The following is a 250,449-nucleotide window of genomic DNA, read 5'->3' as shown; positions in this document are numbered from 1 at the left end:
ACCAAATTTAAGGAAAAAAGCTGAAAAGCAAATTTTATTGTAATTTTATAAAGATACCAAACCTTGAAATTTTTAAACTCAATAAATCTTAATTTTTTGGACTTGTTTTTAGAAAATGTAATAACTTTTTTGATTCTTGTTGTACAAAAAAGTGTCTAAAGGAAAAGTTTTTTGATTTGGCACAAAATTTAAGGGAAAAAGCAGAAAAGCAAGTTTTATTGTAATTTTAAAAAGATTTCAAACTTTGAAGTTTTCAAAGTCAATAAATCTCAATTTTTTGGACTTTATTTTAGAAAATGTAATTACTTTTTTTATTTTTGTTGTATAGAGCAGTTTCTAAAGGCAAAGTTGTTTGTTTTTGCTCCAAATTTAAGAAAAAGGATGAAAAAGAAACGTTATTAAAAATTGACAAAAATACCAAAGTTTGAAAATTTCTTAGCCAATGAATCTCAATTTTTTGTGCTTTTTTTGAAATAGACTTATAACTTTTTTGAATTTAGTTATACAGAACAGTGTCTAAAGGCAGAGTTATTTGATTTTGCGACAAATTTAAGGAAATAGAAAGAAAAGAAAATTTTATTGTAATTTTAAAAAGATAACAAAAATTTTGAATTTTTTAAAGTCAATAAATCTCAATTTCTTTGTCTTTTTTTTTAGAAAATGTTATAACTTTTTTAATTTTTGTTGTACAGAAATGTGTCTAACGGAAAAGTTTTTTGATTTGGCACAAAATTTAAGGGAAAAAGCAGAAAAGCAAGTTTTATTGTAATTTTAAAAAGATTTCAAACTTTGAAGTTTTCAAAGTCAATAGATCACAATTTTTTGGACTTTATTTTAGAAAATGTAATTACTTTTTGGATTTTTGTTGTACAGAAAAGTGTCTAAGGGAAAAGTTGTTTGTTATTACACAAAATTTAAAGAAAAAAGCATAAAACAAGTTTTATTGTAATTTTAAAAAGATACCAAACCTTGAATTTTTCAAAATCAATAAATCTCTATTTTTTGGACTTTCTTTTAGATAATGTAATAACTTTTTTGATTTCTGTTGTACAGAAAAGTATCTAAAGGAATAGTTGTTTGTTTTTGCACAAAATTTAAGGAAAAAAGCAGAAAATCAATTTTTTTTTGAAAATTGAGAAAAATACCAAGGTTTTAATTTTTCACAGCAATGAAATCACAATTTTTTGTACTTTTCGGGAAAACTGTGATAACTTTTTTGATTTTTGTTGTACAGAAAAGTGTTTAAACGCAAACTTGTTTGTTTTTGCACTTATTTAAGGAAAAAGGCAGAAAATTAAATTTGATTGGAAATTAAGAAAAATACCATGTTTTGAAAATTTCTGAGCAAAAAAAAATGTTTTAAAATTGCTAAAAACAGAAGCTATGGTAACACTGAAATTACAATACACATAACCACAATTAACACTCACAAATAAAGGAACTTCAAGCTTAAAAAAACACACAATTAAAATACGATACTTTTGTATATTATTCTTTTCAAGAGAATATTGAAAACGCGTTCACACGACCGTTCACGAGCGCAGCTAAAACAAGACTGAACCTGCAATCTCTCTCTCCCTCCCTCTCTCTGCGCGCGAGTCTAATGCTGAGTGAAAGACCCAAGTAAAAGTGGGGAAAAATTCATGTTATGGCGCCGCTAAGGGAGAAAAACGTCTGGCTTTGTGGACCATACTTAAATTACGTTAAGCCTTAGGGGATAGGTGGGGGTCAAAATATTTGTATTTTCAGATCTAAAAAGATATATTTTCAGATCTGAAAATACAGTTTTCCAGATGTGCAACTTGTCTTTATCCGATTTGAAAATACTACTTTTCAGATGTGAAATTATAACTTTTCAGATCTGAAAAGTTATAATTTTACATCCAAAAAACTCTATTTTCAGATCTGAAAAGTTATAATTTCTCATTTGAAAAGTGGTATTTTCAGATCTGAAAAGTTATAATTTCTCATCTGAAAAACTATATTTTAACCCTATGTCACACACCTAGGAAGGGATTCCCTCAACGGTTTCAGTATTTTTTAAATAACTTTTGTTTTCCTCATTGCAAAATATAATCAGTTTCTATACCTTTCGACAATTTACCTTTCAACACATTTTTAAAAAAACATTTAATTTAAACATAATAAATATTTATTTATGAAGCTTCAAAGCTAGAAAAAACTCGAAAAAGTGAGGTTATGTTAAATAAAAAAATCAAGTTTTCAAAACATTTTTTGTTCTACTGTTGGTTAATGACAAAATTATATTATAAATATAATTAAAATGAATTGTTTAATGATTTTTTTGCTTATTTGTTAATGTTACATTATTTTTACTTGTCAAGTGGAATTCCTTCGAAGATGTGCATTCGTGTAATTAATTTTCATTTTTGAGACCGAAAATTAATTTTATTAATTTTATAATTTAGAATAATTTACTACATACTTGTCAGTTTGTGTTAAAACTAAATTTTTGTTGATTCCTTTGTTTATGTTGTAATGTTGCTTATTTTACAATGTGGTGACGGATTCCCTCTAAACTTGTGTAAAGTCGTAATTTTCTCTCATGTGTGTGACGGAGTGTTAACATCTGAAAATGTGTATTTTTTAGGAATTTTAAATTTTTATTTAATGTTATTTGTCTCATTTTGAATAATAGTTCACACCCTATCTACACTCTAATAATGGTCATTTTAGAATTGAAACCCTGTTGGAGGGGTAATAATGGTCATTTTAAAATTAAAACCCTGGTTAAAAATTAAAATTTATAAAAAATTCGAAAAACTTAAAAAAAAAGAATTTCTTAAAATACAACATTTTTTCTTCTCTTTTAGGGAACGTTCATAAACTACGTAGCACGTCTAGGAGGATGGGGATAAGGGTCAAGCAATTGTCTACCATAAGAGGAAAAAATGGCGCTAATACATGTAATTACGTCCACGTGGGGGGAGGGGGGGTTAAAATTTCCAAAAAATTGGTCTACGTAGTTTATGAACGTTCCCTTATGTTGTTTAGCTTCATTATTTTTAAACTCTTTAAAACCACTATACTTATTTAATAGTCTCCACCCTTTGGTAAAAAATCAAAAATTATCAAAAATATTCAAAAATTCGAAAAACTGAATTTCTTAAAATTCAACATTTTTTCTTCTTTTTTATGGCATTTAGCTTCAATATTTTTGTGCTCTTAGCAAATAGTTTACTTATTTAAAAGTCTCCACCCTTTGGTAAGAAATCTAAAAATATCAAAAATTCGAAATACTGAATTTCTTAAAATTCAACATTATTTATTTTTTTTGTGGCAAATAGCTTTATTATTTTTGGGCTCTTGAAAATAGTATATTAAGCAACAAGAGGATAAAGGGAGCCATTTCTTTACGGTGATCTTTGTGACGCGAGTGGAGTTCCGAGACCGGAACAAGTGTCACAAAAATCATCGTAAAGAAATTGGCTGCCTTTATTCTCGTGTTACTTACGATATTTTTTATTCCTAATGCAGAAAAGTGGCGATTTTAGATAGCAGACGACAGGGAGTAAAATTCATTCACTTGTTCGATTTGTATGAAATTGGCGGCCGTTTTCTCCCATGGGCAAGAAAAATGCATGTGAACAGCTAATTTTCTTGCCCTTGGGAAGACACGGCCACCATTTTCATACGGTCGAAGAAATGAATGACTTTCCTCCCTGTCATCTGCTATCAGAAAGCGCCATTTTTGTGCATGTGGGATAAAAACACTTTACTTATTTCATCATCTCTAACATTTGGTAAAAAATCTAATATTATCGAAAATTATCAAAAATTCAAAAATCCGAATTTCTTAAAATTCAACATTTTTTCCACTCTTTTATGGGATTTAGCTTCATTATTTTTGTGCTCTTGGAAAATACTTTTCTTATTAAATAGTCTCGACTCTTTGGTAAAAAATCTAAAATTATCGAAAATTATCAAAAATTCAAAAATCCGAATTTCTTAAAATTTAACATTTTTTCCTCTTTTTTATGGGATTTAGCTTCATTATTTTTGTGCTATTGTAAAATACTTTACTTATAAAATAGTCTCGACGCTTTGGTAAAAAATCTAAAATTATCGAAAATTATCAAAAATTCAATAATCCGAATTTCTTAAAATTCAACATTTTTTCCTCTCTTTTATGGGATTTAGCTTCATTATTTTTGTGCTTTTGGAAAATACTTTACTTAATTAATAGTCTCGACCTGTTGGTAAAAAATCTAAAATTATCGAAAATTATCAAAAATTCAAAAATCCGAATTTCTTAAAATTCAACATTTTTTCCTCTCTTTTATGGGATAAGCTTCATTATTTTTGAGCTCTTGGAAAATACTTTACTTATTAAATAGCCTCGACTCTTTGGTGAAAAATCTAAAATTATCGAAAATTATCAAACATTCAAAAATCCGAATTTCTTAAAATTCAACATTTTTTCCACTCTTTTATGAGATTTAGCTTCATTATTTTTGTGCTCTTGAAAAATACTTTACTTATTAAATAGTCTCGACTCTTTGGTAAAAAATCTAAAATTATCGAAAATTATCAAAAATTCAAAAATCCGAATTTCTTAAAATTTAACATTTTTTCCTCTTTTTTATGGGATTTAGCTTCATTATTTTTGTGCTATTGTAAAATACTTTACTTATAAAATAGTCTCGACGCTTTGGTAAAAAATCTAAAATTATCGAAAATTATCAAAAATTCAATAATCCGAATTTCTTAAAATTCAACTTTATTTTCTCTCTTTTATGGGATTTAGCTTCATTATTTTTGTGCTCTTGGAAAATACTTTACTTATAAAATAGTCTCGACGCTTTGGTAAAAAATCTAAAATTATCGAAAATTATCAAAAATTCAATAATCCGAATTTCTTAAAATTCAACATTTTTTCCTCTCTTTTATGGGATTTAGCTTCATTATTTTTGTGCTTTTGGAAAATACTTTACTTATTAAATAGTCTCGACGCTTTGGTAAAAAATCTAAAATTATCGAAAATTATCAAAAATTCATAAATCTGAATTTCTTAAAATTCACCATTTTTTCCTCTCTTTTATGGGATTTAGCATCATTATTTTTGTGCTCTTGGAAAATACTTTACTTATTAAATAGCCTCGACTCTTTGGTAAAAAATCTAAAATTATCGAAAATTATCAAAAATTCGAATTTCTTTAAATTTAACATTTTTTCCTCTCTTTTATGGGATTTAGCTTCATTATTTTTGTGCTCTTGGAAAATACTTTACTTATTAAATAGCCTCGACTCTTTGGTGAAAAATCTAAAATTATCGAAAATTATCAAAAATTCAAAAATCCGAATTTCTTAAAATTCAACATTTTTTCCTCTCTTTTATAGGATTTAGCTTTATTATTTTTGTGCTCTTGGAAAATACTTTACTTAATTAATAGTCTCGACCTGTTGGTAAAAAATTTAAAATTATCGAAAATTATCAAAAATTCAAAAATCCGAATTTCTGAAAATTCAACATTTTTTCCTCTCTTTTATGGGATAAGCTTCATTATTTTTGAGCTCTTGGAAAATACTTTACTTATTAAATAGCCTCGACTCTTTGGTGAAAAATCTAAAATTATCGAAAATTATCAAACATTCAAAAATCCGAATTTCTTAAAATTCAACTTTTTTTTCTCTCTTTTATGGGATTTAGCTTCATTATTTTTGTGCTCTTGGAAAATACTTTACTTAATTAATAGTTACCTTTTTTTGGCAATAAATCTAAAATTATCGAAAATTATCAAAAATTCAAAAATCCGAATTTCTTAAAATTCAACATTTTTTCCTCTCTTTTATAGGATTTAGCATCATTATTTTTGTGCTCTTGGAAAATACTTTACTTATTAAATAGCCTCGACTCTTTGGTAAAAAATCTAAAATTATCCAAAATTTTCAAAAATTCAAAAAACCGAATTTCTTAGAATTCAACATTTTTTCCTCTCTTTTATAGGATTTAGCTTAGTTATTTTTGTGCTTTTCAAGAACACTTTACTTATTTGATAGTCTCCAACCTTTGATAAAAAATCGAAAATTATCGAAAATTTTAAAAAATTCAAAAAACCGAATTTCTTAAAATTCAACATTTTTTCCTCTCTTTTATAGGATTTAGCTTAGTTATTTTTGTGCTTTTGGAAAATACTTTACTTATTTAACAGTCTCGAATCTTTGGTAAAAAATCTAAAATTATCGAAAATTTTCAAAAATTCAAAAAACCGAATTTCTTAAAATTCAACATTATTTTCTCTCTTTTCTGGGATTTAGCTTCATTATTTTTGTGCTTTTGGAAAATACTTTACTTATTAAATATTCTCGACGCTTTGGTAAAAAATCTAAAATTATCGAAAATTATCAAAAATTCATAAATCTGAATTTCTTAAAATTCAACATTTTTTCCTCTCTTTTATGGGATTTAGCATCATTATTTTTGTGCTCTTGGAAAATACTTTACTTATTAAATAGCCTCGACTCTTTGGTAAAAAATCTAAAATTATCGAAAATTATCAAAAATTCGAATTTCTTTAAATTTAACATTTTTTCCTCTCTTTTATGGGATTTAGCTTCATTATTTTTGTGCTCTTGGAAAATACTTTACTTATTAAATAGCCTCGACTCTTTGGTGAAAAATCTAAAATTATCGAAAATTGTCAAACATTCAAAAATCCGAATTTTTTAAAATTAAACATTTTTTCGTCTCATTTATGGGATTTAGCTTTATTATTTTTGTGCTCTTGGAAAATACTTTACTTATTTAATAGTCTCGACTCTTTGGTAAAAAATCTAAAATTATCGAAAATTATCAAAAATTCGAATTTCTTTAAATTTAACATTTATCATCTCTTTTATGGGATTTAGCTTCATTATTTTTGTGCTCTTGGAAAATACTTTACTTAATTAATAGTTACCATTATTTGGCAATAAATCTAAAATTATCGAAAATTATCAAAAATTCAAAAATCCGAATTTCTTAAAATTCAACATTTTTTCCACTCTTTTATGGGATTTAGCTTCATTATTTTTGTGCTTTTGGAAAATACTTTACTTATTAAATAGCCTCGACTCTTTGGTGAAAAATCTAAAATTATCGAAAATTATCAAACATTCAAAAATCCGAATTTCTTAAAATTAAACATTTTTTCGTCTCTTTTATGGGATTTAGCTTCATTATTTTTGTGCTCTTGGAAAATACTTTACTTAATTAATAGTTACCTTTTTTTGGCAATAAATCTAAAATTATCGAAAATTATCAAAAATTCAAAAATCCGAATTTCTTAAAATACAACATTTTTTCCTCTCTTTTATAGGATTTAGCATCATTATTTTTGTGCTCTTGAAAAATACTTTACTTATTAAATAGCCTCGACTCTTTGGTAAAAAATCTAAAATTATCCAAAATTTTCAAAAATTCAAAAAACCGAATTTCTTAGAATTCAACATTTTTTCCTCTCTTTTATAGGATTTAGCTTAGTTATTTTTGTGCTTTTCAAGAACACTTTACTTATTTGATAGTCTCCAACCTTTGATAAAAAATCGAAAATTATCGAAAATTTTAAAAAATTCAAAAAACCGAATTTCTTAAAATTCAACATTTTTTCCTCTCTTTTATAGGATTTAGCTTAGTTATTTTTGTGCTTTTGGAAAATACTTTACTTATTTAACAGTCTCGAATCTTTGGTAAAAAATCTAAAATTGTCGAAAATTTTCAAAAATTCAAAAAACCGAATTTCTTAAAATTCAACATTATTTTCTCTCTTTTATGGGATTTAGCTTCATTATTTTTGTGCTTTTGGAAAATACTTTACTTATTAAATATTCTCGACGCTTTGGTAAAAAATCTAAAATTATCGAAAATTATCAAAAATTCATAAATCTGAATTTCTTAAAATTCAACATTTTTTCCTCTCTTTTATGGGATTTAGCATTATTATTTTTGTGCTCTTGGAAAATACTTTACTTATTAAATAGCCTCGACTCTTTGGTAAAAAATCTAAAATTATCGAAAATTATCAAACATTCAAAAATCCGAATTTCTTAAAATTCAACATTTTTTCCTCTCTTTTATAGGATTTAGCTTCATTATTTTTGTGCTTTTGGAAAATACTTTACTTATTAAATAGTCTCGACGCTTTGGTAAAAATTCTAAAATTATCGAAAATTATCAAAAATTCATAAATCCGAATTTCTTAAAATTCAACATTTTTTCCTCTCTTTTATGGGATTTAGCTTCACTATTTTTGAGCTCTTTGATAATACTTTACTTAATTAATAGTTACCATTATTTGGCAATAAATCTAAAATTATCGAAAATTATCAAAAATTCAAAAATCCGAATTTCTTAAAATTCAACATTTTTTTCTCTCTTTTATGGGATTTAGCATCATTATTTTTGTGCTCTTGGAAAATATTTTACTTATTAAATAGCCTCGACTCTTTGGTGAAAAATCTAAAATTATCGAAAATTATCAAACATTCAAAAATCCTAATTTCTTAAAATTCAACTTTTTTTTTCTCTTTTATGGGATTTAGCAACATTATTTTTGTGCTCTTGGAAAATACTTTACTTAATTAATAGTTACCATTATTTGGCAATAAATCTAAAATTATCGAAAATTATCAAAAATTCAAAATCCGAATTTCTTAAAATTCAACATTTTTTCCTCTCTTTTATGGGATATAGCTTCATTATTATTGTGCTCTTGAAAAATACTTTACTTATTAAATAGCCTCGACTCTTTGGTGAAAAATCTAAAATTATCGAAAATTATCAAAAATTCAAAAATCCGAATTTCTTAAAATTCAACATTTTTTCCTCTCTTTTATAGGATTTAGCTTCATTATTTTTGTGCTCTTGGAAAATACTTTACTTTATTAATAGTCTCGACCTGTTGGTAAAAAATCTAAAATTATCGAAAATTATCAAAAATTCAAAAATCCGAATTTCTTAAAATTCAACATTTTTTCCTCTCTTTTATGGGATAAGCTTCATTATTTTTGAGCTCTTGGAAAATACTTTACTTATAAAATAGTCTCGACGCTTTGGTAAAAAATCTAAAATTATCGAAAATTATCAAAAATTCAATAATCCGAATTTCTTAAAATTCAACTTTTTTTTCTCTCTTTTATGGGATTTAGCTTCATTATTTTTGTTCTTTTGGAAAATACTTTACTTATTTAATAGTCTCGACCTGTTGGTAAAAAATCTCAAATTATCGAAAATTATCAAAAATTCAAAAATCCTAATTTCTTAAAATTCAACATTTTTTCCTCTCTTTTATGGGATTTAGCTTAATTATTTTTGTGCTTTTGGAAAATACTTTACTTATTAAATAGCCTCGACTCTTTGGTGAAAAATCTATAATTATCGAAAATTGTCAAACATTCAAAAATCCGAATTTCTTAAAATTCAACTTTTTTTTCTCTCTTTTATGGGATTTAGCTTCATTATTTTTGTGCTCTTGGAAAATACTTTACTTAATTAATAGTTACCATTATTTGGCAATAAATCTAAAATTATCGAAAATTATCAAAAATTCAAAAATCCGAATTTCTTAAAATTCAACATTTTTTCCTCTCTTTTATGGGATATAGCTTCATTATTTTTGTGCTCTTGGAAAATACTTTACTTATTAAATAGCCTCGACTCTTTGGTAAAAAATCTAAAATTATCGAAAATTATCAAAAATTCGAATTTCTTTAAATTTAACATTTTTTCCTCTCTTTTATGGGATTTAGCTTCAAAATTTTTGTGCTCTTGGAAAATACTGTACTTATTAAATAGCCTCGACTCTTTGGTGAAAAATCTAAAATTATCGAAAATTATCAAACATTCAAAAATCCGAATTTCTTAAAATTCAACATTTTTTCCTCTCTTTTATGGGATATAGCTTCATTATTTTTGTGCTCTTGGAAAATACTTTACTTATTAAATAGTCTCGACGCTTTGGTAAAAATTCTAAAATTATCGAAAATTATCAAAAATTCATAAATCCGAATTTCTTAAAATTCAACATTTTTTCCTCTCTTTTATGGGATTTAGCTTCACTATTTTTGAGCTCTTTGATAATACTTTACTTAATTAATAGTTACCATTATTTGGCAATAAATCTAAAATTATCGAAAATTATCAAAAATTCAAAAATCCGAATTTCTTAAAATTCAACATTTTTTTCTCTCTTTTATGGGATTTAGCATCATTATTTTTGTGCTCTTGGAAAATATTTTACTTATTAAATAGCCTCGACTCTTTGGTGAAAAATCTAAAATTATCGAAAATTATCAAACATTCAAAAATCCTAATTTCTTAAAATTCAACTTTTTTTTTCTCTTTTATGGGATTTAGCTTCATTATTTTTGTGCTCTTGGAAAATACTTTACTTAATTAATAGTTACCATTATTTGGCAATAAATCTAAAATTATCGAAAATTATCAAAAATTCAAAAATCCGAATTTCTTAAAATTCAACATTTTTTCCTCTCTTTTATGGGATATAGCTTCATTATTATTGTGCTCTTGGAAAATACTTTACTTATTAAATAGCCTCGACTCTTTGGTGAAAAATCTAAAATTATCGAAAATTATCAAAAATTCAAAAATCCGAATTTCTTAAAATTCAACATTTTTTCCTCTCTTTTATAGGATTTAGCTTCATTATTTTTGTGCTCTTGGAAAATACTTTACTTAATTAATAGTCTCGACCTGTTGGTAAAAAATCTCAAATTATCGAAAATTATCAAAAATTCAAAAATCCTAATTTCTTAAAATTCAACATTTTTTCCTCTCTTTTATGGGATTTAGCTTAATTATTTTTGTGCTTTTGGAAAATACTTTACTTATTAAATAGCCTCGACTCTTTGGTGAAAAATCTATAATTATCGAAAATTATCAAACATTCAAAAATCCGAGGCGCGACTTCTTATCCCATATAGATGATTTACTAGAATATTTGCGAGATATTATTTTATTTCTCAAAACATCACTTTAGTATAATTTTAGCTCTAAAAAATAATTGTAAGACAGAATGCTTATAGGTAAATAATGTCTTATTAAGTAATGAATCATTAATCAAATTTTAAGTAAAAATACTTTTTAAACAACATGAGTCTTAATTGAAAGAATTTTTTAGAATAAGAATAATAATTAAACAAAAATATCTTTAAAACTAAAATAGATTTGAACGATATTTTATAGAAAAAGATTACAATTTGTAAAAAAATTTGTTAAGCAAATATTTAAAGTCTCAAATTCTTTGTTTAATAGAATATTTATGTGCCAATCTTTCAATTTTCAAAAAATCTTATTTATTGGAATATATGTTTAAATAAACTTTTATTAATACAATGTATTATTTAGAAAAAATGATATATGAAAAAATGTATAATTTAATTAACTCTTGTATGACAAAAATTTTTCTTAGGCAAATGGTAATTTTATAGAATGTTAATTAAAAAGAATATTAATTTACAAGAAATGAAAGTGAAACGAATTCTAATTTAATAGAATACTTAAATGTCTGAATTATAATTTGGCAGCATGTCAATTCGATCGATTTTATATTTGTAAGAAATTCAATTTGACATAATATCAATTTATAAGAAACACTTTTTCGTAGAATTTTAATTTATCAGAATTGTAATTTTGTAGAATATTAATATTGCCAAATCTAATTTTAGTAGAAATCTGCTTTATCAGAATGATCAAATGTTCGAATCCCCAAAATTTCTAATTTCATTTCTACCCAAAATCAATGTGACATAAATATTTGGCGCAAATTTTAAAAATTTAATTTCTGATTGGTGAATTTTTAAATTTGCGCCAAATATTTATGTCACATTGATTGTAGGTAAAAATGAAATTAGAAATTTTGAAGATTCGAACATTTGATCATTCTGATAAAGCAGATTTCTACTAAAATTAGATTTGTCAATATTAATATTCTACAAAATTACAATTCTGATAAATTAAAATTCTACGAAAAAGTGTTTCTTATAAATTGATATTATGTCAAATTGAATTTCTTACAAATATAAAATCGATCGAATTGACATTCTGCCAAATTATAATTCAGACATTTAAGTATTCTATTAAATTAGAATTCGTTTCACTTTCATTTCTTGTAAATTAATATTCTTTTTAATTAACATTCTATAAAATTACCATTTGCCTAAGAAAAATTTTTGTCATACAAGAGTTAATTAAATTATACATTTTTTCATATATCATTTTTTCTAAATAATACATTGTATTAATAATAGTTTATTTAAACATATATTCCAATAAATAAGATTTTTTGAAAATTGAAAGATTGGCACATAAATATTCTATTAAACAAAGAATTTGAGACTTTAAATATTTGCTTAACAAATTTTTTTACAAATTGTAATCTTTTTCTATAAAATATCGTTCAAATCTATTTTAGTTTTAAAGATATTTTTGTTTAATTATTATTCTTATTCTAAAAAATTCTTTCAATTAAGACTTATGTTGTTTAAAAAGTATTTTTACTTAAAATTTGATTAATGATTCATTACTTAATAAGACATTATTTACCTATAAGCATTCTGTCTTACAATTATTTTTTAGAGCTAAAATTATACTAAAGTGATGTTTTGAGAAATAAAATAATATCTCGCAAATATTCTAGTAAATCATCTATATGGGATAAGAAATCGCGCCAAATCCGAATTTCTTAAAATTCAACATTTTTTCCTCTCTTTTATGGGATAAGCTTCATTATTTTTGAGCTCTTGGAAAATACTTTACTTATTAAATAGCCTCGACTCTTTGGTGAAAAATCTAAAATTATCGAAAATTATCAAAAATTCAAAAATCCGAATTTCTTAAAATTCAACATTTTTTCCTCTCTTTTATAGGATTTAGCTTAGTTATTTTTGTGCTCTTGGAAAATACTTTACTTATTAAATAGCCTCGACTCTTTGGTAAAAAATCTAAAATTATCGAAAATTATCAAAAATTCGAATTTCTTTAAATTTAACATTTTTTCCTCTCTTTTATGGGATTTAGCTTCATTATTTTTGTGCTCTTGGAAAATACTTTACTTATTAAATAGCCTCGACTCTTTGGTGAAAAATCTAAAATTATCGAAAATTGTCAAACATTCAAAAATCCGAATTTCTTAAAATTCAACTTTTTTTTCTCTCTTTTATGGGATTTAGCTTCATTATTTTTGTGCTCTTGGAAAATACTTTACTTAATTAATAGTTACCATTATTTGGCAATAAATCTAAAATTATCGAAAATTATCAAAAATTCAAAAATCCGAATTTCTTAAAATTCAACATTTTTTCCTCTCTTTTATGGGATATAGCTTCATTATTTTTGTGCTCTTGGAAAATACTTTACTTATTAAATAGCCTCGACTCTTTGGTAAAAAATCTAAAATTATCGAAAATTATCAAAAATTCGAATTTCTTTAAATTTAACATTTTTTCCTCTCTTTTATGGGATTTAGCTTCATTATTTTTGTGCTCTTGGAAAATACTTTACTTATTAAATAGCCTCGACTCTTTGGTAAAAAATCTAAAATTATCGAAAATTATCAAACATTCAAAAATCCGAATTTCTTAAAATTCAACTTTTTTTTCTCTCTTTTATGGGATTTAGCTTCATTATTTTTGTGCTCTTGGAAAATACTTTACTTAATTAATAGTTACCATTATTTGGCAATAAATCTAAAATTATCGAAAATTATCAAAAATTCAAAAATCCGAATATCTTAAAATTCAACATTTTTTCCTCTCTTTTATGGGATATAGCTTCATTATTTTTGTGCTCTTGGAAAATACTTTACTTATTAAATAACCTCGACTCTTTGGTGAAAAATCTAAAATTATCGAAAATTATCAAAAATTCAAAAAACCGAATTTCTTAAAATTCAACATTTTTTTCTCTCTTTTATGGGATTTAGCTTAGCTATTTTTGTGCTCTTGGAAAATACTTTACTTATAAAATAGTCTCGACGCTTTGGTAAAAAATCTAAAATTATCGAAAATTATCAAAAATTCGAATTTCTTTAAATTTAACATTTTTTCCTCTCTTTTATGGGATTTAGCTTCATTATTTTTGTGCTCTTGGAAAATACTTTACTTATTAAATAGCCTCGACTCTTTGGTGAAAAATCTAAAATTATCGAAAATTGTCAAACATTCAAAAATCCGAATTTCTTAAAATTCAACTTTTTTTTCTCTCTTTTATGGGATTTAGCTTCATTATTTTTGTGCTCTTGGAAAATACTTTACTTAATTAATAGTTACCATTATTTGGCAATAAATCTAAAATTATCGAAAATTATCAAAAATTCAAAAATCCGAATTTCTTAAAATTCACCATTTTTTCCTCTCTTTTATGGGATTTAGCATCATTATTTTTGTGCTCTTGGAAAATACTTTACTTATTAAATAGCCTCGACTCTTTGGTAAAAAATCTAAAATTATCGAAAATTATCAAAAATTCGAATTTCTTTAAATTTAACATTTTTTCCTCTCTTTTATGGGATTTAGCTTCATTATTTTTGTGCTCTTGGAAAATACTTTACTTATTAAATAGCCTCGACTCTTTGGTGAAAAATCTAAAATTATCGAAAATTATCAAAAATTCAAAAATCCGAATTTCTTAAAATTCAACATTTTTTCCTCTCTTTTATAGGATTTAGCTTTATTATTTTTGTGCTCTTGGAAAATACTTTACTTAATTAATAGTCTCGACCTGTTGGTAAAAAATTTAAAATTATCGAAAATTATCAAAAATTCAAAAATCCGAATTTCTGAAAATTCAACATTTTTTCCTCTCTTTTATGGGATAAGCTTCATTATTTTTGAGCTCTTGGAAAATACTTTACTTATTAAATAGCCTCGACTCTTTGGTGAAAAATCTAAAATTATCGAAAATTATCAAACATTCAAAAATCCGAATTTCTTAAAATTCAACTTTTTTTTCTCTCTTTTATGGGATTTAGCTTCATTATTTTTGTGCTCTTGGAAAATACTTTACTTAATTAATAGTTACCTTTTTTGGCAATAAATCTAAAATTATCGAAAATTATCAAAAATTCAAAAATCCGAATTTCTTAAAATTCAACATTTTTTCCTCTCTTTTATAGGATTTAGCATCATTATTTTTGTGCTCTTGGAAAATACTTTACTTATTAAATAGCCTCGACTCTTTGGTAAAAAATCTAAAATTATCCAAAATTTTCAAAAATTCAAAAAACCGAATTTCTTAGAATTCAACATTTTTTCCTCTCTTTTATAGGATTTAGCTTAGTTATTTTTGTGCTTTTCAAGAACACTTTACTTATTTGATAGTCTCCAACCTTTGATAAAAAATCGAAAATTATCGAAAATTTTAAAAAATTCAAAAAACCGAATTTCTTAAAATTCAACATTTTTTCCTCTCTTTTATAGGATTTAGCTTAGTTATTTTTGTGCTTTTGGAAAATACTTTACTTATTTAACAGTCTCGAATCTTTGGTAAAAAATCTAAAATTATCGAAAATTTTCAAAAATTCAAAAAACCGAATTTCTTAAAATTCAACATTATTTTCTCTCTTTTATGGGATTTAGCTTCATTATTTTTGTGCTTTTGGAAAATACTTTACTTATTAAATATTCTCGACGCTTTGGTAAAAAATCTAAAATTATCGAAAATTATCAAAAATTCATAAATCTGAATTTCTTAAAATTCAACATTTTTTCCTCTCTTTTATGGGATTTAGCATCATTATTTTTGTGCTCTTGGAAAATACTTTACTTATTAAATAGCCTCGACTCTTTGGTAAAAAATCTAAAATTATCGAAAATTATCAAAAATTCGAATTTCTTTAAATTTAACATTTTTTCCTCTCTTTTATGGGATTTAGCTTCATTATTTTTGTGCTCTTGGAAAATACTTTACTTATTAAATAGCCTCGACTCTTTGGTGAAAAATCTAAAATTATCGAAAATTGTCAAACATTCAAAAATCCGAATTTTTTAAAATTAAACATTTTTTCGTCTCATTTATGGGATTTAGCTTTATTATTTTTGTGCTCTTGGAAAATACTTTACTTATTTAATAGTCTCGACTCTTTGGTAAAAAATCTAAAATTATCGAAAATTATCAAAAATTCGAATTTCTTTAAATTTAACATTTATCATCTCTTTTATGGGATTTAGCTTCATTATTTTTGTGCTCTTGGAAAATACTTTACTTAATTAATAGTTACCATTATTTGGCAATAAATCTAAAATTATCGAAAATTATCAAAAATTCAAAAATCCGAATTTCTTAAAATTCAACATTTTTTCCACTCTTTTATGGGATTTAGCTTCATTATTTTTGTGCTTTTGGAAAATACTTTACTTATTAAATAGCCTCGACTCTTTGGTGAAAAATCTAAAATTATCGAAAATTATCAAACATTCAAAAATCCGAATTTCTTAAAATTAAACATTTTTTCGTCTCTTTTATGGGATTTAGCTTCATTATTTTTGTGCTCTTGGAAAATACTTTACTTAATTAATAGTTACCTTTTTTTGGCAATAAATCTAAAATTATCGAAAATTATCAAAAATTCAAAAATCCGAATTTCTTAAAATACAACATTTTTTCCTCTCTTTTATAGGATTTAGCATCATTATTTTTGTGCTCTTGAAAAATACTTTACTTATTAAATAGCCTCGACTCTTTGGTAAAAAATCTAAAATTATCCAAAATTTTCAAAAATTCAAAAAACCGAATTTCTTAGAATTCAACATTTTTTCCTCTCTTTTATAGGATTTAGCTTAGTTATTTTTGTGCTTTTCAAGAACACTTTACTTATTTGATAGTCTCCAACCTTTGATAAAAAATCGAAAATTATCGAAAATTTTAAAAAATTCAAAAAACCGAATTTCTTAAAATTCAACATTTTTTCCTCTCTTTTATAGGATTTAGCTTAGTTATTTTTGTGCTTTTGGAAAATACTTTACTTATTTAACAGTCTCGAATCTTTGGTAAAAAATCTAAAATTATCGAAAATTTTCAAAAATTCAAAAAACCGAATTTCTTAAAATTCAACATTATTTTCTCTCTTTTATGGGATTTAGCTTCATTATTTTTGTGCTTTTGGAAAATACTTTACTTATTAAATATTCTCGACGCTTTGGTAAAAAATCTAAAATTATCGAAAATTATCAAAAATTCATAAATCTGAATTTCTTAAAATTCAACATTTTTTCCTCTCTTTTATGGGATTTAGCATTATTATTTTTGTGCTCTTGGAAAATACTTTACTTATTAAATAGCCTCGACTCTTTGGTAAAAAATCTAAAATTATCGAAAATTATCAAACATTCAAAAATCCGAATTTCTTAAAATTCAACATTTTTTCCTCTCTTTTATAGGATTTAGCTTCATTATTTTTGTGCTTTTGGAAAATACTTTACTTATTAAATAGTCTCGACGCTTTGGTAAAAATTCTAAAATTATCGAAAATTATCAAAAATTCATAAATCCGAATTTCTTAAAATTCAACATTTTTTCCTCTCTTTTATGGGATTTAGCTTCACTATTTTTGAGCTCTTTGATAATACTTTACTTAATTAATAGTTACCATTATTTGGCAATAAATCTAAAATTATCGAAAATTATCAAAAATTCAAAAATCCGAATTTCTTAAAATTCAACATTTTTTTCTCTCTTTTATGGGATTTAGCATCATTATTTTTGAGCTCTTGGAAAATACTTTACTTATTAAATAGCCTCGACTCTTTGGTGAAAAATCTAAAATTATCGAAAATTATCAAACATTCAAAAATCCGAATTTCTTAAAATTCAACATTTTTTCCTCTCTTTTATGGGATTTAGCTTCACTATTTTTGAGCTCTTTGATAATACTTTACTTAATTAATAGTTACCATTATTTGGCAATAAATCTAAAATTATCGAAAATTATCAAAAATTCAAAAATCCGAATTTCTTAAAATTCAACATTTTTTTCTCTCTTTTATGGGATTTAGCATCATTATTTTTGTGCTCTTGGAAAATATTTTACTTATTAAATAGCCTCGACTCTTTGGTGAAAAATCTAAAATTATCGAAAATTATCAAACATTCAAAAATCCTAATTTCTTAAAATTCAACTTTTTTTTCTCTTTTATGGGATTTAGCAACATTATTTTTGTGCTCTTGGAAAATACTTTACTTAATTAATAGTTACCATTATTTGGCAATAAATCTAAAATTATCGAAAATTATCAAAAATTCAAAAATCCGAATTTCTTAAAATTCAACATTTTTTCCTCTCTTTTATGGGATATAGCTTCATTATTATTGTGCTCTTGAAAAATACTTTACTTATTAAATAGCCTCGACTCTTTGGTGAAAAATCTAAAATTATCGAAAATTATCAAAAATTCAAAAATCCGAATTTCTTAAAATTCAACATTTTTTCCTCTCTTTTATAGGATTTAGCTTCATTATTTTTGTGCTCTTGGAAAATACTTTACTTTATTAATAGTCTCGACCTGTTGGTAAAAAATCTAAAATTATCGAAAATTATCAAAAATTCAAAAATCCGAATTTCTTAAAATTCAACATTTTTTCCTCTCTTTTATGGGATAAGCTTCATTATTTTTGAGCTCTTGGAAAATACTTTACTTATAAAATAGTCTCGACGCTTTGGTAAAAAATCTAAAATTATCGAAAATTATCAAAAATTCAATAATCCGAATTTCTTAAAATTCAACTTTTTTTTCTCTCTTTTATGGGATAAGCTTCATTATTTTTGAGCTCTTGGAAAATACTTTACTTATTAAATAGCCTCGACTCTTTGGTAAAAAATCTAAAATTATCGAAAATTATCAAAAATTCGAATTTCTTTAAATTTAACATTTTTTCCTCTCTTTTATGGGATTTAGCTTCATTATTTTTGTGCTCTTGGAAAATACTTTACTTATTAAATAGCCTCGACTCTTTGGTGAAAAATCTAAAATTATCGAAAATTGTCAAACATTCAAAAATCCGAATTTCTTAAAATTCAACTTTTTTTTCTCTCTTTTATGGGATTTAGCTTCATTATTTTTGTGCTCTTGGAAAATACTTTACTTAATTAATAGTTACCATTATTTGGCAATAAATCTAAAATTATCGAAAATTATCAAAAATTCAAAAATCCGAATTTCTTAAAATTCAACATTTTTTCCTCTCTTTTATGGGATATAGCTTCATTATTTTTGTGCTCTTGGAAAATACTTTACTTATTAAATAGCCTCGACTCTTTGGTAAAAAATCTAAAATTATCGAAAATTATCAAAAATTCGAATTTCTTTAAATTTAACATTTTTTCCTCTCTTTTATGGGATTTAGCTTCATTATTTTTGTGCTCTTGGAAAATACTTTACTTATTAAATAGCCTCGACTCTTTGGTAAAAAATCTAAAATTATCGAAAATTATCAAACATTCAAAAATCCGAATTTCTTAAAATTCAACTTTTTTTTCTCTCTTTTATGGGATTTAGCTTCATTATTTTTGTGCTCTTGGAAAATACTTTACTTAATTAATAGTTACCATTATTTGGCAATAAATCTAAAATTATCGAAAATTATCAAAAATTCAAAAATCCGAATATCTTAAAATTCAACATTTTTTCCTCTCTTTTATGGGATATAGCTTCATTATTTTTGTGCTCTTGGAAAATACTTTACTTATTAAATAACCTCGACTCTTTGGTGAAAAATCTAAAATTATCGAAAATTATCAAAAATTCAAAAAACCGAATTTCTTAAAATTCAACATTTTTTTCTCTCTTTTATGGGATTTAGCTTAGCTATTTTTGTGCTCTTGGAAAATACTTTACTTATAAAATAGTCTCGACGCTTTGGTAAAAAATCTAAAATTATCGAAAATTATCAAAAATTCGAATTTCTTTAAATTTAACATTTTTTCCTCTCTTTTATGGGATTTAGCTTCATTATTTTTGTGCTCTTGGAAAATACTTTACTTATTAAATAGCCTCGACTCTTTGGTGAAAAATCTAAAATTATCGAAAATTGTCAAACATTCAAAAATCCGAATTTCTTAAAATTCAACTTTTTTTTCTCTCTTTTATGGGATTTAGCTTCATTATTTTTGTGCTCTTGGAAAATACTTTACTTAATTAATAGTTACCATTATTTGGCAATAAATCTAAAATTATCGAAAATTATCAAAAATTCAAAAATCCGAATTTCTTAAAATTCAACATTTTTTCCTCTCTTTTATGGGATTTAGCTTAATTATTTTTGTGCTCTTGGAAAATACTTTACTTATTAAATAGTCTCGACTCTTTGGTGAAAAATCTAAAATTATCGAAAATTATCAAAAATTCAAAAATCCGAATTTCTTAAAATTCAACTTTTTTTTCTCTCTTTTATGGGATTTAGCTTCATTATTTTTGTGCTCTTGGAAAATACTTTACTTAATTAATAGTTACCTTTTTTTGGCAATAAATCTAAAATTATCGAAAATTATCAAAAATTCAAAAATCCGAATTTCTTAAAATTCAACATTTTTTCCTCTCTTTTATAGGATTTAGCATCATTATTTTTGTGCTCTTGGAAAATACTTTACTTATTAAATAGCCTCGACTCTTTGGTAAAAAATCTAAAATTATCCAAAATTTTCAAAAATTCAAAAAACCGAATTTCTTAGAATTCAACATTTTTTCCTCTCTTTTATAGGATTTAGCTTAGTTATTTTTGTGCTTTTCAAGAACACTTTACTTATTTGATAGTCTCCAACCTTTGATAAAAAATCGAAAATTATCGAAAATTTTAAAAAATTCAAAAAACCGAATTTCTTAAAATTCAACATTTTTTCCTCTCTTTTATAGGATTTAGCTTAGTTATTTTTGTGCTTTTGGAAAATACTTTACTTATTTAACAGTCTCGAATCTTTGGTAAAAAATCTAAAATTATCGAAAATTTTCAAAAATTCAAAAAACCGAATTTCTTAAAATTCAACATTATTTTCTCTCTTTTATGGGATTTAGCTTCATTATTTTTGTGCTTTTGGAAAATACTTTACTTATTAAATATTCTCGACGCTTTGGTAAAAAATCTAAAATTATCGAAAATTATCAAACATTCAAAAATCCTAATTTCTTAAAATTCAACTTTTTTTTTCTCTTTTATGGGATTTAGCTTCATTATTTTTGTGCTCTTGGAAAATACTTTACTTATTAAATAGCCTCGACTCTTTGGTAAAAAATCTAAAATTATCGAAAATTATCAAAAATTCGAATTTCTTTAAATTTAACATTTTTTCCTCTCTTTTATGGGATTTAGCTTCATTATTTTTGTGCTCTTGGAAAATACTTTACTTATTAAATAGCCTCGACTCTTTGGTGAAAAATCTAAAATTATCGAAAATTGTCAAACATTCAAAAATCCGAATTTTTTAAAATTAAACATTTTTTCGTCTCATTTATGGGATTTAGCTTTATTATTTTTGTGCTCTTGGAAAATACTTTACTTATTTAATAGTCTCGACTCTTTGGTAAAAAATCTAAAATTATCGAAAATTATCAAACATTCGAATTTCTTTAAATTTAACATTTATCATCTCTTTTATGGGATTTAGCTTCATTATTTTTGTGCTCTTGGAAAATACTTTACTTAATTAATAGTTACCATTATTTGGCAATAAATCTAAAATTATCGAAAATTATCAAAAATTCAAAAATCCGAATTTCTTAAAATTCAACATTTTTTCCACTCTTTTATGGGATTTAGCTTCATTATTTTTGTGCTTTTGGAAAATACTTTACTTATTAAATAGCCTCGACTCTTTGGTGAAAAATCTAAAATTATCGAAAATTATCAAACATTCAAAAATCCGAATTTCTTAAAATTAAACATTTTTTCGTCTCTTTTATGGGATTTAGCTTCATTATTTTTGTGCTCTTGGAAAATACTTTACTTAATTAATAGTTACCTTTTTTTGGCAATAAATCTAAAATTATCGAAAATTATCAAAAATTCAAAAATCCGAATTTCTTAAAATACAACATTTTTTCCTCTCTTTTATAGGATTTAGCATCATTATTTTTGTGCTCTTGAAAAATACTTTACTTATTAAATAGCCTCGACTCTTTGGTAAAAAATCTAAAATTATCCAAAATTTTCAAAAATTCAAAAAACCGAATTTCTTAGAATTCAACATTTTTTCCTCTCTTTTATAGGATTTAGCTTAGTTATTTTTGTGCTTTTCAAGAACACTTTACTTATTTGATAGTCTCCAACCTTTGATAAAAAATCGAAAATTATCGAAAATTTTAAAAAATTCAAAAAACCGAATTTCTTAAAATTCAACATTTTTTCCTCTCTTTTATAGGATTTAGCTTAGTTATTTTTGTGCTTTTGGAAAATACTTTACTTATTTAACAGTCTCGAATCTTTGGTAAAAAATCTAAAATTATCGAAAATTTTCAAAATTCAAAAAACCGAATTTCTTAAAATTCAACATTATTTTCTCTCTTTTATGGGATTTAGCTTCATTATTTTTGTGCTTTTGGAAAATACTTTACTTATTAAATATTCTCGACGCTTTGGTAAAAAATCTAAAATTATCGAAAATTATCAAAAATTCATAAATCTGAATTTCTTAAAATTCAACATTTTTTCCTCTCTTTTATGGGATTTAGCATTATTATTTTTGTGCTCTTGGAAAATACTTTACTTATTAAATAGCCTCGACTCTTTGGTAAAAAATCTAAAATTATCGAAAATTATCAAACATTCAAAAATCCGAATTTCTTAAAATTAAACATTTTTTCGTCTCTTTTATGGGATTTAGCTTCATTATTTTTGTGCTCTTGGAAAATACTTTACTTAATTAATAGTTACCTTTTTTTGGCAATAAATCTAAAATTATCGAAAATTATCAAAAATTCAAAAATCCGAATTTCTTAAAATACAACATTTTTTCCTCTCTTTTATAGGATTTAGCATCATTATTTTTGTGCTCTTGAAAAATACTTTACTTATTAAATAGCCTCGACTCTTTGGTAAAAAATCTAAAATTATCCAAAATTTTCAAAAATTCAAAAAACCGAATTTCTTAGAATTCAACATTTTTTCCTCTCTTTTATAGGATTTAGCTTAGTTATTTTTGTGCTTTTCAAGAACACTTTACTTATTTGATAGTCTCCAACCTTTGATAAAAAATCGAAAATTATCGAAAATTTTAAAAAATTCAAAAAACCGAATTTCTTAAAATTCAACATTTTTTCCTCTCTTTTATAGGATTTAGCTTAGTTATTTTTGTGCTTTTGGAAAATACTTTACTTATTTAACAGTCTCGAATCTTTGGTAAAAAATCTAAAATTATCGAAAATTTTCAAAAATTCAAAAAACCGAATTTCTTAAAATTCAACATTATTTTCTCTCTTTTATGGGATTTAGCTTCATTATTTTTGTGCTTTTGGAAAATACTTTACTTATTAAATATTCTCGACGCTTTGGTAAAAAATCTAAAATTATCGAAAATTATCAAAAATTCATAAATCTGAATTTCTTAAAATTCAACATTTTTTCCTCTCTTTTATGGGATTTAGCATTATTATTTTTGTGCTCTTGGAAAATACTTTACTTATTAAATAGCCTCGACTCTTTGGTAAAAAATCTAAAATTATCGAAAATTATCAAACATTCAAAAATCCGAATTTCTTAAAATTCAACATTTTTTCCTCTCTTTTATAGGATTTAGCTTCATTATTTTTGTGCTTTTGGAAAATACTTTACTTATTAAATAGTCTCGACGCTTTGGTAAAAATTCTAAAATTATCGAAAATTATCAAAAATTCATAAATCCGAATTTCTTAAAATTCAACATTTTTTCCTCTCTTTTATGGGATTTAGCTTCACTATTTTTGAGCTCTTTGATAATACTTTACTTAATTAATAGTTACCATTATTTGGCAATAAATCTAAAATTATCGAAAATTATCAAAAATTCAAAAATCCGAATTTCTTAAAATTCAACATTTTTTTCTCTCTTTTATGGGATTTAGCATCATTATTTTTGTGCTCTTGGAAAATATTTTACTTATTAAATAGCCTCGACTCTTTGGTGAAAAATCTAAAATTATCGAAAATTATCAAACATTCAAAAATCCTAATTTCTTAAAATTCAACTTTTTTTTTCTCTTTTATGGGATTTAGCAACATTATTTTTGTGCTCTTGGAAAATACTTTACTTAATTAATAGTTACCATTATTTGGCAATAAATCTAAAATTATCGAAAATTATCAAAAATTCAAAAATCCGAATTTCTTAAAATTCAACATTTTTTCCTCTCTTTTATGGGATATAGCTTCATTATTATTGTGCTCTTGAAAAATACTTTACTTATTAAATAGCCTCGACTCTTTGGTGAAAAATCTAAAATTATCGAAAATTATCAAAAATTCAAAAATCCGAATTTCTTAAAATTCAACATTTTTTCCTCTCTTTTATAGGATTTAGCTTCATTATTTTTGTGCTCTTGGAAAATACTTTACTTTATTAATAGTCTCGACCTGTTGGTAAAAAATCTAAAATTATCGAAAATTATCAAAAATTCAAAAATCCGAATTTCTTAAAATTCAACATTTTTTCCTCTCTTTTATGGGATAAGCTTCATTATTTTTGAGCTCTTGGAAAATACTTTACTTATAAAATAGTCTCGACGCTTTGGTAAAAAATCTAAAATTATCGAAAATTATCAAAAATTCAATAATCCGAATTTCTTAAAATTCAACTTTTTTTTCTCTCTTTTATGGGATAAGCTTCATTATTTTTGAGCTCTTGGAAAATACTTTACTTATTAAATAGCCTCGACTCTTTGGTGAAAAATCTAAAATTATCGAAAATTATCAAAAATTCAAAAATCCTAATTTCTTAAAATTCAACATTTTTTCCTCTCTTTTATGGGATTTAGCTTAATTATTTTTGTGCTTTTGGAAAATACTTTACTTATTAAATAGCCTCGACTCTTTGGTGAAAAATCTATAATTATCGAAAATTGTCAAACATTCAAAAATCCGAATTTCTTAAAATTCAACTTTTTTTTCTCTCTTTTATGGGATTTAGCTTCATTATTTTTGTGCTCTTGGAAAATACTTTACTTAATTAATAGTTACCATTATTTGGCAATAAATCTAAAATTATCGAAAATTATCAAAAATTCAAAAATCCGAATTTCTTAAAATTCAACATTTTTTCCTCTCTTTTATGGGATATAGCTTCATTATTTTTGTGCTCTTGGAAAATACTTTACTTATTAAATAGCCTCGACTCTTTGGTAAAAAATCTAAAATTATCGAAAATTATCAAAAATTCGAATTTCTTTAAATTTAACATTTTTTCCTCTCTTTTATGGGATTTAGCTTCAAAATTTTTGTGCTCTTGGAAAATACTGTACTTATTAAATAGCCTCGACTCTTTGGTGAAAAATCTAAAATTATCGAAAATTATCAAACATTCAAAAATCCGAATTTCTTAAAATTCAACATTTTTTCCTCTCTTTTATGGGATATAGCTTCATTATTTTTGTGCTCTTGGAAAATACTTTACTTATTAAATAGTCTCGACGCTTTGGTAAAAATTCTAAAATTATCGAAAATTATCAAAAATTCATAAATCCGAATTTCTTAAAATTCAACATTTTTTCCTCTCTTTTATGGGATTTAGCTTCACTATTTTTGAGCTCTTTGATAATACTTTACTTAATTAATAGTTACCATTATTTGGCAATAAATCTAAAATTATCGAAAATTATCAAAAATTCAAAAATCCGAATTTCTTAAAATTCAACATTTTTTTCTCTCTTTTATGGGATTTAGCATCATTATTTTTGTGCTCTTGGAAAATATTTTACTTATTAAATAGCCTCGACTCTTTGGTGAAAAATCTAAAATTATCGAAAATTATCAAACATTCAAAAATCCTAATTTCTTAAAATTCAACTTTTTTTTTCTCTTTTATGGGATTTAGCTTCATTATTTTTGTGCTCTTGGAAAATACTTTACTTAATTAATAGTTACCATTATTTGGCAATAAATCTAAAATTATCGAAAATTATCAAAAATTCAAAAATCCGAATTTCTTAAAATTCAACATTTTTTCCTCTCTTTTATGGGATATAGCTTCATTATTATTGTGCTCTTGGAAAATACTTTACTTATTAAATAGCCTCGACTCTTTGGTGAAAAATCTAAAATTATCGAAAATTATCAAAAATTCAAAAATCCGAATTTCTTAAAATTCAACATTTTTTCCTCTCTTTTATAGGATTTAGCTTCATTATTTTTGTGCTCTTGGAAAATACTTTACTTAATTAATAGTCTCGACCTGTTGGTAAAAAATCTCAAATTATCGAAAATTATCAAAAATTCAAAAATCCTAATTTCTTAAAATTCAACATTTTTTCCTCTCTTTTATGGGATTTAGCTTAATTATTTTTGTGCTTTTGGAAAATACTTTACTTATTAAATAGCCTCGACTCTTTGGTGAAAAATCTATAATTATCGAAAATTATCAAACATTCAAAAATCCGAGGCGCGACTTCTTATCCCATATAGATGATTTACTAGAATATTTGCGAGATATTATTTTATTTCTCAAAACATCACTTTAGTATAATTTTAGCTCTAAAAAATAATTGTAAGACAGAATGCTTATAGGTAAATAATGTCTTATTAAGTAATGAATCATTAATCAAATTTTAAGTAAAAATACTTTTTAAACAACATGAGTCTTAATTGAAAGAATTTTTTAGAATAAGAATAATAATTAAACAAAAATATCTTTAAAACTAAAATAGATTTGAACGATATTTTATAGAAAAAGATTACAATTTGTAAAAAAATTTGTTAAGCAAATATTTAAAGTCTCAAATTCTTTGTTTAATAGAATATTTATGTGCCAATCTTTCAATTTTCAAAAAATCTTATTTATTGGAATATATGTTTAAATAAACTTTTATTAATACAATGTATTATTTAGAAAAAATGATATATGAAAAAATGTATAATTTAATTAACTCTTGTATGACAAAAATTTTTCTTAGGCAAATGGTAATTTTATAGAATGTTAATTAAAAAGAATATTAATTTACAAGAAATGAAAGTGAAACGAATTCTAATTTAATAGAATACTTAAATGTCTGAATTATAATTTGGCAGCATGTCAATTCGATCGATTTTATATTTGTAAGAAATTCAATTTGACATAATATCAATTTATAAGAAACACTTTTTCGTAGAATTTTAATTTATCAGAATTGTAATTTTGTAGAATATTAATATTGCCAAATCTAATTTTAGTAGAAATCTGCTTTATCAGAATGATCAAATGTTCGAATCCCCAAAATTTCTAATTTCATTTCTACCCAAAATCAATGTGACATAAATATTTGGCGCAAATTTTAAAAATTTAATTTCTGATTGGTGAATTTTTAAATTTGCGCCAAATATTTATGTCACATTGATTGTAGGTAAAAATGAAATTAGAAATTTTGAAGATTCGAACATTTGATCATTCTGATAAAGCAGATTTCTACTAAAATTAGATTTGTCAATATTAATATTCTACAAAATTACAATTCTGATAAATTAAAATTCTACGAAAAAGTGTTTCTTATAAATTGATATTATGTCAAATTGAATTTCTTACAAATATAAAATCGATCGAATTGACATTCTGCCAAATTATAATTCAGACATTTAAGTATTCTATTAAATTAGAATTCGTTTCACTTTCATTTCTTGTAAATTAATATTCTTTTTAATTAACATTCTATAAAATTACCATTTGCCTAAGAAAAATTTTTGTCATACAAGAGTTAATTAAATTATACATTTTTTCATATATCATTTTTTCTAAATAATACATTGTATTAATAATAGTTTATTTAAACATATATTCCAATAAATAAGATTTTTTGAAAATTGAAAGATTGGCACATAAATATTCTATTAAACAAAGAATTTGAGACTTTAAATATTTGCTTAACAAATTTTTTTACAAATTGTAATCTTTTTCTATAAAATATCGTTCAAATCTATTTTAGTTTTAAAGATATTTTTGTTTAATTATTATTCTTATTCTAAAAAATTCTTTCAATTAAGACTTATGTTGTTTAAAAAGTATTTTTACTTAAAATTTGATTAATGATTCATTACTTAATAAGACATTATTTACCTATAAGCATTCTGTCTTACAATTATTTTTTAGAGCTAAAATTATACTAAAGTGATGTTTTGAGAAATAAAATAATATCTCGCAAATATTCTAGTAAATCATCTATATGGGATAAGAAATCGCGCCAAATCCGAATTTCTTAAAATTCAACATTTTTTCCTCTCTTTTATGGGATAAGCTTCATTATTTTTGAGCTCTTGGAAAATACTTTACTTATTAAATAGCCTCGACTCTTTGGTGAAAAATCTAAAATTATCGAAAATTATCAAAAATTCAAAAATCCGAATTTCTTAAAATTCAACATTTTTTCCTCTCTTTTATAGGATTTAGCTTAGTTATTTTTGTGCTCTTGGAAAATACTTTACTTATTAAATAGCCTCGACTCTTTGGTAAAAAATCTAAAATTATCGAAAATTATCAAAAATTCGAATTTCTTTAAATTTAACATTTTTTCCTCTCTTTTATGGGATTTAGCTTCATTATTTTTGTGCTCTTGGAAAATACTTTACTTATTAAATAGCCTCGACTCTTTGGTGAAAAATCTAAAATTATCGAAAATTGTCAAACATTCAAAAATCCGAATTTCTTAAAATTCAACTTTTTTTTCTCTCTTTTATGGGATTTAGCTTCATTATTTTTGTGCTCTTGGAAAATACTTTACTTAATTAATAGTTACCATTATTTGGCAATAAATCTAAAATTATCGAAAATTATCAAAAATTCAAAAATCCGAATTTCTTAAAATTCAACATTTTTTCCTCTCTTTTATGGGATATAGCTTCATTATTTTTGTGCTCTTGGAAAATACTTTACTTATTAAATAGCCTCGACTCTTTGGTAAAAAATCTAAAATTATCGAAAATTATCAAAAATTCGAATTTCTTTAAATTTAACATTTTTTCCTCTCTTTTATGGGATTTAGCTTCATTATTTTTGTGCTCTTGGAAAATACTTTACTTATTAAATAGCCTCGACTCTTTGGTAAAAAATCTAAAATTATCGAAAATTATCAAACATTCAAAAATCCGAATTTCTTAAAATTCAACTTTTTTTTCTCTCTTTTATGGGATTTAGCTTCATTATTTTTGTGCTCTTGGAAAATACTTTACTTAATTAATAGTTACCATTATTTGGCAATAAATCTAAAATTATCGAAAATTATCAAAAATTCAAAAATCCGAATATCTTAAAATTCAACATTTTTTCCTCTCTTTTATGGGATATAGCTTCATTATTTTTGTGCTCTTGGAAAATACTTTACTTATTAAATAACCTCGACTCTTTGGTGAAAAATCTAAAATTATCGAAAATTATCAAAAATTCAAAAAACCGAATTTCTTAAAATTCAACATTTTTTTCTCTCTTTTATGGGATTTAGCTTAGCTATTTTTGTGCTCTTGGAAAATACTTTACTTATAAAATAGTCTCGACGCTTTGGTAAAAAATCTAAAATTATCGAAAATTATCAAAAATTCGAATTTCTTTAAATTTAACATTTTTTCCTCTCTTTTATGGGATTTAGCTTCATTATTTTTGTGCTCTTGGAAAATACTTTACTTATTAAATAGCCTCGACTCTTTGGTGAAAAATCTAAAATTATCGAAAATTGTCAAACATTCAAAAATCCGAATTTCTTAAAATTTAACTTTTTTTTCTCTCTTTTATGGGATTTAGCTTCATTATTTTTGTGCTCTTGGAAAATACTTTACTTAATTAATAGTTACCATTATTTGGCAATAAATCTAAAATTATCGAAAATTATCAAAAATTCAAAAATCCGAATTTCTTAAAATTCAACATTTTTTCCTCTCTTTTATGGGATATAGCTTCATTATTTTTGTGCTCTTGGAAAATACTTTACTTATTAAATAGCCTCGACTCTTTGGTAAAAAATCTAAAATTATCGAAAATTATCAAAAATTCGAATTTCTTTAAATTTAACATTTTTTCCTCTTTTTTATGGGATTTAGCTTCATTATTTTTGTGCTCTTGGAAAATACTTTACTTATTAAATAGCCTCGACTCTTTGGTGAAAAATCTAAAATTATCGAAAATTATCAAACATTCAAAAATCCGAATTTCTTAAAATTCAACTTTTTTTTCTCTCTTTTATGGGATTTAGCTTCATTATTTTTGTGCTCTTGGAAAATACTTTACTTAATTAATAGTTACCATTATTTGGCAATAAATCTAAAATTATCGAAAATTATCAAAAATTCAAAAATCCGAATTTCTTAAAATTCAACATTTTTTCCTCTCTTTTATGGGATATAGCTTCATTATTTTTGTGCTCTTGGAAAATACTTTACTTATTAAATAGCCTCGACTCTTTGGTGAAAAATCTAAAATTATCGAAAATTATCAAAAATTCAAAAAACCGAATTTCTTAAAATTCAACATTTTTTCTCTTTTTTATGGGATTTAGCTTAGTTATTTTTGTGCTCTTGGAAAATACTTTACTTATAAAATAGTCTCGACGCTTTGGTAAAAAATCTAAAATTATCGAAAATTATCAAAAATTCAAAAATCCGAATTTCTTAAAATTCAACATTTTTTCCTCTCTTTTATGGGATTTAGCTTCATTATTTTTGTGCTTTTGGAAAATACTTTACTTATTAAATAGCCTCGACTCTTTGGTGAAAAATCTATAATTATCGAAAATTATCAAACATTCAAAAATCCGAATTTCTTAAAATTCAACATTTTTTCCTCTCTTTTATGGGATTTAGCATCATTATTTTTGTGCTCTTGGAAAATACTTTACTTATTAAATAGCCTCGACTCTTTGGTAAAAAATCTAAAATTATCGAAAATTATCAAAAATTCGAATTTCTTTAAATTTAACATTTTTTCCTCTCTTTTATGGGATTTAGCTTCATTATTTTTGTGCTCTTGGAAAATACTTTACTTATTAAATAGCCTCGGCTCTTTGGTGAAAAATCTAAAATTATCGAAAATTGTCAAACATTCAAAAATCCGAATTTTTTAAAATTAAACATTTTTTCGTCTCATTTATGGGATTTAGCTTCATTATTTTTGTGCTCTTGGAAAATACTTTACTTATTAAATAGTCTCGACTCTTTGGTAAAAAATCTAAAATTATCGAAAATTATCAAAAATTCGAATTTCTTTAAATTTAACATTTTTCCTCTCTTTTATGGGATTTAGCTTCATTATTTTTGTGCTCTTGGAAAATACTTTACTTATTAAAGAGTCTCGACTCTTTGGTAAAAAATCTAAAATAAATTTATCGTAACTAGCACTAGTTACGAACGATATTTTTCATAACAAGGTGCAAAAAAGTGCCCTTTTTTGCACCGCGTTATGAAAAAATTGTTTGATTACTACTGAAAAAGAAAATCAAAATCCGGAAAGAACATTAATTTAAAAAAATTAAAATGTAGTTATATTTTAACAGTGAATTTTTAAAGTTGCTTGCAAAAAAGTTGAGAAAATATAGGTAAAAATTTGTAATTACTAAAACAGAATTATAAATTTCTCGGGAAAGAAGAATATACTTACAGGTGCTTATATAGTTTCACTCACACACACTAACCGCCATCTCAAATCCCAAATTCCGTTTAAAAAAGTGAAACACACACACATTTCCACAAAAACACCCGTAAAATAAATTAATTATTCACATATATAGATAGTAAAGAAAATAACTACTAACGGAAATTTGTTTCCCTAAAATGCGTTTCGAATTTTAAAAAACAGACACTTTCCGATCAAAAACACTCCCCTCCAATTTTGAAAACACTATTGTTCACTTGAAGCAAAAATGTTTAAAATTGCTAAAAAAATAAACTAAAATTATACTGCAACCACAATACACATAACCGCAATTAATACTCGTATAAAAAATCTTCAAGCTTAAAAAACACACTTTTAAAAAACGATACTTTTGTACATTATATTCTTTTCAAGAGAATATTTAAAACGCGTTTACGCGACCATTTACGAGCGCGGCTAAAACAAGACTGAACCTGCAAACTCTCTTTCTCTCTCACCGCGGGTCTATTGCCGAGTGAGTGGTATGGAAGGAGTGGGGATGAATTCATGTAATGGCGTTGTAAGGAGAGGCGGACCCAAGGCGGGCCAATAACATTCCCAAGCGTATCTCTCTCTCTCTCTCTTTTGAGCGATTCGAAAAATGGAAACACATAAGGGCATGTCACTGGAACATAAAACGATAAATCGCCTTTGAAATGTATATAGTAAATTATTAAATGTTGAGAATTATTTTTAACCTGTTTAAAAAATATTCAACAGGTGTTTGTTTTTAGAATGCATGGAAAACACATTTGAAAGCAATTAAATGAGGCGTTCTTATTAATAATAATAACAATATTATGGAGAAAAATGGTTAGCTATTTTAGCTAATTTTTAGCTACCTTAGCTAACCTTAAATGCTATTATACACGGAAAGAAAAAGTCCGTCAACCATTAATGGATTAGTATATTACTTTGAGACGGGACTCTTTTTCCGTTGATGGTTACTTAACTTTACTTAAGGGCATTTGAACCTTGATGACGTTACAGATTGTGCAAAGCATGTGTGACGTCATCAAGGTTCAAATGCCCTTAACGATTGAAAACGAGTCATGGATTGATTAGAATGCCAGTATGTGACCAATTGTTTTAGATTTAATGCTGAATTGTTATCAATGGCTGTTTGAATGTTTACGAATCATTAGTGAAAGTTTGTGAAACGTTAGTTGACTCGTATTCTAAATCGGCGCTCTTCACTAGCGCATTGTTGCGCAGTGTACCGATGCGCATTTCTTCCGGTTTCTCTATAGTCCATGTGTTTTTGCTGTCTGCTATACATATCCCTATATACTATTATGTGTAATGTGAATATTTAACTTAACTAATAATTTGCAGTTGAATTGCGTCTAGAAATTGACCTCGATAAAAATATATTTTCTTTTATATTTCTCGCTAATTAAAAAGTAGTTATTAGTGCAAAATCATTTCTCACAAGTTGTGAAAAATTTTGTTATTTGGTATATAAGAACAGTTCGCTTCTAAACTTAAAATGTTATAAGTGTGCGTTTCTACGTGTAGTTATTATAAGTGCGAAAATGTGTTGGTCTAAAGCGTCTAAGAGTGTAAATAAAATATCGGAACTGTGCAACGAAAAAAATGTGTTCATTCTGTACCAAATAGTGTCTAAAATTAGGGATAATTCTGAAAGAAGTTGAATTTTTTGAATGCTTTTGATAGTCATAGAAAATTTAATAGACAGTTTTCTAAATTTTAGTGAACGAGTTTTATATATTGATGACAGTTTTCTAAATTTTAGCAAGCAACTCGTCACTGATTGTGACTCAAAGTATGTTATGCATTCAATGATTTTGTGTCCCGTCTCAAAGTAATATACTAGTCTATTAATGATTGACGGACTTTTTCTTTCCGTGTATGGATAGCAATTATTGTTAGCTAACGCTGCTAATAATTAGCCAACTTTTTTTGCTAAAACAGCTAATTATAAGCTGTAATAGCTAAACATTCGCTATCCTTATAATAGCAAACTCATTTTTCTCAGTGTATTATTTTCAACCAAAGCATGAACTGCGGGAGATTATTAATATGTCTGAACAGCAATTATTTTAATTTCAATTTGAGTAAATTATTATTAAATTGAAATTAATCCCAAAGTCACAGTTATATTTTTAATTTATTACCGAATTGCAGAATGTGAGAATTTTCTCGTAAAAGAATATAGTAAAAACATAATGTTGAAAAAATTTAAAATGCGGTTGAATCTTTAGAAAATAAGTAATTTTGCTTAAAAGAATATGTAAATGAATTTTTGTTAAAAAGAAATATAGTCACTTGAAAGAATTTCTACTTGTTTAAACTTTTATCAAGTATAAAATATTTATTTAATTAAAATTTTTTAAACATACTTGATAAAAGTTTAAACATCAAGTATAGAAAATCTTGCAAGTGACTACTTTTTTAACAAAAATTATTCATTTACATCAAATTTCTTTGCGAAGCAAAATTACTCATTTTCTAAAGTTTTAGCCATTTTAAATTTTTTCATCTTATTCATGTTATATGTTTTTATTATTCTTGTACGAGAAATTTCTCACATTCTGCATTTCGTTTATAAATTAAAAATAACTGAATTATAAATACGCAGCTGCGTATTAGCACCGTAAATTAAAACTTGCTTGCAAAATTGCTTTTAAATCGGTTAAAATTTGTAATTAAGAAATGAAAAGTAGATTTTTCAAGCAATTATATAGAAAAATGTTGTTAATTTTTCGTCACAGTTTCAAATACTAAAATTCAACACGGAGAACAGTTTAAAAAAAAACACATTTGTTTAAATACTCGTATAGCCAAAATTTGCTTGCACAATTCCCAAAAAAAAAAAAAATTGGATAGAATTTGCAATTTTTAAAAAAAAGTCAAATTTTTAAGAAATTGGAAAAAAGGTGACAATTATTTTTCATTTCGGATTACCGAAAACATTAATGAATAAATTAAAAAGTAAAAACTGTTTCAAGAAAGTAAATATAAAGCTTAAAGTTTGTAATTTTTGTTTGACCGTATTAATTAATTTGTTGAGAAATGAGAAGGCCTAGATAATAAATAAATAATAATAAAATAAAGCTTAAAGCTTCTCCGTCCCATGTAATAAGCGTGTAAAAACGTCAAAGCGTTCAAGCGTTGTCGTTCAAGTATAATGTGAGTGAGCGAGACAGTGACCTTTTACGCCAACAAGGAGAATGAGTTGAACAAGGATAAAAAATATACCTATCCTTCTCCAACTCATTCTTCAGTATACGATTTTAACGCTTTTGGTTCACATTTGTGACTGCACCCTTACTCTACTTCGAACTGAGGGAACGTTCACACGACTTTTGGAAAAACCATTCTTGTCTTTCTCTCTCTCTCCTATATAACAGAGGCATAAAGTTTGTCTCACTCTACATTTTCTTACTTTTTCCAAAAACAGAAAATATGGAGTGAGGGAGCATTTACACCTTCGGTAAAAATTTCCAGAACGGAAAATTTTTACAAAAGGTGTAAACGCTCCATGAGACAAACTTATGCTTCTATCATAGAAGAGAGAAAGACAAGAGCTGTTTTTCCAAAAGTCGTGTGAACGTACCCTCAAGGTTTCGTCACGTGTTAAGACGTTTACACAGCTCTACTGCCTGCAGGTTGTCATGGTATGTAATAACAACCCATAAGAGTAAGAGAGTCGGAAAATTTTAATTAAATGTTTACACCTTCTGTAAAAATTGTCCAGAAAGGAAAATTTGCATTGGAGTAAGAGAGTCAGATACACAGTCTGTCTCTCTTACTCCAATTAAAAATTTCCAGAACGGGAAATGTTTACCAAAGGTGTAAATGCTCCCTAACCGGAACCTTACCAATCGTAAGGGTGCGATCCCATGAATGCAGAATAGGTCGACCGAAAGCAGAAAATCATGAGAGTGAAAAGAACAATATCTATCTATCTCTTTCGCACTCATGATTTTCTGTTTTCGGTCGACGTATTCTGCATTCATGGGATCGCACCCTAACCGTAAGCGTAAGAATGAGTTAGAAAAGGATAAACAATATACCTATCCTTCTTTAACTCATTCTTAGGGTGCGATTCTATGTGAGCAGAATTGGGAACCGCAGAGCTGCGTAGGCCCTCTGGTGTCGACCCCATAGAGATATAAGAATAGAGCGCGCTAGTCCATGTATTTCCCATGCGAAGTGGAGCCACCTCGATAGAAAGAGATAAGTAGTTGTCTCTCGTCCCTTTTCTTTCCTTGTCTCCATAAAGTTTGCACGTAGACAAGGATAGAACAGGGGACAAGAGAACAGTGATCTCTCCTTCTACCGAGATGTCACACTTTCAAACCTGTTGCGCACTCTATTCTTATACCTCTATGGTCGACCCACTTGCGGTAGTTGTCTTTTCATTTCGTCTCTCTCTAACATATGTAAAAAAAAGAGATAAAAAACCAAGATGTCGGACGCAAGTGGGTACAGGGGTGGGTCAGTTTCACATGATTTCGGATCCCAATACGTCGACCGAAAGCAGAAAATCACGAGTGCAAAAGAGATGGGTAGATATTGTTGTTCTTTTCACTCTCATCATTTTCTGCTTTCGGTCGACGTATTCTGCTCACGGGATCGCACCCTAAAGGTGCTTCTATTACGGAAGCGCCTACGCGCCACGAGGCAAAGAGAGGAGACCTGTATCTGCTAATGTCGTTTTAGCTTGTGAAACATAGGAACACGTTCGATGGTTCGCTGGTTCGGTGGTTCGATGATGTGATTGTTACTAAATAAAAAATTTAAAATGAAAAATAAAAATGAACCAAATTAATTGAAATTGACAATTTTGATGTAATAAAATATTTCTAAGGTATTATTTATAACAGATATTAATTACGAGGTAAATTAGGTGCTTTTAAAAATCATAAATTTTGAGGTTATAAAGTGTGTTATGAAAAAGTAATGGAAAAATGTCAACATTAGGCCTTAAATGTGATAACATTTTATAACCTCAAAATTTATGATTTTTAAAAGCACCTAATTTACCTCGTAACTAATATCTGTTATAAATAATACCTAAAAAATATTTTATTACATTAAAATTGTCAATTTCAATTAATTTGGTTCATTTTTATTTATTATTTTAAATTTTTTATTTAGTAACAATCACATCATCGAACCACCGAACCAGCGAACCATCGAACGTGTTCCTATGTTTCACAAGCTAAAACGACATTAGCAGAAACAGGTTTCCTCTCTTTGCCTCGTGGCGCATAGGCGCTTCCGTACAATCCACCGGAGGTATAGAAGCACCTTAAGAAATATTAACAATATTGTGGACTTAATCTTATAATTGATGTTCTAAAGATGTGTAAGCACCTTAATGTCATAACATTACAAAACATTTGTGAGAAGCATACTACAGCTGTTCTGGTAGTTTGTTTTTAATAAGAATTTAATCAGATGAAACAAAAAATTCAAACAATAATTTTATATTCCAACAGTCTATTCATTGTGTGTTAACCATTTGGAAGATACCTGTTTAATTATGAAAATTTAATATACCTCCAAGTTTTATAGGTTATTATTTTGTTTCATTATTTAATTTCTTTTATTATTTTTATTTATACTTGCATTTTTTCAAGTTTCAATGTTATATTTCCACTTGTCTTTTATCAGACAATCACAATACCTTCTATATAATAATGTTAATTATAAATGATTAATGAAATTTAATAAAAATAAATTAAATATTACTGACATGTTGAACATGTATTATTTTAAGAAATTTATATATAGCAATCTTGTAAAATGTTTAATTATACTTTTTTTTATTAAAAGAAAAAATTATTTTGCAGAATCGATACATGTTGTAAGATTTTATCCGATTGACATTTTGCACATTAAGATTTGAAAGATGAAACACCTGATCAAGTTTTTAATTTCCACAATTGATTAATGTAATCACATGTAAATTTTATCTGCCCAGCCTGAACAAAAATTATCGATATTTTAATGGTACTAAAAATATTTTGTGATTTCAATATGTTGAATACTTTGAGAATAATTTCTTCCGTCAATAACAACTTGATCAATAAAAGAAGAAATTCATTTCTTATTGTGTCGAAACAATATTTCACGAGACAATATTCAACAACAGTCCAATTGAAACGAATTCCTTTGAAGCATTATAGTCAAATTGAAATTTTTCAACGGCATGAATTCCATACATCTGAACCTCGTAGAATACCACCGATTGTGGCAATTATAATTCGGCCACTAGTTCAAATTGGAGCATTTGTATTTGGAAGAGCATTTAAAAAATGGTGGAAGAAGAAAACACCAGAAGAACAAAAAGTTTATATAAATTGGTTGAAAAGTCGGAAAAATGCCTTTTTTGGTACTAAAACATTATGTTTGGAATAAATAATTTTTTTTGTCTATTGCAATTAAATATTCTGTTTTTTCTTTTAATAATTATTAAAAAATTACAAATTTTTCATTACAGGTTTCCTTGGCTTTTTTTTATTTGCACTATTTCTTTATTATGTAACTCACTTACAAATTGATCCAATAACAAAGCGACCAAGATTTATCATATTCACCAAAGAACAACAAGAATTATTTGCAAAATTAACTCTACAAATAGTACGTACAGTTTATTATTTTATATATTATTAATATTTAAAATATTTAAAAAATTAATTTTAAGGTGATAAATGATTAATTTTTTTTTAAGCATTTAGAAGAGAATAAGGGACATATTGTACCAGAGAATCATCCAGTTTATATGAGGCTTACCAGGATCACTAAACGATTATTAAATGCAAATATGGATTTGCAATCTGTAAAAGATAAACAATGGAGTCTTACAGTAGTTGATGGTGCATTAAAAAATGCGTACGTTCTTCCGGTAAAGGACTATTTGCTGAGCATATTCTTTTTTAATAAATAAATTAAACTTGTACAGCAAGTTGAGTGTTGGTCGCATTGATTCCTGCAGGAATTAACGTGGAAAATAAAATTTTTACTTCATTTAAAAAAGGCAATTATAAATGCTCCCAAAGGATTGTTTTTTTCTATTTTCTGTTGGCTGAAAATAAATGATAATCAAATAGATTATTGAAATAAAATAAATTTTTATTTTGCTCTAATTTTATTTTTATCGTTTAATATTTGTTAATATATATGCTTTTTAGGGAGGACATATTTTTGTATTTTTGGGAGCTCTTCATTTGGTGGAAAATGACGATCAGCTTGCGATTATTCTAGCTCACGAAATGGCTCACGAATTATTAAACCACTCGGTAATATAAAAGTTTTCACTATACTTAAAATAATAATGATTTTTATTTTTCAGTTTCTAAATTTGTTTTTTTTTTTCTAGATGGAACAAGTATCAAGAGGAGTAATTTTAGATATGCTTTTGGCTTTACCCATTGTTCTTTTATGGGCAATTTTTCCAGATGCCGTAGCGGCAATTTTTCAAATTTTGGGTGCATCGGTGATTAATATTTTTCACCATTTGCCATATAGTAGAGCTTTAGAATCTGAAGCTGATGATGTTGGATTAATACTTGCAGCCAAAGTAAACAACTTTTTAATAAAAATTGTTTTCGTATAAATTAGATTTTTATTAAAATTTAACAAGAAAAGTTGTATTCTAAAACATAATTATATTAAAAGATGACAATAATAATAGTAATTTATTTTTAAACAGGCATGTTTTGATGTCCGGGAAGCAGTGGTATTTTGGGGTATAATGAGAATGTTAACTGAATTAAAAATTGAAAAAGACATACCTCCAATATTATCCACTCATCCTGATCATGGAGATCGAGAAAAACACTTGAATGAGCTAATGCCTAATGCTATTGCATTAAGAAATAATGTTGGGGCAAGTATTGTTATTTTCAAGTTTTTTTCTAATAATATTACTTTTATAATTTCTTTCAATTGATTTATTTGAAAAATTTATTAATATTTCTTTCTTTCTTTTAGTGTTCTTATCTATCTCCCAGAGATCCACGGAATACATTTTATATGCGTACAAAGAAGGACCACGAATTATATTTTAAATTGCGCGGAATCACAAGTACATAATTTTTAAATCAAGCTATAATAAAAATGTATAAAATTTATTGCAAAAATATTTTTTCAAAAAGTTGATTAATATTCACCATTTGTTTAATTATTTAAAATAAAAAACCTTGTCTTCTCTACCCAAGGGGCACACGATAACTAAAAGGCATTAAAATGTTAACATCTATACTCAAAACGCGATAACTTGAAGTTATCAAAAAGAGAAGTGTGCCCGCTGGGTATTTCTGAAAGTTTTAAAAAAATTAATATATTTCAATTATCGTAATTTAATAAAAAAAAATTTTGATCTGACAGTATTAATCAATTTTGTTTTAGAAAGAAATAAAACAAATTTTCATTTTATAAAAAAAATTTTTTCTTTAAAATAATGTAATGATTGTATTAATCCTACAGTGATTAATAACAAATGAGAAAATCATCGTTCATTTATTTTCCGATAAGAATTTTATGAACGGAAATTGTTCAATTTTTTTTTTAATAATAATAATAATAATAATGGTATAGTGTGATGCTTAAACTTTCCTTAAACCCTATTGTTTCAACATGCTTATATTTCCAAGCAGGGTTAGGAAGGTACAAGAATTTACCATTTGAAATGGGTTGCATACATTTGTATCAGAATGAAAAGAGCAGAATGACTATTATGTCGAATTCACAAACGTAGAATCTGTAACTTTACGAATTTGTTTTTATCGAATACAAAATTTAAGAAAATTATTTTCACGAATTAACATTGACATAATTTTTATTTTCACTAAACAATAATTGATAGAATTTTAAAATAGGTCGATTTCTTATTTAGTCGAAAGTTTAAAAATCCGAAATTTAATTAAACCTAATTTTATTTTGTCGAATGGTGGTTCAATATAATGTGAATATTAACGAAATTTATTATAGCCGAATTTATAACTAACCTAAATGTAACTGAACCGAAAAGTAATATTACATATTCTTTAAACTATAGAAATTAAAAGTGTTCGAATTATCATTTAATCGAATATTTATTATATAGAATTAATTTTAATCGATATTTCGAAATCTCGAAATGCAAATTAATCTAAACTAATTTTTAAGGAAAATACAACTAAGCGAATTTCTAATTATCCGAAAACTAATTTGGTAGAAAATTTTTGTGGGTGAATTTAATTTGAGCCAAAAAGTAAAGATTTCTTTGTTTTAAGTTAATGTTTACTTAGATCAAACAAATTTTGTCGAACTTTTGACGATTCGATGTTTTTTGCATTCGACGTTTTTATCATTCGACGTTTTAAACATTCGACGTATTGACAATTCAATGTTTTGAGAATTCGATGAATTGACAATTCGATGTTTTCAAAATTCGACGTTTTGTCCATTCGACGTTTTTTCCATTCGGCTAAATTACGAATCGTCTACTGGACAATTCGAATAGATGGCGTTTCGACTATTTAACCATGCTTACAAATAGCTTTTTCGCCATTTTAAGATTATAATAGATGACGTTTCGGCTACTTGCTTTTTGGCTCAAATTAAATTCACCCACAAAAATTTTCTACCAAATTAGTTTTCGGATAATTAGAAATTCGCTTAGTTGTATTTTCCTTAAAAATTAGTTTAGATTAATTTGCATTTCGAGATTTCGAAATATCGATTAAAATTAATTCTATATAATAAATATTCGATTAAATGATAATTCGAACACTTTTAATTTCTATAGAATAAAGAATATGTAATATTACTTTTCGGTTCAGTTACATTTAGGTTAGTTATAAATTCGGCTATAATAAATTTCGTTAATATTCACATTATATTGAACCACCATTCGACAAAATAAAATTAGGTTTAATTAAATTTCGGATTTTTAAACTTTCGACTAAATAAGAAATCGACCTATTTTAAAATTCTATCAATTATTGTTTAGTGAAAATAAAAATTATGTCAATGTTAATTCGTGAAAATAATTTTCTTAAATTTTGTATTCGATAAAAACAAATTCGTAAAGTTACAGATTCTACGTTTGTGAATTCGACATAATAGTCATTCTGCTCTTTTCATTCTGATACAAATGTATGCAACCCTTTGAAATTGAGATGAATCCATATACATATACCAAAATGAATTGCACATAATGACTATTACGTCGAATTCACAACCTCAGAATAATTTATTTTTATCGAATTTTAAATGTAAGGCTGCGGTTACACCTCTGCAGGCAGCCTGCCTGCCTGCAGGTTGTCATGGTAACGTACAAGAGTAAGAGAGTCACTGATTTCAAACTTCTCCCTTACTCTCGTTGCTCCTGCCTGCGCAGGCAGGCAGCCTGCAGAGGTGTAACCGCAGCCTAAGGAAATTTTATTTTCTGGAATTAACATTTTACCGAAAATGAATATGAGAGAATAATTTATGATCGAATCGACATGTGCTGTAATTATAAATTATCATAATTTCTGTTTGTCTGATTAAAGTTTGTAAAGGTGCTTCTATACCTCCGGTGGATTGGTCAAGCAATCGGCTTGATGAATTTTCACGGTCGGAAAATGTACTTTCATGGCGGGTATTTTTGAATAAGTAAATGTTGAAATGGTTTTTACTTGAAAATTTATTTTAAAAAATGATTTTATCATAGGTAGAAATTCTTTTGAAAGTAATGTTAAAAAAACATGTTTTATTTTAAAAGTTATCAAATTTTAATTCAAAATGTTTTAATTTTCCAAAGAAGTGTAAAAAGCCTAATGTTTTTGAAATGCTAGTACAGACGGTGCAGACTGTTTGTTATGAATGTACATAACCTAGCGTTGTGTTGTCTGTTCATTATTATTTAATATAATTAAATCATTAAATTTAGAATATAATAATATCACAAGCACGATAACACTACGCTAGGTTATGTACATTCATAACAAACAGTCTGTACCGTCTGTACTAGCATTTCAAAAGCATTAGGCTTTTTACACTTCTTTGGAAAATTAAAACATTTTGAATTAAAATTTGATAACTTTTAAAATAAAACATGTTTTTTAACATTACTTTCAAAAGAATTTCTATGATAAAATCATTTTTTTAAATAAATTTTCAAGTAAAAACCTTTTCAACATTTACTTATTCAAAAATACCCGCCATGAAAGTACATTTTCCGACCGTGAAAATTCATCGAGCCGATTGCTTGACCAATCCACCGGAGGTATAGAAGCACCTTAAGGAAGATGGAAGATGGAAGGACAGAGATATATTTGTGTCCTTTTCTAACTCATGCTTTACATTCGCGAACGACGTTCGCGAAGCAGTTGTGCGTTGGCCTTAAAGGCATTTTTATAGAATTAAGGCCTAAGCACAACTGGTTCGGTTTCGGGAGACGGTTTCGGGATATGGGCTTCCTAACCTCAAAATATATGTAAATCTAAAGGCGCTAGCACAGCTCCTACTGCCTGCCTGCAGGTTGACATGGTAACACATTAGAGTAAGAGAGTCAGAAAATTCAATTTAAATGTTTTTTCTCTCTCACTCTTACGGCGCCTGCCTGCGCAGGCAAGCAGGCAGTAGAGGTGAGAGTGTACCTTTACATATCCCGAAACCGAACCAGTTGTGCTTAGGCCTTAAAGGCCAACGCAGAATAGATCTGTAACCGGAACCGCAATCGAAAGCGTAACCGTAAGAATGAGTTAAAGAAGGATAGGTATATTGTTTATCCTTCTCTAACTCATTCTTATGCTTACGGTTACGATTGCGGTTCCGGTTACAGATCTATTCTGCGTTGGCCTTTAGTTTTGAGGATAAGGGTGGAATCCCATGACAGCGTTTTGCGTTGCGTTGTAATGGGAGAGAAAAAGACGCAAATATACGTTTGCTGCATTCTCTCTCATTAAAACGCAACGCAAAACGCTGCCATGGGACTGCGGCCTAATAATTATATACACGAATAATAAAGAAATCTATTTTCAAATGTAAATAATAACTGTTGAAACGAATTTGTTTTTCCAGATTTATAATCTGACATAATTTCTATTTGCACAAAAATATAATTAACAGAATTTTGATTGGTCAATTTTAAAATAAAATTCGGTTTAATTTAATTTCGACTATTTCAACTTTCGGCTCAATGAAAAATCGACCATTCTAAATTCTGTTAATTTTAATATATTTTTGTGCAAATAGAAATTATGTCAGATTATAAATCTGGAAAAAAAAATTCGTTTCAACAGTTATTATTTATATTTGAAAATAGATTTCTTTATTATTCGTGTATATAATTATTATCCTTAAAACTAATTCTATGAAAATGCCTTTACTCTATATTACATTTCGGTTCCATTAGGTTATGTTAAAATTCAGACAAACAGAAATTATGATAATTTATAATTACAGCACATGTCGATTCGATCATAAATTATTCTCTCATATTCATTTTCGGTAAAATGTTAATTCCAGAAAATAAAATTTCCTTACATTTAAAATTCGATAAAAATAAATTCGTATATAGATTCTGAGGTTGTGAATTCGACGTAATAGTCATTATGTGCAATTCGTTTTGGTATATGTGGATTCATCTCTTGAAATTAAATTGAATTTATTTTTATAGAAAAATTGTACCATGAATTTATTGTATTATGGAAAAATATAATTAATAATGTAAAACGAAACATTTACATCCAAACGTTTTATAATCAATTTGAAAATTGTGTTTTACCGGTCATGACCGGAACTAAGCAATAGTTTCCTTTATTGCATAATGTGCATGACGATGTTTTCAACTGGTTTCAACTTCAGTGCGCATACTCGATGCAGGCAAATGTTTTTTTTATACTTGTCAAAAAAATGCGGTGATGTGATGTGTCTGTATTTTCGCCAACAACAAGCCTGTTGTATTTTTGTGATCAATTTATTCATTATAAAGTTGGAGATAATTGCTGAGGGATACAGCTGTAACGATTTCACTTTCTCTGTTGCAGAGGAAGAAAAAATAGTAAAATATTAAATAATAAATTTATTATACAACGCCAAGACATTTCTCTGAAGCCAAACAATGGATCAATACCAATACCTTGCGGAGGAGGGTAACCACCACCACCACCACCACCAGGCACGGCAAATATTCAACCTTCTTTTTATTGTTCCGTAACACCTTTTCCACGATAAAAGATTAAATTTTCAAATGATAACTTTCCAAAGAATCTTTTATGTTTATTAAAATATTCTCTGTATATGAAATTGAAATTTCTAATTTTTTCCAAATAATTTAGCCGGCTTTTTATTCGTATATGTCATCTGTTTTCATATTTTTTCACCAATATCTCTCTCAAATGTTCAATGGTGTAATGTACCTAATAATTTACGAAATTAAAATATATTGATAAAATTTTTATTTTTGAGAAAATAACAAGTAATATAGAAATTTATTGATAATATTGGTCATCAATATTTAGACTGCATGAAAAAATCAATAATTGTTTATATTTAAAAAAAAGTAGAACCATAAATTCACGTGTCTTACTTTTTCATATAAAATACAAAGTGTCAATTCTAATGGAATCGTCCACCGATGACATTAGCAAAATTTAAATTGTTGGTTATTAATTGTTTTAAAAGCTAAATAACCTTGTAATATTAAAGTAGCAGGTAAATAAAACTTTTATTTTTTTTTTAGTATGAATTATATACCTACCATTTATAACGTGTACTGGAAAGAGTTATATTTATTCATAAATATATTGTTTTCTCTATTTAGGAAGAAAACGTGTCGTCATTATTGGTAACAATGGAAAAAAGCGATAAAAGCGATAATCAGCTGAAAATCTCAAAGAAAAGAACATCAAGATCTCTAATATCTTCCGATGGAGGCACCCAATGCGTTCAAGTTGTTGTTCGTTGTCGTCCAATGGACGAGAAGGAGAGTGCTCGTGGTTTTTCTCGTGTTGTCGATGTTGTACCGTCTCGTGGAGTTGTGGAAATACGTAATCCTCGAGAAGATCCTTCATCACGTGACAATATCAAGGTTTTCACATTCGACGCCGTGTACGATGGTCAGTCAAGTCAGCAGGACCTTTACGAGGAAACAGTGAGGCCATTGGTATCATCAGTTCTTGACGGTTTTAATGGGACAATTTTTGCCTATGGTCAGACTGGAACTGGCAAAACCTACACAATGGAGGGTTCAAAAATTGAGGCAAAGAAACGTGGTATAATTCCTCGTTCTTTCGAACATATTTTCAGTCATATTAGCAGATCGGAAAATATGCAATACCTCGTAAGAGCAAGTTATTTGGAGATTTATCAGGAAGAAATTCGTGATTTATTGCATGTTGATCAGAGTTTGCGATTCGAATTAAAGGAAAGACCCGACACTGGTATATTTGTTAAAGATCTCTCGTCAGCAGTTTGTAAGAGTGCTGCGGAAATTCAACATTTAATGAATACTGGCAATCAAAACAGAACAATCGGTGCAACAAATATGAATGAACATAGTTCTCGATCTCACGCAATTTTCATCATCACGATAGAAATGGGTTCTTTAGCTGACAATGGTGGGATTCGTGTGGGTCGTTTAAATCTTGTTGATTTGGCTGGAAGCGAAAGGCAAAGTAAAACTGGATCATCAGGTGAGAGACTGAAGGAAGCAAGCAAAATTAACTTGAGTTTATCTGCTTTGGGTAACGTGATTTCTGCTCTTGTCGATGGAAAAACAACGCACGTGCCCTACAGGGACTCAAAGTTAACTCGACTACTTCAAGATTCCCTAGGTGGTAACTCAAAAACAATTATGGTGGCCAACATTGGACCCGCGAGTTACAACTACGATGAAACATTGACAACTTTACGCTATGCAAATCGAGCAAAGAATATCAAGAATAAGCCGCGAATAAATGAGGATGCCAAGGACGCTCTATTAAGACAATATCAAGAAGAGATTAGTCGTCTGAAGGAAAAGCTTGCTCAAAAGGGAACCGCCGCCGCCGCCGCCGTCCAAAGTAAAAAGAAAAAGAAGAAGCTACCAAAAAAGAGGAAAGAGGATGATTTAGAGTCCGAGTCAGAAACAGAGGACAACAGTAGGGATGATAATAAAATTTCAGAAGCAGACAAAAAGCAAATTTCAGAACAATTAAAAGCAGAAAAGCAAGAGACGGAGAATTTGGTACAAAGAATTGGAGATCTCGAGAGTAAAATGCTCTGTGGTGGGAAGAATATTATTGATCATACAAATGAACAGCAAAGAGCTTTAGAGCAACGCGCTGTTGAAATTGCCGAGCGAAAGAAGCGAGAGGTGGAAATGCAACAAAAGCTCGACGACGAGGAAGTGACGACTATGGGTGTCAAGGAAACATATACGACTCTTCAACAGGAGGTCGATGTCAAGTCGAGAAAACTAAGGAAATGCTTCGCTAAATTACAAGGTCTTAAACAGGATCTTGACGATGTGACAAATGAATATAATAGAGATAGACGAGATCTTGAGCAAACACAACACGAATTAATGAAGGAATTGAAACTCAAGTATCTCATTATTGATAATTTCATTCCAGTGGAAGAGAAACACAAAATTTTGTCAAGAGTTCAATTTGACGAAGACGAGGATTGTTGGATTTTAAAGGAAACCATTGAGCCATCGAGTGTCGAATTGATTAAGCGACCGATTTCAATTCCTGGAGGTAGACGTCCTATTACTGAGCATGCGAAACTTGCTCTTGCAATGGGTAAAGGTCATCGTTATGCAGGAGAAAACATTTTGAATTTGGAACTTGACATGCCTGCAAGAACCACTCTAGAGTATCAGGGACCAGCTATTGCTCCAACTATTCAGGCTGTTTTGGAAGAAGCTTTGCGAGATGAAGGTGATATAGATGTTGATGCATCGAATGTTAAATTAAGATCAAAAACTCGATTACAATCGGCAACAAGGATTCGGCCTAAAAGTGTTGGAAAAATGCAACAAATTCCGACACCAGTTTATCAACAAATGTCAGCTCAAATTTATCCAAAGACTAGAGGATTAGTACCTAAATAGTTAGCACAGTACTTCGCCCATCTACTTTCACTAAAAAATGAAACTCTTTTGTAAATAAGAATAGACTTGAATTTTTTCAGTTAGACTAATTGTAGTTTGTTCCTTTCTTCTTCTTCTTCTTCTTCTTCTTCTTTTTCTTATTTGTGATATTTTGATAAAACTTTCAGACACGAATGCGGCGGCGAATGATGTATGATTATTTAGACTGAAATGTTAACTGCTTTCTAGTCAACAAGCTTATTTTAAAATATATTTGGTGTCAACCATTGAACGTAATTGTTGAAATAAACTTTAAATGACATTGTATTGAGTTATTTTTTCTTTTACTTTCCCGAGAAAAAATTTAATTCTTTAAATTTATTTATAACATTTATCCAAATTTTCAATTAATAATTAAATCACAAAAATGAACACCTGACAATTGCAAAAAAAAATTTATAATAAAGTAAGAAATTTTTATTTTCCATAAAGACTATTATTTTTAATAGTCCTTCAATATTTTCATTTCTTTCATTCAAAAATTAAGGATTCAAAAGATCAACTTAGCAAAAACAAATCAATAAATTAATAGTCTATTTTAAAAAATTTTGTGTATTTTTTAATAATCACATTTACAAAAAATGTTATGTATAATACATATTAAAGAAAATTAAAAATTTTTATCAATAAAATATTTCAATCAAGTTTTTAACTGCGATAATGAAAATTAACTAAATCCTTCTAATCATTAATTTATAATATTCATGAAAAAAAAACTTGAATTGAAAATAATAGACTTGAATAGAAATTGTATTCTTGAAAAATTAAAAAAGTACAATTTTTAATAGTGTTCTTTGATAATGTATAATAATCATTTATCACGAATACAATAAAAATAAGTCGAAATATTGTTGAAAATTCTTTAAAATTTACAATAATAATTATTATTTCATCTTATAATTATAATTTAATAAAAAAAAGTTCACAGTACTTGCACTTTCAACTTATACATATATATATATATAGATATAGGCTACTACATTTTTTATCGAAATTTTATTTTTAAAAGATTTTAAACAAATAAAATAGAAGAGTAATCCAACAAAGAAAATTAAGTTTTTTCTATAAGAATGTAAATTTTATTTGTTTAAAATTTGTTCCATTTTATCAAAGATAATGATGTGAAATAAAGCATTTTTAATTTTAGCCCAAAAAATATGTATAGAATTAATAACAAATAGTTTTAGTATACATTGCCAAAAGTCTCAATTCTCATTACTTATTTACTTATTGTTTTATTTATTTATACACACTAAACAAATCTAATTACATTCTGAATCTAAAACCGTAATAATTATGTAAAAATAGAATGTTTAGATACAAATTTTAAATAATTCTTATAATTTGAAAGATACAATATTTTGACTCACAAGAAGCGAATATTTATACAATTAAGGTAATTTTCGTAATATAAAAAAAAAGAAAAGAAAAAAATACTTACATACAATCAAAGTCGCTTGTAAAGTGACCAAATTTTTTCATACAAACTTTATCGTGAATGAAACTGTGAAAAATTCTTTCTTAAAATTAGTGTAAAAATTTGTCATCTTGTATTTTTTTTTTATTGGTTTAATTATTTTTATTTTCGTAATAATTCTTATACATTTCTGTAGATTTGAAGTATCAGCACAGTTGACAAAAAGTTAAAAAAAGAAAAAACCACCTCATTTGTAACTAATTTTATAAAACAAAATATTTTAATAATTTTCTTTTAATTCGAGAGAAAAAAAGTTGATTTTTTCACTTGGTAATAGAAAATTTCACAAATAATGCTGTTAGAAATAAATGAAAATGACAATAATTCAGATTATATGATTATCACAAAAAATAACGATGCACAATTTTCATGTAAACTTTTATCCAAATAAAATCAAAATTAACATGTTGGAAAATTTGAAATTTTAATGGAAACATTTTTCTTGGAATACATGCTGGGGTATTATTTTTAACAAATCCAAAATTAGTACTAAATTTATTGTAGCATTTCCTTCTGTTGTACTTATTGTTTCTCTTACGATCGGTTTTAATTTTAAATATAATAAAAACTGACAATTTAACTAATTGAAAAAATGCATATATTAACAATATAAAAAAATTATAGCGGATAATAGAAATAATTTGCGGTTACATAATTGAGCGTTTGTTGAATATGAATTGTTTCAATGTTATACATAAGAAAAGAAATTTCTTAAATTGCGAAATTAATATTTATAAACCAAAGAAAATTGATTATTCCAAACGAAATACTCATCACGTAAGTGAAACTATTTATGTTAATTGATTTGCGAAATTCTCCAGCCAAGTTTTCACAGCCCCTGCTTACTTTATTAAAATTACTGAAAAAATTAATAAAATCGCTGCTGTTGAGGATAATTATTGAATTGTTGAGGAGGATATCCAGGTGGACCAATTCCAGGTGGTCCAGAAAATTGATTTTGACCATAAGAAGACTGTTGTGAATACTGATTCGGGGGACCACCACCTCCACCAACACCAAATTGGTTTGGATTTGGAGGAAAGCCTTGATTATAATTACTGTATCCATTGTTCATGTAGCCTTGATTTGAATTAAACATTGTGGATTGTGCTGGATAATTTGAAAATTGATTCATTGGTGGATAATTACTTGGTGGATTTAAAGATGAACCGGTGCCGCCGCCGCCGCCGCAGCCGATAGAATTTACTTGAGTCAAATTACGTCCATAATTATGGCTATACGGACCTCCGTCATCAGAATTATTTTTCCCAGGGTTTGGTGATGATTGTCCTTCATTGTTTGACGTCATATGCGAAGAATATTTATTGGGCAAATCACCCATAATATTTGCAATTAATCGTTTTGTCTCATTCAAAATCGCATTTGGATCACTGGTCTTGGGGGGTTCTTTAATTTTAACTGGTGATCTAGATCTGGACCTTGATATCGATCTCTGATTTGACCAAGACCTCGGTGAATTTGATCGTGATCTTGAACATTTTGCCTTCTGATTTTCATTGACATTTTTATCAGCTGCTTTGTAGATATCTTCAAAGGTATAATCATCATCATCATCGTCTGAAAATTCGAGTTTCCTCTTATCGTCATGATTCTTTGTTGTTTCCTCGTCAGCAGCAAACATGTCCAATTTTGGCTTCCACTTGTTCTCATCGTCGGGTGGATTTTGATTGCCCTTTCGAGTCGAGAAAGGTGAAATGCTTCTGCGGCCTTTGACATTAGTCTCAATTTCAGGAGTGAGACTTTTCTCTTTGGATTTTGTCGACGAGGATGAAGGTGGTGCTCCCAGATTGACATAAGCACGAAGCTTCTCGACACGAGCAAGATCGGTGGCTTCCAACTTTTTTAGAAAACTTATAAGACCGTGTTGTTCCTCAGTTCCCAATTCCTTAAAGTTCTGTAATAGAGCTTTAAGATCTTCATCTGACAAACTCTCCATTTTTTTGGCTTGAGACTCGACAGATTTTTCAACGGCAATTTTTTTAACGGCAATCGGTGGTGCAGGACTAGGAGCTCGAGGCGGAGGTGGAGGGGAATCTTGTGCAGGAGAGGCTGAGTCGGTAGTTGTCAAGCCTTTCACAAAGTCAGCGGTAGTTACGGGCTTATTACTTTGTTTCGAAGCTTCCGCCATTCCAACAACAGCATTGATTAATGTCTCGAGTTCTTCTTGTGAGACGTTCGATCTACCTTGAGCAACTAATGCTGCGGCAATTTGTTGCGCGATGGCAATTTTATCAATAGCGCCGACGCCAGGAACGCTGACGGGTTCCGACTTGAGAGTTGTTGTTTTCATATCTGTGAGCCGGGGATAGGATCTGTTAAAGATATTCATGGATTTAGAGAGTTCCAAAAGCTCCTTTTGCTTTCTCTTTTCCTCCTCGAGTTTCTTTTTGTTTTCGGCTGCCTTATGTAAAAGTTGAGCGATATTTTGAATCGCCGTTTTAGTCGGAGCAATCGCCATTTTTTCAATCATTCCTGCAAAAAGTTGACCCTTCAATTTTTCTTTTACAGTTTCAAACATGACGCTGACTTCTTCATCGTAGAGCAATTCCTCTGCAGAATTTGGTTTCACTTTCTCTGCCGCTAATGCTTTCGATAAAAGAGAAACAATTTTGGGACCTAATGAGCCCAACTGTCCCTCAAGAGCAGTGAGCAGACGAAGTAATCCAACAATTTCGAGATCTTCACTGAGAATCTCTTCCTTAACGGGACTAGGTGATTTTTCAGCTGGTGGATAAGGGGATGAATGATATCTCGGTCTGGTTGTCGCGATTCTAGGAGGTCCATAATACGGTGGAATAGCAGGTGGTCTATACCCTCGGCCTCTGGAATAAGAAACATAGTAATCTCTTTCTCGGTCCCTCTCCAATTCTCTATCCCTCACGCGCTCTCTTTCTCTCTCGCGATCCTTCTCGCGATCCCTCTCACGTTCTCTCTCTCTTTCCCTCTCACGTTCACGTTCACGCTCTCGATCTCTTTCTCTCTCCCTGACAATATCATAACGATCATGAAAATCAGGCCTAATCTTCATTGTCCCTACGTATTCAACTTCGTCATCACTCTCTTGATGTCGACGCTTGGGACTCGGTGATCTTTCCTTATTTTTCCTCGATGTGCTTGTTGTTGCAGTATGTTGTTTTTCTGTCGTCGTAGTCGTCGTAGTCGTCGCCGTCGTCGGTTTCTCCTCAGGAAGTTCGAGTCTTTTACGTATTTCTTCCTTACGTTGATTCACTTGTTCGTTATGCAGCTCGCGCATTCGCTTATTCCAAAATTCAATCCATTCGGGCTTAAAGTCGTGTTTACTTGGATCTTTACCTTCCGATTGCAGTTCCTTGTATCGACGATTCCAAAATTTCTTCCACTCGTCTGGATAAGCGGGATGTTTCTCGGGATTTTTTTCATGAAACTTCAATGCTCTCTCCAGTGTTTCCTCGGCTCGCCTGATCTGCTCTTTGTATTTGTCCCATTTATCGCGCTCCCGAACTAATTCAACTGAACGTGAACGTGAACGACCACGTGATCGTGGACGATTAACGCGCCGTGATTTGCTGTAACCTTTATCAAAGGCATTTGACCTACCGCGACTACGCGAACGTTCACGAGATCTTGAGCGAACTGGTGATGGACTACTGGAAATACTCGACAACGATGATAGAGATCTTAAATCATCTGGCTTGCTCGACAACAATTTCTCTTTGAGCGGTGATTTCTCTACTTTTTTGTTGATCTTGTCCTTGGTCAATATTCGAATTTTGTAATTCCTACAAAACAATCATCATTTCCAAAAGTTTAGATTCATCAAATAATTATAAACTTGATTAAAATAATTAATTAAATGAGAAACATATTAAAAAAGATTATAAATTTGAATTAAAGGTAAAATTCATGGTGAAATTTTGTTTTTTTATGGAAATTTTTTTTTTTTCATTTCAATTTTAATCTTGAATTGTTAAATATAAATTGTTTTCGCTGAAAAATATCTTGTTGAAATTAATATAGATAAAAAAATTTCTTTTTTATGATCACTATATACTTACTTGCTCTCCTTATTGTAGTCAGACCTGGATTCTCTTTTTTTCAATTCTCTCTCTTTTCCATCTCTGTAGCCATCACTTCTTCTTTTTTCTTTTTCCTTCTCTCCTCCTCCTCCTCTTTCCTTAAGTTTTATTTTTTCCTTTTCCTTCTCTCCCCCTCCTCCTCTTATTTCCTTTTCTCTCTCCCTCTCCAATTCTTTCCCTTTTTCCTTCTCCAACTCTTCCAACTTTTCCACCTCTTCTAGAACCTTATTATTATCTTCAAGTTGTGGATCTTCTTCGGGAAGAAACAAAAAATATATATGTATATATTGCAGACACCATTATAAAAAGGAAAAAAATAATCAAAATAAATATTTCAGATTCTGTAATAATAATAATACTCACCTTTTTTTGTCTCTTTCAAAACTTCTGCCATCTTTTCTTCAAAATTCGTCACCCATCGCACATCGTAAATTTCCATTAACGTAAACTCGGGCGTTTCCCTGCACACACACGTAGGAAACACGACCAACGATAAATACAAAAGTGAAATATTACTGCTATATATATTCCAAAAAATGAATTATATAATTGAAATATAAAAAGTTGAAAAAAATATAATTTGCTTTGAATTACACTTTAAACTTACCTAAAGTGATAGTCCTGATAGACTTTTTTAATAAACTGCATCTTGTTCTTTTCAAATTGACCCTTGTCCACCAACTGAGGTTGCAGTCTACCCAATTGCTCTTCAATTTTCTTTGCAACCAACACCAAAATCTCATTTGCTCCGCGTTTGTAGTTCGGCGTGCGGGGCAACTCCATAATTGCCCGTGAAATCGTAGGGAAATGCCTGTTCAAATAAGCCATACGATGATTGTAACTGGTGATATGTGCCATTACTGTTCGTGGATCTCCTCGCTTATCACACAAAACACATGTGTAACTTGGCTCACAACTATCGTTATCTACCAATTCGAGTAGATATTCTAAACCAACAAGAGGTGAACTACGATGACGGTCCAGGCTGACTTGTATGCTCGTGTTCCTTACAATCTGATCTTCCATTCCTGGAGGAAGTGGCTCTCCTGGTGCTAAAGATCCTGGGTTAGGTTTAATTACACATTTATTCAATGTGTCCGATTTTTTTGACCACAACAATACGGGATATGGCCATTCGTCTAATTTAATTTTATGACGATTGCAGATATTGTGACTGAGTAACTTGTGAGCTCCAAAGAGAGCTACATTACAAATATGACACCAAATGTCACCATCATCAGTTTCGGAATATACTGGTCTTAAAGTTCCATCCTCGGCAGTCACGCTCGTTCTCATCAATCGCTTGCGATCATGTTCCTCCTTTAGAAAAAAATAAATAAATAACAATTTAACATTATTTCAAAACATTTTTCCTATATGTATAATATATTTTAAATTAATCAGCTCATTTTATTTCAAGTGTATATATGGTCTATGATGCTCTGCTGATACATATTATTATTAAGGATATAAGAAAAGAAAAGTGATAAATAAAAACATTCACTATAAATGAAATGTGGAGTCACTTTTAGTTTCTACATTCACTTTTACAAATCAACTATTCAATTTATAATTTTTTTCTTACATGGAAAATTAGAGAAAAGAATACGTGAATGAATATTCTCATTTGTCGTTTGAAGCACACACAACATTCAACAACTTAAACTCCAACACCCATGTTTCTCAAGTAGAAAATAATGCCAACTGTGGTAGTCATTATTTTCAAACAAACTTACTGCAAAGTGGTGAAATTATTTGTTGAATCATCCGTAAATTTTTATTTCACTTATTCACTAGATCAAAATAATATTCAATAAATCACTTCTTTAGAAAATTACACTGACCCGTTTTTTTTCTTCATATTATATATTATTAAAAATTGACAAAAAAGTTGTAAAATTGTTTCTTGAAATTAAGTCAAGAATAAATTTTGTTGAAATGTTTTTTATATAATTAATGATTATACAATAAATTACTGACAATTATTTGAAACGAAAAAAAATTGCTGAAAAGTAAGCAAAGATATTTCATTTAGACGTATCAATTTCACCTGTAAATAGTAAGTAAAAGTGATGCATATCAGAAAATTAATTACTCCATAGGAATTAGAAGCAATAGTTGAATTTATTACTTTATAAATGTAAAATTTTATACATGTCGATAAATTATAAATACTAAATGTTTATTATATTTATGTCAATAATTCGCTTAATGATTGTAATATTTCTATATATGTTTCAGTTAATAGTAATTATTATTATTAAAATTGTACATTTTAAGATGATATTTGATCAAACAATTTCACATAAAATTTTTTAATTAAAAATATAAGATGTAAAGGTTTTTTAAAAAAATTAAATTCATTTTTACATATGGAAAAAAATTTAATTTTTTAACATGGTTTTATAGTTGTACTTTTATGAATAAAAAGACACGATAAACTATTTTTTTAATTCTAGGAAAAGGTAAGAGAAATATTTTAAGAAAGCAAAAATTAAAGACTGTTCAATTAGACAAATTTTAGTTTCATTCTTGTCTTAGTTTTGGTTATCATTAGTCAAATTAGTAAACTATATTTCTCTTAGAGATACATTAAAAATATTTCTATGCTATTATTAAATAAACATCTTTTTTATTATCTTATTATTAATTCTAATCTCTGAAAAGATAAGAGATTTTAATTCTTATTTTCTTTTGCACTTTTGGTAAGGATCGTTTCAAAGAAAAAATTATTTCAACTTTAACTTTTAAATGAAGCTAATACTTGAAAAATATTATATTAGGTATTAAAAAAATAAGTAAACTTGTTTTATTATTGTTTTACCTTTTCTCTTTCCTCTTCAGACTGGTGGCTTGGATTTCTCCCCTCAATGTCAAGATCATCAAAGTTCTGCATTGTGAATCCTCAAATTTTTCAGTATCAATACAATCTTATCTGCAAAAAATATAATCCACGTAAATTTTTAGAAAAAGAAAATATAATTATTTGATTCGGGACTGTTTTACAAAAAAAATGTTAACGCTGATAACGGAGTTAACCACAATTTTTTCTACTTACTTACCATCATCATTTCAATAAACAAAAAATAGACAAAATTTGTATAATTTTTTTTTAAATTTACATCACTGTAAATTTTACTACCTATTTGAGAATATTTCTAACCACAGACATTGAACAAAATCACTAACCAGCATTTTAGAACAACGTACTAAAAACTTGATGTTTCATTACAATAGTAATAAACTTGCAACATCTCTATAATATACATAAAGCTCATAAAGAGAGCTTTATGAGAATGCTATATTATGTATTTGGCAACTCGAATTGCAACTGATATTTCGCAATTATCAATATTTCTATCTTTTTATTTTAAAGAGAGAATGAGTGTGTGTGAAGGAAATGAAACACGATACAAGTTGTCTCTTAAAAAGATCGCTGGAAATAAACCACATTTCTCCAGCTACTTACCAATTAATTGAATGTAGTTATTTTAATAATGTCAGTCTCTGGAAACACTAGTGTCACAAAAACAAAACTTACGTTCGCTTGAAGCAAAGTTAAGAATTTAACTTTACAACACATATATATACACCAGAGTAACAGAAAAAGTTATTTTCCGATAGGAAAATTTCATCGAAAAAACTAAAAATTCAATCTTACCGAATCTTACAACACTAAGAAATTACAATAATGATATAAATCAAGATATTTTCTTCTTTTTTTTTTTTTTACTATTAATCATTGATACTATATTATTTAAAATGTGATGAGGAATAATTTCTCTAGAAAATTCAGTAAATTTTTATATAAATATATTGGATAAACATTATATGTAAATTATTAAATTATAACATTAAAATTATAAAGATAATGTTAAAAAGAAGTTATTCGTTTTGCTTTGAGAGAGATGAATATTAACAAAAGTACAGGATTAACAAAGCACAAAAGGTTTGATATTGAGTTAAATCGATTTCGTTTCCAAATGGTATGCGTCATATAGAACAAAATGTGTTTTCAATATATCTTTCTGTTCAAATAAAAACGATATTACAAAAAGTTTAAAAACACAACATTATATACAATTAATCAAGAATACAAGACGATAACAAAAAGTTTAAATTCCTCAATAGAAGAAAAAATGAAACATAATGTCATATATAAAAGCCCGGCTTGTAAAATATATTTTTTCAAAACATCATGAGGACGAAACACCCAACTCATAATTTAAATTTCTACATACTTAATGGGATGCGTTATTGTAAAACTTACCGCGTTTCACCCATGAAAAATGTGAAAATATATTTAAACGTATTTTCAAAGTACACCAAGCACATTTAATCTATGTCGAATAAATTTCTGCAGCCATTTTGTAATATCATCACAATAGTATACAAATACACACAAAAAATTTCTTCTTCTTCTTCTTCTTCTTTACCTTTTTTAAGCTCATTCTACAATAGGTTCCATACATACTACAATGCTTAGCATAATGAACTCGGCTTAATGTTCGGTCAGCTCTATTATTATTATATCTTTGCCCTTTTCTAACTTTCCATTCTTAGGGTGGAGTCCCATGGCAGCGTATTGCGTTGCGTTTTGTAACTAGGCCATGAGTGTGAGAGAGATGAAAATATATGTTTGCTATATTTGCACTCATTGCCTAGTTACAAAACGCAACGCAAAACGCTGTCATGGGACTCCAGCCGTACGGTTCGAAAACTTTCATGTATAAATAAGTTATTCTTTTTAAAATTTTTTATTATAAACATAAAAGATACAATTAATGTTTGTAAACATGATTATTGTATTTGCTAATTATTTGAAATATGGTTTTCATGGTTGTGAACCAAATGTGAAAAATATATATATGAATTATATAATAGAGAAATAAAGAGATAAATTTAAAGTCTGCAAAATATTTTGATGATTAAGATTAAAATCTTCTAATTTAGTTTGTCCTTACTTTGAAGATTTCGGTACAATTTCACTTATCCAGTCCAAATACTGCTTGTTTCCATTCTGAATCTAAAAGAAAGAAGACCTATTATATAATATTATATATCATCCCTTATGGTGCATTCAGGTTGCCATGGTAGCGTTCAAGAGTGAGAGAGAAATGGGAAATTATTTTCATCTCTCTCACTCTTGAACGGTACCATGGCAACCTGTATACACAAGTTATGCATGCAGTATTTAAACAAAAAAATATCAAGTGTGTAAGCACTTATTTTTTTACAAGGAAGACTTTTAACTTAATCAGATTTAGAGAGTAAAGATTTAAATTAGTTTTTAAAAATTATTACTTACAGGTAATGATATAACTTCACACACTTCATACGGATGATTTTCTCTAAAGGAAATAACCAATCGACAAATGTTATTTGATATATAAATAACTTGTAAATACGCTTAAATTCTAATCATTCTATAATATTTTTACTCACTTTACGTACTTGGTAAGAGCATCGATAGTTTCCGTTCTTGTTTTTATCATCTGTAAAAAAAGAAACTTTGAACTTCCAGTCTTATTTTTGTTCAATTTAGATAATATATAGGTAGTACAATAATATGCGGTTTTTTTTCCTGCTTGGATGGAATATATTTCTTTGAAAAATTGAAAAAAATAATGTTACTTGCCAATAACAATTCATCATCTTCTTTGATTTCATTCTTCCACTCGTAACTGAAATTATATATGAAAAATTAACATTAATATTGTAATGCTTGTAAATAACAATTTATTAATAAAAAAGTTCACTATTCTGGGTGAAAATATCATTAAAATTTTAATAAAGATACTTACACAGACGTTATTTGAGGTATTATGTTTACACAGGCTGCCAATTTACCTTTAACTATTCCACTAAAAATCATAATATTAAAATTTTTATTATTTTCAATATATGGTATTAAAAATATGTTTTTCATTTTCATATATACTTACTGAGCCAATTTCTTGGCAATTTCTATTGTTGGTACTGTGACATAAGCAACAGAATGTATTCCTGTCATATTGTTTTTATAACTTTGCTCTAATTTTTGAGAATTGGAATTTTTTGACAATAATAATATACATAAAATACCTAAAATAATTAAATTTCTCAACATTTGATAAAATGATTCTGCCCTACTATGGCAACCTGCCTGCAAGCAAAAGTTTTGCATGCGGGGGTCTGAACCATGATCCAAGTAACAAGGTCTCGCCACGCGCAGGCAAAAAAAACGTGGAACCAAGCACCAATCAGAATGCGGACGAAGTGACGACCATATTGAAAGTCTAGCCGCGTATTTTTAAATGTGTTTCAAATCCAGAAAATAAGATTGTTATTGTTATTAATATATTTTTATTTTTAATAATAAATATTATTAATTGTTATTATTAATATTAATACGTATAAAATTATTGATAATAATAATAATAAATATTACAATAAATGGTAATTAATATTAATAAATTATTATGAATGTTATTTTATTTTTAATAATAATTATTATTTTTAATTAGTATTAATATTAATAAATATAAAGTTATTAATAATAATAATAAATATTGCAATAAATAGTAATTTGATTTTCAAGATTCCAAGCAACATTCACTGGCTCTTCCAGGTTTCTTTCAGATTTATAATATTCCCTAAATTTTTAAGGTTTTCCAGGTGAAAATAGAGTGAAAATACTCTGATTCACCTAGAAACGTGGCCAACTAATCACCTTTTAATGATTTAAATTCTGTACCGAAGTGAATCTGTGCCACGCAGCAGTTTAGTCCTTACTGGAGTTTCGTCTCAGTATATATATTGAAAGTTAAAAGTGATATGCATAATAATAATATGTGACTGTATATTTGTGACTGCATAATTCTTTTAGTTTAATTTTTTATTAAAGAGAGAAAATATAAACACATACAAAAAATAAAAAAAGGTTGTCTTAGTTAATCTGGCTCAAAATTTATCTCATCATTTATCCACTGAAAATTGAAAAGAAATTGTCCCTTCAGTTCTTGCAGCATTAGAGATAAATGTAATGTTTTTAAATATATAAATAAATATATGTGAATGTTATGTATCAAGTTAATAATAAGTATTTAATAAAAAATATTAATATTTAATAAAGAATTATTTTACTTTTAATTTATTATTCTTTATGTTCTTTAAATTTGTTTCTGTATTTGATTCAAAATTTAGCGCTTCAATATGGTCGTCGCTTCAGGTAATCGCTATGATTGGTCGGCTTTTTTATGGTGCGCGAACCGAGTTAAAATTGAGCCCGACTTTGGCGAGACCTTGTTACTTGGATCATGGTCTGAACGCTCCCTTAATGTCACAGTGTAAGGGTGCGATCCCATGTGAGCAGAATACGTCGACCGAAAGCAGAAAATTATGAGAGTGAAAAGAACAACAATATCTACCTATCTCTTTTGCACTCATGATTTTCTGCTTTCGGTCGACGTATTCTGCTCACATGGGATTGCACCCTGAGCGGCTGAGTTGGGCTGAGCGCAGACAGACGACTATTAAGAAATATTTGTCTATTGTGAACTCGACCTTAGTTTGATAATAATATAGGTAGGTATGTAAGCACCTTTAATCTGAAATTGTAACAACAAGAATGTCTTTCCTGAATTTCTTAAAGAAATTAATAATAAAGACTGTATAAGAAGAAAAAGAAGAAAAGGAAATATTTCAATAATGTTTCAAGTTTAACATTGTAACTGACGATAGCAATGGATAAATTAACTTTAATCTCTGGTACATTATTTTTGGCAGCTGATATGTTTGCAATAGTGAGTCTTGCCATGCCTGATTGGATTATAACCGATGTTGGGGGTAAATATAATGTTTTTTATTGTTATTCTCAAGTCGAGTAAAAAAAAAATGTTCGTTTTGTTCATTTTGAAATATAAAAAATGTTGTTGTTATTTTAGTAAAATTTTTATTTACTTAGGCGATACAAGACTGGGATTAATGTGGTCATGTATGACTCTTTACAATAGACCACAAGTGTGTTATACACCAGATTTACAGCCTGAATGGTTAATGGCTTTAGTTTGCATATTTGTTGGTTGTATTTTGATAACTACAACTGTAATACTTTTAGCAAGTTCCCATTGGGATAGAAATGTTATTCCATACGCACGCTGGGTTGGATTTACTGCAAGTAAGTTTTACACAATGCAACTTACACCTGTTACTTAAAAAAAATTACATAATCAACAATTTCTTTCAGTGGTTTTATTTTGTTTCGCTGCTGTAATATTTCCTATGGGCTTCCATATAGACCAAATTGGTGGTCAGCCATATCAATTGCCAAACTCTCATCAGGTTGGAATTTCATATATATTGTTTGTTTTAGCTTTATGGATTACAGTCATTTCAGAATTATTTGCTGGAAAAGTATGTTTACCACACTTTTAGCTTTATTTTTAACAATCTTCCCAATAAGTATTATGTATATAAATAAGTAATTTCAAAATACTTAAACATACCAAATTATTAGAAAATTTTAATATTAAATAATATAGGTATACATAGTACAATGGATTTAAAATTTACATTATATTGTTTCGATCACAGTAGATGATCGTTTTTAAAAATTTTAAACTGCATTAATTTTTTTTTACAAATTAAATGCCTTTTTATAATACCTACCTATGTAGTATAATTAATTTAACAATTGATAATTTATGTGTTTATTTATTTTTTAAATATTAAGCATTTCATTGTAAATATAGAATACTATTGTAAATATATAATTTTATGTATCTATATACTTAAATAAATATTTGATTATAAATAAAGAAAAAATATTGTATTTACCTACTGGAACTTTTAGTCGTATGGCATATAATCAGTATTTTGAATTATACTTTACTATAATTATCAAGTATTCAGTATTCCACATTATGTATAATCATTAATTCATTTCAAAAGAATGAAATCTAAATTTCAAAAATTTTCAAGTATAAAATTTCTCAGTATCGGTATGATGAATCTTCTTTTATTAAAATGTAGATCCTACCTAGTGCATTAAACAATATAAGATTGTGATTTGAAAATTATTTGTTTAATTGACATCTGCGTGACAAAATACAACAGTATTAGTTTCAAGTTTAATTTTATGTTATAAATAAAATGCATTATTCAGACTCATCTTTTCCCAATTGTATGCGTAGAATTTATTAAACCTCATCATGAGAAATATTTTCTTCAACTATATTAATTATTATATATTTCACTTTAAAATGACGAATAATATTTTTATATATCCTAACCTTAAGAAATTATTATTACATATCAACCATAATTGTCAATTCTACAAGAATGTTTAATGTGCAACTGTATAGGTATAACAAGAAGAACGTCTTTTATGAAACTTTTTATGACATTAGAAAATAAGTATATCAAGTATAATCCAAAAGAATGAAATATTATTTCAATATTTTACTTTTAAAACCACGACTATCAGTAACTTTTTATATTTTACATAAACAGCTAAATAATCATAAATACATAATATGATCAGTTTTATGGAGGAATGAAACATTGTAATTAACACTATCCGTAATGTAATGTGGAGAAAAATGAACGGTGTGTTATTATATGCGATCAATGTAGTTTAATTCTTAAAACACAAAATTCAAGATACAAAATAAATTCTACAAATACATACTATTAAAATTTCATTAAAAACCTGAAAATCAGATACTGAAATGTTATAATTAGAGAGATGAACTTTTCAAAATTATGTAGGACGTACATTTTTAATTATAATATTTCCAAATATATTTAATAGCAAACATTTGCAAACTATCTTTTTCAATGTAACTTTGCGAAATCACTCATCAGTACACACAATACATACACACACACACACACACACACACATTCACGCACATATCTGTTGTGTATAAACTACTTTAAACATTAGTTTTTTATGATGAAAAAGAATTTATCAATACGGCATATTACTTAATCTTCGAAAGCAATTAATTGTTACATTTACTCTTTTTTTATATGTATTCAAAGTATGTTAATTATAAATGAAAACAACTTTGAAATATGTAGTTTTTACGAATACTTTCGTGAGAAATTTTTCAAATTACTTTATAGCACAAACAAATCAACTCTTATCTAAATGTCATCTATATTCACACAATAATATCAGCTTTCGCGTGTAATGTCAAATTTCTCTGATTTTTAAACATGAAACATTCATGATAAGGTATATATTATTAATTATTATTATTCTTTTTGTTAGAACTTTGTTACAATGAAAAATATGACATACAAGATAACATTCTTTTTTTCTTTTAGGTACAATATAACATTATAATTTGCTGTTCAATTTTTAAATACAAAAACATTGGTGTAAATTTAAAAAATGTCAAATGCACATTTCTTTTTCGTCTTTTAAATGTTTTTTAAACAATAGAAAGATATTCAACTATATGCCTTGTATATATTATCTACTTATCGTGATTTAACAACATTTGACTGATTATTCCCAATAGTATCACATCTTCTGTAGTAAAGTAGATAGGGCACTCTAGGAAGCTGAGGATTTAGTACATTATTTTCAGATATACCTTTCAACGAACTATCATCATATCGTACCCAACCTCCATAGCCAACATGAAAAGCATCAGTTACATAATGTCCTTTCGTTGCTTCTTTCCCATCATGATAAGTAACGGCAAATAACTTGTACTGTTTTTGTTTTGCTAAAAATTTCTTTGATGCATTTGGTGATAAGAATTCTGAAAAGTGTGAAATATCATTTTTATTAGAATAGATTAAATCGCAATATTATTATCGTCAAATTAAATTACTTTTTAATGTGTATTCTTACTTGGATCTATTTTTAAATCCACAGGAAATTCGACATTTTTAAGTATTTTTGAACAACCGTCAAGCTTATAATCAAACCATTTTAGGTGAAGAATAAGAATTACAGGAAGCTCTTCTAATGTAACTTGCTTCCAAGCTTCAATCTGTTGTTTGGTTTTACTGCATGTCATACCCTCCAACTGATCTTTACCGACTAAAATTTCAAGTGCACTTCTTACTGACTCGGCTTTCTAAAACAAGAAAAAAAAATAGTCATTTACTATTATGAAGGAAGAAGACAATTACGAATTACTGAAAGAAAAAATATATTAGATTTACAGGGTTGCCACGCAACCTGAAAAACCTGGAAAAGTCAGGAATCCTGGAAAATTATTATTTTCTAAAGTTACTTATTGTGCTTATTCTTGAAATCTAGTTTTTCTTAAATATTTCAAAATTAATTCAATTTTTAAAGTTGCGTTTACAATTTTCATAAATAGGTAAACTTTAAAAGGTTTCAATTTGAAATTCTGTAAAATTTCAATTTTCAATAAATTAATTAAATAATAAAAATTTCACAGGAATTCTATTATTTAAAAATTCTTTATAAATTTCTTCGCAATAATTCAATTATTTTCATAAATAATCAATACTGAATAAGCTTTTACATCCGAGTTGATTTTAATTTTTTTTTTACCTACTATTCCAAATAAATAATCAAATTTTTTAAAGGGATTCAATTACTTTCATAAATAATAAAAAACTTTATAGTTTTTCAATTATTTTCTTAAATTCTTAAATAAATAATTTTATTTGACAAAAATTAAGGTCCTGAAAACACTCTACGTCTTAAATAATAATAAAACTCGTCGCAGAATTCCAATTATTTTTAATACAATTTTAATGGAATTTCTCGAAAAATGAAATTATTCTTAAAATTTTATTACAATTCGTGAAAAGAATTTTAATTACCTATTTAAAAATCTGTTGATAAAATTCTGTATGGGAATTGAATTTTAAGAAACATTCAATTCTTCAATAAATTATTTATTTTTGTATTTACATTTTTGAATGCTCGTAATAAAAATTGAATTAAATATGAACTTTAGTTAAAATTTTAGATAATAGTTGAATATTAAACTCCCTAAATTTGAATTAGTAAAAAAGGTTTCTAATTTGAATTAGTGACTGACTTTTTGCTTTTGAATAGCAGATTTTACTAATAAATAGTTGTTTCTACTAATTTAATAGTAAAATTTACTAATTCAAAAGCAGCAAAAGGTCAGTCATTAATTCCAATTAGTAAACATTTTTACTAATTCAAATTTAGAGAGAAAGTATTACAGCGTGAATTTTTATAAATAATTGAATTTTGAAAAGGTTTCAAATCATAATCTTTAAATGTTTGAATTTTTCATACTTTTAACTGAAAATTGTGTAGATTTAATTTTTTTTAAAAAGTTTAATTGAATTTTTTCAAGTTATTTGAAGTTTTTATTTTCTAATATATTTTTAATTCAAGAATTTCCGAAATTTAATTATTAAAAATAATGAATTTAAAGAAGAATTTTAGTTAAAAATTGTGGAAAACAATAATTGAATTGAAGTAATGAAAGTAAGTTTGAATAATTTACAGTAAAAATATTCTTATATAATATAAAATAGTGATTTTATCAGTCGGTCAATTTTAATTATTATAAAACATGAAGATATTGATTGGTCCGAGTCTTCGACTCTGAGTGATCGATTTCTTCATGTTTTATAACCATTTTAAATTATAATGACTAATTATTTAATTTTGTAAAATATAACTAATTTTGACATACATCACTTTGACATACTAAAGTCAATAATTGCCCATTTTTTAAAAATAAGAAAAGAAAGAATAATATATAGTAACAAACTAAAAATGTGCATAATAAAAAAAAGTTTGATCATTTACTTCAATGTCTAGTTGTAAAGTAAAGAATGGTTGAACATAATCTGTTGGTTGTTCACCAGCACGATGAACTCGAGATCTTAATTGACCTCGAAATATGTCGGAAAGAGGTGTACGCCCAAAATCTGTGCATCGAGTGATTGAACCTTTATTCTTTGGACCCATTATCTGTGAATTTGAAAGAATTATGCATATACAGTCACAAAAACTAATATTTGAAACTTGAATATTAATTTACGTACCTGCCACTCTTCTTCTTGTTGTTGTTGTTCAGAATTTAAATTCATGTTTGAGTTATTGTTTGAATTTTTGTCGCTATTTACCAATTTCATTACCTAGAATGTTTAATTAAACAAATATGATAATCTTAAAGCAATATTAATAATGATAATAAAAATTAGAATGAAAAAAGTAAAAACCATACTTCTAACATTTCATCACTTATTCCGTTAAGTAAACATGATAAAAATTCTTCAGCATCTTCTTGTCTTCCTTCAATGGAAAATACTCCAGCTGATGAAGTATTTTTCAATACTGTGTACACATATGAGGGTTCAAAAGGTATTCCACAATGTACATCGGTTAGAGTATCTTCATTACCTCGTCTACTACCTCTATCTTTTCTGGGCATACGAGCAGCTTCAGACAAAGGGGTAAATTCGTGTACAAACTTTGTCCTAATTGTAAAGTTTATTAACAAGTTATTAAAAAAAAAGTTACTTTAACAAAATAATACTAATCAGCAGGGTATCCAGCAAGGATTGAGAAAAAAAACTCTGACATTTCACTAAACTTATTTCTGCTTTCTTGGAATAAAAATATAATAAATTAATATCAAATGAAAGTAACAAAAATAGTAAATGAAATTCCTTGACCGCTGGACACCCTGTAATCTCCAATCCAATACTTATGTTATAACAAAAAATCAAAAATAGTAAAAAGAAAATATGACACTAAAATAAAACTTTTTTTTATTATCTTCTATAGGCTGCGTCTACAAGTCTACAATAGAAAAAAATAATGTGTAATTTGTAGTGTAATGTGTATTGTTTTTAGCATTGACAACTGTTAGGGCAATTACACTATATATTACACAATTTTCTACACATTATTTTTTCTGTTGTAGACGCAGCCATATTAATAATAATTGTTCTATTCCGGTAATCTGTTCGCAGTTTGAAGTTAGTTGTTTGCTTTTTTGTTTCTTAACTTGTTGAATAATTTTACTTTTTAAATATTTTCAATTTTAAAATTAATGTATTGAATATCATCGAATTGTTGCAAAGAATTTTGTCAAAACATTTGATAATAATAGAATTCCTTGGAAGAATTTTATTATTTAGGAAAATAATTGAATTATCGCGAAGAATTTTGTTAAAATTTATTTAAATTCCAAATACATTCTTTTTGAAGAATTTCTTTGAATTTTTTTTTAATAATGGAGTTTCTTTAATAATTTTAATTACAATTTTTGAAAATAATTGGATTTTATGAACAATTTCTTTCAAGTTTTTAAAATAATCGTGTTTGTTAATAATTGAAATTGAACATTTAATTATTGAATTTTATTCAAACTTTAGAAAATAATTGAATTCTTTTAAAAAATTTATAACAAATTAATTGAAAAAATTGAATTCTTTCGTGAAATTTTTTTGGAAAATAATTGAATTTTTGCAATAAATTTATAAAAATTTTTGAAAATAATTAAATTCCAGTGAAGAACTTTATTATCTGGGAAAATAATTGAATTCTTCCAAAGAATTTTATAAAAATGTTGTTTAAAAAATTGGATTACTGCAAAAAATGTTACTATTTATAAAAATAATTGAATTGAATTCTTACGAAGAATGTTATTATATTGACGAAAATAATTGAATTATTGGGAAGAATTTGATTAAAATTTTTCAAGTTAATAAACAAGAATAATTTATTAGTAAATTAGTTAATAATTGGATTTTTTTTAAAGTTTGAATATGAAATTATTCAAAAATTCATATTTGAAAATAAAAATTGTTGTAATTTGCATAATAATAATAATAATAATAATAATAATAATAATAATAATAATAATAAATTGCATGTCACAAAACAAAAATTGCTGTACTTACATATTATCAATAAGAGGAGTACGTGAACAACTTCTTCTTAGATTTTCAGAAAATGGTAATGCCTTTAATAAGTTATAAAATGGTGGACAAGCGAGAAGAGCTTGTAAAATACTATTAATATAACAATAATTGCTCCTGTTCGTTAATCCTCGAGGGAGTAAACTCACAGTCTGTTTATCCATTTGAAAGTTTATGAAAAATTCTATAAAATGAAAAATTTTTTATTTAATTTTTAATTTTCTGTTAATACTGATAAAAATTAACATTAACTAAATAATTAAAATTGTATAGATTATTAATTTAAAAACTTACCACCCATTCTATACGTAAGAGGATCATCAAAATCATGTTGTTGAGCAGTTGTATTTACAAGTGAAGTTTTATGTTTTGTCTGTGGTCCTATATTTTTTTCCAATGCCTCAGATATGACATTATTTTGAATGACTTTTTGCTCCGCATGTGGTTGGCATTCGCGTGTTGGCGTATAAAGAAAAGCGTCATTCGACAAGACATCTGAGGAATCTACAGCAGTTACCGTTGGATTTATAAAAGCCGTAGGTTTTGTAGTGACAGTAGTCAATGATGTTGCATCTTTCAACACATTAGCCCAAGTTTTAATTTTTGGTGAATCATCCACTGGAATATTAGATTGTTGTGATTTCATGGAAGTCAGTTGATGCACATCACAATCATTTTCAACTACATTCTCTTCTTCTTCATCATCATCATCATCACCATCATCGTCAGCATCAGCAGCAACAGCAGCATCAACATTATCGTCTTCCACAGTCTTTGATACTGAAGACTGAGTCTTTAAGACGGTTGTTTGTATATGAGACGAGGTTGATACTGTCTTTTCTTTCTTACTATCACTATCATTTTCACCATTTTGTTCTATTTCAATGCTACTTTTAATGTTCACACATGGCCCATCATTTTTCTCAGTTCCACCATAAGTTTCATTTCTGGTTGCAACAAAGTTATAATCAATTTTTACGTTAAAAGGAGCAACAACTTTACTAGTATTGTTAATTATACTATTGCTATTATTACTATTGTTGTTGTTGTTGTTGTTGTTGTTGTTCATTGCTGCATTACTGTCCGCATTATTTACAAATGGTTCCATATTACTGTTATTTACAATAACTGTAGTCCTTATGGTTTGTTTTGAACTTTTATCATCATTTACATTTTGTCGTGAGGATTTAGAATTAGCATTATTATTCTGTCCACGCTTATCAAAAGATTTTAAAGTATTCTTCATGGTTTCTCCACCGTTTGACTGAATCGATGACGATTGTGATTGACGATTATATTTCATAATGTTGCTTTGAGAGGATGAGGAAGGAGAAGAATGATGTTGATGATGATATTGGGGGAAATTTGTGTGAGATTGTATGTGCATGGTTGCTGTTTGTTGTGAATAAATTTGTTGTGGATTCACAAACACAGGTTGACCAGCTGCCGGATGCTGTTGAGACATCATAGTATGGTCTGGATAACTATTTGGACAATACACAGAAGGATATTGATCGCCAATGCAAGGAACAGAGTAGAATGGAATATCGTTATTTTGACTACTGCGATGATTGTAATTCTCTCCCCCTCCTCTTTTTAGGCCACGTCCTCTAACACCGCTTCTTCTATTATTCTCTCGTCCAGAATGAATATCTTGGTTCTCATTTCCAGCAGGATTAATGTAAGGTGAATAAGGGGCTACTGGTTGAATGCCAGTAGTGTACTGCATGCTCATTTCACTTGGAACCTGATAAACACAATTTGCCCACTCGCTGGGATAAGTTATTACCACTGGAAAAATGGGAGATGGAGTAGCTTGCGGTAAAGTGTATTTCATCATGTCCTCGTCATGACCTACAGATTAATAATAATAATAACAACAACAACAAGAAAATAAATAAACATTTCATTATACAATAAAGAATACTTACTGTAAGCCACCCAGGGCTTATTTAATTCCGTTTCTTGATCAGACACAATATTATCATTGCAATCATTATCTCCCACATCCCACGGCAATTTTAAAATATCTGACGATGGATTCAATTGCAAATAAGTTCGTAACTTTTCTCTTTCATTGTCATCTAAATCTCCTCCATTAAAATCTAAGAATTCATATTCAATCTGAAAACAAGAAGAAAATTTATATCATGCTTCAAGTTTATTACTACAAAACACTAAAACGTATCATTAGGATTGAACACATTAAAAAATTAATAAATAAAAATCCTTTTAAAATATAAATATATAATTTGTATTATGTAATAATCAGAAATATCAATGATTCTTTAAAGTTGTGGAGAAAAGAAACAAAAATTAAAATTTATTTTACATTGTAAATTATGTAATTAAATGAAAATACCGGTATCGATAAACTATAAATCTCGCAGAACAATTCAAGGTTTAACCTCAAATGATAAATGTTTTTCATTTTAAATAAAATGTGCAAACAAATTAAACCCGATGCATTTTTATTCAAAAATACATAAATATTTTATACCTTGCTTTTTGAATCCATTCTGAACTCAATTTTTAGAAAAAGTTGTTAAAAAATGATGAATAAAGAAACATGAGGCTCCGGTATATTTGCACCCTTTGAGATCATAAGATTGTTAAGATGAAAAAATGAACTTCACCAAATAAATCAGTTTCACAATTTGAATTTAAATTTTTAAACAAAAGAGACAATAAGTCACATTTATAATAATACAATTGTTTACTACGAATATAATAATATATAATTTAATAATGTATTATTTAAAATTCAGCCGAAAAGGCCACTTTTTAAATGAAAGCACATGATAATTTCTTAGTACAGGATCGCCATTACTTTTGTTACGGAAACCATAAACATAGAAATATTAATAGATAGGAATAAGAGAATCACATTGCTGCTGCTCAGGAATGCCTTCCTCGGACGAACGTGTCGCACTCGTACGTTTCCATGGAAACATTCCTATAAGCATTCGTAAGCACAAGGTACATTTACAAATTAGGGTGTATTCACATTTGAGTAGATTGTAATTATGAGATGATCGTTTGCCTTTTTCTAGAAAAGGACAGAATATATTTACATTCTTTTCTCTCTCTCTCTCTCTCTGTCTTACTTAAAAAAAAATTAGGATATAAAGGTGCTGGTATTTTGAAGAGAGAGAAACCTTCGAAATGTGACAACACTTTTTAGTTTTCCAATAACCTTATGGTGTTGCTACAATACCAATCTATTCTATTGTTAAAAGACCTTTAGAAAAGTCCATTCTGGATTAACCTTTAATCATCCACAAAACCAAATGAAAATTGAAAATGGCTACCATTTTTTTATTATCCTACAATTTTTTGTAAGGAAAATCACACAAGTGAAATTTTGTATTAGATAAAATAGCAATTGTAATCTGAAGGTATGTTATATCAATATTTTTATGATTTTTTCTTCAAAGTGGATTTAATATTTACTTAAATTCTACTTTAAGAAATTGGTGTTTATATTATTTATCTTGGGGACATGTATGAGTTTACACTGATAGCATAACAATGATTTTTCGAGTTTAATCAAAATTTTTATCTTTATGTTGCAGCAGCAGTCGTACCGTGGAAACACAAAAGCATTTAAAACCTACAATACATTATTAACAAAGTAAAGCCGATTTATCAATTTTACTTTAATTGAGTAAACTGTGATGTTTGTTGTCTGCTGTTAATTATGATTTCTGTTTGATACTGCTGTAAGTGTTACAATTTTTTTATATTTATTTTTAATGGAAACTAAGCTAACTTACATGTTTAAAGTTTAATTAAATCGAATAATTCCATCAATTGAAATAAAGATGCGGAAAACTCTTTCTAATTGTAAATTTACGGAACATTAAACATATTTTGAGTCACGTTAAACGTAATTTGTTAAAAAAAAAAAATGTTGTTGGTTTTAATTTTAAAAATTATTTTTCAATGCTTTTAATAAAAAGAAAAAATGTATCCTCTGATAAATAAATTTGGATAAAATTTTCCAAGATCCTTATACAATTGAATATAACGTTAATTTAGTCTCGGTAACTTAAGTTATAGTGCGTGGTATATAAATTTGAAATAAAATTTTGAAATTTACTTTGCAGGTAAAAGGATTAAAATTATACACACTAACACTATGGATAATATTGTATCATCAAATTGTATGACAGAAAAAGAAGAAGCTGTTAAATTGCATGAAAATATAGAGCAAACGACAAATTCTTTGAATTTCTTACAAGATAAATCCGAACAAGATGAAAATGGCCACATAGCACTTTCATCTGCAGGTGGTGATGACAATGGTGCACTTGAATGTATTGATATTATGTTACCAACCCTTGAATCTTCTATTCAACATGAGGAGAAAAATGGTGATAATATGGTAGCAGCATATGAAAGTTCAAAACAAAATATCTACCAATATACTGATGAGAACCATCAAAATGATGAAGGTGAACTTTTAAATAATTTTCCAAAGTCTGAAGTGAGTTATAATAAAATTGTGGAATTGAGTAATATTCGAGTAATTAATGTTACAGTAATTCAAGAAGATGAAGAAGAAGGAGGAGGAGAAGAAGAAGAAGCAAATGATCAAATTCAAGACCTCGAGTTACAGGAAAATCAAGTAATTAATGTACATCAAGATCAAGTTATAATTCAAACTATGGAAACATTACATTTTGATGAATCTAATCTCGCGAATGAATACATTGACGATGAAAATTTAAATTCTCACATAGTCGAACAAGAAGAGAAAGAAAATGAAAAGAAGAATAATAAAAATGAAGTACTTGATGAAACTATTTTAGAGGATAATTACGATATTGAGGAAAATTTACAAAATAATGATGAAAACAGTGAAGAATGTCAATTGTCGTTAAGTGTTGATCAATTCGAAGACGAAACAATACATAAAGAAACAATTGCCGATTATTGTGATGAAAGTCTTATTGATAATAATAAAGGAGCAGAATTTTTAGAAAACAGTAATTCTGAATGTGAGTTGAATGACGAATACACTCATTTAACAAATCCACCTGAGATTCAATTATCAAATGCAACACAAGATTTAACTGATGATGCACATCATCATTCACTGGATTCTAATAAGGATCTTATTTCGCCTAATCAAACATCGGATTATGAAGTATATTCGAGTAATACAGAAGAGAACACAATTCAAATTCATAACGACGAAAATGATAAACTAAATTTAAATGCTGTTGATTGTCGGAAAAAAAATTTAATAAATATAGCTGCTGTGTCTGCAAATATTGATATTCAAGATGGAGAACCGGATAAAATTCCAGAGGAAAATCAAGAAGAAAAGCAAATAAATGACAATGAAAATGAAAAAACATCTGTAATTCAAGAAAGTATAAATATTGAAAATAGTGAACGTGATTTGTGTAACGATGAATTAGTTTGCAATCATGATGGACAAATAATTATGATTGAAAAAGAAGGAGGAGATGAAGATGAAGGTACAAGTGAAGTTATAGAAGAAATATATTTTATTCAAGATGTTGATGGCTGTAATGATAATAATTATGAAGAGAAAAATATAAATAATATTAATGAAAAAATTCAACAAAATGATAATCAAAATGAAAATATTGATAATGAGGAGGAGGATGATGATGATGATGAAGAAGAACAAATTGAAGAAGAAGAAGAAGAAGGAGAAGAAGATGATGAAGAAGAAGAAGCAGAAGAAGAAGAAGAAAGTACAAACTATTTTTCAAAAACAAGTAGAAAAAGTGTAGTGAAAAATTCAAATAATATTGTAGAAAAGTCGAGAAATGTTATACAAGATATTTTTGATGATTGGGGAGATGAAAATGCTGATGAAGATAATCAAATATTTTCAACTAAAATTCAAGATACAGTAGAAATTGAATTGAATAATCTTCTCAATGATGATAATATAAAAAAGAAACCATTAACGACAAATAAAGAAATAATACAAAATGAAAATTCTAATATCGAAAATGATAATAATGATTATGATAGTAGTACTGTTATTTCAATGAACAAGAAAAATGTAAATGTTAAAAATCCGCAAGAGGAAACTCGAAACCCTAGCAATAGTGTGACAACATCCTCCACATCTTCAATACCTTCTTCATCTTCATCTTCGATTTCAGTTCCGGCAAAGAAAATTACTAGAGATTTAACACGTGCTAAAGACGACATTCCAAGTTTTGTTCAACCATATGTTCGAGGAACGTATTCATCAGAATTATCTGCATCTTCATTACATCATGATCAAGACGGTGAATATGAAGAGTTAAATTCAAGAAAAAAATTACAGTCTCCGAGATTAGGAGTAAAAGTACCAAGCCGACATTTAAAAAGTCAAATTGCAACACCTGCGGAAGTTACAGAAGTTTTAAAAGAACGACTTCGAGAAAAACAAAAGAATTTGGAAAGTCCTCAAGGTGCAGATATTGTGTTTGTTAAAAAACTAACTCAAAGATTCGCAAGTAAAATATGTGCAGGTGGCACAATGCCTGTTCCTGCATTAATTCCAATACAACAATCTCGTGACAGTCTTGAACGTGTGGACAGCAGTTCTGTTATTAATAACACAACCATTAACTCAAACGATAATTCTGACAATAGAGAATTGCTTGCTATTCTAGAAGGAGATGTTGATCCAGATTGGTCGAAACCTCAATCTCTGACAAGAGAACTTGCTTTAAAACAACTTGATGAAACTTTATCCAAAGGAAATAAAAGACTAAAGAAAAAGAATTTAAAAGTTCATTCAAATAAACAAGCAGCAGAAAAAGACGTCGTGGAAAAATCACCGTTAACTGTACAAGAAGAAAAATTAAAGCCTAAAGATGGAAATTTAAATAAAAAAAAAGTGGACACTATTAAACAAAAAAGAAGCACTTCAGCAGCAAAATTATCGACATCGCCGTCATCGTTAACAAAGCCAAAAAGAACGTCGTTATCACCTGCTCAAAAATCACTAAAAGAAAACGATTCTCAAAATACACAATTAAAGCCAACAACAGCAACACCAACGCCAACAACAACAACATTAAATGTAGAAATTCGTCCAACTGATGAAACAAGATCCGGAAGAAAACGAAAACCAACTGAAAAAGCACTTGAGCAATATGCTTCTAAGCGACAGAGAATGTTTAAAACAAACTCGTCTCCAAAAGTTGACTCTGATATAAAAGCAGATAAACAAATAAATCAAATACTTAATGCGACTGTTTCTACCCCGACGAAAAGGAAAAAATCAAATTCTGAACAAGTTTCAATTTCTGATGCTGCAATAATCACTAATGTTGAAGGAGGATCAAAAGAAGACTCACAAGCCACAGATAATAATTTGATATCTTCTAAATCACCATCAAGCAATATTAGAAAAATGGATAAAAATGCAAAAACACCAGATCTTGGGAAAAAAGAAAAAGATAATTTTTCATCACCTACAACATCCTTGGAAGAAACTCGTACTCGGAAGTCAACAACAGCAACAATTCTTACAAAAAGATTCTTATCACCAAGATTGTTAAAACATCAAACAAAAAAGGCGACAAATGTACAAAAAAAAATATCACCAACAACCGCAACAATGTCATCATTGCATAAAAGACCAGTAGGTAGGCCCGCTAAAATCAATGTTCCCAAGAGATTATTGGTGAAAGAGAGATCGGCTTTCAAAAAAACGGAAACTCTAAAACCCAAAAGAAAGAGAAGGTCTGGTATTAAAGAAATTGATAAACTATTACAAGATGAAGGTGTGGTTAATCTATTGTACGATGTGGGACAGCCAAGAAAAAAACGTTTGATTCCAATTACAAAATCACAAAAAAAAGTGATGGATATAGAAAAAGCAGAACGAGATTTAGACCTTCGCAAGAAGCTTGTTAAAAGTACAGTTCTTGGTTTACGAGATTCTGATATTAAATTGAATAAAATTGCTTATCGTACAAAACGACGAACAAGTCCTCCCAAAGATACTCTTAATAATAATAATAATAATCATCATCATCATCATCATCATCCAGAAGATATTTGTTCTTCTTCTTCTTCTTCTGCTTCCTCCTCTTCTGCCGCAAATGACAAGAGAAAAAATTCTACTGAAATGAACACTGAATTTATTTATCCAGCAAAAATTAGAAATGCAGCTGATGCTTCAATAATTGTGAGAAGACATTCCTCTAGTTCATTTTCAAGTGTTTCAGGTAGTCCAAGAGTTAGTATTGACAGTCCTTTGGAAACAGGACAACAACAATCTAATGATGAGAATAATCACGGATTAAGATCAACAACAAAGAGGAAACAGTCATCTTCTGATAAAGCAAGTACAAAGCATAACATTTTAGAGGCAAAACGCAATAAACAACAATCTTCTACAAATACACCACTACCCCCTAGTAACAAGAGTCCAAAATCTTGTAAAATAAATATTACTCAACCGTCATCGTCGACTCTCAAATCTGAAGATAAAGATAAAGATACTAGAATAGATTCAATAAAAAAACAAAGTAAAACTGTAGATATTAATGAAGGAAATAAAAAACTTATCAAGAATTCAAATTTGAATCAAGATGCCGCTGATGAGAATACAAACAATTTGGAAACAACTGATAAAATTACTACTAGATCAAGTGGCAGTAATAGTGCAGCTCTTAAAAAAACACCCAACAGCCAAAACAAGAAAAGAATTGTTAAAGAAAAGTCCACTTCCTTAACGTCCAACAACAATAATGACAAAGTTTCTGACACAAGACAAGAGGAATCGTGTAAAAATCAAGATAAATTATCTGCTTGTTTAGCAGAAGCAGCAACGGCTCTTTTATCTGTTACTAGTAATACTAATACTAATTGTGATACAGAGAGCAGTGAAATTGAACACGGTAAACATTCAAGTACTGCAAATTCAATGGGTCGAAAAAATAAAGGTATTGTATAATTTTAAGTAAAAAAGTTACATAAATGCAAGAACGAGAAATAAAAATAATTTTAATTTTCAGCCCTCACAAATGATGTTAAAAAGCAGAGCGATAAATACAATAGTTGTAATAGTAGCAGTGACCCAACACATAGTGATACATCATTGAATTCACGACTTTTCAGTGACAACAAAGAAATAGGCGTCTCTCGAAACGGAAATCTTGTGCAATTAATATTAACTCCTTCGACAACAAAATTAACTAACGGAATCACATTAAAGGTATTTCTGAAATTCGTTATTAAACTCATCCGAATTTTTAATATTTCTTTTAGGAATTCTACTCTTGAGGTAATTTTCTATAATAATAATAATAATAATAATAATAATAATAATAATAAGAAGAAGAAGAAGAAGAAGAAGAAGAAAAGAAAGAATGTCAGAGTATTTTGATTTTACAGGTGATGCAAGAATTATGTAATACTCTATCAATATTGAAAACCGATGAGGAATGTCGCGTTGTTCTCTTTACATCTAATGGCGGAACAAGTTTCTGTGAAGGCCTGGATCTTTCCACTTTGATACACGCTAATAAGGAAAAACGAAAAATTTATGCCCAAGAAATGGCAAATGCTGTTAAGTAAGTAGTTTATTCTTTTCATAAAAAAAGATATTTCGATTGTACAGCAGGAGAAGATTGATTTCTTCAATTCGTTTCTTCAACTAGTGAAAGTAATACGGACTTTACGGACCTAAAAAAAGTAACAAATTTCGGACCATTTACTGACAAAAATATAAACAGTCCGAGTCAAATTAGAGAACATTTTACTTAAAACTATAAATTTAATTTTTCATAATTCTATAAAACATGAAGATAACGATAACTCCGAGATCGATTTCTTCATGTTTTATAATAATTAAAGATGACCGAGTGATAAAATGAATTCAATTATTAGGATTTTCAAAAATTTTTAACTAAAATTCTTCTTTAAATCAATTATTTTTAATAATTTTCCAAAAAGTTCTTTGACATTTTTCAAATCCATTAATTTGTTTACAATATTCAATTTTACGAAATTTCAATTATTCGTAAATTCTTCAATTAAATGTATATATTACAAAATAAAAACTTGAAATAATATTTTTAAAGAATCAGCAATTAAACTTTCTCAAAAAAATTACTTTCAAAATTCAATTATTTCTAAAAATTCTAAAAATTCCCATAAAGAATTTTATCAACAGATTTTTAAATGGGTAATTAAAATTCTTTTCACGAATTTTAATAACATTTTAAGAATAATTTCATTTTTCGATAAATTAGATTAAAATTGAATTAAAAATAATTGAATCTCTGTAAAAAATTTGATTGAATTGAGAAAAGGTTTCGAAAATAATTGAAATTTTGCCAAGAATTTTTTTAAATTTTTGAAAATAATTGAATTTTGGAGAAAAAGTTTATTATTTATAAAGATAATTGAAATTTTAAAGAGAATTTTTTTAAACTTTTGACCATAATTGAATTTTTGCGAACAATTTTATTACTTTTGAAAATAATTGAATTCTTGAGACGAACTTTTAAATACCTAATTGAATTGTTTTGTGAAATTTTATTGAAATAGTAGATATTGAAAATAATTGAATTTTGATAAATTATTCAAATTAATTAGTTTCTGTGAAGAATTTTATTAAAATTATTTTGGAAAAAAATTGATTTGTTAAAAAGAATTTCATTAAAATTTTCGAAAACAATTTAATTCTTTCAAGAGTTTTAATTAAAAATCTATTGACAATAATACTTAAATTCTAATAAATAAATTATTACGATGGCTTTTTAAAATAATTGAAATGCTTCGATGAATTTTAATATAATTTTTAAGAATAATTTCATTTTTCGAGAAAATAGATTCAAATTGCATTAAAAATAGTTGAATCACTGTACAAAATTTGATTAAATATCAAAATAATGAAATTATTGTGAAGAGACATAAAAAATTTGTAAATAATTGAATTCCTGTGAAATTTTTATTATTTATCAAAATAATTGAATATTTGCGTAGAATTATATTAAATTTTTTTTAAATAATTGAATTCTTTTGTGAAATTTTATTAAAGTACTAGATATTAAAAATCATTGAATTGAGAAAAGCTTTGAAAAATAATTGAAATTTTGACAAGAATTTTATTAAAATTTTTGAAAATAATTAAATTCCTGGAACAAAATTTTAAAATATTTCTTTTTAAATAATTGAATTCTTTTGTGAAATTTTATTGAAATAGTAGATATTAAAAATAATTGAATTTTGATAAATTATTTAAATTACCATTTAAATTTATAGAAAGAATTTCATTAAAAATTTTGAAAATAATTTAATTTTTTCAAGAAATTTAATTAAAAATGTATTGACAATAATACTTAAATTCTAATGAAATTTTTAAGAATAATTACATTTTTCGAGAAATTACATTAAAATTGTATTAAAAATAATTTAAATTCTGCGATAAGTTTTATTATATCTAAATTTATGAAAATAGTTGAATTCCGAAAAAGAATTTGATTATTTACGAAAATAATTTGAATCCCTGTAAAAATTTTATTATTTATGAGAATAATTGAATTGTTGCGAAGGAATTTATAAACAATTTGTAAATAATTGAATTCCTGTGAAGTTTTTATTATTTTATGACAACAATTCTTTTGGAAAATTTTATTAAAATAGTAGATATTGAAAATCATTGAAAAAGAGGAAAATTTTTGAGAATAATTGAAATTTTGCCAACAATTTTATTTACCAAAATTTTTGAAAATAATTGAATTTCGGAGAAGCATTTTATTATTTCTAAAGATAATTGAAATTTCTACGAGAATTTTTAAAAATCTTTGAATATAATTTGTAACAATTTATAATTTCTCTAAAATTCTCCAAATTATATCGTACAATTTACAAACTTTTCGTTCTTTTTCAATCAAATTATAGAATTCACGAACCTTTTTTCAAAAAAACTGACTTTTACGGGATTTACGGACCTAGTTCGAGCCCTGTTAATTTCTAAAAAGTTGATTACTTTGAAATATTTAAGCAAAAATTTAAAAAGTTTTATTTAAAAAATACAAATTTTACCATTTTTCTTACAGGGAATTTATAAAATGCTTGGCGACATTTAATAAGCCCCTTGTGGCTGGAGTTCAAGGAGCTGCTGTCGGTTTAGGTGTGACAATCCTACCTTTATTTGATTTGGTAATAGCTAGTGATAAAGCAACATTTTATACCCCTTATGGCAAGCTGGGACAAATACCAGAGGGAGCGGCGATAATGACCCTTTCACATGTTCATGGAAGTGCAGTTGTAAGTAAAAAAAAATAGGATATGAAAAAAAGATGGATTAAAGAATTAACTATTATTGTATGCAATATGTAAGAACATGATTTTTATTTTATTCATTGATTACAACTGTTAAACATTCAAATGCAGGCAAGTGAATTACTACTTGGAGGAAGGACCTTAACAGCCAGTGAAGCATTGAGGGCAGGTCTAGTTACAAGGGTATTGTGGCCAGAAAGATTTCCATTAGAACTACTTCCTTTAGTAAAGGCAATGAGTGAGCAGTCTTCTCAGGTATTTAAAAAATTAATACATAATGAATTCAGGGAAATCAGGGAAGAACCTCCAATTTCTTCAATTTCTGACAATAATTTCTTTTCAAATAACTATCATAAAATTATCACTTATAAATTATTTAATGAATAATTTTACTTGAAAATTTCAAAATTAATTGAATTTTAAAAGAGTTGCGTTTACAATATTCGCATAAATAGATCAACTTAAAAAAGAAGTTATTGATGTTTTCGAATAATTTTACAATTAAAGAAATTCGTAGTAGGACAAAATGTAGTAGGACATTTTTTTAAGTATCTAATCACTCTTAATTAAAGTTTATCTGGAAAAAAGAAAATTTGTGACAACCCTGGAATTTTTCTGTTTCTAATTGTCTAATAGTTTTAAAAGGATATATATTAAGTAATAGTCACAATAGATGTTGTTTGTCATCTTTTTTCTAAAGCAATAGTTTATTATTTTATTTATCAATAAAATAATTAGTAAAGAAAAAGATAAATAAAATATTAGGTGTGTGGAATGCAATAGGCTTTAAAAGCTGTTCCTGTATAAGCAAGCTCATGTACGTAGGTTTTGTATTCTTGTTCATTTGTTCGGAAAATGCACCAATGATTTTGTGGACAAGTACAACGATAATAAACAGAAAAGAAATCAGTTCTAACATGACCACAAAAGTCAAGTGAGTCACACATCCATTGCTGAAAACAAATTCAACCATAATTGTAAAATGAAAATGTTTTTAATGATAATGATGATAGTTTAAATTTTAAGTACTTACTGTAGCACATTTGTAATCTTGCAAAACCGTTTGACTTTTCATATACTTTGCTTTATGAAGTTTCCAAAAAAATGGATTCTGACATTTACATTTAACTTTTATTGAAAGTGAGTGTATTAATGTATTATTGGAATTACTTTTTCCCAGTAGAGTAATTGCTGATTCATTAGTGGAACATATTTTCATATTTTTCAAATCCTTTGAACTGCAAAACTTTAAAAAATAAAATAGAAAATTTTCAATTGCAAATTGTTAAAAAATTATTTAAATGATAAAAATAAAGCTTACCTGAAGTACCGATCTATTATTAATTATAATTGAAGACTCACTAGTACTGCTATTTGAAATTTTAATATAATTCCAGTGCCAAGGACATTCTTGTCCTTCTGAACATCGACATAATCTTTCCGTCAATGTTGGAAGCCAAAAACGGTTGTGAACAATATTACATGCCTGATTAGGTTCACAGACATCAAGTCCACTCTCACCTTCAATCTAATAATGAAAACATTTTTTTATATTTATTTTCATTTACCCTATTGTATTTCTTGAATGCAAAAACTACGTAACACCACTTACACCAGGTCTATATGCAAAAACAACTGTGCTCTCTTTGCTTTTAATAACAACTTCTCTACCTTCTGCTAATAATAAAAGTGTAAAAAATATTTTACAATATTTAAGTAGTACTAAAATGGAAAAAATAAGCATTGCTTTAAACTTTTAAAACTACTTTCGCACAATTTTCTGAAAGTTAGTAAACTTATTTGTGTTAGAAAAAAGTAAATAAAATCATGTGTAGGTAGTATTCATTTCACCCACGATTCTTAAAAGGTGACGTTAAGCAATACACACCTTTCTTTATATTGTAATTTATTCAGATATTTGATTGTGTAATTTCTCGTTTATTTCATTGCACTTTAAACGAAATTCAAGTCTTAGTATTTTAATATAGTTTACTTTTAATAATTAATTTAATTTCTTATGTTACAGTCAATGGAAGCAACGAAGGCTCTTTTACGTCAAAGTCTACGAAATAAGTTAAATGACGCTCTAGAATCTGAAACCCATATATTAGTAAATCAGTGGTGTTCAGATGAATGTCAAGTAGCCATTAAAAAATATACTGCGAAACAAATTGAATGAATTAAAAAAATAATTAAACAAAACATGATGATAATGATACTGGATAAAAAGAATTTACTTTTTCAATTAACTTTTGTATATCTAAAAAATTTGCAATTCATCGTTAATTGTATATAGATACATATTTAAGTGTAATATGTAATTGCAACTCATTAATCTATTTTTATTTTCAATTGAAGAAACATTTTAATAAATAGTGTTAATTGTTTACACTAAATACAAAAAATTGAAAAAAAATATGTTAATCAGAATAGTATTTTGAGTTTCAAAGACTACATATATGTATAAATCCTCAATGATCAGATGTGCAAAATATAAAAATTGATTATTTAATACATCATTTTCATCATGCAATTAACAATAATGTAAGAAATATTCATAATATATTATAATATCTAATTTTGATTATTTAAAAATCTTCTACATTTATATCATTCCATCTTTATAAAGTATCCAATGCACTTTAACAAGAGGATTTGCCGAAAGTGTAAATATACAAAACCCCCAACATATACATATTTAATGTAAACCCAAATTATAATTTCATTTATAAAAATTATTTACTATAATTTCTAAATAATGGGATAAAAATTGTGTAAGTTTAGAAAATTAAACAAAATTAATTATTAGAAATATCTTTAATAATAGGCTCTCATCACACATTTCGATCCTATATAATGACAAATATCTATTAGTTCTTAAAAATAGGTAGTGCTATCAAATCTATACAAAAAAACTATTTTAATAATAAGACGACGATATAGTTACTAAAATTAATTAATAGATACACATTATTCTTCAATTATACCTGTGTATTACAATATTGTAAGATTTAAATAAAAAAAACTATATATATAAATACATGTATCAACAATTTTTTTTTATTTTCATTAAATTCTTTCAAAGAATTTGAGAATAATTGAGTTTTATTATTTATGAAAATAATTTAATTCTTGCGATGAATTTTACTACTTATAAAAATAATTGATTTTTTTTGTGAAATTTTATAAGGGAGCGTTCACAAATTACGTAACGCTAATTTTTGAAAATTTTGACCCCCCCCCCTCCCCCCATGTAACACACTGTTACATACATTAGCGCCAATTTTTCTGCTGTACATAACAAATAGCTAGACCCCCCCCTCCCCTTTATAATGTTACGTAATTTGTGAACGCTCCCTAAGGAATTAAGAAAAAAATTGAATTTTTTCTTGAATTGAAATTTATTAAAAATAATTGAATTTTTGCAAAGATTTTACTATGTAGGTAATAATAAAAATAATATAATTGTTTTGAAGGATTTTTTTTTTTAATTTTAGAATATATAATTGAATTTTTTCGAAAAAATTGAATTCTTTCATGAAATTTTCCAACAATTATTGTATTAATTAAAAATAATTTTATTATTTCGTTGGATTTATTACAATTTTAGAAAATAATTAAATTTTTTTGTGAAATTTTATTAAATTTTATTTTTTGAAAATAATTGAATTCTTGCCTTCGCATGCCAAGAATATTTACATATATTAAAATTTTTTAAAATACAAACGATAATAATTAAAATTTTTATTGAAAAAACCTTTACTTGAACAACAAGAATTACGAATATTTGTTATGTATTTTGTTCGCGTGTTTTTATTCTAAATAAGTATATCTATTGAGGTAAAGTCTGTAATAAAACTAAAGTTTTTATATCGTTTTTTATTTGCACAATTATAAGTATAAAAATACAAAAATTTGTTCGTTAACTTACAGTATAGTCTCGTATCAAATAGAGATGTTTCGCAAATAAAAATAAAAACGATTATTTAAATTAAATGACATTTTTTCATTTTACTTTACAACTTAGAGTAATCAAAAAACATATTGAACATTTCGTTCATTAATACTGTTCATCATTATAGATTGAAAAAACCAAAAAAAAAGAATTATTTTTTTCAGTTTCAATAAACTATTTCATATACTCAACGAAAGAGAATATTTAATAGACTAAATAATAAATCTTCAACTATTAATTATCATTAATAATTTCTTAAATAAACACTAATTTTAACGATTTCTTCCGTATTTAACGATTAATTATATCATAATGGAAAAAAAATCTGAAAATTTAAAGATAATATAAGTGATGAGCCAATTTTTCACTTGGTTCAATTTGAAGACTTTGGCCAACGAGATACGCTAATTTATGAGCGTACATACATGGCGCTGGTACTCTCACTGTGCCGCACCAATTGTAATAAAGGTGACATAATTTATACGTCAATCGTTGAAGATGATCAGTTTTCATGTTTGCACTGTCATGAATGATTATGTAGTGTGTGGGTGAAACAGTTCCTCGGCCCACGTGTTGAGAAATTAGATAGAAATCATAGTAATTTCTTTTAGTCACGTCGCTGTCCACAATTGTTCCTGGTGGTGGATTTTCAAGTTCTCTTTGCTAAAATAAAATAAAATAAAATAAAATAAAATAAAATAAAATAAAATAAAATAAAATAAAATAAAATAAAATAAAATAAAATAAAATAAAATCGTTTAATTAATTTTAAACATAATTTTTAGAATTAAATAAATATTTTTTTCCAATTACAATACTTACTTGAATTGCTAAAATTCTTGTATTAATTCGCTTTTGAACAATTATAATTGTCAATTTGGGAGAATAGTCCGTGCTAATGAGGGAGAAAGCTGAAAGTAACTGCTTAACTTCATACTTGGTAACTACTTCTAATTGACCATCGCCCACCCCATCGCGGTATAGGAATATTCTGTCGGGATAAAATCCATTTTTCTATGAAGGGAAAAAAAATTAGTCTTAGAATGTTGATTGATCAAGTATAGTGAGAAAGGAAAAATGAAAAATGAAAAAAATCGTACCTGATGATAAGCTTTAACAGCAGAAACTAAACATATTTTCAATAAATCAACAAGCTCCTGATTTCTGGTTTGTATACATATTTTTGAATACCAGGAAGTGAGACCTTTATCCATACTGGCCACAAAACCAGCGGCACTTCCATGCGTCACTTTTCCAGGTCCAGCATGATAGACGTCGACTCCGCATACCATACATTTATCCTACAAGTAAATAAAATCCAAATTTTATAAAGGGGAATGATAAAAAAAAAGATGTAAAATTCTTCAAATTAAAAAAGAAACACTAACAAATGGAATCTTTAAAGCCCAGAGAGCTCCACCGAGTTTACAATTAATTTGTAAAGCAATTTTTTCGACAGCGCTCTTTGTTTTCTTCGGATCCATTCCAATCGTTTTTGATAAAATAACTTGTGAAGGAACTGGCATATCCACACAGCAGAGTCTGAAAGTGAACGTTGATTAGAAAATTTAATTAATTAATTTACCAGAATAACTATACAATAAAATGAATTTATGATTACTGAAAAAATTTAAATGTTTGAAATTAATTTAGGAGAGAATTTTACTTTTTTACTGCAGCATAACGATCCTGTCGTTGAGCGGGGAAAATCAATACTACAATATCAATATTTGGCCGTATAATCTCTTTCAATTTGACCAAGAAACTTTCTGTACGATCATTTGGTAAAGCAATCATTTGTGGTTCTCTTATTGTCATGTCGACCGCCTTGCCAACAAATTTTAGAGTTTGCACAAAGTCTTTCGCCTTTTTCTCGTCTCTCTTATCAAACAAAAGACACCAAGTTTCCAAGTGAGGCTAAAAAAAAAAGAGAAATGCATTAAGGTCATGTTATTCAGTGGTCACGTGTTCCCATAGTGAAGTATATGGAGCACGTGACCACTGAATAACATGACCTTAAAAAGAAATTTCAAATTAAACTCATTTTAGAAATGAAAACTACTAACAGTGCGTAAAACTGGCATCTTCGTTGCTCCAGGCCAATTAGCTTTTGGTCCGGCCGACAATGTTTTGTTGTTTCCAAAAATTAACATTTCTGGATCTAAAGCTCTACCAGTAATTTTAATGGTATCTGCTTCCATTCTCAAACCCCAACCCGCCAAAAGTTCTCTAGTAACATCGGTTTCCTTCACTTTTGCAACAAATTTTCTAATCACATCACGTCGCGCCGATGGATTCATTCCCGTCACTTGTTGAATGTCCTTCATTATTCTAAAGTCACTGCGCATTGCGTCCGTAATTCCCGTCAAATAACAAAATTCAGGAATCAGAAGAAGCATTCTCTCAATAGTCTATTGATAAGAAACATTTTCAAGGTATTAAAAGAATAGAAGTAAGAAAAAATTGTTAACAAGTAGAAACAAACCTGTCCATCCGAAGTACGTTCTTTTGAACGATTCACTAAAAGAGGCTGGTCATAATCTTGAATAATTAAATTCCACTGTGTCTTATAATAATCGACTAGAGAAATATCTTGTCCCTTACGATTGAAACTAAATTTCGGCGATTTATCCCAAGCAATATCATCAATTCTGTAAGTTTGGTTGTTATATCTTGTAAGTACTGAAGTACCAAGCAGTTCATTAACTACTTTATCCTTGAAATTTTTCGGATCTTTTTTACTAATATCTCTCCTGTATAAGGGAATTAAAAACTTGATTATTGTAATGAAAAAATGCAAGTAAAGATAAAGTAAAAAATTGGAAAAAAATTACATGAAATCGCGAACAGTGTCAGTTCGCATAACTCGATGACTTGAATCTATGCACAATTTCAGACCACCTTCATATTCATTGATAGCCGTAACATATCCAGGCCAAATTTCCAATCGATGCTGTTGAACCACGTGTCCGCAAGCCGGATTAAACGTTTTTCGACCAACTTTCACTAACTGCAGTGCTTTCATCACACGATTTATGAGAATGTTGAAAAATGTCACATTCTCATGCATTTTTTGAGTTTTTTTAAATATTATTTGTAACCTGACTTTCGATTCATCCGCCGGATGTGTAGAATCTAATACTGTTACCTAAAAAAGTTTTCATTTAACAGAGTTGCATTATTATATTTATCTATTTATTACTCAATCATATTTCAACTTTTTGCAAATTCAACAACTGATCAATTTCTTCATGTTCAAAAAAATTCCATAAAACTTTTTCAAAAAAATTAAATCTACACAATTTTTAATTAAAAGTATGAAAAATTCAAACTTTCAAAAATTATAATTTGAAACTAAATAAATAAATAAATTTCATTTAGTAAAAATGTTTACTAATTGAAAATAGGTAGTGACTGACTTTTTACTTTTGAATTAGTAAATTTTACTATTAAATTAGTAGAAACGACTATTTATTTAGTAAAATCTGCTAGTTCGAAAGCAAAAAGTCACGAAAAAATTCTACGAGAATTCAATTATTTAAATACAAAAATAAATAATTTATTGAATAATTGAATGTTTCTTTAAATTGAACTCTCATAAAGAATTTTGGCAACAAATTTTTAAATAATTAAAATTCTTATGACGAATATTGATAAAATGTTATAAGAATAATTTCATTTTTCGAGAAATTAGATTCAAATTGCATTAAAAATAGTTGAATCACTGTAAAAAATTTGGGTAATTATGAAAATGAAGTTATTGTGAAGAGACATAAAAAATTTGTAAATAATTGAATTCCTATTAAATTTTTATTATTTATGAAAATAATTAAATATTTGCGTAGTATTATATTCAATTTTTATTTTTTTAAATAATTGAATTTTTTTGTGAAATTTTATTGAAGTAGTAGATATTAAAAATAATTGAATTTTGATAAATTATTGAAATTATTTAAATTTCTACGAAAAATTTCATTAAAAGTTTTGAAAATAATTTAATTCTTTAAAGAAATTTAATTAAAAATGTATTGACAATCATACTTAAATTCTAATAAATAAATTATAGCAAAGCTTTTTAAAATAATTAAAATTCTTATGACGAATATTGATAATAAAATTTTTAAAAATAATTTCATTTTTCGAGGAATTACATTAAAATTGTATTAAAAATAATTGAAATTCTGCCATGAGTTTTATTATTTATGAAAATAGTTGAATTCCGAAAAAGAATTAATTTGATTATTTATGAAAATAATTGAATTATTACGAAGAAATTTATAAAAAATTTGTAAATAATTGATTTGCTGTGAAATTTGTATTATTAATGAAAATAATTATATGTTTGCGTAGAATTTTATTAAATAATTGAATTATTTTGGAAAATTTGATTAAAATAGTAGGTATTTGAAATCATTGAATTGAGGAAAATTTTTGAAATTTTGCCAAGAATTTTACCATTTTGAAAATAATTGAATTTCTGCAACTATTTGTGACTGCTCCAAAATTCAATTTCTTTTAGTGCTTTTAAAATTCTTCTATAAATCCATTATAATAACTTTAGAAAACAGTTTTCAGGATTCTGATAAAAATTCCCTGGCAATCCCATTTAATTATTTTAGTATTCTAAAAAATAAAAATGAATACAATTGTAAATGTACTGTACCTCTTTTTCTAATTTTCGCGGAAGATATAATAGTGAACCATCAAAATTTTTCGTCGTTCCAATAACATTTGTGTGCTGAAGTAGTAATCTATTTCGCAAAGGACGAGAATCAATGTCAGGATTATATTTAACTTCGTACATGTTGAGTTCCTTTCCAGGCTCTATGCTCAAGTTAATGTAATTGGAAGTTAAGTGAATTCTGAAAAAATAAAATTGATTTTTTTAAGTTTTAGGTTTTTAAAAATAAAAAATTAATAATTTTTGTCATTTTAAATTCTTTGTGGTTAACTATTCTCTGAAAAAAATACATAAAAATTTAAGATGAATTAACTTGAAAAAATTAATTTTTTGTCTTTAGTTTCATGGTAAAAAGGAAATAAAATAATATTACGGTCTGCCACTTTCTCCCTGTCGCGAGACAATATCTGGTTCGGAAGATTTCGTCTCGGTGATGTTCAACGCTTCTAGAGGTGCTACAACACCAGACACATCTCGGGAAGTTGTTGATGTTGTTGGCGTTGAACCTGATGACGTTGTGGTTGTTGTTGTAGATCTGAAATGAAAAAATGTATCTTTGAAATGCAAATTTTGAGATAAAAATAATAATTTTTACGTACTTGACTGAGACCAACGAAGGAGCAGATCCTCTTCCACGACCAAATATCGATGCAACGGTCGACGACGCAGCTGTCGATTCAGGGGGTAATATGAAACTTGCTCTACCTCGACCGCCACCTAGGCTTGGTGGTGGTGGTGCTTCTTGTGGTTTAGCAGCTTCAACGGACGCAAGAAGAGAGGCAATACCCCGTCCACGTCCTATGGTTACAACCGGAGAAACATCTTGCGATTCCTTGGGTTCATCAATTGTCTCTTCAGCTTGTCTCACTTGAGCTTGTTGCTGTTTTAATCTGTCCAAGAGACTAGCTCTTCCTCTACCGGTGCCCTCCATTTTCTACAAAAGATGAAAATAAATTATTTTTATTTTAATTCTTATTACTACTTCTATTGATTAACATATTATTCAATATTGACTCTGTTATACGTTTTTTTATCGAAATGAATTTTTTATTCGTCTATACCAATTTTATATTTATTTACGTGTAAGAAATCGTCAAAGGCTTTTAGTAATTAAAAATTTGTTATTATTGATTAATTATTTTCTCCTTTATCATTTAATTTGTAATTAATCCTTTAATATAGGTAAATATGAAGAAGCGATGTTTTTAAAAGCAATTAATGCAAAACAAATAAACATCATGCAACACTGATTTAGCCCCCCTCGTAAACAAATGCGAATATGTATCATTTTTTTAAAATTATATATATATAGTATTTCCTATTTAATACAATCAAATTTTTAAATCCTTAACTTTAAAACAAAGTCACGTTCGGAAATTCTGTGAAAATGACCTTGGAATATTTTTTGTATGTTGTCAGCTTTTGCTTCATGCGTATCGTTAATAAGAAAGCGTTTTATCTCAGTTACGTTATACTTAGAGTTGCATAAAATTAACAATTAAAACGTCCCTAAAATTCTAAAGTTTATAAATGAAATTTTATTTCACTAAATAGGAACTTCTGTAAGTTTTATTTTCTTTAAAAGTATATTAAAAATTTAACTATTTACTTATGAAGGGGAAACTGCATTTACATATGTACATAAACATAGAACATTTTCAATGAGAGAAAGAAAGGAAAACACAGTAAATAGAAGAAAAACTTTGTTTTCATATGTTGTGAAGGAATGTCGTAAATTTTCCTATTAATTTTATTACTCCAAATAATTGGTTTATCAGCAAAATATTGTGATAATTATTATTACACTCTCGCATCGAAAAGAAAAAGTGTGTTTGCTTATTCTTATCTAAGACTTACATTAATAACTTGAAAGTGGATATTTATAATAATATATAATTATAATTGACTAGTAATTGAATTTATGTATGCTTATACAAATTTTTATATAAATAAACTAACATTAAGTTTTAAGAAGTAAAAAAGGTTGGATAAAATAATTTACCTTTCGGGAAATATACTAAAAAAAATTTATATACCTCTTGGTATATGTAAAAAAATTAATTGTACAAAAAAAAATGGGTACTGCATTTTGAGGTTATGTTTGAAATTACAATTTTTTTTCTTTATAATTGTCAAATAATAAGAATTTATGAAAAACAGTTAACATGTAAGATATAAATGCATCAATTGATGCAAGGAAATTATAATGTGAATTCTAATTTGTTGAAATTAATTATCGTTCACTTAATTTATCTCCTGAGCTATGTTAAAAATGAAAGAAAAAAATGAAAGAGATATTGAAAAGAAGGGAGTTTGAAACAAAATTGAATTGAATATAATAATGAAGATAATAAAATATTAATTACTTACCAATTGTATATAGTTGCCGCACTAGAAGTAAAATTGACTGACGAAATTTTCAGGACACGACACCGGTTTAACTGAATTTAATTATTCCTTTTTTACTGTTCTTTCGTTTAATATCTAAATTTAATTTACTGATAGAGACTTATTTTGAAGTGTTAATATAATCAGTTACGGGAATTATTAATGGAAGATTATTCTAATGAAAAAGCACAACTTAAAGGTGTGAGGGCCATTATGCTTCTTGTCTTGCTGCTGCTTGCTAGCACTTTCCTAGTTCGACTCAGGCTCTCAGGCTTCTTCCTACGTTCATCGTTCATGCCAGTTCATGCTTCATGCCTCTCCCCCAAAAGAAATTTCAATAATCACGTGATCACTTTTGATTTGCCAGTTCAAACTTAGTTTGCGCATGCGCGTGCATCTTGCGTGTTGACTCGCGGGAAAATTTAAATATAATTTAATTTGTAAAAATCGTAAAAAATGCAGGGAAAGAAATCTGCTAGTATTATACCATTGGGCGGCCAATAGACTTATTCTATCGGACCCCCACTACTACCTTTCAGGCGAGTAGATGCTATTAGTCCATCGCTGCATACAGTATTATTCTATGCAGAGATGTACTAATTCCATCTAGGTACTCGGCCTGAAAAGTAGTGGTGGCGTCAAATGGCATAAGTCTATTGGCCGACCAATGCAATGGTATAATACTAGCAGATTTCTTTCCGTGTGATGTACATAATATAATTCACATTAAAGACTTGATATCAGAGAAAATTAATAAATTTTAAGTATAGCAAAAGTGTAATTTAACCGAATTATTCATCATGAAAGATAATTTAATAAAAAGAATTTAATTAAAATAAAAATAAAAAATGTTTATAAACTACAATTCTATTATAAAATATGTCGTCATCAATTGTTGAATTAATAAAACTTTATTTATATAGATGTACATAATATTTCATGTATTTATAATATGTATAGTTTATTTACATGACCAAATGGTCTCAATATAATTAAAATAGAATTATGTCAATAAACTATAAAAACGAATAAAACAACAATTGGCTCATTGAATCTGCGCATGAGAGAAAAATTGATCTGCGATCGAGTATGATCGCATTTATTTATATTTATTTTTTTTATCGGAGTGCAGTGCAGATGGCAAGAGAAATTTTCATACATTTGAGCTGGCTACTTATTCTTGTGTGCAAGCGCACTTTCGTATTATACATAATAATGGCACTTGGCTTCCTAATATCTAACAAGACTCAATTACCTCCATATTATTATAAATTTTCAATTTTTTTAAATACCGAGCCTTACTTTAATTTTTACACGTTTTGTAAAAGAAAGAAAAAAAAATGTCAGTCATTCACGGTATTTAATGAGAAATTAAGAAGAAATTTTGTCATACAAAATTTCACAAAAGTTTAAAAAATATTGAGATAAATTTGTACAATTGATGTTATTCTCTTTGCGCTACATTGCCTTAAAATAGTTTCGCTAAAATGCGAGTATAAAAGGCTATACATATAATTATTTTTATCACAAGCCAGAATTTAAAATATTTATAATTATTAAAGTTTCTCTAAATTTCGATATGTATGTAATCAGTATCTAAGTGTAGAAAATTCACTTTGCAAAAATGTTTTTAATTTTTGCTTTAAAGCAGATTAATATTGAATTAGAAATTTTCGCTTCAAACAATTTTGACAACTATGAAAATGGCTACAATAATATAAAAAATTGGAAGAATATTTCTAATGACGTTTCATTTTTTAAAATATCGAAAGAAAGAAAAAAAAATCTGCATAAACTATAGTCGGTCGTTCAATGAACATTGAAATATGTGTTTTTTTTAATAAGAGAGCCTAATGGCCATTCCGAATGTGCTAGAAGTCATTGTCCCATCCTGACATATCGTCCGGAGGTGGTGGATCGGAATCTGGAGGATATTCATCGAAATTTGCTGTATCCATAGGATTTTGTACTCGTGGCATTATTGGTGGTTCCAAAGTGCGGGCCCTCAAACCTTCCCAATTAAAGCCATCGAACCATCTACAAGAAAATTTCGTTACAATTTCTAATTATTCTTCAAAATGCCATATAAATATAAAGCTTATTTTATTTAAATACCTTTCTCAACATCCTGAAGATTAGCACAACAAAATTTGTTTATTTGTTACATTCTCATTTTTTAATACAAAAAATATAAAAAATAATAATTTGAATAATTATTTAAAAAAGTACAATTACTGAAAAACATACTTGTGTTTTTGAATTTCGCTGATTCCACCCTTTTGGTAACCGAGACGCTCAGCTGGATTATCCCTGTCGCAGAGAAATAAAAAATTGAATCAATTATTTATAACAACTTTTAATAATAGCAGGGCTCGATGCAGTGAAAGTATTTAAAAATACGGACTTTACGGACCAATTACTGACAAAAAATATTACCAGTCCGAGTCAAATACGACAACATTTTACTTGAAACTACAAAATTGACAAATTTTTTCATAATTATAAAACATAAAGATATCGATATCTCCGAGTCTTTGACTCGGAGTGATCAATTTCTTCATGTTTTACAATAATTAAAAATGACCGAGTGATAAAATCATTGTTTTAAATTATAAGAATATATTATTATTACTGCAACACCTTCACAATTATTTTCATCATTTCAATTCAATTATTATTATCTAGAATTTTTAACTAACATTCTTCTTTAAATCAATTTTTCTAAATTAAGTAGTAAAAATAAATTTTAGTCAGACTTCATTTCCTATTTTTCGTATTTCTCTAAATTAAGTAGTAAAAATAAATTTTAGTCAGACATAATTTCATCAGACGGTATCTTACTTTTCATATTCTTAAATCCATTTGTTTCCAATTGAATTTTACAAAATTTCAATTATTCAGTAATTCTTCATTTACATAAAAATATATTATAAAATAAAAACATGAAAAAAATAATTTCAAGTAAAAGTGAAAAAAATCAATTGTACACGGAAAAAAATAGTGTGCTAAAAACACATGAGCGAAACTGTTGTGTATATTGCACGCACACTACCATGCGTGATTTTCTTGGAATCCATCCTATTTTCGCATGGTGCCTTAGCGAAAGTCACATGAGCCATGGCTTTTACTACAACACCATGCGAAAATAGGATGGATTCCAAGCAAATCGCGCATGGTAGTGTGCGTGCAATATACGCAACAGTTCGCTATGTGTGTTTTTAGCACACTATTTTTTTCCGTGTAGTAAAAGTAATTTACATACCGACAAAGTTTTTTGATAAGAACTGTTGCATTTCGTGTAATTGTTCGGGGAAATTCAATGGCATCAATTCCCTTGAGAATGATATTGTACGTCTTCATGGGATCAGCCCCTGTGAATGGCGGCGTTCCAGTGAGAAGCTCGAACATTAAAACCCCCAAGGACCAATAATCCGCACTGATATCGTGACCACGATTGAGAATAACTTCAGGTGCAACGTATTCCGGTGTACCACAAAAAGTCCAAGTTTTTCTTCCATTGTCCAATCGTTTTGCAAATCCGAAATCGACCAACTTTACATATCTGTGTGATAGAAAATTGAATTATTGTCTGTTTAAATAATAAAATGTGACCCCGTGCAGAAATAAACTTAATGTGAAAATGTAGATTTACCCCTGACTGTCGAGTAAAAGGTTTTCAGGTTTCAAATCCCTGTAAATAATGTTTCTTGAGTGAAGATAGTCGAAAGCTTCAACAACGCAGGCAGTATAAAATCTCGTCGTGGAATCATCAAAATGTCCTCTGTCCCTTAAAACCGTCCACAATTCTCCACCGAGGCACGCTTCCATCAACATATAAAGATACTTCCGGTCCTTGAATGTCTTGAAGAGTTTAACAACAAAATCACAGTCGGCTTCGCCCATAATTCTCTTCTCTGACATGATGTGTTGTTGCTGTCGTGTTTCGACAATTTGAGCTTTTTTCATTTGCTTTAAGGCAAATGACCTCGAACTGTCGCCGGCAATTTGCACCAACTCCACTCTTCCGAATCCTCCAACTCCCAAGGTCGCTAATGGTCTAAGATCTTGCAGTCGAAGGTCTCTGAATTCTTCATTAAATCTAAGGAGAGAGAGAGAGAGAGAGAGAGAAGAATTAGTATTCAAATTTTTCTTTCCTGACTGAGCAAAATACGTATATGACAAGAAAATTACATTTTCAGTTCCATTTTTTTAAAACATTTCAAATAGAAGCATGGTAAAAATTGAAATACACAGGCAATTGAGAATGAGTGATTTATAATAAATAAAAAAAATAAGATATAGGTCGTACGAGTGTAGAAATTTAGATTAGTTATATTATTTAAAATGCGCGTGAATCCCGATGACCGTATCAGTTTAATGATCATGAATTTCTTTACAATTTATGTTAGAAAGTAGAAACTGCAAGTGAATCGGAATATGTAATCGGAGTAAAACGCTTGTATACAACGACTTGGCAATAAACTCACTATATACTTGCAATTGTAATTTCATAATTATCACTGACTATCTTATAACTAATTTCTGCTCCTATTTAAAAAAAAATTAACCCTTGTTATTTACGCTATTTTCTTCAAGAAATTAATTTATCCTAAATATTAGTAAAAGTTGAGAAAAAAGGTGAAATTTATTATGTTGATTGGAATAATTTGCGTTGATACTCTTCTCCGAAAAAAAGCAAAGGCATATTCAGGGTTGCCACAAAAATTTAATTTTCATTAATTGTAAAATTATTCAAAAACACCAATAACTTTATTTTTAAATAAATATGCCATCATTATTATAAATAATAAAATGATGAAATCATTACCTATTTTGTATTATATAAGAATATTATTATTATTATTATTATTATTATTATTTTTAAATAAAATTCTTCTTTAAACCAATTATTTTTAATTATTTTGTTAAAAAGTTCTTCTTGAGAATTTTCAAATCCATTTGTTTACAATTCAATTTTACGCTAAATTTCGATTATTCGGAAATTCTTTCATTAAGGGCATTTGAAAGCTTCTAAAGCTTGAACTAAGAAAAATTTTTGAAAATGATTTTATTATTTATGAAAATAATTAAATCCTTGAATGGAATTTTAAAATTTATGAAAAAAATTGAATTACTACAAAGATTTTAATGCCACATTTCAAAACATTTGATTTTTTCGATAAAATTTATGCAAATTTATTTTAAATAATTGAATTCGTGTGAAATTTTTACTTTTTTGGAAAATAATTGAATGTTTGTGTAGAATTTTATCAAAATTTTTGTTTAATAATTGAATTGTTTTGGAAAATTTTAATAAATTAATAGAATATTAAAAATCATTGAATTAGAAACAATTTTTGAAAATAATTGAAATTTCGACATGGATTTTATTAAAATTTTTGAAAATATAATTAAATTCTTGTGAGGAATACTATTATTTATGAAAATAATTTAATTTTTCAATGAATTTTATTAAAATTCCTGAAAATAATTGAGGGCTCGGATCGAAGAACCGATATGACGCTTCGCAATGTTCTTTGCGTTTACAAGCGTCGGTTCTTCGATCCGAGCCCTCAATTGAATTTTGGCGAAGGATTTTGCTATTCATTGATAAAGATAATTGAAATATTGACCATTTTTTTTAGATTGTTTGAAAATAATTGGAATTTTGCGAAGAATTTTATTAATTTTGCAAATAGTTGAATTCTTATGATGAATATTTGTTATTTATGAAAATAATTGAATTTTGCAATGGATTTTATAAAAATTCCTAAATTTTTTCCTAAATTTTGCGATTTATAAATTTAATTGAAATGTTGACGAGAATTTTCTTTTTAATTTTCGAAAATAATTGAATTTCTGGAAAGAATTTTGATATTTATTAAGATAGTTGAATTCTTTCAAAGAATTGCGTTAAAATTTTATTAAATTGAAACTAATTTCAATAGAATTGAAATTAAAATTTTTCAAAAAAAAATACTCGGTTAAATGATTTATAAGTAACAGGGATGGCAACTGAAATTTTATCGGTTTCGGTTTCTTCTTTTCTGTATTCTTCTGAAAAAATTCGGTTTCGGTATTTCTGTTTTGGTTTTTTTTTCAAAGAATTAGGGTTTCGGTTTTTAATGTAAATAATTACGGTTCCGGTTTCTTGTTTTCGGTTTCTTAAAAATTTCGATTTTTTGGGTTAAAGGTTTCGGTTTTTCGGTTGTTTTCCCAGGACAATATATGAATGAAAATATTTGTGTGCACCTAATTAGCTAAAAATTGGTCCACTAGTGTATTTTTACAGGATGATCACAAATAATTATTTAAAAAAAATTGTTTTCTAATTTATTTTCAATAAATTTTTTTTAATTAATTATTTGTAATCTGCAAATTTGGTTCCTCTACTTATTATTTACAATATTAGACATAGGTACCATACTTAAATATTATCGGTTTCGGTTGCCATCCCTCTGATAAGTAATAACTTTATGGTAGTTCTTCAATAGAATTAAGTTATTTAAAATAAATTATTGTCAGAAATAGAAAAAATTGAAGGTATTTTTTAGAATTCGTGGTAATTTCATAGTTTATGAGGCAAACAAAAAGACACAAAAATTGACAAGTTTCTTATAAATTCTAAACATTTCATTTCGATTCCAGTTCTTTTAATAAAAATCCCAGACTTGTAGCAACCCTGATATTATAATGTAAACTAGTCTAACAAATCTTTTTTCTCATCATGCAATATTAGAGAACTTACTTTTTTAAACCCCCCAGCAGATTAACGTCCCATCCTTGTGTGTCAGACGTGAAACACAATTTTTTTTTCTAATTTTAATTAAGACTGGGATAAATTTATTTCCATCAATTGCAATATTTCATGCGAATGCAAAACTTGCTATTTTAAAAGGTCAAATTGGGAATTGCAATTTTTCATTAGGAACTTTCACACCTTTAAGAGTTTAAAAATTTTTGAAAATCAATCATTTATTCTATAAATCTAGCCTTGAAACTATTTTTTCTTTTCATTTCAAGGGTTCTTATCAGTAACTATTAATTTGTTACTTTAATTATTTACCTTCTACGTTCAACTAGCTCGTCTTTGTATCGTGTCCTGATCTCATCTAAAGACGAAATAAGTTGATTGAATGTTTCTCGATCGATTACGAGACAACTCACACCATCTGGATCATCTGCTATTATATTTGCTGTCCTAAGGTCATCTCTGAAAATTGAATTATTACATTATAAATAATAAATTAAATTAAATGCATTGCTCTTTAGGGTGAAAGAAAATTTTAGTTTCAGTCTATTTAAAGCACAAGAAAAAAATGTCGAAAGAGTATAAATTTTTTTACATTAAATTAGCAAACAAATATATATATATATATTCTATTATGGAATTGAATGTAAAAAATATTAATAGAAAATGTGCATTGATGAATGCATAAACTGACCCTTGAAGTGCTTTCTCGCCAAAAAAGTCGCCTTTTCCCAAAGTTCTAATATATTTTTCATCTGTTGTGTCGGGTTGTTTCATTGTCACCCTCACTTGCCCCCTGCTTATTATAAAGAAAGTGTCACCTCTTGCTCCTTGTCTAATTATATAGTCTCCATGATTATAAAACGTCTGAAACACGAGGAAACGATTTTCTTAATTACAAATGTGTACAAATTTTATAATATACTAGATAAACAATTTTCATATTTCCAAAACTTTATTCTTTATGGGGATTTTCATCTTTATTAAGTAATTAATTTCTTTAATATAATTTTTAATAAAACGATGCTTACCTCTTCTAAAACGTCAGATATTTTAATGAGAGTTTCTTCCGGAAGATTCTTGAAAATAGGAACACTGAAAGAAAACAATTATTGTCTTTCTTGTAGAATATAAATGATAAAATATATAAGACTGTCGAACCTTTAGGGCCTCTTTTTGATTAAAGAAAAAGAAAAAGATAATTAATTGTTTTTGCAATATACCTTTTAAGGAAATCCGTATATTCTGCTTGTCTCGAAAGACCAGTTCTCATCATGATTGTTTGGAAACATTGTCGATCAATGGCCCACAATTGACAATCGGTTGCTGCTGTTATTGTTGCTGTCCTTTTACAATTATAAAGAATGGCTAATTCACCTAAAACCTTTCCAGGCGCTAAGGTACTTAAATATTTTCCGTCTCTAGAAACTTCCACCTTGCCCTCTGAAAGAAAATTAAAAAATAACCATTTTAATTTCATTCCATAAGTATATATACATATATGTTTCAAATATTCTTTTACTTTTTAAACGCATTAAATAAAAATTGTACTAATAAAATACCTATTTAATTAAGTATAATTCAAATTCAATTTATATTTCGCTGGGCATTATTTTAATATTTATTTCGAAAGAAATAAACTGTGCAGATTTTAAAAATGAAGAAAAATTTAATTTTTCAGATGTTGCGAATTAATGGATTTAAAATTAACTGCTAGAACATGAAATGAAAAGATTTCATTCTATTTTTATAATTAAAATAGTTATATTGTAGTTCAGTTACCTACTAATTACTTTTATTTAGGTTTACATAAAAGATTATTAAAACGAAAGCTAAATCGCCTTCAATTCAATCGAAGAAAACTTGTATTCAATCACAGAACCACCAACACTTCGAGGGAAGTGCATTCTGGTGTATAAATGTTTAGCCTCATTATTAAAAAAATAACAGCGAATAACAGCGATTGCTTAAATAATATATGATGAAAGTGACGAAACATGAACGCTTTTTTAGATGTCCAAAGGATTTTTTTGACAGAGTATAATTAGTAAATACAAAGAGGATTTAGCTGTAATTCTGAAGACAACATCATGAGACCCAATCGAAATGGAGTTATGAGGACATTATTTTTGCTAAAAACTTTTCTATTGGATTGGTTAATTTGATTAGTGCAGGACGAAATAGAAATTTATGGCTATTCGGTGGCACTGGTCCTTGTCGACTTGTACTGAAAACAATAAGCAACACTTGTTGGGTGAAGAATTCTTCTTTATTCTACTATTAGGTTTAATTTCGTATATAGGTGAAAGTTCTGCGATCTCGCAAGCGGAATCATGCCTTGAAATTCTCTTTGCATAAGAATCAACTTATCCTCTTCTAACAATCAGAGTACTTGTATACACATGAATGTATAAATTCAACCTTTCTATGTTCCTATTTTATGGTCGTCTATAATTAAAAATTCAAGTTAACCACCACTTAATTATTTGACGATTGAGTGATAGAATCATCCTTATTATAGAAAACTCTATGTTTTAAAAACTTTAACTAAAATTTGCTCACACATTGCATCGTGAATAATTAATATGTATTTTAAAAACATTTTAATGCAATTAGTTTGAGATTATAATATTGCTAAATATATAACATTCTTTTTCACTCCATTCTCTGGCTTTCTACACTATTTATAAATTATTGTAATGAAAATTATATCATTCTAGAAATTCCTTCAAGAGTACGTTGCATTTTAATCATCAGTATTAATGCTCTGATGGTCGTCGACGATTATAGCAACAGGTTTCCACATTTCCCACGATAACTATATTTATTATTGCCCACAAATCTATTATGTACGCAGAATAATAGTGAAATTGTCTAAAAAGACTTAAAATTAAAAAATATAACAATACCTAATTGACTTTAAATTAATCCAATTAAAGAAAATAACACTCATTTTCTTCGAAACAAAGCAATTAAAAATTAAACTTTATTTGACCGATTTTTATTTTTTTAACTGAAAAATGTAACACGAATGTAATTTATTTTTTATACTTGAATAAAATTCAAAGTACATTATTATCAATGTTAATTGCATAAAAAACACTTTTTAAGTAAAGTTTAATAAATTTTCGATTAAGTTTCTGTGAAACTATATATCATACTGAAAGTTGTAAGAATCTTAAATTTTTTTGCGCATTTAAAACTCGCATAAGTAAAAATATTTTGAAACATTGTCAAGTCCGGTTCGACTGCGAAATGAGAGTTTCAAAAGGACAAATAGGGAATGTCCACGCAATGAATTGCTTTCACATCCTGACACAGGACTTGTTTATAGACACAAAGGCATTGTGATTCATTGATATTTATTTAGCAGACTACCTTAAAATCCTCGTCAAAATCTTCCAAACATCAATTACTTAATTGAAAATTGCTAAAGACAGAAATAAAAGGAGAGAAACTTTTATTCATTGAAAATAGAAAATGAATGTATAGCAACAGAAAAAGATAAAATTGGAGAGAAAAGATGAAGTGAAAATACGATATTGCTTCTATCAAAGGTTAGTCAAACATACTATATAGTTAATGCTCCGCGACTGAACATAATATCTTCAACCCACGTTATAAATAATATTTTAATCCCCCATTAACCGCGCAATAGAATCGCAAGCGCCAGATTACAAATACAAGGTTTTTTCCTCGGTTGTTTCAGTGGCTGCGTGTGGAGCGATTAATGATTTATGAATTAACATGTATAATATGTATATATATATATAAATCAAAAGAAAAAGAGAGAAAACTTGAAGATGATGTGCTGAGAATTTGATAATTTCTATTTATATGCGATTTTGTTTCATACAACTATCAATGATGTTTGAGGCAGTGTCTCTGGCGACTGCCATTCAAAGAACACATAGTAATCCCTTTATTACAAAAATGAATTTTATTTTGAGACAAAAATCTTTGCGTTATAGTCTTAAATTAAAAATGTTACTTTTCATATATTAGAAGAAAATATTTTTTTCAGTTTGTTATAGAAAATATTGAGGGAAGAGAGACAATAATTTATTTTAAAAGTAAAAAACATTCTTATAAATAGAACAGTGGCCACATTGTAAGAAATATATCAGTTTTAAAGACAAAGGCAAGACGAACATATATATGTATATATATATATGTCCTTTCCATTCAACGATTGCATTTCACGCGGGGCGTTTCTGCATCGTTTGAAAAGTACTTGATTTATGATACTTGAAAAAATACTGCAGCCAACAATATAGAATTAAAATTTCGAAAAGTGTTATGTTACTTGGTGAAATAATAACTTAATAAATAAGAAATGCAGCAAAATTAATTTAGAAAACAAAATCCCCCATCGCTTCGCAATCATGGAGATTATGAAATTTTACTCATAAGTAGATTCTCCCTGTTCATGTGGAGTAAATTCAATATTCCTACAAATGTATATGGTAGAAATATATAGAAAAACAGTTATTTTAATATACTTTTTGGTAAAAATGCTTCTTAATATGCTCAGTCATGGTTATGGAACAAGTATAATTATATATGAAGGATGTAACTTAAGTATCAGAAATTTCCATATTTGTTCCCGATTTCCGACCTGACCCGGAATTTCTAAAAATTAGTTATGTACAATTTTGGAGCAAAATCGAGTTTTAAACATAGCTTTTGTTTAAAAAACCCGATTCAAAATTTAGACCTTCTTTTGACCCTCATTTTTTAAACCTTTTTTAAACCTTTTTTAAACCTCTTTTGAACCTGAAAACAATGCGGAAAAATCCACATTCCGATGTTTAGAGGTTAAAAAGAGGATTTCAAATTTCTATCTATGCTAATAGATTTATTGAAATCATTCAAAAACTGTGAAAAAAATTACAATTTTAGTTGAGCCGATACGAGACGAGAGAGGAGTCACGAGGAAACGCTCGAGACGAGACGAGATTGATAAAATTCTCACCTCGTCTCGTATCGCGGCAACACTAACTGAGGATTTAGAAGTTTAAAGAGGCTTAAAAGAGGTTAAAAAGAGGTTAAAAAGAGGTTTTTGGAGAATTAAAAGAGGGCCTAAATTTTGACTCGGTAAGTTTGTTTCAAAATGCATATGTTTAGAAATATTGTGAAAAAATTCCACTTTAATGAGTTTTGTGCATCTATGTTTTATTATTAAGAAACGAATAAAAAAGTGAGAAAAACTTGACTGAGTTCTAATTGTCATACGTTAGTTTAGACGCATTTCTTTTGCTTCTCTCGACATTCAGTTGTGACAAGCATGGATGGTTTGTTGTGCGACATAATGGCTGATTGGGGCATTATATTACAAATATATATGGACAAGAACACACACATGTTAGCTTCTCAATCGATGAAAATATCAGGCTTCTTTTCTTTTCCTATCCCATTAAACTTGATAGCTTTTGGTGAAAGCTGCCTTGTCGGTATATAGTTATCATTCGATTAACTCATTATTTCCGTGTGACAGAATTTCAATATAATCGATTGCTGTTTTGTTTATTTTGAGGAATTTGCAAGTCTTTGTGCAACTTGATCGAAATATCTAACGTACCATTTAGATATTTAGGATGTCCTGTGGATATTCTAAATATCCTGTTAACTGGAGAGTGTCATTTTAATACTTTCAAGAAATCAGTGATACAAAACTTTGGTATTAGAACCTTTTCACAAGTAATCCTGAAAGATTTTCTCCAATAGAGATGTTTTGGGTTTTATTTTTTCAGCTATATTTATTTTAGAAACATTGGAAAATCTTTCAGGAAACTTTACAATCTACTCATTTATTATAGTCATCATACGTACGCAAGCAGTAGAATTTTCTTTATAATATTAATAAGCTGTTATTAAATGTAATAATCTTCAAACTTTTTTATATCCAGACAAAATTATATTTATATAAATATATTATATTACAATTATATTATTGTAAATAAAGAATTTGATTTGCTAAAAATTGAAATTATTTCTTATAAAGAAATTCATAAGAATAGATTCTATATGTAAAAAAAATAACAATATGGAAACTTGGTTTCAAACAATTAGACACACAGTATTTTGTGAAATGTGTAATTGTCTAGAATTATCTGCAGAAAGCAAAATATATAGGAAGCCTTGAATGACTAAAGAGGATACAAAAACTTTTTAGAAAGGCAAGGAAAGGTTATTGAGTTAAAATAAATTTTCAACTCAATAAAATATAAAATTTTTTGTTTCAAAAAAATTTCTTTTGCTATTGTAACCAATAATAAATACCTATAATGCTTCAATAAGAATGAAAATGTAAGATTGCAAGAACTGATAAAAAGAGTAAAATTATTTCCAAATGCAAAATAAAAGTTTGTCCTTTGGTTATGAATTATTGTGATGTATTTTAATTAATAATAACGAATGTATCATTAATAATAATCTACTCTCTAAATCTGAATTAGTCTACAAAAATTACAAATAATAATTAGTGAAATTTTACTATTTATTAGTAGAATTTTATTAATTCAAATTTGGAAAGTATTGAAAGTGTACCTATGGTAAGATTTTTAATTGTAAACGAATAATAAGTAATACGAGATTTGTTATAGAAAGAATTTTAAATTACAGAGTGTGATGAATTTCTTGGTATCATGAAATTCATAATATCGCATACAATCTCGCTTGCATCCTTCCATATTATCCTTGATCCTTCCACGCGGCTTTCTCTCTCTCTCTCTCTCTCTCTCTCTCTCTCCGCAATAAAAAAGATTTTCCAATATAATTAAATAATACGCTTTGATTTCTCAGACATTAAACCATTTAATTAATATAAGTTAAAAATGTATTTCTCAATAAAAACTGGTTCTTACACGTATATGGAATAAAACAATACCAATTTTTAATCAAAGACTACACACAGAAAGAACATAAATATATAAAATTTTATAATATGTTGGGGATAAAGAATGTCTTTTAATTAAAATTGTAGTTAATGAATTGAAAGAAGGACAAAAATGTTGGAAATACCTTCACGAAAAGGACGTCTTCTAGTGGGAGGTGGGGCACCAGTTCGTCTTCTTCTGGCGTAGGTGTGCACTGGTACAATTAGCCTCGGCCGTGGAATGAGGAAACCGCTTTGACCGTTTGTCTGATTAATTTCCGAGGAATCACTATCAGTAGTAGTACTACTACTTGATCTCGGTGACCGTGCCTCTCTTGAGCACGGAGATTTATTTCCACTACAATCTAAAACACCTTCTAATTGACTAATCACCTCGGAATATGGTTGTCTTCTTTCGCCACTAATATTTCGTTGGTTGGAATTCCTTGGTTTCGAACGCGAATTATTCATGCAATTAACATCGCACTCCCTCCAGCTGGCCTCATACAAAAGTTCCATTGCTCTTCCTCGGGTTGCATCCGGGTCCAGAATCAATTCTTGATCCTCTAAAACCGCTCGACCCGGATAACTTCTCACTTTCATGATTTCGCTCCAATTTTCCCAGATTGCGTGACTTTTTAAATCATCAATTTTCTTCTAATATTGGTATTGGTACTTGTTGAAAAAATGTTTTTACTTTTCAAAAATTTCTATTTCTTTCAGAAAGAAGAAAATTTAGGGTTCAAGTCTTTTAAAATCTGAAAGTCGAGGAGTAACTTTTGTTTGTAACGACTTTTGGAGTCTTTGTTTGTGCATACACTGTGCCTTCCGCATTTCTTCTGCAAGGAAGGATAAAATTTGATGCTTCTTACTGCGCGGTTTCGTCGATTTAAGGGCACTAAGATGTACTTTCAAGGAATTCAACCTTGAAGAAGGAGAGTCAAAGTATTTTATAATATATCAAATAGAATTCTCCCTTTCAAACTATTATTATTATTATTATTATAATTATTATGCTTTTGAAGAATTTAATTCAAAATATTTTAAATAGGTGCTCCATCATTTTATTTAACAAAGAACATGATGTTCAAGTTTTCATCATGTCAGTGACGTTAATGTTTTTTTTCATTTTTTATTAATGCTCAGCATAATCCACAAAGTTATCACAACCATTCTTTAAAGAAATAATTATTTAAGCTTTTTATCCAAAAGAAATGCTTTTGAAAACGAACCTCGAACCATAACATTGTTGAATTTAAGTTAAATATACAGTTTTGTTTAATTTAAGTTGTTGCGCCATGAAAAATTGTTTATTGAAATAAAATTCCTCTTCTGGATTTTCATTCGTATGTTCATTAAGATGTTCATCTAAATCATGATAAATTCATTAATAATAATCATTCATCCAACTAGTTTATTTTTTAAAAATGATTATAATTTAATAAATGATCATCAAAAAGAGACCAACTAAAAATGAAATGCATATAATAGTTTTATAATGGAATTCGTAATTGCTATCACAGAAAACTATTTTTTTGGCTAGAATCACAGACAGAATAGAAAGGAGAAAAATATCATAACAATGAAACTGAACATTCAATGCATCTAAATAAACAATCTCACAAGATAAAGTCTTGTGTCAAGTATTCTAATTCATATTTCTTGATATAAAGTTACTTTCTTTCTAATCACATTTGACAGTCTGTATATTTTATTGTATATAATGTTTAGTTTTTATATATGAATCACAAACCTGTTTACAAGTTTAACTGCATTACATTATCACAGAAAAGAATTAAAGCAGTTTTATAATCAATTTTTAAGAATAGAAATCTTTTTATGACCAATAACAGATACATAATTATGAAATTAGCAAAAATTGATTGAATTAAGAGAAACAATAATGATTTATCCTCGGATTTATCATTACAATTATTTCCACAAAGTAGTAGAGCATATTTTGAACTTGGTTCTTAAATATTTGTTCGAAAAAACATTTGTAATATTCTTGTTGATGATTATTCTTCACAATGATGATGCCGACAAAGAACAATTTTTAGAATTACATGACACTTTTCCACAATAAATATTTCTGCTGTTTCCTCAAATTTATTGTGCCATTCAATTTTTCAATTTTTCATCACTGTTTCAGATTAATTTTTAGATATTAGAATGCCGATTTTAGCTTAAACCATTTGCGGATTTACACGAACCAAAAATTTAGGGAAAATGTTTTTGAGTGGCATTTTATTCCGGAAATAGGAAGCACTTTTTCGTGTCACTTTACAGAAAAAAAAGAAAGAAACAGAATTGGAGACTGGAGACTCAAGGTCCCTTTGAATGCACAGACACACGTTGAGAGCGTTCCCGACTGGTGAAAACTACGCCCGCGAGACCATGCACGAGAACCCCTCTTTTCTTCAGAATACTATAAAACCCCCTCCACGTAGGACAGTAACTCTGAGAGAAAGGACAGGGGTTCTCATCCTCTACCACGGTCGGAGGAAATCAACTTCCACGGACATATTGTATAGGTATAATATACACATGATATTTAATAATATTATGTACTGTTCAATTCAACATTGCATTCAAGAAGAGAGACGAGGATTCCACCAATTGATCATTCTAAAATATTTAAACAGATTTTGGTCGTCAATGTCAATCATTGACATTGACTATCAATAATTTAAATACTCACACTGATTTAAATACAAAAACAAGTATCTTAAAAGTTTGTAGTCACAAAGTTACTTAAAACATCTTGTAAATCTTATATTAAGTTACATACTTCTTTTTGCAGTGCAAGAAGAGCAAGTACCTTCAAATCCTATTGCACTGAAAACTTGTATAAATTAGGCACAATAAGATTATACACCACAGAAGGAAGCATTGAATTATTGTGTTCTATAGAAAAATTTTTATGCACCAGAAGTGAATGTTAGCGTGCGAACTCTATAAATTTTAATCAAGTTAAATCTTGCTTGATCTGTGAAAAAGTGAAAAAGTAACTGATCATCAATAAAAAGTAAGTGGAAAATTAATGAAATTTGACTCGTTAAACCAGTTACTAATAACGTACCATATCAATTGATTTTTTGCTTCTAAATCGGTTATTTCTAAGTTTAACTGATTGAAATTTACAGAAAAGTATACTACAACTTGGCATATTGTGATTCAGCTTCAACCATCTACTTAGTCCTATATATTACTGAATTATTATAAGATGTTTGAATCTAAGAATCTGCGCTTTTCACTTTTTATAATTATGGGTATAGGTGTATTATGAACATCTTATTGTAAATTGCAAAATCTTTAACCTTGAAATTCATTGTGAATGAGAGCGAGATAAACGACTTATAATCATTATTCTTTTAAAATTAAAACAATATGATGAAAAAATAATATTATACACATAACTGATTTATTTCTCAAATATGTGTATGTATGTATTAAAAAGATTATCTATATAGCGATCTAACAGCATCAGCGAAAAAAAGCAATATACAATATAAAGATTGACAAATTAATAAAAAGCTTATTGTACCTTCCATAACGAATACAATGGACCCGACATCTCCTTCTCTAATGATAATTGAACCAGCGGGGAAAGTAACAGGATACATACAATCGACAATCTCCCGGATCTGGGTGAGTTCCAAATTCTTCATAAAGTCATTATCCAGGATTGCGGCCTTGATCAGTTCTCGTGACCTTGAAAAAGTAAAAACAAGTATTTAGAATTAATTTTCAATAGTCTTGCCAAAATTTAATATGCGGTTGAGTATTGTTTTAAAAATATTTCAGTACTCTTTTAGAGAAATAAATTGGGTTTGAAAGAAAAAAAAGAGTTGGAAAATGAAACGGCTAGTCCAGACAAATTGTTTACGTTGACTTTAGGGATCCAAGTATGCAATAGTGATGATACCATTGATCTTTTTCTTGGAGATTGACACGAGGTTTACTTGGGTGTACATGCAGCTGTTATTTGCATCGGAATTTCAAACTGTTTCAAACGAATTTGAATACTACCTGCTTTGAAATTTCGTCGCAAAGATCAAGTACCTATATAGAAGAATCTTGATTTATTCGCGAGCTCAATTGAATGACGAAAAAGTGAAATATACGAGAGATGAAGCAGGTAATCTTCAAACATGCAACCACCCCTATTGCTTTGCAAGCAAAAAATAATGGCAGTCTATGTCAAATTATCCAAGACAAAATATAATCTCATCAATAATAATTTTCATCAAAACATTTCTTTAAAATGTGGAACAAGTTAGCAATCTCTTCTTAAGCATCTTTATTGCTAACTTCTTTCACATTTGATATATATATTGCTACCGAATGATAAATTCCCTTCCCTTTAATCATTTCTTTAAAAGTTATTTGTAAAGCATTAAAAATAATTAAAGATATAATGTAACGTTTGGAATACATTTTTTTTATTGCTTTTGAAGCTTTTATTCTGTATTACAAACATCTGGGTCATTATTCTTAACTCGAAGTGACACAGTTTCTATCTTCTACTTTTGCAAGCATCATTTTTTTTTTAATCTTTAGCAAAAGTGAGATAAGTTTATCGAAGAGCAAATAAAAAACTTATTTTAATCTAAATAAAACCATGTTTATGCTATATTTATATAATAAAAGTGACGAAAAATAATAAATTATTTAATTAAACGCATAATGTTGAAAAAACAATGTATGAAATCGCCAGCGTAAAATTAATTTCTCGTTTGCGAGCTCTACTATATGCATGGAAAATGCTAATCGCTTTTAAATTATTATCATTGTTAAATTATTCAGATTGTTGTTCGATAATAATCAGAGAGATCACTTTGCGTTTAAAACAAAAGTGTATTGCATGGTATAATATAAAATACATATTAGTGAAGCTCAGAGCCAATGAATCCATTATTGACAAAAACGTGATTTGAAAGTTCCACATCTCATTAGCCATTCGAATGTCACCCGTATATATCGAGTTTAATAATAGCATCTACGATTAAAGAATAAAAAGTAGTACCTACATGAAAATATATTTCTCGATTCGTCAAACCATTTGTAAAGTTTATCTTCATTATTGAATTACCTAATTAATTAAGAATTTTCAATAAAATAAGCTTTGTTCACCTGGACACAACTTTTTTATAACTGAAAGGAACTTTTCTTTATACTGACATAATCTGGCTACCACAATGATGAGCATGTCACCATCAGCAATATTGTTATATAATTATTATATTTTTAATTTTATATATTTTTAATAGGAAGCAATCTAACATAATTATATGTATGTAACTTGTGTTTAAAGTCAGTAATTTAAGAATGAAATAAAATATATATCATCTCTCTCTCTCTCTCTCTCTCTCTCTCTCTCTCTCTCTCTCTCTCTCTCTCTCTCTCTCTCTGTAATAGAATATTAAGTACCTTTGTGGTTTGCTGAACTTTGGAATGGGTTTAGAATCGTGTTTCAAAGGCTCTGCCGAAATTGCTTGACGTTTCAGTCTTCGATAAGGTCCCAATGGTCCAGTGACCATATTAAAGTCCACAATTTGACGAAATTTGTCAATTTCATTTTGAAGGTAACGAATTGTTGCGTCACGCTCCTCAAGGGCCTTTTCCAAACTCTCAACAGCTTCGTCTCTTTTTCGTAATGCTTCTGTTCTCTCATAGAGAAGTCTTTTTAAATCTCTCACTGAATCCATTTTCAGTATTTCTTTCTAAATTATCTTTTCTTTTTTAGTGTATAATAAAAATCAAACTTCACTTTTTAACCCGAACTTTTGCGTTCTGAGAATTTTTACACATTCGTGTAAAATCCAGCTTTTATACATTCCTAAATAAAATCATTTTTCTATTTTTTATTTTTTCTCCTAAAAAGTCATGTTTTTTTTCACTATTTTAAGATTTAAATTAGAAAAATCCAATAAATGTAATAAAAAAGTGTCCGAAATTTATTTTGTAAATTGTATTACAATAAAGTAAATGAAAATAATTAAAAAAAATGAAACTACTGCAAAAATGCAGAAATTATATCTTTTCTCAGAGTATTATTATTGACTATTTAAAAAGTATAATTGAACATCCGTGTTTTTATTTATTTTTACAACAAATTTCTAAGTGGAGTTTCAATGATACTACATTACTTGTACCAATATTGTATAATTTTTAAATAATATAACTTTATAAATATACGTAAGCGTTTTTGTGATTACATAAAAACGCTTTGATTTTATTAACTTATACGGAAAACCGGAATTAAAAAGTCAATAATTTCACGTAGATGATTATTTTTAGATTTGATGATTGTTTCAAGTTTATCTTTAAAAACATCCGCTGGCGAGATACTTATATTGATTCGAATATTTTTTGTATCATTTTATTTTATATTATAACTTATTGAAATTATGTATTATGTTTTTATCTATTAATTTATAAAAGCTTTTTAGTAATTTAGTTAATTTTTGTATTATATTTACATAATGATTTAAAAAATTCCAGTAATAAATTTATTGGTTAGAAAATAATCACTTAAAAAGAGGATGAGAAAAGTAGAAAGTAAATTAGAAATTAGAATGAAAAACAAATTTTAAAAACTATGAAATAAATTAGTTTTGTTTTTTATATACATACTTAATTGCGCTCGCATTTAAAAAATTACAAAAAAGACCCCGTACTTTTGAAAATTTGAGCAATTTGCTAAAATTATATGACACGAAAAAGAAACACTTTCCTCAAAAGAAAAATTAAAATTAATTTGTGTGCGATATTGATAAAAATTGGAATTGAAGAAAAAAAACACGTCCGACAGGCCGTAGAGACACTCACGAACTAATAATCCAGCAAGGATAAACTGCGAGAGCAGGTCGGCCAACTTTCACGAAGGGCCAAAACAACATTCAAAAACTATTTTTAAATATCTCAATACAAATCGCACTCACTAAAAGCACTTGAGGAATACTAAGAAAAAAAGGTAGACCTTTTTACACATTTAACGCTCGAGAAATACACAAAAGCTCCATTTTAAGTGAAAATTTAATAAAAAGTTTGAAAAACGAAAATTTCATTCCTTTTAAACTTTACTCTTTCTTTGCTTAGTGAAAAGTTGCATCTACTTTTGACACTTTAGAAAATTATATTTTCACAATATAATTAATATAAATGTATACTTTCTGAATTTGAGACAAGAATAAAATAATTGTAAAGGTTATAAACACTACTACCCACACTTTTCGAATATTGTGGACGCAGGGTGAATTTAGCTGAGTGTTTGCTTTCAAGAGAGTGATTTAAAAAAGATTTTCTTTTGCCGCCTGGTCCTGTAACTATTCAAGAACTTGATAATGATTTCACGTACTTGGTAAACCCTATTAGGTTCGCGAATGCTATGCCGTCAATATTAAATCAATATTAAATAATATTATGCCATCTCAATCGTCCATGGTGCCCTACATTCGCAACATTTATTGATAGAGCCTCGAGGTTTTCTCCAACTTTTTTTCAATGCTCTTATTTTGTTATTATTATTAGTTTGCTTTCGTTTCTTTTCATTTTTTAATGTGGTTGAAGAAAATTATTTCTCTATGTCAATTGTTTGAACATTTTCTCCACGGCGTTTACTCTTTTTAACATTACAGAGGGAATTCCTCGGGGAATCCTCGTTTTTCAAGTCCCCAGAACGCATCAGAAACATTTAAACGATTTAAACAGACAGTATAGGTATTGTAATGCTATTGATGGATTCAATCTAACATATGACATTAGGAGGAGAAGGTTATATAAGAGATGAAAAAAGTATAAACTAAAATTTCTAATTGCAAACAACTGGTAAACCAGTATTAAGGATGAATTCTTCTTTTTTACATGAATAAATAGATATATTTAATAAAAAGACAAAAAGCAATTCAATAAAATATTCAGAGCTTGTTACAAATAAATAAAAAAAAACTCAAATTTTTCATGGCAAGATTAAAATTTTTAAACGATGTTGACTTATTTCTACACATTAATAATTATTTAATAATTTTGTTTGTTGCATATGCATTCGTTAATCATCATATAATGTATCAGTTTATTGTAGTATGTACTAAGAAAATTAATTTATTTTAATTAGAAATACAATACCTACGCACAGTTTATAAAGATCAAGAAGGAAATTTCAATTGTGAACATTGTGTTGTTGGATTTTTTAAAAATTTTAAGCACCAACTATTTCTACTGTTCGACAAATAAATTATTCAAGTTTCCTATGAAATAAATTCTTTTCATTTATTCTTCTTCTTAAACATTAATTATTGTCTTAGAAAAACAATAATCCAATTAACCTCAAATCAAATTATAATTTCTCAACAATTATGAAGTTTCTTTTAAAAGAGGTGTTAGAATTTCCCGAGTTTAAAATAACAATAATAAGTAATTATGAATTTGATCCTTATATAGTGTGTTGATATAGTGACAATAATCGATTTTATATAGCATGACATCATCGCGGTCTTAGTTGAATATTCCAAGAATTATTTCTCCCTCTAAATCAAGAACAAAGTTATTTATTTCATTTTTTTCCTTTATAAATATTTTTTTTATTGTATTAATATATTGTTAAAAAGAAGTAAGAGTTAAAATATATATTTCAAGTCATCCATATTACTATAGTACATTATTTCAGAGGACGCACATTATTAAAATTAACCTATACTTGGTTAAGATGAAAAAAGTAGAAACTTTTGAAATTTGTAAACTTTTGTAAAAAAATATTTAATATTTTTAATGGTTTTATATGATGTATGTCACTAAATCACAGTTTAAATTTATTTCACCAATGTAAACCATTAATATCAGTAATATTAATATTGTTCTAAAGAACAATATAATATATAAATACAAAAAAAAGAGAAAAATGAAACACTAAACCTCTAAATATTATGGAATGAAAAAATTTTACTTGTATGAGTTTTCAAATAATGTTCCAGAAAGTATTAAAATAATGAAGCATAATTAATTTATTTTGCACATCACTGGACAATCGATTTTCTCGCGGACACTGATCTCAAATCGAAGACCGAACCAAATGATAGAGATCTCGTGACAAGATGAATATGTCAAATGAGGAGGCGTGGTCCATCAATAAAATTCTAAATTCCCACCCTTCGCTCCGCAAGATTATATTAAGGTTTGAAATTTTCTTTCTGCAAGAGATGACAATATTCGACTGTCTAATTATTATTTATTGTGCTTTCACAAATAACTGAACCGTATAAAATAACGAACATAACGTAATGCCAAACAAAAGTGTACTGAATAAGTGAAAAATTTTTACCCTCATTTTCCGTTGACCAGATAAATACAAGTAGTCATTTGATAAAGAGGTTGGATTTGTCAGGATCATCTGATATGGTTTGATTTGACGTACGGTCAAGATCAACATTCATCAAAAGATATTGAAGCTACATGATATTAGCGATATAATGTTGCACACTGTGAAAAAAATTATTTAACTCAAATAATGTATTACATGTCTTATTATTATTGTCAAATAAATATTTTCTTTATTATAATTCAAAGGGGCAATCTTTTTAGTTTCAATGGAAAAACTACAACGAGTAAAATATTAGTCCATTCAGACAATAAATTCTTACAGAAAAATCAAGTTGAAAATGATGAAGAATCCTTATACCTATACTTATTAATTCTTATTCAAGACATACATATAACTAAAAAGAAGTTTAGAAAATTATACATTTAATAAAATCTATATAAACAAATTATGGTATATATAAATAAATAAATATATATCGTTATATATATATATTTATATATATATATTTCTAGGAGATGTTTTGTAAAATAAAACACGCCCTAAAATTGACTACAAAAACCAAACTGTTTTTCCACTGTGACGACTATAAAAATTCGTTAGGTATATTTTCAAACAATAAGCAGGCGATAAAAAGTTGATCAATTTCTACTAATCTCTCAAAGCAAGTTGAAATGCAATTTTAAAATAATTCCATTAAAATGTAATCACAATGAAATGCTTTTTATTTATCTAATCGACATCTGAAGTGATTTTTGAGTTGAAAAAGAAAATAATTTCCATTAAAAAAATAATGTAATAGTAAAATTTTTTCAATTTCGTTTCTTTATATGATGAAGATGGTAAATTTATAATATTTGTCAACAATATTCAATGTCTTCTTAAAATTTTACCCTATATGAGGAATATTAATGCAATAACTCAAATCTTTCGTTGATTTAATAATTTTTAAATAAATAAGTTGTGACACTCTCTTAAGAAAGGTAGGTAATAATAATTTTTTCAGTCAAAATAGAAAAATAAAATTACTATTATTAGAAATTATTAATTACTATTAGAATTATTACTATTAGAAATTATTAATGTTCTAGTCCCTATAGGGTTGCCACGCTTTTGCTCATTTCAAATTCCCTACTGACTTTTCAGATTAAAAAACGGAATTTTTCAATAGGTCTTTAAAACTAAATTTATATTTTACAAAATTAAATAATTCCAATAAATTTTTACAAATTGGAACTTTCATATAATATACTGTATTTCGCATTGTTATATTTATCTTATTTAAATAAATATTTAGTAATATTATAATTATTCGATAAGAATTAAAATTCTTTAAAAGATTCAAATTCTCACCTTTTTGAAATTAAACATATAAGTTTAAAAATATTATTATAAAACATGAAGAAATCGATCACTCCGAGTCTTAGACTCGGAGCAATCGATATCTTCATCATTATTATCTAAATTATAAGAATATTGTTACTATTACTTATTCAAAATTACTTTCATCATTCAAAGATTATAATTTGAAACCTTTTCAAAATTCAATTATTTCTAAAAATTCAATTTACTATTAAATTAGTAGAAACGACTATTTATTAGTAAAATCTGCTAATTCAAAAGCAAAAAGTCAGTCACTAATTCAAAGTAGAAAACATTTTTACTAATTTAAAATTTATGAAAATAATTCAATCTATGCAGTTCCACACATTTTCTTGATTCATTCGTCAGGTTGTTATGGTAACATACAAGAGTATAAGAAAGTCAGTAAATTCAAATTTGAATTTTCTTATAAATTCATTCGACAATTAATTTTGAAATATTTAAGAAAAATTAGTTACAATAAAAATTGGTTAAAGCATCCAATTATTGGATAATGTATCCAAACGAAAAAGTACCATCCTACTGCCTATTGAAAGAATAATGTAGTTAAACCGTTCTTGAATGTATTATTATCCAAGAAATAGTAGCAGTAGCCCTTTCTAATTAATTCTAATTAAATATAGAAGATGGAGATATTTATTGTTGATCAGAGTCAAATTATTGTCAAAGATGTTTATTAATTGTTAAAGAACTGATCAATATGATTTTTTTTTTATTATTATCTAGCTTTTGCCTCTACGAAGTGGGGCCTCTTTAAGAATATATTATATATGTTATTAACATTGTAATATATTCTTGAAAAGGCCCCACTTAGTAGAGACAAAAGCTAGATGATAAAAAAAAAAATAATAATAATCATATTGATCAGTTCTTTGACAATTCTAATTAAACATTATTACGCCCAGATAGCAAACGTGCCTGGCACGTCACAGGCACGATGGGCGGCGGACCGCGTGCCGGCTATTACGCACCGTTCTTGCCGTTCATTATTTTCAAGACCAAGTGTGCCTGCAATATGCCGGAATGTTTTCAACACTCTATAATTTGCTATTTATTAATTATTTTTTTTTGTTATTTAGTAATTACATTTAATATATTTTAAATATTATAACTTAAAATAATTATTAACAGAATTAATAGTTACATTGTTCCTTTTGAATTAATGTTGAATTATTATATTATCTGCTCTGGTATAATATATTAATTAAAAAAATGAATGTCATTCTTCTTAAAAATTTATATTTATATATAATATATAAAATTATATAATATAAAAAATTATTATAGATTATTAAAATAATAATAATAATAATTTTGTATTATTACGAATAATAAAAATATTTTTTTATAAAAATTGAATCCTTATAATTAATATATGTTCTAGTAAATGGTACGCGCGAAATATTTTGTTGAATTTATTATTATTTTGCAAATTACAAAACATTTTATTTTCAAATATGAATTTTTGAAAAGTTTCAGATTCAAACTTTCAAAAAATTAAATTTTTAACTAATCTACTAATTAATTATTCTTGTTTATTAATTCCTAAATTTTCAATAAAGTTCTTTCCGCAAAAATTCAATTATTTTCATAAAGAACAATATTCTTTGTATTAATTAAATTATTTTTATAAATAAAATATTTCAAAAATTAAATTCACTTATTTTTAGAAATAATAAAATTTCACGAAAGAATTCATTTTTTTTAATTTTTAAAAAAATTTTCGATAGAATTAAATTATTTTCTAAAATTTTAATAAGTCCTTGGAATCAATTCCATTATTTTTAAGTGTTGCAGTTAAATTAATTGCTAAATTAAATTATTTTTGTAAATAATAAAATTGTTCTGAAGAAATTTTATTTTCAAATTGAATTTTGAAAATAATTGAATAACTCTGAAGAAATCTATTATTTATGGACAATATTGTATTATTAAGAAGAAACACAAATCAATAATTATTTCTTTAAAGAATTTTATTAATATTTGAAAATAATTGAACTCCTGTGAAGAATTTTATTATTTTAGAAAATAATTGCATTTTTGTGAGGAGTTTTATTAATTGTTGAAAATAATTGCATTCTTTCCAGGAAATTTATTATATTTGTGAAAATGTAATTGAATTCTTGAATAAAAAAAATTAGTAAAATCTTCACAGAAATTCAATTAATTTCAAAAATAAAAAATTATTCCAATTTTTCGAAAGACTTCAATTATTTTCTAAAATTAGTAAAATTATTCGTAGGAATTCAAATATTTGCTTAAATCATAAAAATTCTTCACAGAAATTCAATTATTTTTCTAAAATCTGTAAAATTCTTCTCAGGAATTGAATTATTTATAAAAATTAGTAAATGTTTTCACAGGAATTGAATTATTTAAAAAAAATTGAAAATAATTCTTAAAAAAAATTTAATTAGGGTTTTGAAATATTTTTTAATTATTCTTAGCGAGAATTTAATTATTTTCATAAATAATAAAATTCTTTTAAGGAATTTAATTATTCTAAAATTTTTTGCAAGCATTCAATGATTTTCAATACATTAATTTTAAAATTAAAAATATTGAAAAAGAAAAATTAATTATATTGCGTTTTAATTAAATTTTTCGAAATAATCAAATTTTTTTCTCAAATTTTAATAATTTTCAATTATTTTTATAAATAATAAAATTGTTTGCAAAAGTTTGCAATACTTTTTAATGGAATTTCTTAAAAGAATTCAAGTTTTTTAAAAACTGTTATAATATTTTTCGAAAAAATAGAATTTGTTTTTAAAATTTCAATAAATCCTTTGAAACAATTCAACTTTTTAAAATTTTTAATAAAATTCATTGACAATTTTAAAAAGCTGAAAAGAATTTTTTGTTTAATTCAATTATTTGAAAATTTTCATTTCAAATTATTTTAGAAAAATTACATTTTTTTATAAAAGAATATATAGAAATACTTCAAAAAAATTTAATTAATAGAAAAATTCTAATAAAATTTTATAAAAGAATTTAATTTTTAATAAAAGTTTAATAGTAAAATTATTTATGAAAATTATTAAGAAAATCGATTATATTCAATAAATTAAAGAGATTTTATGAAGGAATTCAATTATTCTCAAATTTTTTGCAAGAATTCAATGATTTTCAATATATTAATTTTAATGAAAATTAAAAATATTGAAAAAGAAAATTATGAAAAATGTTAGGAAACAACAACTAACTTCACACTGCGAACAGAACGAATGAAAAATCACAGAGATTAATATAGTTAATTCCTTATAAATAATAAAATAATAATTAAAATTAATAAAAATATAATTTTATCGGTTTACAAATAGCAGGCACGTTCGTGCCGGACCATTTCTGGCACGACTGTGCCAGACTGACGGGCTGGCAATATCGCTAGCTATGGCGCGCACATTCAGCTGCTTATGTGCCGGCATTTCGGTCCGATTAATCGGCCCGAGGTCCGGCAAATACGCACCCTATTAGCGGACATTTTGTTATCTGGGTACTCTATAGTGTAATAATTATTATTTAAATGTATTGATGAAATAAAAAGACTGTCGACAATTATAAGAATTCTACTAACAAGAAATATAAGGGAGGTATTTCATTGAGGGATGCTTCTGCTAAAACCTTATCGATTTTTCAATGAAGTTCAAGCTACTTGGAAGCTTCTGGGAAGGTATAAGGAATAAAAGCATCTTTTATCAACTATTCTGTTTAGTTGAGTAAATAATTTCCGTTGTACCGACAGAGTTAAAGCAACAAGTGTTATAGTAGAACAGGTGTAATCAAGTGGTTTGTCTACGAGGAGGCGCCACTTGACAATACAGGTTTCTTTTAAAAAGAACAACAGCTAATGAAAAGTGAGGGGAACGATTCTACGGAGAGGAGAGGGTGAGAGAGAAGGAATTTTACATCATATTCATGCTTCAACTTGAACGTTATAGCGTGGCTTTAAATTTTTTTAAATGTTGCCAGTGGCCATGAGAGGAACTATTTTTAGTATCATTGAGATAAGCACGCAAGAAGTAATGTTAACGGTGGGCGAGTATTGGAGAGAAAGAGAGAGAGAGAAAGAGAGAGAGAGAGAGGGAGGGAATCAAAGAACTAATTATACATGACGTCACATGACTGGATTCGGGCCATCATTCAACACATTCAACACCAAGAGTGCAGCGGGTGAATCAGGGTGAATAGCCAAACAGCAAGTGAGCCGGACGATTACCAGTTAACACTGCAAATAAGGCCCAATCAATTGATTAAGTTTTCATTATCCAACTAATTCATACACTTTTGCAACAAGTCTGTTTGTAATTGGTAATAATAGTGTACTACAATTTTTCCAAACTGAGAGAGGGATCCTGTCCCAAACACAATGACACTTAATGACAGTTCTCCGAGTTGAAATTTAAAGCCTATACTTTGAACTTGAATTGTAAGTACGTACGTGTTACTTGGATTCTAGGAGTCATAGAATAGGTTGAAATTACAATAATACATTTAGATCACATACTTTGATTGAGTCATCAACAATTTCTCTTTCAAGTATTATTGCATATTTAAAAAAATGGAGAGAAATAATTTATCCAAAAGGATTTGCCTTACTTACGGATTCCACCCGAGAGCTCAAGAAAATTTGACACTCTTTATTCACTCTCTAAAGTTCCGCACATTTTCTTGATTCATTCTTCAGGTTGTTATGGTAACATATACAAGAGTAAGAAAGTCAGTAAATTCAAATTTGAATTTTCTTATAAATTCATTCGACAAACGCTATATTAAAGCGATTGGAAAACATTTAAACTTTTTCTTATGATTTGTATATAACAGGTACTTATTAATGCAGTGTTTCAGTGAAATTTCAGGGCTGTAAGGTTATATATATTATTGAAAATTATTTTATTTTTGCGCGTTATTTCACTTTAATTGCTTAAAGAAGACTTTTATAACACCTTGAAAAATCAACGTATAATTTGTTGCATACACTTGAATAATGGATTTAGTTATAATGTATACTAAAATTAATTTACATATAATTAGGAACAGGGTTTTTCACCTATACTATATTGTATATGGTATATAAACAAGAGAGATATCTAAATTTCAATTATGCTTTTGTAGGATATAAAAAATTTTATAAAAAAACAGGGAGCTCAGTGATGCATCTCGTTTTTCTATTTATAATATTTATCGAGGTATGAATTTATTATTGTAGATGGTTTCTATATCCGACAGAAATCTATTGAAATGATGATACGTTATTATCATTGTAGCCTTCCCATGCCATATTGCATTACCACGCGAGAGAGAGAGAGAGAGAGAGAGAGAGAGAGAGAGAGAGAGAGAGTCACTTTACATCAAGAAGCTAGAAGAAAAGAAGTACAATTTTATTAAGAACGATGTGAGGGCAACCAATGATTTTAAATAGGTTAGATGAGGGAGCAAGTGTTGGTATTATTCACAATTATTGATACAATTCTCTTTCAACTTAAAAATATGTTCTATATATATAAATAAGGTCAAAGAAGACATTTTAATTTAAGATCTGATATGTTATTTATTATTTATTAAATATATTATATTAATTCTTACATTACTATTTATAGTGCTGATTAACTTGAGGATATACCTCTCGCACTGATAAAATATAAACATCTCACTTCAATTTTTCTTTATTTGGGGCCAAAAAGAAGTATTATTTAAGTCAACTTTCATATTTAGGGAAGCTCTCTCGAAGATTTCAGTAATTAAATTTTGAAAGGAAGCTTAAAATGCCTTTACAAAAAATAGAAAATATAGTTGTCAAATTTCAATTTCAAAAATAAATAGGAATTCATTTCTAATTATTGTAAGAGGTTTTCTCGAAATTGTTTGCGTCCGTCTAACTTGTTACTTAGTTCTTAATAAAACTGATTCCCATCCGCCCATGACTTTTTCAATGCGCAGAGAACAGCACTGATAATATATAATAGATAAAACACAATTGTCATAATTCAGTTTCTAAAAATAAGTATAACTTAATTGATTTTTCTTTCCACATTTACAATTGAGTGATTAGAAATGCTTTAAAAATAGTATCATACATCATTATTGATAAATTCGAAAGTAATGACATATTTTAAAGTTAAGATTGTTTAACAAAGAAGGAAAAGGCATTGTATTTGAGACAGCGCAACGCTCCAAACTTGAATCATCAATAAATTTGCAACTGCTCCAATCGTGCCCGATCGAACACATGTATGTGCTAATTGGAATTAGTGGTGTACTTATAGTTGAGAATCTTTAACATTATATATTATTTACTATATTATTAATAAAATCTCTTTATAAATTGATATTGTATTATTATTGTTACGAGAGGAACCCGCCATTGAGAACTTTCGTTAAGTTAACCAAGATTCACAGTTACAGTAACTCTGATTTTTTCTATATATAGAAAAATGTTTAATGAGTACACTGCCGTGTGATATAAAAACTTAGTTAACTGACATTTTGGTGAAAAATGAGTTTTTGGTATCAATGAACTCGTAAGAAAAAACTGCGTCTAATAGTTATAGTTTAAATTTTTTTTGTAAATTATTGTTTGTAAAAAATTAATATTAAAAATCTAAGAAATTGCAGAAAATGAAGGAATATTTGATAAAAAGTTAAGGAAAGGACTTTGCGTAGTCCAAAAAACAAACGAGGCTACGAGCTCGAATGTAAGATTTGAAGGAAAATCTTAGTTAAAGGCATTTGTGTGTTTTTTGTATCAAATAAGTAGTCGAGTCTGAGCGTTGGATTTGAAATAAAAACTTTGCATCTGCAACGCTTGCAATTACCTAAGTTATTCCGTCAAAAAGTCAGTCGAGACAGAGCCGAACGACTACTTAACTGCATTCGGCTAAACTCGGTTTATCCTCGGGACGCAAGCAGCAAGCAGCCGTCCCCTTACCACATGACGTCATTGTCAGTTAGGTAAGTTTTTCCATCAAATCGGAGGACCGAGCTCGCGTACATTTTTGTTGAGCAACTACGCAAAGGACTTTACCTAACTTTTTACTTCATATTTGCATTCGGAAAAACACGCAAGTGCATTTTTTCATATAATTTGTTTAAATAATTAATTTTTTATTTCATAATTAAATAGAGCACCATCATTATACCCAGTATGTGAAGTTGAATTGAACAATTTTTTAATTTTTATTAGGGTTCTGAAAGCAAACAGTTTTTCCTTATTTTCTCGTTTCGATATAAATGTCAGAGTTAACTAAGTTTTTGCTGAATAGTAAAAGCATTACAAAGACGGCATTTGTTTATGTAAAAAAGACAACTTTTGCCTTTTTTTAATAATAAGGTTACTCATATGTCGGTATAGTTTCCTTAGTAACTAAGGCAAATATTGTCTTTTTATTTGCAATACTTTGGGTAGAAGGTAATAATTACTGAGTTACACGGAAAGAAAAGGTCTGGAAGAGATATCCATAAAAATATTGTTGAGCAGAATACTGGTGTGTTATCCAATTCAATGGAAGAGACAACTTTCAGAATGGAAGCACATTCCATATTCAATGGATGAGGGAGCCATATTATATTGTTGAATCAAATATGGATGTGACATCCATAGGCATGGTTGGGCTTACAATTTATGCTATGGATTTTCACATATGGCTGCCTCATCCATATAATCTTTGGTTGGGAGATCCATAGTTAGTTCAAAATTTCGATACATGTTGCGCGCAATTCATTATCATGGCATCCATTTAAAAATGGTCGTCTCAATTTGTCCGTCGCGTCGGTTTCCTGTCACGTCTATATAATCGCGTTGTGAGTTTATTGTGTATAAATAGTGTTATAATTGTTCATTATTTATTATCGTTATTGTCTATTAGTGTTTATGTAAATTCATTTTCATAAAATATGTGTAGAGTATATAAGGAATATTATATGCTCAAATATTGTAGTTGTGTGTATAGTGTAGTGGATAGCGTTAGTGTTTGGTATGCGTTAGGTCTAGGGTTCGTGTCCTCCCTCCATCGGTTGATAATTTATTTCGTTAATATGCGGTTATTCAATAAGTGGTGTGTATTAATTAACAAAAATGTGTATAAAATATCTCAAGTGACATTGAATTTAATTAATTGAGTGATTCCAATTTTTTGTTTCCCATTTCCATTACTATGGATCACCCAACCATAGGTCTTTTGCTGCTCCAACAATATACAGCCAGCCATAGAATATGGATGAAGCAACCTTAACTATGGATATCCCGTATTTTTCAATATAATATGGCTGTGATATCCATGTATCTGGATATGTCAACTATTCCTTTTTCTCCGTGTAAAAATCATATTTTCACTACATTTTTCCAGTGTATTTGGTCCAATTTTTAATAGGTTTGAAAATGTCCCAGCTCAATAGTCGTCTTTAAATGACATTCTACCATATGAATAGTGATTATATGTGTAGAAATATACAGTGGTGGACACGGCAAAACGAGGCCATTAAAGTATCGTCCTAGCATGAGAGGAGAGGAACGAGTTTCTCAAAGTGTTTTTTCAAGTCTAAAAAATAAATATAGATATACATATATAGTATATATTTTGCATTATTAATATATATATGTAGAGAGAGATATGCCCGTTCTGTGATTTCCGGCAACGTTTCCACGCATCACAATAGCAGGTGTGTTTATATCAGTTTTCTATTTTTAAATTGTCCTTCTCTATTAAGATTAAGATATATAAATATTCACAATTATTTGATAAAAAACAACCCAACTGTATTTAGAAATTGTTAAACCATATAACAAATTTTCCTCTTATGCTTTATTTCCATATAGCACTAGATGTTCCAAAAATTTTCAAACCCCATGAGACTTGAATATTCCTTTATAGAAACTGTTCAATTAAACCTTTTTTAATATATTATTTCTCTTCAAAAAATAAAAAGTTGAGATCGTATGTCAGTCACACCCACGATGTGTTGAGTTAAAGAAATAAATGGCTATGTACTTATTTAACGGCTTTAGGGTCGCGACAAAAATAACCAAATTACAGCTCTCTGCAATCGACAACTAACAGCCTGCGAAATTTGTTCGTCGAAAAGTGCATTTTGCTTTTGTGTTACTTTATTCTTTATAGGTACTACGCTTGGCTAAAGTCAACAGATATTTAGAATGTCAAAAATAAATTTATATAGTTTAAAATATCAATTGCTTAATTAACATTAACCACTCATCTATTATAAATAAGAACAAGAATTTTATAATAATAATAATAATAATAATAATATTCATAAATGTAAATATAGTACTATTAATAATAAAAGAAAAATGATAGAAAAAATTTAAAAATTTAATTTTTTTGAAAATTTACATGTTCATCTGTACAGAAAAATCTTGAAAGCTGTCCTCTAAAGAAAAATAAGTATGCAAATGTAGTTGCGCTCTCCTTCTTTTCTTTATTTACCTCACATATTTTGCAGATTATCTCGCGGCTTGTAAATTAGCATATCTTGCTTTACAATCAACACTATTAAATCCATATAATAAAGAACAGCTTCGTTAAAAGCATTATAGTCGATCAGTAAATCCTCCGGGAGTAATTATCGATTTTGCAATAATTATCATAAAATTTTAACATTGATATCAACGTATATAGATACTTATTGTTCATTTCATTTTTCCACTTTAAAACTAGTTGCTTTTGATTACAATAATTATATTGGTCCGAAGTATTAAGATAAAAAAGTTGAATAACATTTTTTATTGGGAAATTTTTATTTTTAAAAAGTGTAACTTTTTAGATGAAAGTAAAGAAAAGGTGGAAGAATTAGTTAACATTTCCAATAGATAGACTTTTATCCATATTTGTTATACTTTTGATGGATCATCGAGAATTATTTTGGATTCTCTCGTCTTCCGAGGGCAAAATGATATGTAGGTCGTTCCGTTCAAGTATATAAAACATTACTGACCTCAAATAATTGACGTTCATAAAATTTTTTAATTTTGACATAAATCACTGACCTTCAGGAGAATTTATAAAAATGTATATTCATTCTTATTACATATTTAGAATATAATTTTTAACAATATTCCTTACATACTTTTTTTCTTAATATATATAGGTACAATCGCAATTGAAAGTAAATTATTGAAATTAATGTTATTTTTAAAAAGTGAAAAAGTGAAAAAACGGTTGAATTGCTTTGAGAACAAAGCAATAAATTTATATGCAGGGAAAAATTAAATTTAAGAAAGAACTTTAATATAATTTAAGTTTTCATGCCAAAAAGAAATTTTGTTAACCCAATTGAAAATTCATTTTCATTTCCTCGTTTCTAATAATAGAACGCTTAGTCAGCCGCTTTACTGAAAACAATATAATTAGCAAAATATTTATACTATTTGAATTCGAAGCGAGAGCGACTCTTTTACGTTCAAATGCGTTTGAAGCAATTATTATAATTACAAAGATATAAATATTAATTCAAAAGAATAATAAATTTGAATAAAAATTGCGTATCATTAACACTTTATTGACTATGACAAATATTTATTTACATATTAACTATTTTAAAAATGATTAATTAATCATTAATTTTTACGAAACATATTTCGAAAGAAGATTTTTTCAAAAAAAAAAAAAAAAATGAAATAAATATTCTGGCTCCGATTTTTAAAAATTAAAGTTCATTTTATGGATAGAATTTAAATATTTTTGAGATTAACAATTGCTCCACATAACTATAGAAATAAGCATTTTTGGTAATAAGAACATTAATTTACTATTTAAACTACTAAAGAGATTTAAGATAAAATTGAGCTAAATAGTAGAGCTCGATAGAAAGTGCATATACATATATGTGTATGAGATAAGATAAGTGAAAATTATTTCCATTACACCTTTGGAAAATTTTCGTATTAAACAACAATATTCTATATCATTAGTTTAATCACATTTTCCCAAGGTAATCTTATGAATTATGTGGATTTTCTATTGAACTTTGAAAAGTTCTATAACGACCTGGACCTAACGCAAATCACTTAATACTTATAATTTAAAAAAACTTAGATAAGAAGAAGGAATTTCTTTTTTTTAACTCTAAAATAAGTTTCACTTTTAATCCATTATTCAAATTCTTTTATTTAACATATTTGAAAAAGAAAATTCACTTGTCTGTCGAAGATAATAAAATTTAATTGTAAATATATTTAAAAAAAGAAAGATTACGTGCCTAGATGATTATGATCATCATCGCCATCATCATCATCATCATCGCAAGGAATCACGTTACTCAGTCGGCAATGAACGCCAGAGTTCGAGTGAGGAATTTAAATCCTTTTTGCTCATATTCAAATGTATATATACGTATCTAATGAATTTGCGAATTCATTCGTGTCTTGAAAAATAAGTTGATGTGCATACGTAAAATGCGATTATTCTTTAAAAAAGAATTTTTTTCGCTAAAGTAGTTTTATGCCGTTCTATATTTCTTAATTTCATGAATCATGTTTTAAGAATAGATATTAAATTTAAAAAATATCACATAAAAGTGTATAGAACATATTTAAGCTCGTAGTTGTCAAACTTATTCACATTATGAACCTGTATAGTCTAATTTTTTTCTGAGTAGTGTCCATTTTTATTTCTAATGGAAATCCTTGTCATTTTAACTAATTGTCTTTACCTGGTTACCTTATTAGATAACTTACTAATTATTAAGAATTTATATATAGAATTTTGACTTGGTAGAAATTTTTACAAATCTAAATAATTAGTGGACGACTTTCCATTAATTTAAATTTAGAGAAATGCATATATATATATATATATAAATGATTGTGTCATATTTATTAAATATTAACCATCATTACAATAGAAAAAGTGCAAGTGGATAAAACAATTTTAATGAAATAGACGAGAGTCATGGCCAAAAATAAATATCTACATTCACAAATGAGTTGTCCTTTCCTTATTTTGACCTCGGATTTTTTAGCGACCCAGTCCAACAAGTTTGTCTTGATGTCGACAAACGATATAAAAATAAAAATATGTTTAAAAAATTATAATTTGATATTGAGGAAATATGCCATTTACTCCGAAATAAATTACATAATTTGTTTAAAATAATAATAATAATAATAATAATAATAATAATAATAATAATAATAATAATAATAATAATTTTTTTAATTTAAACAATACTTGCACTTATTTATAAATGGAATTGTAATGTAATTTTAAATACTATAATAAATTTTCAAAATATATAAAATATGAAATTTTCATGTTTATATAGTTATTTTCAACTTCGATATGTTTTTGATTCATTTATTGATCGACTATCTTAAAATTTCCCAAGAAATGGGGTTAAGGAACAGGGTTGCCACAGGTCAGGGAATTCAGGGAAAAGTCAGGGAAAGTAAAATTGGTCAGGGAAATCAGGGAAAAGTCAGGGATTTTTAGTAAAAGTACTGGAAAAATAAATTGAATTTTTGAAAATTCATGAGAAAACTTTGAATTTTGATGTTTTTTTGTTTGCCCCGTAAACTATGAAATTACCAAGAATTTTATTAATACAAAACCTTCAATTTTTTCTATTTCTGACAATAGTTTCTTTTTGAATAACTTAATTTTTCATTTCAATTATGTTCAAAAATTAAAAAAAATTCTCGTCAAAATTTCAATTATCTTTATAAATAATAAAATTCTTCATCAAAATTCAATTATTTTTAAAAATTTTAATAAAATTCTTGGCAAAAAATTTCGATAAATATTAATTATTTAAAAAGATTTTTATAAACTTCGTCGCAAAAATTCAATTATTTAAAAATAATTTAACAAAGTTCTTTTCAAGAATACAATTATTTTTATAAATAATAAAATTCTTCACCGAAATTCAATAATTTTTATAAACTTGAATAAAATTCTAGAAAGAATTAAATTATTTTCAAAAGTAGGTAGTAAAATTCTTCGCAGAAATTAAATTATGTTCAAAAATTAAAAAAAATTCTCGTCAAAATTTCAATTATCTTTATAAATAATAAAATTCTTCATCAAAATACAATTATTTTTATAACTTTTAATAAAATTCTTGGCAAAATTTCACAGGAATTCAATTATTTACAAAATTTTTAATAAATTTCTTCGAAATAATTCAATTATTTTCATAAATAATAAATTTTTCATAGGAATTCAATTATTAAAAATAAAAAATTTCATAAAATTTTTCGAAAAATATCAATTTTTAAAAAAGGTTTTTATAAAATTCGTCGCAAGAATTGAATTATTTAAAAAAATTTAACACAATTCTTTTCAAGAATTCAATTATTTTTATAAATTTTTAATAAAATTGTTCGCAGAAATTCAATTATGATAAAAAAAATTCTTGTTAAAATTTCAAGTATCTTTATAAATAATAAAATTCTTTTCTGAAATCCAATTATTGTAGAAAAATTTTAATAAAATTGTTGGGATAATTTTAATTAATTTCATGAATAAAACTCATTGCAGGATTTTAATTATTTTTGATACAATATTTTAAAATCGAATTTCTCTAAAAATGTAATTATTCTTAAAAATTTTATTAAAATTTGTTTTGACAAATTTTAATAAACATTCAATTATTTAATAAATTATTTATTTTTTTTTAATTTTAATAATTGGATTCTTCTAGAATTTTTTAATAAAAATTGATTTAAAAATGAATTACCGAATAATCGATTTATTATTTATGAAAATAATTGAATTATTGCAACGAATTTTATTCAGGGTGTCTACTATTTTCGTTTAACAAAATTCCCGGTTATTTCCCGGTTTTTCCCGGCTATATCCTAATTTTTTCCCGGTTTTTTTTCTTATCAAATGTAAATTTAAATTTGATTTTAAACATAAATAAATCATTAAATTTTCTGAAAATAATGTTTTTTTCAATAATTTTAATTAAAAACTTGTAAAATACTTGAATTAAACAAAGAATTTTTTCAAGTTTTTAAAAATAATCTTGTCTCTTTATAATTATAATTGAAAATTGGATTTTTCAATTTTATTAAAATTACATTGATAATAATTGAACTTCTGCAAAGAATTTTACTATTTATAAAAATAATTGAATCCTTCTAAAGAATGCTATTATTTATGAAAATAATTTAATTTTTGTGAAGAATTTTATTAAAATTTTTGAAAATAATAAGCAGCAATAATTAATTATTTACTTAATATGTAATAAACATTTAATTTGCTCAAGAAATAAATAAATATCATTTATTTGAACATTCAGAAATTTAAAATGATAAAAATTTAAGAGAAGTTCAATAATTATAATTATTAAATAATAATTGGAGATTGGAGCGAATACAAAATAGGTTTTTGCGCTTCGCTGCTAAGCAACTCGATATTACCTATGATTTTTTTTCACATGAATATGATGACGTAAGGAGGCAATTGAAGATCCCGACAATTTCATCCAGATTTCTGTACTCGGATTTAATGTTTCTTTTTAAAATTATAAATGGAATGATTAATTGTCCGGATATTTTATGTAAAATAAATTTCTCTGTGCCTTACAAACCATCACGTAATTTTCTTCTTTTCAAAGTTAAATATCATAGAACAGAGTATGGTGATAATAATGTTTTCGAACGTATATGTCGTGAGGCTAATGAAAGTGCACATGATCTAAATTTTTTCGAAAATTCAACTCTACGTTTTACCACTGCCCTGCGCAACTTATTATTTGAATATTACGCAGCGTAATCAAATAATTAATTATTCATTGTAATTAATATTCTTTTTTTTTTTTTTCTTTTTCTTATATTAGTACTTTGTACGAAAGGGCGTTTTATATTTTGTAAGCCCGTTGATACATGAAAATAAAATAAAATAAAATAATAGAATAGTATAATTTTTAGAAGCAAAAAATTGATTTAAAACTGTAAGAGGGACTTAAAATTTTAAAAATAAAATTATAATTATGGTCACTAACTTCCCTTGATTATTTTCGAAAAATTTAAATAAAATTCTTTAAAAAAATTCAATTATTTCTCAAAAAAAGTAAAAAAATTTCAATGATTTGTTTAGAAAAATTCAATTATCTTGAAACAATAGAATTGAAAAATTACAACAATTTTATTTTTTAGATTTAAAAAAAATTTTGCGAAAGTTCAATTTCATTAAACAATTTTAAGTATGTATATTTTTTTAAATTAACTAATAAAAATTTTAATTATTAATCTTCGCAGTAAGAAACATGAATACATTAGAATTTTACTCTTTATAATATTCAATTATTAATCAATTATTAAATTAAAATACTTTGAAAATTCTATTTGTTAAAAAGTTTCTAATGAATTTCTTTAACAAATTTAATTACATATTTTCAGTCGAATTTCACAATATTTCTATTAACTCCATAATTTTTTTAAAATTTATTTACATAATATATTTGAATTGGTAACTGATTTTTTATCATCAAATTAATTATTTTTAAGTAACTTAAATTTAGAGAACAGTATAAATATCTATAAAAATTGAAATAAAAATTGATTTTTTAAAAACAAATTAAAATAATAAAACTTTTTTAATTTTTGTGAAAAAATTCCCGGTTCGGTATAAAATTCCCGGCTAATTCCCGGTTTTTCCCGGTCAAATAAAATTCCCGGTTATTTCCCGGTTTTCCCGGAATTCCCGGTTAGTAGACACCCTGTTTTATTACATTTTTTTTTGAGTAATTTCACTACTTGTAAAAATAATTAAATTCTTGCGAAGGATTTTATTAGAATTTTTGTAAATAATTAACTTTTTTTTGAAAAATTTTATGGTAATTTAAATTATTATAAGTTGATGAATTTCATAAAGGTTTGAATTTGAATGTTTGGAAAAATTTTAATTCCTACAGAAGAATAATAATGATTAAATATTTATTTAAAAAAGAAGTTATTGATTTTTTTGAATAATTTGACAATTAAAGAAATTTGTAAATTTGTAAATGTATAATAGAACATTTTTTTGAGTATCTAATAATTATTAGAGTGAATCAGAATATTCTTTAGAGTCAGGGAAAAAGTGGAAATTTGTTCTGGAAATCAGGGAAAAGTCAGGGAAAAATAAAATGAAATATTTGTGATGGCAACCCTGAGGAATCTTAGTTTGTGTTAATTTGTTTTGACTATATAGTTTCTAGTTTTAAAAATAATTATTTTAAGTATGAATGAAATGTACAAAACAAAATGTCTTATTTTCAGTACCTAAAATAAAAATATTCGTTTGAGGGCTTCTAATTATATTGAAAGTTCATCTTTTTTTAACTGAATTAGATATTAATTATTAGATTTTTAATCCTACATATAGAGAACATTTTTCTCAGGCTAATATAATTATTCTGTGCATGCAATATTTCTTCTAATTAGCAAAACAAGCTTTTCCGGTTTCCTGAAGGAGATACAAAATTAAAAAAAGAATGAAAGTATTTTCTGTAAATGAGGTGTAATGGAAAATATTATTAATGTTTGAAAATAAAAAAAATTTATGTAATAATAGAAAAAATAGGTAAACTTTGCAACAAGTTACTTTCAACTAAATAGGAATCCTGGTTATCATTTATTTATCTTGGGAAACTTAATAGATCCTATACTAGGAGGCCAATTTAATATACCTAATCAAATTCATGCAACTAACAAAGTTGAATTTTAGATATAAATTTTGTGAGAATTACAGCTTAAAAAGTATTGAATCGTCAAAACAAAGACGCAAATATCCTGATTGCGACATATAATAACGCAAACGCACTTTGAGAATTGTCATAAATATCTCATGGCCCTTACCTGCGCGTATACCCAAGAGACAAAAAGCACGTGCTTCCAAATTAAATGTACGTACGTATTATTACCGCCTCTACCTCTACCTCTACCTATACATTCCCGTCAGAAACATATCTATATTACTCCAAAAATAAATTCGTCAAAGGCCGCGCGTATCTTGGGAAGACGGAAACCAATGACGATTTTACTTGATCGTAAACGGTTGGGCAGTCATCGATTGCGTCCCGTGAGGGGAAATAACCTTCTCCCACCATGCGGTCAGGGGCCTAAGTTTGAGTTTCGGAGCGAAGATAGCATCGGGACAGCACAATTATTATTCAAAATAATTTTTTTTGTCAAGAGTTAGTAATTAACAACAATTATTTGTTTAAACAATTGATAAATTGTTAAAATCATAAATTATCTTCATTTTGTACTTTAAAGATTTATTAGTTGTAAAGTTAGAAAAAAAAACTGCAAGTTTCCAACTGCTCTGTGTTAAGAGTTAATAATTAACAACAATTATTTGTTATTTAATTAATTAATTATTAAAAAAAATTGACCGACTAATTTTTTCTCGTGTTTTATTTTTTAGAAAGTTGAAAAAAATTATTTCTGACATAAATATTTTTTTTTTTCAAGAAAAAATGTTTCTCACAAGCGGTGAAAAATTCCATCAGTTAGTATATAAGGACGGAGATTCCTATAACTTTTGGTTGTTGTCGGGATGTCCCAGTCTCGTTTTGCGGACTGTGGACACAACCAGCAGAAACAAATTATACTACAAGTGGTTTTTGAACGAAGTAGTAGTTTTCTGCTTACACGCACAGAAATGTGTGTGTATTTGAACGCCATCCCGACAAAAATGTACCTAATCCATTTGCCTTCTGCAGTTTAACTGCGATGTGCCTATGTCATTGATTTCATGTCAATGATATACCACGGAAGTATGAACTGACCAAGTATCATGCATCTGAGGAATGGATTGTTGTTTGAGGTACTTAAAAATATAGCTTTCTTCTTTATCCGAATGAAAGTTGTAGGCAGTTTTATGCGACAACTCGATCGCACTGCCAGTCCTGAGTTCGGCTCGGGATACGGGCGTGAATCGGTTCCTAGTGGTGGAGGGGAATTCTCACTTCCCCTCACGGGACGGAATCGATGATCGTCCAAACGGTTGTATATTTTTTTTCATTTCATCTCATAATAGAGGAGAGAGGAGAAAGAAACTTTGAAACACGTGCAACGGCCAGCAACAGCTACGTAGAGTTAGAGAAGAAAGAAACTAAAATTTCAAAGCGATCATTGTTCGCACTTTATTTCAGTTTTCAAATATCGAACTTATATTTTTTTTATTTTTCAAGAAACCATTAAAAATGATGGAATAAAAGTTTCGTTAAATTGAGACTTGAAAAAATAAATTAATAATCCAACGTTAAGGCAGATAGATAATTTATTGTCAACAAAAATTAAGGAATAGATAAAGGCCCATAAAATGATTAGCATTGAGAAATAGATATATGTATAAAAATTAAGAAATGAGTAAATATTTAGAAATAGATAACAATGTATAAATTGATGAAATAAAAAATTTGAGAACATGAAAGATTAATTTTAACTTATAATTTACATTAATTAATTGATAAAAATATTATCAACTAATAATTTTATATAGTTTATTTCTCTCAGTATTTATTTAGTGCCGCAGTAAAAATTTCAAACTTATTCACTAATAATGACAGCACTTATATATTTATATGGTGCTTGCATTTATAAGAAAAATGGTTATAAAGACCAAGGTCTCATAAAGGCGAGCATAAAGGTTAAAAATCCCTTTAAGATATAGACGTAAATAAGTATTTATTTACTTATAGGTTGACATTTTCAATAATTAATATTTTCTCTTGTTTATGGGTAGTTTTTGCTTCAGCTAATTAGGATTTTTTAAAATAATAAATTGTACTTTTACATTTCGTATTGTGTCAAAGAATCTTTTCTTACTTATTGTTTTCAGATATCACAAGCTATGTAATATTTTTACGCTTTAAATTGCATGTTATGTTATCTACATACCTCATGCATAAGTCAGTAAATGTAGCATTTATGCGTGTTAAGATAATGTAGCTTATTAAAATTCGAAAAGTATGCTTATTTTAAGAAGATGGATTGAAATTGGGAAAAAACAATACGAAATGAAAGAGAGAAAATAATATTAAAATAATGATAATAATGAAAATGGTGAATGAGTGAAACATACAAAGAATAACATGATGTCTAAAAATAGCAATACTCGGGTGGAGAAAAAAAGGAGAAAAAAGTCACGTGGCACCAACCTGTCGCTCTTGTCAACAACCACCAGGGGCGCGAGGACTTGGAGAGGCGGCTCTGCCGATATGCCCTGTGCCCGTTGCTTCCTGGGGCGGGGTTTCGTCGGTGATATTGGCGATTTAAATGGCAAGACACTTAAAAACTTGTCCAAATGACTTCTTAAATCTTGAATTTCGGAATCGCGACGCCGCAGCTGCTCCTCGAGATCGGCGATTCTTTCATCCTTAACGCGCAAAAGTTCCTGGAGCTCTCGCAGGGTGCCCATGGCGGCGACCGTCTGCTGATGTTGGGGTGCCAGGATCGCTTGAGTGGTGGTCCCGGATAAGGCACCACCTTGATCGGGATGAATAACCGTGGCGGACGTGGAGTTTGCCAACTGCGAAACGTCCTCCTCGTCGGCCAGCCGCTGCTGTGTCGACGAGAAGCAAAAGGTGTCGAAGCACACGCGCATAGACACGCAGGCGTCGCTGATCAGCCGGCACTCGCCGCGGTCCATTCACCAGGCCGTCCAAAGTCGATGATCCAAACTCAGCGAATCAATATTCTCGTGGCGGGGTGTCACCACCAGGAATATGATCTGCCTCCTAGACCCACGACTTGACTCGTCAAGTGTCATCAACGAAACGAGCGGACACCATTTAGCAGGCGCTAAATCATATTCAATCCACACCAACAAAATGGATCAGAATGGATTTTCTGCACAGCACACGCGAAATTGCGCGAAATGTCGTGAAAACATGTAACCTCAACGAACCGAGAGCGGCGGCCACGAGCGACACTTTCAAAGTGTTTTCTGCAACTCGCAGTGTGAACTCGTGAATAGAGAAAAACAATCCATTCGAACGTGGCGGGATCAATCATTAACCAGACCCATCCAATACTGGCCTTCTACTGGTTAGAACGCTTCCTTCACAATGGATCTCACGGAAATGCACGGAAAGGAGGACTTGCATAGTTCAGATAGTTCCCGTACGATGGCGTCGATGGCACTTGCGCACACAGTGTGTTGCCAACCTACAAATTCAAACATTAATCAGGATTGAACAAGTTTTCAAAAATTATTATTTCTTCTGAAAATTGACAATGTACGTCTTGGCAATTTATAATTTGATAAATCTCAAATAAGTGCCTATATGTATATAATAGTTGTATATTTAATTTTTCGGATATTTCAAATTAACGTTGGTAAAGTATAGATTAGTTTTTCCGATTAGTATAAGAACAATCACATCATTCTGCAAGTAAAACATTTTTCCTCATCACGAATAAGAAATTGATTTTAAACTCAAAACACAGACGGTGCGCGCTCTAGTGAAGTTCACCGGAGTTGGTTATCATTTGAGTGCGATAATTCAGGAGACTGTAAAGTATGAATCATGAAACAATAAAATAATTTTTATCAAAAATACATTTATAGTAACATTAATTACATTTGTATTTTACCTATTTATAATCAACGGATCGTAAAAGTATTTAAAGAATTAATAAAATTATTAAGAGTGAAACATGTGTGATACAAATTATTTATAAACATATAAAGATTTGAGAGACAGTGTTGTTTTATAAAAGTAGGTATATATACGATGATCAAGGCTCGAACCAGTGAAAGTATTTAAAAATATACGGACTTTACGGACCAAAATGAAAAATTTTCGGACCAATTATTACTGACAAAAATTAAAAATATAAGCAGTCCGAGTCAAATAAGAGAACATTTTTATAAACTTAAAACTATAAATTAAATTTTTCATAACTATATAAAACATGAAGAAATCGATTACTCCGAGTCGAAGACTCGGAATGATTGATTTCTTCATGTTTTATAACAATTAAAGATGTCTCAGTGATAAAATCATTAATTTATATTATAAGAATATCGTACTTCTTCAAAATTATTTCCATCGTTTGAATTCAATAATAATTATTCTTATACTTTCAAGAATTTTTAACTAACATTCTTCTTTCAATCAATTATTTTTAATAATTTAATTTAATTTCAAAAAAGTTCTTTGCCAATTTTCAAATATTTTCAAATATTGTAAAATATTTTACAATATTGTAAAATATTTTACAATATTTTACAATATTTTACAATATTTACAATATTTTACAATATTCAATTTTACCAATTTTCAATTAATTTGTAAATTCTTCATACATTAGAATTATATATTATTATATATTAGAATATTATTTTATGAAAATAATTAATTTTTTGCGTAGAATTTTAAAAAAATTGTTTTTAAATAATTGAATTCTTTTGGAAAATTTTATTAAAAAATACTACCTATAAATATTGAAAATCATTAAATTGAGAAAAATTTTTGAAAATAATAAATTGAAATTTTGCCAAGAATTGTATTAAAATTTTTAAAAATAATTGAATTTCGGAGAAAAATTTTAATATATTTCTATAAAGATAATTAAATTTTTGCGAAGAATTTTATTAGTTTTGTAAATAATTGAATATTTGCAATCATTTATGTAATTTCTGTAAAATTCTCCAAATTATATTACTGAAAAATTGAATTTGGTTAAAAAAATGTACTGAAACATCAGTTATTTTTAACTAATAAATATTCAGTAAAAATATTACTATATTTGAATTAGTGACTGACTTTTTAATTATAAATCAGTTATATATAAATTATTTATATATGAAATATGGAAAGATTCTCTTCTTTAATCATTAGATGAATTTTATTGCAATTTTTATTTACTTTATACCTATATAAACCGTTTTAAACTGGTTTTTGACACTTTTCATCAGGCATTACTGGACCAATATATTAATTATGTTGGGCCGCCTTTTTAGTCTTGGCAAACTTTTGTGTTTATACAAAAAATTAATTTGTAGGTTATCAAAAAAAAAAAAAAAAAAAAAAAAAAAAATTGAGAAAATGAACTTTATATTATATTAACCCCTTCACAGTCGAGTGAAAATAAAGTTTTTGTGCCATAAGTGTTCAAAAAAAATTTTTTTTTTTAAATCATGATATTGTCATATTATATGTTTTTGAGGTCACTGATTCAAAATCCGTGGTCGAAAAGTCAAAATTCAAAATGGCTGCTTCAAAATATTGACCCAAAAAATTGAAAAGTTAACGAATTCGTTATTTAAAAATTTTTTTTTGTCGCCTTTTTAAAGCTGCTATTTTAAATTTTGAATTTTTGACCACAGATTTGGAATCAGCGATCCCGAAAACCCCCGAGTAAGGACTTTTAGCCAGATTCGTTAACTTTTAAATGTCTTTTTTTTCGATGGCCCTATAGAGCCCATATGGACATATAGGGCACGACATTTTTATGGCTCTATAGAGCCCACTGACAGTGAAGGGGTTAAAACTGAAATTTCGATGAAAGTGGACGAACATCTTAAGCTCATAAGTAAAGAAAAAATGCAGCTCTATAATTTGTTTTTTGCGATAGGTGCCCCAGGCCCCAGGAGGTCTTGACCACGTTTTGCATTACTATAATGTCAAGGCAGCATAATATTTAAAGTTTGGTCTTCCTGTGGTGGGACCAACGTCACATCATATTATGACGAATAGTATGCTTTATTTCCTTAGCACAGTTGAAAAATGCCGCTTGTGAACCCTGGCCTTGGGCGACTTTCGGGGTATTCGATATTGGCTTCCGTCTCTCGCATGGAGCTAGTTACCGAGTTAGCTGATTGGATGCCTGGAGGGAGTCGACGCGGCTGTGAGTAATGGGCACAACCGTAATGTCATAATAGAATAGCGATGTTAGTAATACCATCGTGGTACATAGCGATTCGCTGGCTGAACGAGTGTGCGAGTGAAGCAATTTGCATCGCATTGTGTTCCTCGTTACTGCTCCATCTGTCTCGCACAAGAATCTATGTGTGCGCCGAGATAGATTGACACGAATAGATGTTGGTACGTGTTCGGTTACCAACGGAACCGCACCAATGTCCTCACAATCAGCGCCCCCAAAAGTCTATTTCCAACACAAACCCTCTACTCCATTGTCGTTATCGTTTATTAGCCGCTCCATCACCTCCGCATCGACGGACACTCTTCAATGAAACCAAAATGTCCAAAACCACCGAGAATTACACTCTTCCACGATTCCAAGCAATTCGAAGCAATTCAAAGAGCCTAATCCCTTTATCCTCATTCACAGGATTTCAACAACACAAATTCACCTAAATGTTTCTTTGACGTTTGATTTCTTCTCTAGTTATGTCTAATTGTCTAGTTATTTCCAACAATTTTGGACTTTGACGATAATTCCTCATTATAAGACCACCATAAGGCCAATAGATAATAATATGAAAGTATTTCTTGACAATAAATAAATAAGAAATTTGTCGCAGACTGACAAAGGTACATCAAAGACATTTCATGCAATTGTTAAAAGATGCGAAAACGACAGCCGAATCATAAATGCAAACACTTTATTTGACGCGACGAAGAATAAACAAAACACACTATATATACAGAGTTGAAGCTTTGATCTCACCCTATTTTACTTACCCGAAAAATTTCAACTAAACGATAACTTTATTTATTATTCATGTTTGGTCGCTTCTTCCTTTTTCCATATATACTTATATTTTCTATATTATTTTCTTTAAAAGAATTCCTGAACTTGAAAGCTACCCGTGTAGGACCCGATTATTGGGCCGTGTCTCATCCTCATCTCGATCCTACAAAATCAATGCACTTTAAGATGTTTTATTGAATTTTTTCAAAACAACTTGCATAAGTATTAATATATTGTCTTTAAATAAGATTTCTTTTTACAGCGAACTTCTTTATCAAATAATTTCTATTTTACTTTTAAATGTATATATTTGGAATTGATATTTCTATATTCCACATTTTTTCGATAGTGAAAAAAATAAAAATTGAGCGAAATTGAAATTGCACGTTATCAATAATTAGATCCGTTCAACCCGAATTCAGAAGAGAATTAACCAAGTTCCGTCGATTCCCTCATTTTCTCATCCGATCCGGATTCCAGGCTTTAACATGATTATCCTTCTTGTTCGAAACGTAGAAAAGTTTCCAGGATTTTTACGTGATTCTCTCATTCTAACTTGAACCGTTATGTAGTTCAATTTCGAGGCACATTTTTAATTAAATCTAATAGTTTTCATTTCGTGCGGTTTCAATAATAATAATAAAAAAAAAAAAAATAAGGAAATCTTAATTTAAAATGAATCTTAAAAAAAGATTTTCTTTTTACTGTGATGAATGCGAGTGAAATTTTGTCAGGAATTGAGGAGAATTTTCTTTTTTAATAGATTGAACACTTAAAATATGATTAGACGTAAACACTCCATTTTATGAAGGAGAAAGCCACCTTGGGTTGGACGTAATGTGGCGGTCTGAGTGACAGGAGGCAGACAGCTGGGGACTTAAGGTTGCCTCTGAAACCACCCTGACTTGTAACTCCAGGGCGACAGATGATTTAACACGAGATTCAACCTTGTCAAAATACCAACACCGCGAAATTCATTTTAGTCCTTTATTCCTCTTTCGTCTTTCGTGAAACATATTCACTAATTTTATAAAGTGTTGAAAATTCTTTATTGTAGTCTTTTATCAAACAATAATTTGATATTGATATTGATTACTCTATTTGCATAACAATTTAAAAAATAGATAATTAGATATAATTTTCAATGCGTCTCTCTTTTGAAAATCCAGATTTGAAAATCAACTTGAAAGAATGGCTTTGAAGAGCTTAGAGCGTCGAATTTGATGAAAGTATAGTTTGTTAAAGCGCCGAGCAAAAAGAAAGAGGAGGAGAAAGAGAGAGATTTGCTTCAACTGTGACAGGATCCCGAGGGTAAAAAATGACCTATGGAAGGATCTTTTCCCAGTCAGGTCCCGTAGGTTTGCTGTCAGTTTAGATTCGTTCAAGAACCCTCCTATCTTGCTATATCCTCGGGGATACGAGGAACCACGAGAAATGTCGAAAGGTGATAGGAGAGATGGGAACTTGTGAGATTCGAGTCCTGAAATGACACCAACTTGGAAATTCTCACATCGTTTGTTCCGAGTCAGCCGAATGAAATAAGCCAGATTACACTTAATCCCCCGTTTCTCGAATTGATTTCAGCTAATTAATTCACTCGCGCTGATTCTTAATTTTCCACATTATATTGTGAATAGTGTGCAATATATGGGAAGTAACGTAATGATGAAAAGATAAATCTTGAAGATACATCTTCTCGAAACGTTATAAAGTATTTGAACTTGGAAAATTGACAATCTCTGGGTTTCAATTTGAGTTACCAAGTCAGGGAGTAGTTTTCAATTTTGTTTGAAGACACGAGACAAAACTGAAGATCAACTAAGGAAATATATTCTCCAAGTGAGATCTCATTACCTCACGGAAACTGAAACCATGAATTGCTGGATGGGAATGAGATAGAGGGAGCATGCGGCTGGCAGAAAGCTGCTTTTCCCAATCCGGTGAAAGAATTTCCTTCGCAGTCTACCCCTCATCCCCACTCGAATCCCTTTCACCCCGAGTCGAAGATGAGTTCGACGTGAAAGCGTCTCTCCGTTGAGTCTGAGAGCGAATCCCACCCTTCCGCCCTCCCTTTCTTCTCCTTCATTTACTTCTCCGCCTGCTCGAGAATTTTCTTCTCCACCGGTCCCTCATCATGCTCCTCGAGACGATGGTGGAGTGTATATATGAGCCCCTTTCGAACCCACCCTCGCCGCTCCGACAACCCCTTGCCCCGTCTCGTGGCCCCTCGTTGCATTTTAAATCAAAGCCCGGAGGTAACGCAATCACCAGGCATCACGACGCTTCCACAATTTTCTACTTTAAGCTACTTTATGTATTAGTACCCCTTCCGACTGGTTCTCCACCTTGCACCAACCCGACCCCATCCCGTACATTAGTCCACCCTCCACCCTCCTACCTTCGGGCAAACTCCCAACAGCGGCATAACAAGATTATTTTATTAAACAACCTCCTCGCCGCCGCTTGGTAACGCTGTCGGAATTCTACCGAGGCGTCGGCTGTGGCATGGCGTTTCTGATACGATGAAAACCTAAGAATAAAGTGTCGTGTCACTTGCGCAAAGTTCAACTTGATAATTCCAAACGATTTCCATGCACGTCACAAGTAATATTGCCCCTCATCTCTAATTTTACATCTCTCATACTTGGTCGTGCAAGGATACGTCAAATCTGGCCCTGGCCGTAAAAATTCAAGTTAAACTCTTCAAGTCCGTAAATGTCAGTTTTTTTTAAAAAAAGAGGTCCGTTAAGTCCGTAAATTGTACAATATAATTTGGAGAATTTTAGAGAAATTACAAATGTAGTTACAAATGATTGCAGAATAAATCAATTATTTTCAAAAGTAATCAAATTCTTTCGCACACAGTAATTCAATTATGTTCAAAATTTTTTAAAAATTCTCGTGGAAATTTCAATTATTTTTAAAACTTTTTAAAAAAATTCTTGGCAAAATTTTAATTCTATTCAAAAATTTTCCTCAATTCATGTATTTTCATAAATAATTAAACTCAAATAATGCTGAATTTCAATTATTTTTAATACAATTTTTATGCAATTCTTCAAAAAGTGTAATTATTTTTAAAACTTTCATTAAAATTTTTCAAAAGGATTCAAATAATTAAAAATTTGTTGATAAAATTCTTTATGAGAATACAATAAATTGTTCTCAATAAATGATTTTTTTTTATTTAAATAATTGAGTTCTAGTAGAATTTACTAATAAAAATTGATTTATAAATGAATTTCAGAAAAAATTTTAAATTATAATTGAATATTAAAAGCATTATAGCGTGAATTTTTAGAAATAATTGACTTTGAAAAGGTTTCATATTAAAATGTTTGAAGATTTTAATTTTTAGTACTTTTAACTAACAATTCTGTAGAAGAATTAATTTTTTTGAAAAATTTTTGTCAATTTTTCTTGAAATAATTTTTTTATGTTTTTTTTTCTAATATATTTTTAATTGAAGAATTACTGAATAATTGAAATTTTGTAAAATTGAATTGAAAACAAATGGAAAAAAACTAATATTTATTTTTACTAATTAATTTAGAAAAATACGAAAAATAGGATATGAAGTCTGACTAAATCTTGTTTTTACTACTTAATTTAGAAAAATACCAAAAATGAGATATAACGTCTGACCAAAACATGTTTTTACTACTTAATTTAGAAAAATACAAAAAATAGGATGTAACGTCTGCCCAAAACATGTCTTTACTACTTATTTTGGAATAATAATTTGAATAATATATTACCTACATCCCAATGGGAAATTTACAACTGGCGTAGTACTGCGCCAGCACTGGCAGCACTGGCGGCAAGGCTGAGAGCCAGCACTGGCTTGACACTGGGATGATAACGCCGTCTGGTGCTGCCGAAGTACTGTCTGTCAGTGCTGCCAGACAGCGCTGGCGCAGCACTGGACCAGTGCTGGCTGAAAATATTGCCGCAATAAATGCCGTATTGTTATTAATTAGTCGTAAATTCATAATTATAAATAATTTAACAACAAAATGGTAAATAATATTAATAAATAGTTATTATTCATAAAATATTTCTCTTCTTAAAGAAATTGTATTAAAGATGGAGACTAACAATATGGATGTAGTAAATGAAGTAGAAAAAAATTGTTTATAACATTTAAAAATTAAATAATAAACAATTACAGTAAGTGTGCATTAGATTTTCATATTTTAGTACCTAACGATTGGAATCTAGAAATATCGCAAACCTATGAAAATAAACAAAATTGCTGACGAGGGGAATCGAACCTATGACCTACGGACTAACAGACTAACGCTCTAACCACTATGCTAACGACACATGTGTACAGTAAAGTATTAACATCTCAGTATCATTCAGACATACAATTATTGAGTCAAAGATGAGAAAAAAATAGGGATACGTTAGAAATAATAAATTGAAATAAAATAAATTAAACTACATTTTTAATAATTAATTTAAATTACTTTACTTATTGCATTTAACATTTTACGTAATTCTTAAATTACGTGGTAATTTTTTAATAATTTTTTATTCATAGTAAGAAGTATAATAGTATTTTAATAGGAACCAAATTATTATTGAGATTAAAGTTTAAATTTTGTTTATAATTTTAATTTGTTTAAATAATTTATTATTTACAAAATTAGACAATTGTGTTAAATTGTTATTATTAAATTTAATAAGAATAAAAAATGAACAACTGAAAAGTAAAATATTAGTTTTTTTCAATAAATTTATATTTATAAACATTTATAAACTTTTTTTATAATTTTTTTCAAGTTTATGTCAAAAAAGCAATGTTGGCAAAGAGCGTCATGAACAATTTTTCTATACTCAGCCAGCATTTGCCGCCGTGGCTTGTCCAAGCTTTGGCAAAACAAAAATTCTGTACTGCGCTAGCACTAATTGTGGAGGCTCGGCTAGACTACGCCGAACAATCGTCTGAGTACTAAGCCAGTGGTGAACATCGGCACTACACTGGCATTTCCCATTGGGATATATTAAAATAATATTTTGGAATACGAAAAATAGAAAATGAAGTCTGACTAAAATTTATCCTTACTACTTATAATTTTAAAAAATACGAAAAATAGGATATGACTTTTTTAAGAATTATAAAAAGTAATTGATTTAAAGAAGAATGTTAGTTAAAAATTCTGGATAATAATAATTGAATTGAAATGATGAAAATAATTGTGAACAAGTACAATAATATTCTTATAATATAAAATAATGATTTTATTACTGGGTCATCTTTAATTATTGTAAAACATAAAGAAATTGATTACTCCGAGTCTTTGACTCGGAGTCATCTGTTTCTTCATGTATTATAGTTATGAAAAAATTGAATTTATAGTTTTAAGTAAAATGTTTTTTTATTTGACTCAGACTGGTTATATTTTTGTCAGTAATTGATCCGCAATTTTTAATTTTTGGTCCGTAAAGTCCGTATTTGTAAAGACTTTCACTGGATCGAGCCCTGTATCTCCCAAAAATAATTAACGTTTCATATAACGTTCATATCGATTTCAACTGATTACTTGGATTAAAAATTATATTATTAATTTAATTAAATGGAAATTGAATTAGGATTATTTATGCAATATTTCATAACAATTTGGTATAGTAAAAAGAAAGTTTTATTATTTAATATAATTCTGAAATTCAGCACTGCAATAAATATGTAAGGAGAGAAAAAGTTATAATATATTATAAAATAGTTAAAGGAAAGATTTTTTAAAGTAGTTTATTTCATCATATGTTGCTTGCACTATAATTTAGAAACATATTAGATTCAATCTACTAAGTATACTTACTATCAATTACAAAGCTTGGGTATAGCTAAATTGAATAACATACAAACGACTGACGCACACTGTGGTCGAATAAGGATTCACAGCTGCCGCATAGCTTTAGTTATTAAAATTGAATGATAAAGAAGATGAGGCAATTAAATTCATTTCTATGTTCACAAAATAAATTTTAACCAAAGTTTAATTCATTTTTCTTCTTACATCAATTGCTTGATTGACTTTTAAAAATAACGTTTATATCTCTTATTATAAGTTTACACTGTAAAAAATATATTTTACTTTTAATCCACTTTTGACTATAAAGACTTTTAAAATGTCAAAGTGCCCATAGGGTAATCATAATATGAAATTGAAACAAAAAGCGTATACCACATTATATAGTTTCAAAATGATATTATGATTATGATTATAAATTACCTTCAAAATAAGCCCAAGAACAAATTTAAGAGAAAATTGCAAATTTAACCATTTTGGGCTCATGTTTTGCGTAATTTTAATGGGTTTTATTGTCCTAAAGAGAATAAAATATTTAAGTCAATACATTTTTAAAGAAATCTCTTTTTGCAGTAACGAAAAACGGACTGGACTGTCAATTGAGGGCAGTACTGTGTATATAAAGAGTAATTCTAGATTTATTTTACCCAATATGAAATAAAATGATAAAAAATGAAAATCGAACATGCTAGTGGTGTAGACATTTGTGCTTCAGTGCCGGTCCAAACGGCTCTTGCACCGAGTTATATAGGATTCCATTAAATTTGCCTGTAGCGACTCAAAGTTTGACCACGAACTGCCTGTGGCAATGAATACACACATTCACACAAATGTATGCTTATTCGCATGTACGAATGCTTCTGGACTCTTTCTCCCTCTCTCCCTCTCTCTCTCTCTCTCTACACAAGAGAGTCTGAGTTGGAAAGATAATTATGTTACGTGGTGACTGAATTACGCCACGCTTGTGAATCTATATACATATAAATTGGGAAATGTGACCGTACACCATATACATATTATATATATATATGTATTTCTCCAGTAATTTTCGAACCCCTAAATCAACTAAATATCTGGTGTCTAAAGTAATATCTCAGGTGTTTGTCTGCATAAAATAAAGGGTACTCAAAGGATGGAAATTAGCAAATTAATAACTTATCTATATCAGTGTCAAATATCTTGGAAGAGATCACTTTTAATTCACTGGGTAATTATATTATAATGAAAAAACAGAATAAAATCTTGGCATCAAATTTTCCAAAAAATAGTGAGATAATTCAATGAACTTGGATATAATTAATTTAATAAATTCTAGGAGTTGGCTTTCCCAAGCTTATTTGAATAGCATGATAATATTTCTTTCGAATATTTCACTGAAACAAATGAATTGCATATTTGAACCAATAATTTCAGTGTTTAAAGAAAATACAATTCAACTGGCTTAAATAAAAATTGATAATGGACAATTCATTTCATATTGTTATTCCCTTAATATCGCGCACCGTCAAATATTATCTCAATTTCATTTTACTGGAATGTCACTGTCGTGATATTAGCCAAAATAAGATGTCCATCAACCTGTATGTAAATTTTTCATTTCTCTTTTGGCATGTTGTGCGTTGAACAACAGATGAACACAGTAGAGTGCACTTCGTTCAACTTTGTGTCGTGATTCAATTCGAGAATAATTATACCTACTAAAGCCAATTTCTTTGTTAGCCTTAAGTGAATGATTTCTATTTAAATTTGATTGCATTTCTAGAAAGTTTAAATAAAAGAAAGAATTTTGAATTCGATTTAGACAGTTGCTTCCACAGAATATAATTATAATCTTCCATTTTGAATATTTGATGTCAGTTATTGGGGAAAGTAAAAATACGATCAGCAAGAAAAATAGGGGTTTGAGAGAGAGTGGTAAAAAGAAGAGGAACAAAAGAGGGAGAAGCGCCGTCAGAGCTGATATACAGGGATTCACTCTATGTATAGATACGATTTACACTAGGACGACTATCAGCCTCGCCCGCTCATCGTGGCGCGCTTCCGAGAACCCCTTGAAAGTAGGGGATGTTTGTCGTACACGTTATTTGCCCAATAAAACCACGTGGTGCCACCCCCGCTTTTCCTTGTGATACTTGCCGTGGACTCCGCCCTCGCGATTTCTTCACGTCTGCGCGGACCGCCTATCGCGCACGTTTTTTGCCTCCGATGCACAACACAGATCAGCTTCGGACCGAGTCCGATTCACTGGATCTTGGCACGCCGCGATACAGTCATCACTCAACTTTCACCGGTCCATCACATTTTTCTACAACAATCTTCTTAAAAATTTAAATATCTTCTCGCGAGTGCGGACTTGATAGCGTAAATCCAATTCTCTTCAGTCGAGAAAAATATATTTGCCCTGTGATCATAGTAATAGGTAAAACAAACCATTAAACAAAACTTGACCAAGTTTTCTAGTGTCTGTGATATTAAGGTGTTTCGTTATCAAAAGTTAATAACAAGTTTGCTAGTTTTTAATCACTATAGAACTCGCATTATTCTTAAAAGCATAATCCCACAACTATAGACATGAAACTTACCTACTGTCAGTATTGAATTCCATCTCCATTCTAAACTTTTCGTCTAATAAATTTGGTCTGTTGGAATTGGAAATAGTGAGCTAATAAATCAGTGTTTCTAATTCTGGAATTTGATACTGTCTGTAGAACAGTGAAAAAGAATTGGAGGAGGTCCGCGAAAGTGCGGAGAGACTGGTAAAGTGTTGTTCAGTCACGAGTCCAGGATTCTCACCCCCGGAGGTGGTACCGTCTCGCCCGGAGGCGCGGGGCCTCCAGCGAGTCCAACTTCGGGACATTATCTCCCACCGGCACATAGCCCACCTTTGGTCAAGGTAAAACTTGCACACGTTTTCTGCATTCTTTTGCTTTCCTGTTTTTTACCCTCAAATTTAATTCTTGTCAAAATCATTCGTCTCTTGAAAATCTTTCAAAACTCTCTTCAATTCACGTGTCAAAAACTCCACTTCATTATAAATTAGATATAGGAAATGCAAGTTTTTCATTTTTCATTTTTCACTTGAGCATATTAAGCTCTGTACTTTCGCTGTAAAGTTAAGAAACTTTATTCGTATATCCAACTATCGTGATGAAATATTTAGGTAAATTAGTTATATAACAAATCCGATTAACTTTAACTCCAGCCTAAAGTTTCCGATGAAGCAATTTTGGTTACTTAATCTTGAAAATCGCGTCAGAAATAGATGTGCAGCAATCAGTTTGATAAAATTACAGCATTACAATGAAGTCAAATAATCATTTTCATAAACTGAAATCATTCTGTTAAAGGTAATTTGTGTCTCAAGAACAACACTTTAACTATAAAGTCAATTACTTATCAATAGAATTTTCTCATTTAACTTTTGATGAATGTATAATCACATTTGTTATTCAGTGCGTTTTTGTACAAAAATTACTTTAATTAATTAACACTTTATGTATTTTGAACTATTAATCCTAAAATCCTTTTATTTTCTAGACATTGTGCAGATGATTAAAATTCTAGATCACGGACAGCAATTGACAAAGATTAAATACTTTGAAATAACCTTTGGACATCTTTGCAAAGAATTGTGCAACCAATTAAATGACAATGACTATAAAAATTGTGAAAGATAGTACTTGATGTAACATATAGATAGGGAATTTTAGGTATTGTTTCAGTTCATGTTGATGAGCGAAGGAGGAGTAACACTCGAGATTATGGGGTGCCCCAAAAATATAAGAGAATGAGAAAAGCGGGGAAACAAGTTGGGTCGACGATGATGAGTATAAGGGCGGCTGTCAGTGTTCGTTTTCGTCAGACAGCAGCCAGAATCTCTCCGGGGACCTCGGCAGCTGTCTGCGGCTAAGCTCTCGCCAGAAAGCTCGTCAGAACTTTCCGAGCGCGATTTTGTGGCCTCCACTTCTTTTCAACCTCTTTTCGTCTCTCTGTTTCTCCTTAAAAAGAAATTTAAAACAAGTTTTACTTAAAGTGAGAAAAAAATTCCCCTACATTATGTCAGTAAATTTTCCACAATTGCAGACAATATATAAATTATTAACTTAATAAAACAAGTAATGTTAACTAAATAAATACACTACATATATGTATGCCACGCGTAAACGATGCAGCGTTCGAAAAATGCTGCCTATAGTAAACTAAATTATCAATTCAATGCATTCAATTTCAATGTATTCAAACACTTAAATTACTTATTATACATATATATATACATATGAGGGAGAAAAAAATCGTGCCTTCTCACCAATAATTTTCGAGTGAGTAATACTGTAAAATAATGTTTTGCGGCCCTGCGGGTAGATTCAACACGCGCCCGACACTTTCGCTCTGATTAAACTTAATTCATCCCAACAAGAGTATATGAAGCTACAGAAGATGTTAGTGAAGAAGTAAACGTGGTAGCTGGCGGCTCGCGCTGTCTGCCGACCAATCCTGCCAAGTTAACCTCATTAATAAATTAATTAGATATTATTGTGTTGGCAGTCAGGGCGGCAGCTGCGGGCCTTCACTTTATATATATATATATATATATATATATATATATAGATGTATATATAGAGAGCTCTTCTTATTGTTATAAAATGGAGAAATGACAACAGCGACGAACGACGAACGACCCGCAGATGATGCTTAGGAATACGTACATAAAGAAGGGTTAAGACCCATGATGTCACTCTTTTCTCATATAGCTCTTCTCTTTCAAATTATAATCTTTTAATATATATATGTCTTTGTCAGATATGTTACTCGCAACCCGCACAATATTTTTTCTCCTCTTTCCTAATTTTTAATATATATACTTGGAATTTTATATAGACAGAAATGACCATTTAATCAAAATAACATAACATAATATTCATCACAAGATCATTAGAAAAATAACTTTGAATAATAGTAACCAAGTTACTAACATGGGATCATACTCTAATGTCCTTCTTCTTTTATAGCCAATTCGTAAATACAACTTAACCTATAATTATCGCCTCTAATGGAAAAAAATAAAAGTAGATTAGGTACTAATTATAACTGACGTTAGACGCCATCATAAAACCGTTTACGTTCAATTTTTTGATTATTCTATTCTCTATTAAATACCAATGGCTGTCAAATGGCATTATTTCAATCAGCCAATTTAAGGTTGTTAGGATATAAAGATTGAATTTCTTGATCGAAACTTTTGAGTCAAGTAAACTGACCTGAGTGTGTGATGGCATAGCAAATAGATGCCTCTGAAGAAAAACAATTATTTTGAATTATCATTTACAACATCTTGCTTCAACTAATGCAAATTGACAGATCATCAATTTATATCAATAAACTTGCGTTTGGAAAAATGATTTCGTGAATAAAATTTGATTACGCTTAGTTTTATTTTTAATTTCTCTACTTTTACAGTAGTTTAAAATTTTAAATTTTAATCAAAGATTATACTGATGAAATAATGAAATGTAGTACATTAAATGATACAGTAACAATAAAATTTTAACTGTCCTTCGCAGTGGAATTCTAAATTTAAAGTTTAATCAATACCCGCAAGTAGCAAGTTTTTTAATTATCCGGTAATATTAAATATTTAAAATGAATACTACTGCATTAATTGTGTAATTATTACACATATAAAAAGAATTTCAATTAGGTGTAAGTCTAATGATAAGAAATGGAAAACTTGTCTTTTTAACCGTTAGATATGCATTTAATTGCAATATGCTAAAAAGATGACTTCTTTTCGCCCTAAAATAGGACTTTTGGACTTACTGCGTGTGCCACTGTCAGGATACACAGCAGGGTCGGTAAAAAAGTAATTTAGTTGAGCTGGAGCCAACAAACGTTATACTTTTCTCAATGTGTCTGAAGTAATGTGAATCACATATGGTTCATTATAGAGTAATGACAAAAAGAACATGCAACATTATCATTGCGCATTAAGCTGTAGGGGGTCAGGATTAGGATGTCGGCCATTACCGCGCGTCACTGACCGTTTATTCTGCGCCGTGCGCGTTGTGGTGACTTCCTCCAGACGGATGTATGTATGTCTACATAACTGGAGGATGAGGCTGAGGACGTTTGCCAAGTGATTCGGTTGTCCTTCCGGGCGATCATCAATTCCGTCCCTTGAGGGGAAGTAGCCTTCCTCTCTCCAACCAGGAAAAGACTCAAGCGGCTAGGCTACCATTTCCATCTTAACAAATAAAGAAGCCGCGGCAAATGAATCGACACATACTCTCTAAATCTGAATCAGGGAAATTTCACTGAAAATCAGTTACAATGAGAACCTTAGGGCTGCTCCCTTGTAACCGCGCGCTCGGCGAGTTCTTCATATTGAAATATGGTTCAGACGTACAATATTGCTATTTCTTACACTCTCAAGCAATGATCAGTCAAATTTTACGTCAGACATTGAAAACCAATTTATAAGTATATAATATATATTTATAGAATGACAACTTTCCTGAGACAGCAGAGTGTTGATCAAATAAACACAAAAATTTTAGCTTTAACTCTTAAGCGTTTTTATATATATCCTTAAATGTTTAAACAATTTTAATTCCTATATAATGTTATGTCTACCCGAGTCGAAATTTAAGCCCTACTTTCACCCTGAATTTTCAGGGTCTATTGAGTGTTAGGAGTAGTAAAGTAGGGTCTAATTCTAATACGATTAGACCCTACTTTGACTCCCAAAATAGGCGGAAATTTGCCAATCTTCCATTTAGAGAAGCAAAGGAGGGTCTACTTCTAAGAAACCTATACCGTACTTTTAAACCTCGTAGACCCTACTTTCATACTCCTAGACCCTACATTCTAAAAGAAAATTTTAAATTATTTTTTAATGAATTACTTGAAACACTGCAAATGCAAAAAGTACTCCAAATTCATAAATACTGATGTGTTTTATAGCGTCTATATACACTTCGTGTATATAGACGCTATAAAACACATAAAATTCCACTTTTACTCATCCCTAGTGCTTCAATTGAATCTGAGCAAATCTTCAAATTTTTCTTTTTCTAATTGTAGGGTCTAGGAGTATGAAAGTAGGGTCTACGAGGTTTAAAAGTACGGTATAGGTTTCTTAGAAGTAGACCCTCCTTTGCTTCTCCAAATGGAAGATTGGCAAATTTCAGCCTATTTTGGGAGTCAAAGGAGGGTCTAGTTTTTAAAAATTGTATTGAAATCAGACCCTACTTTACGACTGCTAAACCTGAATAAGCCCTACATTTTCAGAGGCTAAGTAGGGTCTAAATTTCGACTCGGGTACCCAGGTGCGAAAAGTTGGTCGGGCCATGGTCGCGCCGACCAAGTGGATAGTCGTGCCGACCTTGGCAACCAAAGGTCGGCCGAACTAGCGAATTGTAACACCCGCCGTCCAGTGGCTGACATGGTCGGGCCGACTATGGCTGCCAAAGTCGGACCGACCAGGGGTGCCAAAGTTTTGCCAACCATGTGAAAGAATGTCGGCTTGACTTTGGCAACCATGGTCGTGCCGACCTTGGCAGCCAAAGGTCGGCCGAACTAGCGAATTGTAACACCCGCCGTCCAGTGGCTGACATGGTCGTGCCGACTATGGTTGCCAAAGTCGGGCCGACCAGGGGTGCCAAAGCTTTGCCGACCATGAGAAAGAAGGTCGGATTCACTTTGGCAACCTTGGTCGTGCCGACCTTGGCAGCCAAAAGTCGGCCGACCGATTGCAAAAAATTATTAATTATTTATTATTATTATTAATTATTATTATTCATTATTTATTTGTTTATTGTATACATCTTAACACTAAACGCAATCTTACACATAAATACAAATTAAAATTTCTAACGCTCGCAGGAATCGAACTCGCAACCTAACGCACCGAAGTCTAACACGCTAACCATTACGCTACGCTTACATGAAAGCCTAAGAACAAAAATGATTTTATAAGCTGCAACTTCAAACTGACCATCGGCCCGACTCTGGCCAAAGTCGGCCCGACCAAGTGAAATTAGGTTTTTTGCACTCTGGCTGCCATAGTTTTACCGACCGTCGGCCCGACTCAGGCCAGAGTCGGCCCGACCAAGTGAAATTAGGTTTTTTGCACTCTGGCTGCCATAGTTTTACCGACCGTCGGCCCGACTCAGGCCAGAGTCGGCCCGACCAACAGAAATTAACCTTTTTAAACTCTGGCTGCCATAGTTTTACCGACCATCGGCCCGACTCAGGCCAGAGTCGGCCCGACCAACTAAAATTAGGTTCTCTAAACTCTGGTTGCCATAGTTTTACCGACCATCGGCCCGACTCAGGCCAAAGTCGGCCCGACCAACAGAAATTAACCTTTTTAAACTCTGGCTGCCATACTTTAGCCGACCATCGGCCCGACTCAGGCCAGAGTCGGCCCGACCAACTAAAATTAGGTTCTCTAAACTCTGGCTGCCATAGTTTTACCGACCATCGGCCCGACTCAGGCCAGAGTCGGCCCGACCAAGTGAAATTAGGTTTTTTGCACTCTGGCTGCCATAGTTTTACCGACCGTCGGCCCGACTCAGGCCAGAGTCGGCCCGACCAACTAAAATTAGGTTCTCTAAACTTTGGCACCCATAGTCGGCCCAAACTTGGGTGGAAACAGTAACCAAAGTCGGCCCGACTTTGGCTGCCGACCTATTGGCAGCCATAGATGGGCCGACCTGCGCCCGACCTTCCAACTCTGGCGGCCGACCAAAATTCGCACCTGGGTAGTTTCTTGTTTGCTGATAATGAAAATTAGTTTTCATTTAAGACCCATTGAGATGAATTTTGGTAATAACGGATCAACGTTTAATCCACAGGGCTGCGCGTTATTATTAATTCAATGCCATACGGATATCTGTGTGTTTACAAATTTAATCACTTCGAAAAAAACCTGATGCTACAATAAAACCTGGGTACTATTATAATCTGTGGGATTAAGTACTTTTTCAATATATTCAAATTAGTTTCCGTTTTTTCTAATTGGTTAAACAATTATGTCATCGCTTTTAAATAATCACATTGTTAAAAATTTTCGAAACAATAATGTCGAAAAATTTCGAAATCTGTTTCTCACATATTATATTGGTGGATATGGAACAGTCATACAGTATTGCTGTTTCAGCCATACGCAGTGCAGAACAGCCATATGTATATGAGAGACAATAATATGTATATGTGAAGCAAACACCAATACTGTATTTGAAGAACAAAAATACAGTATTGCTAATTCAGCTATACGTCCTAACCATATATGAGTATGACAAAATCGACAATATCATTTTTTTCAGTGTATAAATTAACAATTTTAATTATAAATAAGTATGGTAATTATTACAATTAAATTACAATTACTTCACATAATTTTTTGATTAACAAATTAAATTTTCCAGCAATTACAAATTATTGCAAAAATTCAATTATTTTCAAAAGTAGTAAAATTCTTCTTAGAAATTCAAATTATTTTCAAAAACTTTCCTCAATTCAATTATTTTGAATATAGCTATACTTTAATAGAATTTCGCAAAAGAATTCAATTAGTTAAACAATATTTTAATAAAATTCTACGCAAACATTTCATTATTTTCATAAATAATAACACATTTTTTACAGGGATTCAATTACTTTAATAAAAAATGAAACTCATCGCAGAATTTCAACTATTTTTAATACTATTTTCATTAGATTTCTCGAAAAATGAAATTATTCTTAAAAATTCTTTTAAATTCAAAGAAATCAACGAAATTCAATTATTTTAAAAACCTTTGCTTATATTTCCAATACATTTTTAATTAAATTTTTTCAAAGAATTAAATTATTTTCAAAAATTTTATTCAAATTTTTTGTAACAATTCAATTTCTTTCAAAAGAATTTTAATAAATTTTATCACAATACAATTATTTTCAATGTCTATTATTTCAATAAAATTTCAGAAAAGAATTCAACTATTTAAAAAGAAATTTTAACAAAATTCGTCTCAAGAATTCAATTTTTTCTAAAAGTAATATAATTCTTCGCAGAAATTCCATTATGTTAAAAAATTTACAAAAATTCTTGTTAAAATGTCAATTATCTTTATAAATAATAAAATTTTTCTCCGAAATTCAATTATTTTCAAAAATTTTAATAAAATTCTTTGCCGAATTTCAATTATTTTGAATAAAATTTTCATTAAATTTCTCAAAAAATGAAATAATTCTTAAAAATTTTATTAAAATTTGTCAAGATAATTCAATTATTTAAAAATTTGCGTTGATTAAATTCATTATGAAAATTGAATTTTAAGAAACATTCAATTATGTAATTAAATTTTTATTTTTGTATATTTAAATAATTAAATTCTTGTAGAATTTTTAATAAATATTGATTTAAAAATGAATTTCATTAAAAATTTTAGATTATATTTTAATATTAAAATCATTATATTCTATTATATTATATATATATATATATAAATAATATAAATAAAATAAAATAAATAATAAAATAAATATAAATAAATAAAATATATTATAATATAATAATAAATATATAAATAATATATATAAATAATTATATATATATATATATATATATATATATATTCATATATATATATATATATATATATATATATATATATATATATATATATATATATATATATATATATATATATATATATATATATATATATATGAATATATATATATATATATATATATATCTATTATATTATAATCTACGGATTTTTAGAAATAATTGAATTTTCAAAAGGTTTCAAATTAAAATATTTGAAAATTTGAACTTTTCATACTTTTAATTAAGAATTTTGCAGAATTAATTTTTTTTAATTATTTCAAGTTTTTAATTTCTAATATATTTAATTGAAGAATGTCAGAATCATCGAAATTTCGTGAAATTAAATTGTAAAAAAAAGGATTTGAAAATTGTCAAAGAACTTTTTCAAAAATTATTTTAAAATAATTGACTTAAAGCATAATTTTAGTTGAAAATTCTAGAAATGAATAATCGAAATAATGAAAATAATATTTATGGAGAAGTTGCAGTAAGAAAGTAGCAAGACTTAATTATTATAAAACATGAAGAAAGCGATCACTCCGAGTCGATGTTTTATAAAAAAATATTCTTATATGTTATTGAATTTAATTTTTGAAAATCTTAATTTCAATGAAAAAATAATAATGATTAGGTAAATATTTATTTAAAAATACAGTATATTCGAATTCACTCGAGAACTTGAACTCGGTTTTACTGATTAAGTTATTGGACCGAAATATAATTGAACCGAGTTTCGAGCTTTTTGCACACTTGTATGAATTTCTAATTTAATGGAATACTATATATTCGTTTTCCTCCCAGAAAACGCAGCATTTTTCGGACACTTTAAAAATCCAAATGTATATAAATACAATTATGCAAGACTATATTTCTTTGAAATATTGCAGAACGCTTGTCATGGAGAATGAGGAGGAAATTGAGAAAGAAAGAAGGAGAATAAATAAAGAGAGTAGAGAAGATAAAAGGCACATACGATCCTAGGTTTTAGAGACCGCCTCTAACCTCCCTGAGGAGGTCGCCCTGCCTTGGCGAGTCTCTCGACTCGGGCGTTCCTTATAGTATATACGCGGCTCGTTCTTTCGCCTGGTTCGCTTCTGTTTTACGCTTTTCGACTTTTTCAAGATTTATCCTCGACGCTTCCTCGCTAAATCGCTTTCCGGGTGAAATTTACGGTCGGGAGGAGCGCTGCTTCTGACTAACCGGGGTGGGAGTGAGATGGAGTGAAAAAAATAAAAAGAATGGACTGAAAAATAGAATAAGATAGAAAGAGGCAGAAAGCTTCGCTCGACCGAGTAACAGGACCCCACATTCATTCTCGGCACGTTCTTCTCACTACTTGAACCTAAAACTGAGTACGGCTCGCCTTGGCATTACCCTTTTTACCTACTAGCTCTCGATATCTCAAGAGGTTATTTTATTTTCCACTCCATATTATACAACTCACACTCGCGCTTGACCGATCTTCACAAAGTTACTGAGGATGATTGAATCACAAAGAGCAGGTGATTATTGATTTAGTCTCGATAATTACCTCTGTATGTGAGGATTCAGAAAGTGGTGCTTTAAGTAAGGCACAGACAGGGGCGCGACATATTGCACGAAATTGGTGCATATCAAACAGGAGCAGGCAATTGAAATATACCGAATCGAGTTCCGTTGGTAATGTTGCCCAGGGGGCTAACCATCGCCGTCTCTCACTCTCTCACTCTCTCCTTTCCTTCTCTTCCATCCTAAACTGGTATGTATATAATGGACTTATTGCCCGCCTTCTTCGGGCGAATTTCAACCAATTTCTTCACGGTACTCGAAAATAAATAATCAATTGTAAAATATAATCACTTTTGGTAAATATGTATTAATAAACTCTACTATCTACTGTTATACAAATAATTATGTGCAAGCCAATTTTTATTGACACTTTGACAAACTTTTATCACTGCGGTAATCCTTCTTCTAACAAGTATTTACTTCTATTTGTTAAAATACTGTACTTGTTAAAAATATTAATTATAATCAATGATCATTGATGAGTTAAAAGTGAATCGTACATCACTTGCGACCATAATAAATATCAAGAGTTTGTCTGTACATAATCCTTGAGTGGAAGTTGATAAAAGCCGACTGCGTTTATATACATACAATACATACATATACGTATAACCCTGTAGCTCGAGGCACAGATTCAACGAGTTCAATTGCTGCACCAAACGATATAGAAGAGGATCGTATTGATTTCACTATTATAAAGCGCTGAGACTTGCTCGATTATTTACGAATATATTTTTCGCATCAAAGGAAAACTCTTATTCTTTACACTTGAATTAGTTGAAACGCATTCACTAATTTATTGAAAAAAAATTGTCTACTTTTTGAAACAATTTGTATAAAAGTATTTTGACTCGAGACGCTCGAGACGCTCGAGACGAGACGACAAACAAACATTAAGAGTTATAATCGCATGGTGAATTAAGTTCCGGAAGCGGAATTGAAGGGCCACCAAGCGCGACTAAATCGAGTGAGAAGGTCCCTTTGCCATATTCTATGGCGATATAAACCCACTGAAATAAGCTCGAATCTCTTGAAAAGGGAAATCATTTGTATAGAAATGGAGATCCAAGGGGCAAGTAATACTGGACCAAGAGTGTATTTCGAGTCACTTCCGGATTCTCGCCTACATGGGCGAAGGGAACACACACATCCCTGAACCCTCCAAGTGCACTCGACTCTTGCTCGATTCCACGACATTTGCTGTCATGTGTGTCATCTCATGTGTTCACATTTCAAAAAGTTTTACTTTCAAATGGAAATAATTTAAGTTTTTCGGTATGAACTAAATACGTTTTAATGGCAGCTAATATATAATAATTATGTGCGGCGTTTAATTGAATTAAATGAATTTCTGGTCTTTAAAGAACCGTGTAAAGCGTAAAGCATATTGTATATGTATATGTATACATAGAAATCTTAATTCACTAAAGTGCTATTGTGTTAGAGACCCTCATATTGTGCCTGAAGTATTCGCGTTCAATCATGAGGAAACGAGTTACTTGTTGGCTAAACTCATTGTTTGCTTTTGGATTCACTGAATGGTTAGTGGCTTTCAGTTTATTTCACGTTTATCTATTTACATTTGATTTATTCGCTTGACGCCTCGCTTGAAGGCCATCAGTCATGCATTTCACTACTATGTTTGAAAATTGATTTTTACTTTATTTTAATATTATTTGTATTCGTATCAAAACTATTAATTTTCTCTTTTATATTAAATTTACTTATCAATTTCTTAATAAAATTATTTCAAAGTTTCAATTATTGAAAAAATTAAGAATTAACCAAAACAAAAATTATACTTGAATTTTTTATTTATTTATTAAGTTATAAGTACATGTCAATTTATAGTAATAATTTAACATTTTAACTAATTCAAATGCAGTCGTTTACGGTGGTAATCATTTATTATTCATTTCATTTTCAGTGAGACAATCTAAATATTGTTTTTCAACCCTATGATAATTGATATTCAATTGATTCTTCATTTCTTTGTAGCACAAGTGAAATTTTATATCGAATTCTTGAAAATCGAAAATTTTTGAATTTATTACTTTATTCATTTTGTCATGAAGAAATTCTTTCAATATTTCCATTTTTTTCCGTCCTTGAAATAAGCATTCTGAAAAATTGATTCTTTCTTCCTTTAATTTATTACAATTTTGATGCATGGAATTGCAACTGTTTTTTATCTCTTCACCTAACTGAAAATAATTACAAGTACACATTTTCAAATTTCCAAATTGACTCTTATTTTTGATAAAATGAATTCTATAGACGCGTACACGTAATTTAAATATAGTGACGTTTATATATTAAATTAAAAGTTGTCCCTCTCTAAATCTAAATTAGTAGAATTTTATTAGTTATTGTTTCCATGGATGACTGACGACTTTTCCCCTTTTCTAAGTCATTTGGTGGATTACTTTTCGTCATTTCATTACTAACTTTCTACTAATTCAGAATTAGAGAGCATAATTTATTGTATAATGTTACACATGTACCTAGAAATTTTCAATATAGTTACCCAAGATATGTGTTCCATATAAGTAAAATCATTCGAATTGAATTCATTAAAATAAATGCGATTAATACTTGCAGAACAGTTGAGTTGGTATTGTAAAGGGAAACGTAATAATACCCAAGAAAATTGCTCAAAAGTACTATTTTTACAAATGTTTTTTCTTTCTACTGAAGCTATACTCTCGTTCTGCGAATAACATAATGGATATGTATTTAAATTTTTGTAATTATAATTTACAATTTTTGACAAGTTGTTTTATACTCACAATTAGAGCTATTCGTTTGAGGACGTATTCCAGAGAAGCAATTTCATTCTGCTCATACAGTTTTCTTATTCGCTGTGATTGTTGAAATTGGGTGGATGTGTAAAATTCTGTAAAATTCCTTATTTCTTTTGTCACATATTCATTTAATTCAATGATTTCTTTGGAAATTTCGACTTCATGTTCCAAATATTTAGAATCAATCTGAAGGAAAAGTAATGTTTTAACAATAAAAACAATAGTTAAATAAAAATGTATAATATTTTCTACTTACTGGAAAGACGAAGAAAACAAATGAAAATAAAAATAATAGCATAATTCTATGTATAAGTGAGCTAAAATAATCTATATTGCAATTCAAAGATCCGTTATTACTGTAATAAAGACAGTTTTCATAAAAACTTGTATTTATAGTAAAACTTTATCAGATAACACTAAATTGTTAAGAAACAATTATTGAGTTCATTGTAATGAATTTAATAGAAAATTATACACCGTATACACCTGAGTAAATTTCCTTTAAATGTAATACGTGTATAAATAACGAGGGAAAATGTTTGTCTAGTCTATGTTTCATTAAAACCAGTGAATTCAAATGCTAAATCAGTGAAAATATACATTGAGTCTAGACGTGTTGTCTAGTTCTATAAACTAGAAGCAATTTTCTTCAACCTTCAACGCTTTCAATATTGTTCCAACTTTTTGGTGTTGAATTTTATTAATCATGGGTTTCAAATATAAAAATGTTACTGTGTAATTTTTCAAGTGATTTTTTTAATTGTTACTCACTATTAAAATGACTAATGTAAGATTTATTAAAAATTATACAAGTATAAATTTATATAAATAATTCATGAAAAATTTAGAAACATGTATGAACACTTGTTTTAACAATAAAATATTTTCCACTGAGAGAACTTTGTTTCGAAATTGAGTACGCTGCCGTTTCATTTTTGTAAAAAATAAGAAATTAGAAGAAAATTTAATCTCTCTTCCACACATACAATGAAACAAATTAAAAGGATTAAAAATTTGTACTTTTTTTAAAAAAGAAACACACATTTTCCATATTGCATTTTAATGTCTCTGAAATGTAAAACTAATTTTTCGAATAAGGGAAGTAGTCGCGTATGCCAAGTTAACCTCCACATTAAATGTATTGAAGTATATACGAAGCACAGAACGCACTACAGATCTGCTTAACTATAAGATACATTACATTAGATTATTATCTACTAATCGATCTGCCATAACTGCAATACATGTCCAAAGAAATCGTAACAATTTTATTCACTAATTATTACTCTGGCGTCACATCTTCTGCAAACTAATAAGGAATCTTTGATGGATCATATTAAGATTATGTGTATGTGCATAGTGTTCAGTGTAGAGAGAAGCTTAATTTTGTTATCCCGCATTATTGCGCCCATTACAAGCAGGGCATACAATGAGTGCCTTATTGAATTGTGCCGTCCAAGAATAAGGGCTAACGTGCTGCATGAAACTGAACGACAGTTAATTAATTTACGTCAATTCATATACGTAATAGTTATTGGAAGCTCAAGCGGATGGGATGGTCCACTGCGTAAAGGCGACTATGCCAATACAATATTATAATTATTGGACAATTGAATATTTGATAATCATTTATTATTTTAAAGTTACCCTTTTAAATTAAAGCTCAAAATTCGTTGTTTTCGAGGAAATAATGAATTTTAAAATTATCACATTCATGACTCAAAGCAGTGAAAGTATTTAAAAATACGGACTTTAATACGGACCAAAAATTAAAGACCATTTACGAACCAATTTCTGACAAAAATATAACCAGTCCGAGTCAAATAAGAAAACATTTTACTTAAAACTAGAAATTAGATTTTAGATTAGATTTAAATTAATTAGATGGCCCAGTGATAAAATCAATATCTTATATTATAAGAATATTATGTTATTGTAACTTCTTGAAAATTATTTTCATCATTTCAATTCAATTATTATTTTCAAAAATTTTAACTAAAATTCTATTTTAGATCAATTATTTTTAATAATTTTTGAAAAAGTTCTTTGGCAATTTTCAAATCCATTTCTTTACAATATTCAATTTCACGAAATTTCAATTATTCCCAAATTCTTCAATTAAATGCATATTAGAAAATAAAAACTTCAAATAATATAAAAAAAATCAATTAAACTTCTTCAAAAAAATTAATTTCAAAATTTAATTATTTCTATATTGCTATATTGCTATATTGCTATATTGCTTTTAATATTCAATTATAATCTAAAATTTTAACTGAAATTAATTTTTTAAAACAATTTTTATTAGTAAATTCTCTGATTCTTAACTCTCTGAATGTTATCAACAAATTTTTAGAATAATTACATTTTTCGAGGAATAAAATTACATTAAAATAATGTAAATTCTGCGATGAATTTTATTATTAGTAAAAATAATTGAATTCCTAAAAGAATTTTATTATTTACGAAAACAATTGAATCCTTGTAAAAATGTTACCTATTATTTATATGAAAATAATTGAATTATTGCGAAGAAATTTATAAAAAATTTGTAAATAATTGGAATTTCTGTAAAATTTTTTATTAATTATAAAAATGATTGAATGTTTGCGTAGAATTTTATTCAAATTTTTTTTAATAATAGAATTTTTTTGGAAAATTTTATTAAAATAGTAGATATTAAAAATCATTAAACTTGAGAAAACTTTTGAAAAAATTGAAATTTTGCCAAGAATTTGATTAAAATTTTGGAAAATAATTGAATTTCAGAGGAGAATTTTATTACTTATAATAAGATAATTGAAATTTTGACTAGAATTTAAAATAAATTTTGAACACAATTGAATTTCTGCGAAGAATTTTATTATTTTTGTAAATAATTGAATTTTTCTGTATAATCATTTGTAATATTTCTCTAAAATTTTTCAAATTATATATCGAACAATTTCCGAACTTTTCGTCCTTTTTCAATAAAATTACGGAGTTTACGGGCCATTTTTCAAAAAACTGTTTATTTTCACTTGAAAATAAATTTAGAAATGAATCGAGATTTTTCAATTAAAAATAATACCTTCTCATGTGATGAGAATGTAGAAAATAATTTTATCACAAAGTATAAGCAAAACTTTAATTTTTCTAGCCCTCGCAGTTGTGATGGAAAATAAATAATAAACTTTAGAAAGAGAAAGCTGAATATTTAAAGTTGATAAAAAGTTTCTCTAGTTTGTCATTTAAAGGTTTCATGTTCCGCGTTATATTGTTCTGATCATCACATTGCTATTGAAATAATTGATGTAGGCAACTAGCAAAGTGCCGCGTTATGGTGACGTCAAGTTTCAATAATTTGGCACGCGACGACAATCGCATTGTGCCGCTGCGACGCTGCGACGCTGCGCAAATAGCATGAATTGCAATTAAAAGTGATAATTCCTTAATTAGCTTTGTATTCCATTTGCTCGGGGTCGCCTCAGAATCCCAGGAAATTGCCCGATAAAGTAACAAATTTTCTCAGCCTTGGTATCTGAAATTGCTTCTAAATTTTAACATCAAAACAATTTCAATTTATATCTTGTCTTTAATATTCTTATGCAATTTTTTTTGCTTCAGGTATTTATTGTATTAATTAAATGCAGAATTGCAGATTTAGAGATGAGTAAAAACTAAAAATCTTCAGGATGTTTGTGCAATTAAAATTTTATTGATATCCTGTTTTGTTGATCGGTATTGTTGATATAGAATGACTTTTGTACATAGATAATCATTAAGTTAGTATTCATACAATATCTGCAGTGATTGTAACAAATGTAACGGCCAAGTTAAAGAACCAAATTCGTATAAGGATAGATCTATCTAATCTAAAATCCTCAATTAAATAAGGGACAATTGCTCTGTATTACAATCGTGGCTAATTTAAAGTGATTGAAATGGCGCTGCAGAATGTAAGATGAGTTTAAATCAATTTACAAGAATCGTCTGATTAACCATTTATTCACTTCACATTATATTTCAAAATCAAATGCCACAATATCCAACATACTTTTTACATGGCATTCTTCAAGTAATAAGAAGTTATTTAAAATTCCAATTATTATTCCAATCCATGACTGTTTAATTTAATAACACAATTTAATAACACAAGTATTGTGTCTTTTTTGTGTCTAGGAATTTTCACTTGAATGCCGAATAAAACTGAAAATTTCTTTTCTGCATGTGGCTCAGTAGAAACCAGTAGAAACGACGGGTTAAAGGGTGTTGGGGAACATACGCGTCGACAGAAGGGACGAAATGTAGCGAGGCTAATCCGCATACGGCCTTCGGGTGCCGCGATTTGAGAGATCCACTTTTACCCCATCCACTAATAAGTGCATAAGAATACAGTCCCCTATGAAAATAGTCAGCATGTGGTCCGTGCTCGGTGGCTCGATGTGTATTTGTGGTGTTGAACCACCCGAGCGGGAGATTATGCCAGTGTTTTATTGTGCGATCATCCGACTGGGGTTGGGGATATATTGAGGTTTCGAGTGTGTTTACTCCTCGACACTCATCTACCAAAGATATTATACCCTTTACGCTGCAATATATTCGTCATTTACTCATTTTACTTATGAAGATGTTCAATTTTAAATTGTAAATTTGCTTTGATAATTGTCATTCAGACCCTTTTTTATTTTACTGATGAATAATTAAGGATTACTTATAGTTATCTGACATTTGTCAGATTATCAATAACAATATGTGCGGGACATATTAAAAATCGGTGTAATTCTTACACTTGTTTTTTAAAATTTGTAATTGAAAAAAGTCTGGATTTAATAGACGCAACATACCCGTGTAGAAATTGCCATGTCATAACATGGCCTACACAATGATCAAAAGATCTGAATGGTTAAATTTCTACACGGGTATTAAGGATGAAGTCGATATTGTAAATTCAACTTATTTTTTAATGATTTAATAATTTGAAGAATTTATCTCGAGTGACAAATTTTGAATTCATATGAATTTATGCAAAAGAGATGATGTGTGTTTTGTTATAAGAGCAAAACTCGATTACGTGAAAGATTCCCATTAGAGGGATTGTAAACTCATGTAAATAAATAACGAATGTATTGGGGTTCTCTATATGGCTAAGCAGGCATCGATCGCCAAACTTAATAAACGGCAAGTTATAAATTTCTAATAAGCTTGTCATATTATATAGGTGTATATATTTATGAATATATGCGATTACGTGCACAAGTCCTTTTGTCCAACGAATGGCTTTAAAATCATAAACCCTCTCTCTCTTTTGCTCTCAATTAATCTATGCCTCCCTCTTCGTCTACGGGTCTCTAGTACGAAGGGACAAATTGAATTTTTGATCATGACATGCTGGATCCCGGGAAAAGCCGAGTGCCGTCGAGATGATACTAATTGAAATTTGAAATTGATATTAACCAATTATTACCCCTAGCTCTCTCTCTATCACGTTTCTGTCTTTCTCTTCGGTTCCCCCGTTCGCCCTCTATGTTTGTCTTGCAATCATCCTCTCGTTGGATATCAAAAATAATTCATATGACAAATTCAACAACAGCGTTTTGAGTTTGGATCCGAATATTAAAGACTTTTGCTACAAATGAGTTTACAAACATATTCATTGAAAGGCTTTATATACATTAAGATTTCATAAAAAGAAGAAATTATTTAGGTACACGAATGGAAAGTTATTCGACGTAGGTATCAAAGACGAGTTTTTTTTATTTTATTATCATGAAACTAAATTTTAATATTTGTTTTAGAATATTTTCGGTTTCGACGAAGCAATATGAAGGAAATAATTTTTTTTTCTATTTAAACTAAATATGCAATTTAAAGAAATACAGTAGAAAAGTTTAAAAGGTTTTCATGGTAATATTGAAATATTGACTTTAAAAAATCAAGAAAGAAGCAAGATATGAAAACTTCTCTTATGGAAGATTTATATATATATCATTCAATGTTCTCAATAATACTGAAAGCAAAATATTATTTGCCTACAAATTAAATTCAACTTTGGTTAATTTCACGATTCTACATTTTGAATAGATGGAAAATGAAATTAAAGTTTATATAAAAATAAAAAGTAATTTAGACATGAATGATATAGGTATTGTAATAGTTACCCGTGCAGAAATTTTGACCGGGGCCAGGTCGGGGCCAGATCGGGACAAACCGGGCCCCGATCTGGCAACCCGACCTGGCCCCGGCCTGGTTGAAACACTAAAACCGACCGGGGCCATGGCACTTTGCCCGATCTGGCCGCCCTGTCGGGACCCGGTCGGGGCCATGGGATTTCCCCCGATCTTTTCGCTACCCAGGTAGAATTCCAATACTGACTGCATTTTATTATATTAAAGCTTGTTATTTGATTATTAAAGAATGGGGAGTATTTACTTCAATATTAATGATTATTATTAATATTTTTGTAGTAAATAAACTTTTATGAGTGTCATTAAAAATGTAAATAGTTATTAGAATTGCTTTTATTGAACTAAGTTTTTAAAAAAAATATTTTTCTTATTTTCTTTCATTAATTTAGACAGACTATCTTATTTAAATTAATAATTATTTATAATTATTATTATTGTTAATAATTATTTAAACCTATACTTTATGTAACATTATTAAGAATTATACACAAAACACTTAAAACTAAGACGGAAAAATATCGCACGCACGGGGGACCGAACCCTAGACCTCGAGGACGCAAGTCGAATACACATACCGCATAGCCACGCAAGCTTGGAAGCGACCTCGCTTAAACTTCCTTTTGAATCATGGGACCGTTATATACAGTGTTATCATAATAAATTGACTGTATCATATTTATTTATAGAAAAATTATTAAAAATGTATGTTATATATATATATATATATATATATATATATATATAAATTAATATGTTTATCATAATAATATGGTAAAAATTATTAATTTAATTATTTATTCTATATTATTTATAATTTAACTATTTTTTAAAATAATAAAAATTTTTTCATTATTAATAATTCACAATAATACTAAAAATTATTAATTAATAATAATTTATTTTTTTGCCTTAAACATGGAATTTCAATTTAAGTGTGAAAAACAATTAAGAGTTTTTAAGAGTTATAAATGTCAAAAATAATATGTTAATATTATAACCACAAAAAAATTTAACATTTTAGGCAATATTTTTGGTTATCACCATGATAACATCGACAAATGGTTCACCCTCGACAATTGGTGCGTTTGTCCTATTGTTTTAAATTAAAGGAGAATAAATTCTTAAGACATCCCTCGAGGACAATTTTTGAGTTTTTAATTGTTTATAATTTTTATTTTCAAATTTCAATCAAAGTTAACAAATTAACACAATTTTTTAAAAACGGACGTTTATTTTCTTATTCCGTTACTGCACATGCTCTAAATCAGTTCAAATTAATCCAATATTACCAGCAGACAATTAAAAACCCATAAAGTAATATATTTCAATTGTCATAAACAACATTAATTAACAAATAGTTAACTTATGATCCTGTCCAACAGAAAATTTTTGTTGCAAATTTTCTTTTTTACTTAGGTTCTTTTAAAGAATATATGTCTTTTTTGCTTATAATATAACTTATTTAAATATTTAATATTATATATCCGTGGTCTTTTAACATTATCTAAATAAAAAAGTAAACGTGAAAAAAAAATTTTTGGTGGAAAGGAACAAAAATTAACTATTTGTTAATTAATATTATTTGTAACCATTTAAATAAGTTATTTTTTAAACAAAAAGGACACATATTTTTAAAATGAACTTAAATTAAAAAGTAGACGTGAAAAAAAATTTTTTTGGTGGACAGGAGCATAAGTTACATAACTATTTGTTATTTAATATATTGTTTATAACAATTTAAATAAGTTATTTTTTAATCAAAAAGGACAAATATTCTTTAAATAGACTTAAATTAAAAAGAAAATGTGAAAAAAAACATTTTTTAGTGGAAAGAAATCAAAGTTAACTATTTGTTAATTAATATTGTTTATAACAATTGATATAAATTACTTTCTGTTTTATTAATTATATGGTGGTCATATTGTATTAATTTGAACTGATTCAGATCATATGCAGCAACGGAATAAGAAAATAAGCCTCCTTTTTTGAAAAATTGTATTAATTTGTTAACTTTGATTGAAAATAAAAATTATAAACAATTAAGAACTAAAAAATTGACCTTAAGGGATGTCTTAAGAATTTATTCGCCTTTAATTTAAAATAAAGAATACTGAAACCGGTTAAGAATTGTAGGCTGTAGACAGTTTTGAACAGTAAATTGTAAAAAAAATCCCATTGTGCGCTGTTTGTAGATCCTTGGGCAAACCCGGTCTGGTCCTGGTCGGGGCCACGAAGTCGGGGCCAGATCATGAAATCCCGACCGGGGCCAGGGCGGTAATCGGGAACAAAAGTGGCGATTTCTGCACGGGTAATTTGAAGGAAAGTGAGGCAGAATTGAAATTCACAGTATAATTGTGTAAAAATGTAAATTTCGTTTATTGCAGATTGGATCTGTTCACACGCATCAAGCTTTAAACCATCTACATCAACAACAGCAACTGCAGCCGCAACAGCAGTCACCTCAGTCGCAGGTGCCGGGGGCAGGAGGAGGGGGAGGAGCAGCAGCAGCCGGTGGCGCTAGTGGTGGGTCGGGGGGTGCTGTGGGGGTGATGGCCAGGAGCGGTGGGATATACTGCTATCACTGCCCCCCCGGTATACCGACCCCCCGACTTCCACCCTCTCTCGATTACCCCTTCGCCCCAACGCACCCCTGTAAGTTCGCTTTTTATACTCTTTCAGTATCTCATTTCTTCTTGTCCCTCACTCCACAAAAAAACCCTAAATGTCGAATTTATATTGACTTTACATTTTTCAATTGATACTCTCTCGCAGATTAAAGCAGGGTCTACATACTGTGGAAAAATATAAAATATAGCGAGCAAGTTTTCGGTAAAAAGTCGATAGAAAATGGTAAAGAACAAAAATTATATTCTATTATCATTTGAAAAGGTTTTCCATCTGATATCAGGTGATTTCCTGAAAAATATTTCAAAGTTTTATAATTTGAAGGAATAGAAAGCTTAACGTATACAGGATTCAACTTCTGAAGCTTAGAAATTTCTCAATATAATTTAAGGATATAGCCGAACATCTGTCGTTGAAAGTTCGAAAATCATGGCATTATCGGGAAATGTATAATAGACTTGAATGATGGCTGTATAAAAGTAGTAACTTTTGATGCCATTACTTGGAAATAGAGACAAGGAGAAGTCGCTGGAAAAACTACACGTAGAGGGAAATCTAATGACACCCCGACCGTTGCTAATGAGCGAATGTCGGTGGTCCAAGAGGGTGGGAGAGACTAGAGAGAGAATTGAGGTCTCTGGACTGTGGGCCGAGTGAACCCACTTACCGACTTATCACGTAGTTACCTAATCTGTTTATCCCGACAGGGGGGAACATCTCACAGTGAAGGGTGCCCGAACGTCCCTGAGGGCCCTTCCCTTTCCCCCCATTCAATCATCCAACATCATTCACTGCGCCTGTAGCGGATCAGTACATTTCGTTCAGAAGAGAATACTAATTTACATTTTATAGCTTAAATTTTAAAATATGTCTGACATTTCGATATGACATCCGGGAAAAGGGCTCCCCTCTAATCGCATCTCAAAAAAGATGCGATGTCATTATCTAATATTTTTTATCCTGCCGATCAAACTTTCCTGCACAGAAAGAAATAATTCGTCGATAAGTTCATCTATAGTCTAGTTTTGTGAATTAATAATAAGCATTTTAACTTTTTTAGATTTTTAAATGACACAAGATTGGCATGAGATAAGTCGAAAATGGAAACGACGTTTAAATTGAAACGGGAAACTTGATACAATTCATTTTCCATGTCTAGAGGAGGGAGAGGTCAAGTCAAAGTGTTGGGTGCGGACTTGGAAACGATCAGTGAGTAGGTAAACTATCGTGAAAGTTCCGCCTGACACCGAACCGCGGTTTAACCGGAAGTTAGCTTCAAGTGCAAACTAAGTTTAGTGGACATCCAGTTTGTAGCGTCCACTTTGCGTAACTCAGTCTAGCCGGTAATGTAACTTCATCGATGTGTTCCGCCAGAGCAAGTGCCGACACAATCAATCGACCTTTTCTCTCTCTCTCTCTCCCTTACTCTTTTATTGACTTATTTTCTCACTTCTTCCTTTGTTTTCGCAGCATCCTTCCTTTAAAATTAAATTCTTTCCGCTCCAAATACATTTACACCAATTGGCTTAGGTACATAAGCTTAAAATCAAATTTACTTCCAAGTTGAGCATTGAGTGAACAATGAAATCACAAAGCAACCAACTATCAAAGAAGATAATAATTTTAATGGCTTCTTTTTGACCACAGGTTAAATACAATATTTCTCCAGTGTTGTAGTTGGAGAAAATAATTAATCTTAGCATCTACTTTTCTAATTTTTCCAATAATACACGAAACCTTGATTCAATATATTAGGCCAAGATTGGAAGCCAATGATTTAATAATTCCCAGCACGATAAAAACATGTGCACGTAAATACTGATCATGCTCTGATGCAGAGTTTCATTCATGAACCTCACTTCCGTTATTATTTACTTAATGCAAAATTATTTATCAATAATTACAGTAAGTTTTTAATACAACATTACTTTCTTCAATTTAGTGATTAAAATTCTTCTTTAATTATTTGTTAATACATTGACAGGGAATTTTAGAAACCTTGAAACAACCTGGAAAAGTCGGGGAATTTGGATCGAAATTCTGGAAAATTGTTGTTTTCTAAAGTATTATTGTGTTTACTCTTGAAATCTAATTTTACTTAAATATTTCAAAATAAATTCAATTTTAAAAGAGTTGTTTTTACATTTCTCATAAGTAGATGTTTTAGTTAAAAACACTAAAAAAAATTGAATTACAAATGCAATTACAAATTATTGCAGAAATTCAATTATTTTCAAAAATGTTAATAAAATTCTTGGTAAAATTTTAATTATTTTCAAAAATTTTCCTCATTTCAATGATATTTAATATCTATACTACTTTAATAAAAATTCCCAAAAGAATTCAATTAGTTCAAAATTATTTTAATAAAATTCTACGCAAACATTTCTCGTTTTTTGTATTTTTTTAAATAACTTTTTTCTTTCTAGAAATTTGAATTAATTCTTGTGAAAATTATATTCTTGGCATGAAAACTATAATCGATTGATGTGTACATATATTATGTATAAGTACTTTCCCAATATTTATAAAATTAATCGCTACTTTTATTTAAAACAAATTCAAATTTCGTATTTGTTGAAAACGCAAATTTTGTTTTGGGTTTCTGAGGTTCTTTGCCTGGTTTTCATTTCTTGACTATCGCCTTTCAGAAGAAAGGTTGCATTTTCCTGTTATTGTATAAAAGTTTCAACTCTTGATTTATTTACTTTTTTGTTAAAGTAGAGGAATAATTGAAGAGCAATTAGGAATAAAAAAGAGGAAAAGAAAAGAATAATTTTTTGTTGTCAGACAAGACACTAAATCAAGGGACTTCCGTCGCGAATCAAGGACACTCGTGAAGCTGAACCTCGAGGCAGGCACGTATGCTCGATCCCTTCCTGTTTTCAGAGTGAAAAGCCAGAGAAGAGGAAATTGATATATCTTTGTGTCCCGTGAACCTCCACTTTTCTATCTGGGGCTAAAGGAATAAATTGAGACACGCGCTACCATTGTGAGGGTTCCTTGAAACAAACGAAGAAAAATGATAATAAATTGAATCAAGACGAGTCTCGATGAGTAGTTGAATAACTTGTCTGGATCCCGGCTTTACTTTCCCGAAACTCTAATCAAAGGTCTTGAGTAGTCTTGAGTAGTCTTGAGTAGATTTTCAGAGCAATCGATTGAAATTGAAATAAAAGAAAAATTGGGGGTTTTCGTATATAAATAATGGAACAAAGTGGAAAATTGCGTAATTCAGGTCTGAAATCAGTCCATTATGAATATTATGAATGTTCAATTAGTTCTTAAGGCAACTGAGGGATCTTGTTAGTAGAAACGCTGCTATGTCGAGAACGAAAATGCGTATATATATATATATATATATATATAAGCTAGTGAAACGTGCACAAATGAGGCTTCGCGTGCACCATAAAGCGAATGAGAGAAGAGAATGAATAGACGAGAAGAGAAATTCGAGGGAGAGAGAGAAGGTAAACGCGGCGAAGCTCGGAACCGCTCATCAATGATGCAAAGCAATCAGCGCAATTAATTACAGCGGCGCTAAGCCCAGCTTAGCGAAAAACACAAATTAATTTCCTAAACTCATAAAAATTCATGGTTCTCTCTCTCTCTCTCGCTCCATGTCGCGTCAAACGACAACAGAGTTTGCATTGCAGCTTTTATGTTTTGCAACAGTGACCATTTTATCATTTATGTCCGCAAAAATCGAGTTGAAACCCTGCAAACTATTTTATAAATTGCATACAAACATTTTCACCAGTTTCTCATTTCACTTATTCATTATGATAATCACTTTTCAACCGATCCTACAAGTAGGTATGAGAAAGTTTTGTCTCATTATAAAAATGTCTTTTTTATATATATATATACTAATATAACTTTTTAACTTTTATAATAACAACTTTTCATAATTCACCGGGTTCTTATACCAAAAAGTCAATTATTCACTGAAATAAAAATTCATTTCATTCAAATAAACGATTGCTTGTCTATTATCAAATAAATATTTGTATCAAATAATTTTCAAAGTCAATTGAATGGTATTTCATATACTGAAATTCAGCACCCGGATTAAAAAACTCAATTTGTGCTCGAACGGAGTGTTTTATTTAGATAAAAAAAAGAAGAAACATAAATTTGAAAATGAAAATTTTCAAATACCCTTGTAGAGAATGAAAATGCGCAACTTTTTACATAATTTAAATAAATAATTATTGTTATTTACTGGCTCCTTACACCAAATAGGGGTCGTTCAAAAAATATGTAACGCTTTTAGGGGGGAGGGGGGTCAAGCTATTTGTTACAGTCAGCAGAAAAAATGGCGTTAATGTATATACAACATTGCGTTACATGGGGGAGGGGTGGGGTCAAAATATCCGAAAAATAGGGTTGCGTATTTTTTGAACGGCCCCATACCTATAAAGGAACTTGCAGTTTTTTTCCAACTGTGCAATAATACTCTGTTTGATTAATAGTAAAATAAGAAGAAAATCTGTATGTTTCTAGGTGCTTGATGTAGGAAATTAGTATATATAAAACAATTATTTGTTTAAACAATTGCTGAATAGTTGAATTCATTGAATAATTTTCATTTTATACTACTCAGCTTTCAGTTAATTGCAAAATCAGAAGAAACCTGCAAGTTTCTAAATGTTTTGTGTTAGAAGTTAGTAAATGACAACAGTTAGTTGTCTAAGCAATTCTTGAATCGATAATTAAATGTTTCATGTTTATGTGTTATTGTAATTTGGTCGATAAATTACAAAATTCCAAAAAACTGCATTTCTCCAAGTGTATGGAGAAAGAAGTAACAATAATAAATTGTTTAAACTTTAAACAAATGAAGACTATATAAACATAAAACATTATAACATTTGTAAAACATAAAACGCTTGCAGTAAAAGTTATTAATTATTTCCAACTTGTTTGGAAAAATTTAAGAATAATATTCTTCAATATTTTTGTGCATGAATTGGCAAATGTTATGAATATAAACAATAAAATGTGTAAAAAAAAACTTTTTTACCGTTTTTCGAAAGCTTTGTAGATTTTGTTCAGCACTGTAAAAAGAAAGGTACTAATTTAGTACCAAAATTGGTACTAAATCGTAATTTGGTTCTATATTTTAGTACCGAAATCCGCTCTAATTTAGAACCTTTTTTTTATAGTGAGTGACTTAAAAGTTTGTTTAATTTGGTGCAAAACTCTAGTAGGTCAATATTATTAATATGCGGACTGACCCCTCTAAGATGGGATTTGGTCTATAGCTAAAAAAATTATTTGATTCAAGTAAATATTTATTTTCATGTTACACAAATAATCTATTATTTGAATCAAATAAATTATTTTTTCAGTGTATACTATTTGAAAAGTAAACTGACTTAAAACTCCTGACTCAAATTAATTTCAAATACTGCTATTAAAAGTGTATAAAGTAGAAAATGTCTGACGTAGCTTGTCTTTTACTACTTACCATTGAAACACAAATTACAAGAGTGTGTTAAAGGTTTTGTCTGACTAAAGACAGTTGAACTACTGAAACGATAGTTTTGAAAATTTGTGTTTGACTGGATTTTTCATTTTTTTATAGTGTTAATTTTCAATAGAAAAGACAATTCTTTTCAAATCATTACTTTTCTTGTACAGTTTATATGTACCACTTGTTTAAAAAAAACCGCATACTTTTTCACCCTGAGATAATTATAAGGCTTTGAAACATCATTTGACTGAAATTTTTTTCTTTCTTAAATTTAAGATACAAGCTACTCTGCTTACCATCCGGCACTTCATGGAGTCAGTGAAGATTCCTTCGTGAGAAGAAAGCAAAGAAGAAATAGAACAACATTTTCTTTACAACAACTTGAGGAACTCGAAAATGCTTTCGCTAAGACTCATTATCCGGATGTTTTTACCCGAGAGGATTTGGCCATGAAAATTAATTTAACTGAAGCGAGAGTTCAGGTGAGACCGAAGAACAAAACTTTGTTTCTTGAAAAAGAAATTACTTTCACTTTTTCTAAGGATATGAATTTCAGACGAAAAACGTATTGCAACACTTTCGATTGGTTTTTTGTCTCAATTTGACATCCTTATAAAAACTGTGTCTTCTCAAATATTTAAAAACATTAATTTTGTTTAATATTTGAATTTGGAAAAATTTAAACAGAAAAAAAGTTTTTTGGATTAAAAATAATTTTTTGAAGGCAACAATTAACAGTTGTGATGTGATAAATAAGATGTATATATGAACAGGGTTAATATGTAAGAAAACAAGAAATAACACAAGGGGCATCATGCCCCCTCGGGGCTTGCTAACACCCTCAACCTGACGTAATCTTTTGACAATGGTAAGCCGGTAATCTCCGGGATTACTTTGTACTCGGCACTGCTTACGAGCAGCATTTTACACGTGGTGACTCGTCACAGTCTATTCTATAAACACCTACATAATTATTATCAGATTTTATGTGTGAATTCTCAGTTTTTAATCCTCCATTTACTAAAGTCGCAATTTATCATTTCTCGTATATTGTGTGTCAATTAGATTCATTATTAACTAATAGAAGTAAATTGTTATTACCTATATAGTATATACACAGCTTTCTCAATCAGTTGAAAATAATTGCGAGGCGAATAATTTCCAATTAATAAGCATAAGTGCATAAAAATAAGCCCCAAATCTGTTTGAAGCAGAGATCGAGGCCAGCAAGCCAAAATATTTATTTATGAGCATATAATAGAAAAAAAGTTGTTTATAAATGAAACAAGTTGAAATTGTGATTTGAATTCAAATTCAAGTGGAAGAAAGATAAATTTGTAAATTGTAAGATATGCAAGGAGTGGGAGGACAGTTTTAGTATAGAGCATAATGGGGTATAGTACAGAGCCCCAAGTATGACGCAATTACGGCGCAGACTCATTGTTTCATTAGTGAAGACAAAGAGAATCTGGAATAATGGACAAATAGGCGCGCTTATGTAGTGCTTTCTCCTACTCCAATTAGATGCTTCTGGGGGGCCCGACGAAGCACGTTCTCCTCACACGCGTCACATAAACTTTACTCTACATACACATGCACAATTACAAGAGCAATAAATCTTGCTTTTTTTGCAAATTTTACTCTTCTTCAATATTATATTCAATTATTGAATAAATAATGTCGGATGAAATTTGCAGAATTGATTTGAAAAAGGAAGAAATTCTTTAATTCCATTAAGCAAACCGTATATATCAAGGATTAAATTTCCAGTGTAAATTCTGAATACAGTAGAAACGGTGGAAAATATATGTATAGGTAGCTGTCGAGAAAGAGTATAGAAGGGGAAGGAGAGGAGACTACGGTTAGTCCCAGGGGAATGAAGGCTTTGTTCCCAGCTATTACTCGCCTCCGCAACCCTTAGGATATTATTATATCTTCCCGTCTGCCAACGGTCTCTACATCACTCCAATACTCGCGCGTTCTTGGCGCTTCAAAAACCGCACTAGGTATACCTATAAAAGAAGCAAAGCTCATCGTATTTATTTTATTAAATCATTTTCCAACGATACTCATTTTCTCACGTACATTTGACATTTTTACCGGCGAAAGCAGGCGAAAGCCATTTTTCAATATATCGTCCGATCTGTACCAGCCTCGAGTTTTAAAACAATAATCAAAGATCTATAAATGTTTTCCCATAAAAGTCTACAACTTGAAAAATATACATTTAAAACAAGTGCAACTTGTCGCAAGTAGAATATTTTCTCATTCATCTCAGACTCATAATTAGATTTCTATTGGTATGGTTTTCATACTGACAGGTGTGATTCACGTACAAGCTCAAGGTGGGAAATGAAAAATAAAATTTTAATGAAACTAGAATTATCCAACAGTCCCAAAAATAAATAAATGAAATAAAGAAACACTTATTTTGTGAGATACATTTTCTATAAAATTACGATGGCGGTGTCAAGAGTTAAGTAATGAGTTGAATAGTAATTGGATTATTTTGCGCAAAAAATGGACGTATGTTATTTATGTGGCGCTAAAGCAGAACAAGTTCTAAAAAAAAGAAGGGAAACCCAGGAGACTGCTGGAGTATAATAAAGTCTATTTCAGTTGGCATTATGTCAAGTTAGCCTCGTTAGAGAAACTCGAGCTTTTTAAAATACACTCGAGGACAGTGGTTGCTGCCGGCTCGTTGAACATGCACACCAACCCTTGCTACATACTTTGTTCTGGATGCAATTGACTATGCGTTTGTTGATAGCCAGCACCCCGCACCGGCCCCATACTAATTCTTCCTCTTTCACTTTGCACCTTTTCTCTTATTTATTGTTATTCATATACATATTTCTGACTCTGTGATGGGAAATCCTATAGGAAAACTTGCTTTTCTTGTACATGCAATAATTGTAATATATTATGGATTTAAATCCTCTAATTCAAATATACAGACAGTACAAATAATATAATTGTTTTTTAACAAATTTTTTATTCATTTATAAATTGTTTCTATTATTATCAATTCAGCTCTGAAGCGAGAAATTATTTCATTAATATATTCAGTATCAAATTCTTTATAATCATCATTACCTTATTACGGTGATCATTATCAATTTAAAGCCATTCAAATGACGAAACGATCTAGGGGAGACTAAAGTCCTTAACATGACATGATCGAGTTTCATAAAAGGAGAGTCAGCTTTTAAAACAAGTACCACTTTAAACTGAATTAAATTGTAGTCCATTTCGTATTACACAATTATCAATATTATATTTATTCACTGATTATCAATTATCATTAATCTTTTATAATGTTAGTGAAATTATATATTATATATATACTTACTTGCAATATTAATTTTCATAAAAATGTTTTTTTTCACTCTCATTATATTATAATTATATTGACATTTCAATAACTGATACATATAAATTTATAATTAATGTAATATTCATTTAAGAAAATGAAATTAGCATTTACTTTATCTGATGTATATAGATAGTGTTTCTCATTAAATACAAAATCACATAAATTCAGCATTGATTTGGTTTAAAAATGTTGCATCTTAACTAAAGACTTCATTTTTGCCTTAAAATAATAGACGTTATATTTACTGTGATAAACGTCTGTATAAAGAATATGACACTTTTAAGTCTTCGGTAAAAAAATCCAGGGTTGCCGCGCGCACGCAACCTGGAAACCTGCAAACTTGGAAATGTCAGAGAATTTTGATCGAAATTCTGGAAAATTGTTGTTTTCTAAAGTTATTGAATTTATTCTAAAAATCTAATGTTACTTAAATATTTTAAAATTAATTCAATTTTAAAAGAATTAGATGTTTTAGTTAAAAGAATTAAAACAAATTGAATTTTCAAGCAATTACAAATTATTGCAGAAATTCAATTGTTTTGAAAAGTAGTAAAATTCTTTTCAGAAATTCAATTATTTTGAAAAATTTTAATAAAATTCTTGGCAAAATTTTAATTATTTTCAAAAACTTTCTTGAATTCAATATGATTTTTAATAGCTACTACTTTAATAAAAATTCCCAAAAGAATTCAATTAGTTAAAAAACATTTTAATAAAATTCTACACAAACATTTCATTATTTTCATAAATAATAAAATTTTTTACAGGGATTTATTTATTTTTATAAAAAATGAAACTCATCGCAGAATTTCAATTATTTTTATTTCTCGAAAAATGAAATTATTCTTAAAATTTTTATTAAAATTTGTCAAGACAATTCAATTATTTATAAAATTTGTTGATTAAATTCTTTATGAAAATTCATTTTTAAGAAACATAATTGAATTTTCAAAAAGTTTCAATTTAAAATCTTTGAAAATTTGAACTTTTTATAGGTACCTATACTTTTAATTAAGAATTTTGCAGAATTAATTTTTTTTCAAAAAGTTTAATGGAATTTTTTTTTAATTATTTCAAGTTTTTAATTTTTAATATATTTAATTTAAGAATGTCAGAATAATGAAAATTTCGTAAAATTAAATTGTAAAAAAAAGAATTTAAAAATAAATTCTCAAAGAACTTTTTCAAAAATTGACTTAAATTTTTCTTAATTCCTATGGAAAAATATAAATGAGTAAATATTTATTTAAAAATAAAGTTCTTTAGAGTCAGAGAAAAAGTGAAAGTTTTGTCTGTAAATCAGAGAATTATTTAATTGGGTAAAATATAAGTGTAGGTATTTTAAAAACCTGGAAAAATTCCGTTTTCTAACCTGGAAAACCTGGAAAAGTGAGGGAATTTGAAAAGAGCAAAAGCGTGACGAATTTATTTCGTGGATTTGCCTGTATATATTTAATTATCAAAGAAATGAATACTTTTTTTTCTGTAAAATGTAAATAATGAAGGGATTACGTTTTCTAGGTTTGGTTTCAAAATCGGCGAGCCAAGTGGCGAAAGAGCGAGCGCCTTCGGGAGGAGCAAAATAAGCGTGAAAGCGATGGCAATATGCCACCGAATTCGCCAAGTAATTTAGTTACAATTAGTGATGTGCTGGAGAACAGAAGTCCAATTGATGACGACGATTGTCCGAGCCGTAAACATAGTCCAAGCAGTCCAAGTACAACGTCGGCGTCAGTGAGTCCAAAGCATCAACCGCAGATTCAGCCGCCCCTGAATCCGGGCGACGCGACGCCACCGCCAAACCCCACCCGTGACTTACCGCCGTCGAGAGCAGTGGATGTCCCGCAGGGACCTCCTGGAGAGAAGAGGTGAGCTTTCAACTTTGTGCGTGTATTTACGTCTTTAGGAAATATCACCCGAGATCTTATGAACCATTCGCACGGACTCGACTCGGAAGTCCAACACGCGCCATTAAACTGCACTCCGACTTGTTCCGGGCGAAATTCACCAGCGATATGACGGCGGAAGTTGCCATTCTACATCGTACTTTTACATAATTCATTTTAATCTTCTTTTTCACTCATTGTGTCAGATTCATTACAGGACTTTTGCTAATTAGTGACATTGACTTTTAGGAGGCAATTTTTTTTACGAAATTGTCACTGCGTTGTACCCAACGAGTGATTCGATTGTGTGAGGAAAAGGACTCACTGGACTGTTAAATCGGATGTGGCAAAGATGAGCATGAGATATTAATGCGAGATATCTCAAAAGACGCTTTCTCGAAAATCTGCATCTTAAGAAAAGAAGAATGCGCGGAAAACACATAAGAGGTTCATTGGTGGGATAAAATGGTGAACGCGCGCTTCAGGGGCAGAGAAGGGGAGTTGGTTATAGAACTTACTCCTCCATCGTCTCCGCAGTTGTAATTTATTTAAAACTGCTCGCCGTAAATATATCCTCATTATTTATTCAGTTGCTCCTGGCTTGGTTCGGGGTGAAAAGAGGGGCAAGAAGAAGAGGGGGTCGTAGGTGCCGGGGAAGTTAGAAGGGGATGAAACTGGTAAGCTTTGAATTTCTCCTTTGCTTTTCCATGTTGCAGCAAGGTGGGTATACACTACAACCCTCGTCCCCTTTTGGTCTCTTCTTTACACACCGTATCAAGAAAGTGAACCTCCTATCGCAGTATGCGTAACATACTGCGTTATCGTGCTGAGACTCTGCTACTTTAACGTCATTGAATTTTAAATAAAGGCCTTTAATGGATTGTCTTTACGGACCGTGCAGTTTCAGACATTACACTTCTTTTGTACACCTTGCATCTAAAATGCGATTATTTCACACAAAGCCCTCTTTCTTTTCTATACTTTTCGTTAGTTTGCCAACAGTCGAAAGAAGCTTCTTGTTGATGAGATCCTTTTACTGTATTAGCTTCGGGTGCACTGTTCAAATTAAAAGCACGCCGCGGTCCTTGTAGAGGAGTAGCTTTTTTAAAAGTAGTTTCTGTGAGTATAAGATCGATATTTATTTAGTAATAATAATAATAATAATAATAATAATAATAATAATGTAGGTGAAGGGACACATTGCAGCTAATTGCAGCTAATTGCAACTAATACAGCTCTCGGAGGCAATAACCATGACTCTGAATCTCTTCTCCTCCTTCTTTGGATTTTCTCGGGTGGCTCTCTCACTTGTGTAATTTGCTTCTTGCCTTAGCCGTGGCTTTCACCCCCCACCAAGCTGCCACACTCCTCCACCTGCAGCCCCAGCCATTAACCAGGATGCCAGTTCGCTCGTTACATTAATTAACCAATATTTGCGATTAATATTTGAGATAATCATCAGCGCTTCAAAGCAGAAGCCAAGTTGTTCCTTGAGGCCGCGGGGTGAGCGTCAAGCTAGTAATTGGGTTAACGCTTTCAGGTTTAGCGGAAGTAGTTTCAAGGTACACTTGACTGAATCATAAACGTTGCGCGAATCAAATATCAAGAGAAGTGTTTAATCTCGCAGCTCTAAATTTCCATGATGGAATTATTAGAGATAAATTTACAGATGTTATGATTCATTATTAGATGTTCGTTTTACAAGTTTATATTTTTGACTTATACTTTCTACATGAATATTTTCTTTTGTTCCAGCACTCCGAGTTTTAGCACGCCTTCAGCTGGATTCAGGCCAGTGGATCCACCGACGTCTCTGTTCTTCTCACCGCATCTGACACAGTTCTCACCACCACTTTTTAGTAACAAGATCATTAGCACTACACCCACGTCATTGACATCAGCAACGCCTTCTCTGTGGACTACGAGTGATCATCGACCCAGCAGCATACAAGAAATGCTCTCCTGGTCACCCACAGGATGGCCTGGCTCCCTCTGTGGATGCTGTAAGCCAGGGTCGGGAGATCTTCCTCGAACTACGAGTTTAGCCGAACTCAGAAGGAAAGCCCAGGAGCATACCACAGCGTCAGCTCTACTGGGGGGACTCGCTGCATTTCCCGGTGGTCTTCCATTGCCTTTGCCTTTGCCTCTCCTACCACCGTTATTGGGTCTTGCCAGGCGGCACGAACATCATTTGCCAAACATTGCTCACCAAATACAGTCTACTACCAAAGAAGATCCCTAAAGTTGACGACATGTATTAATTGTTGATTTGTTTTACTTGTCTTTTGTCGAGTTATTTTTTATTTGTTGCGTATTTCAGAGCTGCTGTCGCGAACAAGTTCGGAAGACAGCTTATGTATCTTTTCACCGCTGCTTCGATCACGTTTGAACGTATAATTCTCAGAGGCACAAGTTTTATAGCAAACTGAACTCTATCTGACTCCCGGAGGACCAGCTTGTGCCTGCTTGTACCGTGACAATAGCGATTTCATCCTCCATAGGATGTTGTCATAGATATAGACATTAGGTCTCAATTTTCAAGGAGAAGTGATCACCGCGTGCGGGCGTCTTTTTAAGATTTTCTTATATATTCTGTGTATATATAGTAATATAAATTGGAATAGTTTTGTACTTAATAAAAGTTACGAGTCTCTCTCTCTTTCTCTCTCTCCACTCTATAATTACCACAATGCGTGAAAAATCCATACGCGCACTTTTCGAACAAGAGAGTGAATTATAACTTTTAATAAGTGAAATTATACTTACTCAAATTTAAAGAGTAGGATTTACTTGAGCACAAAATTAATTTTCCGCTCTTCTGAATAAGAACGAACAAAGTTGTCTAAATGTAGCAATGATAGAAATGTGTATATTATGTTTTTTGACTGTCACCGTTGATAATTCAAGATTGACTTAACGAAAAGTATATTACGTATATGACTAGATATATATGTAGAAAACACTAAAGGTAGTGCCATCTAATAAACTTGTTCTTGTGATGAAGAAAATTGATGTTTCACTAAATCCTTTCATGTCGTCTTTTTCCGCATATGAAATTATTGCATGCACACTTGTAAAAATTTTCAAAGCTCAAACACAATTTTTCAAAAATACAAAAATACAGATTAGCAAAGATTTTTATCATTATAAGTTTTTTTGCAAGTTCATAATAAAAATAACTTACTTACCTTTTGCTTTTATAAAAAAAAAAAAAATGAAAAAGTACAAATTGAAATCGGAATTTGCCTTTCATTTGACTCTGATTCACATATACAATCTAGTTTGGAGCAAGTTCATTTACCGCCAATTTAACGGACTCTGGCCGAACGCGAGAGGGGTTGTTAGCATTTCATTCGGACACACACTCGAGTTGTCCAGTATATAAAGATGGTAACTTTGAAACTGGTAAGAAAAAGGACACAAGTTGAAAACGAAGAAGGAAAAAGAATGTTGAGTTTGAAAACGGAGGAGGAAGCAATTAGTTAGGGAAGGAGGGCATACACATATTTTGAAAAAGGTAGGAGCCAGTTTGAAAGAGGGAAGAACAGCAGAAGCAAGTAGAAGCAACTAGAAGGGTTGTTGGCAATCAATGCTCCTCATATAAGAAAAGCTCACCCTCTCTTATGGGGATGAACCCTCTTCTACCTACTCTCGGGGATGCAGAGCGACGCAAGGGGTTGGTCCCGACTCGACCAACCAGAGACAAGACGCCATTGATCGGCACGTGGCTCCGGTTGGCCCACGAGTGTTGACTCACTGGAGGGGGAGGGCGAAATCCAGAGGGTGGGGGGATCGGTGGTCGAGTCGGGAGGGAGGGTGAGGTAGACAAGTTCTACACACTCCGTTACACTTACTGGTAAACCGTATTAATCAACGACATCATGGTTTATCCACCCATTCCTCTCCGTCTCCCACCCTCCGGACAAAGCTCGCTCCCTCTCACTCTGTGTTCGCGTGTGTTTCTACATGACCTTACGACACCCTCCCGTCATTCCGCCTGATTCCGCCATCGGAGATCGCTGCGGCCCGGCGCGGCGCGGCGATAAAGAATCTGTAGACAGAGAAAGATGGAGATTAAAAGGATAAAATGCTGAGTGGTTAAAAGGAGCAGAAAATAGGCGCCAGACCACTTTGAACGAGACGATCGCCTCACAACGACATTTTTTAAATTTCCTTTAAGGATGAATATCAATACTTTTATTCTATGGCAAAATTTCACTGCCTTCATTTTTACTTGAGAATCCGTTCTTTATTTTAATCATTTCATGTGACTAAGAAAGGAATTATGTATATAATTTTTCTTCTTTGATGACTATTCTTTTAGTTATATTAGTGGGTGACAAATTAATGCAAAGGGAAATAGGATGGTAGGAAGGAAGGAGCAAGTGGATTTGAAAATTGAAAATCATTGCTGCTCTTGATCCTCTTACGACGACGAGACATCGTCGATAAATTCTCTTTTCTTTCTCAGTACTATTTGGAAAATCCTTTAATGCGCACTGCGGATCTTTTCCATCCTGTTTCTTTAGCTTTCGATGGGGTCGTATTCCTGATTCCGTAACGGCTTATTGGAAAGACCTTTTATATTTATCGGGAAAAACTATTTGCCATTTTAGTTAGAGCTTTTCAAAAGAGTAACTATATTGTAATACCTATTCATTTGTAATCCCATCTATTTTTTCTGCGATGAATGAAACAGAAAGTCGGTAAAATATAAGCTATAGACGATTTTAGTTTTTATTAATAAACACTAAAAATGAATGTTTTAATCAAGTTTTGAGTTGTATATTTTAAGTCCCAAAAATGGGTTGAAAAGAGAAATTAAAGTTGCTTTGTGTTAATTGTTTACCCAGTAACTTGCTTTCACTTAATGAATCCGTTTTGTCAATTGTTAAAAACCAGATGTGAGTGATTATATTTAGTATAATGTGTAATGAATTCGCGTATGGGATACAAAGCAAAAATGAGAAAATATTAAAATAAATTTCTTGGAAAGAATATTCAAGATGTTTTTATCGCGAGGCATTTAAGGAATAATGTAGCATGTCAGATGAGAGTGGCTTAATGGGCAATGAAACTATAGTTTCATTGCAACTTTGTAAAACTTCTTTTTCAAGTTGATGCAAGTTGATGCAAGTTTCTAGGCAAATGATTGCCTTTTAACGAAAGTCGTCGCACCCAGACGCACCACAAAGTAGCCGCGTATTTTTCCTAATTCCATCTCGAGTCGGCCGGAAGAAGGCGTGTGGAGATCGAGTGAGGGTGCTTCGCGGGCATCATATCGTGCGAGAGGCGGAATGGCAGCTTTGAAATGCAAATTGCCTGACAATGAATTTCGTAAAACCTTTTACCGTACGGAGGGCGCCATGAACGAATAGAATAGAAGGAGGAGGAATAGCTGTCAGAGGGGAGAGCGGAGGAGCTTGAAAATTTCCACAACGATGAAGGAGAAAAGCTGCAAGATGACATCGCAGTATTAATCACTGTCTCATGAGAACGCTAATATTCTTGATATTCTTGTTTCTACCGCAAGACATTTTCATTTTCATCATATCAAATTCTATTAGATTCCCATCTATTGAAATAATTTCCTCTCAATTTTATAAATGTACACTGACAAGAATTTATTTCTTTCCATTGCGGACTGTCATACATTTTTTGAGTCAATCAAGTGATTACCTATTTGCTTTAAAAATATAAAAATTATTGGTTTAAATAGAACTCCATATAAGAATCCTTAGGAGTCTACTAATAATAATAAATAATTATGGATTAATCAGACTTAAAACTTTGGTCGATACACAAAATAGAGTTATTAGAACTTAAAATTATACTTTCAAAACTAAATTTTAGTTATAAATGATTCTAATATAAATGGTTTCAGTCAAAAATGGGGTGATAGTAATAAGATTTATTTTTTACAGTGTGATTTTTATGCTTTTGTGTTTCTAATATGAATGAGTAATTTTTTACTAATATTAAAGACGGCACGTATTTGTTTATTAATCAAATAGAAAAGTATTTTACTGAATTTTCTTCGCACAAATTCAATTATTTGCAAAAATTTTCCTCTTTTTAATGATTTTCAAAATTTACTAATATAATAAAATTTGCCAAATGAATTCAATTATTTAAACAAAATTTTAAAAAAATTCTACGCAAACATTTAATTATTTTTATAAAATAATACAAATTTTACAAGAATTCAATTATTTTCATAAATAATAAAATTTTTACAGTGATTCAATTTTTTTCGTAAAGAAAATTCTTTTACTACTTATTAATATAGAAAAATAACAATAATAGGATATAACGTCTGATCAAAACATGTCTTTACTACTTATTTTAGAAAAATACAAAAAATAGGATATAACGTCTGACCAAACCATATTTTTACTACTTATTTTGAAAAAATTCGAAAAATAGGATATGACACGTCTGACTAAAATTGGTTTTTACTACTTAATTTAGAAAGATACGAAAAATAGAATATGACTTTTTTAAAAATTATAAAAAGTAATTGATTTAAAGAAGAATGTTAGTTAAAAGTTCTAGGTAATAATAATTGAATTGAAATGATGAAAATAATTGTGAACAAGTACAATATTTTTATAATACAGAATGATTTTATCACTCGGTCCTGTTTTATGTTATGAAAAATAAATTTAATTTCTAGTTTTAAATAAAATGTTCTCTTATTATCTGACTCGGACTGCTTATATTGTTGTCAGTAATAATTGGTCCGTAAAGTCCGTATTTTTAAATACTAGTTTCACTGGTTCGAGCTCTGCAATTGAAGTAGAAAAAAGTACAACTTTTACTACATGATTTAGTATAGTTTTCTATTGACAAATAGTAGCTTTTTACTAAAAATTATTCAAAACTTTTACTAGTTCAATTATTGGTATACGAATCCTCATTCTTTCATTAGTATAGAAAATAACTTATTCAGATTTAGAGAGTACATAATAACCATTTTTAACTGAATTGAAGTCTTAAAAGTATAATTTTAAGTTCTAAAATTATAGGCTTAAAAAGTGGCTACTATAGTCAATTATTTTGATTTTAAGATGTAAACGGTTTCAGACCTTGTTTTTTCTGTGAGATTTAGAGAGAAACCATATAACATAAGCGCTCGCTCATTATGGCTTAAAAAGTGACAGTTTCAATTGTTTTCCATTTAAAAACTTATTACAGTTTGTTAATTGAAAAATAATTATATTTTGTTGAGAACTTTTAAAAATTCAACAAATATTGGGAAGCTCAATAGTTGGAATAATAAAAAAGAGTAAAAATAATTAAAGTGTTTTCATATAAACAATTTAATTGTGTATAATGAAATGATTGAACTTGACACAGAATAGAAATAATGAGATTCTCTTTGGTTAGATAAATTCACCGCGGATTGAATGACACGAAAACAGGTGCACTAATGTAGTTTTCCTGCCTCAGCAGCATGTCAGTTGTATATTATAAAGAATCTACAGAAATTGTCATTGCAGAATAATCTAATGTATGAATTTTTGTACGAAATTATCAGCAGCAGTTTATCGATATTAACACACGGTGTCGTATATCCTTCACCACCCCAGGATAGTATTATCGAGATTGGTTTCACCCCTTTACCTCAGCTTTCCTCTTGCTCAGTTCGTCCCAATCACACCGGCAGCCGTTAAGTGCGATCCATTACGCGTAATGGAATGCGCCAATTATAACATTTGCTGAATAATTGGCGGCAGCTCGGCTATACATATACTCGGCCTGGTATATTGGATGGCTTAATAATTGGGGGAAGGGGTAGGGAGGCTGGAAAATGGAACGGACGTAAAGGGTTCGAGTGGGTGGGCCAAAACATCAAATAAATCACTTAATAAATTTTGCGGAAGTGATGGTAAACGCTAAAAGGCCAGTCGTCGTGACCATACTCCATTTTACAGTTTACTCCATTCTGTATACGAGTAGTTCAAAACTGCCCGCCTTTCAATCTGTTACATAATATTATATTCGTTAGTTGATAATCACTAGTTTTCTGAAAAAGTCTTTTCTCTACGAAATATTAATTCAAAAATTGATATGTAGAAACATTTCTTATCCAATATATGTAATTTGATTTTGTTTTTGTACAGTAATAATAATAATAATAATAATAATAATCGTATCATTATTACTTGTTAATGTCATCATTTTGTGTTTTTGAAAATTTAATAGACTTGATTTCATCTGGCACATGGTAGGATACAATACACATTAAAATCAACTAGATGTGAAAACGACCTTATCTTTCGGATTCTCAGTGCGAATTGGAATTATCAGTGCACTCTCTGAAGCGGCATAATCATACTTTGCATACGAATGATATTGATACTAAATTTGCAAACAAGCATACATTGATTGTTAAAAAACAATGATTGGATAGCTTTCAGGGACTAATTGGGCCATTTGCAAGCACAGCACTAGATCACAGACAACAGCCACAGGACTCAGGTGTTATCACTGGCTGGTATTAAATTTATAATTCCATTAGGGACACTCCAATGCGACTACATTCGCATTTGCACTCAGTCCTTGTCATATAGAGCACAAATGAATCCATTCGCTCCATCTACCATTGTTGCACACACGTGCGTGCCCAGGGAGCAAGAGCAACTTCCGTCGACAAGCAACTAATAACCTCTTCGTAATGGGATTCTTTTGCAACCAAGTACAATAATTTGATTTATTACAATTAAAGATCAATTTTAATAAACTTGATATGTCAATAACGAAAAAAGAATGAGTTTCATGTAGTTTTGATTGTACCCCGTGTTGTTCGGCACGTGCCGGAAACGCGTTCCATAACAATATTCAACATTCAGTATGTAAAAAGGCACTAAAAGTTTTGCGAACCATTAAACACAATCTCGATTTCTCAACCAGCAACTCAACTTTCCCCTACTCTTTTTGTTATTGTGGAAGTGAAAATGAATACATAACGTGGAAAATAAAAGTCATATCTATTCTTTCGTAGTTTTATATCATCATTTTATTTTCCCCCTTAGCACATAAGGCACTGAGAAATTCGAATATGACTTTTGATAAAAATTCAAATCCTCTAAATTCAAGAGGAGTATCTAGTAAAAAAAAGCTAATAAAAGCAGTAAAAAAAATGTCCATTATAAGTCATATCGGTGTTGTAAAAAAATTCAAAGATGAGCTTCCAGTTAAGTCTTACGATGTACAGAATGTATGTAAAAAAAATGTTAACTTTTAATACCGCATTATTTTTAAATAATAAAAAAAGCAGAAATGCATGAAAGATGTTGTAAATTTACTCATAGGAGATCTTCCATTTTGATCTTACGGCGTACAGCATTAGTGTAACCTTCTTTAAATTTGTACGTAACGTCAGTTTTAAATATTTGCACTTTTTTCACAGAAGCATTTTCCTGTAGAAAAGGTTCCGTTACATCGAATTGATGCTGTTCTGCAAACCTGGTTTGACCCGCGTCTTTGAATTGTTTAAAGAAGTCTCGATATTTCTGTCAAAATAAATGCAAAACATTGTTTATTAATAGACTTAATACGCGACTTTGATTTTCCAAAAATAAATTAATAGCGAAAAAAATAAGTAAAATATTTAAGAGGACGAAAGAGGCTTTTGACAATAAAGTAATGCAGAGCAAGAAGTAAAATCAACTTTTACGTGTTGGAAACATCATTAGTGTTGAAAAAATGTTTTTTTCAAAATTTTAAAGAAAGCAATTATTGGTATTCTCTAACACCATATTTTTCAATTAAAGAAGCACTCGAAATCTATTCTTGTCTTCTGCTCCTATAACAAAATTAAACCTTTCTCCTGTTTATAAATCTTTCCTTTCAATTTAATTTTCTTCATGAGATTTCACTAAAACTATTTTTTAAATTATCAAAATCCAATTCTAAATTGTAATTTAGAAGAATAATTTCATTTATTCTGCAAATTAATTATATTTTAATGTTATTTTAACATTTCTATTATAATTAGAGTTTAATAATAAGCTTTGTTGCAATTTATTTGTAAAACTTGAACGAAATACGCATTTTGCAAAAAAAAATTGCAACAAAGCTTATTATTAGACTCTAATCATAATAAAAATGTTAAAATATTATTAAAATAAAAAAAAACTTGCAGAATTTCCCTGACCCTAAAGAATATTCTAATTCACTCTAAAAATGATTGATACTCAAAAAACTGTTCTATTACATTTAATTACGAATTTTTTTAATTGTAAAATTATTCGAAAACATTAATAAATTCTCCCAGGCGCGAAAGACCAATGCTGACGATGGATTGAAGATTTATTGAGCCTTGAACGCCCAGCCTGGGTAACCCAGTGTTGAAGCAGTCTTTATACCACTGTCACTCAATGTTGATTCAGCATTGGACACCAATGTTCGTTCCATGCTCGATTCAAGACTCGGTCAATCTTCGTGAGTGAAGCTCGAACATCTGATCTTAATTCAAGCCTGAATCAATCTTGACAGTTTATTTATTGACGTGTGCACTTAAAAATATTAAATATAAATATTTATAATTTATAAATTAATTAATATTAAAATATTTTTTATGATAATTTTGTATACTATTTAAAAATTATTATTAATTATTATTATCAAGATATCAATTGGTAAATAAATATTAATATTTATTTAGTGTATAATATTTATATTAATTATTAATTTATTAATAATAATGATTATTATTATTATTATAAAAAAATATTAAATTAAAAATAAATATTAAATATTATTATTATTATTATTATTATAATAATTATTATTATTAATTATATAAGATTTATATAAATAAAGTTAAATTATACATTATTATTTTTTTCTTGCACAGTGTCAAATAATTGTATTCAAAGTTCAAGAGTTTCGTTTGTCTGAAAAATTTTTAGTGAAAAAAATGTTTATTAGGGTGTAATAAATATTTATGCCTAGTAGTTTTACACTAGGATTAACTGTTTAGTAAATATGTATTATCAAAAAACTATTTTTTGTCAAACGCGTGCGATTAAACACAAATAACCTTGAGACTTTAGCATTGCCAACTCAAGAGTTTAACGTATGTGTTGAGTTGGTAATGCTGGAGTTTCAAGGTTATTTGTGTTTAGTCGCGCGCGTTTGACAAAAAATAGTTTTTTGATAATATTTACTAAACAGTTAATCCTAGTGTAAAACTACTAAGCATAAATATTTATTACTACCTAATGAACATTTTTTTCACTAATAATTTTTCAGATAAACGAAACTCTTAAACTTTGAAATAATAATTTGACACTGTACAAGAAAAAAAATAATATATATAATTTAACTTATAAAATTATCATAAAAAATATTTTAATAATAAATAATTTATAAATATTGATATTTAATATTGTTCAGTGCACACGGTAATAAAGAAAGTGAATATTGTATCAAGATTGACCGAGTCTTGAATCGAACATGGGACGAACATTGGTGTCCCATGCTGAACAAATATTGAGTGACGCGCCGTATATACAGAATATACGGCGCTGGCATTGAAATAGTAGATTAGGCGAGGTGCCTTCCAGCCTTCTGTGGCCGAGCGGTTTAAATGCGTGCGTTTAGGACTTCCGGTATGCGTTAGGGGCGGGGTGCGTGAGTTCGATCCCACATGCGAGCGAATATTTTTCATTCTTTGTTTTAAGCGTTATATCTAATAATAAAATTGTGTGTTGTGTTGTGAATAAAAAATGTGAATATGTTTGTAAATAATATTAAAAAGTCTGCTGAAAAATCGAGAAAAAAATGTACCGATTAACAGAAAAATTGTTTTCTCTTACTAAAATTATTTTTTTAATATTACTATTTCAAATGACATTTATTGTTAGTAATATAAATTATTTATATGATAATAATATAATTATTATAATAGTAACTTAATGCCATTAAATTAACAAACGCATATAATATGAATAAAAATAATAACAATAATATTCATTACTATTATAATTATAATTATTACTATTATTATTATTATATACAATTCATATATCCATATTATATTGAATGAGCGCGAGAGACGCGTAAATTTGGGAACAGTGGAAGCAGCCTTGTTTCAGTCCTGCATTATAGGGTTCCGCAGCATTGATTGAACATTGAACGCCAATCTACAACAAAGACTGGAGCGTCAGTCTTAAATAAGTGTTACATTATAGCTAGAAGCAACCTTCGTTCCGCCGTCCCACCAAGGCTTGATCAATGTTGACCAAGCCTCAACGAAGGTTCCGTAAAGCCTGAATCCAGCGTCAGTTCTCGCCTGGGCTTTTATAAACAAATATTTAATCATTATTATTATTATTATTATTCCATAGGAATTAAGATTTTCCAAAAATTTCAAATTCAAATCTTTATGAAATTTAACAACTAATAATAATTTAAATTTACATAAAATTTTTCAAAAAAAAATTAAATTATTTAGGGTCATTTGGGGTAAATGTAAACAGTAGATGTTTCAGCTAAATTTACAAATTAAAAAATAAGTACGACTTCAATATTTTTACCTCAGCTCACCTACAAGATGTTCTGAGTATTGCCAATATTTTATTTTGACAATTGGCAATGCCATAGTGAAAGTTATTTTTTAATGCAAAAAAGATTGAAAATCAAAGTTTTACTGTTTCAGTATTTTGTCTCGCATTTGCATAAAAATAAATTTAAAAATCAAACAAAAATATGTAATTCTTCCTTATTAATGCCCTAACAAAAATTGACTTTGATTTTTGATTTTCGTCAATTTAGTTAATAAATAATTAAGTGTTTACATTTACCCCGAGAGTTCGAAAACTCGGAACCCATGTAAACAGAACTTGAACTACATTTTAAAAGAAAATAATTGAATAAATTTGCTTCTATTTTACAATTTTATTAATTTGGCAATGTAAAATTACATAAGAAAGGAAATTAGGTCCTCTTTAAAAAAAAAAAAATTTGATAAAAAAAAAATTTTTTTTTGAAAATTTTATCAATTTTTAAAAATATTTTTAGGTTCATCCGCCATTTTGAAAATTTAAAATTTGACTTCAAATTCGTATTCAGCGACCTCAAAAACCCCCGAGTAGCCAGATTCAAGCAAATTTGATCAATTTTTAACAATATTTTATGTTTGACCGCCATATTGAATCCACCATTTTGAAATTTAAAAATTCGATTTTAGATTCTTATTCAGCAACCTTAAAAACTTCTTTTTACCAAGTTGAATGAAAATCTATTAAAATTTGTTCAAGTTATTCAAGTTTTTACATTACTAGTTTTGTAATAGTTGATTGTTTATTTCATATGATACATTATCAGTCAACTGGTTGATTTACTATACATCTACGAAGAATTTTTTTTCAGTTTTTCCATCCCTTAAAACAGTAGTATACTTGAAATAACTTGTTTCTTAAACCTAGGCTTAACTACAGTGGTGTTTACATTTACCCCGAATTTTAGGAAAATTTCAAAATCTCGGGGTAAATGTAAACAGTCAGTTTTAGGCGATTCAGGTGCATCAATATTTTTTTGTACCTCATAAAATTTTTCTAGGGAACTCTAGTAACAAGTTCATGCAAAAGAAATCCGTCCGTTTTACCTTCTAACAAAAAAAACTAATGTTTTTCGTGAAAAATAGATATTCCGTTTACATTTACCCCAATTGACTCTACCTATAAAAATTTTAATAAAATCCTTCCCAAGAATTCAATTATTTTTACAAGTAATAAAATTTTTCACATGGATTTAATTATTTAAAAAAATGTAACAAAATTCGTTGTAAGAATTCAATGATTCTCCTAAATAATAAAATTCTCCACAGGATTGCAATTATTTTTAATAAAATTTTAAGTACAAATTCTTCGAAAAATGAAATTTTTTTTAAATCAATTTTTATTCGATAATTCTACGAGAATTTGATTATTTAAATACAAAACTAAATAATTTATTAAATAATTGAATGTTTCTTAGAATTGAATTCTTATACGTAATTTTATTAACAAATTTTTAAATAATTAAATTCTTTCGACGAATTTTAATAAAATATTTAATAATAATGACATTTTTCAAGGAATTCGATTAAAATTGTATTAAAAATAATTTCAATTCTGCAATGAGTTTTATTATTTATGAAAATAATTGAATTATTGCGAAAAATTTTATAAAAAAGTTTCAAACAATTGATTTTTTTCGAAAAAATTTATGCAAATTCTAGTTTAAATAATTGAATTTCTGTGAAAATATTATTTTTCTGAAAAATAATTGAATATTCGTGTAGAAAATTATGAAAATTTCTGTTTAATAATTGAATTTTGTCGCAGTACCTATTTTGTTATTTATTTATAAAGATAATTTAAATTTTGACGACAATTTTTTTTAGATTTTTTGAAAATAATTAAATTCTTGTGATGAACCAAGTTAATTATGTATGAAAATACATAATTTAATTTTGCAATTTGTAATTTAATTCTTCTGATGAATACTATTTTTTATTAAAATAATTGAATTTTGCAATGATTTTTATTAAAAATCCTGAAAATAATTGAATTTCTGCGAAGAATTTTATTAATTATTCTCCTAAATAATAATATTTTTCACAGGATTTCAATTATTTTTAATGCAATTTAACTGAAATTCATTTTTTAATCAATTTTTATTCGAAAATTCTACGAGAATTCAATAATTTGAATATAAAAATAAATAATTTATTGATAAAATGAATGTTTTTCGAAATTTTATTACTTTTGAAAATAATTGAATTTCTGCAATTATTCGTAACTGCACTTCTAAATTCAATTTTTTCCAGTACTCTAATAAAAATTCCTGACTCTCTGACCTGTGGCAATCCTGGAAATGTTGAAATATTTTAAAAATAAAAAACTTGCCTAGTTTTGGAAGGGGGTAAATTTTTCGCCGTGGGAGACAATGGCAATAATAATAATAATAATAATAATAATAATAAAGGGGAAAAAGAAATAAAGCAAAGAGAGCTATGGAAATGGGCGTGACAGCCAGATTGCGACGTCCGGCGTCTCGACGCTTTGAAAATACCAGCATCCACTTGTATAAATTCCCCTCATACACATGGGACGCCCGAACGATTATGTTTACCCCCGAAATATACACTCGACTTAACTGTTGTACTCCTTACCAGATTCACACACCACGGTTGCAAACGGTCTAGTATCTATAGACACGTGCCATCTATATCCGACTCGAACGTTTATTATCAAGGACCCTCTAATGTAGCCACTATTAGGACGTTTATGTCTACAAGCGGGAACTGCCCGCTTTCATCAACCGGAAGCACCCAAGAAGGAGAAGACAGAAAGCTGTTGTCTTATTGTCCACTCAACTGTAAGTGCTTCGCCCATTCTCTCCGTGGAGCAAATTAAGAGCTGCTTGCGACGCTTTACAAACAACAATTCTTCTCTAATACAAATTCCGCAGTCTATTATAATTTACGTTTCTATTCGTTTTGCGAATGTTCAAAAAAACACTTTCAGGAATGTAAACTATTTTAGATCGTACTATGTAATTAACAAATTTCCATCAGAAGTATCAGAACAAAAGAAACTCTATTGGAACTTATAAAAAGGATAAAATAATAAACGACCTACTTTCAGCTCATTTAACTGAATGTAGCCAAGAACTTGCTTAGTTTGGCGGTTCGTATACACAAACCCCGGTAAACAAGCTGAATAAAAGAGAACCAGTGACCCACTTTAAACAAGTATTCCTTTTTGAAAGAGCAACTTGAAACTATTTTCCCTAATTCTATACTCCTTCATTTTTGGCAGGGTATACTTGATGATTGTCGCACAAGAGGAAAAATGATTTTTGGAAAACTTGATGTAACTTGCGAACCCTGGTTTGCAGCAGTTTGCAGCAGTTTGCACAAGCGACATATATAACTACTTGGCTGTATGTACGCATACAAGTGCAAATCACCCTGGAGGTCGAGCCATCATAATATAGATTAGCTCATATGGCTCTCCCCTTGTGTTAGCTCGGATCTGGCTCTCATAGCCCCGAGTACTCTGGGATTCACTATTCATACACGCGACAATTAGATAGGAATTACTCCGGTATGTATATGCGAGGCATGAGCAGGGGTGGCGCGACGTTCTTAGTTGGCTGAACTGGGACTAGGAGGGGTTCCCTGAGTCAACCCCTAAGCCAGTGTAAACACGTTTTAATAGAGATTCGCTCGAGCGGTTATAATAGCTTTGCGGATGTAGCGGCTCGTCCGCCTTTCGAATGCCCCACCCTTCCTAACTTGCGCCCTTAACTTCACCTCCAACCTTCTTCAAATGCTTCTTTCGATACATTACCATTTCTTCTTTTTTTCAATTTCCATTCCTTTCTGTCAACTAATGAAGATATTCCTTTAAAAGCATAAGACTCCGCATTTAAAAACAAACTCATAGTACATAATACGAAATCCAATTTCAAATTCTCGTCGCGTTTAAAATTTCGGAAACTTATAGTTTGTCACCCATATTTTGGCTACATCTCACAAGTACAGGGTTGCCACAAAAATTTTATTTTCTTTTTCCCCGACTTTTCCCTGATTTCCAGAAAAAATTTTCACTTTCTCCCTCACCCTAAAGAATATTGTGAATAACTCTAAAAATTATTAGATACTCAAAAAAATATTCTATTTTTATTTACAAATTTCTTCAAAAGTAAAATTATTCGAAAACATCAATAACTTCTTTTTTTTAAATAAATATTTAATCATTATTATTTTTCCGTAGGAATTAAAATTCTTCAAAACATTTAAATTCAAACATTTTAAAATTTATGAAAATAATTCCACTATTTAAAAAGAAATTGAATTCCTGTGGAATTTTTATTATTTTTGAAAATAATTAAATATTTGTGTACAATTTTATTAAATTTTTTTTTTAATAATTGAATTATTTTCGGAAAATTTTATTAAAATATTATATATTGAGAATAATTGAGAAATTAAGACAAGAATAATTGCATGTTTCTTAAAATGGAATTCTCATAAAGAATTTTATCAATAAATTTTTAATTAATGTATAATGGACTTTCTTAAAAAATTATTTCAAGTTTTCATTTTTTAATATATATATATGGTTTATTAAAGAATTTATTATGAAAATTTGAAAATCCAAATATTTCATATTTTTAACTAACAATTAAATTCTTTTGAAGAATTTTAATAAAATTTTTAAAAATAATTACATTTTTCGAGGAATTTGATTAAAATTGTATTAAAAATAATTTAAATTCTGCAATGAGTTTTATTATTTATGAAAATAATTGAATTTTACAATGAATTTTTTAAAAATTCCTGAATCTAATTGAATTTCGGCGAAGAATTTAATGACAAATTTTAAAACATTTGATTTTTTTGAAAAAATTTATGAAAATTTGATTTTAAATAATTTAATTCTTGTGGAATATTTATTTTTTTTTTTTTTTTAAATAATTGAATGTTCGTGTAGAATTTTATGAAAATGTTTGTTAAATAATTGAATTCTTTTAGAAAAATTTAATTATAATAGTGGTAATTTCATAGTTTATGAGTCAAACAAAAAGACACAAAAATTGAGAATTTTCTTATAAATTCTAAACATGTGATTTTTTCCAGTAAACTTTTAATAAAAATCCCTGACTTTTTCCTGAATTCCCCGACCTGTGGCAACCCTGAAATAAATAAAAATTGAAAAACTAAAATGAAACCGCGAGAATAAGTTTCACGAAAAACTCACCGAACGTAAACAGGAGCATCAAATACACAATTTGAAAATGTTTGTTTCGTCACTGCTGCTACACTTTTAATTTTGATCGACACATTCACTACGTATCGAGGCAGATTTTTTTCTAAATGGCTCACCTGATTATTACTTGGAGATAGAAATATGCGATAGATTTTAATATCTTCATACTACCTTGACTCAGGAACGTAAAATAAAAAAAATTATCAATAAAAAAATCAAGTCTTACCCCTGTAATGGGTTTAACTTCCACTGGCTCGAGTGTCTGCTTCATGTTATTTGGCATTGCACTTTTCAATTCACAGTCGTCTTTTTCATCATTTTTCTCAAACTCTTGCGTCACGTCAACTCGTTTTTGTTTTTCTTGTTTATTACTTGCAGAATTAACTAAAGCAGCAGCACGTTTTACACGCTCCACTTCTAATTCTTGAATGACAATCTGCTTCACGGCGTAAGAAAGGCCACGTCTGAATTTACAGTCAGGAAAAGTGCCAATCTGCAAAAGGTCTCTGAAACCGAAAATTAAAAATGTTTTTTCAATTCCTACCATAAATGTATCTATTTATGTATAATAATTAGAATTTTTGTCTTTGAAACGTCTAATGCTTAAGTTGAAAGAAAATTGATCATTAGGATTGTACAATTATTTAATTTATCTTTATAGAGAACGGACACATTTGAATAAAGGCAAAGCTTAAAGATTGAAAAAAAAGTAACAAGCTTTTTAGGAAATACTGATTATTTTACAAAGTTGTAAATTACTATTATTATCTAAATTAATAATCGTTGTATTCCGGTAATCTGTTCGCAGTTTCAAGTTAGTTGCTGTTTGCTTTTTTGTTTCAAAACTTTTTAATTATTTTTTCTTTTTAAATGTTTTCAATTTTAAAATAACGTACTGAAAATCATTGAATTCTTGCAAAATATTATTTATTATTTATTAAAAAATTTGAAAATAATTCAAGTCATTTCAAGAATTTTATCAACATTTTTCAATAATTGAATTCTTTCGAGAAAATGTAATTAAAATTTGTATTGAAAATAATTTAATTCTTGGCAAGATTTTTATTAAAATTCTTTAAAAGAATTGAATTATTTTGAAGAATTTATTTCAATTTTCTTGAAAATAAATAAATAAATGAATTCTTTAAATATTGAATTTTATAATCATTAAAAAATTGATGTTTATTCTTGAAAATATAAAAAGTTTTTTAAATAACAAAATAATAATAAACGGAATAGCGCGTATCATTTTCTAATATTATATATATATAGTAAATTAATATTTTAAAAAATTATTATACTTTAAGAAGACTATTTTATTCCAAAGAGATTTTATTATTTGAAAAAGATTATCATATTTCAAAGAGATTTATATAACTGGAAAAGGATTTATTTTACTTTCAAAAGGATTTGTACTCGTTGAAGAGAATTGAGTTGAACATATGAAATAAAAGAAAGTTTAGTTGAAAGATAAATGACACAGTAATTTCCGGTTAAAATAAATTCAAAACTTACGGTTCGAGATTATACTCAAATCCTCCTTCTGGCTTCTTTTCTTGAATGAGAGTAAGTCCATAATCCAACATGACGTTCACTAAATGCATCAACTCTGCTTTTTCCTTGGAAGAATAAAGATGAGCAGAAACTGATCTTAAGCGTGGTGCCAAGAGCTCAGGTAACAATGGAGAAATATCAAGAGTCAGAGTTAGTTTGTCGATTCTACACGATTTTTGGGATGTTGTTAAAATTGCTCTATTTCTCGTAAGTTTTTGATTCACCTAGAATGAGAAAAAAAATTATTCCAGTTTCAATGAAAAGCTTGAAATTTCTGAATAAAAATAGAAATAATTCAATTTTTAAAAATGAATGAAAATTAGTAACTGAAATAATTTGGGCTAAGAGATTTTCTGAAGGGAAAAAATGTTGGGATTTCTCCCAACAAGCAAGAAGAAACCTGTAAATAAGTCGTTTCGCCAAGTCTTATCGACTTATCCAACAGTTTGAAGAACACGAGATGAATAGAGAGAGAGAGAGAGAGAGAGAGTAACCGTTTGAAAAGAATTTATATGAAACCCATTTCCATGAAATGATGAAAGAACAAAAACTCGGGTTTTATATGAAAGTACAAATTATCTCAGGGAAAATGAGCTTTGCACAGTCACCAAGTATGAACATGAACGTAATATATGTTCCCGCGAAAGTGGCCGCTTAGTAGAAAGGTCCATTTATACTCATCTTCAGCAACGATGTTTGCTCTTGAAATCGAAAACTCGAGGCTATTTAATGGGTTTTTTCTTTTTTTCTACAGTTTGTAATCTCGGTGATACCTTCTTCAAGTCTCATTCATTGCATTCTAAGAGAGGCAAAATAAATGTTTTTTTCTTTTTTCAAGAGAAAATATAGTTAATCAGCCAGCATGTGCCGTGAATTTAATATGTAATAATGAATTAATTTGTGGTTATTGTTTAAGGAATTGATTTCTAATTATTGCCAGTCGATAATTACTGTCGGAACAACCTGGCAGGCTGAGAGTTGAAGAACGAAGCTGGCATTGAAGAATCCCCAATGAAAAAGCGTTTAGTGTTTCGCGAAATCAGACGTCCAAGGGACGTTAGAAGCACAACAACTCTTAAATTGCTGGGGAAGTCGACAGTGCCTCGGCGGAAACGGGGGTTCTTTCAGCTGAATAATGCAAGCTCTCATTAGGGCGACAAAAGCACCCTGATGGATTGCTGCTTGGCTTCGCAGGCTGTCGTCTCTCTGTAGTGTACCTGCACGTATTTATAAGTATTACTGTATTAGTTGGTGCAATCGTGATACGGCGAGCGCATCGCAAACAGCAGCCACCTCTCCTGGCCAAACTCAACTTGGCTTTGTTTTATTTCGAATGTTCTTTCATTTCTTAAAAGGTTCTCCACTGATAATTAGCACAATGCGCGGCCGCATTAATTATTACCCTTGCTAATTACCCGAGGATAAATCGCCCGGCAGAAGTTAGCCGAGGAGCGAAGGGGAGGAAGCCCATTACCGTTATTGCAGCAACAAACCGTCCAACAACAGCGAACAGCGATAAATACGTGCGAGACTCTGGGGTTACAAATGTCTCTGTGAGTTATGATTATTTAGCGTACAGCCTCCGCTGCTGCTTCTCGCTTATGTTGTCTGATAAAGGTTTAACGTCACTGGAAAATGGAGGAAATTCTATCCTTTTCAATTCTCCTCTTTACCGTTTGTAACATGGGATAAACATGGAATAAACTCCAAGTCAATACATACAATTTGCAATTGTTTAATTATTTATTTAATTATTTAATTTATGTTCTTCAGTTTCTAACAAAATTTCACAATACTTGAGAGATGGGTAACATTTTGAAACTTGCTTTTATAATGTAGTATACAAAAATTACTTACCTCACTTACTGTCAGTGGATAAGACAATTTAGAACTTTGTTGACTAGCCAAATCAAAATGCCAAATAACGAAAGCATAATTTGTATAAGGCATTACGGTCCAAACTTGTCGGGCAGCAACTGTTTTTGTAATTTCGTCGAAAAATTCAAACCATTCTAAAGACCTCGCTACTGATTCCATTTTTTCCTTGCAAATCGTGGGATAATTGTGAAACATTCCTTGACACAGTCGTTCACTGTCACCTTAAATATTTATTTATACCGTGAGAAAATACCTATGAATATTATTTTTCATTCAATTAAATTGACAATTTTACCTTGATTCACTGTTTTTAGAATGAGACTAATTCTTTCTTTAGGCGGGAAGAAACCTTTTTGAGTCATTGGCACTTGTAGTAAAATTTTCCATGAATCAAAAAGTCCCTTGCGAGTGTCTTTGAGTCCGAGACTTAAATTTTCTTTAATATTTGAGCCCCTCATGTATTGTAAAGCTCCCAAACACGTTCGAATGTCGCAACCCGATCTCTCAGATAATTTAATTAAATGAGTATACTCGACTTTCAAATGTTCTTTACGAGATATTTCCATTAATCTATCTGCCAGTCTTGTTGGCTCAATTGCCGGAACGGGAATAACCAAAGCCATTGCTTTCAACTGTCTGAAAAGAAGTAAAACTTTCAATGTAAATTCATCAAATTAAAAAAATACCTTAGTGATTAGACAATCCTTAAGAAGTGGAAAAAGGAATGAAACGAGTAATAAATTGTGCAAAAAAAGTTATACACAACCTTAATGCAGGTGCGTATAAATCGTTACAAATGCAAATCACAGGTCGTTGACAACCGAGTTTCATCTTTTCAATTGTCTGTTTATTTTTCTTTCCCTTTTGCACTAGTTTCCCTTGTACAAATTTTATAAGAAGATCGATTGACGCACTTGGAGCTCCGTCAATTTCATCTAAGATGAGACAATTTGGTCGAGGATTGGCACCAATGACCGCTTGCATTTGTGTTGACGAAAGAAGAGCTTCTCTGTTGAAAAATAAATAATCATTGTTCACTAAATTCCACCAATTTCGATGAAATAAATTCAAAGCTAATCTAATAACTCTAAACAATAGAATGGAAAATGTTGAAACAATTTAAAATTTGCGTACCTGAAAGCACTTGGTTCTCTGTCATCACTCGCATTCATTTCAATCACATTATATCCTGCATGTTTTGCTGCTACGTGAGCCAAAGTTGTTTTTCCAAGACCTGGGGGTCCACTAAGTAAAGCGATTCGATAAAAAGGATAACCTTTACTATCAAACTCCTCAACACTCTCCTCATTATTAAAATTCTTCCTACCAAATTTTTTATTCGTCTCAGAAAGTGAAATCCTTTTAGTTTTTACCGGCTCTCGATGAAAGACAATTTTGTCCCAGAGTTTTAACCAGTGAAGAAATTTTCTATTGATATTTTCGTCTGACAGTAGTTCCAGATATTTTTTAGGTTTATATTTATCAACCCAGAGTGAGTCGTCGGAATTTTCATTAGATATTTGTACTGATTGAGGAAGAGTCGCATATTCAATGTTTTTAATTATCTGTTTTCGAAAAAAAACTGGTTAGAAATATTTAAAAGAGAAAGAAAAAAAAACAGTCGTTTGCTGAATTAAAAATTCAATAAATTCTTACGATTTCTTCGGCTTGAGCTTTTAATTGACTATAAGAAACTGACAGTAAACGAGTTGTCGGTTGAGCTTTAACAAAAACTCCTTTTTCATCATTTTTAACTCTTACATATAAAGACTGACCATCTGTATTTCGTGTCATTTTTATGAAATTCCATCGTGGAGGTCTGGTTGAAATGGTATCCTTTTTAGGACTTAAACTAAAAGAATAAACGAGTAAAATTAAACCTATTAATTTTATTAATTTTATTAAACTGAAAAATTGTTACTAATTGTTATCTTAAATTTATTTATCCCTTAAATATTTTTATTCTATACAATTGAAAACTGTTTTCACTATTTAAAGGAGGAATAAAAATTAAAACAACAATTTTGTTTTTCCTACTTTTTGAAAGCAACGTTTCTTTCAAGTATTTATGTGAACTTGATAAAGTTACTTAATAAAGTTTATTACCTTTGAACAAGACGGTTATTAGAAGACAATCCAGTTGAATCACGAGAATTATAAATTTTTCTTTCTTGTAGAATTAATTTTCTTACTTCTTCATAGTCGTTCCAACGAGGCCGTTTAGATGTTTGCTCAATTATCTCTACTCAAAGAAAATTCATTAAAATTTAGATAAAATTTTTCTTTTTTTATTGTTGGTCCGTAGTGGACAACTTGACCAACGTTTGAACGCAAATTCTAATGCCAGTCGGTTATCAGTGAGCAATCCAGCGGCAGTCATTGCTATTTGACTGCTATTAGAGAGTTCGTCATAGCGTTGGTCGAGTTATTTGATACGGACCCTGAATCATGATAATACAGAAAACATTTAAATACGTATTGTGGATGCCCGCATGAAAAAGGGACAAAATACAAGATGTTTGTAAGAGTACACAAAATTTTGTAATGAACTGACGAAAAACTTGAAAATTTATAATATACCAACAAAGTCAGGCTGTGGATTTTAATTTTTAAGATAATCACAATTACGGAAAGGAATCTTATTTTATTAATATCTTTTTATTGTTTAAAACCAATCTATAGGATTCCACGCTTCAAATTATTAAGTATGTAATTTAATTTTTTCTTTTTTCTTTTTTCTTTAAAACATTTAAATTACATACTTAATAATTTGAAGCGTGGAATCCTATAGATTAAAATCCTATACATTAAGAAGATATTAATAAAATAAGATTCTTTTCCGCAATTGTGATTATCATAGAAATTAAAATCCACAGCCTGACTTTTCATGCGAGCGTTCACATTTAATTTAATAAAATCAAAAAAACTATTTTCATTAATGGAATAAATGAGAAACAGTTGACAGTTACCTGGTTCATGTAAATAAGAGATTTCAAGATTTTCTCCGCTCAGAAGAGCGTTAACATCTTCTACCAATTCATCAACTGTCCGCTTTCTTTTGTCATTTAATTTTTTGATTTCTTCACGAGACGTACTATCAAAAGCTCTTGAATCAGAATTATTATTTTTCGTTTTCGATAAATCCTGCTTGTAATTCGTTGGAGTTTCTTGTGTAAATTTACTAAAAGAAATAGAGTCAGTAGGTTGACAAGTATTTTGAGATAAACCATTTTCTACTGCTAAATCAGGATTGACAATTTTTTGTACTGTAGGCAAATTTGTAGATTTTTGATGATCAATCTGTGTTGATGAAGCTAATAAGTTTGGTTGTACTGAAGATTTATTTGATATCTTCTTACTTGGAGGTCCTAAAAAAGAAGATTTTTCAGTTAGCCAATTTCTGAAATAAATAAAAAAAGTAAAACATTGTTTTATAAGTTGTTTTAAATTTTCAGCATAATCCAATAAACAGTTTAAAGGTTTAAAATAATTACTTTGAATAAATTTACACTTTGCGCTGAAAACTCTATATAAAGGCGGTAATATTTGAAATATTTTAGTAAAATCTAAAAAAAATTATTCTTTTGTTTAGTCTTTAAATATAGTGCATAATTGAACTTTTTATCGATTATTAATAGTAGTTATTTTAAGAAATTGAAAACAAACATATATATATAAAAAAAATTTCTGTTTTTAAGATAAAATTTGAGGTTATGTTGGATGATTACATATATATTTATATAGAGTTTAAAAAATATGTACACTTTTTAAAATAATTTTTAAAACTGACAAAAAACAAATCCAAATAATATACTGCAAAATATTTTTATTATTATAAATAACAATTAAATCATATTTTTAAAATATAAAAAACCAAAAAACAAATGCATCAACTAACCTTCAAAATCTTCTAATTCATTTAGCAACTCAAACTCATCTTCATGTGCTAAATCAAATTCTTCGTCTGGATCAGGAAACTCATCCATTTTGATAAATTTTTAAAGTGTATTACAAAATTTTTAACTTAAACTATATATAATATATTAAAATTATTTGACAAGTTTGACAGATCGATATGTCGCAGACATGGATGAAGCGGCAGTAGCAGACAGCAGCAGATGTATTTCTATCATGGAGTCCATTTTTAGAAAGCGCGAAATTTGAAAATAATCCTTGTTTCAATTTTTAAGAAACAATTATTTTTCTATAATTATCAATAATCTACATTATGGATTTATATTCAAATAACCAATTTGCTTTATTTTTAAGAATAAGTTTTATATAAGTAATTCTTTTTTATATTAGTAAACAATTATTTCCATAATTTTATTCTTAATAATAATTGATCATAGATCATTTTTTTCAATTGTAATTATTATTTAATAAAACATGTTTCTTTTTTGAATAGTTGAAGAAGTTACGTGTTGTGGATTGCTCTATATATCACGTAATTATTTACGTCCGCTCGTTCGAAGAAGATTACTCTCGACTTGATTCAATGTTCCATCACGAAACCAGCAGTTGTACGAATATATATGTAAGTATATGTTTGTAAATAAATATTATCGTAAATGTAAAGAGAAGTAAATAATAATTACAATTTTTACAAGTGAATTCTATTTCTTAAAATTATTAGGTACTAGATAAATTTAAAAAATAATTGTTCATCTTGAATTTGCATTTATTTATTATACTATTTTTGATTTTATATTATGTATACCTAGTTTTTAAGTTAATATATGATAGAAATTATTCAGGTTGTTAAAATAATTAAAGCAATTGTCAAAAAGTAACACAAAAATGTTAGTTGAAATTTAAAATTTGTTCATTTCATATATGAAACGAAGAAAAATTATAAATATATGTTATGAAAGTGATAAAACGCATTTATAAATGTTAAAGGTCACACATTAAAAATTGATAGTGAATTTGTATTTATATTTTCCACTGGATTATAATTTAAAAAGAAAGTTGTATATATATAGTCTAATTAACAATTATAGTTAAATGAGAAAAAGATGATAATTTAAAGTTTAGAATAATAGAAATTAATGTTTTTTAAGTAAAGAAAAATAATATTTTCAATTATTGTTAATTTTCTTGAAACTTGATCGGAATCCGAATCATAATCCTATTCATGTTATTTAACATAGGATGAGTGTCAGTAGAATGGTTTTGTCACGATATCCGCAATGCTTGCGGTTTTTTGGTTTTATTCTGTTGGACATTACAGCGAATCCAAGCGAATCTCTGAGAGCAAAATCAAGAATACACAGAGTTCGATAACGCGCTCCAAGGAAATAGAGAAGGAGAACGAGACAGAACGATAATCGTGTAATAGAAAACTTGACAGTCCAGGATCGTAGGCGCGAGAAGAGGTCGTTGCTCGTGACGAAGGGACGTCATCGAGGAAGATGGCCAAAGAAGCATTGACAGTCACCATCTATGTCCTCTGTCTTTTGGCACTCTTCGGTGAGTTTCCGGTATAATACCGGAAATGTTCATCTTCATCTGTATGTTACATTCTTGGTCATAATTTCTCACTACTTATTATTAATTATTGCTAAAACGATAATTTAGTAAATGAAAAAGTTTTTTTTAAACTAATCGCAAAAATTAAACGTAGCGGAAGGTTTAGTTTGTTCTTTAAAATTTTTAATTTAAAAGAAAAAAATATTTAAATTATTTAAAAAATCTAAAACTTTTATTAACTTTAGATAACTAAAATTATTGTTTGATCAAAACTCTGCAGACAATTTATTTTCTTTAGTTTCTTTCGGAAATAATAAAATTTTTACTTACTTAAATCATATATTGAAGATAGTGATTGGCGACCAATAATTTATTCGCGAAATAGAAACAAAACATTTCCTTATGGAAATGCATGCAAAATATTCTCTTGCAATTTCAAGAAATTCTAAAAATACAAAATAATAAAAATTCATCAACTATTGCGCCTCTAGTGAAAAATTAAATATTTAAATGTTTAGTAATTAATTAGACTGTAAATCAATAAAATTATTGCTCTAAATAATAAATGTTGAATAATATTGTAATTTATATGTTTTAAATTTCATTATACTTTTTAAAATTATTATTCTTCTTACTTATATTATTATAAATATATGTATTTATTATAGGTACCTATTTATTAAAATTGGACTAATTAATTTCTTCATTTGTGTCATTATTTTACTTTTGTAATTTTCATATTTATTTAGTTTAATGATTTTATTAAATTTTTCAGGTCCCTATTGTCAGATGGCTCCAGGTAATTGTCAATAATCGCAAATGGATTTTCAAAAACAGTTTTACAAATAATTTTGAGAAAGAAATGCGTTAAGTACTTATATGTATTTTTAAGGCAAGTAATATGTTTATTAAAAAAAAATTTAAGTAAAATTCAAAATTATTCATATTATTATAATTTAATCCTGAATTGCAAAAAATATGTAAAAAAAAGTTTAATTATCAATCAATTAATATTATAAGTCAACTTCAAACAAATACTTTTTTATTCTCTCTCCGTGTATGAATCTAAAGATTATAGCTGTAGAATCCAATAATCTAATATGTTTTTAAAATATATTTTCCTTAAAGGATTTTTTGTGTCTTTCAAGAATCAGTTATAGATATAAATTTGATCCCTGTTAACCGATGGACGAAAATGTACCTCTAAAAAAAACATTGGCCATCTTAATTTTTCATAAACTTTTAGTATATTATTCAAATTTGCGTTTAGTATGTTTTATCTATTTCAGTTGATCAAAATAAAAATTGCTTTTGTTATTCCTTGTTTTATTAATATTTGAAAATAAATAAATTGAAATAATAATAATAATAATAATAATAATAATATAAGTATTAGACATCATTTATTAAAATGCAGAATTTATTTTTATTTTATTTAAAGTGACATAAAGTCGTTAAATTTCAGCCTACAAAATTTTTTGAGTTTTATTTTTTACTTTTTCTCCGTGTGTACGCCCCAAAAAGTGGAGATAAAATTTTCTTATCCCCAACTTTAATATTGTTTTAACTAGGATTTTTGTAAAAGTGAAGAATAAATACTGAGATACTGATAAATATACTATTCAAGGTCTATGTCACGCATTTTTTTGTATCAGGTAACATGGACTGGGTTAACGGTGCCCGAATCTGTCCATTCAACACAAATGAATTTTCCCCTATGCTGAACACCCACACACTGAAAACATTCCATCATGGAATGGTTTCTTATCTGTAGTTGAATCACTTTAGGGAATACATATACAAGCATATAGTACAAATACAGCATGAATACAGCAGAGCCAGAAGCTGGCCGGATAGAGTTGTCTAAAGTTGTCAGTCGACTCGCGACTCGCGTCTAATAATCTTCTTCTCTCTAGTTTTTAGTTGTTGCTTTTCAACTTTTTTCTCGTATTATAATTATTATAATTATTATAATTATTCCATTTTTTAATTATTAAATCAAATGATACATGATGATTATTTCCTGTTGGAATTTGTGCTTCCTACTTATAGCTGTGGCTGGAGCCTCTAGAGGTTGGAACCTTGGCCATGGATTCAGGTACGAATTAAATATGACCCTTCTCTTCCGAGAAGCTGGACCACCGAGACCTGGAGGCGATGTTGGATTTCAAGTGACTGATCATCTTGAGGTGATTCCAGTCTGGAAGGATCCTAAGGATTCAGGTGTCATCATATTGAGAATAAAGGTTGTACCTCACTCATCCATTATATATAATATAAATGCAAATTAAATTATGTAGTTAGTTTAGCAATTTCTATTATTAGTTAATTAATTTATTGATCAAGTTGAAAAAATATTCAAGATGATAAAATTGAAACAACAATAAATGGAAGACTGATATGTAATATTAAAAGCAAATTTTATATACCTACATAAAATAATAAAATTTAAATCCGACATTAGAAAAAGTTTTTAATAAAGAACCAAAAATTTTGAATATTATTGGAAAGGACAGATTAGATATTTTCCTGAAAAGAGATTGCCGTATCTAATCATTAATTATCCTCCAAAGTTCAACAGTTCATAACTGATTTTTCATTGCGAAGATACTTTTTTACAAATATTAAAATCTGTCAAAATTTGCCATTGATTATAATGTTTATACAGAACATACTTACATAATTTTTTTTGGAAAAAACCTATGCAACAATTTGCGTAGATTAATTTTTTAAAAGAATCTTGTATAGATGAAATAAAATCTTGCAAATACCATATAATATTCCTACTCCTTAAATCTGAATCAAGTGAAGAAATATGGAAATTATATAACTAGTAAGTTTTAATTTTCAGCTCACGTCACCACAACTATGGATAAAATCACGAAAAAATCCAAAACCAGAAGGATTTATTCAGCATTCGTCAACAATACCGGAAAGTGCCTCGAAACCAATTCTTGTTGTGTGGAAAAATGGAAAAGTCCAAAGCATCTTCACTGATCCAAATGAAAGTGTTTCATCCATGAATCTAAAACGCGGCTTGTCGAGCCTTTTTCAGTACACAACTTTCGATGGTGAATTCGAGGAAATCGATACCTCGGGTATTTGTAAAGTAGTCTACACTTCCCTGAGTCCAAATTCCATCGAGAAGAAGAAAGTTTCCTGCAGAGAAAGTAATTTTCCTCACAAAACTGTTCATCCAAATCCAATTTTCGGTGTTGAGGTGAAAAGCTCAAGAAAATGTATTTACGAATTATCAGCAAATTTGCTTCCAAAGGTGATAAAAGAGCAGGAGATGCATTCCATGACATTAATTAGCAAACCTGAAACTGGATCAGCCGTCACGTCTGAACGGACGCTGAGTCAAATTGACGAAATCACTGGTAAAATTGTCGAAGCTGACAGTGTTGAAAATGCTGTTATTCTTCTTGAACCGGGATTCAGAGATATGCCTCTTAGTCTTCAAATCGAATCGACGAGTTGTCCTGAAAATGGTTGTCAAACAGTGAGTTATAAGTATTGCAAATTTCTATAAATTGTCAATAAATCCAATTTTCTTACCAGAAAGTTTTTACTTGAAACATGAAATAATTTCCCTAATTGCATAACCAATTATTATTATTATTATTATTATTATTATTATTATTATTTCAGTTGGAGCAAGCAGTTCAGGAAAATCGAGAAGCTTTAGACTCAACAAATCTAGGAACAGTAAAATCAGCATCAGCATTTTTGAAATTAACATCATTAGTCAGAGATGCTTCTGCCGAGGAACTTGTAAAATTGCTGAAAAGTCCGAAATATCGTCAATTGAGACCTCAATTGTTTGACATTTTAGGTTCGGTGTCAACCCCAGGAGCACACAAAGCAGCGATGAAAATTCTTCAGCACGACGAGAATGGTGACGAGACTGAAAGATACCTTTGGTCTCTGTCCCTCTCTCCCAATCCACATCCCGACGTTATCAAGGACGTCTTGCGGAAATCCGAGGAGACAATTCAAAATAATAGGGTTTCGGAAACATTGGCCTTGACAGCTGCCGCAATGGCGAAGCAGCATGGATCGGCCTCGGTGATTGAAAAGGTCCGAGTCAGTCTGGAGTTAGGTTTGGACAGTTGTTCAGGTGAAGAGTGCCAATTGAAATTCCTGCGAAGTTTGCGAAATCTCGAAAGTAAATTGGCCATTCCAGCTCTGTTGAATTTCGCACAAAATGGAACTAGATTGACTAGTGCAGTCGCTTGGCAAGCATTAGGTTCCTTGCCGAAAGGCGATTTAACCGAGCAAGTCAGAGCAGCTGCTATGAAGGCATTTTATCAACTGGACGGACCGAAAAGAGACAGTAGTGTGAGAACTCTAGCTCTGAATTTGATCCTCGAAAGTGAACCCTCGATTGATGAACTTGAAGGCCTAGTGAAGTATCTCACAAGTCGGGATCCAGTTTACGAGGTCCGGAAATATCTGAGCCAACGACTGGAACAGCTGGCTGAGGAGGATGTTCAATTTTCAAAGAATCTGAAGGAAGCCATGCGAAGGGAGTCCGTCAAGTATTACAACTACGACACTCTTGCGCAAAAAGGACTAAGTACAGCGTTTAGCAGAAGTTTCCTCAAATCTCCCGGAAGCAATGGATCACTGTTAACAATTCAGGAAATCAGTTCTGGACTGTTAAAGCGAGGAATCGTGGATGTAGTCATGGAGAGTGACTCACACGCGAGTACAATCTTCTCACTGGGAATCTATGCCGGTGGGCTCGGTGGCTTTATCTCATCGGACGCAAATGAAGACGAAGAACCTACTGACGATGAAGTCGCAACCGCTGGAATGGACATTTCGATCCTGGGAGTCACGATCAGACCCTTTGTTTTCTTTTCCGGCCAAGGAGAATTAATGGGCCATGTCTGGTCGGGCACAGCTTCTGAAAGAACGCCAGCATTCCAAGCGCTCGTGAATCTTCATCGACACTTTGAGTATATTCCCCTTTCATCCGGATTCATTGCAGAAATCAATGTCGACGGTGCAATGAGTTTTGATCTTTCCGGACAAATACAATTGAGCCTTTGGAACAGAAATGCGCAAAGTCTGGTGGAAATGGGTGCAGGACTTTCACTTCAGGGCGGTACTAAAGTTCGATCAAATTTCGTTCAAAGTACGGCGGAATTTCTCTTGACTCTCGAACCGAAACTTGAATTGGCGACTGACGTGGACTTTTCTGGTCCAGTTTCATTGTGCATGCGACTGTCCCAACTGGAAACAACAGTGAGGCACAACGTTTACAAAATCGAGAGAATACCCGGGAGCAGGCACAGGTTGAGAAAAACGAAGAGATTAAGAGTTTTCTCACCAGCGAAATCCTACCTCTTGAATAGAAAAAACAACGAAATGTGCTCAAAAGTGTTTAGTTAGCGAAATAGCGAATGTTAATGACCTGTTACCGAGAGAACAATATATTTTATCAGAGACAATTTTAATCTTAGATTGTTTATATCGTTGTAAATCGTTGAGAGAATTTCGATAATTTGCATTTACCCGAACTCAGGACTTTGCTCACAAATTGAAATGATTTTTTGTACAACTATACTGTTGATAAGACCCATATGTAGGTATTTAATGACAAACAACTCTTCAAATCCATTGTGAAGATTAGTTATGGTTTGACAAATGAATCTGTAGCATATGTTTCGAGAAAAGAATCTCTTCAAGACTATATATATATATATATATAGCTATACCTATTATAAAACCAAAGGTTGTCTTTTGAAATAAACAATTTGTTAGCTAAAAAAAGGTTGCAAAGCAGTCTGTGATATTAAAAGAAAATTCTCTCATTCTCACTCATTTTTCCCCTTCTCTTAATGAAGACAAATAATTTAATTAATTTCGATCTCAGAATTAAAATGAACCATTTCTTGCATTTAGCATTATTTATAAATACAAGCACGAAAATTAAGGAAATTGTATACGTTCTGAATTTGGTATAATGGAAGTAAATAAATGCGATTCTTGCAAATTAGGAAAAAGAAGATAAAATTTTATTTCATACTTTTTTATTGTTGAAAAGTAAAAGATGGGCAAGTGTAATTTAGTTCCTAACAATAAATTTGTACAAAACGCTAGTTATTCTTAATAAACAGCAATTTGAATTTTCTTGGGAATTTAACATTTATTTTCTCGCAGCTTTTTAAATTAAAAGGAATTTTTTGATTTATAACAATAAATGATTCGCATTAATGTTAACACAAGAATATTTGCAGGAGAAATTAATAGCCACTTTTAATGATTCATTGGCTTATCTATTCCTGCTAACTGTCTTTATCCACGCTAGATTATTAAAATTCTTCATTTACTTTAAAAAAGGAAATGCTCAATATAATTATGTAAATCGCATCGATGAGACAAAATCTGGATTCATTTATTATGATCCTTCATTTAGCATCTTTTTAACATGCTTTTCAAATTTATTACATTATTAATGTTTTTTCTATATTTAATAAAAGAAATCGTTAATGTTTCAGTAGCTTGATTTTCACTGGAACCTTCCCATGATATTCTGGATGAAGATATATTATTGTGAAAAAATAAGTTTTCAAGTGTATTGCGAGACTAGTCGTCGCCTTGATGAGTCGAGCAGAGAAAATTCTTTAAATCAGTAGTCATTGTTTTTACCTTATTTGCTTTAGTGAATTTTTCGTTTTAGTTGCTTGGATTAATTTTGAAGAAGCTGTGAGTAATTCTGAAAAGAAGGAGTTAACGGCACCCACACTCAGCCACAACCATATCTTCGTAACCATACTGATAGGTGAGAGTTCCAGTTTCGTCTAAATATAGTAAACTTGTCGGAGCCAATCTCGTGGGGACACAGCAGGCCCTGCTGACTAGTTTCCCACTGAACACTTCACTATTCTGCAAAGCCCCGTGGATAAGAGTTTGGACAATGGCATGTTTAGTCGGACTGAGATGATCCGCGAGAGGGAAGAAGCATTTCCCAACGCACTGATACGCTTCGTAGCCGGGTGGTGCGACCACCCACTCATCATAGGCGATCAATGAGAAGTCGACGTACAGTGGACGTCTTCGACAACTGTTTCTCCGTCGTCGCCTGTTACTGCTCTCCTCATCCCCCCACACAATATGATCGTCCTGCTCGTCGTCAAAAGCAGATCTCGACTTTCGTCTCTTTGACTTGGTGTAATTCAACAACAGAATCAGGCCTTCGCCACCGGAGCGAATGTCCACTGGGCCTTGCACCAATAATCGCACAATGTTTCCATGTCTCGTCAACACTGCTTTGGTCACGTCGAAAGCCCTCCAAGGGTCATCTCTTCTGCACCTCTGAACCTGCGTGACGCCACTCTCCAGTGATCTCACTCGAACGACCATCCCAGCAATGCCGAGCAATTCAGCAGCCTCGAGAGCCTCTCCTGACTTTGTGTCCGGAATGAAGAATTCCAGAATCCTTCCGCCTTCCAAAAGTGGTGCAGACATGTGTCGAGGCTGAAGGGCCCTGACAATGTCCGCGTCAGGACGACGATGGTACAGTTCCAACATGTATTTTGACAATGATCCATGCAGTTTTCTTCGACTTTTATCCGACAATTTTTTTACACTTCTGTTGAAAAATTCTTGAGAAATGACGAGTGGTGTGTTTGGTAAGGAGACATCAACTTTTATAGAAGTCTTGGCAAGAACACTTGACACTGGAATTGAGAAGAATCCACTTTTCCACAGACAACATAAACTAAAAATTATGAACATTGATGTTAGCCAGTGAATTTTAAATGGACAATTTCGAACTGAATATGTTTCATGTGTTCGTGACATAATGCGTGTGTTGAGCAAAATGAAGACGATTTGTGACTGGAGGCTTTGATGATGAGGATGATTTCTTAGGATCTTCAAATATACCGACCAATCGAGGCGCGTCTTTCAATGAAACGAGAGATAAGGAATAATTGCCAGGAGGCGAATAGTTTATATTCCTGCGTGAGCCAAGTTTTATTTTAGACCAAACCATTATTTCCATTCGCAACAAATACTTTTTAGGCGAAATTAACGATCATTTATTCATTCACTCCTTATAGATATGATAATAATTGAAATAGTCACTTATTGTTCATTTATTTTAGTTAGACTATTAAAATTGAAAATGTAAAAATAAGATTAAATTAAGCATTCATATGCCACCAATTCTATATAGGATTAGGAGGATTAGCAATAATGAAATGAAAAATAAAAAAATTCGTTAACAAGATAAGTGTTTCAATTCCCACGTAGAAAAATTCCAAGGAAATATACCCCCTGGAAATTCTGCAAGTTTTATATATTTCAATATTATTTTAACATTTCTATTATGATTAGACTCTATAATAATAAGCTTTTGTTGCAATTTATTTACAAAACTTGAACGAAATACGCATTTTGCAATCATAATAGAAATGTTAAAATATTATTAAAATAAAAAAACTTACAGAATTTCCCTGACCCTAAAGAATATTCTAATTCACTCTAAAAATGATTAGATTTTATTTTTGATTTAAATAATTGAATTTCTGCAATCATTCGTAACTGCTTCTAGATTCAATTTTTTTCAGTACTTTAATAAAAATTCCTGACTTTTCCTGACCTGTGGCAACCCTGGAAATGTTAAAATATTTTATTTAAAATAAAAAACTTGCAGAATTTCCATGTAAACTCCACGGAATTTTCAAGGGTACTTCCATGGAATTTTTCGACGTGGGTTATAATTTTCTCGTGAATCCCTTAACTTGAATAATTGCTTATCAGCTATATATATATGTGACGCGCACTCCCAAGAAAGGTACCTAAAGAAGCAAATCATTTGAAGGTTATACGTTCGTGTTACTTTTGTCTTTTAATTAAAAGTTTCTGTATAATCATTATGTATAATATTAAAATCAGTTTATATATTAATTATATTAAATATAATCATATTATAATTATATTTAACACATGAAATAACTATATATATAGTGTGTCTGAAGGAGTAATAATAATAACATATATTTATATGTTATTTTCTTAGCGTGATCTCGTGAGAAAGACAAATAAAACTTTTTCAGATAAGTTTTAAGAGGCTTCGGCAGAATAATATACCTGACAAATGACACTTTCAAGAGGGTTAAACGACCCCGTCTAGAAATAACATAAGGGGGTAAATTTCAAGATTAGTAGGTGTAACGTTACCTTCCTTAATTCAAAAAACAAGTAGTAAAACTTGAAACAAAAACTAATAATTTATTATGTATTTATAAATTACATAATTTGAAAAATAAAAAAAGACTGATATTATATACATATATATAATTCACAGATATCCACCGGCAGTATTATATAAATTCTTTTCAACAGTTAAAATTAAACAAGTTTTTAAAACGAGAATATTATTATTTTTTGATGGACAAAAGTTTATTCTAATTAGTTAGAATAAGAATTTTGACAGGCGAACCAAACAGTGAAAAATGAAATTGCATGTATTATGTAATTAAAAAAAATTGTGTGTGCATGGCAGGGTAGCGTTTAAGGGTTGAAATTGACAAGACTAACCCGTGGCGGCGCTCGGCATCGATTCTCCGCAAAGTGACGTCAGGGCTCCGCAGGAACAAAAGTAGTGAATAGGAAACATCTGCAGCGAGCGGACAAGTCCACGACGAGTGTCATGCCGTGGCCCTGACCGACGTCTTCTCGTGCCTAAAATCACCTTCGGGTGTTATCCTTGCCTTTGGAACCATCGACACTCTCGTCGAAAACTTCCTCGTCTTTCTTTTTCTCACACTGAAATCATCATCCCCAGTCAAAGTCAGTTCCTCTTGTATTTTCAAAAACTTATATCAATTATAAATCTCGTGGTGTCTCCTTGAAACGAGAATTTTTTCTGCTTTATCAATCTTTACAAAAGTAAGTAAGATTGTATTAATATTATATTCTTCTTTCTCACTCTTAATTTAACGTCAAAAAATCACTGTGAAATTCCAGTAAAATCTTTCAGATATTGATCCAACAAATGTACAGAAAAAAGTTGAAATTCGTTTTAGTTAACAAATTTTTAAATACATGAATAATTTTGCCATGTTGGGATTTTTAAATAATAATTTATCGAAAGGAGGAACAAGTTTTGTCATAAACAAGAATTTAAGCTTATTTATAAATAAAATAAAGATTTTTCATAATTAAAATCATGTGAAGAATTATTGTAAATTGAAAATTATCGTCTTTTTGTCAGATAATGATTGAAAGTTTAGTGCAATCTGATAAGTAATAATTATTGAGGGGTAAATTCCATGAAAATAAAAACATTATGAGCTGGTTGTAAACCAATGTAGGTCATGCAATTTCTTATAGTATACATATCACGTTAGACAGTTTTACTCCCTATTTTTAATTGGATTAAAAGGGGAATGACTTATTTTTTCTGCACTTCAAATAGTAAAACAGCGCTGACAATTCTTTTTTACCATTCTTTTCTTTTTGCTTCTTAGAATAAAAATGATTACTTTTACTTGGAATCAGTGATAACTTTAACTTATGTAACTTTTGGAGTCAATAAAAAATTGATTAATATTCAAAGGTATTGATAAAGCAACTATCATTTCGCCTAATTAATAAGTAAAGGTTAGTGGCTCGATTTTTGTAATATGTTATTTTGCAAATTTTTCACATCAGAATACAGCAACATATTCACCACTTTCCAAAATGTATACGTTCTGCAAAAATGTTAAGATTTTGTTAAATTTCATTATAACTAAGAAAAAGTTCAAGTTGACATTTACAATGAATTTTTTTATTGACGTGGGAAAGCAAAATTTATATATTTATAAATATACAATCGCTGACCTTAAACGAATTTTTAAAATATTTATAAGTATCTATATATTGATGATTTTCACAAATTTTATACTATTAATGAAGATGAGAAAAAAGCAAAGTATTTTACAGTTACATATTGAAAATTAATTTTTTCCACTAGTAAAAAAAGTTGTGAAATATTTTTATTAGATTCTGGATATTTAATAGTAGATATATATTTAGAAAACGATATTAACACTTAAAACTAAAAAAGGTATTAAATTTTTAAAAGAAGAATGTGTTAAACTTTAACATGTATGTACCTAGTTATATTTACTTTAAGTATTACCTAGTTTTCTTATAAGGAAATTTCATAAAATAAATAAAAAATTTGCATAGATAAAATGTTCAAGTTATTTGAAAAATACTCAAAATAGGTATAGCATTATCATATATATGTTGTAATAAAAAGCCAAGTGCCTTATTTATAATAATTCATTAGATTTCTGGAAAATGTTAAAAAATGATTTTATTTTCCTTTCAAATTATTTAAAATAGTCGATATTAAAATATCGATTGTTTATATATATATATATATATATAAATAGAGTTTTTCCTGGAAACAAAGTATCTTTTTTTAAATTACCCTTGTTTAGATAAAAATAATAAAATGTGTTTCTCTTTTCCTTGAAATAACCAATACACTACTGCAACATGGTGCAAGTTGTATTTTCTTTGCAATTTTCAACTATTCCAGAAGGGTGGAATTAATGTTTGCTATCTACCTTACCGATCGGATTTTTTGCACAGCAAACGTGCAAACCTCACATGAACTGGATAATCATTCTAAAACAATTTTCTAGATGTCTCTGACCTAACCAATTTGTAAATTATTTTAAAGACACACTACACTACACACTAGTCACTAGAATTATACAATAAAAATATATAATTTTTAAATAAAAATTTTCTCAATCATTATTTTCATTTTAATAAAGACATACGCACTTTATTTTATTTTAATAATATTCGCTCATAATGCGCAGAAACAGTTTGATGAATAAAATAACTATTTTATTATTATATATAGTTGATTAAACGTTTCCAGCGTGACAATATTATTGTAATGTTACATTATTAATACAAAATGGACAAAATTCTGTATAATAGAGTATAATATGTATTGGAAAAATTCACCTATTTTCCTTTGGTTCGAAAATAACACCCTATTCCATAAATATAAACCCGTTGGTCATTGTTGGTAATTTTACAAGAAAACACTACTCAAAATGGAGTAATATTAATCACATGAATGCACTAAGAAATATGTAAATTGAAAGTGTTACAGTCTTATGTAGAAGACTATTTGCCTTATCTGGGAGGAGCAGCAGGTGCTCTTGTTCTCACGGGAGTTGCAGCATATTACGTCTCGAGACCGATTCCAGAAACACCGCTGATGCCTCTTGACTCCCAATCGAGACTTCTTCCGGTGAGCAAAGCCATCTCATAAATATTCTGAGAGCATTTTCAAACTACAAGTAGCAGCTTGAGATTGACAGTAGTTAAAGAGATTTATTTTTGTAAAAGGTTTTTTCAATCTTCTTCAATATATATATATGTATATATAAGTCTTTTAAGTAGTTTATATACTTTTTTGCTTGTCATTATTATTATTATTATTATTATTATTATTATTATTATTATTATTAGGTTTGTTTTCGTTGTCGCACTAAAACTTTCTATACCAGCTCATGTGGTACGATAGACAACGAAAGCAAACATATTATATTATTATTAATCATCGCGCTTACGAAAATATAAACATATTATTTTTTGTTCAACCTGCATCTCATTTTGTAAACCTAGTGGTTTTTTGTCTTTTATAATTAATTTTAAAAAGAAAATAAAGAAAATATCTAATGAAAAATTGCTCTTTTAATATTTTTACCCTTTGCATGGTATATTTTCTGTACTTTACATATATCCATAAAAAATAATGATAATTCTAATTGCTACAGGTCTTAAGATGTAAAAGATTTTTTTTATATAGCAATCAGTTATATTCGTTCTAGTAGGTATATTATTATTTTCATAAAGTTTCTCAGTAGAATATATAGTTTCTATTAATGATGTAACAATCCATCAGATGTTTTTTTTCTAGACGTGTGAATCGTGTGATGTTTCCACTCAAAATCGTATTGCTTTTGAAAACTTTATATTTTGACAAGTGGAGAGTTCTGTTTTAATTTTAGCACGAGACTCTTACAACTTTTACGATAATAGATCGTTTTTCAAAGACCTTTTCTTATTGCACTCAATTTTGAGAATGGTGATATGCTCAATTTTGCTCAAGCATGAAATTTTGCACCTCAACTACTCTTTTTATTAACACTGATTTGAAGAAACTTAAACTGCGAAAATAAAATAAAAATCTTATTGTTTTGAGTAAAATTCCCAAATAAAATGTTCACTATTGTGTTTTAGATTTTATTTCTTTGAATGTAGTTTCAAGGAAAAGATGTAAGAAATGTTTACATTACACATACACAGAATTTATTCTATGAAAATACAATTGTTGTGATGCTGAAATTTCATGAAAGATGTTAAATAATAAAATTCAACTCATCGATCGATTGAAGTGCATGTTTACCAGGTAGTTGGGCATTTCGCAACGAGTGTTTTGCCGAGGACGATGTACACTCTCTTCAGGGGAAACTATATTTAAATTGAGAATCGTCTCGAGGATGAGCTTTGCGCGTGTCTATTCATTCTCCTCCTGGCACTCTCTGTCTTTTTCATTTCCTATCTTCGTCTCTCAGAAAACCTCGTGACAACACCTCTCAGCCAAAGCCAAAGCCAAAGCTCTCGAAGAAATTCGTATTAGCGGGTGTGCGAGGCTCAGCGAGGCCATTAGTGGATCAGTTGATCCCAAGGTGCGAAAGAATAAACGAAAACACGCTTCAATTCTTGAAAAATTAAATAATTTATTATAAATAAAGTGCGTGGAATAAAGACCCCGTTAATTCTGCTCTGTTCGGGACGTTTCCTCATATATTAAAAAAGAGCATCCGAGATGCCGGGTTGCTTCTTTCACGAACCAATACGCCTTCCCCTTGACATGAACGAACAATCAGAGACGTTAAAGGTGTTTCATTCATAATATTACTATCAAAATTAATATCATTTTTCAACATCAGTGTGTACAAGTGAATTTTTAATTTCAGTGATATTAGTGTACAAAAATAGACGACTTACTACTTTATGTATCATTTTTTTAAATAACGACGTGTATTTCAAAAATAGTAAAATGTCATGTTTTCAAGGTTCAATCAAGACGAAAAGTATCACATTTCTTCATTTTGATCTTGAAATTTTTCAATCAAGTGGAAAATGCTAAATTGGAACCGTGACAGGAAATAAATTACAAACATTATTAATCAGGGTTCCAATTAAACTACATACCACCAGAATCGTTAAATCAAAAGCGCGGAATCTTGGTTTCAAAATATTTTTCAAAAATCGTTTTCATTTTCTTCATGTTTTTCATTTCGGATTCTTAATTTCTATCACATTTTTTTTATTATTTAATTGTAAGTTACGAATCTACGTTTTTCAGGCTCAAACAAAGCCAATATTAGAAAATTCAAATAGTGACTGAATCTGATTTCCTAAAATCTTAATCACATTCGTCAAGTCTCAAATATTAAAATCTCGTAAGAATAATGAATTATATTAAGAAAATCAGTTAAAAGAGAAAAATTAATCATCAGTTTTTAAATTACATGCTTACAATTTTTGAATTCATGATTTATTTAAATTAATTTTTGATTAATATAATTTTATTTAAAAAACTTAAATATTATAGTTTATAGAAATCGCTAGAAAAATATAGATGCAAGTGTGGGCATTTAAAAAAAAGTGTAAAAAAACGTGTTCAATAAAAAAAAAAATAGTGTTTTTAATTTTAATAAAATCAGTTTTGAGATTTTATAAGGAACGATTTTCAGGGTGCTGAGCTGATTAGGGTTTCCAAATTCTACAAGGATAGCAAGCAAGGTAAATTCGTCAGTTACATTCATGAAGATACAAAAACTTTATACGACGCTTTTCGAAAAGGAGCCAAAGAGTCAAGTGAGTATGAAAACATTATATTCTTCTTTTTATTCGAGTGGTTAAGTTTAATAATACAAGTTAATGCTCTTTAATATCTATAATCAAGTCTTTGAACTTTATAAATTTAAATGTTTAGCCTTTATTAATAATTCCTTACAACACGCCTACGATCTTCCAAAAATAGTTGATTTGCATTGCACCACTTAATAAATCGATTTGTTTACTAAAGGGTAATATGTAGTCTAATACATAGTTAATGTTTTTAAGGCTAATTTCTCAAACTATAATTATGAAAGCAAGTTGACTTTGCTTCTCATTCTCACGCAGCTAAAAATATTAAACTTGAAATGTAACAAGATGAGATTATTAGATGGACAATTTAATGGTGTGTCTGCTCTTGACTTGGCACTAAGTGCCTCAAGAAGAATTAGTTTGCGATTGACTACGCTATAAAGATAGAGTAAAGAAGATGCATTTTTTCACGTAATCCAAAGGGAATAATGAATTATAATTTGTGAATGTTTTACCCGTTTTCGCAATATTAACTTCTACTTTTGGAAGGTGCACTTAAACTAATTGCTTAAAATTGAAATAAAATTGAAATAACAGACAATGGACCATGTCTGGGTTGGCGAGAGAACCCTAGCAAGCCCTATCAATGGATTCATTACAACGAAACACTTCTCAGGGCAAAGAATCTTGGCTCAGGTCTCATTTGTTGTGGACTGTCACCTGGATCACAGACTCTAGTTGGACTCTACAGTCAAAATTGTCCAGAGTGGATTCTCACGGAGCAAGCATGTTACACGTATTCAATTGTAGTAGTTCCATTGTACGATACCTTAGGACCCGACGCCTGTGCGTACATCATCAACCAAGCCGACATCAGTTTGGTTGTTTGTGAGGATGACAAAAAGTGTAATCTTCTCTTGGACAAAGCACCAAGGTGAGCGTTACCTAGATTCAAATACAATAAGACCAAGTTGTAAACTTGCATTTGACTCAATTTTTCAGGTGTTTAAGGAAATTAATAGTAATCAAAGAAACGAGGCCTGCGACAAATCAGAGGGCGAAGAATCTTGGTGTAGAGGTACTGAGGTTCGACGATGTGGAGAGAATTGGGTCCCAGAAGAATTACCCTGAATTACCACCGAAACCACTAGATCTTTGTACGATTTGTTACACGTCTGGAACTACCGGGAACCCGAAGGGAGTGATGTTGACTCATCAGAATGTCATGGCAGGAGTTTGTGCCGTGATTCTCCAGTTGGGTGATCATAAGCCAACCGCAAAGGACACAATGATCAGTTTTCTACCGCTTGCACACATGTTGGAGAGATGTTGCGAGAATGGAATGTACATGGTTGGTGGGGCCGTTGGTTTTTACAGTGGTGATATCAAAAGACTTTCCGACGACATGAAAGCTCTTCGACCCTCCGTTATGCCGGCAGTTCCTAGATTATTAAATCGCCTTTACGACAAGGTAAAAAACTTTTACTTAGCAATGAATTTTCAAGTTGTCGCAAACATTTACAACTCCAATAAGTTATAGATTACAATCGAAAGTCGCGACGACATTTTGAAATTTTTAGAGATACGAATCATTCAAGGTAACAAGCCAAAAGTAAAAATAGAAATCACATTGTCTTTGATTTTTAGTCAAGTTAACACTACTTCCCCTTATTAATAGAACTTTGATAATATTCATGAGAGTTTTCATTTTACATGATATTTCGATAGTTCCATTCCGTTAAAAATAAACACAACTCTTTCTCTCTCTCTCTCTCTCTCTGACTCTGACTTTTGTGAATTGAGTCGTCACGATCGTAAATAGATTGACAACTAAAAGTATCAGGCTTTTTTACTGACGTCACAAACATCAAGTTCCCTGACCTACCTTCTTTCAAATAGCTTTCCAAACTAATTATATTACACCACTGTTTTGAAAATGACTTTGTAGTCTATCTGTTTATAAATATACCCAAGTGTATCACATGAAATAAATTGCATTCACGCTAACTTGACAGGAAGTTATCAATTCCCGTCAATGGCACTATCTAATTTCTTAAATGTAAAATGAATAACTTTATTTTTAAAAAATACATTTTTTAAAATACATAATATTTAAGACAGTTTTTGGGTTGTTGAACAAATATGAAAATAAAATTTGAAATTAAAGTAAATCAAGTATAAAGTGAAATGAATTAAACTGAATGTTGAAAATGTAAAAAGTCACCGTGAACCTGAATTTTGCAACTATTTGAGTGAAATGTCGAAATCTTGTCAATACTGCGCAATAACTAAACGATGTGCCAGTGACAGATGCAGATTCTTACACTCAGGAAGTTGCATGGCGACAAGAACTTTAAACAGGTGGGTTGAATTGGCAGACAAGTTTTGCTTTCCGGGTAGCCTCGAAATCACTCGAAATTGAAAGCACACATTGAATGGGAATTGTAATCATCTTCCAACCATCAACAAAAGATACAATGAAACATTAATCATTTTCCGTTTTTCCATTCTTAAATATTTAAAACAGTTTTCCTTAACTAAATAAGTTGCTTTTATAAAAATGAAAATAGTTTTAAGCCATTTAGTCTTTACAGAAATGAGTTATTAAAACTTTGAAAAAGAAATTATTGGCTATTGACTATAAATCATTTTTACTACTGACACAGATTGACACTATTGCACTCTGTATAACTCTCCTTACTGAGATTGATTGAGATTGATTGAGATGAAATATAATTGGATGTTTTAACCGATTTCACGCTCTATAGAGTCCGACGAATGTAGAGGAAATAAAAGTTGTGAAATTGTTTCTTGGGACAGGTGCAAGCAGAACTTCAGAGCTCATGTTTGAAGAGAATGCTTTTTAACATGGGACTGAGGGCAAAAGAAGGTGAAATCAAAAAGTGTATAATAAGGAACAACAGCTTGTGGGACAAGCTTATTTTCAAAAAAATCCAAGAAGGAATGGGAGGCCGATTACGACTCATGGTGGTCGGCTCAGCACCTTTGGCAGGAAATGTTCTTACATTCGCGAGATGTGCTCTCGGTTGTCTTATAGTTGAAGGGTACGGTCAAACCGAATGTTGTGCTCCAATCACTCTCACTATACAGGTATGTGTTTCGTTCTGAACAAATGATTTTATTCAATTGATAAACTCGAAAGCATAAACATATGTAAATTCTGAATGAATGTTCTATTTTCTAAACCTGTTTACAAAATTGCAAAGTTTAGAGTTGCAGGGTTTTGAGGTAAACTTGGCATAGGGCATCATTTGCTATTTTGGGAAATCATTAAAATGGATACATATGCGTGTAAACCACTAGTTCAAGATTAACTGAAAAGTACATATTTCTTATTCAATTAATTTCTTTTATTATTTCATCATTAATTTTGCTCATTCAATCAATAACTAATAGTTATTTTAAAAACTAATCTCTGGTTTTTAATCTCTGCTTTTTGCTACTGGAAGTTAAAAAAGACAGAACCAATTAATCGAGAATTTAAGACTGATGGAAATTCCAATGAAAACGCATGATTTATCGTCACCATTATACATATATGTAATAAATGTTCTTCTGAGAATACACGCAATCTATTGCAAAATTTTGCGGTCAACAAACGAACCAAAAATAAACTCGTGTGTAGATAAATTTCTCTAGAGCCTAAGACTCCTTAGTGTATACGTACGCACATAATATTCACATTTATCGCTTTTCAATATTTACATTTCAAAAAACCAAGTCACCTCTGTTCCATGGTGAATAAATTTTTCAGAATTAAAAATCCGAAATTGAAACAGAGTAAAATTTAAAGTTTATATACCTTATCTATTTGGTTCAATTCTAAATTTATTTATCAACGAGTTTAGAATTTGCATCAGTAATTCGAACATACTATTCACATGCGGTTCTTTATTTTAATCTTGAAGGGATAAAATCAACTGGGAGAGAGTAAATGTTGGCTTATTGGTTAATAAAAACGTCATTACCACGTGTTTTTGGCACGTGTAATCACAAACTGTCACACCTTTCTCGAATTGTTAAGACGCCAAACGAATTACGCGAATTTTAGTGTCACTGACGTCAGCATTCTGAAATAATTATTGCAATACAGACGATGCGATTTGGTATAATCAAAGTTCCTCATGAGGAAAGCATGAGGAAAGCAATAGCTTTCTCCTTTATTCACTTTAATTCTTTAATTTCTCTTTAGAAATTGAGAAAATAATTTAATAGGTAATAATAAATATAATTGGAATTTTAATTTTTGAAGGGTGATTATGTTCCTGAACACGTGGGACCTCCAGTAGCCTGTTGCTGTGTGAAACTAGTTGATGTTCCCGAAATGGAATATTATGCTATAAACAATCAAGGGGAGGTGTGTGTGAAGGGTACAAACGTTTTTATGGGATATTTCAAGGATCCCGAGAAAACTGCACAAGTCATCGACGAAATGGGATGGCATCACACTGGTGACGTCGGCATGTGGTTGCCGGTACGTCAACATTTTATTTCCTAATTAACGCATAAAGAGTAAAAATTAGAAATTCATCAGGGACCGTCCATAAATTACGTAACACGTTTTTAGTGAAATTTTGAACCCCCCCTCCCCCTATGTAACAAGTTGTAACAAAATCGTTTTACACCCCCCCCTCCTTATCAATGTTACGTAATTTTTAAAAATATTTTTTTACTAACGTTTTTCGAAACAAATTTGTTTATTACTGTTATTTTTAGTATTTATATCGTACAATAGCAATACAAAATTAAGTTAAATATAAAAAACATTTAGAGGAATAAATTTATTAATCATACTGAACAACCAAAAATATAACATTGATTTTTTAACAATAAAAATTGTATATTATTCCCAAGAATCGGTTCGCGAAATGATTCGATTTTTACTTATATTGAAGTGGCGGCAAGGGACAGCTTTTCAAAAATATATCCATTATAAAGAGATTAAGTTCCTTATAAATATTACGTAACAATGATGATTAACCCCCCCCTCCCATGTAACATATGATAACATTTTCTCGAACCCCCCCTCCCCCCTAAACGTGTTACGTAATTTATGGACAGCCCCTCAAGTCATTTTATTTATATTAGTGAAAAGTAAATAGATTTCCCTTTGCAGAACGGAACACTCAAGATAATCGATAGAAAAAAACATATCTTCAAGTTATCGCAGGGCGAATACATTGTCCCAGAGAAAATAGAAAACATATACATTCGCAGCCAGTACATTCATCAGGTATTTGTTCATGGGGAATCGCTCAAGTCTTGCGTTGTCGCAGTTGTTGTTCCCGATGTCAATGTTGTCAAATGCTGGGCTCTGGAGAACAAAATACCGGGCACTCTCAGTGTTCTTTGCGCTAATCCCGAAGTGAAAAGGTTAATTCTCGATGATATGCACTCGTGGGGAAAAGAAGCTGGCCTTAAATCGTTTGAGCAGGTAAAAAAAAAAACATTATTTGGCTTTTAAGAAAGTCTTTTAAGAAATAAAACATTGCCTTTATTTTGCAGGTCAAAGACATTTACCTCCATCCTGATCCGTTCTCAGTGCAAAATGGACTTTTAACGCCGACGTTGAAAACGAAACGGCCCCAGTTGAAGGCGTATTTCAAGCCGCAATTGGAGGATCTTTATCAACAACTAGACTGACCAGGTTGAGCATATATTGTTCGAATAAAATCTAACAGCACCAGAAAGCAGCAATAATGTCGCCACATTTGCCAATTTTCTCACGTCGCCTTTTTTCAAAGTGAATCGCATCTTTTTATTATGAAAAATACGATTTATTCATCTTCTGATATATCTTTTTATTATTTATCATTTCTTCCATCGATACATAGCATTGCGAAACGATCACAAAGAAGAATGCCATTAAGGCTTCTGATAATAACGTGATAGATAATAAAATCGAGATATTGTTAAGCTTGCCTATTTCTTTACAAATTACATTATACTTTCACAAATAACCATCACGTCTTATTTACAATTAATTTTTGCCCTCTCCCTCTTATCCATTCACGTCAGTTATGTACATATATAAAAAAACAAAAAACAAAAATTAAAAACAAACAAGTGACATCTCTTTTTACTTATTTCCAAAAAATTAAGAAGTGCGTTTGAAAGTGTAGTTTTAAATAGTGAAGTACATTAGCATTAGTGAAATGATCATGTATTTATCGCGAAAAATGATTAAATTTTTTATGAAAAAGAACAAACAAACTGACACTGTTGAATAAAAAAAAATAAAAATATATACAAGATTCCAGAGTTTTCCCGCATTTTTCTTATAGAATTCCGCTTGAATTGTTAAAAAAATTCCAGCAGATAATTGCACATTAAATCTCTACATTCTTAAACACTAAAGAAAAGAACATTTATCAAATGACTAGAATTGTCAGTCAATGACGAGTGTAAATTGCTTTCTAAATTCAGTCCACTGATTTATAAGGACAATTTGCGGAGGGTTTTCACCCTCTTATATTGAACAACAATCTTAAAGAACAACGTGTACTTGTGTAAATGGCAAAATTCCAAATTCGCGGTACACATTACGTGTCACGTGTCGGCCGTAGTGACGAGATTTTATAAATAAATTAAAAACTCATCTTACTGAGGCGTTGCTTTGCAAATAACTTACTTTAAACTTTATAGACAAGAACTGTATATCATGTGAAATACTTGAAAATAGAAGCAGGATTAGATCCTTTGGTTTGCTTCTTTTTTTTTGGATTTTTCCCTTAGACTCAGTCGAGGCACATTATTTAGCTCTTAAAGCTGTAATAAATAACAAAACAGCCTACAAATATCAATACAAGAGTGACTGTAGCCAAGATTAGCCTCTGTTGAAAAGCCCTGAAGATCATTCCAGATAATAGACGGGATCCTCGTCCAAGTTCTGCATCTGTGTCTCGTAACTGGAATTCAAATTTCAAGTCGTGATCAAGATAACTTGATGACTATTACTAAATACTAATACTAATACTTACTTAATATTTTTCGAAAAAAATGCTAAATAAGAACCTTTTTTATTTTAAATATTATTACGGACCAATTACTGACAAAAATATAACCAGTCCGAGTCAAATGAGAGAACATTTTACTTAAAACTAGAAATTCAATTTTTCATAATTATAAAACATGAAGATATCGATAACTTCATGTGATCAATTTCTTCATGTTTTGTAATAATTAAAGATGACCGAATGATAAAATCATTATCAATTCAATTATTATTTTCAAGAATTTTTAACTAAAATTCTTCTTTAAATTCAATTTTACGTAAAATTTCGATTATTCGTAAATTTTTTAATTAAATATGTATTAGAAAATAAAAACTTGAAATAATTTTAAGAAGAAAAATCAGCAAATAAACTTTCTCGAAAAAATTAAATTACAATTCAATCAAATTACAGACTTTACGGACCTTTTTTTAAAAAAACTGACTTTTACGAACTTCAAGAAAAGTTACGGACTTTTACGGGATTTACGGACCTAGTTCGAGCACTGCAATATTAACACATGAAAAGAAAAAAGCAACAAATTAAAATTCAACCTCCAAAAATAAGTACCTAACTCAAATTACACTTATTAACAATAATACAAATAAAGATTAAATTTCAACTAATTAAAAATTTACTGCACTCAAGAGATCCTTTTTCCTCCATAAAATGTCAAACAAACCAAAGTTTATTCATTACTTTTTGAACGATTTTTTGTAGAAAAAACTTTAGCAATTTTGTCAATGAAAAAAATGGAGAACTTGAGTAGAATTTACTTTCTAAAAATGAAAACAAGGAAATAATTTACCCTTCCTCTGCTTCTCTGAATTGTTTCTCTTTGGTCGTGAAGATCTTTCAAAACTTGAGTACCAATTTCCTCAGTTTCGAGGACCATTCGATACCCATTTTGTAAGGTTCTTCCAGTTCGATCTATTCTCTCGGAAGCATCAAGCAATCTTTTTCTTTGCTCTTCGGTGATGCCATTGTCCCAGGACTCTTCAATACCCAAATCAATGACATCAATTTTGGGATTCTTTGATAAATCAAATTCTTGAGTTAATCTTTTAAGTTCTGCTCTGTGACTCTCGACTCTGACACGGAGACGATCTCTTGCTGAGCCTGAGACACCTCGCACTTCCAATTCCATTTGCTCGAGCTGCGATAAATAAATATTTTTCAATACCCAGAAAAAAACATTTTTTAATTACTTTAACGAATAAAATTTCAAACTCAAGTCACGGTTGACCAAAATGTTTACCAGTTCTTGAGCTTCTTCGAGTTCCCGATCAACATCTTGTATAAACGGCCTTTTCTCATCTGTAAATTACAAATTGAATGTTAGACTATCGATTATTCTCGAGTCACAATTTTTAAGGTTACGAAATTCAAAATATTCAAAATGTTCAAAATTAAGCAAATTAAGTATTAAAAAACTTGAGTTGGTGAAAAAAATTTACATAAAAAATATCAATTTACCAAATTATTATTTTAGGATATAGTACAAACGTCTTAAAATTATACAAGTTTTGCAATAAACTTACTGATGTTTAAAACTGCTATTCTACCAATTTTGGCAGTAATGTCAGCTGTCAAAATTGCATATTGTTGCTCGTAGTTGTCAATGAGCGTCGTCATTTCTTATATCAAAATGCAGCTGGATGTTTAAGTGCTGATCAATCTAGACATTTCTAGTACAATTTGTGCCAGGTTCAATGAAACTTGATTAATTCACTTTCAACATGTATAAACTATGACTTGTTAAATATACAACACTCTTTTTATAAAGTACATTTATCCATTTAGAGCGTACTATGAGAAAGCCTCGAAATAACTTTTGCATTAATCGTGAGACATTTGCAGAAAGGTTGTTTGAACCAATTTGAACAGACATGTACGCTTCAAAAATTTGTTAAAAAACTTTTTGGAACAAAAAGTAAGTTTCTGTATGATTCAGCTACACACGACTGCATCCATCGTGCATCCTCCATCTGCTTCTGTTCTGTCAAAGCCCAAGTACATCGCATTGCGCAACTGCAGAAGTTATTGTGTTTCGGGCGGCAAATATAATACAGAAGTTGATGAAACATTTTTAATTTCATAAAATTTCTTTTAAGAAACGTTGACTGGTCCATTAACCAACCTCGGTTTCATCCAATTTATGAATGAATTTTAAATGTAAATCAATATAATTATATAATTTTACATATGACGCATAGTTGAGGGCGTTGAGGGTAAGTAAACATAACCTTAAAATGCATTGGTCTATATGTATATGATAGACCGTCTATCGCACCTCGATCTTAAGGATTTTCGATCATAATAAATGTTTATTTTTTGGATTAATTATTGGATATTCTATCATTCTATCTATAATAAATAACGTAACTTAATATGACTTGAGCAGTTTTGCGTGCTTGATGGTAATGACGGTAATGACATCACGTGAAATTGCTGGAATAAAGGCTAATCCCCACAAATGTTCCTATTTTAATTAATTTATTGATTATTTAAAATGTCACATAATTTCTACATTTACATAAACAAATTAGAAATTATTTCGAAATTAATTCAAATAATTGTTTAATAACTTACGATGTATATTTAAAATTAATTTTGATTTTTTTTTATCGACGTCACGACGTGGAAGAGAAATGGGCGCTTAATTTAAAATTTCAACACTTGAATATAAAATTAAGTGAAATTTTGACAGAAATGTTGTTAAATATTTCTATTTTTCAAAAATAAAAGATTTAATTTAAAAATTATAAAGATTTTTGTTGCAGATAAGAAAATTTTAAAAAGAATTTAAGACTTTTCTTTCAAAGAATTTATGACCTGGTTGAAAATGGCGGACATGTTGACACGTCAGTGAAATATAAGCCTATCAAAAGCAATATTAAAAAATGTTCACCAATCAGTAAAGTTCAACGTTGGATTTTCAGATTCTACATATATATACACATCACTTTGTATTTGCATTTGTGTTGTAGTTGAATGTGGAAATGACGATGGCTGCTGAAGTAAGGTGGTTAGTAATTTTTCTCTTATTTTCTGTGTTTTCTGAGATTTTCGCGGATCAAATTCATCGCCGATTTGAATATAAATATTCATTTAAACCTACGTACCTTGCACAAAAAGATGGAAGTGTGCCTTTCTGGGAATATGGAGGAAGTAAGTGAAACTCAAATATAACCAATATTTTCAATATGTTTCAAAAAATTTTAAAACCATTTATTATTTAGAAAATATTTTTGTTTCAAATTTACCTTCAGAACATATATGATTATTAACTTTTAGGCACTTCATTTTTAATTTATTTCACGATTACGAGTATTAAGTTATAGGTTTCTGTTTTACTGATTGAACTTTTACTAGTACCGTATGTTATTTTCCGGCTTTTCAAAATTTTTAATTTTTCGTTAATTTTTTAAACAAAGAGACGCAGAACTTGATAATTTTTCTATAAATATCTTATAGTGTTGATATTTTTAAATGTTAGTTTCATTTATTTATTTACTCCTTTTTTTAAGTAATTATTGTTATAATATTTTAATAGTTTTTTAAAAACTAATCGAAGAAAAAAAAATACAGTAAAGAGAAATGTAAAAAAAAATTTAATTCTATAGTTTTAAATATACGAAAGGAATTTGTGTTGACGTATGCAATATTTTGAGGTCATATACTTTTTCTTATAAAATCTTAAGTTCATTGGCTGAAAATATTTCGTCAGGTCGTATTTTAGAATTATATATAAGGACTTGAATTAAATTCTCTAGTTAATATTGGAAAAATTATTTTAATAATGAAATCACTATTAAATACAATTATATATATTTTCGTCGGTGAAAGTTTGTATACCTATTAATCGATACATCAATTAATAAAGCGCTTTAATTCATTCGACAATTTGTTTTCTTTCAAAAAAAGAAAAACAATGTAATAAATACAAGTGGCATTTTGATAATTATTTTTTTTTTCTCCTTACTATAATAGAAATTAATTTTATTTACAGATGCAATCGCAAGTTCGGACAGTGTCAGAGTTGCACCATCATTAAGAAGTCAAAAGGGTAAAAGCTTAATATAATTATTTCAAATAAATGCCCCTTTGTTTCTAAATTAATCCATAGATATTAATATTATTAAAGCTTTTCAATTAATTTATTCTATTTAATCCTGGAAATAATTTTTGATTTGAAATACACTCAAATTGAATAGAACGTAAATTTTGCTATATAGGTTTTGATATTTCCAAATAGCACTTTAATATATTATTGAATAATTTATACAACTGTCTGGAATTAGGTGCGATATGGACGAAGAAAATGACCAACTTTGACTGGTGGGAGGTTGATCTTGTTTTTCGCGTAACTGGTCGAGGAAGAGTTGGAGCTGATGGTTTAGCATTCTGGTTCACAACTTCTAAAGGTCAATACAATGGAACTGTTTTTGGGAGTTCCGATCAGTGGACTGGTCTTGGTATTTTCTTTGATTCCTTCGACAATGATAACAAGCATAATAATCCATATATTATGGGTGTTATAAACGATGGAACAAAAACTTTTGACCACAGCAAGTAAGTAGTAAAATTCCAAACTTCTTTTCGAATAAATAATAAATTAAAATTAAATAGTTGCTTTAGTTTATAAATTGTTTTTAGCGATGGAGTCGGTCAACTTACAGGGGGATGTTTGCGTGATTTTCGTAATAAACCTTTTCCTACAAGAGCAAAAATTGAATATTACAAAAATACTTTAACGGTATGTCGATTAACAAGTTTAAATTACTTTTATGATATGCATATTTTACTGTTTCCATAATAGGTACATTAAATTCTTTTTATTTTCTAGGTTTTGTTCCACAATGGTATGACGAACAATGAACAAGATTACGAAATGTGCTTCCGACAGGAGAACATTTTTCTGCCACAATTCGGATACTTCGGAGTTTCTGCAGCCACTGGTAATTTCTTTTAAATTTTTGTTTTGACTCCATGAAATTGTAAAGATAAAACTAAAAGAATTTTACAGGTGGATTGGCGGACGATCATGACGTATTTCATTTTTTAACAACGTCTCTTCATCCTCCGGGGCAAATGCCTCAAGGAATTCATCAAGTTTCAAATGAAGACAGTGCGAAAATAAATCAAGAGTACCAAGAATATCAAAAGAAAATGGATCAGCAAAAAGAAGAATATAAAAAGTATAATATCGTATAAAATATAATTCTTTATAAATTAAATTTTTTGAGCAATTATTATTATTCTCTTAATTTTGTAGAGAGCATCCAGAAGAATTAAAATCAGAAGAAGATGAGTGGTACGAGACAGAGACTTCAAGAGAATTGCGTCAAATTTTCTCTGGTCAAAGTCAAATGTTCGATGCTCTACGCGAACTTAACAAAAAACTAGATGAAATTGTCGGAAGGCAAGAGAGATCATTAAGTTTAATTTCGCAAATACAATACGCTGGTAAAAATGAAAAAAGTTCAATATAACACTATCTAATCATTAAACTACATTAATTTGTAAATTATATTTTAAAAGATTATTTGAAGCAAGATGTTTATTTTTAAAGGTGTGCAGGCTTCTGGTGGACAACCTGGACAGCATGTTCAACCTCCCCCACTTATAGACACAATTCGTAGACAAGAAGTAGAATCTGTGTTAAATAATCAAAATTTAATTATGAATGCGGCTCGCGAAATTAAATCTGTTATGAGCGAAGTTAATTCAAAAGCAGATGGTATTATGAATCATCAAGCCCGTGCTCCGACTGCTCAGGTACAAATAATATATTGTAAAACTGTTTATATAGATCGTTTACTCCAAGTTTAATAGTTAAATTTAAAATTGAGAAAATAATGAAAATAAAATTTAAAAAATTTTAGGTGCAACCAATGGGCTATGATTACCATTCACTCATCTCAGAGATGCGAGATGGACTAAATGAATTAAAACGTGACAAACAAAATATGAAATTTGATGCAGGCAGTTGTCCTACGCAAAATTGTTTGACGACAACAATGTTCTTATTATTTATTTCAATTCAAATGGGTCTTCTTTTAGCGTATAGTTTATACAAGTAAGTTTCTTTTACCTATATTGAAAATTAAGTTATTAATTTTGCAACTTATAATAAAAAATTATTAATACAATAAAATTGATTTAACCATTTCTTTGATTTTTTCAGAGACAATAAAGAAGCACAAGCGAAGAAGTTTTATTAGTAATAATTAATTTGTTAGGAAAATTTAAGTCGATAAAGAGTTTCAATGCAAGTATTAACTTAATATGGAATTTTTATATAACACTAAAATATTGAAGGTCCTGATTGAAGAATTAGTTGAACTTTTTTTATCTCGGATTGATTAGTGTGTAAATAAATTGAAATAATGAGAAATTTTGTATTTTTCTGTGCGTATAATTTATATACATACTATTTATAGAAGCATTAAATTCACAATTATTTGGATTTAGAGATGAACGAATACGATTTAGAGATGTTTAGAAAGTTATAACCGGTACTTTGCTTGGGACTCTCAATTACATGTTGATTACTTGTTGTCTTCTTAAACTCTTGTATGAATAAAAAAAAGAAAGGAAAAGTTGACCGAGATTAGAACAAAAACGATATCTCTTAATTCTAAAAAATATAGCAAATTTAGTCAGTTTGAACTATTAAAAAAATTCCATTAATATATAAATCTAACTCAAATATTTTGAGAAAAAACAAACAGAATCAAGCACAAGAAAATAACTTTTTTATATTTGCTACATCTGAATAAATGTGACTAGAGTTTCTTGAAAAGTGTGCTATATTTTTTTACTCCTACTCGAACTTTCAATTCTCTAGTGACTTTTTTATTAATTTTTATTTTACATTAATGCATTTTGTGCATAGCCTCATCTACTGAGTAATTCATATCGTGAATACTGTAAAACTTATTGGATTTTTATGAATTACAATTTTTAAATGTATTTTTCATTGATTTTGCAGGTATGAATGTTTAATAGGAATTGTTAATTAAATTCGGAATGCTTTTGTGTTTCTTAATTGATTTATGCATGTGAGAGAAAGAAGAGCGAGAATATTGATAATATGTCCGGGTGTGTCGCGTCTTCGTTGTATTTTGTAAAGAATTTACTATCGATTATAAATGGATCATAAGGTGTCAACATCATAATAGTTAAATAGTTGTAGCATGTCATGTGTGTGGGAAATTTGGGGGAAAAATTTCCTATAATTATGAATCATCCTCACATTAACCTCATTGCATTTATAAGAGTTTATAGAAAATCTGTAAATGTAGAAAATCTATCAAGTAAGAATAAACGTGAAAGAATCCTCAGTTTCTTTCATTTTAATTAATTGCCTTTCTTTTCTTATAGTTTAGTCGCATTTAATCACAAAATCCATACACAACTTTTAAATGGTACTGCTTTTTAGATATTATTCATAGAATAAAGTGAAGGTCTATAGCATTTGAGAAGTGCCTAATAGAAAACTAAACAAAGTACTTCGAGAGAAGATTAAAACTCAGACCTTTACCATCTATCTTTATTGTTCCTTATGAAATAATATTTGTGATAGATAAAAGTAGCCTTTTGTTTTTTTCAAATTCCCTGACTTTTACAGGTTTTTAGAATACATTTACATTTTACCAAATTAAATAACTTCCTGATTTACAGAAAGAAAGACTCTAAAGAACTTTATTTTTAAATAAATATATTTAATCATTATTATTTTATCATAGAAATTAAGATTATAAGAATATTATTATATAGAACATGAAGATATCAATCAATTCATGTTCAATTCATGTTCAATCAATTCTTCAAACATTATTTTCATTATTTTGATTATTCATTTCTAGAATAATCTACAATTTGAATAATAATTCAAATCTAGAATTTAATTAAAAATGTTTTGAAAATATAGGTAAAGGTTTTTAAAATAATTGAATTTCTTTGATAAATTTTAATACAATTTATCAGAGTCATTTCATTTTTTGAGAAATTTTGAGAAATTTGATGAAAATAGTATTAAAAATGATTGAAATTCAGCATTGAGTTTTATAATTTTATTATTTATGAAAATGATTTAATCTCTGTAAAAAATATTATTTATGGAAGTAATTAAATAATTATTTTAAATAATTGATTTTAATTTTTAAATAATTGCATTCCTGTGAAATTTTTATTATTTATGAAAATAAAGAAATGTTTGCGTAGAATTCTATTAACATTTTTGTTAACTAAATGAATTCTTTTATGAATTTTTATTAAAATAGTAGATATTAAAAATGATTGAATTGAAGAAAGTTTTTGAAAATAATTAAAATTTTGCCAAGAATTTTATTATAATTTTTGAAAATAATTGAATTTCGGGCAATCATTTTGCAATTGTTTCAAAATTCAATTTGTTTTAGTGTTTTCAACTAAAATTCTTATAAATCCATTATTTTTCATAATCAATTAAATATATATTATAAAAATTTAACTAATTTCCGAAGAATTATAGTTTTAAAATGTTTTTTTAAATCAAAGTTTTTTAATATTTCTAATTAAATTCATTTAAAATTGAAATTTTACAAAATTTCATTGAAATAGTGGACATATTGAAAATAATTGAATTTTGACCAAATTTATTAAAATTATTTTGAAAGAATTTGAATTCTTACAAAGAATTTCATTCAAATTTTTGAAAATAATTTAATTCTTTGAAAAAATTTAATTAAAAATATATTGAAAATATAGGCAAAGGTTTTTAAAATAACTGAATTTCTTTGATAAATTATTTAATACAATTTTTAAGAATAATAATTTCATTTTTCGAGAAATTTAATGAAAATTGTATTAAAAATAATTGAAATTCTGATGAGTTTCACTTTTTATGAAAATAATTAAATCTCTGTAAAAATGTTATTATTTATGAAAATAATGATATGTTTGCGTAGAATGTTTAAAAAATATTTTTTAACATAATTGAATTCTTTTGGGAATTTTTATTAAAGTAGTAGACATTAAAAATCAATGAATTGAGGAAAGTTTTTGAAACTATGTAATTAAAAATTTACCAAGAATTTTATTAAAATTTTTGAAAATTATTCAATTTTTAAGAAGAATTTCGATAAAAATTCCCCGACTTTTCCATATTTTTCCAAGGTTTATAAAATTCTCTGACATTTCCAGGTTTCCAGGTTGCGTGGCAACCCTGATAATGGATTTACGGTTTGAAAAATATTAGTATATTATTAGAAAAATATAAAAATTGCTAATGCGTGAATCCTTCACTGCTTTGTAATGGGAGATTTGTGAATGTATCCGAGTTAGGGTCAAAATTGATATTTATGAAGCAAAGTACACTTGACTCCGGGTGAGTATCCCATCAAGTATCATAATCAACGTTAAATGGACCAAAAAGCGAATGAAAAGCAAGCGATAGATTAATAATCCTTTTATTGAATTAGTTACACATTCAATAAATAGTGCTTGTCAATATGTGGACGTCCGCGTGAAAAGGGACTACTTTGGCACTATTGGACTTATCTATATGGGCGAATTCCTTGCAAAATTTGGAAAATTTTGAGCAATTTTTTTTTCTTAGAACCTTTTTGATGAAAAATTCGGTGAGTTACAGTAGAATTTCAAAGTTTAGAATGTCAAAAACCTCATTTCGAGAAAATCGAAATCAAAGATTGTAATACAAATATCTTTGCTTCTTCTAGGAAGTTATTCGGATAAGAATTGTTTTAAGTCTAGTACACCTTTAAGATGAAAAATTAATAGGTTTCGAATTTCCCCCTCCTCCATTTTTAAACAATGAAAAAATAACGGACAGCCGACAAAGTGGTCCCTTTTCTAAAATTGCGTTTTTTAATTAATAAACCTGATTTTTTGCCAAGTTAATGGTTGGATGTTATTTTATTGAGTTAATTAAAGCAAAAAAAGAGAAAGTAGACATAAAAAAATTGTTTTCAGGGACTCTATTATGAATAATCTTATATTAGGAAATATCGAAATTTTCATTTCTAAAAAACGAAATTAAAAATCGTAATGGAAATTTCTCTAGTTCTTCTTGGAAGTTATATTCAGATGAGAGTTATTTTAAGTCTAGTACACCCTTAAGAAGAAAAATCAAAAGGTTTTGAATTTTCCCACCCCCTTTATTTTGAAACAGAAAAAACTTTTGAAACAGACCGACAAAGTGGTTCCTTTTCATTTTTTTGTCTGACAACGAAATAAAATACTTAAAGTATCAATAAATTAATGAAGAATGCATGGTTCGACGTGTGAGACCCTGTAGATTAAGAAAAAAGAATAAAAAAAGTTTCGCCATTTTTTTCAAAATTATAGTAAATTGCGATTATGTCCGAATCTAGATCATTAAATTATACATCAATACGGACAGGAAAAATATTATTCCTGCTGCTGATCATTATAGTTATACAAGAAATCTTTAAATTGATTCGTTTTATTTCATGATTCGTACACACTAAAAAAAAAGTTTTACTTTTAGCCTGTTTTCGAGGCTGAATTTAAGGTGTAAACGGAGTCAGAGTTTTTTTTTCCTGTGTACAATTGAAAAAGACTTTATAAAATCCATCATCTAAAATTTAACATTTGTGCTTAAATCACACGTAATGTTATTACATATTCGTTCGTTATGTGGAAATTTAAAAAATTCTCAAATCAAAGTTGGTTAAATTTCTTTTTCCGGAATGGCAAATAAAAATTATTGCGCAAAGCGTGTCGACGATTTTTATCATTTTTATTGTTTCTATCCCTCATGGGTTGGGGGTGTTGCTGGCGGATCGTCCATCGCGATTCTTCCAACGTCTCGATGAAATTTATCCAACCCACTTTGGCATGAATGCAGCCAATGAGAATTTTCATGATATTCGCGCAGAATCCACAAAATTCATCCCTTTGTGAAGGAAATTTCCATTGGTTGAGTTTGATCCAATAGAATTTTTCCCGTCTATTGATCTTCAGTTTTTTCAGTTGTTTTTTTTTTTTTTTGTTTTTTAGTAGCAAAGTTATAAAGTGTTTTACGAGCGACGCAGAACGACTGTGCGCGTTATGATGGCCATGAGTTATTAAAATTGCTAGAGGATCGTTCAATGCTTTCTGTGAATTAATGGGATTTGTTCATGGTATGGTATATATATATATATATACCATAAACTTATATATGCAAAATTTTCTAAAAAAAAATAAATATTTATGGATTTTTCACTGGAATAAGTCTTACTTTCTTAACGTTTCAAGGGAATAAACTTTCTCCTTTATACTATATTTTTGTTACAAAACGTTTATTGAAGAACGTGTTAAAAAAACTTTTATGTCTTAAGCGAAGCTTTCCAAAGACTATTTTGTAAAAGCTTTTCCATTCAAATTAAAAACTTTTCTTATGATTTGGACACTTGAATATTCCTGGAATCTAATGTAATATTAAAGATTAATTTAATGATTGTAGTTTTAACTAATTTTAAATGATGATTTAATTTTTTGAAAATTCGAATAAAATAATTGTTCTCAATTGTTGCAAACAATTATTAAATCAATTGGCCTTAAAATAGTGTACATATTATTTTGCAGGAAATAAAAAAGAATTTTAAAAAATAACAAAAAGAATTGAATTCTATTATTGTTTATTTTTCCGTTTATTTTTAACGGAACTTTTTGAATGAAACGATGAGTCTTTATAAATTTTTTATTTCTCAACATTTTCAAAAGTATATTTCAGTTTTTGTATCTAAATGGATATCGAGTGTCATAACAATGCTTAAAGGGATGATTTCGTTTGAAATAACAATTTAAGCAAAAAATTAGAAGCACTTCACTGAATAAACAAGGGTTTTTATTGTGGAGGAGTTTGAGATACTTTTATATAGAAGTTGTTTTTTTAGATATTAAAGCAAAAAAATAAATATATGGACATAATAACAATTCGGATATGTCACTTCTTTTTGCGAGATAATATAATAAATATGTAATTTTAAATTATTTACTTATGTTATTTTAACAATTTGTTTTAATAATCACAGTATGTATAGGTATAATAATATATAACAAAATCTAATAGTAGGTATCATTTTGTAGAAATAAAACTTAGAAGAAAAAAAGATAATTAATTAAATAAATAATAATTTTACAGAGGGCAATTCAATCACTGTTATGCAGATATAAACACTTTAAAAATGATTGTACTTCCTTTCGTATTAATTATTAATTTTTTAGTAATTGATTATGATCTGTGCGTGAATAAACTGAGTTGAATGCTGATAAACTTGTAGATAAACATTTATGTTTCTATTGCAAAACGATAGTGAAAGAAATTCGTCCAATTAAATTACAAATACCAAATAAAGAAATGTCTGTCGATTTTTTAACTCTTTATCAAGAGAAATTTTTAACTGATGGTTATAGAATTAATTGTTTGCAAAGGTACGGAGTTTCTTTCTTGATTAAGAATTTAGAACCTGAGATTGTTAGTGATATGTTGCATTACATTTATACGGATGGAATAAAAATAGGTTTAACGCTACAACAATTGGAGAAACTTATTATGATTGCAGACTACTATTTGTTAGAGAAACTTAAATTACTTTGTATGAAGGAAGTGAGTAAAATAATGTACAAACTGCCAGAGCTTATAATGTAAAGAATTTTAAGGAAGCGGTAATACAGTTTCTTACAGATAATCGTCATATATACTATATGACGATAAGAACATATACTCTTAAAGTCATGGAAAGAATTGCAAAATAATCTTATACATATATCTTCTTTCATAAAAAATGTATATTGATTATTAAAACTAATAAATCTCTATTATTTTAAAAGTACTATTTGAGAAGTCACTTTAATTATTACTTGCTTTTAATTTCAAAACTTTTTTCATTGCATGTATTATTTAAATATTAATATTTTATCCTCTAAATTTACAACAAGTATTTTGAATCTTTTTAAATATTTATCAGATAAAAGTAGAAAATCAGAGTTGCCACGCAACCTGGAAACCTGGAAAACCTGGAAAAGTCAGGGAATTTTGATCGAAATCCTAGAAAATTGTTGTTTTCTAAAGTTTATTCTTGAAATTAAATTTCACTTAAATATCTCAAAATTAATACAATTTTAAAAGAGTTTTAGTTAAAAACTAAAACACTGAAACAAATAGAATTTTCAAGCAATTATAAATTATTACAAAAATTCAATTATTTTCCAAAGTAATAAAATTCTTCTCATAAATTCAATTATTTCCAAAAATTTCATAAAATTCTTGGAAAAATTTTAATTATTTTCAAAAACTTTCCTCAATTCAATGATTTTTAATATCTACTACCGTAATAAAAATTCCCAAAAGAATTCAATTAGTTAAAAAATATTTTAATAAAATTCTACGCAAACATTTCATTAATATTTTCATAAAAAATGAAACTCATCGCAGAATTTCAATTATTTTTAATAGAATTTTCATTAAATTTCTCGAAAAATGAAATTATTATTCTTAAAAATTGTATTAAATAATTTATCAAAGAAATTAAATTATTTTAAAAAACTTTGCCTATATTTTCAATACATTTTTAATTAAATTTTTTCAAAGAATTAAATTATTTTCAAAAATTTTAATGAAATTCTTGGTAACAATTCAATTTTTTTCAAAATAATTTTAATATAGTTTGGCAAAATTCAATTATTTACAATGTCTAGGTACTATTGCAATAAAATTTCACAAAAGAATTCAATTATTTAAAAAGAAATTTTAATAAAATTCGTCTCAAAAATTCAATTATTTTCAAAAGTAAAATATAATTCTTGGCAGAATTTCAATTATTTTTAATACAATTTTAATCGAATTCCTCGAAAAATGTAGTAATTATTGTTAAAAATTTTATTAAAAGTCGTCGAAAGAATTCAATTATTTAAAAATTTGTGATTAAATTCTTTATGAAAATTCAATTTTAAGAAACATTCAATGTATTTAATAAAATATTTATTTTTGTATATTTAAATAATTGAATTCTTGAAGAATTTTTTAATAAATATTGATTTAAATATAAATTTCAGTTAAAATTTTAGATTATGATTGAATATTAAAAGCATTACATATAGTAGATTTTTGGAAATAATTGAATTTTCAAAAAGTTTCAAATTAAAATCTTTGAAAATTTGAACTTTTCGTGTTTTTCATTATAAATTTTGCTGAATTAATTTTTTTCAAAAAGTTTAATGGATTTACTTTTAATTATTTCAAGTTTTTAATTTCTAATATATTCAATTAAAGAATGTCAGAATAATAGAAAATTACGTAAAATTAAACTGTAAAAAAAAGATTTGAAAATTTCCAAAGAACTGTTTCAAAATTTATTAAAAAAATTGACTTAAAAAAGAATTTTAGTTGAAAATTCTAGAAATGAATAATCGAAATAATGAAAATAATTTTTGAAGAAGTTATAGTATGAAAGTAGCAAGATCTATATATTCTATCTCGTACAGTATAAATGCAGGCTAATTGTTTATAACATTTTTACAACAATATGTCTTTTTTCTTAAATTATGTAATATACGTTCTCGTAGTAGTTTTTTGCGTCGAATCGAATGGCGCTATCAGTTTTTTATGAAAATTAATTTTTCTTCATTTGTTTATAACAAATTGTTAAAAAAAATTTTTTTTTAATTTTTAACGTTAAAAATTATTATTAGACCCTATGCCAGGATCCCAATAGTTACTTTTTATACCTGCGTTCCTGTGCTTATGGGTATTAATGGGTTAAAAAAGGAAAATAATGTTTATAAAAAAGTTAAAAATATATTGTTAAACTGTTTATAATAATAATATATATACGTATATAATTATTAAATGTATTAGAGGCGAGCAGTAAAGGTCATATTATCTTTTAAAATACACTGATATAGGCGCTGCTTAGTTAGCGCAACGCACAAAAACTCGTAGCGCAAACTTCAAAAATTTTTTTCTCAAAAACACCAAAAATCACTTCTTTAAAAATTTAACCACTTATTAAGGAAGGTTCAAATTTTGAGAAAATTATTTTTCTAGAATATTCCATGATGTCCTTTGCTCTTTTTTTTAACAATAAAAAATTATTGTTTAAACAAAGTATTGAAAAATTAATTTTTCTTAACTTTTTTTTAAATATTATAAAAGATTGACATTTTCTCTACAATTTTGAATAAATAACTTTTTCTTGTAGAATCAATAGTTTTCGAAATAAAAATTCTCAAAAAAAGTCATTTTTTTCATTTTCCGATTTTTCAAATCTAAAAATCTTGCAAAAAAATTTTTTTTTTGCAAAACTGTTTGGCACAGTTATTTAGTACCCCAAGTACTACAAAATTACAAACTTTAAGAAAAATCGGTGATCCACCATTTGCTTTTCGTAGGGAACTGCCCTATGTGTAGATATGTATACTTGTATAAAAATCGAGATAATAATAAAATTTGTTTACATATATTTTTTTTATTCAAATTTTGGCCTGTAAGAATTCTGTGGGGTAATGGGAGAATCAGTGTCAGCCCAAAGAATCTTCGTTACTATGTTACGGCTTTCGTTATTTCTTTCAAAATTATAAAAGATATCACCTTATGAAAAAACTTTTAATTAAAAAATAATTTTTCGTGGAAAAAATAAAAAATAAAATTTTTTTCAAAAATTTTTTATTCAATTAAAATTCAGGAAAAAGTTTATTCTAAGTCTAAAGTTTTGTCTTCATTCTAAGTATTAACACTTTTTCTATTATAAAACAAAAAATATTACTAAAAAATAGAAATTTTTTAAATTTCAAGTGAAAGCTCCCAATACCCCACAAATTGGGTGATGGCAAAAAATGTATTTTTTGAAAAATTTTTTTTTCAATTTACTTTCTCTTTTTAAGTTTCTAATTAAACATAATTAAAGATGAATAACGAAATGAGTAGAAAATGACGAAAACAATGTATTATTATAAAGATAAGCTGGTTTTTTTAATAATTTACCTTAAAGGGCTCCAATTCCCCCACGCTCCCCTATATAACAATTTGTGTTTAAAGCTTTTCAATGCGATAAGAGCAATTGTTTAAAAGATAAAAAAAACACAAACTGTTAGTAAAAAAAGAATATACGTATCTTCGCCCTTTTCTTACTAATTATCCAGAGAATCAGGCTAACATTCAAAACCTAACCTTCTAAGTTTAGTTATTTCAAAAAAATTATTTTATTAATGCAAATAAATATTTATTTTAATTAAAAACTATGCATTATTGAATCAAGTAAGTTTCATAATTAATTTAAAGCAATATTTATTAGATCAAATTATTATATTTAATTGACTTAAGTAATTTGTATTTGGTTCAAATAACTATTTATTTGATACTATAAATTAAAATATTTATGTCCAGTAAATATTTACTTTGTTCAAATAAATAAAAATAAATAAGTAAAAACAAATAAGTTTAAATACAACCGAACGAGCGTTAGCGAGTGAGGTATATGTCGCTAGTATAAATGTATTTTAAAAACCTGGAGAAATTTCGTTTTTTAACCTGGAAAACCTGGAAAAGTCAGGGAATTTGAAAAGAGAAAAAGCGTGACAACCCTGAAAATTTAGGTATTTTTAAAAATACAAACTGTTTTGAAATGAATATATACTGAAATGTCAATCTTGCGCAGTTATCTTTCATGAAAACTTGAATTACTGTTTAGATATATACCTAACAGAATTATATTGTTCTACTTAAAAGTGTCAATATTTGATACTTTAAAGTCAACAGAGGAGAATTACATTTACTGATGCGGTAATAGTTAGGGAAATTTGAAACTCTGCAAATTGCAATATTGCATCGAACACTCATAAATCATATATAGAATTCGGAGCGTATCCAATCATCGATAGTGCGACTTGTACATAAATATTCTGGTGGACTATGACAAATCAAAATATATTTTATCGTCGCCCAGCCAAATTGCAGATCACTTTAATAATATTTTATGCACAGGAAATTTATATCTATGATTCTATGTCGACCCTAATACATATACGTGTATAAAAATGAATCTGAATTATCAGATACACATTCAATTCAATATTGATGCATGTGCCAGTAATTCCACGAGTAATTTGGTTGATCAAATCGCCGGGTATATCGATTCAATTGATTAAACGCCCTTCTGCCTCTGCGGACATGGACCAATTGAAATTTTTATCTAAGGGAGTCTTCAGTTTGAAAAATTATTAAATTATTGCGGGGTGTCTTACATATAATATACGAGAATGAAATTTATCATCCACTTTATAATTATCATTGAAACAAGACAACAGATAAGAATAACTTGGAAAATTTTGTTTTTGTCGCGCGTATTTTATACGATAATCTTCTAAAACAAAAAGACGTCTCAATGAGAGGAAGTCAGGCACAGTTGACTAATATCGAACAATAAGAGTCCTATATGTGTGCGAGTGAAGATGCCTGGAATATTTACAACCTTCGGAGTGAACATAGATCAGCAATGTTTTTGCTCCACTGAAAGGGGTTGAGTTGCGAGGAGATGAAATTTGAATTTAATTATTATTAATCGTTATTCTTTGTGAGCATAAAGTATATTGTCATTGTCATTTTATTAGTACAATTCATTTATTTTTAATGAATAAAATATTAATAATAAGAGTGTATAAAATTTATGTTTATTTTAGCGACAACAATTACTTTCAATGTTGTCATTTATTTGTAATTTTTACGATATTTTCTGAAACTGTTATTGCTATAATTTATTATTTCAACTTATCCTAAAAATTAAATAGGTATATAAATAATTAAAGAAAGATGAAGAATAATGAAAAATAATGAAAAAATATTATATAAATGTTTACAAGACTTGTTAATTGTATATATTTGAAGAGAAAAAATGAAGTGACCATTTAAGCACTTAGGTGGTAATCTGTCGTCCCTGCATTGACGAGGGGTCGATTTCACAATCCCTAGGGGCGTATAGATAAATAACCTTTACATCCTTAATGCGAATCTGACTTCCTTTTCTAAACTGTATACACATATCGTGGATACAATATACAATCGCAGACAGTGTGGAGTCAGTGGTCAGTTCATGCGGTTCCAAGATATTTATGTGATTCCTCCAACTAAAGGGGGTACATTAATTTAGCATGGCTCCATCCATATTTTACAAATTGGATGTATACTTGGCGAAAATGTGAGCTAATGGGGTGATTGAATTTCCGTTATTCGTCATTTTGTTCAATCAATTTTTTGCCAAAGAAACAGAAAATTCATACATTCCCCTCAAGAATTGAACGATACAAATAAATATAAACTCATTTTTCATTAACGACTTTTTAAATTAGGTCGTCATGTCAGTATTTCTTATTCCGAAATGACGCCCGGAGGATATTGGAATGACGTCATGAAAATCAAAACCCCAAGTTCGTATGAGAATTATTGTTATCTATCTAAAGAAATAAAATTAACAGAATGTGACTTGGACATTATAAAGAGTGGGCTTAAAGTGGATTGGATGCTTTTTGGTGTTCCAATCAAGTATAAAGATTTACAGACAACATATAAGAACTTTTAATAACCCATCATAATTGTCTATTTAAAAATATTCCATATATACGTTTATTCAAACAGCAGAATGCTAGAGGTTTAAATCAAACGATATAAATAGAACCCTTAATAGTTACAGAGCAATAGAGGAAAGTAAGAGAAGAATAACAAGTTAGAAAGGGTGTGTTATGTGGATACGATATGTAGTTAAAACATTACTTAACAAGCCCCGGCGGATGAACCATAAATGACACTGTAAGGGTGTTAACTTTATATAGACGGGGATATTTAACTACCCCTGCATTTAAATCCAAGTTGAACATTTGGTCGCGTGGTGCATTAGTCCTGCTACACTGATTACTGATGCAAGTATACACTCAATACACTTTACAAGGGTGAGTTAAGTAATGAATGTGTTCGACCCTAGAGTGCGAAATATTAAATTCCTCCATGTCATTGCATTTTTTTTCTTTCTTCATTGTAGATAATGACTGAATGTCATTTTACATTCAAATACTTTTTCCAGGGTGTCTAACAAGGATTGAGAAAATAATTCACTGACTTTTTCCCTGACTTTTTACTAATTTTCTTTCTGTTTTCTTGAGACAAACGTATGGTAACTGACATATTTAACAATAAATTAATATCTAATGATTGAGACAAACGATAATAATAATCTTCTAAGTTTTGATTCATTAAAAAAATTTTTTATTCACAAAAATGTTAATTTTGTATAAATTTTTAGAAGTTTCCCTGGCTTTCAATGAAATTCTCTGACATTCCCTGACTTTTCCATGACTTTTCCCTGACCGATAGACACCCTGTTTTTCACAAAAGTGTCTATTGATAGTAAATATAATAAAAAACCTAAACATACATTCATGTGAAAACCTTTCCGTATTTTTTCGAAAAAAATGATGAGTAAATATTACTTAAACTCCATAATATTATATTATGAAAAGTCATAGGGGCGCAATAGAATCAATTTAACTATATACTTATTCAAAGTAGTGGGTTTGTGTATTCAGTGAGTTTTTTCATCACACAACGTAAAAAATAAACATTAAAAAGGGGATAAGTATTTAACAATAATAATAATAATAATAATATATACATAGTTAAACAGAAAATATCGTTTCAGTTCTGTTTCAACTACCGCGACAAAAAGTTGAATTTAATTTTCAAAGAAATAAGAACAATGGTGCAAAGTAAGAGACGTGAATCTAAATTAATTATGATTTTCGTTTTTATTTTCTGCATTCGGGAAAATTCTTCTTCTGCAGATACAGTCAGTTTCAAGGATATTATTAAACAAATAAAAGATCATGAATTTGATCCATATGAAATAAATATAATCCATTACAAAGAAGAACAATATCCAGATGTGCATGAAGAGCTATTGCAAGCAACACTTTCTGCAAGTCCAACAAAAGTAATTAGCTATAAAAGAACAGATAGAGTAATTTCAGAGGGGCGGCCTAAAGCTATTAGAAGCTCTCTTCAATCAATTTTGTATATAGTAATACTAAAAGGCGAATCTCATGAAGATGAGAAATTTCTACTTTTAAGTCGTTTGTACGAAAGTTCAAAAAATTTCACTCCTCCAAGATGTCTTGTTGTAATAATAGGAAGCAAAAAAAATGCTAAACATTTTAAAAACTTGTATGAAAAAGTCGGGAATCGTTATCGTGTAGTGCATCTGACATTTATTGCAGTAGAGTTGGAAAAAAGCTGGCAAAAAAACAGTATTACTAAACATTCCAAGAGAAATATAACGATACATCAATTTGATCCTTTTAATAAGAATTACACTATTAAACAATATGAAAAGGGATTTACCATTTTCCCAAAATATTTAAAGAATCTACGTGGTCAAAAATTAAAGGCAATGACTGTGCATTCTGAACCTCTGTCTTTTGATAAGAATTTGAAATACGATTCTATCGATACATCAATGAGTCCACAAGCGAAAGTAATTAATTTTATTTCAAATGAATTAAATTCTACTCTTGAAGATAAAAGAAAACCATTCTTCAAAGTGCTATTGCAACAAGAACTTAGTTCACTATTTCATCATAATGATGTTCTTACCAATAACTTACCAATAACATCAGTTTACGGATCACACTTCAGTTGTTATGCACTTAACTTAAGAAGAAACAATTATAAACTTTTATTATCAGTTCAGAGATCACTGGGGGATTCTCAGACGGAAACATCCTTCACTATTGGACTAATTAGCCTTTCATTGGTGACTCTAATTTGGATTATTCTTTGGCTATTGAAGTGTGACAAGAAAATTACGCAACCTTTAAACTTCATTGGATTATTATTCGGAAATACAATAGATGTGAATGTCGCAAAACTTAAAGACAGAATTTTATTTCTATCAATACTGATGGGATTTTGGCTATTTTCCTCAACATTATATTCAATATTAACCGACGTAAAGATTGTTTCAAGTCACACTGATTCAATTAATTCTTTAAAAGATTTACAAGACTTAAATCTAATGGTATACTTCAGTAGTGACTTTATGCCATTAGTTACTGAAAAAAACAGAGACAATACTTTAATTAGCATGTTTAAGAGGAAAAAAATTATACAAAATGATAACGAATGTATTGATTTCCTAGATAATAATGTACACGTAGTGTGTCTTATTGAAGAAAATATGGCAAATACTGCTGTTTTTAATTCAATTGATGAAACTGGTTTACCACGTTTGAAAGTATTAAGTGACTTTAATTTAGACCTTCACACTGCAATTCATTTTGGAAAAAATGCACCTTACGTTTTTGAATTTGAAATGTATGTGCAGAAACTTGAACAGATGGGTTTAATAAACAAATGGATTCGAGACTCAGCACAGATTGAAAAATTAAAATATAAAGAAACAAATGTTTCAATAAATAAAAGTGTATCGACATCTCTTAAGCTGCTGTTCATTCTAATTATTGGATTTGGATTATCAAATATTGTATTTGTTGGAGAGATTTTAGTAAAACGTCATGAAGAAAGTAAGTTTTGCTTTAGAGTTAATATTTTTATTTGTTTCATCTGAATAGATTATGCGATTATGGAATTAAGAAACTGAAAAGAAATTTATTAATATATGATTTAAGATTACAATTGAAGTCCGCTTAAGCACATACCTGAATAATACTTGAATTTTATATTTGCTTTCAGAGATTTTAAAAATTTACAAGCAAGTTTTGCGGAAGTTTGGCAAACCTCGAGTGGTATAAATTGATGTCTGATGATCCGCACACAACTTACGATTTATAAATAATTTTATGTTATGGTCAAATTTTAATGAATATGGTTATTGTTAAATATTATGCATCTATATTATATGATTCACTTGTAAGAAAAATAATTTCAGAACTTACAAACGCAGGGTTATTGTCAATTTCTGAAAA

General features: G+C 28.8%; 18 protein-coding genes across 31 annotated transcripts; 8 read left to right on the top strand and 10 right to left on the bottom strand.

The window, feature by feature from the left end:
* Positions 1-37,103: 37,103 nt before the first annotated feature.
* On the top strand, positions 37,104-39,911 carry LOC122501798 (metalloendopeptidase OMA1, mitochondrial-like). Its single transcript, XM_043611546.1, has 8 exons — positions 37,104-37,169; positions 37,923-38,136; positions 38,245-38,384; positions 38,476-38,649; positions 38,936-39,043; positions 39,124-39,324; positions 39,457-39,633; positions 39,738-39,911. Exons 1-8 carry the CDS (start codon positions 37,104-37,106, stop codon positions 39,837-39,839), a joined length of 1,182 nt encoding a protein of 393 aa, XP_043467481.1. The 3' UTR covers positions 39,840-39,911.
* Positions 39,912-44,359: 4,448 nt separating this feature from the next.
* LOC122501769 (kinesin-like protein KIF3B) lies at positions 44,360-48,120 on the top strand. The gene is made up of 2 exons (XM_043611494.1): positions 44,360-44,895; positions 45,541-48,120. The coding sequence occupies exons 1-2, from the start codon at positions 44,839-44,841 to the stop codon at positions 47,812-47,814; spliced, it is 2,331 nt and encodes a 776-aa protein (XP_043467429.1). The 5' UTR covers positions 44,360-44,838; the 3' UTR covers positions 47,815-48,120.
* Positions 48,121-49,735: 1,615 nt separating this feature from the next.
* On the bottom strand, positions 49,736-57,841 carry LOC122501764 (uncharacterized protein CG7065-like). Of its 2 annotated transcripts, none has more exons than XM_043611486.1 (6): positions 57,677-57,841; positions 56,231-56,341; positions 54,014-54,726; positions 53,770-53,867; positions 53,386-53,659; positions 49,736-53,109 (listed from the first exon to the last, which is right to left on the bottom strand). In XM_043611486.1, exons 2-6 carry the CDS (start codon positions 56,300-56,302, stop codon positions 50,199-50,201), a joined length of 4,068 nt encoding a protein of 1,355 aa, XP_043467421.1. In that variant the 5' UTR covers positions 56,303-56,341; positions 57,677-57,841; the 3' UTR covers positions 49,736-50,198. The 2 variants fall into 2 exon arrangements, with proteins under 2 accessions (XP_043467421.1, XP_043467422.1); XM_043611487.1 differs by having other exon boundaries at positions 53,386-53,656.
* A 306-nt stretch (positions 57,842-58,147) lies between these two features.
* Positions 58,148-59,593, bottom strand: LOC122501765 (protein CutA homolog). The gene is made up of 6 exons (XM_043611488.1): positions 59,352-59,593; positions 59,211-59,270; positions 59,045-59,090; positions 58,852-58,901; positions 58,715-58,757; positions 58,148-58,432 (listed from the first exon to the last, which is right to left on the bottom strand). The coding sequence occupies exons 1-6, from the start codon at positions 59,570-59,572 to the stop codon at positions 58,367-58,369; spliced, it is 486 nt and encodes a 161-aa protein (XP_043467423.1). The 5' UTR covers positions 59,573-59,593; the 3' UTR covers positions 58,148-58,366.
* Positions 59,594-60,960: 1,367 nt separating this feature from the next.
* On the top strand, positions 60,961-61,874 carry LOC122501792 (uncharacterized protein C16orf52 homolog A). Its single transcript, XM_043611541.1, has 3 exons — positions 60,961-61,233; positions 61,352-61,564; positions 61,634-61,874. Exons 1-3 carry the CDS (start codon positions 61,131-61,133, stop codon positions 61,819-61,821), a joined length of 504 nt encoding a protein of 167 aa, XP_043467476.1. The 5' UTR covers positions 60,961-61,130; the 3' UTR covers positions 61,822-61,874.
* Positions 61,875-63,007: 1,133 nt separating this feature from the next.
* LOC122501791 (ubiquitin carboxyl-terminal hydrolase 3) lies at positions 63,008-71,142 on the bottom strand. Its single transcript, XM_043611540.1, has 9 exons — positions 70,799-71,142; positions 70,230-70,422; positions 68,593-70,152; positions 68,281-68,482; positions 66,597-66,849; positions 66,415-66,507; positions 66,176-66,340; positions 64,256-64,484; positions 63,008-64,163 (listed from the first exon to the last, which is right to left on the bottom strand). Exons 1-9 carry the CDS (start codon positions 70,814-70,816, stop codon positions 63,877-63,879), a joined length of 3,000 nt encoding a protein of 999 aa, XP_043467475.1. The 5' UTR covers positions 70,817-71,142; the 3' UTR covers positions 63,008-63,876.
* Positions 71,143-71,566: 424 nt separating this feature from the next.
* Positions 71,567-83,097, top strand: LOC122501789 (probable serine/threonine-protein kinase DDB_G0282963). 3 transcript variants are annotated; one of them, XM_043611537.1, is made up of 9 exons: positions 71,567-71,696; positions 71,874-72,020; positions 72,408-72,755; positions 72,843-77,234; positions 77,307-77,506; positions 77,686-77,864; positions 80,358-80,568; positions 80,695-80,838; positions 82,610-83,097. In XM_043611537.1, the coding sequence occupies exons 3-9, from the start codon at positions 72,440-72,442 to the stop codon at positions 82,760-82,762; spliced, it is 5,595 nt and encodes a 1,864-aa protein (XP_043467472.1). In that variant the 5' UTR covers positions 71,567-71,696; positions 71,874-72,020; positions 72,408-72,439; the 3' UTR covers positions 82,763-83,097. The 3 variants fall into 3 exon arrangements, with proteins under 3 accessions (XP_043467472.1, XP_043467470.1, XP_043467471.1); XM_043611535.1 differs by having other exon boundaries at positions 72,408-77,234; XM_043611536.1 differs by having other exon boundaries at positions 71,572-71,696; positions 71,877-72,020; positions 72,408-77,234.
* Positions 81,000-82,601, bottom strand: LOC122501790 (kappa-scoloptoxin(11)-Ssd1b-like). Its single transcript, XM_043611538.1, has 4 exons — positions 82,196-82,601; positions 81,905-82,111; positions 81,617-81,829; positions 81,000-81,536 (listed from the first exon to the last, which is right to left on the bottom strand). The coding sequence occupies exons 1-4, from the start codon at positions 82,325-82,327 to the stop codon at positions 81,345-81,347; spliced, it is 744 nt and encodes a 247-aa protein (XP_043467473.1). The 5' UTR covers positions 82,328-82,601; the 3' UTR covers positions 81,000-81,344.
* Positions 83,098-84,447: 1,350 nt separating the features above from the next.
* LOC122501788 (piwi-like protein Ago3) lies at positions 84,448-91,899 on the bottom strand. Its single transcript, XM_043611534.1, has 12 exons — positions 91,590-91,899; positions 89,819-90,153; positions 89,593-89,754; positions 89,202-89,400; positions 87,373-87,686; positions 87,024-87,291; positions 86,605-86,949; positions 86,205-86,455; positions 85,927-86,080; positions 85,639-85,839; positions 85,361-85,552; positions 84,448-85,201 (listed from the first exon to the last, which is right to left on the bottom strand). Exons 2-12 carry the CDS (start codon positions 90,148-90,150, stop codon positions 84,872-84,874), a joined length of 2,748 nt encoding a protein of 915 aa, XP_043467469.1. The 5' UTR covers positions 90,151-90,153; positions 91,590-91,899; the 3' UTR covers positions 84,448-84,871.
* A 600-nt stretch (positions 91,900-92,499) lies between these two features.
* Positions 92,500-135,965, bottom strand: LOC122501787 (cGMP-dependent protein kinase, isozyme 2 forms cD4/T1/T3A/T3B). Of its 3 annotated transcripts, none has more exons than XM_043611531.1 (10): positions 135,051-135,965; positions 108,783-108,949; positions 99,582-99,801; positions 99,390-99,453; positions 99,053-99,225; positions 98,674-98,820; positions 95,260-95,706; positions 94,870-95,169; positions 93,855-93,917; positions 92,500-93,644 (listed from the first exon to the last, which is right to left on the bottom strand). In XM_043611531.1, exons 1-10 carry the CDS (start codon positions 135,539-135,541, stop codon positions 93,479-93,481), a joined length of 2,238 nt encoding a protein of 745 aa, XP_043467466.1. In that variant the 5' UTR covers positions 135,542-135,965; the 3' UTR covers positions 92,500-93,478. The 3 variants fall into 3 exon arrangements, with proteins under 3 accessions (XP_043467466.1, XP_043467468.1, XP_043467467.1); XM_043611533.1 differs by lacking the exon at positions 135,051-135,965 and adding an exon at positions 110,669-110,964; XM_043611532.1 differs by lacking the exons at positions 108,783-108,949; positions 135,051-135,965 and adding exons at positions 105,382-106,603; positions 106,989-107,099.
* An 11,248-nt stretch (positions 135,966-147,213) lies between these two features.
* Positions 147,214-182,860, top strand: LOC122501785 (homeobox protein orthopedia). 2 transcript variants are annotated; one of them, XM_043611526.1, is made up of 6 exons: positions 158,283-159,056; positions 168,871-169,138; positions 174,867-175,072; positions 179,488-179,834; positions 181,608-182,106; positions 182,173-182,860. In XM_043611526.1, exons 1-5 carry the CDS (start codon positions 159,054-159,056, stop codon positions 182,092-182,094), a joined length of 1,311 nt encoding a protein of 436 aa, XP_043467461.1. In that variant the 5' UTR covers positions 158,283-159,053; the 3' UTR covers positions 182,095-182,106; positions 182,173-182,860. The 2 variants fall into 2 exon arrangements, with proteins under 2 accessions (XP_043467462.1, XP_043467461.1); XM_043611527.1 differs by lacking the exon at positions 158,283-159,056 and adding an exon at positions 147,214-148,263 and having other exon boundaries at positions 181,608-182,860.
* LOC122501784 (chromosome transmission fidelity protein 18 homolog) lies at positions 149,049-205,153 on the bottom strand. Of its 2 annotated transcripts, none has more exons than XM_043611525.1 (11): positions 204,957-205,153; positions 204,028-204,426; positions 203,165-203,300; positions 202,715-202,910; positions 202,193-202,623; positions 201,825-202,067; positions 201,354-201,694; positions 201,038-201,279; positions 199,142-199,404; positions 197,853-198,132; positions 149,049-149,368 (listed from the first exon to the last, which is right to left on the bottom strand). In XM_043611525.1, the coding sequence occupies exons 1-11, from the start codon at positions 205,042-205,044 to the stop codon at positions 149,300-149,302; spliced, it is 2,688 nt and encodes an 895-aa protein (XP_043467460.1). In that variant the 5' UTR covers positions 205,045-205,153; the 3' UTR covers positions 149,049-149,299. The 2 variants fall into 2 exon arrangements, with proteins under 2 accessions (XP_043467460.1, XP_043467459.1); XM_043611524.1 differs by lacking the exon at positions 149,049-149,368 and adding an exon at positions 188,849-189,370.
* Positions 159,376-160,995, bottom strand: LOC122501786. 2 transcript variants are annotated; one of them, XM_043611529.1, is made up of 4 exons: positions 160,576-160,994; positions 160,305-160,505; positions 160,020-160,225; positions 159,376-159,719 (listed from the first exon to the last, which is right to left on the bottom strand). In XM_043611529.1, exons 1-4 carry the CDS (start codon positions 160,615-160,617, stop codon positions 159,716-159,718), a joined length of 453 nt encoding a protein of 150 aa, XP_043467464.1. In that variant the 5' UTR covers positions 160,618-160,994; the 3' UTR covers positions 159,376-159,715. The 2 variants fall into 2 exon arrangements, with proteins under 2 accessions (XP_043467464.1, XP_043467463.1); XM_043611528.1 differs by having other exon boundaries at positions 159,378-159,719; positions 160,043-160,225; positions 160,576-160,995.
* A 338-nt stretch (positions 205,154-205,491) lies between the features above and the next one.
* On the top strand, positions 205,492-212,671 carry LOC122501782 (microsomal triglyceride transfer protein large subunit). 4 transcript variants are annotated; one of them, XM_043611518.1, is made up of 6 exons: positions 205,492-205,595; positions 206,292-206,530; positions 207,306-207,329; positions 208,583-208,776; positions 209,382-210,032; positions 210,182-212,671. In XM_043611518.1, the coding sequence occupies exons 2-6, from the start codon at positions 206,473-206,475 to the stop codon at positions 211,928-211,930; spliced, it is 2,676 nt and encodes an 891-aa protein (XP_043467453.1). In that variant the 5' UTR covers positions 205,492-205,595; positions 206,292-206,472; the 3' UTR covers positions 211,931-212,671. The 4 variants fall into 4 exon arrangements, with proteins under 4 accessions (XP_043467453.1, XP_043467454.1, XP_043467455.1 ...); XM_043611519.1 differs by lacking the exon at positions 205,492-205,595 and having other exon boundaries at positions 206,291-206,530; XM_043611520.1 differs by lacking the exons at positions 205,492-205,595; positions 206,292-206,530 and adding an exon at positions 206,541-206,571.
* Positions 212,672-212,822: 151 nt separating this feature from the next.
* On the bottom strand, positions 212,823-215,004 carry LOC122501783 (growth/differentiation factor 2-like). Its single transcript, XM_043611523.1, has one exon. It carries the CDS (start codon positions 214,343-214,345, stop codon positions 213,272-213,274), a length of 1,074 nt encoding a protein of 357 aa, XP_043467458.1. The 5' UTR covers positions 214,346-215,004; the 3' UTR covers positions 212,823-213,271.
* Positions 215,005-216,300: 1,296 nt separating this feature from the next.
* On the top strand, positions 216,301-227,389 carry LOC122501777 (long-chain-fatty-acid--CoA ligase 5). 3 transcript variants are annotated; one of them, XM_043611507.1, is made up of 9 exons: positions 216,301-216,439; positions 218,668-218,816; positions 221,335-221,458; positions 222,050-222,386; positions 222,455-222,923; positions 224,273-224,563; positions 225,726-225,947; positions 226,590-226,907; positions 226,979-227,389. In XM_043611507.1, coding segments are annotated over exons 1-9 (2,049 nt in total). In that variant the 5' UTR covers positions 216,301-216,438; the 3' UTR covers positions 227,117-227,389. The 3 variants fall into 3 exon arrangements, with proteins under 3 accessions (XP_043467442.1, XP_043467444.1, XP_043467443.1); XM_043611509.1 differs by lacking the exon at positions 216,301-216,439 and adding an exon at positions 218,567-218,588; XM_043611508.1 differs by lacking the exons at positions 216,301-216,439; positions 218,668-218,816 and adding an exon at positions 219,930-220,472.
* On the bottom strand, positions 227,260-230,479 carry LOC122501781 (vesicle transport through interaction with t-SNAREs homolog 1A). The gene is made up of 4 exons (XM_043611517.1): positions 230,007-230,479; positions 229,724-229,782; positions 229,274-229,621; positions 227,260-228,381 (listed from the first exon to the last, which is right to left on the bottom strand). Exons 1-4 carry the CDS (start codon positions 230,098-230,100, stop codon positions 228,229-228,231), a joined length of 654 nt encoding a protein of 217 aa, XP_043467452.1. The 5' UTR covers positions 230,101-230,479; the 3' UTR covers positions 227,260-228,228.
* A 948-nt stretch (positions 230,480-231,427) lies between these two features.
* On the top strand, positions 231,428-235,834 carry LOC122501778 (protein ERGIC-53). The gene is made up of 10 exons (XM_043611510.1): positions 231,428-231,636; positions 232,478-232,534; positions 232,770-233,040; positions 233,125-233,224; positions 233,315-233,426; positions 233,495-233,666; positions 233,744-233,934; positions 234,041-234,246; positions 234,354-234,547; positions 234,656-235,834. Exons 1-10 carry the CDS (start codon positions 231,468-231,470, stop codon positions 234,690-234,692), a joined length of 1,509 nt encoding a protein of 502 aa, XP_043467445.1. The 5' UTR covers positions 231,428-231,467; the 3' UTR covers positions 234,693-235,834.
* Positions 235,835-250,449: the final 14,615 nt, after the last annotated feature.

This window comes from Leptopilina heterotoma, unplaced genomic scaffold (genome assembly GCF_015476425.1).
Source record: "Leptopilina heterotoma isolate Lh14 unplaced genomic scaffold, ASM1547642v1 Lhet_214, whole genome shotgun sequence".
NCBI classification, from domain to species: Eukaryota; Metazoa; Arthropoda; class Insecta; order Hymenoptera; family Figitidae; genus Leptopilina; species Leptopilina heterotoma.
The sequence above is the reverse complement of the archived record's forward strand: the minus strand, read 5'-3'. Positions and strand labels throughout refer to the sequence as shown.

Excerpts from the sequence above, each read along its gene's own strand:
- LOC122501798 (XM_043611546.1), top strand. The coding sequence starts at position 37,104 with ATGTGTAAGCACCTTAATGTCATAACATTACAAAACATTTGTGAGAAG. Across the intron at positions 38,650-38,935 it reads AAAATGCGTACGTTCTTCCG|GGAGGACATATTTTTGTATT; the intron begins GTAAAGGACTAT and ends TATGCTTTTTAG. Across the intron at positions 39,044-39,123 it reads ACGAATTATTAAACCACTCG|ATGGAACAAGTATCAAGAGG; the intron begins GTAATATAAAAG and ends TTTTTTTTCTAG.
- LOC122501769 (XM_043611494.1), top strand. The coding sequence starts at position 44,839 with ATGGATCAATACCAATACCTTGCGGAGGAGGGTAACCACCACCACCAC. Across the intron at positions 44,896-45,540 it reads ACCACCACCACCACCACCAG|GAAGAAAACGTGTCGTCATT; the intron begins GCACGGCAAATA and ends TTCTCTATTTAG.
- LOC122501764 (XM_043611486.1), bottom strand. The coding sequence starts at position 56,302 with ATGCAGAACTTTGATGATCTTGACATTGAGGGGAGAAATCCAAGCCAC. Across the intron at positions 53,868-54,013 it reads TATCAGGACTATCACTTTAG|GGAAACGCCCGAGTTTACGT; the intron begins GTAAGTTTAAAG and ends GTGTGTGTGCAG. Across the intron at positions 53,660-53,769 it reads TTTGAAAGAGACAAAAAAAG|AAGATCCACAACTTGAAGAT; the intron begins GTGAGTATTATT and ends TTCTTCCCGAAG.
- LOC122501765 (XM_043611488.1), bottom strand. The coding sequence starts at position 59,572 with ATGCAAAACTTTTGCTTGCAGGCAGGTTGCCATAGTAGGGCAGAATCA. Across the intron at positions 59,091-59,210 it reads ATACCTCAAATAACGTCTGT|TTACGAGTGGAAGAATGAAA; the intron begins GTAAGTATCTTT and ends ATATAATTTCAG. Across the intron at positions 58,758-58,851 it reads GCTCTTACCAAGTACGTAAA|AGAAAATCATCCGTATGAAG; the intron begins GTGAGTAAAAAT and ends TATTTCCTTTAG.
- LOC122501792 (XM_043611541.1), top strand. The coding sequence starts at position 61,131 with ATGGATAAATTAACTTTAATCTCTGGTACATTATTTTTGGCAGCTGAT. Across the intron at positions 61,234-61,351 it reads GATTATAACCGATGTTGGGG|GCGATACAAGACTGGGATTA; the intron begins GTAAATATAATG and ends TTATTTACTTAG. Across the intron at positions 61,565-61,633 it reads CTGGGTTGGATTTACTGCAA|TGGTTTTATTTTGTTTCGCT; the intron begins GTAAGTTTTACA and ends AATTTCTTTCAG.
- LOC122501791 (XM_043611540.1), bottom strand. Across the intron at positions 70,153-70,229 it reads TAAGCCCTGGGTGGCTTACA|GTCATGACGAGGACATGATG; the intron begins GTAAGTATTCTT and ends ATTAATCTGTAG. Across the intron at positions 64,164-64,255 it reads GGATTTAAAAATAGATCCAA|AATTCTTATCACCAAATGCA; the intron begins GTAAGAATACAC and ends CACACTTTTCAG.
- LOC122501789 (XM_043611535.1), top strand. The coding sequence starts at position 72,440 with ATGGATAATATTGTATCATCAAATTGTATGACAGAAAAAGAAGAAGCT. Across the intron at positions 77,235-77,306 it reads AATGGGTCGAAAAAATAAAG|CCCTCACAAATGATGTTAAA; the intron begins GTATTGTATAAT and ends TTTAATTTTCAG. Across the intron at positions 77,865-80,357 it reads GAAATGGCAAATGCTGTTAA|GGAATTTATAAAATGCTTGG; the intron begins GTAAGTAGTTTA and ends TTTTTCTTACAG.
- LOC122501790 (XM_043611538.1), bottom strand. The coding sequence starts at position 82,327 with ATGCTTATTTTTTCCATTTTAGTACTACTTAAATATTGTAAAATATTT. Across the intron at positions 82,112-82,195 it reads TTTTTGCATATAGACCTGGT|ATTGAAGGTGAGAGTGGACT; the intron begins GTAAGTGGTGTT and ends TTTCATTATTAG. Across the intron at positions 81,537-81,616 it reads AAGATTACAAATGTGCTACA|CAATGGATGTGTGACTCACT; the intron begins GTAAGTACTTAA and ends ATTTGTTTTCAG.
- LOC122501788 (XM_043611534.1), bottom strand. The coding sequence starts at position 90,150 with ATGGAGGGCACCGGTAGAGGAAGAGCTAGTCTCTTGGACAGATTAAAA. Across the intron at positions 87,687-89,201 it reads CGCGAAAATTAGAAAAAGAG|GTAACAGTATTAGATTCTAC; the intron begins GTACAGTACATT and ends AAACTTTTTTAG. Across the intron at positions 85,553-85,638 it reads CTGTTAAAGCTTATCATCAG|AAAAATGGATTTTATCCCGA; the intron begins GTACGATTTTTT and ends TTCCCTTCATAG.
- LOC122501787 (XM_043611531.1), bottom strand. The coding sequence starts at position 135,541 with ATGGACCGCGGCGAGTGCCGGCTGATCAGCGACGCCTGCGTGTCTATG. Across the intron at positions 99,226-99,389 it reads TATCTGACGTTTTAGAAGAG|ACGTTTTATAATCATGGAGA; the intron begins GTAAGCATCGTT and ends CTCGTGTTTCAG. Across the intron at positions 93,645-93,854 it reads AGCGAAATTCAAAAACACAA|ATGGTTCGATGGCTTTAATT; the intron begins GTATGTTTTTCA and ends ATTTTCTTGTAG.
- LOC122501785 (XM_043611526.1), top strand. Across the intron at positions 169,139-174,866 it reads CTTCGCCCCAACGCACCCCT|ATACAAGCTACTCTGCTTAC; the intron begins GTAAGTTCGCTT and ends CTTAAATTTAAG. Across the intron at positions 179,835-181,607 it reads GGACCTCCTGGAGAGAAGAG|CACTCCGAGTTTTAGCACGC; the intron begins GTGAGCTTTCAA and ends CTTTTGTTCCAG.
- LOC122501786 (XM_043611528.1), bottom strand. The coding sequence starts at position 160,617 with ATGCTATTATTTTTATTTTCATTTGTTTTCTTCGTCTTTCCA. Across the intron at positions 160,226-160,304 it reads TCAAACGAATAGCTCTAATT|AACGAGAGTATAGCTTCAGT; the intron begins GTGAGTATAAAA and ends TGTTATTCGCAG. Across the intron at positions 159,720-160,042 it reads ATATGGAACACATATCTTGG|TTAGGTGAAGAGATAAAAAA; the intron begins GTAACTATATTG and ends AATTATTTTCAG.
- LOC122501784 (XM_043611524.1), bottom strand. The coding sequence starts at position 205,044 with ATGGATGAGTTTCCTGATCCAGACGAAGAATTTGATTTAGCACATGAA. Across the intron at positions 203,301-204,027 it reads CTCTTATTTACATGAACCAG|AGATAATTGAGCAAACATCT; the intron begins GTAACTGTCAAC and ends TTCTTTGAGTAG. Across the intron at positions 189,371-197,852 it reads AAGTTAAACCCATTACAGGG|AAATATCGAGACTTCTTTAA; the intron begins GTAAGACTTGAT and ends TTATTTTGACAG.
- LOC122501782 (XM_043611518.1), top strand. The coding sequence starts at position 206,473 with ATGGCCAAAGAAGCATTGACAGTCACCATCTATGTCCTCTGTCTTTTG. Across the intron at positions 206,531-207,305 it reads CTGTCTTTTGGCACTCTTCG|GTCCCTATTGTCAGATGGCT; the intron begins GTGAGTTTCCGG and ends TAAATTTTTCAG. Across the intron at positions 207,330-208,582 it reads CTATTGTCAGATGGCTCCAG|CTGTGGCTGGAGCCTCTAGA; the intron begins GTAATTGTCAAT and ends TCCTACTTATAG.
- LOC122501783 (XM_043611523.1), bottom strand. The coding sequence starts at position 214,345 with ATGTCACGAACACATGAAACATATTCAGTTCGAAATTGTCCATTTAAA.
- LOC122501777 (XM_043611507.1), top strand. Across the intron at positions 221,459-222,049 it reads AAAAGGAGCCAAAGAGTCAA|ACAATGGACCATGTCTGGGT; the intron begins GTGAGTATGAAA and ends TTGAAATAACAG. Across the intron at positions 224,564-225,725 it reads CAATCACTCTCACTATACAG|GGTGATTATGTTCCTGAACA; the intron begins GTATGTGTTTCG and ends TAATTTTTGAAG.
- LOC122501781 (XM_043611517.1), bottom strand. The coding sequence starts at position 230,100 with ATGACGACGCTCATTGACAACTACGAGCAACAATATGCAATTTTGACA. Across the intron at positions 229,783-230,006 it reads AATAGCAGTTTTAAACATCA|ATGAGAAAAGGCCGTTTATA; the intron begins GTAAGTTTATTG and ends TGTAATTTACAG. Across the intron at positions 228,382-229,273 it reads TTCAGAGAAGCAGAGGAAGG|TTACGAGACACAGATGCAGA; the intron begins GTAAATTATTTC and ends TTTGAATTCCAG.
- LOC122501778 (XM_043611510.1), top strand. The coding sequence starts at position 231,468 with ATGACGATGGCTGCTGAAGTAAGGTGGTTAGTAATTTTTCTCTTATTT. Across the intron at positions 233,041-233,124 it reads AAAACTTTTGACCACAGCAA|CGATGGAGTCGGTCAACTTA; the intron begins GTAAGTAGTAAA and ends AATTGTTTTTAG. Across the intron at positions 233,667-233,743 it reads CAAAAAGAAGAATATAAAAA|AGAGCATCCAGAAGAATTAA; the intron begins GTATAATATCGT and ends TTAATTTTGTAG.